General features: G+C 40.6%; 1 protein-coding gene across 1 annotated transcript; it reads right to left on the bottom strand.

The window, feature by feature from the left end:
- Positions 1-53,568: 53,568 nt before the first annotated feature.
- RBFOX1 (RNA binding fox-1 homolog 1) lies at positions 53,569-241,982 on the bottom strand. Its single transcript, XM_063314589.1, has 12 exons — positions 241,740-241,982; positions 192,433-192,576; positions 183,781-183,834; positions 176,718-176,810; positions 174,670-174,730; positions 162,288-162,341; positions 147,056-147,136; positions 126,953-127,085; positions 122,180-122,219; positions 106,973-107,037; positions 65,445-65,520; positions 53,569-53,978 (listed from the first exon to the last, which is right to left on the bottom strand). The coding sequence occupies exons 1-12, from the start codon at positions 241,947-241,949 to the stop codon at positions 53,856-53,858; spliced, it is 1,134 nt and encodes a 377-aa protein (XP_063170659.1). The 5' UTR covers positions 241,950-241,982; the 3' UTR covers positions 53,569-53,855.
- Between the last annotated feature and the right edge of the window lie 46,376 nt (positions 241,983-288,358).

Below are 288,358 nucleotides of genomic sequence, written 5' to 3'. Positions count from 1 at the left end.
ACATTTAAAAAACAGGGAACAATGGGAAAAAAAACATGGAAACAGCACAAGACAAAGGAACAACGATGGCAAAGGAACGATGAACGAATGCCAATCCAGTGGCTAGTTCAGAGTTCGGTTGGTATCGCAGGCCCAGCAAAAAGAAAAAGCGACAGATTCTCCTATCCTGCTTCCTTGTCACACCACTGAAATTTTCCAGAAGGGTAAAACCTCAGAGCCTTGTTTTGGGGCAACCCAAGCATAACCCCAGAAATAACACAAAAGATATTTCATATCTCTAGTGCAAGAGATCAAATGGTCACATGATCATTCCAGGAGGTGCTGCACAGAAGGATTTTGCAGCTGGCCCACAAGCACATGGGGCAAATGTTGCCATAGAAACAGAGAGCCAAAAATATTGGTCATTTAATACATATTCAAATATTCAAATCCATTAATCTACCTTTAAACTGGCCAGGAAATTCATCTATCACAGTGTTTTTCAAACGTGGCAACTTGAAGATGTGTGGACTTCAACTCCCAGAATTCCCTGGGAGTTGTCCAGGGCTGGGGAATTCTGGGAGTTGAAGTCCACACTCGCTGGGGAATTCTGGGAGTTGTAGTCCACACTTCTTCAAGTTGCCACGTTTGAAAAACACTGATCTATCAGATTTTACATTTGCCTTGTAAAGCAAATGGGAACTGTTTTATACACATCCCTGGACGCAGCAAGTGGCTATGAAAACCAGAGTAGTGGGTTGGGTTAAAAAAAAGGTGGGGCCCTTATCTGCCAAAGCCTTAAAAAAAATTAAATACAGACTTAATTTTGCTCCTGTTGCCAGTAGCCAAGTCTGTTCGCTCCATCTGACATGGAGATAAATTTGCCATTTCCAGCCCTTCCAGCCACCAAGTTCAGTGAATTTTCATGTCAGGCTCTCCCCCGTCACCAGATTTCAATTTCCTCCTTGGTTGTGAAGACTATATTTTATGTGATTAATGGGAGAAAAGTAGCTGTTAGAAGCTGTTTACCCAGTGTGAATTAGAACACTAATTAGAAGAGACATGCATGTTAATGAGCAAAAGGAAGTTGATCAGTATGCAACAAAAAGTTTCTCATTTAATTGTGTTAGGGATGGGGGGCAGGTTGGGATTGGGAGAAGGTATTTTATATGCAGAGATTTGTTTGCCCTCAACCAAAGTGACATTCATATGCACACCTTGGGATCAAATTAGGGGTTTTATTCGGGGGTTCCTATTTATGTTTGCTTTTAAATTAATGATATGTGCTTGTGTATTTTGTACCTTGATTTTGAAATGACGGCTAGGCTGGGATACGGATTCTAAGCCATTGTAACTTCTGCAAATAACGTGTCGATAACCATTCCCCGGCCAACCCCTGATGAAGCATGGAAACCTTGGGAGCATCCTTTAGCAGTCACCAATCCGTCAGTCTTCTGGGGAGCGGTTCAACATTCTCCTGAGAAAGAGTCTGAAGCCTGTCATTTTTTAAGAAAATGCTTATTAAACCCAAACATGCAACATCGTGTTTTCCTGGCCTTCTGGAGTGGGGATAAACAAAAGACTTCGAAGATTTTTCATTTTCTCAAATGGCCAACATCCCCTTGCAGGGGCTTTTGAGGTTGTGCTTGAGCGTTTTGGGGAGCCCTGATATTTTTCTCCCCAAAAGACAAAACACTCGATTGCTCAACAGCTTCCTGATCATTCTGAATCTCCCCCCATCCACAATCATCTTGGCTCAAGCAGTTCTGGAGACGCTCCAAGTGCCAAATGTCTATCTCAGTATTTCTCAACCTTGGCAACTTGAATTCTGAGAGTTGAAGTCCACACCTCTTCAAGTGGTTAAGTTGAGAAAATCTGGCCTATCTGAACTGAAACATCCATTTTGGACATAATTATTACAGCCTTATACATCCTCTATTGATATGAATAGCTTAGAACAGGGTTTCTCAACCAGGGTTCTGTGGCACCCTAGGGTTCCATGAGAGGTCACTAGTGGTCCACTGGGGGAACACCATTTATTTAAAAAAAAATTATTTCAAATTCAGGCAACTTCACATTAAAGAAGTAAGTTTCATTCTTTATTTTGAGTTTAAGAACACTGTGAATGCGTATAGAGAGGCCTACCCATGAAACGAATATAATAATTTTGTAACTTCTGGCCTCTATTTGAGCCTGAATGTGCAGGGGTTCCCTGAGGCCTGAAAAATATTTCAAGGATTCTTCCTGGGTCAAAAGGTTGAGAAAGGCTGGTCTAGAATGAATGAACTGTCGTGCAATGCTAACACCCACTTATGCACACATTCTATGAGCATAGCCCATGAAGGAAAGAACTGATTTAAATCCTCTGAAAAATGGATCTTTAGAAGATCTCAGTCCCAAATATTCAGTACATGTTCTGGGTCCCATCACTTAGGCATGGTCATCTCCTGGAACCTGGAGATGTGGCTTCTGTGTCATTGGCCATGCCCTTTGGAACAACAATCCCTTAAGATTCGGGTGACCCTGACCCTTCCTGCCTTTTGGTATGGTATGATCCTGATGGTTGCATTTCTCCTTGGACCTGATGTCCCTGTGTTTTCATGTTCCATTTCTTAGTATTTGTTCTTTGTGTGATTTTTATATGGACTTAATTGTTCTAATGATGAGGTAACCCTTCCAGAGTCATATCCCAAGCAGGCAGCTCTATAAATTGAATGAATGAACAACAACAATAATACATACATACATGCATGCATACATACATTCCGAAGCAGGAGCCCATTGCCACTGAGCCAGTGAAGAACTAAAAAGAGGAGGGAAAAACCTTCTCAGATAGATGAAAACATCTGTCATGTTTTCATGTTCTGGATTGTTTCATGTTCTGGATTGGCCCGCTCCAAAGATCTTCTGAACCCTGGTGTAACAACCAGAACGCTCAAGCATTCACTCAATGACAGTCCAGAGACTTTAGCTCAATTAACTGTTTAATGCGGCGAAGCGTTCGATACAAGGTAAAAGTTGCAAATGGCATTTCCCACATGTTCTGCAGTTTAAAATCACACAAACTTCTAATTCCCCCCCTTACCACCCTCAAAGGTATGCACCTCCCCATACCAGCAGATGGCCTGTACAGTATGCTGGCCGTTAACCTTGGGCAGAGGTCTCTAACCCAAACAAAATAATTCACACTCTAGTCAAAGTCCCCCTCCCTGCTGGCGACTCACAGTCTGTTGACACGGGTTTCATGAATATGGATGAGGGTCTGATAAACATGTTCTGGGAACATTTGATCAGGGAATTTGACACCTGGATTTCTCATTTTCAGTGCTTCACTCTTAGTGGGGAAAAAATATTTCAAGAGAGTAAGTGTGGAGAACTTCTGCTTTTATATATATTGAAAAGGTTCTCCAGGAAGAGTAAAAATGTCTTTCTCAAGTCAATTTGTTTATTAAGGAAATGTGGGGTTTCAGTTCATTTCTCCAGGTTGCAGAAAGGTTGGAAAACTTGAAGATGATGCATGTGAACACTCCAGTGAGTATTTAACATTCTAAAAGAATTAATATTTAATTGTAGATGGGGAAATGATTCTTTTTTAAAAAAATAATAATGATTGGGTTGAAGGATTCCAGTTGCACCTAATTTCATTTGGATTAAACATACTTTAGTAGCTGAACTGCTCAACAAGAATAAGAGCCTTACCCAAGTGCAAAGTTTTGATATTTTGAGCTTCAATGCTAATATAAAAAAAACATTATCACTACAGATATAAGCAACATTATACACAATAATTAGGGAATGAATTAAAGATGTGCCAGTTGCCAAAAACAGAAGGGAAATGTAACATACTGTCTGCCTAATGGGGAAGAGAGAGAGAGAGAGATGTATGTGTGTGTGTGAGTGTGTGTGTAAGGCAAACTGCCTTACAGAGATGCCAAGAGGAAACCAAGAAGAGGGACCAGGGGACCCCATGACAGATTGACATCCAACATCCAGTTCCCTTCCCAAGGCTGAAGAGTTCTTACATCCCAGATCATTCTCCTACTGTTTGACAAAATTTGTTTCCTGTGGTTTTTACCTGTTTCCTCAAATGCTTCTCTTGGTGAAAGTGAAGGAGAAGAAACCTATTCCCCTTTTGTCTGGCACCCCTGCAGATACCTGGAATTTCTTATAAACCTAGGGATATCAGCATCATAACAATATGCAACTATACCTCAAGCAGTATCTCTTGATCGTGCTTGTCAACGTTTCCACCCCCAGCATACACACGGTGACCTTGCTCATTCTGGGGGTGGGGTGGTGGTGGTTTACCGCTTATATTTTAATGCGTGCATCTCCATCACAGGTCCAAAATGTGTCCATTAGGGCAGAAAAGGATGCCCTCTTATGCTTTAGGAATTCATAGGGAGGAAAAGAAAATGTATATTTCAGCATCTTCTTGCAGAACAGCTGGAGTTATAAACTGCTTACACTTAGACTAATGTGGTAATTTGATCTTGCTTCAGCAAAAGTTTTCACCATTATGTTACTGGAGTCAGAAAAAATAAAGCTTACAACAGCTTGGATTGTCATTAAATGAAAGGGAAAATGCAGATAAAATGCAGATCTATTTTAGTTTCACTTCCACTTAATTGCAGTTATTCATTATATATTAAAGCCTAATTCCTGTGGCTCCTGCTGCAATTCAGTTGCTTCATACAGTCAAAATGCCTTGACATATCAAGGAAACCACAAGCTTTTGCAATCTCTTTCTCCAACTCTCTGGCACTTATTCTAACCATGGCCAACTTTCAGAGTTTTCGGAGAATGCTGTGCCATCAATGGCGGGTGGTCTATATGCACTTGTGAAAAGAGAGAATGAAAACAATAGCATACTTATCTTGGTCTTATTTATGTCGCCATCACTGGAGAAGAAGAAAGCCAGGATTGTGGATCTGATACAATTTTACAGGCATTGAAAATCCAGCGTGTGATAATGGGGACAAAATTTATGTTCTGTATAATTTTGTATAAATTCATTTCTCTTTCTCTTTCTCTTTCTCTTTCTCTTTCTCTTTCTCTTTCTCTTTCTCTTTCTCTTTCTCTTTCTCTTTCTCTTTCTCTTTCTCTTTCTCTTTCTCTTTCTCTTTCTCTTTCTCTTTCTCATTATAGGTGTGTTCTAGACCTCATGGTTTCAAAGCAATGGCCAGCAAAGTCCTTAGCAAGGTGACCTCAAATCATAAAATAATTTTAGAGCATTAAACCTTTGTGTACAGAGAGGAAGTCCCATAGATCACCCCAGTCTACCCCAGAAGCTTCCTTAACCATTGGAAGTAGCTTCCACAGTTGTTCCTTTGCCATCAGAACCCTGTGACAGAATGGGAGAAATGGAAGCATTATGTGGACATCCCACAAGGACTGCTGGAAACTTTGGATGTGTTCCCAGAAGGACTGAAAGCAGACCACACCTAAAACTGGGAGAATTGACTTTCTTTTCATCCTGAGAACCATGTAAATAAAGTTCAGAAAGGAAAAAAAAAGCCACCTATCTCCTTTAATGTCCTAAAAGAAAACATTGCTTGAATTTTCAGCTTGGTTTTCATAAGTAAGGCAGTAGATATCAAGAGTTCCTTAGATTGCTGCATTTTTTCCACAATGCGTTTAAGAAAAAATGGGTGAATTTGGGCGAGTTGTTACTTGAAAATAAAACTGAAGAAAATTCTCTACTTGGCAGGCTCTGAAAAGTGATGATTCTTCCCTCTTTGCCATTGATGGATGATTCCTGTTCAGTAGTTAAACGTCGTTCTCATGGAAAATAATGGGATTTCAGTTGTTCCTATCATGGCCCATTGATTTCAGTGGACAGCACATTCAAATAACAGGAAACACAAAGGTATCAGAAGTCTTGGATATAGCCCTGAGTTTATGCAAAACTTGCTACCAAATTATAATCTTGAATATGACAGAAGAGAAAAATAATTAAGTACACAGAGGGTAAAAATGTCAATGTCCTGTTCAGACTATGAGGTGGCCAGACAGAATTATTATCAAACTCTTTATTTAAAACAACTATTTACAACAATAAAGTCCTGGTGAATGAATAAGGCAAAGCAATTTCAATCAAGACCACCCAGGCTACGACAGATGAACAGGCAAGGCTGCAGGATCAGACTGTGGCAGAACAGCAAGGCAGAATTCAGCGAGCTCTCTGACTGAAGCCGTCAGGCTTGGTGAAGCTGGAGTGTGTGGCAAGGCAGGAGCTGGAAGCAAGGTTCTGTGAGCTGCCACACAGCTAGGACCAGGCTGACACGTGGAGGCTGGGCAAGACCGGACTGGAACCTCTGGGCAAGGCTTGGCTCTGGAGGCTAAGCTGGGCTGGACTGGAGAGTCTAGGCAAGGCTTGAATCTGGGAACACAACTGAATCGCGCTGGAGCAATGTGACGAGGCTTGGAGCCGGACGTGAGGCTGTGCTCAGCAGGGACAGCAAGGAGAGGCTCGACTGGAGCAGCTTGTGCAGAAGCTGGTTCTGTGGAGGTAGAAGATCCTGGCGCTGGTTCCACTCTGGCTACAGGCAAGGCTTCCGGCGCAGGTAATGGCCCTTCCGCAAATGCTGTGAGCTCGAAGGATCGGTTGTCTCTGGCAGCTTGCTCCTTGCGCACCTGCCTTTTAAAGTGATCCTTTCTGTGCCTTTTCTCTCCTGCAGCCAATCGAGCTGCCTTCTGATTCATGTGCTTCTCTGCTCTCCTGTCTTGAGCACTGATTGGAGAATTCAAATCCCCCTCCAGAGTTTGTCCAATCTGCATTTGCAAATTCTCCTGCTCTGCTGAGTCACTTCCTGGTTCAGCTTCTCCAAATCTTTCCTGGTGAGTTTTGTTTTCCCCTTCTGACTCCATATAAGTTTTGTTTTCAGAGTCAGAAGCAGGCTCAAACCTCACAGTCAACTTATTTTAATTACTTTAATTATACTTCAATAGCAATGTAACTGTAATGGAATCAAAATTAGTTTATGCATTGGTATCACCCATTCCTTTGTCCTGGCCCAGACTGTTTTTGAGAGCGTGACTATATGTCTTGTCCATTAAAAGTGTAACAACATTAGTCTGATCAACTTTGCTGTATTACAGTTATAAGATTTGGCCTGCAACAATTCCAACAACCACTAGATGGCAGTGTACATTTATATTTTCTCCTTGCTGCCCTCTAGTGGTCATTCAGATAACTGCGACTGAGATCTAGTAACCCAAGGGTATGGAATTGCAGCCAAGGATGCAAGGGGTTGCCCCAGGGGCCTTTTTCCTCAAAGTGAGCCATAAACCTGATCTACATAGCTTTGAGAGAAATCTGAAGGTGCTTTTCAACAGCTCTAATTCCCAATCTCGACATCACTGGATTCTACGATGGAGCTGTAAGTTCACATGTGCAACTATCTAATCTTTATCTGAGCTGCACATGGAGTGTGCAATGCAAACAGAGTCATTTAGGAAAGCACTGTGATTTAGCATGATTTCCCAACTAGAAGTGTGTTCCCAGCTTTTTACACCAGACGCTCCATAATGGCAATATAATAGGATTGCAATGACAATTAAATGATTGCATATTTTAGGGCAATGGAGGGTATCCACCCAGCCATGAGCCATTAGCAGAATGGTAACATTGTCAGAAGAGTTTTCATGCTTGGGCAAAGTGATGGATAAGGCTCAGATCTGCACAATGGGCAGCTCTTCCCCCTCCTGAGTCTTTTTTCTTCTGCTCATTTACTCAGATTGTAGACTTACACTTTCAGAATCAATCATCAAGTTGGGATGGAGGATGCCGAAGGAAGAACTAAATGCAGTCAGCAACAGATGTTGGAGATACTGTACCTCCCCCCTGCTCCACTTGGTATGAACAAAAATGGAAACGAAGCAAAGGAATATCAGTTTAGCTGTAACACACACCCAAGTAGTTTTGACCATATTTTGGTTTTCTTCAGTAGCCTCCTAAGATCAACAATTACTCACATAGACACATGGAAGGGAAAAGAATCATGCCCTGCTTTTTCACCAAATAAACTAAAGTTCAGATTTACATGGTGTCATCATTAAACATCGCTATGGGGGTGGGGGGGAATGGAGAGTAAATCAATACATAACCACAGTTATATAAACTTATACAGTACAATGTCCTAATCTTGGGCCACTGGGCACACCCTGAATTTTGTTAGGATGTGTTTTCTTGTCAAAAGGCTCAGATGGAAGGGACTCACTCATGTACATTTGACCAAGAAGTAGCCATGAAGTGAGATCCAGTGTGGTATAGTGATTGAGGCACCAGGCTAGAAACTGGGAGACCCTGCGTTCTACTCCTGCCTTAGGCATGAAGTCAGCTGGCTGACCATGGGCCAGGCACGCTCTCTCAGCCCTGGGAAGGAGGCAATGGCAAACCACTTCTGAAAATCTTGCCAAGGAAACTGGAGGGAATAGTCTAGACAGTCACCAGCCTGACTCAAAGACCACCCCACTTCTCAAAAAAACCTCACAAAGTCCCCATTTACCAGCAGGCAAACTGAAAAAGTTTTTCCTGAAACCCTTTCTAGACCCACTTTCCTTGATGCTTTCTTTCGTCATAAATCACCTTTCGCTGTTTCCTGAGCAGGTGAGCAGATCTGCAAACAAAGACTGCAGCTTTCCCATCATTTTTATTTATGAAGAATGTCACTGGAGCCCAGTGGCATTCTTAAGCATTAAGTTGATGCTAATGCTCATACCTGCTGAAACATTTCTATTTAGCATTTTAGTTTCACACTGATACCTTTTTAATTTAAAGCATCTTATCTGAAGTCAAGGGGAACAAACAAAGGACAATTCTGCAGTCAGACAGGTATACAAATATAAACACACATTTCAATTATTTTTATTTTTTTATTTATTCTAGCCTTGTAACATATCACTCTGCTTTTCTCTGAGCAAGGATCTCTTTTGTGATCAACATTTTTTCTTCCCTCAGATAACACTGGGAAAGTAAAAACATTACCCATTTAGAGTTCCTTCTCAGAGCAGTCAGGAAATGTGTGTATTGATCAAATAAATTAATTCTTACAATGCAAAATCAATTCACAGAGTTGGAGAGATAGGTGTGAGTTTGACAGAAAAAGAATCACTCTCCTGAATGAGGAGATGAACTTCTGGTTAACCAAGACTGAGTTTTGTTTGGGACTGTGTCCCTAATGAAATCTTCTTCAGCTTGGTACCATTTATTTATTTATTCATTCATTCACCGCCCATCTCTCCCCCACGGGGGGACTCTGGGCGGCTGTCATGAGTGCCGTTGAGCTGAAGACATCGGCACAACGGCACACATGACAATAACGAGGAAGCAGAGGAAGGGACTTAAGATAATCATAACACGCACAACAACAGACACAGACCCCGGCCGGATGATTCAGCCATCAGGACACAAGAGAGGAAGAAGGAAAGACAAAGACAAGGCGGATCACGAGGCACACCCAAGCTGTTAGCAAAAGCGCAACGGAGATCGCCCAGCTGACAGCAATCACCGGCTGAAGGAGGAAACCGATTATGGGCAATCCCGGGGCACCAGCTGGGGCCCCGCAACCCTTCACCTACCGGCACGAAAGCATGCAGGACAAGGGGGGGATGACGCAACCCAAGGTGAGGGGGCGCTGACTGGCGCGGGGTATTTAAACCCCGCACCGGCGCGCTCCCTTCACTCTCAGCTTTTTTCGCGCAACTCTACGTTTGAATAAACCTGAACCTGCTTTTCCCTGAATCAGCGTCTGTGTTTTACTCAGCGGTAGGCAGCGCATGACAGCGGCTTACAATAAAACAGGATTAAAATTCAAAACCGTTATAATACAAAATACAGTAAAAATACAAATATAGTAAAATCTACATGGTGAAAGATCTTAATCAGTCCCTGAGTATAATAGGCCCCTCAGAATCACTCTAGGGCTCTAGCCATCCCCAGGTGTAGCTATTCTCCCTCCCATTCCAAGCCTGCAGACAAAACCAGGTCTTTAATCTTTTGCGGAAGTCCCGGAGCGAGGGGCCTTGTCTCACCTCTGGGGGAAGGATGTTCCAAAGGGCGGGAGCTACTGCAGAGAAGGCTCACTTCCGAGACCCCGCTAGATGGAATTCTTTTATAGATGGGGTCCGTAACATGCCCTCCCTGCATGACTGGATGGGGAGGGTCAATGTAATAGGGATGAGACGGTCCCTCAGGTAGCCTGGCCCCATGCCCTGTGTTGAACATCTGCAATTTCCAGCATTTCCAATCAACGTGAGAAAGTTTGGGAGGTTCAGACTTCTCTGGGGATCACTAGGTTTGCGAAAACTGCCCCATTGAATTTATTGCTAAATCCTTTTTCTTTTTGTCCCTTACGCTCTTACACGCATCACAAACTCTCCTTTATGCTTCCATCCCCTGTTGATAGACAATTCCAGAGCTTAATACTTTACAGGTAGTCCTCATGTAATGACCATAATTGGGACTGGAATTTCAGTTCCTAAGTGAAATTATCATTAAGCAAATCTGACCCAGTTTTATGACCCTTTTTGTGGAGGTCATTAAGTGAACCACATGTTTGGTAAATGAATCACACGGTACCCCATTGATTTTGCTTGCCAGAAGCTGGCCGGGAAGGTCGAAAATGGCGATCGTGAGACCACAGGATGCTGCGATGGTCATAAATGCCAACTGGTTGCCAAGGGCACAAATCATGATCATGTGACTGCAGGGTTGTTGCGATAGTCATAAGTGTGAGAACCTGTTGTAAGTCAGTTTTTTTCAGCACCACTGTAAGTCCAAACCATCACTAAATAAATGGTTGTTAAGTGAGGACTACCTGTACTATTCTCCTAAAGTGTTCCATGGTGTTTCCATACTTATGTAGATTGTCACTATCAGGTCTTGACCAAAGCAAATATAAAAGTTCCTTCTGGGGAATGAAGCCTCAAATATATGAATGGTCTCCATAAGTTACCTTGGAGGAGCGGGGAGGCAGTTGATGTATGTTGGTTGGGTAGATTGGCATATTTCTACAGATGTCAGTTTAAAGCTATCCCATTATTGGGGAATCAGTGTTTCCTGAAGCGGCTTTCTAGTGATTATTTCAGATAGCTAAGTAGGTTTAGTCAGAGATGACGATCCTAGTCAAAGAAAGGCAAATCAGTGCACAAAGCAGGATTTTTCTGGCCAGGTTAGCTTGTTTCCAGAAAAAAACATTCCTAGAGAAAAATTGCCAGAATTTTACAAACTTTTGGTGAGCGCATACTAAGGTCTTGTATTATCTTATATGAAATTCTTGTATGAGGTCATTGGAGATGTTGGCATTCTGCAGCAAGATTTTGAGAGAGCAAGAATAACCAAGATCTCACAAGACTGAATGATCGCAAAATCTTCTGCCTTTTAATTTTTTTTTAATCATTTGTAAAACTAAATGTAATTTTAATTGATGTAGGCACCCACCACAGGTGTCTGCAGGGAACGTTTATTTATTCATTTATTTTTCAAATTTCTATCACCGCCCATCTCTCCCGAAAAGGGACTCTTTTCATCAAAAAAGTCATGATGGCATCTGTGAAGCACATAAGAAAGGGCTTTGATGGTGCAATCACAGGCAGCATGTTGACTACTTTTACCCCCCACCTCTCTTGGACACCCCAGAACCCATAGGTTCTCTGTGGCCCATCCTTGAACTAGTAAGTTCTCTTAGGGAAAGTTATAAAGCATGACCAAATTAAACATTTAATAAATAAGCCAGCAAAATGAAACAAAACCTTTTCTTTGATACAGATATTTTCTCCTCCTCTCCTCTTGTTTCTACTATATTACATTATTTCTTCATTTGGTCACACACTGGAAAATTTAATTACCTCAGGAATTTACTTCAGTTAAAAAGAAAACACTGTTATTTATGTGTGGAAATTAACTTGGCTCTGTTCCTCTTAATACACTGTTGAACGTTCAGAAATTTGGTCTCCCTGTTTGGCTTCTTTGACAGCACTGAATTCTTGGGTGACTGTTGCCCCCTAACTCCCCCTTCTGTCCCCCCCATTATGTACATCAACAGCTTCTTCCACTCTCTGCAGCTTCATAAAGTCATGAAGCTTCATTCTGAAGCATCGTATCCTTTCAACATGGCGGAATGATCGAGTCCTTTTTAACGGGCTATTTGTTCTATTTTGTTTTATACGAAGATGCAACCAATTCACTGCCATTCCTTTTTAGGATGTGGTGCATCAGCATTTAGAATTTGAATAACTTTGCCTAGTTACATGTCAAAATGACCACCAATCTTGGTTTGGAGGGAGAACCAGTATTCCAACAGCACTGTAATCCTATTTGTAGAAGGACTATCTTGATGCAGCCTAAATTCTCAAGTGTTCCATGTGCTCCTATTCATTTGTGATGGTCTCTCTTAATGGCTACTTCTCTGTCCTAGATCTTGGTTGGCCCTCATATTCTGCATTTAATAGTTCTTAATGCCAACTTGTAGTTTGAGGTTGGATTTATTAGAGCATGGACAAAATCTGCTCTTCCAACAATTTTGCTAACAGTTCCAGGGCTGGAAAAAAAATGGAGTGGGTTTTATTGATCTTAGATGATTGGTGGTTATGTCTCTCCTGGGTACTGCTGGGGACTGCTTTTTAAATAACTATTGTTATTTTACTTTCCAAGTAAGAGTTGAGAGAGAAGACAGGATACCTCTGCCTTCCCTCTGATTTGATTTTAATCTCTTAAGCCTTATCAGAGCATTCAGGGCAAAGGCAATGTTTCCTGTTTTCACTTTGGAATCTTCTGGGTATATCATCATCATCATCATCATCATCATCATCATCATCATCATCATCTGCCTTAGAGTCATTCTTGGCTCCTGGTGACTGCCTAGACTAGTCTCTGCAGTTTTCTTGGAAAGATTTTCAAAACTGGTGTGCCCTTGCCTTTTTCTTCCTAAGGCTGAGAGAGAGGCACTGGCCCAAGGTCACCCAGCTGGCTTTGTGCCCAAGGTGGGACTAGAGCTCACAGTCTCCCAGTTTCTAGCCTGGTGCCTTAAACCATTATACCAGACTAGCTCTCAATAAATGAATAAACAGACCATTTTAATACCATATCAGAGGAAAAGAATCCCCACCAGGACAAGGATCACAAGACAGAAAAAGTGGGAGAGGATATTTCTTCCCCCAAAGGACCTCTACCTCTACTTTCTGAGCTGAAAAAATTCAAAAACTGACTTTGGGATCAGTTCTAGATTTTTATCTCTCTAAATTAAATGGCTTTTAGTGCTGTAAGTATAGCAAGAGTGTGCTGAAAATTGTCTTCCAATTTTCTGGATGTTTTCTTTATCTTTGAAAGAAGCTTCTTTTTTTCACCTCTCAAGCTTCTGAGATACTTTTGATTTTTTTTGAAAGGTTTTTTCTAAGTCACATTATTATTGAAAGGTGCCATAAATGCTATTGTTGTTATGCATTTCTCTGAAGCTTCCTTGGCTGTTTTTAATCCAAAGAGCCTCTTGGGGGAAATTTCTCATCATATCTTCCCTGGGGACTTGACTGGAGCACTGGAAGCAGGGAACCAACAGAGATGATTGTACAATGGACAAGTCACTCACACACCTCCGTTAGACCACTTGCAGCCAACCATTCCTCCCATGAGTATTTCACTACGGTCTGGGTCTCCTTTGAAACCAGTAACTTTTCTACCCAAGAGAATCTTATCCTGCAAAAAGATTTATATGGAGAAGAAATTTTTAGCAGAGCACTAACATATCATGAAAGAGAGATTTCTCTGAATCCTGAAGGCATCTATGCAAAGGGAAATCCTTTCACAAAATTGGCAGCTTGCTGTTTTAAGCAGATGCTTCCTTGACCTCAGGGCTCTTTACCATTTGTGGTAGTGTGTAGTTAAACGCTAGAAGCAGGGAGGCATAAAAACAAAGTACTAAAAGGAAAAAGAGTGTGTGTGTGTGTGTGTCTGTGTGTGTTGGGGGAAGGATAGCCTGCATTTTCTGCCCACAGAGCTGCAATTGAGGGCACAAGAGTTATATTTAAGGGGGAAATTTTGTCATCTCTATGGGGGAAAATAGGCACTTGGCAGTGTTTCTATAATCAAGTCAGTTACTTGCTATAACCATTGGTCTATCTACCAACTTTATACATGCACACTGGTGGTGGTGATGGGAAGACAGGGGAAGAAGAAAAACACTGAAATGAAATCCAAGGGGCCATGAATGCTTGGCAAAAGAGCAGAAAAAAAGGAGGGGGGAGGAAAGAAGGAAGGATGGTTGGTTGGCTGGTTGAAGAAAGAAGTAAAAAGGAAAGCTAAAGAGAAAAAAAAGAAGATCCCTGGGGTGGGGGGTGGGAGGTGGGGGGAACAATAGAAAACCAGCCTTGAACTGTCTCTGTGAGGTCTCAGGAGTTGAGCCTGATTTGAGGCTGTCTTTAACTTAAATGAGGGTCCCAATCCAACATGGGCTGATCTCCAAAATGCTAATCAAGATTGGATCCGGTTAGTATTTGCTTGGAGACTGCTAAGAAATCCCAGAGCTGTAGGATAGATTGGGAAGGGGGAAAAAACTCCAAACAAGCCATGGTGAACCATTTTCATATTGTTCCTAAATAAACTAGGTGGGACTGTCCATGAAGTCAGAAGCAGCAGGACTTGAAGTATACTTTTCTTTAGCTGAAATTTCAATCATGATAGCTGGTTAGAGATCACCATGGCAGACATTTTACAAGAGGACTCCCTCACTCTCTCTCCCCCCCCCACACTTTTTTCAGAATTCCAGATGTGTTCCGAGACTCCCCAAATGTGTTCCGAGACACATTCCAAATGTGTTCAGAGACACAAGTTGGAGGTTGTGGTTCTTCAAAATGCTCTCTCATGGTTCCAGGATGAAGAGAAGGACAGGAGCAACGTTTTGCATGCAGGAATTCCCAGATTACGAACACTCCAGTTTGAGCCCCTGAATATCTGATCAGGAGCACCCACAACAGCCCAGGCTCTGATGTGGTACAAGGCAACTTCCCATCTTCCTATTCTAGAACATGGGGACCCTTCCCATTTCATAGGGTAGGTCTCCTACAGAGTGGTAAAGAGATGCTTTAGCAGAAATAAATCCCAATGCAGAGGAAATCCCTTCTGTTCCTTTGCAACAAAAATGTACATTCAAATGCACCACCAGAAGAAATGCTCAAGCACCCTGAGTATGAAGTAGAAAAACAGAAGCTTCTTTCAATTAGAAGACAGATTTCTGCCCTGGAGTATTAGAAACTGCTTGAAGCAAGTCACTTATCAATGTATCATTCCATCCTTTGGGCGTCTTTCTTCCCATAAAGGGTATCTAGACATACCCTTACTTGCTGGGTTTAGCTTGACTAACTCCTGCATATGGAAAATCAAAAGCCATTCATAATAACCAGACACCACTCTCTTCTTTGCCACGCAGAATTGGACAGCTAACTCCACAGCAGTTGGTTGACTGCAGACGTCGCAAGTAGAAATGGGCATTCTGAGAGTCCCAAGGATCTGGCAAAACTCGCAGTTATCTGTTTTATAGCATCGTGGCAATCTGCATTTCTTCCCTGCAATGAATGATCAGCAATGCCACTATGCAGGAGCAAAGCACTTCTCTTGAAGCCCCCCCCCCCTGCAAAAAAGGGGGCAAGGAATGTGGTTGCCTCTGAATATTTTTCAGCCCAACTGGAACAGGGATGGACAAGGGGTTCCATCCTAAATGTTTATTGAAAAAGGGAGTTTCCATGGCTAGCAGGTACTCCATATTTTTGCTTCTGGTTTACAGCAAAACAAACATTTTGTTAAACATGTTACAATTCCTGAATTAAGAAGGGTGATTTTTGCCAATGTCACCATGCTCTGGTCTCCTGATGTACCAAATTTATAGTAGCCTGTACACTTAAGTTCCCCATTGTGTTGTCAATAGGGACTAATGTTCCTGTGGACATTTCCTTGAAACCCATCAGGTCTTTGGGTGTCACCTGCTCATTTACACTCACACACACATACACACACACACGTGCACACATAAGGGTCTTTCTCTTTCCATCTACCTATACTAGCTTCTCAGACAATACTTTATAATATCAATGATTAAAATGCAAGGCCGTGGAAAAGATACTCAGTTGCCATGAAATGCCTCTACTAGAAAAATCTGAATTATGCAGGAAATGGTTTTCTATGGGACACTCTATTGAAACAAATATTGCACCTTGAAGAAGCAGGATAAAAAGAATGTCGATGCTTTTGAACTTTGGTGTCAGAGAAGACTCCTGAAAATACTATGGATAGCCATGAAAACAAACAAATGTATTATAGAACAAGTCAGTCTACTCAAGCTATAAATAATCAGGCTCAAATTATAATATTTTGGACACACAATATGAAGACTAAGCTCTCTTGAGAAGTCTATAATGCTGAGAAAGGAGGAAGGAAAGAGAAGGAAAGGATGACCAGTAGCCAGGGGACTCAATTAGAGTGCTGATGGGTGTACCATTGGAAGACCTGAAAGACCAGACTGGGAACAGATCGTTCTGAAGAAGGTCTATAAAGGCTTATTTTGGACTGTATTTTTATCATGCATTCTTGCCCCAGAAGTGGCAAGAAACACCCCACTAATTTTAGGCAGTTTGGGGGTGAGGTCAGAAGCCACAAAATAGGCCTTAGCAGCTGCAGGCTCATGTCGTCCACTTTAGCATACTCTAACATTGGTTTTCTGACTGATACGCAACTGTTTCATGAAAAACTAGCTGCAAACTCCTATTATCAATATACAGAGACCCAGCTACTGTTTACTGGCTTAATAATAAACCTTGTATCTTGGTCAATCTCCAGAATGCAGGGAAAGATGGAAGGAAAGGGAAGGCAGAGGAGGAGGGGGAGGGGGAGAGAAAGAGAATAGGAGAGAAAGAGAATGGAATCCTCCAGCAGTAAGGTGAATGGACTCCATTACAGTGGTGATGGGTGGACCATAGGAGGACTTCAAAGGCCAGGTTATCCTAGGAAGGGTCTGTCTATGTGGTCATGGAACTTGACTGTACCTAATCAGCCAACCAACCAATCAATCAATCTAAGTATATTTAAATCTACATATTTTAAAGGAAAACTGGCATACCGCAAAGCATTAACTTCTAACTTCTGTTTCATTTCCAAGAATGCCTTTGAGCGCCACGTAGGCATTTTTAAAAATAACTCTGATGGGTGACTAGAGCCCAGTGCTTTCTTCCACCTGCCTGGAAATAAAACCAAAGTAGAGAAAGCATCTTGCAGAGGGCCCTAGAAAAGTTGGGGAGAGACAATTTCTTCCATTTGCGTTCTTTTAAATGGGTGCTTTGTGATAGGCCATGGCAGCCATGTGTAAATGGGTAAGCCACCCCCTGTGAACCATTTTAGGAACGCACCCAACTTATGCCAGCATTCCAAATGGGCCCACCGGCCTGTCTATTCTGAACAGATACCAAACATGTTGCTTCTTTCAATCTTCTTTAACAATTCAGCAAGTCTCTTCATAGCCATGAAGAGAAGAACCTCTGGATTAGGAGCTGTGATTTTTAATGAAAAGAAAATAGCACTCTTTGCAAACTTCCAATGGGAAATCCTCAGAAGGAATTGCAGTGTGTGTATATTTATTGCTGGAGAGGGGGGTTGGTTCAAAAAGCAGCTGTTGTGAAAGAAAACATCTCCCTTCCAGCTCTAAATCAAGCTCACCTCTTTCCAGTACAAATGCCTCAAGTAAAAGCCTCATGCTTTGAACAGAAGCCTCCGTGGCAGCTTGACATGGTGAAGGCCACCTTCCTGCCAAGCATGGCAAGCACGCCCTTGGCCGTGGTTGGAAAGGAGGTAAGATGAACCTGTAATTGGAATAGTTGGTCCTGTTTATTCGTGGGGATGTGCCTGATTGCACACCATCAGCCAGAGATGGTTGTTTCATGTCAAGGAGCTGCACCTGGCAACGGATCACACAGCAAAATCAAAACAGTTGTTTGCAGGCTGTTCTTTAACAACCCTAAATCCCAAAAATGGAGAGAAGTCACTTGAGGGTTGGGGAGAGGGGAGTGGTGTTGTGGAAATGGCCCTGCTTATATATGCAGTGCAATATTGTACTTCAGGTGGAGATCTAAAGAACCTAATGCACCCATGAGGATGCCCAAAGGTATGTAAAGTCACAGAGGTCACCTTGACTGTAGTTTCCTGGGGGTGTTCACTTCCCATTCTTCTCTCCTGCAAAGGGGCTTCTGTCTGGCTTCCTATCTTATTCACAGGGTGCTTTAGAATGCCTTTGGAATTCTGCAGAAGGGTCAGAACGGATGGTTCTAGTGTTTAGTAGAAAGCAACATATGATGTTAGGGTTTTTGCTTCTGCCTCTCTGCTTCCATTACAGATGTTCTTCACCTTTCCACAACCTCCTTCACTGCCTCTTTTTCCTGCTCTGACAAAAGCCGGTGAGAGTCAGACAGTTGTTTAGAAAAATAGCTTCTGTGTGAGGAACAGACACTAAGTCAAACTAAAATGCCATAGTCATCTCCTGTATAGACTATTGCAATGTGCTCTACATGGGGCTACCGTTGAAGTGTATCTAGAAGCTGCAGCTGGTTCAAAATGCGGCTGAGAGAGCAATCTTGGGTGTCCCAAGGATGGCACATGTAACACCTCTGCTGCGGGAGCTGCATGGAGTGCCAGTTTGCTTCAGGGTCCAATTCAAGGTGTTGGTTATCACTTTTAAAGCCCTACATGGCTTGGGTACAGGTTACCTGAGGGACCGTCTCACCCCCATTGCATTGACCCGTCCCACCCGATCATGCAGAGAGGGCAAGTTGCAGACCCCATGGGTAAGAGAGTTCCATTTGATGGGGTCCAGGAAGCAGGCCTTCTCTGCCATTGCCCCAGCCCTATGGAACACTCTTCCCCCAAGGTGAGGTGGGTCCCCACTCTTCCAGCCTTCCAGAAAGGGATGAAGACCTGGCTCTGCCATCTCGTATGGGATGTGAGGAGGAGCAACCAATCCTGGGGGTGGTTAACATCCTGAAGATGCTCCGGTAAATTAAGAACTTTTTAACATCTACATCTTGGATCATATTTATGTTTTAGAATATTGTTTTATTGTATTCTAGTGATTATTTATTCTGGTTTTATTATAAATCGCCCAGAGTCACTCTTCGAATGAGATGGGCGGTGACTAATTCTGAAATATAAATAAATAAATAAATAAATAAATATAAGAAAAATGGCAGGTTAGACAGAACATAAAAGGAAAACCATTTTCTTTGAAATATGATGGCAAGGAATAATTTTAATCTGCCTGTACAACTCACAGGGATTGGAATTAGACGGTTTTCAGTTTCCCTAACTGTAAGCAACTGGAATTCATTGTTCCTAAATGTCCCAAAGCAGTTATTTGCTCAGAAAAAAAAATGCTTTAGGTTTGTCTTGGAAGCAGCTGTAACTAATACCATGGTGAAATCTCTTCCCAAATTTCTGGGAAGTTGACTTGTCCTGCAAAGTGGCCTCTTGGGCTTTCTGTTTTTGTTTGTTTGGATCTCACTTTCAGAAACCTTTTCCAATTTCTCTGAATGGTGCTTTTGAGCTGACATCAGTGGCAGTACTTTGTTTTTCTATTTTAAGTTTCTCCATCATGTTGCAGCCTCCCTGGATGATCCACTAGAAGAGTTTCCTCTTGTTTACTTTGGCTGGGATTTAATAGAAGCCAGGGAAACTGCAGGCTGCAGGGCAACAATAACACAGTGAATGGAAGAATGTTCTTTGTCCTGGCATAACTTAATTTCTATAGTTAGCATCAACTTTTAACCTTGAATCTCTCCATACTTATGAGCAATGTCCTCCGTCCAATACTTCACTTCTCTTGTTTGTGAATCATTTTTCTTGTTTCTCATTATATACTGAACCATCAACTAACTAAGCAGTCTTAGTTAGAACTAAACACGCTCAACGTATTGAATAAATGCAGCCATTAGGCTAATAACTGATGTTGTTTGAGCATGTTATGTACATTCCTCAGTTAAGTCCCAACCTGCAAGTTAAGCCGCTCTGTGCAATGGTGTGTAAAATGGAAAGAAGAACTGTCTTAATCATGCTTACAGTTTCATGTGCTGGACAGTCTGCAAGAGTTTAGAAAGTAAACCCACTTTTCCTGATCTTCCTTTTTTCTTCCCCTTCCCCTTTTCCTCCTCCTCCATTTGCTTTTAATCTTGGCATTGTCAAATTGGGAGTGAAGAGCTGATGCAGCAGAAATCAGTATGGGGTAAGAAAGAATGTTTGCATTTGTAATAACATATTCATTAAAACTTAATTTCAGCCTTGTTTACCAGAAATACAAGCTTAAAATAGAAGCTGGATGAAAATAGCTAAAATAGCAAGAAAAGGTATCCTAGAAAGAATAGGCACAGTTCGCATGATAGTATCAAAAATAAGGCTTCCTAAAACACACAAAAGACAACCAAGCACCCAGGATAAATGGAGGCAACAGAAACCCTATCAGTATTAATATATCCAAGGACTCAACAACTTTTGCTACAAATAAAGTGTTTGTCCCTGGCATCATTTTTATTTCCAAGAAGGCCAACCAACATTCTTAGAAAGTCAAACAGGAAGTGTGATGGCCACCTTCAACCACAGCAAAGGTTGTTGATGTTTTCCTACTAACGATTAAGACTGCTTTTGTACCTAATCATTTTGACTGGGTGAAGAGGTTGTATTTGATTGACTCCTTTCACGTGCTTGATGCAAATCGCCTGGGGGGAGGATCCTGCCCGGACTTGTTTCTTACTTCCTCTTTTTCTCTCTGCCGATATGTAGCAAGCCAGGAGAGCTAAGTCCTTTAAATATGTTTTGCTTTTGTTTTGCTTTTTGTAAATAAATTATTTTTATAGAAATGCCTGGTGTGTGACTTTTCTGATCTCTCCTGGGCTAAAGGCTTTCCCAGCATTCTGCCAACAGGTTATGGGCCCAGTAAACAGCCCAGTAAAACCAAGAGAGATCAGCTCCACACCTCATGCACAATTTAAAGGCAGTTAGCAAAGACCTGTGAAGATTTTTCTTTGGAGCCGCCTGGAGATTTTCCAGCAACTGCTGGTCTACAGGACAAAGAAGCCAGCTGAGGTGACTTGCAAAAGAAGGAAGAAGCCATGGCTACCTCCCAGCCCTCAGCGATGCCTCTGGAGCGCCTATCAGAGACCAACTATTTGAATTGGGCCCTGAAGATGGAGATGTATCTTTGCAGAGAGAATCTTTGGCTGCCAATTGGTGAGCAAAACCCCCCAAATCCCAGTGCTGAAGGCTGAGACAGGATGAGCGGGCTAGAGCCACCATTATCCTGGGAGTTGAGGACAATCAGCTAGTCAACGTGTGAGGTATGCAGTCTGCAAAGCAACTTTGGGATGCTTTGAGAGACTTATATGTAAAGGCAACAGCAGGGAGTAAAGTTGCTCTGACGAAAAAGCTGTACAGAGCCTACCTTGCAGAAGGAGATAGCCTTCCTGAGCACCTGCATTATATTCAGCAGCTGTTTGTGGAGTTGCAGGAGAGAGGAATGGAATTTACACCTCTCACAAAATCCTATATCCTCCTGTCCTCACTAAATGCAACGTGGGACACGCTGATCTGTACCCTGGAGGCTATGCCTGAAGCAGACCTCACCCCATCGTATTTTACACAGCGCTTACTTGCTGAATGGGAGAAGAGAGAGGAAAGATTCCCCCCCATCTATTCTGGAAAGTTGCAATACCAGAAAATGAGGGAAAAGAAGGGAAAGGAATCTGAGGCCACAGCGCTAGCCAGCCAGCAATGCTTCACTTCTGGTTCAGCTGGACATGTGCAAAGAGACTGTGCCATGAGACCCAAGAGTAGAAAGACAGAGAAGAAGAACACAAGGGCAACACAGAAGAAGGCTCTTCAGACAACCCAAATTGCACAGGTTGCTGAGAAGGGTAATTCTGATGTATGGGTGTTAGATTCTGGGGCCAGTTGTCATTTATGTAATTGTAAAAGCTCTTTTGTGTCACTGTCTAAAACTGAAAGACAAAGTGTATCTTTGGCTGATGGTGACTTGTATTTATCCTGCTTGGGAGAAACTGTAAAAGGTGTGTTGTATGTGCCAAATTTACAATCAAACCTTTTATCTGTGGCACAATTGGCTGCAACAGGGTATATCATAACATTTAAGAAAAATGGTTGTGAGATACGAAAAAATGGGAAATTGTGTGCTACTGGTATGTTAAAAGACTCCTTGTACATTGTGCAAAATGCAAGGAAGCCAAGCTGCAAGGCTGCAGTTGGCAACACACCATATCATGACCAATGTGTACACCTGATGCACAGGAGATTTGGTCATGCTAATTTCAAGTATATAGCACAAATGCCACAGCTGTGTGCTGACCTAAAGATAAAACCCTGTGATAAATACTTAGACTGTGCAGTTTGCAAAGAATGCAAAACACTAAAAGCTCCTGTGAGTAAGCACAGTGACAGAGTTACAACTAGACCTTTGGAAATTGTACACTCTGACATTATTGGTCCTTTTGCTCCAAGTCTTGGACAAGCAAGGTATGCAATGACCATCATTGATAATTTCTCAAGATACACATTTATCTACATCTTAAAACATAAAGATGAGGCATTTGAGAAATTTAAAAGTTTTGTGACATGGGCAAATGGAAAATTCCCTAGGCCTGTATCTGCACTCCAATGTGACAGAGGAGGAGAATACCTTTCTCACAAATTCAGAAGGTTCCTAGTGGAAAAAGGGATAGAACAAATTCTTTCTAAGCCTTACACCCCTCAGCAAAATGGTGTTGCTGAAAGAAAGGGCAGAACCTTGCAAAATGTGATGGAATGCATGATTAATGATTCACAATTATCTTTTAAGTACTGGGGAGAGGCCATATCTACTGCCACTTATGTACAAAACAGATTGTATAACTCTGTGATTCGGGATACTCCATTCCATTTGTTTTATGGTGTGAAACCAAAGGTAAACCATCTTAGAGTGTTTGGTAGCACTGCATGGGTTCACATTCCAAAACAGCAGAGAAGGAAAGGAGGCCCCACAACAAAGAAAGCCATCTTTGTTGGCTATGAACAAAGCCAAAGGAGCTACAGGTTCATAATGGGAGAGAAATTAATAATTAGCAAAAGCGCTTCTTTTGCTGAACAAAACTGGGGGAGATTAAATTCTAGCTCTTCAGTTGAACTGACCACCACAAGAGAACAGCAAGGACTTGCTGATGGTGATCTTTTGCCTGATGAGGACATTAAACCAGAAAAGCAAACTGAAGATCTGTCTGATGAGACAGATGCTTCTCAGGAAAGTGATAGGAGTCAAAATTTAAGCCCTGTATTACCTCGCAGATCTCAGAGGAGTAATAAAGGCGTTCCTCCATCATGTTTTCAGGCTGAAACAGTAAAGGCTTTTCACATATTCACAGAACCTGAGTCTTTAGAACAAGTGAATGCTTTACCACCTGAGATTGCACAAAATTGGCATTCTGCCATGCAACAGGAATTAGCATCCTTGAAAGAAAATAAAACATGGAAACTGGTAAATCTACCTCCCAATGAACGCTGTCTGGGTTGTAGGTGGGTTTTCAAACTGAAAAGGGATGCTGATGGCAAAATCCAAAAATATAAAGCAAGGTTGGTTGCAAAAGTGTTCACTCAAAGGAAAGATTTAGACTTTGACAAGACTTTTGCACCAGTTACTAAAGGTGAATCAATTAGATTACTGTTAAAAGTTGCTGCACTAAAAGGAATGTCAGTTAACCACTATGACATTCAGACTGCATTTCTCTATGGTGATTTAGATCACAGATTATACATGCAGCAACCCCCTGGCTATGAAAAAGGGGAGACTCTAGTCTGTGAACTGCAGAAGTCAATCTATGGGTTAAAACAAGCTGCTAGATCCTGGAACCAAAAAGTAGATGAAAAACTGCAGAATTTTGGTTTTGAAAAAGGAAAAGCAGATCCCTGTGTATATATGAAGAAGGACAAACAAGGCTGTATGTATCTGTGCATTTATGTTGATGATTTGCTGCTGTTCACATCAACAGAAAAACAAAGGCTTGATTTTGAAGCCTGCATGAAAAGCCATTTCACATTAAAAAGCCTTGGAATTATAACAACCTAGGTTTGGAAAAACACAGGAAGAATGGTAGCTTTCTGTTAAACCAAAGGGGAGATAATGGTAAAATAATGTGAATGGAAAGACATACAAAGTTGTCAAAGAAGATTGGTTTGCATCTTAATCTATAGTGTAAAAAGGGGAGTGTTGATGTTTTCCTACTAACAATTAAGACTGCTATTGTACCTAATCATTTTGGCCGGGTGAAGAGGTTGTATTTGATTGACTCCTTTCACGTGCTTGATGCAAATCGCCTGGGGGGAGAATCCTGCCCGGACTTGTTTCTTACTTCCTCTTTTTCTCTCTGCCGATATGTAGTAAGCCAGGAGAGCTAAGTCCTTTAAATATGTTTTGCTTTTGTTTTGCTTTCTGTAAATAAATTATTTTTATAGAAATGCCTGGTGTGTGACTTTTCTGATCTCTCCTGGGCTAAAGGCTTTCCCAGCATTCTGCCAACAAAGGTGGCCACTGGATTTTATCAAAATGAAATGCCTTGAATCCATACACTGCAAGCTCCTCCCCTTCCATACGTGTGTGCATGTGTGAAATCATGACAATTAAGGAGTGGAGCTTGCAGCAGGCTGGCGTGCAGCTTTAATCAGCTACCCCTTTTGACCTCTACTGCAGCTTGGCAGGCATTTGTGAGACCTCTTACACCATGTTCTCAAAACTCCAAATGTCTCCATGTCATTGGGAACCTGGCATAACCTGAAGCTAACTTCAGTGTGACAAAGCTTTTAGAGTCACCCAGATGGTCAAGAATGCCAGTAGCAGGTTATGTGCATAATCTCTTTGTTGTTTATTCATTTAGTCGCTTCCGACTCTTCGTGACTTCATGGACCAGCCCACGCCAGAGCTTCCTGTCGGTCGTCAACACCCCCAGCTCCCCCAGGGACAAGTCCGTCACCTCCAGAATATCATCCATCCACCTTGCCCTTGGCCAGCCCCTCTTCCTTTTGCCCTCCACTCTCCCTAGCACGTCCTGTCTTCTCATTATGTGGCCAAAGTATTTCAGTTTTGCCTTTAATATCATTCCCTCAAGTGAGCAGTCTGGCTTTATTTCCTGGAGGATGGACTGGTTTGATCTTCTTGCAGTCCAAGGCACTCTCAGAATTTTCCTCCAACACCACAGTTCAAAAGCATCGATCTTCCTTTGCTCAGCCTTCCTTATGGTCCAGCTCTCGCAGCCATATGTTACTACGGGGAACACCATTGCTTTAACCATGTGGACCTTTGTTGTCAGTGTGATGTCTCTGCTCTTCACTATTTTATCAAGGTTTGTCATTGCTCTTCTCCCAAGGATTAAGCGTCTTCTGATTTCCTGACTGCAGTCAGCATCTGCAGTAATCTTCGCACCTAGAAATACAAAGTCTTTCACTGCTTCTACATTTTCTCCCTCTGTTTGCCAGTTATCAATCAAGCTGGTTGCCATAATCTTGGTTTTTTTGAGGTTTAGCTGCAAGCCAGCTTTTGCACTTTCTTCTTTCACCTTCATCATAAGACTCCTCAGTTCCTCTTCGCTTTCAGCCATCAAAGTGGTATCATCTGCATAGCTGAGATTGTTAATGTTTCTTCCAGCAATTTTAACTGCAGCCTTGGATTCCTCAAGCCCAGCATGTCGCATGATGTGTTCTGCGTACAAGTTGAATAGGTAGGATGAGAGTATACAGCCCTGCCGTACTCCTTTCCCAATCTTAAACCAGTCTGTTGTTCCGTGGTCTGTTCTTACTGTTGCTACTTGGTCATTATACAGATTCTTCAGGAGGCATACAAGATGACTTGGTATCCCCATACCACTAAGAACTTGCCACAATTTGTTATGGTCCATGCAGTCAAAGGCTTTAGAATAGTCAATAAAACAGAAATAGATGTTTTTCTGAAACTCCCTGGCTTTTTCCATTATCCAGCGGATATTGGTAATTTGGTCCCTAGTTCCTCTGCCTTTTCTAAACCCAGCTTGTCCATCTGGCAATTCTCGCTCCATGAATTGCTGAAGTCTACCTTGCAGGATCTTGAGCATTACCTTACTGGCATGTGAAATGAGTGCCACTGTTCAATAGTTTGAACATTCTTTAGTGTTTCCCTTTTTTGGTATGAGGATATAAGTTGATTTTTTCCAGTCTGATGGCCATGCTTGTGTTTTCCAAATTTGCTGGCATATAGCATGCATTACCTTGACAGCATCATCTTGCAAGATTTTGAACAGTTCAGCTGGGATGCCATCGTCTCCTGCTGCCTTGTTATTAGCAATGCTTCTTAAGGCCCATTCAACCTCACTCTTCAGGATGTCTGGCTCTAGCTCACTTACCACACCGTCAAAGCTATCCCCGATATTGTTATCCTTCCTATACAGGTCTTCTGTATATTCTTGCCACCCTTTCTTGATCTCTTCTTCTTCTGTTAGGTCCTTGCCATCTTTGTTTTTGATCATACCCATTTACCTCCAATGTTTCTAATTTTCTGGAAGAGGTCTCTTGTCCTTCCTATTCTATTGTCTTCTTCCACTTCCACGCATTGCTTGTTTAAAAATAATTCCTTATCTCTTCTGGCTAACCTCTGGAATTTTGCATTTAATTGGGCATATCTCCCCCTATCACTGTTGCCTTTTGCTTTCCTTCTTTCTTGGGCTACTTCTAGTGTCTCAGCAGACAGTCATTTTGCCTTCTTGGTTTTCTCTTTCTTTGGGATGTATTTTGTTGCCGCCTCCTGAACAATGTTGCGAACATCTGTCCATAGGTCTTCCGGGACCCTATCTACTAAGTCCAGTCCCTTAAATCGATTCTTCACCTCCACTGCATATTCCTTAGGAATATTAGTGAGCTCATATCTAGCTGATCTGTGGGTCTTCCCTAATCTCTTTAGTCTGATCCTAAATTGTGCAAGAAGAAGTTTGTGATCAGAACTACAGTCAGCTCCAGGTCTTGTTTTTACCGACTGTACAGATGTCCGCCACCTTTGGCTGCAAAGGATGTAGTCAATCTGATTTCGGTGTTGTCCATCTGGGGAAGTCCATGTATAAAGCCATCTCTTAGGTTGTTGGAAGAGAGTGTTTGTTATGCAGAGTGAGTTGTCTTGGCAAAATTCTATCAACCTATGTCCTGCTTCATTTTGTTCTCCCAGGCCATGCTTACCTGTAATTCCAGGTGTCATTTGACTGCCCACCTTAGCATTCCAGTCTCCCGTGATGAAATAACATCTCTTTTAGGCATGTTGTCCAGTAGGTGCTGCAGATCCTCATATAACTGCTCTACCTCAGCTTCTTCAGCATCTGTGGTTGGGGCGTATATTTGGATCACTGTGATGTTAGATGGCTTGCCCTGAATTTGAATTGAGATCATTCTATCATTTTTTGGATTGTATCCAAGCACTGCTTTAGCCATTTTGCTATTAATTATGAAGGCTACTCCATTTCTTCTGTGGTCCTCTTGTCCACAGTAGTAGATCTGGTGGTCATTTGATGTGAAGAGGCCCATTCCAGTCCCTTTCAGTTCACTGACGCCCAAAATATCTATCTTTAATCTTGACATCTCACCAATAACCACATCCAATTTGCCCTGGCTCATAGATCTTACATTCCAGGTTCCAATGGTGTGTTGATCCTTAGAACATCGGATTTGGCATTCATCACCAGCACCGTCGGCCGCTAGCCGTCCTTTCAGCTTTGAGCTAGCTGCGTCATCACGTCTGGGGCTAGTTGAACTCATCCTCTGTTCCTCCCCAGTAGCATTTTGACCATCTTCTGACCTGGGAGTCTCATCTTCTGATGGTATACCGACATATCTCTGGTTGTACTGATCCATTTAGTGTTCACGGCAAGAATACTGGGGTGTGTTGCCATTACCTTCCCCAGGGATTGCATTTAGTCTGACCTCTCTGTCATGACCTTCCCGTCTTGGATGGCCCTTCACGGTTTAGCTCATGGCATCATTGAGGTGCTCAAGCTCCAGCACCATGACAAGGTAACGATCCTTTGCTGAAGAATCTCTTTCTTACTTGAGCTGAAATTCCTTCTTGGGTACAGAGGCATCTGTGATGAACAAGTCTTCTGGTGTCCCAGATGGTGAGATTGCCCAAAGCTCCAATATTCCAGGATTGAAAAATTGTTGAACATGGAACATGAACATGAAGTCATGAAAGGATGCAGCTTTTGTGCCACCCCATGGCCACAAAGCTACAGACATGGGACAGGACCAGAGATGGATCTTCTCAATAGCAATGAGCCAGCTGGGATATCCTTCAATTCCTATCAAAGTTTATGAGCCAACATTTCTTGCTGTTTTGAGATTCTGCTGGTGAGGTCATTGAGAAAGAACACCCTGGAAGAAAATTCTTCCACGCCTGGAAGAAAGTCAGAAATAAGCCAAGAAACCCCAACTAAATCATGCATTTTCATTTGCATAGCATATGGAACACTCACAGTAAATAAGTAAAATTATATCAAACTATGGTGTAGTTGTAGCCTTCTAAAACAAATCATGGATTAATCCATTAACCTCCTATTTCAATATTACCCACCAGGATGCAATGTTTGAAGGGCTGAGGATCATAACACCACCTCCCAATTTCTGGAGGGCTGCAGGAATCCATCCAGTGAAGTGGTTACATGATTGGAAGGTTGAGTCTTAGTTTTTTCAGCTGATGTTTTGGGGAACATTGAAAGGTAAGAATGGGAGCAAAAACCTCTCGGAGGAACACTGTTCCCAAATCCAATCTTAATCTCCCCCAGATTAAAATCAGATCAGGTTTGGGAACAAATTTTCCAGTGTTTTCTGGAGTTTGGGCGTGGAATGATTGGCCATTTCACCACCAAATTTCAAAGGCATGATTTCTGGGGTGCCGGGTAGCACAAATACAGAAACAAAAGGCAGTACATGGCCTGTGGACCATAGAATGTCCATCTCTGCACTAAGTGAAGTCTAAACAAGTTATAATATGCTTTAGCAGAATGGGAAAATTAACTAGTTTCTGCCTGTCTCAAGGACAGCATTTGTTAAAGGAAGCTACTTTACTACTTGCTGGAATCTGAAAGAACTCTGTTGGGATCAATCATGGTAAGAGAAGAATTGAATGAAGATCAGGCTTATTTATGCTCAAAGACCTTGAAGTTGCCGTCATTCTACATCCTCATAAAATGAGTACTCAAGTGTATCTATTGCCTATGTAACTGCTTATTGAATCTCCTCTTTATTTGAATAATTGACCGTAGAGGAGCTTACCAAGTTGTCAATATATGCCAATGTCTCTAAAATGTTTAAGTGGGCATTCGTCTGTTTCAGGACTCTTCAAATGCTTAGGAAGCACTTTCCAATTAGCTCTTTCTGTAACCCAGCTATACAGGAGTGCTTGATGTTTGTTTACAGGGTAGAAAAGGGAGCATTTTAGGGTGTGTGTGTGTGTTTGTACATGTTGTAAGAGTTAGAAAATTCTAAAAAGCTATATGTTGCCTTGCTCTCTGTGAGTAGGGATTACTTGGTGGATGTATTACGTATGGAGCAAGGAATACCACAAATGGCTTTTTCCGATACATCATATAGGAAAGTCACTAATATTGGGCATTATTTCAAAAGGGCATATAAATCCGTTTTGTTTCTCCCCAGGACTCTCTTTTCTAGTACTCTGGAGCATCTCCTCTGTGATGAAAAAAGTCATTTGTGTGCCTACAGAAAAGTAGCCTGGAGTATGGGGTAGCAAGGTCTCTGACGCCAAGCTTAACAGAGATCTAGGGCAGCCTTTTCCTAATTTGGATGCTCTCCAAGCATCAGGAATTTTATTCTGAGTTCTCAGTAATGATGGTGCTGGCTAGAAATCTAGGGAGTCATAATCCACATATTGTATCTGAGTAGGACATTGAGAGGCTGAGCCTTGATGTGTAATTGAGGACTCGTGCTCTTATGAAATGATTGATTGATTGATGATGTGCCATCAAGTCATTTTCAACTCCTAGGAGCAACACAGATAGATTTATCTATGTGGTTGCTTATGAATTGGGAGACTCTTTAACAACAGATAGGCCCCCACAGAGGGTTGGTGTCTTAGATTTCTAGAAGCTCTGTTATCAGGGTTGTAGTCGTGGCGTTGTGCCACTCAGCAGGTCCAGGGTGGAATGAGTCAGGGCATAATTGTTATAGCCTGAGGGAGGAACAGGAATAAGGGTTGTCTTCAATTACCTTGTGGGCCCACAGTCAGGGTCAGAATAAAACGCTTAAAAACACACAATTCCTTCTAAAGGGAAAAATCACACTCCTGCCCACCTCTCACAAAGCCTTAATTGGTGCCGCCAGAGCTTCTCCAAAAATTGTAAGTTTTAATGAGACAGAAGGAGACAGAAAGTTAAATATGTAGGGAGTAACTTAATCAGTTTGACTATACTGATCATCAAATGCAAATATAAATCTGATTTAATCAAAACCGGGGTTTATCCTCACCCCACCCATGTCATCATTTCTGACCCTTCCTGCATTTTGGAGCCTTCAAGTCCAAATGCAGCCCCTGATTCCCCCAAAGTGCTGCATCCCTGCTTTAGTCTCTGTGCAGTGGATTCTCTGCACTGGAAAGACCAGCTCTTGGAGAACAGTCTAGTCTCACTGTATGGGGCAGGTCAAAAGACAGGGGCCGAAGATACAGCAATGTCTCAAGCTCTCATTCTGAGTTCTGGGTTACCAACCTCTCAATGAGGTCTCAAATCTGGACCTCAGTCCTTTGGGGGAGCAGGTGAGAAGAATCCAATCCTCATTTCTTCAAGTTACGATTGTTGCCTGAGACCAGAATCTGCTACCACTGAGGTCTCCTCTTTGAAACAGTTCCATGCGCAACCGAGAAGATTTAACATGATACAACCCCTGTCTGCAGAGTCATAATTCTCCCTCCCTCCCTCCCTCCCTCCCTCCCTCCGCCACTGCACCTGTGCAACCAAGTTGCCTGCAGACAGTCATTAGCAACATCTGCCCACTTCCCTGATAAAGTTACCGGCGCCTCTGAAGTGTCAGGATGGGCCAGACCCGCATCTCTTCTGCAGCAGCTGAGATTCATAAAGTGACAGCCCAAGTCTCTAATGTAACCTGACATGTCACACTTCGTGTTGCAATTTGTTTCATTAGTGTCAATTAGAGCAAATGCTGCAATTCCTTGGCATGGAAAGAATGTGCTGTAGAAGCCCAGATGCAGGTGAAAAGCGGCAGGGGCAGGGAAAGGGGGAAGTTGTACCAATTATATAATTGGCACAGTTTATTTACACAGCTACCTTCTGTGAACCTTTTCTCATCTGCGCAAAAGCAGAGCAAGAAAGGGAGGGATTCATGCTTGTTAACTATTATAAGAGACTATAATAACTAAATGGCCTGTTGAATTTTCCCCCAAATTTATAGACAGGGAGACTGGATGGACAATTTCTCCTAATTTCACCAGATGTGGTGGTCTGTGGGAAAGGCCTTGGGAGACAAGGCAAAGAGATGCTGCCAAGGGAACAGATAAGAAGGAGCATAGCCTGCAGCTGGACAGAGGGTGTGGTAAGAGGCTCAGAAGGGATCCTCCTTAGTTTCTTGGGCTGTAAAGGAGACAGGGGAGGATTGTACTTTCAGACTTGCCAGATTCTGTTCATGTAGCCTTACAATAAAGTAAAATTAGCTCATCTGGTCATGTTTCCTGTCTGGTCTACCTGGTAAGGCTGACATCAAACTTGCAAGTCTGAAAGTATAATCCTCCTCCTGTCTCCTTTACAGACCAAGAAACTAGGGAGGGTCTCTACTGAGCCTCTTGCCCCACCCACTATCCAGTTGAGGGCTATGAACAGTCTCTTATTTGACTGTTCCCTTGGCAGCATCTTTTGGCCCCATCTCCCACGGTCTTTCCCACATACTGTCGCACCAGGGGAAGAAAGAATTATCTAATTATTTCTCAGTGACACAATCCATTCATAGTGGCTGGAGGGGCACTGCTTCTGAAAAAGGAATTTCAGTGTGATGTCTTCCCTTGGATTGAATGGAGTGGGAAGCCTGGGAGGATGCAGACAACTGGAGAGAGTGAAGGGAAATGAAAGTGAGGACCTTCACTGCTGTCTCTTGGTCATTTCATCACTAAATAAGTATAAAAACAACACGTTCCATACAGTAGTCATTGCAGATTCAGGAGTTTTCATGCAGAGGCTATACTGCTCTCTGATTCTATTTCTTTCCTAAAAGTGATGGTGGTGCAGGAGTGTCCACATGGTATGATCAAAAAGGCCAAGATGGCACCCACAATGGTGTGGTGTGTTTATGTGCCTCACATATGAAAAATAGATGGAGCTTTGATTGTACAGTTACAGCCTCCATCTTGACTTTTTAGCCATACTGCGTGGATACCCCTGGTCTGGAGAAATCTGATTTGGCCCCAAATCAGACAGACCTGGGCAATGTACAGGTACTGTATATGTAGCATTCAAATGGGCTGACATTAGACTGGTCTCAATATTTCCATTATGAGCATACTTACTTTCTGTCTTTCACATTTCCTGAATGTTCCAATGCAATTATCCAGTCACTTCTGATATCAGAATAAATTAAGGCTGACTTGGAAGTAATCTATACCAATAGGGTGCTGATATCTAGCCTTCAATTCCTGGGAAGGGTTCTTGCTTTGACAAAGAGGCTTTTGTTTTTCTATCATTTTCAAATGTTGATTTTATTTCTTTGGCTGGGTAGGTTGAGGGAGGTCAACTGACTTTATTATCACAAAGCGGAAGAACATGCAATGCTCATTTCTTTACTTGTCATGCCTTTTTCCCATTGTTTTGTCACCTTTCTGGTTGCTCCTGCATCCTAGACTGATTTGCAGGATCCCTGTCTCCAATTGTCTCTGCTCATCCCACAAGATCTGACTGGGTGGGCATGCTTCAGGTCGTTTCCTTAAAACAATGTCACCTAGCAGGACCTAGGAAGTCTGCCTTCTTATCAGAGGGTCTGCCCTTTGGAACAAAATCCTCCTTCCCCTCACACAAGATTTAGGCAGCCCCAACTCTGCTTTTCTGTTTTCTTCTCCCAGGCATTTTGTTGGATAAGCCTCTCCTGAAATATCTTCAAACTGGAAAATGTTGTGGTTTGGCTTCAGTTATCTTATCTTCGGTGCTGTATGTATTTTGTTCTTGGTGTTTCTATTTGTATATTTTTAATCATGTGTCAGCAACCAGCCTCTCTCAACCTTTTGATCCTGGAGGAACCCTTGAAATATTTTTCAGGCCTTGGGGAACCCCTGCACATTCAGGCTCAAAGAGAGGCCAGAAATGACACAATTATTATATTTGTCTCATGGGCAGGCCTGTATATATTCATTAACAGTGCTCTTAAACTGAAAATAAAGAATGAAACTTACCTCTTTAATGTGAAGTTGCCCAAATTTGAAATAATTTTTTAAATAAACCATGATCTCCCAGGGAACCCCTAGAGACCTCTCACAGAATCTGAGGGTGCCACAGAACCCTGGTTGAGAAACCCCGTCAACAACTATCTGTGAGTTGGGTAGCCATATAAACCATTTAAATAAATAATTTGCAGGAGAAATACAAGCATGCTAAACATCCAGCATTCAAGAGTTCTTCCCAGATGTACATACATACAGATGAAGGTAATTCATTAGGGAAAAAAATGTTACCATATGTAAGAAATGGGGATCAGATCTGAATTAGGCTATTCTTAATAGGAGAGTTCATTAAAGCCCTTCACTTGTAATAATTTTGCAGCTGTTACAAGTTCCTCAACTTTTAAATGTCACTGATTCAAAGAAAGGCTCGTCTTAATTTTTCAATGTTTTGTGATGATGAATCTGGTGGCTAACAATGGGCGCTGAAGTAATTTCTTACATTGGAGTGGTTGGGTGGGAAATGGATGATAGACCTAGAGAAGATTAATTAGCAAAGACTGTTGTGTGTTTTTTACTGATTTCTCTTAAAATGTTTGACTAAAAGGAACAGCTAATTGAGCATACTTCCAAAATTTTATCTAAGCCAGTGGGTATCACTAAATCCTTTTGCAGTAAAATGAGCATGGGAATGGATAGAAACAGGAGCTAAACCTCATGACACCTGGTGCTAAGTATGGAGAGAGAGAGAGAAAAGAAATTGCTACATTATCTTGATTGTAACCCTTGTTAGTGGGTACAAAGATACAGGTGACATCATATGCATCATGACATCACCATGCACATGATGCTATGATGCACATGATGTCATCATGGCATGGTTTACACCAGACAAAATCCTCTCCTCCTTTCCTCATCTTTGATTTATTCTGTTAGCAATCATTTTTCCTTTGTTTTCACATGTAAGAAATTCAATATCATGGGCACAACTGACGTAGCCCATCTTATCACATTGCTTGTTAATGAAAAGTGAACAATTGTTTCATGTCCTGCGTTGGTGTTTTCTGCCAGGAGGAAAATGGGGAAGCAGCTTTAAGCAAGGGAGCACTTCTGGGGTCAGATGTTTATCAGTAATCTTAGCTAGTTTAATATTGCATTGTTATTGCTTGCCTCCCTTCCAACCATGGGGAGCTTCAGCTAAGAGGTCATGGCAGTGTTCATGTCCTTTGAGGAGTACTGTGTATATATGTGGGGATGTGGTGGGGGGTTTATATATGTGTGCAGTAGTCCCTGAAGAAATCTGTCATTTTGGGCTTCATGGCAAAGTGGAGATATTCCAGATTAATATCTTGGAACACATAATGACAAAAATATCTCAGCTGTTCCCTGGGGGAGCGGCTTAGTATTTTTTCTTTTTCTTTTTTCTTTTTTTTTTAACACAGAAGGATATTTAGGTTGATGTTATTCCCTTGATACTGTTGATGTCATCCTATAATATTTATCAAGGTTAGCTGTTCGTTTGTAAAGACATGAGTGAGGTGACAGTCTCCTTTCATTTCAATGAGAGTAATTCATGGTGGAGCTTCATTGAATGGTAAGGATAGGGAGGTTCTGATTGATGACCTCCTCATGCCCCCATTCCCACAGCATTACTCAGGGCAGCCATAGATGTGCTAAGCTACAATTCCTAGACGTACCAGTCTGCATGGCTAATAGCAAGAGATATTGGGAGTTGAAGGTCAGCAGAATTTGGAAGTTTACAGGCCCTCATCACTACATCGTGAGATGATTATTGTTCCTGACTCTACAGAGGCTCAGTGGTATAAGCAGGACCAGATGTCCCCTGGGAGACCACATTTCTATTGTTCTTTATTACTGAATAAGTATATTGACTTGATACCCCACCTTTCTGTTAACGTAAACCATAAAAAAAAATTCAAAACGTAAAGCATGATGATCCTATCAGTGCAATTAAAACCCATCTCAAAAGCTGAACCCGGTAAAGTAATTAATAAGGCAACAGGCAGACAAGTTGAGAAATAAGAAAAGCTGAGGCAAGCGGAGAAAAGGTTAAAGTTGTTAAGCTAAATTGCAGGATGCGGAAATAAGAACTAGAGGCATGCTGCCTTATTACTAGGCATCCTGATGTCTGAGTTAATGTGTCAATAAACTCCTTAGGCATAGAAGGGGAAGTTAGAACAGGACCTCTATTACCAGCCTCAACAACTATGGAAGGAAGAACAGTGGAAAAGGAGGGCACCACCATACAGATAGTCCTTGCTTAACAAACATTCATCTAGTGACGGTTCGGACTTACAATGGTGCTGAAAAAACCGACTTGTGACCGGTCCTCACACTTACGACCATTGCAGTGTTCACGCAGTCACATGATCACAATTTGGGTGCTTGGCAACCAGTTCGCATTTATGACCATTGCAGCGTCCTGTGGTCATGTGATCACCATTTTCAACCTTCCTGGCTGGCTTCAGACAAGCAAAATCAATGGGGAGCCACGTAATTTCCTTAACAACCATATGGTTCGCTTAACACCCAGGGTGATTTGCTTAACAGCTGCTGCAAAAAAGGTCATAAAATTGGGTCAGATTCGTGTAATGACCGCTTCACTTAGCAACCAAAATTCTGGTCCCGATTGTGTTCGTTAAGTGAGGACTACCTGTACCTGAGCCAACTGCACATCCTTCCAAGGATAAGCAGTTAGTTGTGGTGGCTGCTATCAGGCCCTGTGACACTGCTCTCCAGCAGGCACAGAGATATAGTAAGAGGCAGCAAAGGGAAGAAGTGGGGCCACTGGAGTCACTGAGTCCAATGCTGGCTAAGTACAGGAACCCAAATTAAGGCACTGCTGTCAGGGGGAAGACATCCAATGTGGAGAAAGCTAGCCCCTCCCCACTGGGACTGTTCTGACTCTTCAGAAACGTACAGAAGCCTAGATCAGTCCAAGTGGAAATGGGCCTCTTTCTGCAATGTTAAGCAGGGTTCTGCTTTTACGGTCTTAACGGTGCTGATTGCACTTTTAGAAGCAAGGCAAATAAAAGTATTGGGTAGTGTTGGCATTGCTAACATGTCAAGGAAATTTTAGGCTGAAGATTGCTATTAGAGAATCGTACGAACCCCATAAGACCTTCGGTGTCTCTTCAGGGAAGACACATATTAACAGCTCTAAGAAAGCATTTAGGAATACAACTTATTTTTATTTTTATTCCATAATTTGGAATTCATTTTCTACAATTAATACACTATCTGACCTGGAAGATGCTGATGATGCTGATGCTGATGATCTATGCAGATCATCTATGCATTTGGATTATACATTCCAAATAGTATTTTTCAAAGCCACTATCCTTTGGAAGCACTTAAGAAGTTGCTGTTTTTACGAAGTGTCAGCTGGTTAAAAAATTAGGCTGGAGCTTGATCCATAAGAGTTTGTGTTCCAGATGAAAATAAGAGTGAGTGGGTGGATAATTCTGTTATTAAGATCTACCAAGGGTGTGCAAGCTTGCACATTCTCCCAAAGAACATCAGGCTCAAAGAGTTCTCTTCACTCTTCAAGCCCTAGTATAGCATGCCTTATGATAAATTTTAAAAAACAATTGTGCATCAATTATTACATAATCAATGCCCCCCAAATATATTCTACAATTTTTCTACCATTCTCATTCAGTTTTATGAAAGAAACTTTGCTCTTTGGGTTTCTTTCAAGGGAGAAGAAAATTTCAGTGAAAGTTTCCTGTGGGAGGACTATGCATATGTGAATGTCCTTCCTTCCTTCCTTCCTTCCTTCCTTCCTTCCTTCCTTCCTTCCTTCCTTCCTTCCTTCCTTCCTTCCTTCCTTCCTTCCCTCCCTCCCCTTCTTTCCTTCCTTCCTTCCTTCCCTCCCTCCCCTTCCTTCCTTCCTTCCTTCCTTCCCTCCCTCCCTCATTCCTTCCTTCCTTCCCTCCCTCATTCCTTCCTTCCCTCCCTCCCCTTCTTTTCTTCCTTCCTTCCTTCCCTCCCTCCCTCATTCCTTCCTTCCTTCCTTCCTTCCTTCCCTCCCCTTCCTTCCTTCCTTCCTTCCTTCCCTCCCTCCCTCATTCCTTCCTTCCCTCCCTCCCTCATTCCTTCCTTCCTTCCTTCCCTCCCTCATTCCTTCCTTCCCTCCCTCCCCTTCTTTCCTTCCTTCCTTCCTTCCCTCCCTCCCTCATTCTTTCCTTCCCTCCCTCCCTCCCTCCCTCCCTCCTTCCTTCCTTCCTTCCCTCCCTCCCTCATTCCTTCCTTCCTTCCTTCCCTCCCTCCCTCATTCCTTCCTTCCTTCCCTCCCTCCCCCTCCTTCCCTCCCTCCCTCCCTCCCTCCCTCCCTCCCTCCTTCCTTCCTTCCTTCCCTCCCTCCCTCATTCCTTCCTTCCTTCCTTCCCTCCCTCCCTCATTCCTTCCTTCCTTCCTTCCTTCCCTCCCTCCCCCTCCTTCCCTCCCTCCCTCCCTCCCTCGCTCCCCCCTCCCTCCCTCCCTCCCTCCCTTCCTTCCTTCCCCTTCTTGTATTGCTTGTATTTTTATAATGGTTTTTATGATTTTCTATTTGTAAGCTGCCCAGAATCACTTTTATAGAGAGATGGGTAGTGTGTAAATTTAATAGATAAATAATAAATTAAATGTTTGTACAATCTTGTCTTGCGCAATCAACATGTGCCATTAACAACCTGCAGCCTCTACTTCAAGGAAGGTATTAGGCATTAGGAATAAATAAAGCAATGAAAATGTCAGGGTGATGGAAAAATTTGTAACATAGTGTACCTCCAACCATCAAGCACAGCTCAAAAATACTACAGAGACATTCTCAAGCATGTAGAGAATAAGGTGGGAAAATAACAGCCCCTTCTACAGAGAAAGAAAACTGTTGAAGAAGCATGTAGTGGTTCTCAGCAGCTTTTTGTTATTTGTTATTTGCTATGTGTTTGTGTTATTACATATCTTTTCTTCAAGGAATCTAGTTCGGGTTCTGTTCTCACAACTGTCATCAGCAGATGAAAACTCTATGAGAGAAGCTGGGTGAATTACTGTTAATAAGGGAGCTCAGTCTTGGAGATACATATAGTCTAAATGAGTCTTTCTCAACCTTTTGACCCTGGAGGAACCCTTGAAATATTTTTCAGGCCTGGGGGAACCCCTGCACAGCCAGGCTCAAAGATAGGCCAGAAGTTACAAAATTATTATATTCATTTCATGGGTAGGCCTGTCTAGATGCATGAACGGTGTTCTTAAACTAAAAATAAAGAATGGAACTTACCTCTTTAATGTGAAGTTGCCCTAATTTGAAATAATTTTTTAAATAAATCGTGATCTCCCAGGGAACTCCTAATGACCTCTCACGGAATCCTAGGGTGCCACAGAACCCTGGTTGAGAAGCCCTGGACTAAAACCTCATCCTTGTCATCATCCTGTGAAGATCAGGGTGGAGTGGGGAAGGTGAAACCAGGTCTTCCTAGCCTCTGCTCAGCATTCTCTCCACTGCACTTGATCTACCATAGTGCATGTGGAAGGTGGTATTGAATGCATTATCTCCCCTCCTTGCTGGGCTGAGGCAAAGCTTACACCAGTGAAATCTGTCAATAAAAGAGGGATGGGGCCACTGAATTCTGCTGAAGTTGTTTTCAATGAAAATAGGTGTTCAGCTTCAAAGAAGGTTAATGGATCTACTTCTGTAAACAGAGAAACTGTGCTAATAATAATTGCACTGGCCAGCACATTTCAACAAGATGCCAGCAGATCTTGGGGAGGGGCTTAAAAGAAGGAGGGTAGGAGGCTAGATTTGGGTTCTGGACTACTTATCTCTTGGAAGGCCGTTTGGCCCTTGGCTTGGATGTAATTCTTTGAAATAACAAGGAGCAAAGACAGCTTTGTGATAAAACTGTCATGACAGTGGAAGCAATTAGTGCATAATACTTTATTTCCCTATGCAACAGAAGATATTGCATCACTGTTTGCCTTTGGAGACACATAACCAATGAAGTTGTAGACTGGAGGTCCACCTGGTTTTGCGGTCACCCAAGGAGTTGGGGAGTATGCATAAGGTGTAGAACAACAGAAAGTAATCAGGGAGATAATGAACTGGAGTCCTTGTAAATGAGTGTAGAGCAGGATGCCACTCATTAGCTGACTATAATCAAATGCTACCATATTAAAACATCATTAATGGTGCCACCATACATCCAGATGGAATCAACTATTAAGGAGAAATGTATTCAGTTAAAATGGGATGACTTAGTCAAGCCTGAGAACAAGAACAGAATGAAAGCCGGCTGAAGGGACAGGGGGTGACCTGAATGTAATAAAGGTTGCTGAGTGTGCAGACTTTTTCTTAATGCATAAGGATTTCAGAAGAAGGAATAAGGTAGACACTTTTAAATAAGTGTTTTTCCTCCTGCTTTTAAACTGTGTAGATTACATGAGGAAGAACTGACATCCAGGCTTTGAACAAGGATTATATAGATTTGCATTTTTTTTTCATTGGCCCATTGTTTCCCATAAGTGTTTATTGTTGCAAGCTCACTCTTCCTACTTGCCTACCCACCCTATGCCTGCCTGCCTGCCTGCCTGCCTGCCTGCCTTCCTCTCTAGCTCAGTTTTTTGCTCCAGTAAATTAGTAGAGTCTCTTGTCGAGATGAGACTCTTAATCTTCCTTAATGCTCCCTGCTCTCAGAATATTAAGTTTGTGGCTTTTTGTCTCCTGACCTGCTGGCCAGGCTGAAGGAATTATGTAGAAAAACAGAACCTCCTTTAATTGGCACTTCCTGGTAAAAGCAGAAACCATCACTTTAATTAGAGGACCCGTTTTGCAGCCTAGTTCTCCGGTTAATACCGTTCGCACGGAAAGAGGCAATTCTCTGCTTATTTCTCAGCAATGGGCTTGCTGATCAATACTGCAAATAGTCCGATCTGATGTAGGAGCAGTCACAGGCTGAATATTAAAAATGTTTGCCAGCTCCAGCTTGGATGTTTAGAAACAATCTGGGCACAATTCAATTGGACATGCAACAGGTGATGATGGGCGCTTGACATTGATGTTTATCATAAAAATAAGAAGGGGTATTTCCTCATGGTTTCTTCTTGCAGCATATTCAGGACAAAGGATACACTTTGCCTGAAATAAATTCATGAATAAATCAATAATGCTAAAGGGACTGGCATTCCTACTCCCCAAATCTGCTTACTGCAACCCAGTTTGGCAACTCTGGTGAAGGTCCTGCACCTTTTTTAGCAGTTTTGCTAGTCTGCAGAAGATACTAAACTGATCTGGGGGAGGAATCTAAGTGGCTAACCAAGTCCAAAACTGCTATCCTTAAAGTATGGATGGCTACAGGTTGCCAAGGCAGAAACAAAGTTGGAAAGATGTTTGCATCTTACCATTCTTTGCCAGATTTTTCTTTCATTTGTTAAAAAAAAAGCATGGGTCCCTACTATAGTGAGCTGGTAGACATATTTCTCTGAACTGGAAATGTAAAAAGAGAACTGGGAAAGTTTTGAAGATTCAGTACTTCCAGCGAGTCTCCTACTCAAGGCCCGCAATGCCTCTTTTTAGAGCTTTCGGACATCAAGACCTCTTCAAGTTTGTCAGTCAGTCTGTTGGGATGCGGGAAAAAAGGATGTGATGTCAGGACTTGTTCTGCAAGTGTGGTGGAAAGCTTGGAGGGTTCCTCATTTCATTGTTGGTTTAGAAAAATGGCAGCATCCGGGTAGCCTTGTTTGGGCTTGGAAGGTAAACAGAGATGGGGCTAGTTCATACATGGATGGGAGACTACCAGGAAATACTAATTAAAAAATAAACAAAAAGAAAATTCCAGAAGGCGGCAGCAGCACACTACTTTTGCCGTGGCCAAAAGAACTACATAAGTATGCAATTATAAAATTAACTGAACTAGCAGAAATGGTTAAGCTGATCAGTTTGGTCAGAGAAAAAATGACACATCTTTTTGAAAGGCTGGAAACCTCGTATGGCTTTTTGTTGAAAGAACAAAAGATTGAATTGATGATTTGGGGATTGGAGACTAAAAGGGCACAAAGAGAGTAGGGAAAAGGTTAAAACGATAATTATTTGATAGAGAGAAGGGTGGAAGGCATAATTCTATGTTTTCTCTTCCTTCATTTCTTTTCCTTATTTTTTTCTTTTCTTTTCTGTTCTATTTTGTTTGTTTGTTCAGTTTTACTGCATTGAAAAATTATATGTATATACACACTCACACACACACACACACACATACACACACAACCTTATATATGTCCATGAAATCACCAGGAGTCAAATTATTATTATTATTATTATTATTATTATTATTATTGGTTGAGACATGTTGACTTTTTATTTTAATTTAAATCCTTAAATTAAACCTTCACTGGTTGACTCAGGCTTTCTTGACCTAGGTACTCTGAGTCAATAAGTGAATACCATCCTGCTTCTTAGAAAATCTGGTATGTGTTAACTAGTGTCATGCATAATTTTTTCTTTAACTGAATGAAAGATGAAAGAAATGCTTTTGAAACTTCCTTCAAAGGAGACCAGAACTTCCATAACATTCTCTTGCAGACAGGGCTGGTCTCACCTACTTTATGACAAGGTGGTCCAGGGCTGATTGGAAATGTTATTCTTTCATTATGTGATCCCTTTGGCCAACTACAACCTCCTTGATTTCCCATTCCCCTATTAAATCAACAAGGAAAGATACTGAGGGAAAGATACTTTTCATGCTTTTGGTACCTCAAATTCCCCTGAGACTAATAATATGACATTACGTCCCACTGCAGGAAAAGGAAGGCTTCTCTGTTGGCCATCATTCCAGAAGACCACATGGTTTGCCTCTAGAATTTTTGTTTTTAAGAAATAGATGAGGCAAACCACCAATCACTTTGCCCCATAATAAATTCCTTCCATCTATACAGGCCACTACTTTGACTTCCTCCCTCTTACCTGAACTACTTCCTTAAAATAAAATACTCTTAAAAGAATCTGAGCAGAAGGAAAAATACATAAGGCAACCTTCAATGTTTAGCTGCATTCATTTCTCTCCAGAAGTTGTCTTTTATACTTCATTCCAAATTGAATATTAGCAATAATCCAAAGACTGCAGTAGGCTGAGGCTGACTTTCCATTATACCCTTTCTCCCTTCATTTTTTAAACAATTCTCCACAGTTAAAAGATTTAATTAATTTATATATAGACTTCAGTAGAACGCAGTTGATGAAGGCTAGCGATTTCCATGCTTTTATAACACAGCCACTCTCTGGAGAGAAATCTACCTCCTTAATTACCTCCATCATTTTTTTTTAAGTTTCCCATCAAAGTTGATTGGATAGAATTATCTTGGAGTAAGTACCAGCTGCACTTTACAGACAGTAGAAGATCACCAGCATGAGGCCAAAAGAACTGTCTTATCCATTTGTCCATCTAGTCTAATATTGCCTACTTTGGATGCACATTAAGATTTAAAGCAGAAACATCTACAGCTGAGTTGGATTTTTTTAACCCTTTCCCTTTTTGCTCCATTTTTCCCTTCCTGCCATGTCTTTCACACTTAAACCTTCTTTCCTTGTTCATATACAAATTGCTCTAGGATAGTCCTTCACCCTTCCACCCTCTGCCGGAATTGGTTGGATTCTTCTTACCTAAAAGGCCAGAATGGAGTGAATCTAAGAATTGTGACCTGTGAACAGGGACATCTGAAAGGGATGAATCAAAAAAGTCAAGATGGTGGTCATAGTCTCCCTTGCCTTTGAAGGTCATTTTTACTTACTTTCTCATCTTACAAAGCACAAGTTTTGTACTTTCTACTGTTTGTAATTTAGAAGAAAAACATTAATGTGAAGGTCCATAGACATTTTTGCAGGCACCTAAAGGTATACATTTTTCTATTCACTATTCCTACAGTTCATATTTTCTGCAGCAGAGGTGGTGGGGCGATATTTCCTCTCACTGCCATGGTTTCTGTGACCTTTATCTTTTAATATGCACATTCCTTCTGCACATCCTCATGCAGTTTGTAAAAGTACTGATTTCAGCAGGACATGTGTTCTAGGTTCTTCTATTCAGTTTGCACAGTCAGAAATCAGTATGTTCTTTTAAACATTCTGATGGGCCAAATTACTCATCCATCTTCAGTGAAAAATTAGACTTCTTGCATATAATATACACAGAGCTTCCCAAAAGGCAGATTATCTCCAGCTCTCAGATACCTGATATTTCTTCGCTGATGACAAATAGAGTCTGTATTCTCTTCCTCTGGCCTAGCAGCTTAATTTATTCATCAGGTCATTTAAAATGTTTTAATCTCCATTTGCATGGAATGCCTAGTTTGAGTAACCTTGGTTTGCTTTTTGAGATATAGCAAGCCATGAGACCCCAACTGTTTGGGTTAAGTAATAGTTCAAAGTTTTGGCAGATGTAATTAATTCAGTTACTAGGTTTGGTGTATTGTGTAAATGCAGCCAGTCCTACACACACACACACACACACACACAGACAACCCATTGCTCACAGATTTGGGGTTAAGTTTGCTAGTTGGGGGCACATTGTGCTGTGCACATCAGGCAGTGTGGTTAATTTATGCTTTTAGTGTGTGTTATGAACCTGGCCAATCAATTCAGTAAGCCATAATTAAGTATATATTTGGTTAGCAAGTTGGACAAATATAGCCATTGAGAAAATACCCTAACCTTACATAAATGCTTTGTTTGTTTGTTTGTTAATTTCCAGATTTCATCTAGTTTTTCAGCTGTGGTCAAATGGACACCTGCCATTTCCTCACCTGCTATATTTTTACTGAGCTCAGTTGAAACCCCCACGCCATTTTCCATGTTTCTTTCCCCAATATATTTCCTGCATTTCCTCAAAGCCTTGCCTTTTCCTTCATGTGCATGGAAGACATTTTCTTTGGAAGCCATTCCAAGCTGATAGGCCCTCACATCAGGAGCCCATGGAGAACAGCCATAGCAAAGGCTGAGAATAGTACTTCTACTCACCCTCCAACAGGCTGGCTATTCTAATGACCTTTCTCCTGGGAGGCCCTCAAAAAAATGTCTTGTGATGTCACCTTTGCACTTTGAATGCAGACAAATCCACAGCCAAGCCAGCCAAGCCAAGCCAAGCCAAGCTAAGCCAGGAATCAGTGAGTGGAAGTATCACAGAGAGACATCCAAACTTGAACTATTGAGGAATTTCCTGACTGTGACTGCCATTAAGCAGTGGAACAGCCTGCCTCCTGGAGTCATGGGTGCTGCATCACTGGAGGCTTTCAAGAGTGGACAGCCATTTGTCCAGAATGGCATGAGGATTCCTGCACTGGGCAGGAGGTTGGACTGGAAGACCTGCAAGGTCCTTTCCAACCCTAGGATTCAATGAGGACAGAAGCTAGGGGTTCAAGCCCAACCTGTTTTCCATCTTGATCTTCCATGTAAAAAGCAGCTTCAATGTTTTCGATGGGCAACAAGATTTCTTTTAAAAAAATCTCCACCCAAACTGGGGAGCAGAGAAATTGGCTGGACAATTCCTCTAAATTTGTCCAGGAGGGAAAGAAATCCTCTGCCAGTTTCTTAAGGACAGGAGTCTTGCTTAGCAAGAATGCAAGCATTGGAACTGGGAAAGAAAAAAAAGAAGCAAACTCAGAGAATTTCCATTTTTCTCTGGGATTCTTTTGGGAAGCCAGGGAGGCTGCAGATTTCTGGAGAAAGGTTTAGAGGAATGAAGAAAGAAAGACAATGTAAGAGTTGGCAAGAAGCAAACATATTAGTCAGCAACCATAACCAGGAACCAGTGGACAGCTACACAGAAGACAGCAGCCTCAAGCCCACTGCACTGTGTGGTCAGGAGAAAAAGTTGCAAGAATCCAAACTTTGATTTCACTGTAAAAAGGTCTTGTATTTGATATATAGCAGCCACTGAGATTCTTCCATAATGGCTTCTTGAGTTTTGCAATCATCTTCTCAGAGATCGATGTCCTTGAATGCCTGCCTGGGCCTGCTTCACTTCTGGCGTTTGCCAAGAGAAGCCCAACAGACAAGCAAGCAGCAATTTTTACACTGTTGTCTTTTACTCAACAGTGTTAATTTTTACACTGTTGTCTTTTCCAGGGGAGGGAGGAGTGACAAAAAACATAGTATGATGGAAAGATGCAAATTCCACCCCTTATTTACTTTTTTGCAATGTTACCATGCAAGTGCAAAAGGGCAGAGCTTGCATCATGATGCCACAATGCACTTTTTGTGATTCTCATTACGCAGTGGCTAGGAATGGATACCTCTGACTAATCAAACTGAGATTTTGAGCTAAGTTACAGCTTTTCTATTAGCCTTCTATTATTTATAGAATTTATTAAAGTTGTATCCTCAGGCACAGCTAAGACGGTTATAATCCCATCTGTATTTTATTAGGTTTTTCCCCTTTTTTCTATACTGTAAGCATTATTTGGTGTTCTCCTATGCTATGACCTATAGTAAAAACAGGAACTATTCTGAGTTCACAAAAGCCAATACATAATTGGCCAGTTTATAATTACAGAAGAACACCTTTCTCTAGGGACATCCATGGGGTTGGTGGTCAAAAAAGTCAAGATACAGGTAGTCCTCACTTAATAACTATTCATTTAGTGATGGTTCAGACTTACGATGGTGCTGAAAAAAATGATTTACAACTGGTCCTCATACTTATGACCATTGCAGTGTCCCCACAGTCACATGATCATGATTTGGGTGTTGGCAACTGGTCTGCATTTATGACCATCACAGCATCCTGTGGTCATATGATCACCATTTTCTACCTTCCTGGCCAGCTTCTGGCAAGCAAAATCAATGGGGAACCACATGTTTCATTTAATGACCATGTGGTTCACTTAAAACCTGCAGTGATTCACTTAAAGACTGCCACAAAAAGATCATGAAATTGGGTCAGATTTGCTTAATGACTGCTTCACTTAGAAACTAAAATTTCAGGCCCAATTGTAGTTGTTAAACAAGGACTACCTGTAGTGGTCCAGTCCATGAGATCAAAGCCTTGCCCCATGTGTTCAATGTGGCTGTCAACTTGGCTATTTTGATATGTCCCCACCCCCACCCCGCACACACAAATTCTCCTGCTTTCCTACATCAGAATTTTTCAGTGAGGATCTCTTCCTTTTTGGAAGAAGTTTTGAAAACAAATTCTCTTTCGTAACCTAAATGAGAACAAAGGAGAAATTCTCTCCCTGCCCTCCCTTAAACCAGAGAGGTCTCTGTTGCAACTATTTGCAAATGGGACTTCCACTAAAATGCTACAGTGTGGCAGGCCTACAGCTATGTCTTGGCCAGGTCCCCATCTCATTTCCTGTGGGTCACATTGTAGGGCAACCAAAATTGCAAAGATCTCAAAAGACTTCTGGTTTTGCTGGCGGTCTTTTTGTCTTTCTGATGGTAATGGACACTGGAGCATATTTAAGAAACAAGCTTCTTGATCTTATAAGGTTCAGGTTGGCTTTAGTTCTCCTGGAATTCCTTTATTTGGTTTTCATATAGCCCAGTGTTTGTGTCCCCCTACTCCCCAGGAGTTTAGAATATCTTATAGACAGATTTCTTTTCATCTCAATTGCACAACAGCAACACTGTGAAGTTAGTTCGGTTATGGTGACAGAGCATGACTGGCCCTGAGTCACCCGATGAGTTTTCATGGCTGGGGAGGAACTAAAATGTTCCCACTCCTAGTCGAGAACCTTCACCATTACACTTCACTGGCTCTTGAGCTAAGAGAGAAAGACTAATTTTGCTAAAATCTATGGTTGCAAATAAATGTATATACAATGTATGTATACAGTGTATAAAGAGAGAGAGACTGGCCAAAGTCACCCATGTGTTTCTGTAGCTAAGGATAGTCTAGAACAGGGTTTCTCTACCAGGGTTCTGTGCCACCCTAGGGTTCCACAAGAGGTCACTAGGGGTTCCCTGGGAGATCACAATTTATTTAAAAAAATATTTCAAATTCGGGCAACTTCACATTAAAGAGTTAAGTTTCATTCTTTATTTTTAGTTGAAGAACACAATCCACACACACACACACACACACACACACACACACACATATGCCTACCCAAGAAACAAATATAATAATTTTGTAACTTCGAGACCATATTTGAGCATGAATGTGCAGGCCTGGAAAATATTTCAAGGGTTCCTCCAGGGTCAAAAGGTTGAGAAAGGCTGATCTAAAGTCTGAGTCTTCCCAATCTTAGTCCAGCAACTTCACCATTACACTGAGTTTGCTAACCTCCAGTGCATGATGATAAGTAAATGCATCCACTGTGAATGACAAGAAATATTCCAGATTTGGTACACTCCTAAATAATTCAGTCTTGTCATATTCAATCAGACCCCCCTCCCAAATTATTCCTCCTTTCCTTTCCTTTCCTTTCCTTTCCTTTCCTTTCCTTTCCTTTTTTGCTGGACATAATAATCTAGATCCGAAGAAATAAAAGTGCATTAAAAGGAGTTTGATACAACCAGGACTTAGCTTTAACAGGGAGGTTCCTTCCCGTCTGTTTTATTTCCTTTTATCTCTCTCTCTCTCCCCCTTTCTCTCCCTCTTCCCCTAAGTTAAGTGTCACTTTTATATCTGGGAGACTCAGTGAGTAAACAAATAAAAAATTCATTAGCAATAGGCAGCCTGAGGAAGATGAAAGGTTTTACCATGTGAAAATCAGCTTTCCAGGATCGAAAAGGAAACCAAGGGATTGTTAGCGCAGTGTGGGACTGAGTAGATATAGAAAACATCGCCACATGTAATCTTGGTGAAATTTACTAATATTTCAATCTACATTGTCTTGGTATCACTTTCAAAGTGGCAAGCTGCCCCCGAGGCCGTTAAGGACTCTGAAACTGAAAATTGCTTTGCAGAGACAGTTTGGTGTAGTGGTGAAGGTATCAGGGTGAAGGTATCAGGCTAGAAACCAGGAGATCTGAAGTTCTAGTCCTGACGTAGGCACAAAGCCAGCTGGATGAACTTGGGCCAGTCCAAGGAAGGAGGCCATGGCAAATCACTTCTGAAAAACCTTGCCAGGAAAACTGCAGGGACTTGTCCAGGCAGTCTCCAAGAATCGGACACGATTGAACGGGTTAAAAACAAATCATGTCAGTATATTCCAAGAACTTTTTCTCCCAGAAGGTTTTTTAATCTGCCCCGTTGAGGGCTTTCCAAAGGTATTAGGTAGCTATTGGAGAAGACAGAAGAAGGGACTTATCCAGGCAGTCTCCAAGAATCAGACACAATTGAATGGGAAAAAAAATGTTTTGTGTGGTGCTTTTGAGCTAGCTTGGTTGAGGTGAGTTGGAGTCTGCTACTGTTGTCAGTTATACGTCTCTATGCCACTCTGTAGCCTCCCTCAAAGTGGGAAAAAATGAACCTCATAGGAGTTCTTTCTTGATGTCTTCTCTTTGGATTTAAGGGAAGCTGCCTGTTGCTGGAGAAAGGGTGGTGTATTGAAAGCTAAGACATTTGCACACTCATCTCTTGAACATCTCTTAAAGTTGTGGGCAGTGACCTTGCCTGAGGGTGTATGGGTGACAGGCAAGCTGAACCAACCCACAGTTCTCAGGACAGCAATGCCCGTTCTGTCAAACAACCAACAAATCTCTGCTTCAATGTCACAAAGCGTGGGGCAGGGAGTCTATTGAAACATGGAAAAGGTGGGAAGCAGCAGCAGCGGCTTTAAACTAGTATGGGAAATGTACCTGCATGCTGACGGAAAGCAATCAACTCTTCACTGTGGCTTTTTTCTAACTTGCAATAAAAATTCTTCTCTAACTCTACTAGGTTGTATATTGGAGAACTTCTGCCAAGTCTGAATCTAGCAGCCAAGATGAGCTGCATGAGAAGTTGGGGGGAATGGAGATTTACTGCTGAGTCCTGGGCTGGCAAGACAGACAGCTGAAAATGTTCTGGGTTGTAAACCAGTTTGGGGTTGTTGTAATGAAAAGCAATATAACAATGCTAGGACTGTGCAGTTCAAAGCAGTCCAAGGTGCAAATGCAGGATAAAGTGGATCCACCCAACCTGCATGGGCCTAATAAATATTTTAAAGAAACCAGTCAATATAAGTCCTATATTAAAAAGGAACCTATTATTAGGCACCTGCTGAAAACAATTTTTTTTGCACCCAGGCTTCCCTGCATGACAATTTCTAAAATTCCGTTCTTTCCCATTCATTTTTAATAAATACATTTTATGTTAATTCTTTTAACACTTCTGTTTATTGTTGTTTTTAAATTTGATCGTCAATCATTTTGAGATATTTTATGGTACAGGAAATATAAATGTTTTAAATAACTACAGTAAATAAACAATGAATGATAAGGCTGAGATTCTGACAGCCCCCTTCTCACTACGAATGGGAAAGAAGTCCATTTAGTTCTAATTTTAATACAAAGTGATGCTCTTTCTTTCTTTCTTTCTTTCTTTCTTTCTTTCTTTCTTTTCTTTTCTTTCTTTCTTTCTTTCTCCCAAGCTTTCCTCTCCACAACATTCACCTTGTCTCCTCACTGTCAATATTAAGCCTGCGAGTCCCTTGGAATAACTCACATCCTACCCTACTTTGGGTCAACTGCAAGATGCCCTTTGAATTCCAGCTATGCTACTTCTTCCTTCCAATTCTTTGTGAAAAGATGGTGAATATAAGGGTAAGGACCTGCAGCCTGCAAAGTAAATGAATTACAGAGATGAGGAAAAACACAACTCTGGACACAAATTTTATTTACACCATTTCAGACTAAGCTTTTATTTTTAATATTACAAACCATTTGTTTTTCCTTTATTCACAAACCACTGTAGTGATATAAACACTAATTTCTAAAGACAGATATACACACTTGTCGGGTTTAAAGATCTGTAGTTGTTTTGAAGTCACAATATTCTACATATGGTATTAATCAGTTATTTTTAAAATCAGTATTCATATAATCAGTAATAATTTATATAATCAGAAAAAAACATTCCCTATATCAGACATACATTTGAATAAAATGAATGATTGGAGTGCTGTAAGTTTTTTTTTTTTTCCCACAAAAATATTTTCCAACAGTGTGTGACCACCTCATTTGTGTGCAAGAATAAACATCAGATCTTTATTAAGGGTTGCACCAAATGAAACAGCCACTTAATTCAAATCAAAATAACACATTGACTTATCACTTAAACATCAGGAGATTTATGTGTGAAAACTGAATTTCTGTAAGAAAATAAATATTTATTTCACAGTAATTTTTTGTTTTTCTTTTCTTTTTTTAAAAAAGGTGTTTCCGAGTGCATACAGACGTGCATTTTTCAAGCAGTTGAGTCACAATGGAATTATCCCCATTGCATTGTCCAGGATTGGAATAACAAATTCCAAAGTCTAGGATTGTTTTTTTTTTTTTTTAAGAAAGCAGTTCTACAGGTTTGTAGCAGAAGCAAGTGTGCACAGCACTATTGGCTGGGAGATGTGAAATCACAAATCCTCCTACCCTGTATGTATTATTATAGAGAATTCTCTTTCTAAAAAGAGAGGAACAAATGGATAACCAAACTTGCTGCATTAAAAAGGAGAATGAGGAGGAGGAGGAAGAGGAGGAGGGGATTCAATATTCAAATAGTAGCTAAATATATCTGGCTGAATGCATCATTGCAAAAGTGGTAGAAACCTGGCTTGCTTCACAGGAGACAAGGAAGCAGAGTCCAGTTGAAAGGTACGTCTGTATGCACCCTTGGTTTCTGAACTCAGAAACTTTAACATCCTGTGATATATTTCCCATGGTGTTTGAAAGTTTACATAACAAATGGCCACTTTGATCCTAAACATTCATACTGGAATATTTCCTTCACTACAGCAATGAAGATAGAGGAGAGCTTAGAGACACCTGCACTTCTCCCTGGGAACTCAAGAGAAACTAAGAAAGAACATGGTGGTTCTCCTTGCTATGCCCTAAAATTATGCCCTCGTGGTTTGAGAAATTACACTGGAAGGATAATTGAGGGGGACCCCCCCACACACAAATTTTATTTGCTGTTACAGCAAGGGTTAGGATCAGACCATGGAAACCTTTCACAGATAGTAAAGAAAGGGTCACTACAAACCAACCAAGCTATGTCTGGAAAGACATCATCTATTGGTCTGGATCTGGATACTTGGATAGTTCCCATACCCAAAACTGAGTTTTTGATTTAGTGGGACAGGTGAGAGTCTGCCAAGACTGTGGACATAGGGAAGAGGGATGTGGAGAAAACTTGGATTTGTGACTTTCCAAAAGCTGTGGTTGAGATCTATATCCTCAGGAACAAAACATGGCCAATGAAAGGCCTCATCCGAGGAAGTGAAATATGATTTGTAGTAGCCAATGTTTTTCATCAACCAATGGGGGCTCTGTTTTGGTCCTCTCTCTTCCTTTCACTATCTCTCCTTTGCTGCCCTCAGCCCTGACTTTGATCAAAACAGTTGCTTTGATACAAATGCTCCAGAAACCTTGTTTTCAAATCTTGTGAAACTTTATTGATGGTTATCATTCAACTGATCATATTGCATGCACGTTAACGATGACAAAGAGAAAAGGCTGATCACAAACACTTCTTAAACAGCGGAATTGTTTATAGCAAGTTGGCAAGTTCACAGCGGTGAATTGATAATTGTTAACTGAAGGGCTCGCCCCTTTTTGTCCTGTATGGTACACATGAGAATATAACTATCTTTTCTGCTTTTATTTTCTTTAAAATACAAAAAACAAGAAACCCTGACAAACACTCCAACTTAGGTTAATCGGTAACAACATATGCACAGACAAACTGCAGTTTTTTCAGTTGTGTCTGAGTCTGCAGTTTTGGCATTAGTTCTCTGCTGTAGAAACAGGTTGGAAAAACTCATGTGACAGGCACCAGCTATTGAGGACCCTACTGTTGGTCTTGGATGGACCTAGTCATTGACCAACCAAAGAGGCCTTGGGTTTGAAATCAGAAATGAGAGCAGAACTGGGACACCTTGAAAAACTGCAGTTTGTTTACATGATACAGCGTTGTTCAAAAAATACCAAACGGATGAGAAGGGCATGATCCTCTCCACTCATTGATTGCAGGATTTGTAAATGCGCCTATAAATTTTGACTACAAGTAGCATGTAAAAATGAGAATGGGGTGAGCGTGTGTGTGTGTTTTCTCTCTCTAACTATTAATCTACTGGGTTTAAAATCTATAACATTGTCAATGTGTAAATTTCTTCAACTGAATAATTCTACTTCACAGATGTAAATTTTATACACTTCTTTTTTTTTTAAAACTGGTACAAAGAATTTAACTTTTTTATTACTTTCTTTTTTTTTTTTTTTGGAAAAAAAGAAAAAAAAATAGAAACAGTGCTTTATCACCTCTTTTTTTTTTATTTTTATTTTTAATTCTCCCATAATATAAAAGTCTGCAATGATATCAATAATTTATTATACTGGAAGAAATATAAAAAAGAATGCTTGTTTATGGTCTAACGAGCAGGTAATTCTCCTTATTTACTTAATTTTTGTTTTTATTTTTTACATATATATTAGATTTTTTTCTTTTTCTTTTTTTTTGCCTAAACAGCTAGTTACGATTGGAGCTAAATGCTGCCTGATGGAGTGCATTAAAAGCGTGCCTTTCCACAGCTTTTAATAAGACATTATGTACAGATGTCAGTTCAAGCACCCTTCTTTTTTACTTTCCCCCCCTCCCCCCGGCCCCAACTCAGAATTAACAACATAACCTTTGGCTTTGAAGAAACAGTGAATAATTTAAGACAGCTGATATAGAATTATAAGGTGCCATTGGGGGTCCCCCTTTTTATAATTAATTAGGTTGAGCCCCATTTCCACCTTCTTGGTGTTCCTCTCTCTCTCTCTCCCCCCACCCCCTTTTTGAAAATAAAAACCAATGTCTTATGCAGGAAAAAAAAAAGTAAATAATGACATCACATACACTCTTACAAAACGAAAGGAATCCCAACAGCATAATATTCAGCATATATAATTCATTTACATGATATAGAACTTTTGATGGTGGCCCCCAGACAAATTCATTTCTAGCAGCTTTCTAGTTCAACCACAATGAAAATAATAATAATAATAATAATAATAATAATAATAATTAATAATAATAATAAATACCTTCTACAGCCAGCAAACTATGCAACCTTCAGAAATTAAAAGACCCACAATATTAAAATACACAGAACAAAATATCTGAGGTATAAGATAAAAAATGTAGATTTTTTTTCTCCTCTTTTTTATGTACTTGTTTATTTTATTTTACTTATTTGTTTGTTTGTTTTTAGAGTTGCTAAAATGATGCACTACTGCATGTATTGCAATCCCCAGGCCTCGGAAAGCTTCCTTTTTTCCCCCATTTGGGGAGGTTTTATGGTTTTTGTCATTTAGTATGGAGCAAAACGGCTGTATCCCCCTCGGTATATACTAGCCTGCAATGAAGAAAGAACGAGACCGACATCGTCAGCATGGCTCCTGTTCTTGGCATCACTCAAGGGTGCAAAAGCATTCTGAAACAAAGCAATTTGAGGGGTGGGTTTTTTACTTCCACTTTTGCCACAACCAGCTCTGCAAAATCGTTTGCCTCTTTGCTTGTGTTTTGCTCCGTCTCTTGGCGACGTGCCAATTTCAGGACGCACTATCCAGACTACGTCAGCAAATGTGTTGAGGAATCCTCTCTGCCCGTACAGTGATTAATTAGCCAGGTACTGATGAACTAATGAACTAACCAATTCATCAGCTGATTCAATTCAGACGCATTTTGTGCTTTAGATCGCCAAAACTCCAGCCTTGATGCTTTTTATACCAAAATCTGCAGAGTTCATTTTTCATGACTAGCAACGACAGCAATAGCGACAACACAATGCCAGTGGGACCACCTCTTGGGGACAGGAAGGTTTAGGACAGAACAGTGAAATCTCAGCAAAGGGATGGGACTCAGGATCATCAGTGAGTGTTTCGCTGGTGAACCATTTGTCCTCAGCAATCCCATCTTTGATGCCTATTTTACAGGCATTTGTAAAACCCACAATGGGAAAATGCATTCATGTTTGTGTGTGGGGGTTGCTCCTGGAATGTTGTATTGGCAACTCTTTTGGAATGGACAGGTCAATACATTCATAAACCTATTTACAATGTTTTTTAATAAACCAACACTGAAGGCAATAACAAGAAAATCGAATGTACCTTTAGGCATTTCTTCACTTTTACTTATGTAAACATTTGTATTCTGCCCTTCTAGTGTGTCCTATCATCTTTCACCTCTTACAACAGGTACATTAATAAATATGCTTTTCTTCTCTGATAGGCACCATTAAGTGGCCTTCATCCATATTAAGCTTTTGCATGTACTGTCGAGCCTTTTCGGCTGAGAAGTGCCCTGCAAAATTCAAATAAGTGTCCAGTTGGCAGGAGAACAGCCTGGCCATTATTATATTATTTCGGATGGTGCAGATCAGCTCATTTCTCTTAGAAATGCAGGCTGAACAAAATCTGTGAGGATTGCTAAATAGGTTGCAGGAAAGAAACAGGTGAGATTACTTGAGCCATTATGCACCCAAAACTGCCTTCTGTGTACATGTGCTCTTCTCCATTACATTCAAGGAAACAGGACAAAATTTTCTGGAAATCACCGTCAATGTTTGTCTCATAGCATCTCTGACTAAAATGGCTTCCTGTTGATGGGTGGATACTAAAACCCACCAACCTGTTTCCCTCATCTTCTGAAGTTTGATAGGTGCATCTTGTTGATGAGTCTTCCCACATTTATTTATTAGATTTGTATTCTGGGTACCCTGAAGGAGCTTATGGTGGTTAACATGGGGGTCTTTTTTCCCTTATCAAAGCCACACTGTGAAGTATGTTGGTTGCAGGAGAAGGTCTGGCCCAAAGATAATCCCAAGATTCTACTTCTACTCTCTACCAAACTGTGTTTGCACAATATTGGTTAATTTTTTACCATGGTTAGGCCTCCCCCTCCTTTTTTGCTTGTGTGTCTTAGCACATGATGACAACTCAGCATATTTAGTTAGTCTGTAATTTAATACATTATGCAAATCCTGAAAAAGGATACATTCAGTAATGTGAATAATCATGGGGTAGAAGCTCCATCTAAGTGTTTGATGTATTTTATTTATTTGTTCAGTTTACATCCTGCCTTTGATCCAGAGCAAAAGATGGTCAACAAGGGGATCACTTTTCATATTATACCCACGAGTGCAACCTTGTGAAGTCAGTTGGGCTGAAAGAGTGTGATGGTTGGGCTCCTGTGGTTAAGGGTGGCCTTCGACTAGAGTCCTAGCCCAATCCTTTAACTCCTGGCCACTTCAAAGATTCTCCCAAACTTGGTATCAAATTGCAATACTGAATGCGATAAAGACATTGCTCTTTTTTTTTTTTTTTACCATTTTTCCATTATTATTAAAGGCCAATAAAATGAAATAATGCTTTAATTTTACCCTGGCCCAACCACTATTTTGGGGAGTGTGCCTCTGCCAGCATGCCAACTTAAATACCCACTGGGGTCTCTGGCCCAGGGGAAAAAAAAAAAACGTGTCCCAGCTCCACAGGCCACGTAAATCTTCCGTGGCATCTATTTGCTTATGGTATTTCTATGCTGCTGCCCCAGGACAGTGGAGAGAGTCCACTGGGGAGAAATTCTTGTACTTTTGGTTGAGGGCAGCAGGCAAGCTGAGCCATACTTGGATGTCAGCTGGACGTCTCATCCTGGCGTGAGTTACTGGCTTTCTGTCTTCATAACTTGGCTATAGTGGGTTGATTCACCGGCCTCACCAACCCTAGATTTGTTTTAAGTGGAAAAGTAGCTTGGTCTCATGCGTAACCTCTCTCCAGAGACGTGCACAGATCATGTACGAGTGCAACTCTAGATGCAAGAGCTAGCTAGCTTATGGCAAGGATCTAGGATTCGGTTGCAGCTCTGCCAGTGGGGAAGCCTTGGTCTGTGGCAAAAATACTAAACCTTGAAGGTGAACTGCAAGGCAGCTTGATGTTCTACTGCAAGGCAAAATGTTTCAGTGTGTCCTGATTTTGCATATATGGATATACTACATATAATTGCAATTTTTAAAAAAATTCCCTTCTCACTCCTATGGGTGGTCTGTGTCTTCCTCAACCTCAGGTCCTCTACCAGAGGCCTGGGAGATTGAGGGCTTTGCACAGGATCTTAGCTGTTCATAGCCCTGCACTCTTCTGGACAGATTTTTTATATATATATATACACATACATACATACATACATACATACATATACACACACACACACACACACACACAGGCACACACACAAACATACTGTATATATTTCTCTGGTCAAACTGGAGCAGAGTATGTATTGTTACAGGATGGCTGGACAGACAGACAGACAGAAGCCTTGTTCCTACAGGGCAGCTGCTCCCTTTTTAGGCCTATATAAAGGGGAGGGGCTGCTTTAATGAAGAGCAGTGAGAAACTGTGCATGAGAGAGGTCTGAAACACTTCTGAATCATCTCTGAAATGTGCACAGTCCTAGTATTTGATCCCCTGCACCTCCGAAGAGCCTCTTGGGTCTACATATTGCCCAAGTCTCTTAGGGGCCCCCACCTGGCCCTGGGACTCAGACTTCTGCAATGGAGCTCCACCAGCACAGCATGGGACACTTTACTTTTAGGTTTAGATGTTCCCTTTCACAGAGAGTAATGGGAAGCCACTTTGTGCACAGAGCTTTGGGTTAAACAGCTTCACTGTGAACCAAACAGAGCCCACCATCACTGGCACCTGCAAGGGGGCAGAATGATGAAAGCAGTGTCCTGGCGCTGGCCACAAAGGGGTGGACCCATGTCCAAGGCTGCTTTGATCAATTTGATGAAAGCAGCAGGAGCTTGAGGTATGTGGTGCTCCTTCCCCTGAACAGAGATGTTCCTTTAATAAAAACACATAGATAAATAAATAAATAATAAAAAGGGGGGAATAAGTTATTTACAGAGCTCTGCTTGTCCCTCTGAATTTAGTGGGCTGCAGTTTTTTGCCACTGCTTTAAGAATACAGTCTTAGTTCTGCAAAGCTTTCTTGGAATGGGCAGAGCAGAAGGGCAGATTTAGAAATTTCCTTTATCCAATAATTTTATAAGACTTTACTGTAATAACACTACCTAAAGCTAAGTGGATGACAACGCAGTGGTTAGATGCAGAAATGTAAATAATAAAGAATTAGTACAATAATGCTAGATATCGGGCTAAGCTATTCACTATGCATTATACAGTAGAAAGGGTGAGGCCCATTCAAAAGTTGTGTATCTTGGAAACAGATCTAGAGAAATGCACATATTAAGATTTTTTTTCTTCCAGAGAGAGAGAAGACGACAAACTGATCATGAAATGGGGCCAAATAACTTGCTGTGGGTAAAATGAAAAACAGGACAATTTAAGTGGACAGTTGTGAATATGTGTGTTCACAGTTGTGAATACACACACGCACACACAAATTAAAAAAAAAACTTCTGCAATTTTGTCCAATGATTGCTAAATTTTAAAAAAAAAAGAGGAAACTGAGAGGGAAAGAGGTCTTTGATTCATTTCTAGATCATTTGACAACCTCAACACCCATGTTTCCACCCCTTGGCTGGCTGCCACGGAGCACTTTTGTGATCTCACCTAGTTTTTGGGTTAGTAGGTCTTTCAAGACAAAAGATTGGATTCTAAATGGTTCAGAACATTTTAAATGTGTTCCTCTGGCCACAAAGTGGACTGTCCCTGAGAAAAATGGGGAACTATGGAGATGGTGATCTCTGAAGGTTTTATGTCTCACAAAGATGTGTATTTCCAGTTTAAAGAAAAAAACAACACCGGTAAGCAGTTTTCCATCACTTTGCTTGCGATTTTTTTCATTCAGAATCTGTTGGAAAAGATGCTTTTCCCATTGTTCTTAGGTCTGTCCTTCCAAATCACTTAAATGCCAGTCCTAAGTGTCTGACAAGTTTTGACCAGAGAAGTAATTTAATTGCCTAAGTGGTATTCCCATTCACATGGAGAATAATGTGAGGGTTTCTCTTTGGACCTTCATGTCCACCCATCAGTTGGACTACTGCTGTTCTCCTTTGGCCTTTTCTGAGGAAGGTGAGGATGAAACCACAAGCATGTTCTCCTAAGCCTTCTGACTCCCACTTTCACACAACTGGTAATTGAGACCTGGCCAAAGCTGCAAACTCAGCTGGTGGCTGTATGCTTGATGCACCTTTGATCATTTGGAGGGCATAGTAACCCTAAACATTGTGCAATGCTTCCAAGAGAGGAGATTTCATTTCAGAGTGATTCTGTTGAATCACCCCCTTGAAGCAGATCAACCAAGTAGTGTTTCTGCTGCAGGATTTGGAGCATGCCGTTTCTCTTTGGGTGTTTCTTGGGAGTACCAGTGATTTTCTGCATACATGGAGGCTCAGACGTCCCTTGCCTTGATGTGAAGCCACTTTTCAAGGCAGATTGTCTTGAGGGGTGGAATGCCTGACATGACTGTAAGCCTCAAGGGCAAGTCTTTTGGCTGAGTAAGTACCTATCTCACACTGAGCCTGGATGTTACATTTCCCATATTTCTTTCCCATATTTCTTTTGCTTGGCCAGGTATGAACAAAGGTAGAATAAGCTTCACTTGTGTAATGGGTTTAATGTATGCTCTAACGTTTAATTTCTTAATTTCTATGAGCTAATAACTGGAGGATGTGCGTATTTAATAAGGCTGCGTGAAGGCTGGAAGGTTAGCTTTGATTGGAGGCAGCTCCAAAATTAAGGGACTGTTGACAGTTGCTTATTAAAACCTCAGTGAATGCATATGCAGAGGCAGAACAGTGGGGAAATATGAGTCCAGGAGGGTTGTCTTGGGGTATGCAGGGACCCAAACTAGTCATGGTCTGCTGCAGGGCTGGGACCCTAATTTGCCAAGTCTCAATTGGAGGGAAGGTGTGGAGCAGCAGGCTCATTGCAGGCTGACTAGGGTGATCAGTAGATGGCAGCAAAGACTTTCAGAAAATGTTAACACTCTGCTACCATCTAGTGGTTGTCTGCCAGCAGTGCTCTGTCTCCAAGAGTGCCCTGAGACACTGGCTTGTATGTGCAAGCCTTGGACACAAGGACAGGTCTTCTCCCTCCAATATAGCGAATACATGGTGAGTATTGTTGAGAAGTTGAGTATCTAACATTGGATGAGTATTGTTGAGATGTTGAGAGCCAGTTTGATGTAGTGGTTAAGGCACCAGACTAGAAACCAGGGGACCATCAGTTCTAGTCCTGTCTTAGGCATGAAGCCAACTGGGTGACTTTGGGCCAGTCACTTTCTCTCAACCCTAGGAATAAGAAGGCATGGGCAAGCCACTTCTGAAATCTTGGCAAGAAAGCTGCAGGAACTTGTCCAAGTAGTTGTCAGGAATCAACATTGACTCAAAGGCACAAAATATAAAATAAAATATAAAATAAAACTTTAAAATAAATGCTGAGATGGGGCATCCTCATTGGAGAGGTTTGCCTTGGGGTCCAGAGAGATATATTTATGCCTGGAACTGCCTAAATCTTGTTGCTCCCAAAGAGGGAAGAAAGAGTCAGGACAATAATATGGGATGAACAAGGCCACAGCTTTATGGAACAGTTAAAACAACTGACTCTGGTTCTACCCTTAAAAGAGGACATGCTTGCAACTTCACAGGAATATCACTGGTGAAATAACTGGGCAGGGCACTGACACAGCATTTCTTCCTCTAACCAGGTGGTCATTTTCAGGTCAAGGAAGGGAAAGCTTCCTAACTCCCACCCAACCCCAGGCCTTTGGAGGTATGCTCCTAGGAGATGCCATTCCTTTATCAGATCCCTACAGGTCACTTCTGCGTCATCCCTCTTCAGCCCAAAGCTGTTGCTGCATGCTCACCAATATGGACCTTATTATTCTATTTCCTGAATACCAACTGTTGGGACCAAGCTGTTGAGATTGGTCCCACTCCCATTTCCCCAAACCTCAGGTTTTTAGAGAAGGAAGAAAACTCTGTAACCCCAAACCAATAGGATTTTCTTGATGCCATGGGCTCAAGTGCAGATGGTATCACTTGTGAGCCAGTGCTAATTAGCTGCTCAAAGAATTGGACTGGGAGTTGAAGTCCACATATCTTAAAATTGCCAAGTTTGAGACACACTGACCTATTGTAATTGTATTGCTGATGCTTCTTTTACTTCTGGAGCTTTGACTGTTTTTTTATAGTGCTGTATTTCTGAAATAAGATATTTTAATAAGCTGTATGCTACCCAGAGAACTGTGCTTATTGGTCAGTCTAGAAATGGAATCAATAATATATGTGCTGCTTCCTCAATAACAGTGGAGGCACCCATCATGGGGAAGAGGCCTTCGATTGTTGCTCAGTTTCAGGATGATTTCATAGGCTCTCAAAGAGTTTCAGGGAAATGCTCCATGCTTTCCAGAGCATGGTTTGTATATTTTTTAACTGCAAAGGTTATAACCCAGGGCAACATTTTGCTAGCTTCTAATCCATCCATATTTACAACAGTGAAGCATTACTGCTAGTATGGTAGGTCTGGTGCCCATTTTTGCCCAAAGGTATGCTCAAAGTGAAAAAAGGAAAAATAAAAGAAGGATAATCCATTTTAAAGTAGTCCAGACTCAGCTCAATTGCAATATGTTCACTGTTTACCCAAATAAACCATTAAGATCCCAAATCAGAATAGTCAGATTTTGAGATAAATAAAGTAATTTCTCAACTATTACAGAAAGATAAAATTGCTACACAGAAAGTTTGGTATAGAGGAACCACTTCTGCATTTCTAGCTCATGTCACTTCTGCCTGCGTTCATTCATAGTTCTGCTCACTCCTGATTCTCTATTAATCTGTACATTTACTTCCTTAAAACCTAGCATAAAAACTGTGCTTAAATAGTAATATTCAAATAGGTATTTTCAGTTGTATTTTCTCTAAAATATGACAGGTTTATATTTATCCTTTATCAGGATGTACGGGCAATCCTCGTCATTTGCGGGTTCCGTATTTGAAAATTTGCAAAAATGTTTTTGTCACCCCAAAATCAATATTCACAGTGCTGTTGCACTGACAGTATTTGTGGACATGCGGAGTGGATTCACATGTTCCCAGTTGAGCTTTCAGCATTCACTAATTTGGTATTCGTGGCATTTTCACGGAACGTAGCTACTGAGAATAACAAGAATTGCCTGTAATACTGCATCCAAGAGCTGAATCATTAAATTCAGGAAAGTGCAAGATCCAGTGAATAGCTACATTCGATCCATATATTCGTCTAAGTAATGAGGATTCGATCAATTTATACCAGAATTCACAAATACTTCTTAAGCATCTGACTTCTTTCCAGTGGTGGCTAATGATCATCCTCTTTCTTTCTAAGTTTTGATGCTATGACCTGATTCAAAAGGTCAGAATGGCCACCACAACCACAGGATCATAAACCACGTCATCACTATCATGGGGTCATGACCATCCTCTTGATTTTATTCAAACCCTTCCCCCCATGGATGCCTCTATTGGCATAATGACTGGCTGCTCAGGCTTAATGTGATGTGCATCTTGGGATCCATGGCTTGTCTGTGGCTTTCTGACTTATTCCTGGTTTGTTTTGATGCATTGTTCTAGTTCTAATCCTTCTTCAGAGGCGCAAGGGTAGAGAACAAAGCATGAATTATCCAAACACCACCATGATACTTTGTAAGAGTGGACCTGGTGTGTTGAACAAGCCAAGGTTTAAACAAGCAATGTTTTAGAGAAATGCATCAGTACCGCCTTTGATTGACAGCAATTCTCCTTAGTTTTAAGGCTGTAGTGTCAATCCTTCAGTGTTGTTAATCCAGCTAGATTTCAGATTATTGAGGCTCAGATTGTAGATGCAGTGAAAGCAAAAAAAATCTGACATTTGTACAACAGCTTCTTTTGAATGAAGCAGCTAAGGATGATTGAAAAATATGACCTGACTTGCTACAATGAGTTAGTGTGTTCCTAAACCATGCTAAATTGCAATTGAAATTGTTTTGGGGACCCGGTGATTGAAACAGGGCAATAAATTAACTTTTCCCAACCTATCCTATTTATTTATATGAAAGTATAGGTCATATATGGGTTATTTTCCCCAACTTGGATTTTTCTTTTCATATACAATCAATCATAGAAAATCATAAATGGAACATTGATTATTAATTGCGGGAACAATTTTAATTTAGACTGGATCTCTATTGTATAGTAAACACAATTAATCCTGACCACATAAGCACACATTAGAATGAAAAGTCATTTGGTGATAGTTTCATCAAAGACTAAGGACCAGTGGGTATTTAGCTATAAATGGGTTCTTGTTCAGTGGTTGCAACAAAGATGCTTTGGAATGTTTGCCAATTATTTAAGGGTGGCCAAAACCTGTTCCTTTTATTTTGCAGGTGTATCTTTTCACCCACACCATCCGCACATCAACACTACACTTGTAGAACACCTGCAACAATGGATTCCTAGTTGAACAATGTGGGTCAGATTCTTGTGCATTAGAAGTTTGGAAGAGGTTTATACGTCAAGGCAATTTGGGATCTTTACAATGAAGATAGGGCATATTTTTTAGGTCAGTGGGTGCACTGGGAATTTTGAGAGCTTGGGTAAAATGGCTACCATAGTGTCATGACACAAAACACAAATTTAGCAAAGGAAATGGTATACAGTTCTCTATTCCCCACTGTCATCTCCTATCCCTGCAAAATGCTCACTACCATTTCAGTCGATTGTTACCTTTTATCTAGGTAGGTGTCACATTTCCAAATTAGGCTGCAACCACCTACCATCTTGATTTTCCTGGAATGTCTGTGGGACAGAAACCAGAGGCATTCTTGGAAGTAAAGATGCTGCTGCAGCTTTGCTTTGAAGCTAACCAGCTTCACCTATTTAATCAACAGATCTTAGGGGAAAATAGTTAGGGGCGTGGGAGGAATCTATAGGATCCTACAGACATCATACTTCCAAACAATATAAAGAGGATAAAAATGATTGCATCACTGGCTGAATAGGCAAGAGAATGACATATAACAGATGACTGGCCAAACAGTAATTTCCCAAAATCTATTTCTTGTTACAGTTACTTATTTGTAACAGTGAATGTGCAATTTTCAATTTGGACCAGAATAATTTTTTTTAAAAATACCATTAATGATATACCTATTTCTAATAAATCATGAAATAAATCAAGCTTACCCATGTAGATGGAGAAAAATATGAGCTTAGTGTGGACAGAGATGTCCATTACAAGCTATGATGATGTCACTTGCACAAGGACATTACAATCCATATTATACCATGTGCTCCCCACCAGAAGATACCTATGAATATAGCTTCTTATATTTAAATAAACTATTTAATAGACTGATAAACTCTCAAAATTGTGCTTGATAGAACAGACTAAGGTTCAGTTAAACTCAGTTTTCAGATTGAAAAATATTTACTTTTTAAAATGTCCAAGGATCTTAGGAGGGTGTTTACCCATGTGAGATTTGAACAGCTAGGCACAATGATAAAACATGGAGGTTTAATCAAATTCCTTTTTGTGAACATATATGTGGTGCAGCAGAGATTGAGGCTATAGCACATATATTGACTGACTGACTGACACAGGAAGAGATCATTAACTTGAACCATAGGTAAGATGAACAGTTCAGCGGGACCCACATCACAGAAGAACATATTTTATGTGTGGTCAGAACTCAAATATCACATATAAAACGGCCTTCGCTCTGAATAAAACAGCGCAGTTGAAAGCCACACATGTAGATCTGATTGGGGTAAATTGCAAGGGTGATACGGATACCTGGGCTGAGCTTTTGCTTTTATACGGTTATGGATGATTTTATTTAATCTTTTGTATTTTGATATGGCCTTATGGCTAATCAGTAAAGTGCTGCTGCTGCTGCTGCTACTACAGCTATTTAAATAGAAATATATTTCAAGACAGGAATGTAATACTGCTGATATAACACTTCTGCATAAGGTCCTAGAAAATTATATGATATATATTTTTGAGTTCGAATACACACACACACACAGAGACACACACACACACTATAAATGTGGGCCCCAATTGAACAAAAATGATTGTGGCTTGAGTCTTTTTGAGCCAGAGGGATTCAGTTAACATCAAGTAAATGTGTCTCCATTTCTGTCCATCGCTGTTACTAATATTTGCTTGTTTTTACGCATTATTTTAATTTCAAGGTAAAATGTGGCTCCACTTTTGACTCCTGGAGAGATGTTCACTCAGAATGCAAAAGGTCAACAGTGTCCAATGCAATTTCCCTGTGGGTTTTTGATGGGTACATTTTAGTTTCATATAACTAAAGATTCCTCTGGACCAGGATATTTTGTTTCCCTGAAAGTCAAGAATTGGCTAAACTTAACCTTCCTCTCTTGCCTTATGGCTCAGTTTTGACTATTATCTATAATAGAGAGGAAATAGCAAGGATGTGGGCTAACTGCCTGCACCAGCATGGAAATCTTGTTTTCAGCTCTTTGTAAGAAGGACTGGTGTGACTTGGACCTTGGGGCTATGTAAATTCATGGGGTGGGAGGGAACCAGAATGGACATCTCTGTGAATGCATTCTACTTGTGATGGATTTAATTATCAAAATGACTAATTATTCCATTAAGGTAAGTGCTCAGCTAGGTGATACTTGCAAAATTAAAAATATAATAACTTACATGCACTACACTGCCAAGAAATTAAGACATTTATCAAGTTTACTGGGAAGGATTAATGTGGCATTTTAGCTGCCGTTAGCAGAAGAGACAAATTCAATTAAGGAAAAGTGAGGAGATGTCAACCATGTTAAGAACGGAGGAGAGGAAGGGAGGGATGCACTTTAAGCTGGGAAAGGAGGTAGAGGCGAGGAGGAGGAGGAGGAGGAGGAGGAGGAGGAGGAGGAGGGGAACACTTACCATGGCACCAACGCCGTAGGTGGCTGCTGGAGCAAGTGCGTGGTGGTAGGGGTCTGCAGCATAAAGTCGTCCGTAACTAGAAAGGAAGTAGAGCTCAGGATTAATTTTTTAAAAAAGTACAAAGGAACAAGGAAGAAGAAGCAGCATCAATCCCAGAGGTGAAAGCCAGGAAAGAATTGCAAAATGAACGCAATCAAACATTCCATTCTATCCAATTACATGGGAAATGAACTGACTCAGCACTTTATGGAAGCAATCTCCTCTGGAGATTGGGCTACAACGGAACATAATGAGGGCAGATTGCAAATGTATGATTAGCTTTAGGAGATTAACACTAAGCAGCCAATGTGCAGGGCTGCAGAACAAAGGAGTCCAACATTTCCTGTTCGCTTCTCCTTCAGGGCAGAAGGACCAGCAGCGGCCCCTTCCCTAGGCAGTTGCATGTTGAAAACAGTGGATGGGAATTGTAACAAACGTGTGGCTTTCTACAATCCTTTTGCCAAATGGGCTCAGGAGTCGAGCAGCTGATCAAAGTTTATCTGAACTAAAGTAGCCACCATGGCAACGTCCCAAAGTGGAATGGACACAGCGCACAATTGGGTGGAAAGAAGGGTGCTCCAGAGTAGGAAGCTAATGGATAGGTGGACCTTTGAAGCATCCAGCTATATGGCATCGAGAAGGCCAAAGAGTGATCCTTGAAAATAAAGTAATATAGCAGAGTCATCTTTCATATAATCATATAAAAAGACAAAACTATATAATAAGCCTTATGTAGAAGAACGCTGTGTCATTATTCTGTGGAGATGTTTCCTATACTTGTTGACTAATATTGATCAGAACTGGGGAAACACACAATACGGGGTAAAGGAATTTTGGCCCTTGATATGTGGTTAAACAGTCCCTACTATTCTTTATGATTGGCCATGTTGACTGAAGCTGTTAGGAATTGGACTTTAGCTACAGCTGCTTCTATATCCATGGTATATTCCATTAGAAGGCATAATGCACCAAAAACGGAAACGGTCTTGGGACAGAGAGACTATCTTCCAATAAACATCTCATGTTTCCCATATTATCTTCTCATAAGCACATGGTTTTTCAAAAATGTCGGTAGAAGTGAACCTGCTTTTTTACGATGTGGTTGTTCATGTGACACAGTTGCATTGTACTCTTGGTACCGGATAAAACCTCTAAATTACTACTTATAAAATCCTTGGTATCTGGAAAGTAGAATTAGAGAGATTTATCTTTGAAAATGGGTGTTGTCACAACAGATGATTTATAATAGGATAGCTCTTATTTTTCAGCCTCTTACCTGCAACAGAAATGGATACTGACCCTCACCAGATACAAAACCATGAACTAGAACTCAAAATAATTGAGTGTAAGCTGAATTCCACCTTGAATGGTGCTATTGCTGGTCCTGTAGCAAGTAGATCTAAGCAGGAACTTTTTCAAAGGATTCTCCCCACCCCCATGAATCTTTAAAATGTAAAAACAATCTGGATACATTGATTGCAGAAAGGAAAGGTTCTTTTGTCTCATTTATGGACTGAAGGTCACAAGGAGATGGCGTTGTCCGCCTCGCAGAAATAATCATGCAGGACTAACCAACCTTGATTTCATTCTTTAGTCAGAAGAGGAGCAACTGAAGGAAATTTCCTTCTTCAGCCCTACCAGAAGGCACACTCGCCTCCTCTCACTGTCTGTTCCTTTGAGACTGCAAATACATGGAAAAGAAGACTCTTTTGCCCAAGTAAAAACCACCCACAAATTTTTAAATGTAGAATAAGCCCAAGCAGACTAAAATTTAGTGTGGGCCAAGTTTCTGATGGCAAAGAAATTACCTTACTTCTTATCCCAAAGGGGAAGAAAAGTTCAGTAAAATTTATGGGAGAAATGGGGAATCCTACACTTGGTTATGATGTAGTCAAGGGTGAGAGTCTGCGTGTCCTATCTTTCACTGTGCAATCTTTTCTTCAGGGGGCTGCAGTTTCCCTGTTGTTGTTTTTTTCTGCTTCAGTTAAAAGCCCAGAGACTTTTTCAGATCAGGAAGAATGAGGGAAATAAGGGTTGCTGCAGAGGAATGGAGAAACATGTAACTAAAAAACAGCGGGACTTTTTGCCAGCTTGCATCTATGAATTAAACTCAGATAACAATAAAATAATTTCTAAAGCTTCTCAAGAAGCAGGTAGAATGAAGAATTTTCTTTCACAGGGGAAGAAAAGCTGGGGGCACCTGGAGGGTTGAATTCAGCACAATATTTACAGCCTACAACTCACCACTTCTCCTGTCATATGAGATTGTAAATCTGGCGGTAGGGCCCATCTTGGGCTAAGCTTCTTTGGAAAGCAAAATTTGTTTTGAAAAGTGCAATTATAAACTAAGCAAGTAGTCATACTATTAACACTGCACCGAGTTTGGCCTTCAGTCAGCTGGAAAGCCGTCATTAGTCCAAACTGAAAATGCTTCTGTTAGAATGCGCATCGTTCCATCACCATTTTAGAGGCAGTTTTCAAACATTTAGCAAAACGGTTGAACTCGAATGTAAGAAATACGTCATGAACTTTAGGGGTTGGTCTACAGCTGAGCCAGAGGACTACAACCTGAATCACCTTCCCCAAAGGCTTATTGCATAAGCCACAGTCCTCTTAAGTGTGTGATAACCTGAGTATGTGATAAGTGGAGTTTGCTGCTTAATGTGACAACAGTTGCATAACCCTGGATGAAGGAAGCTTTCAAAAACAGGTCTATCTGGCTGATATCATGTTTTCCTTTCTTTGGGGTTCATTTTATGCTATTCTTGATAACAAAGTGCCAAGGGGGCAATAACAATGTGTTCTGCACATGTTAGGATTATAGTTAGCTAAACAAGGAATTAGCAATCTGCAGCTCCCATCTTCCTGTATACTGCTGATTGCCTTCCTCAAAGATTTTCCCAGAAGGCAAGGATGGGAATAGAAGCAACAGACCCATTTTTGTATCCACTACCACCCTAAAACCTTTCCCCCAACCCAAAGTCCCAAATTACACAGCTGAAACTCAGCTACCATGGCACATTTTGTGGATTTGGAGTAGCAGAGTGGCTTTCAGGGTGGGAAGAAATGCACTTTGTTTCTCAGAGGGTTAAATAAGGGTTATTTTCACCCTTAATTACCCAAGAACAAAAAGGGGCCTCAAATCATTTACCTCATCACTTTGGGTGAGTCATCATCCCAGTGAGTGATCTCCTATGGGCCTCCAGGAGATCAGATAGAGCTCCAGTTCCATTCTCCTCCAAATCCTTCTCTTAAATTCATCCATCCACTGAAGCCTGAGGTGAGTGGCCAACGAGCAGCCATTCTGAAATCCCCAGGGCACTCCTGGATCAGGGCAGCCAAAATATTTAATTTTTAGGGGACTGACAGAGAAACATATTTCTCTTGAGTGAACCTCAACACGGTATGAAAGCTGTTTGCCATTGCCTTGTTCTGAGATGTTTTAGACTTCATGGTTTTACCTTCAAGCCTTGTATTTTCTGATGGCCTCTCACTGAAGCTATCCAACATAGCTTTGTTTTTCTGAGCTCAACCAAGGTTGATTAGGCATTTGCCACCTGCTCTGACATTTTCCTGATACCCAGTTTTACTCCCCAGATAGTAAGATAATTAATTTAAAAATCACATTGAAATATTGGTCCCACTTGTGCCAGTGATGTTATTCCATCCCTTAGAAGCCCAGGTTGGGCCCTCAGATGCATTAAATTTGTCTGCTATGATCTTTGATGAAAATGTAGATGGTTTAGCCCTTCAAAGTCTTAATTTGAATCTTTGTGGATTCTACCACATCTTGAAAACCAAGGGACCAAACTGATACCTTGCAAGCAAGCTCATCCTTATCTGGGAAAAAAGTAGCCATTCTTATACCTGGTTTTGGTGGCTCCATTTATATTAAATCTCATTTGGTGATTCACTGTTCTTTCCTAAAGAGTTTGAGAAGATATGTTGGTGTTTAGCTGACTTTGACAGCATCCTTATCATGCACCCAGACAGCACGTTCATTGACTGTGTTTTATCTGTTCCCCAATTTTTATGCTGCAGCAAATGTTTGCCTTGCTACCAGTCACGCTACCTAGAAGGTTGGCTTTATTTGTGTTACATATTAGCTAAAACTCCACATTAGAAATGGCCATTTTTTAAAATTCAAAGGCAGTGGGAAGGAAGAAGTGGTAACATTTTGACAATCTCTGAATACTCTTTGGAGTTTTACTTCAGTCCATTCACTGTTTGGTTTGTATGCTATTTCCTATCGCATTCAATTGCTTTGTAATTAAGACCACCGAGTTTCTGGTCTGTCACTTGCAACAAATGCATGAATGTGTGAGTGGACTTGATTTGTTTTTGAGAGGAGCTCACCAAAATCTGCAAACAACTTCATAAATAAGAAAATAATTTGAGATTTATAGATGCTGAATGTGGAAGGAGGCGGAACAGCGTATATCAGAAGTGTCAAGCTATTTAAATGTCATGCCCTTTTCTAATGGGCATAGCAACTCTGTGAAAACTTGTGGGATCTATCATAGGAAATAGTTATTTAGATCCCCACCAAACAATAATGCCCAGGGTAATTATGCTAACCAACTAGAAACTGCTTAAAATACTAAATACTCAAGTAGCCTGTATGTTTGAAAAGCTTTGAAATCTTACTTAGCATGCCACCAATAACCTCCATTAGATGTATGGTCCATTCACCTTTACATGTAATAAGTCTGTTTCTATTTGCAACCACAAAATGGCTGCCTTCTGTATGAAATCACTTCAAATGATTGAATAAAGTTCTCATAATTCCTTGCCCCTCAGCCTTCTCTGCTCATGGGTTGGTATGTCCAGTTTTCTCCATCCCTCCTCATAGGACTTTATTCCAGGTCCCTTGTCTACACTGTTGCTCCACTGTGCATCCATTCTAATTCTTTTTAAAGTGTGCTGCTGAGAATTAGACACAGGTCTCAACGTGGAGTAGGAACACTATAGAACATTACAGAGGTCTTCCTTCCCATGATTTAGATACTGTATTACTCACTGGCTCTTGTTGTTGTTTTTGCAGCCAGATCACATTGCTGGTTCATGCTACTTGTGATAGCTACAAGTTAAAACATCCCACCCAACCTTGATTTTAAAATACATTTTCAGTGTCTTATGTTTGAGGTTCAGGAAATTCTTCAGCTATCTAAAGTAGACTAACCTCCAGAGGTTTTAATCTGATAAAGTCACAATTACTCCTTGAGCATCTCAAAATATCTAGAATAAAGTTTAAATGGGGTAGTCCTTCATGACTTGCGATATCAAAAGGCAGGTTTAATGAAAAAAAAAAGGTATTTTTAGGAATTTCAGTGTTGTTCAATTTCTCATTTTCTGAATCCTACATTTGGTTTTGTTTTGTTTCTGTGTAAAAGTGGGCAAAAGAAAAGGAAAGAAAAAAACACATCCACTCAAAAATGTGTATGTGTTGTCAGGAGCATTTCTCTTAGTATAGAGATTTTGACAAAGGCTTCTTTGTGAATTCACAATTTTTTTAAGGTGCTTTCCTAACACATACTTTTTCTCTAATGAACATATATTGTATACACTTTTCTTTTTTAAAAAGAAGTAATTTACATTCATTTGATGGCAAGTTGTACTGTGAAATTCCAAGAAGTACCAATTTTGTTGCTCAGTTTTCATATAGGTTCAGGAAGTATGACCTGAGTAAATAGCATATATCCCTCCCTCCCTCCCTCCCTCCCTCCCTTCTTCCTTCCTTCCTCTGGTTGGTTTATCTCTGGCTCTGTAATTTGTCACCAGGGTGGCTACTCTATGATTCAGTGTATTGTACAGCAAACCATGATTTAGTGCCATGATTTAGTGTACACAGTTTATGTGTTCCCAACTCCTTCCAAAAGGATGCATGTTTTGAATGCCCAAAGAATCTATGTGTGTGCATAAGGTTTGGTAATGTTTAAAACAACGCTATTCATTGTTTGGCAAAAAAAAAGAATTCACAAAATGGGTTGTTAAGTTAAATCCTATGTTCTTGGACTTAGAGGTGATCTGCTTTCATTACTGTTCATTATTTCAAAAGACAGACTGAACTACTTGTCCAATTCTTGAAAATACAGTGAGAAGGCCTAGGCATACATAACATTTCAGACTGAAAATATTTTGAGCTGTAAATGTGCCATCTCAGGTTAAATATTTTTGTTTCAATTTTAAATAGACTGTTTTAACCACCCCACAATTGGAGCACTTTGAACCCAAAACATCTCTTTGAAACTCAAAGGGAGTGTTTCAGCATATACTGTTCCAAATTCAAAACATTTTAGACACCTTTGGTGTAAACAATGTGTAAAACAATCCCCAATTCTTATCTGAAAGATGGCTGTTTCCCCCCACCCCAAAACTCAACAGCTAGCTTATACAAGGAGAAATTTCACATTTCTTTCCACATCTGTTGAAAATTGTTGAGGGATGTGTAGAAACCCTCTAGGGGAATGTTATAATGGGCAGTGAAACTTCCGGGGCCTCTTTCAAATCAGATATTTTGCTTGAGAAGGAAGGGCTCAAATTGCCTTCAAATGTTGCTTTAGCCCCAGTTTCAAGAGCCATTCAATTCCTTCATCAAAATGAAGTGGACAAGCCATGCTGGCATGACATTTTATGTGGCCTTCCCTTGCCTTGTACAAGCAGGGAATGATAATCAGCTTGTGCTTTGAAAGAGATGGTTCTTCTCTTTGCAGCACACAGCATCAAATCTGTCACATAGAAATCCTTCTACGCAGGAAGATCTTTCCAAAGGACCAACACGTTAATGTTACCCAAGAACATGCATCATTTTCCTCTCAGTTGATGAATAGCACTTTTTTCCCTCCTCAGGGTGACCTCTACCTTCAGAATATGACAATTTTATTATGATTAATAAATTTCATTTCCACAGAGGAAAAAGAACAGTGTCAGCTTCTTTTTAAATGCTAATTTCAAAACACGCCTTTACATGTTACGAAAATTGAGAAGTTCAAAAGCTTAGCCTTCTGCATGAATATACTACCTGCAAGACAAGTCACATTGTTAGATGGGAGCAAGGCAACCCAGTTTATTCCCTTCCCACGGGCTACTGAGTTTCTTTTATCCTCATAATTTCTTTCCACAAGACTCCAATGGATTCCTATTTTTACAATTTCTTCTTATACATTAAGATATACAAACATGGATTCTGCAGTTTCTGTTGGCAGATGGCATGGAGAAGGAATGGCAAAAAGCATAAAGAATTATTCTGCAATATCAAACTTTATTCTGGAATCTGTTCCTGTTAAAGCTGTAATTATCTCGCCCCACAGAATTCAAAATGTTGGATGTGGGCCACAGCCTAAAAGAGGTCACAATATGGAGACAGACCATCTTCCTACAAACTGGTTGCCTTCAGGTGCCTTCCAAATCTCAGAACTATAGCTCCACCCAGGTTGTAAAATCTGGGATTGGTAGTCCCAACACATCTGGAGAACATGAGGCATTTTAGAGGCAGTTGTGTCTGACCATTCAGATGCTTGCAGAAGTGTGAAGTATAAGTCACAAACTGCAGAAGCTTACCTACCAGGATAGGCATGAAGGCTTAGAAATTCAATTGCCAGTTTTAGAATCCTGACCTTAATTAACAATACCCATTCTTTTCCCTGTGCTAGCTTCTCTTCCTGGCACTGATAAAATTAGGATGGAGTTTTGGTGCTGAAGACCAGGTCTCCTCAGCTACATCCCTCACAAATAGCCACCCAAAGAGCCTTGGCAAATGGCTTAGCCTCAATTCCTTGGAAAATGCAGGCATCCACACAGCATTTTTAAAGTGTATTAAAAAAAAAAAGCACAATGTGTTATTTTTACTTGAATGTGAATTATTTTCTATACCTAATTCATGCTTATGAACTTCAGAATAAAATCCAGAGTCTCAAATGTCTTAGTTACAGCATCGTTTTATGGCTGCGTACTTGCTAAGGGGCTTGCTGAGTATATTACGTACATACTTCTCTACTTCTGACAACAAGCTAGCATGGTGTAGTGGTCAAGGTGCTGGATTAGAATTTGGGAGACCCAGAATCAAGTCCCCACTCAGTCATGAAACCTCTCTGGGTCACTTTGAACCAGTCATTCTCTCTCAACGGAAACACTCACACAGGTTTGCTGTTCATAGGGGTGGGGTGGGGTGTTGGAAGTGCAGTGCTTGAGCTCCTGGAGGACAAGCAAGAAATAAATCCCACAAACAATGTTAAATGCATCCATGTAAAAAAAAAATACAAGAAAGAATGTGGTGATCTCAACTGAAGCCAAGGAAAACTTTAGTAGGATTGTGGCAAACAAGGAGAATGGCCTCTCAATCTTTCTGCTAGCCCTGGGGATTTCTATACCTGCTTCATTTGCATAATACATGCAGGACATAGGATTCATTTTTCCTCTTTATGGGTATTTTTTCTTTTTTTTCTTTTGCTTGTTTTAAGATCAAGCTCCATTTATGTGCAACAAATTACAGTCCAAAGAGAGAGGGGAGTGGACATCATTACAGAAATGATGTGTAAGTTGGGGGGGGGGGTTATACCTTTGAAAGGTGTGTTGGCTGTTGCACTTCAAAAATTAGTGGGAGAGATCCAAAGAAAAGTTAAACTTGATCTCATTTATTTTACAATTGCATTATGAATTTGCTTTATGCACTGTATTAATAGTCTGTGCAATTAATTTGTAGTCATGTACTGAATATTTTTCCCCCTTCTTTCATATTAAGAATCTAATAACTTTTGGAGATGCCTGTAGCTCCTAGTTATTATTAACAGGCATCTAAGACAGCTCTAAAGGCTCACAGAAATATCAATATCTGGCTTTTTTCATGAGGTGAGCCAACATGGAAGGATCCACAAGCACACAGTACTTGTTGTGTTGTTTTCTGGGCTGAGTTGTTGGCTTGAAAGCATTTCATGACTTGTAAAGGGATGAAGGGATGGCTTTGAAGGGCAGGAGAAAGAGCCATGACTAAAGCAATGATAGATAAAAGGGGCCTGAGTACAGGCCAAGAATTTAACTTAAGAACATGTCTCAGACAAACCTCTCCCTAATTCACATGAAGGTTAAGAAAGGAAGGGGGAAGCATATTCAGACTTGCAAGATTCTGTTACAGTACCGAAGCTGTTACAGTAAAAGTCACCTGACCTACATGACACTGGTTTCTTAGTCTGGTCGACCTGGTAGGGCTGACATTCCCATACTAAGTAACATCATCAGGGTTGGCAAGGGTTGTATATACTTTTTTCTTACGTTGTTGTATGCATGTTTCAGTAGGGAGTTCTGTGGCTGGTAGTTAATCTGCCCATGAACAAAGTCTTTGGATATAACTTTTGATAGGTCTACAGATAGGTGTTTTAAGTCTACTTGTCTGTTGATTGTGGCTTGGTCAGAATGCTAGGCTCCAAAGAATTCACTTGCATTTTTCAAACTTTCTCTTGCTTGATTGGTTGGGACGTCTAAGTACACACAGAGTAATGCTTCGGTTTTTGCATTTGGCCACTTCCTGTAATGGTAGATGGGAATGATCTTGGGACACAGGAAGAAGAGCCACAGGCTAGACAGCAGTCTGATAAATGAAATTTGTGCCCAAAGGAGGAGGGGTAGCAAAAGCGTCTCAGAAGGGACCCTCCCTAGTTTTTGGGAAAGTAAAAGTGAGGGATGGGAGGGGTACTTTCAGACTTGCAAGATACTGTTAATGTAACCTTACAGTACAGATAGAACTATTATTCCTGGTTGTGCTTCTTGTCTGGATTAGCTCGCAAGGTGAACACTTCCTTAATGAACGTTAGGGTCTAATTGAAAATTGCTTTGAAGGCGCAGATTACTCAGAAATAAGGGTGTGGTGGGAGCAGCTCAAGGTCTGTATCATCCAGGAATGCAGGACGTAAAGGGCAGATTACAGCTGAATGTTAAGCATTTGGGGTTGGGTGGGGGTGGGGGAACTAATGGGGAAAGCAATTACCCAGAAAGGTGGAGGACTCCCCTTCACGGACTATCAGAAGTTGGAAAGCCATGTATCAAATCTGCTTTAATGTGGATTCCTGCGCTGAGCAAGGGGTTGGTCTCCATGGCTAAGTGGGTACTGAGAGTAGTCTTTAAGGACCAGTTTCCCTGCACTAGATGCCTTATGGGTAGTCCTCGCTTAACCACAGTAATTGAGACTGGAATTTCCATCACTAAACAATGGGGTCATAAAGGGCAATGTCGCATGACTACATTGCTTAGCGATGGAAATCCAGGCAGTCCCCATTGCCGTCATTAACTGAGGACCTCCTTGTGACTTCCTGCTGGCTTCCAACAAGCAAAGTCAATGAGGAAGGCGGCAAGAAGTCACAAGTCCTGGGCAGCTTGCGAGCAGACTGGTGGATAGGTAAGTGCCTGCTGCAGTGTGAGTGTGGCCAGGCTGGGGGTGGCTGCTGCAGGCACAGAAGGGTGCAACCATGCAACCATGCAACCATGGCTGAGCATGTGCTATGGAGTGCTGGTGAGGGGTGCTGGGGGCAGGCGCACACTATGGAGTATGAGATGCCCAGGAATGGGAGTGACTTACTGGAGTGACTTGCAACCTTCCCTGCCGGCTTCCTCATTGACTTTGCCAGTGGGAAGCTGGCCAGGAAGATTGCAAATGGTGATCATGTGACCACAGGATGCTGCAACCATTGTAAGTAAAAGCCAGTTGGCAAGCACCCAAATCGTGATCACATGACCACGGGGCTGCTGGGATGGTCTAATGGTATTTGGGAATGATATTGGGAGACTGGGCCCAGAAATGCTGTCTAGGGAAGGATCAGATAAGAGATAGCATGCCCACAGCTGGATAGTCGGTGGGGCAAGAGGCTCAGAAGAGACCCTCCCTAGTTTCTTGGGCCATAAAGGAGACGGGCTGGGGGGAATTGTACTTTCAGACTTGCAAGATTCTGTTAATGTAGCTTTACAAAAAACTAGAATTAACTCATCTGGTCATGTTTTCTGTCTGGTCTACATGGTAAGGCTGACAGACAGCCAGAACTTTGAGGACTGGTTGTAAGTATCACTCGTTCAGCACCGTTGTAACTTCGAATGGTCACTGAACGCATGGTTGTTAACCGAGAACTACCTGTAATTTGGATTCCTGCACTAAGCAGGGAGTTGGCCTATATTTCTATGATCAGGACATTTTCTCCCTCCTGGAGGCAGTTATTTTGATACAAAAAAGTCTCACAGGCATCTTTCGCTGGGGTAATGCAATAATGACAAAATAAATAGGTAACAATTTCCAGCATTTCTGGGTGCTGAGTAGGGGATAACATAACTGCCTTACTTAGATGAATGGTGGGGCCCTGCCAAAAAAAAAAAAAAAGAATTAAGGATGTGCAAAACTCACAGATTACTTCTCTGCACTATCCTTTTTTTTTGGGGGGGGGGGCTTCAGTAGTTTCCAGGGCAGCATTATCCAGAGGGGGAACAGAACCCTCCAAAGTTTTCCAGAATATTTTGTTCCTGAATTGATGATATTTGCACACTTTAAAAGATATTCTATTCAGAGTGAAGGGACACAGTCTGTCATCTGCTCTCTGCACATCCAGAAGCTTTGACCTTCTGCTTGGGGTGACTTTTGCATTCTTTATTTTTTCCTGCAATATCCCTGAAAACTTTTTCAGCTACGCCTGTGCATAGTTAGAAACACACAGAAATACGCGAGTGTGCTGGTGTGCATCTGTAGGTACACACACAAAAAACACATACACAGATGTACAAGCATGCACGCTGCCACTTCGTTATCAGCGGCAGATTGGAAAGCAACTCCCTCTATTTACAAATGGCAGAATGCAGCTTGCCTTAATCTTGTCAAGTTGTCACGTTTGACTAGCCATGTGAACTGACCTAGAACTCCAAGTGTGAGAAAGGCAAGCTGTCGAAGCGATAATGACAAAGATGCCAGAGAGGTTTGCCAGGGCTTCACACAGGGTGAAAGAAAGGGATTAATAAAACTTCAACTGTGCAAGAGAAAAGGATAATCCGGGTTTTACCGTACAAGTAACCTGCTGTGCCTTTCATAGAAGTCAGGTCCTGTGTAAGTCATCTGCTTCTATAGTGATAAAAGGAAGTGCCACCTTCAGGGATAGCCAAATTTATCAAGGAAATTAATGCCGCACCTTACTGTAGTGTATGCCAGATCTTTCCGGACAAAAATGTTTACATCTCCATTGGCTTTCACACAGAAAAGGATGATACAGCTATAAGGGTTGCCAAGACTGTCAAGAATTCAAGGCCAGAGACTGATGGGGCAGGTGTATATGATATGCAAACGGTACTCCCAACTGGTAGTTGGAAGGGATCCAAAGTTCTATCATTAGGAAGAGCAACTCGGCTGCCCTTGGTCCTAGATTATTCTCTGAGAGCTTTACATTAGACTACCTTCACCCTTTCAGCTACAGCAGTGTTTCTCAACCTTGGCAGCTTGAAGATGTGTGGGCTTCAACTCCCAGAATTCCCCACACTGGGGAATTCTGGGAGTTGAAGTCCATACATCTTCAGGCTGCCAAGGTTGAGAAACACTGAGCTAGAGTACTGTCAATAGTGGAGGATTGTGATTTTTCCACAGTTAGAATGTTACAGGGGCCTCCAAATTATCTTCAGCAGCAAAATGTCTTAGACACCTGGAAAATAGAGAGGAATTTCCAAGACAATGAAGGGAGGGGGGAAAAAAATCAAAGCAACAATCCAAGGATTTAGTTCTCATTTCTGTGATGAAAGCATTTGGATGTTCACACACACACACACACACACACACACCTGCCTCAATTTTTATAGCAGCAGGATAAATGAAAGTTTGAGAAAAATATCAATGCTGTATCTTCCCTTTCAGAATATTGTTTGGATTGCTCCTTTTTTACAGAGTGAGTTTTGCAGCATATTACAATGCTCCAAAACTCCCAGACTTAAAATTTGCAGGTGACCCTTCTCCAAACCTTTGGAGACCTTGAAAAAGGACCTCAAATCCCACCCACTCTTGTCCTATTGCAACTCAGATGCAGACTAGAGGACAACCCTCCTCCTGGGCTCTCAAACAATTTGTCTATCAGGCCATATTCTCCAGCTAAACCTTAAAGAAAAGAACCAGGGCTGGTAGTTCATCACAAGTTCCTCACAGGGAAATCAAGGGATTTCCTTAAATGTTAGGCATTAACTCCCTAAACATAATGGATGTAAACCGGAATATATCTCATCCAGTTCAACAATTTTACCCACATCTTAAAAGCAGTAGAAATCCCCCTCTTTCACATAGAAATAAATCCTCATTGGTGGATAAATAACCTTATGAAAGTATGGGGGAATGTCGGTCTGTTGTTATTTCGCTATTATCTCCATGACAAAAGCCAGCAGTGACTTCCATATACCTGCAGTGTTTAAAAGCTCAACATTTTTCACTGAAGGTGCAAAGAAAACTATCCTTTTTAGCAGACAGTGTGCATAGTGCAATTGCCTGAAAGACAGACTATATTCTACCCTGTATCTTTAAAAGGGAGGTTCATCAGAGATTCTGAGAATATAGTAAAGGGAACAGATGTAATATTTTTTTGCATAACATTTTTTCTCTTTTCAGGAGAGCGAGTTGACTTCTTCTTGGGTAAATGTGTCCTTCTGGTGATTGGAAAACTAGGCTAGGCTAGGCTTGACAATTTTTCCTGTTCGATAACTTTTTATAAATTTTACAATTTTTAAAATACATTTTAAAATTTAGTTAACAATAAATATATTTTATACTTTTCCCTGCTCTATAATTTATAATTATACTGAAAGTTTCGTATTAGTGCAGTAGGGGAGGGGAGCAGAAGAAATGGTGCATGTGGCATTGCAACACAAATCCTGCCCCTTCTGTCCATGCTTCACAATGTCATTCACACGAAAGGGGCAGAGCTTGAGATGCAATGCCGTATTGCTTTCATTCTAACAAAATAGCAGGCTTCTGCCAAAGCTGAGGCAGCCGTGGGAAGTTGCTTGCTTTTGAATATTCTTGATTATTGAAAGCACTAGAAAGGGTGAAAAGACCAGTTTTGAAATGTACTAAAACAATTCCTTTAAAAAATCATCAGCAAAAAACAGCATTACACAATAAATAAATAAATAAATTAGCTTGCTGTATGAAGGACTGGGAAAATTGTAAAACAGCAGCCTATGGATTTTTGCAGTTACAACATTCGTTCATAAACAGTAATTTTGCCCATCCCTAATTTAAATGCAACCTGCAGTCCTAAAGCTGAATACAGCCCTTGGCTTAATTTTACTATGGCCTTCAACTAAAGATGAACAAATAGATCTCCATTTATGGATTCACTTGGCAGGACAGATTCCTGCTGGCTTTTTCCTCATCCTCCTCCATCATCATCATCATCATCATCATCATCATCATCATCATCATCATCATCATCATCAATATTCACCAGCCTGAGGAGCAACAGCAGCTGCATTTACTTTCTGAAACATATAAGGAGGCCAAAGGGTTCTAACTTTCTATATGGCCAGCGTCCTTCCAGCAACTTTTACAGATATATTTCTCCAAAGGATTCCTGTGTGCCTGCTGTACCTCACTGGTCTTTCTTGTTGCTCTTGAAACTAACGGATGTGTAAGGAAAGGGCGGGACATTTCAGACTCTCATTCTGGCAACACATCACCAAGGACCAAATTTAAGTGGCAATCACTTAAAAGTCAGTGTGGATTTTTGCAGCCTACAGTCTACCCTATCGTTGTTGTGCACCACACCAATGGCATTCAAGCTGTACACACCAACACTACAGAAATAACATAAATTGCCATCACTCTGTCGTCTATGTAAACTGAATCTGGTATCGCTATCCTGGAATAGTGTGATGTGAAGGGGCTGCAACAATCATAAGCAAAACTGCTGTTGGTTTGGGATGACAGTCCTGAACTGGCCACTTTTAAAACACCTTTGAGATGCAGGAGGGGAAGAAGCAGATAATCCTGTTCACTAAATCCCTTCTGGTTTAAAGATGAGGGTGTCCCCTCAGTTTGCTGGTACGCATGATAGTACTGATACTACATGTATAAAAAGAACCTTGTTTGGCACCATTTTGCAAATGTAAACTTTTTACAATGGAAATGTCGGTCTAGATTTATTGCATAGATCGATACCTTGTGGTCTGCATGTTCAACAAGTCTTAACATCATTTCTATGACCCTAATTCAATCCATCTATTTATGGCACTATTTTCTACATGAGTGGCTTTAACATTCCCAAACCACAACTTCCATTTTGTTGCAAGATCTAGATTTGGCACAGATTCTGCAGCAGTTGGAAAAAAAACCTGGAGGACCCACACTATCCATGGCTCATCGACGATCGTGTGCTGTCCCATATCTTTCCAAAGGTAGATTTTCTCAGACTCAGAAGCCTTAGAATCTAAGGGGCCAATAATGGGCTTCCAAGATCAGCTTTCCTCCCCAAAGGTCAGGGCATTTTTCCAGGCTCTGAGAAGGAGAACTAAGGCAATCCACGGTCCCATGGATGTTAGGCTGATAGCCTAATAAGGTGCTTTAGAAATTCAGTAAAATTAAAATGCCTGATTCTTCCACTTGGGGTTGGTCTGATTATCTTTCTCTGTGGCACCATCCTACATTAATCCCATTATGGGGATGGGAAGAAATACAATGGAATTAGAGCAAGATCCATTATTGCATTATATATACACATGACTGTACCTATATCTGACATTACGATGCTCCTTCCTGCACCTGATGTATGATATCTAACTTCTTAAATCTCCATGGGAAGTGCAGATAGACTGAAGAGGACAGAGGCAAACACACTACCCATTAACCTAAAAACTTGGCTTCTATTCATCTTGACTAGATTAAAAGCTGGCAAATCCACCTGTGGCTATCTTTGTTGTTGTTGTTTATTCGTTTAGTCGCTTCCGACTCTTCGTGACTTCATGGACCAGCCCAGGGCAGAGCTTCCTGTCGGTCGTCAACACCCCCAGCTCCCCCAGGGACGAGTCCGTCACCTCTAGAATATCATCCATCCATCTTGCCCTTGGTCGGCCCCTCTTCCTTTTGCCTTCCACTCTCCCTAGCATCAGCATCTTAATAATATCCTAATTTGAGGCTAGATACTATAAAATGGAGCTGCTGCTACAGTCTTCTTTGTAATGTCAAGCACACCACCCCTCCCTCACTGGTGGGCAGGGAACTCACAAATTCTGCTGCATTAGCTCTCAGGGCTAGGAAAATGACAGTAGCAATGCTGAACTCTTCCACTTAAGTAAGTTTGGTTTTAGTCAAGAAGTTAGTCCGCCATTACCGTGTTATTATTTTTTCTGCATCTGAACATCATCATAACATACCACTCAGTTCCAACCATGTAACATCTTCTTATCCATCTTAATTGTTATTATCTCTACAGCTTTGGTGGCATGCAAAAGTCAATGATTGAGCTGTTTGCCCTGGAGCAAATTTATGTGAAAAAGGTACACACATTTAATTCATTCTAATGTTTTCTGTTTTCTTGTGCAGGCCGATGAACCTGAGGCCCATCAGTTGGTAATGAATTTCAATTTCCATCAACCATGAACACTGGTTGAAACTGAAAGAAGATGGAACCCAACAACTTCTGCAGGACCAAAGGTCCCCCATCCCCCACTCTAATGTGAATTTCAGAAGTCCTGAGCTTTGAACTATTATTATACCTTCTACAGGCTGAGCAAGAAAAGTGTAACCATCCCATTGTTCTTTCCCCAAATCAGGGTGTTTCTGCTGGTGGAAAGGACATTCTATCCTATTGCCCAGGAACACAGCTGTATTAGCAGTCCTCCATCATTTGTGGTGGCTTCTTCAATGAGCACTGAGAAAACAGTACAAGATTTCCAGTACTAATTTAGCTCTGAAATACAATGGGCCAAGTGTGGCCGTGTCTATAATAGAAGATACAAGATAACCATTCTTGCACAATAGCTTTCTACTGCCTAAATCTCACTTCACATGGAATCACCTAAGATTTTGTCATCTGATGGAATTTCAATCTTTTAAAAGATGTTTATTTGTGGATCTAGGTGCACCTCTTGGGGATTCAGAATGTCTGTTAGAATAAATCAGACATTCCAAAGAAACAATGGAAACATAATTCAAATTTGGCTGTGAAACAGATTCTCAGAACCAGAGAAGAAGAGAAAAATGGAGAAGGACCACCGGAGTAATAGTCACACTCATTTATACTTGGTTTAGACTTTGATCTGACAGACATACTTTTGGGTTCAACTGAATAGATTTGATTTACTATGGAATTTTACGGGACTGCACTGTTAATGTGTATTTAACAAATTATTGTCTTTGCTGTGTAGGTAGCAAGGAGATATGCTTTATCTAGGTTTAGAGAAGGCCACTTTAACTAAGATATTCCTGCTTCATTTTCTTCACATATCATTTGAATGGTGCAAGCCACCATCGGCACAAAAAGTTTTATAGAGTTTAACAGGACTTCAACATTTTTGTACGGCTGTCATCAAAGATCATGCATCTGCAATGGCACCACTAGATTCTGGAAGTATTTGTCAGTCAGAAATCAACCCCAAAATCCATGACGTACCCATTTAATTTTAAAAAGTAATCTGGGTTTGGGAACTGATTTAAAGATCTGACCGATGACCAGTTTTTAAGAAAATGGAGCTAGTTTACATGCATTTTCCTTCTGGAATAGTTCCCATGCTCCGAACATTTAAAATGTCTGAAAAAAAAACCTCCCACTTGGTATGCATGAGAGAATATATGTGGAAAGTGGAGGAGTAATAAATGTTAAAAGATGTGTTGGTATAAGAACAAAACTCTCCACAAAGTGAGAATTTTAGTCTCAAATAAATTTTCCCTGCATGGAGCCTTCCAGATGGGTTGAACTTACAACTTCCAGAATGCTGACAGGCTGGAAATTCTGGAATATGCAGTCCCTGTACAATCAGAGGTCATTGTTCAGAAGAACTCAGCTAAGGGTTGCTTTTCTATATGTAATTCGTTTCTGTCACTTCAGGGATAGTCCCAGGTCAAACCAAACACAAGGATTTGTGTTTAAGGCAAGGGTGGACAATCTGGTGCCCACAAGCACCAGTGTGCCCTCATGCATTGCACATGTCATCTGCCTGGTTCCCTATCCACACCTGACTTCTTAATATTTTAATTTAACAAAAATCAGTGGGTAGCCAACAGACTGAGAACAAAGCACCAGGTATTAGCATCCTGGGCATAAGAAAATCTCTAAGTCCCATGAGCTTCCTTAGAAAATATCACACTTGGTAGAGACAGCCAAGTAGTTTTTAAGGAATTGTACCCACCTGCCCAAAAAATCAAAGATGGACTTGGGGGTGGGAGATAACACTCCGGGAGACATTTTGAAGTAGTAGAGAGCATCCTCAAATGTTTGCCTTCAAGGAAATGGTTGTTTTGGGACTGGCCACATCCACTACTTCAACCATTATCTTCAAGGGTCTGCAACATATTCTCAAAGAATTCCAGGTATCCGCATTGGCCCAGTCTTAAAACACTACCTTTACCATAAGATTATCTCCAAAGTTAAACTTGGAGAAACCCTTGAGTGCTGTGGAAACTGGTGCTTATGTGTTTAGAATTTCTTCAGTCTTTGCGGTCATTCCTCTTCAGTAAAATGGACAAGACATTGCTTTTTACTTAATATTTTTTTAAAGAAGGCAATTTTTGTGAAATACGTTTGTTGTACTTCTTGAGTCATAAGGTAGCCAAGGGGTGAGTGCAAATACCTGCCTTTCATAGGACAGTCCACCAGCTTCCAGCCTGCTGATAGGAAACCAAGGCTTTTTTTTTTCCAGAGGAGGAAAAGTTTGGGGCTCACTGGTGGTCAGTTTTCAGCACAACGTTAACAGAAACATGGTGGCAGATAGAATTGCATGAGTGGAAGTCTGGCACTTGCAGTTGTTTCTGCATTAGTGACCACCACTCCTTTCTAAGTATGTGTCTGGTTCAAACTGCAATGACTGGAGAATGAGAAAATATGCGTTGGGAAGTCACGACGTAAACCCAGCCTTTCCTCCTTGCCTTGCAATGTTGTGCACAAAGAGGTAAGTCACATGGTTTGCATGACAGAATTACAGTGCGTGTTTTGGCATTTTCCTTCCCTGATCTACCTCATGGCTATCAATATATGTGGGCTGTATAAGAGATATAATCATATTCAATATAACTGGGCTGGGATATTTTTTTCTTTCACAATAAACTTCTTTTGCAATAAACTTCCTGCCTCTCTTTCTTCCCCATTCTTCCTCATTGCTGAGTAGATTATTATTTTTTTCTCCATGAAACTTCAGAATAACGGCTACTTTCCTCACTCATGTAATTGCGAAACAAAACATCAACGTCAGCAGAACACGCTAATGTATTTCCAGCCCCAAAGCCTAGAGGCTTTGAGTTACACCCGAATGAAACGATTCCAAAGATTTATCTTTGGAGTTTTACTAGGTTTTCTCTAGTGATTAACTGCAGCATGTGTAAAAGGATATTGAGACTCAGATGGATGCATCAAGAAGTATCAATGATTGTTACCTGCAGAGGTGTTACAAGAAATTTCATCTGTTGCAACGAAGACGAATTGATTTCTGCAAGAGAAGATAAAATTCACAATACTGCTTGCTGACTGGGAAATGGGTTTGCTGCCAATTGACTCTATGTTTACAGAAGGGTTAAAAGGGATGGAGGCATTTCGTTTTAATGAATGTAGAGAGGAGTGTTGGCATAGCCCGTTAACTCAAGAATATCTAAATCGGTACGGTAGACGTAATGGTGACTCTGGAATATATACAAACTCCAGCCTTGGAACTTCCAGATAAGGAAACCAAAGAGCTTAGGTTAAATTATAATTCAGATGTTTCCTTTCTGTAAATGAAGGTACATTTGTATCAACTAAATGAAGGCAAGCTGTGCTGATTTTAAAAGGAGCCTGGCAAGAGCAATTTAACAAAATTTATAGGCCAAAAAAGGGAATCAAACACTGAAAGCAAAATCTTGGGATGCTTAGTATTTCTAAACAGATACAAATGTGTGTTTGTGTGGATAAATTTTTAAAAGCATATATGACACCACATACCCTAATAACACCATTATTACGAAGCTGCAGAACTGATATTAATATTAAATCATCACTTGCCAAATTCATTTGTTCCGCCTTTTAAACAAGGGTTGCAAAGGAGGTGGGGAGGAGGAACTCAGAACATTTAAACTGTTTTAAACAAGGAAAAGAGTAGGGGGAGGAGGAGGAATTATTATTATTAATCATTATGATTAGACCACATCTCCATTCTGGACCATCATGCCGCATCATTTCCTCATGCAATCATTCCAGTGGAAGGCTGGCAGAAGTGAAATGTCTCAGTGAAAGGCGCACCATGCACAACAGCTTGGGAACCCTGAGCAAGCACCACTGAAATGTACGGCAGATGTGCAGCAGTGGGAGCAGCAGGGCTGAGGTGACAGAGGGCGCATGGGATTGGTCCCAACCCCCTGCAACACAGAAGCTGATCCCGTGCTCTGTCAAAGCAATAACCATGGCAGGCAAACACACAACCTGGGCGCGTGGTCTGTGGCTGCCACCAAGGTCCTCCAAAGCCTCTCAGAGAACAAATCTAGTTATTATATGACCCCTTCCTTGCCCTCCCCACACCCAAGTCATTTACTCCCGGTCTTATCAGAAGCAATGGGATTTTTCTGGTTGCACACTGTGGCTTAAGATTTTGTGCACATTGTAGCTTCAACATGCTGACATCCCAACTGATGTAGGAAGACCTGAAATTTTACAATTTCTATAGGACAAGAAAGGATGAACACTTTCTGCCAGATTTTGCTCAGTTGTACCCATGACACCAGACTTGATTTCTACAACTGGTTCATTCATTCATTCATTCATTCATTCATTCATTCATTCAATTTATATGGCCACCCATCCTTAATTAATGACTCTGGGTGGCTAACAATGAGAAAAAGAGAAAAAGAGAAACACACACACATACACACACACACATATAAACAACAGCCATGTTAAAAGCAGACCTATCAATAACAATTCACATAACCAATGCATGTGTTCAACCCCACCTCCTGACCACCAGGCCTGGTAACAGAACCAAGGTCTTTAAGGCCTTACAGGAGGCTGATACTAATCTCCTTGAAAGCACATTGCAAGCTTTTCCTTCTTTTTCCCCACTTAGGATGCTCTAATTACCTTGTATGGGATTGGAGGGCAAACTCTGGATGGCAGCTGACATTTGAGGAGAGAATCAAAGGCTCAGTGGGAGGGATCATGTCAAATATGTGGGCAGGGATAAATATTTCCCTGTTGGGAGACATGTGTATGGGTCAGTGTCTTACATGGGCTAAGCTCAATTCAGGCATCACACACAAGCGTTGATGTGTTTCTGTACCACAAAGTGGCAATATATCACACCGCCAAAATGGTTCCAGTGTTGTTTGATAATTTGGTGGGTGGAGAACCAGTCTTAGGGATGACAGCGTGTCCATCCTTAATATACATCGAAGAATTTCAGTTTGCTATGCCCTCAAATGGGTGAACCAAATAGAACAACCTCACACACCTCAGCCTCTGTTTTCTTTGAATATGAAGAACAAAATGGCCTTTAGCCTCAAGCAAGCAGAGGGAAGGATCAGAACCAGCAGGTTTAAGCTACAAGGAAGGAGATTCAGGCTGGACATCAGGAGGACATCAGAAGTTCCTGATTGTACAAGCCGTCACAGAACAGACCACCACGTGAAGTGGTGAATTTTCCATCACTAGAAGTCTTCTAAAGCTCCTAGTGGAAGTTGCAAATGCATGTAGTTGTATTCCCTAGGAGCTTATATTTAGTGCTGGCCAGGATGCTTATGGCTGATGGCTGATGGCTGCCAAGAAGCCCATTTCTCCAACCAGCTCTTCAGTGCATACAGAACAGGGGCAGAGGAGAAAGGCGATCTCTTACGCTTGGCAGCCAAAAGTCATTACTTGCCCCAAGTCAACTTGAGATGGAGGAATCCAGACAAATAATTTGTAGAAAAGCTGTACTGTATGGTCAGTTGTGGACCCCAATGCACTATGGATGAACTCAGTCAATGACAATGATTAGAGTTGTGGTAGATATAAGTTAGAGTCCAGCTTCAGTGAATGTTCCTTATGTTTTTCAAATGCAATAGGTGAGCAAATGTGAGGGGGGATTTTCAGATTAGAGGGTTTTTGGAAGGCAATCAAACACATCTTTCATACTTGGCTCTGCCCTAGTTTCTCAGCTTAACCAGCTGAAACTGGTATCAGACCAGTGGCTTTTTCATATATTTCTCTTCTTACTCTCATTTACAAAAATCCATTTTATCCTATATAGCTGGAATATTTTAAGACACATCACAGTGTTTTCTGATTCCAGTCAACACATAAGATCTTAGCTAGGATTTCATTACTAGCAAATTAACATAAGATAGAACTCTAATCTAAACTTCCAAAACTCCCCGGGATTTTCTTTTGGGCTGATAAATGTAGGGGGGAAAGTAGAATTGGGAAATAGCAAGTCGGAAATAGGTTATAGCTGGCCGTATAAGCCATGCACATAGTTAACCACTCATGCTTAGGCGACTGTTCTGTACTATGTGAGTTGTGCATTGACAAATACTAAATACCTCACTGTGTAGCAGACAGCAGTCAGGGAGAAGAACAAAGGACTCCCCCAAATTTGTGCTCTGAGTTGGCCAAGTATCCAAGCCTTACTCCACAGTCACCTCTATGCAGATGGACAAAGAACCACCCAGAAAAAATGAGGTTTCAGCTAAATGCTGAAATTTATCTTCTAGAGCAGAGAAGCTATTGGCCTTTGAGAGGCTGGGCTGTGTGTTTACTTTTAGGAGAACTCTTTATATATGATTAGGTATGTAGGCACTTGGTAAAGGTAAAGGTAAAGGTTTCCCTTGACGTAAAGTCCAGTCGTGTCCGACTCTAGGGGGCGGTGCTCATCTCCGTTTCAAAGCCTTGGAGCCGGCGTTGTCCATAGGACACTTCCGGGTCATGTGGCCAGCATGACTCACGGAACGCCGTTACCTTCCCGCCGAAGCGGTACCAATTAATCTACTCACATTTGCATGTTTTCGAACTGCTTGGTGTGCAGGAGCTGGGACGAGCAACGGGAGCTCACCCCGCCGCGCGGTTTCGAACCGCCGACCTTCCGATCGACAGCTCAGCGGTTTAACCCGCAGCGCCACCGCGTCCCACTAGGCACTTGAGTCTTCAACTAAGTCTGATTTAATACCTATTTACATTTCTATAATATTAAAATAGTTAATGCTTGCAGTTAACAGTTTATCCCCATGGTTTTACTAGTTTTCAGCTGCGTTCACACTAAAAATTATAGTTTGATGGCAACTTTTGGAAAGATTTTAGAAACTGCACTCAAGGCTTTGCAGGAGGGGGCTATATGTAGCCCTATGACTTCAGGTTGTACATTTCTGCTTTATACTTTTCAATTCAGCTTGTAAATATACTGGAATACAGAATTATTTCAAGGCATTAGGATCCTCCTTGTCACACTGTGAATGTTACCATAAAATATGAGTGTGGTAGGTTTATATGCACAGCAGCATGGAAGCTGTTGAAATCATGAGCAGGTTGCAATGAATTCTGCTCAGTTGCCTGCTCATTTCAGTTTTGTTCCATGTTAGATGAGTTAAACCATTCAGTTCCAATTCTTCTGGATTATTTGGAACAGGAAAGGAACTGCAAGGACAGCAGCTTCTAGCAAGCCATGATATTTATTTATTTATTTGTTTGTTTTCTATCCCACCTTTATTATTTTTCTAAATAACTCAAGGTGGCGAACATACCTAATACTCCTTCTTCCTCCTATTTTCCCCACAACAGCAACCCTGTGAGGTGGGTTGGGCTGAGAGGGAGGGACTGGCCCAAGGTCACCCAGCCGGCTTTCGTGCCTAAGGCGGGACTAGAACTCTCGTACCATGCCTGATTGGCTCTTGGGCTGAGAGTGGGGGACTGGCCCAAGGTCACCCAGCTGGCTTTCATGCCTAAGGCGGGACTAGAACTCTCCTGCCACGCCTGATTGGCTCTTGGGCTGAGAGTGGGGGACTGGCCCAAGGTCACCTAGCCGGCTTTCACGCCTAAGGCGGGACTAGAACTCCCAGACTCCTGGTTTCTAGCCTAGCACCTTAACCACTAGACCAAACTGGCTCTTTGATATAGTTTATGAGTGCTCCAGGGAGAAGCTGCACTACCATAGGCAGACTGTCATTGGCCCTGTCCTTCAATTTCTTTTAAACAATGATTAGAAAACAAATATTAGGAATTCATATTTGACCCTACATTTTTGAAAGAACTAAAACAGATATGGGAAACTGTAGCCCTCCAGATGTCGCTGAACAATTCTCAGCAGCCTCATGCCAGCATTGCTCAGCACTGCAATTTAGCAGCATCTGAAGGACTATGGACTCTCAGTAGTCCTTCAAAATGATGCTTGAAAATGGTGAGCAGAATTAAGCAGGGGGATTCAGACCACATAAATGGATACGGTTGGGGAACAGTCATGGGAATCTATCTCAAACAATCTGGACCCTACTAAACAGTCAGCAGTGACAGAATTTGATACACAATTTCCAAGTCCCCTGTTATTTAAATCTCCATGTTGCAGATGCAGAAACGAACATGGTCAGAGTCAACTAGGGTCTAACAGAACCTGAAGGCTGATGCTAATCAGGTCTAGATATTGTCATTCAGTTCATCAGAGAATAAGTTCATGTAGGTGAACTTAAGTAACATGGAAAAGGGATGTTATTTACAATAAATTACCTTCCACAAGTAAACACCACTGAACTGTGGAGTTCCTGCTGTTTTAAGCTATAGTGGGAAGCTGTCTGGGATGTGTTTGTGGGCCAGTCATAAACCAGGAGCTAAGTTAACACAAAAGATCCTCTACTACTGGGGTGGGGAGAGATTTCCCACTGGGCCAGCCAAAGTACCTGCCCAAGACAGAAAGACTTTTCTTCAGCTGTCACAAAGGGGAACGTGTCCCCACCACTTTTACAACTGGGACAGATTAAAAAAAGCGGTGGGGGTAAATTAAAGGAAACAGATAGAAATATGACTATGGAATTTACTGGAGGTACCATTTCTTCAGGTTACTTTATTTTATTCATTTGCACAGCACAAAGCTCTCAATCTTTCTGAATTTTCTTTCAAAGAATAACTAGATGACATGCAATGGTCGGGTGACCAAACTATGTTGCACGGCAATCTTTCTTGAAAAGAAATACAAGAGGGCAGAGCACCCCTACAAGGTCACATCCTCCTTTCAAGTGAAAAAAAAATTGTATTTTCTAAGATGTATGTGATCCTCCTGGAAGACACAGGGGAATAAAATAGTACTTGCTACCAAATGAGGTGGACAGGATTTGCCCTAACTTTATTTGGAACATCACATAGGTAAGATTTCAGTTGATGGCCCTCTGCAGTTCTCCTCTAGTTAGGAAAAGAATTCAGGTGCCAGTGGCCTGCAAAGGAGATGTTACTGGCTACTGGAGTTTGGAAGAACTGACGTTGTTCCAAATCAGTCCCCTATGGAGTTTATGTATCCCCCAAACAATACTTTAAAATAAGTTAGGAACAGCATGTATGGCCACCTTTCTCCACCTGCTTCTTCTGTGAAGCCTTTGGCAGGAGGACGATTTTAAAAAAATGTCTTCCAGTTTACCCCTATTAAAACTGCCTTAACCAACACCGTACTTAAGGCTACAGATCACTTCTTTTTCCACTCAGCACAGCTGCCTTTCTGTCTTTCTCCACCTCAGTCTCAAATCCTGGTCATCGTTTTTTCCCAAACCAGTTGACTCCTTTTAGAAGGCTCATTTGGATGTGCAAGATATGATTTGATGCTTCCCTTCTCAACTAACAAACATAAACACATGAACTAGCCCCAAGACAGTACAATGTTTTGCATATTTTTAAATGAAGGGGGATGTAAGTGATTAATGGTTCGTGAAAATAAAGATGGAAGGTGGCATGGATAATTTATTGCACAGCCAACAAGAGATGAATGAATTCCTGGTGCATGCAGATGAGAATGGACCATGCTGCCTGCCACTTCAGAAAATTTCAGCCTGTGTGCCCAAGCATTTGCTTCAGTCTTTTGATACCTGTCTCCTACTATATCTTATCTTGGGAATACAGGCTGTTTGGGCATGTATAGTCTCATGCTAACACACGGCTGAACAGTCACCACAAAATGAGTGCGGTGTCTGAAGACAATCACAGGTCACAACCGCATGTCTGTAGGATATGGGAACAAGCAAACAATGTTGGTGTTGGCTGGATGCCTTAGATAACATACAAGAGGCAATGAGTATTCAGAATTGTTTGAATATGCTGAGAAATCACCTGAGTTCATACAAGAAATATTGATGAAATAGCAGAATCATTGTTTAAAGGGAAAAAACACACACACTATGAATGAATGGTTATGTGTCTACCTATGTAGCAATGTGTCTGAACAAAATATCTACCTTGCTTCTCCTCCTTTCCCTTTCATTAAATATTTAGGCATGTGGGACCAGGTCTCCATTGTTTTGGCAATTCAACAGGCTATAGAGGACTCTGTGCCTTTGAATAAACCATGATTTGGCGCCTCCTCCTAGCTTGCAGCTCCATAAGAATAATGCAGGCCATACATTTCCGGTGAGCAATTCTGTTAAATTAAGTTACAGTGTTATGTTATAGTCTGAAACGTTCCCTTTATTGATGCAGCGTCTCCTCTGTTAATACCTAGCTTACTGGGGTTCTCTGCTATCATTGACAGAGAACAGTTTTTCTGGAAATTTCCTTCACTTTAGCTTTTTCATCTCTACAACGTTATCTTATCGAGTCAAAATCGCTAGTAAGTTCAGTTTAGTATGGTCTACAGACTTTTGGTTCTTCTTCTTCAACATTTTCCATAACCAGAAGACAAAAATTATACTGCATTTATCTCACAACCAGACAGATACGAAGTTTGTTGTCCCTATAATGACCATCTGTGCATATACAGCGTATGTTTATTCGGTTCCACAAAACTGGGGGAAAAAAATTAAGAAGTTCTTCTATTGGAAGAATTTGTTTGAAGGCAATTCAACTGAAGTAATTCTTGGGATCCAATGTTAGCAGCAAAGGGGCAAAACAGTTTGACCAGTTGATTCACTTCTTTTAAATCAAAGATTTGAAAAGAAGGTTTTTGATGGCAAATTCAAATCTAATTGGATAGCAGATCTGAATCAACTGGCAAACCTATACTGACCTGAGTGGCAAATTCAGATAGGATCTCAGCTGATTAGCATATCGCTGCTATGAACGGTTTCTATGCTAGAAGAATAAGACATGCTCCTGAGAAGATGGGATGAGTAAATCATCTCTAAACTGCCTAGAGTCCCTCCAGATTGAGGTGGGAATAAATTGCACAATCAACAAATAATTAATGCCAGCAAGCTGGCAAAAGCATGGTTCCATCTGTTCTCTAATACAGGATGCCCCCAAAGTTATGATACTGTCATAAATTGCCATTTTTCTATAATACGGCATTCAAAGCAGGTTGAGGGACAACATTTGGCATTCTAAGGCACCTACAGGCATCTCAATGGCAACTCCTCTCCTCCTTCACTACTTGTTCACACAGAGGGTACAAGCTGAGAAACCATGGAAGTGGTCAGGAGAAGGAGTGGATTTTTCTAAACAAAAAACAAAAAACCACAGAAACAAAAACCCTTCTTCTGAGGACAGCAAGTGCAGGGGAGACTGAAGGGCAAAAATTATTTGTCTTTTCCCTCACTGTGTCACCAACCTTTTCCTCCTTTCCCTCTCTCTGTTTTATCTGAGAATGCTGGTTGCACCTAAATAAACATTATTCTAAAGGCTGGTGCTTTGCAGTATGCCAGCTTCTCATTAAAACAAATAATACAACATGTAAGAACATTTAAATGAGAGTGAGACTCACCCTAGGCATACTGATTCCCTTAGACCTACCCATGGCTGAACATCCTTTGATATTTCCTGGCACAACCCAAGGATGTCACTTTTTTTTTTAATCCGTTCAGTCATGTCTGATTCTCAGAGACTGCCTAGACAAGTCTCTGCAGTTTTCTTGGCAAGGTTGTTCAGAAGGGGTTTGCCACTGCCTGCTTCCTATGGCTGAGAGAGAGTGAATGGTCCACGGTCACCCAGCTGGCTTTGTGCCTAAGGTGGGACTAGAACTCACGATCTCCCAGTTTCTATCCTGGTGCCTTAACCACTACACCAAACTTGCTCTAGGATATTACTAAGGTTGAAATCCCTGATGAGGTGCATCCCCTTCCCCAGATCCTCCCAGTGCATTAGCTTAAGGGAGAATCACAGTCAAGGATTTATGATGTGCATTTTATGTTTAACATGTCCTTTTTTCCCTCTGTATTTTTAAGGCCATTCAAATTGCATTGCAAAATTTGAAGAAGCGCAGGATCAGAAGAATAACTGGATTTTAAGCCACACATTAGTTGCAGTGCCAATCAAGTTGGTTTGCTTCCAAATATGGTTTTAAAGAAATCCTCAGGTAGGCTTAAACAGCATTGAAGGCCAATGGCAAAGGATAGGACAAGGTCACATCACTAAAGCCAGGTATCTTTCTGAGCATTTAATTATATATAATTATGGCTGCTGCTAAGCTGTGTACAGGATTAGAGTAGTAAATAAAAATTGGTAAAATTAAATGTGAGGTTTTCCTCAAACTGTGATGTTGCAAAAATTATTGCATGGCCCAGATATATAATTCAATCTTATGATGAATCAGAACATTGACTCAGCTATATAGATACATTTTATTCCTTTCTTCCCCAATTTGGTGCTTCCAGATGTAATGACTGATAACTTCCATTACTCCCAATAGTGGATGGAGGTTTTGCACCATCCAAGACATCTAGCTAGTGCTGCACAAGTGGGTATAATCCCAGGGACCTGCATTTAAATAATGATGATCCTCAAACAAGGGTGTACAGATTGACTCCAATCCAGTTCATAGGGTTGGTTTGCTTGGAATCTAATCAATTGGATCCAATTTGACTCAATTTTGAAAAAAAAAGGTTGCATTTTCCAATATCCTTTCCAAATGAGGCATCTAATGTGATCCAATTATTTGATCCCAACAGTTGAGCTGATTTAGAAAGTCATCCAATAGAACTGCCTTAAAATGGAATCTCTATTCGGAAGCTCTGCACAGCCCTAAAATCTACATACACAAAAACATGTTTAAAAAAAATAAGCAGAAGACCTATTGTACCCTTGCTTTTCTTCTTCTGGAGAGAATGCTGATTTCAATGATTACATTGCTATGCAGTGCATCCACTTAAAGAAAAGTAAGAATGAAATAATTAGAAGGACAGAACTTGAGCTGAAACTTCCAGATACATTTCTGAGGTTGCCGGAAACATGTTGCCTGGGGACTTCTGAACATGGGCAGCATTGTTATCACCAGGGAAGTCTGACTTCTTACAACCGGCATAGCTCTCCAAGGGAGAAATAGCCAACATAGTGCCCACTATATGCTTTGGGTTTTGATTTACATTAACTGTGTTCAGTGTGGCCAGTGATAAGAGATCGTGGGAATTATGGTTCAAATTTCATAAGCAGCACCAGTTTGCCTTGGTTATTTCCTGGAAGATGAGATTTTCTAGTATTGAAGTGTGGGACCTCCACTGGGTTATGGTCCTTCATACTAGGAATCCTCCTCCTCTCCTCCTCCTCTTTCCTGACAATTCAAAATCAAACAGACCTAACTTTATTCCAGCAAAATTTCAGCCAAGTTCTCTCGTTTTCATTCTGTTCTGCTGGCAGTGGTACTGGATCATTACTTAATTCTGCTGAATGCAAAATAATCCCACTAGGCAGGAAAGCAAAATGTAGATGTGGTTGACAAATGATGTGGTTTGTGTCAAACAGCAGATGACGTAGTAAAATATGTTTGCTATGTAGAAAACTTTTTTAAAAAATTGCCCTTCACCCAGAGAACCACACTGAGGGAGAACTACACCAGAAACTTTCTCCTTGATATTTAGTTTTATGTATGCATTAAAAATAAGGAAGGCTGAGAGAAGGAAGATAGATGCTTTTGAACTGTGGTGTTGGAGGAAAATTCTGAGAGTGCCTTGGACTGCAAGGAGATCAAACCAGTCCATCCTCCAGGAAATAAAGCCAGACTGCTCACTTGAGGGAATGATATTAAAGGCAAAACTGAAACACTTTGGCCACATAATGAGAAGACAGGACACCCTGGAGAAGATGCTGATGCTAGGGAGAGTGGAGGGCAAAAGGAAGAGGGGCCGACCAAGGGCAAGGTGGATGGATGATATTCTGGAGGTGACGGACTCGTCCCTGGGGGAGCTGGGGGTGTTGGTGACTGACAGGAAGCTCTGGCGTGGGCTGGTCCATGAAGTCATGAAGAGTCGGAAGTGACTGAATGAATAAACAACAATGGATTAAAAAAAAAAGTTATCCCGAATGGTCTGTGTGGTCCCTCATCTGCATCTGGCATGAGAAGAAGCTTTTTCAAAACATTCTAGATGTGTCTGCAAAGAAGTTGGCTCCTGGTAGCAAATTATTGTGGAAGCCCTGAATTAAACACTTGTTTTTTACAGGTAAAGTCACGTGTTTTGACTTTTTGTAACTTGTTCTGGCTTGAAACTGGCAAGTGCAGGAGCATCTGATGATTCTTAGCTACATGTTCCTAGGATGCATTGATATACCAGGAATAAAAAATACATCAAAGGAGAGTGTTAATTCTGTACTTCTATTTTCCTTCCTGCAAGCATTTTGTTAGTGCACACAATTAAATTTTCTTTTTCTGATCCTAAAAGTAAGTTTGCAGGGAGTTAATTCCATCCAGAACATGAGCCTCCCTGCCAAGTAATAGCTGAGCTATACAGATTCAAGGTGCTCCATGGCAAAATAGTAAAGTAAAAATTATACAAATATTTTTTTTTAAAAAAATGGGGAAATGCACCATCAAAACAGAGAAGAGAAAGGCCAAATCTTTATAGGGCACATTAGTTGATAAGTATCTAGATAACAATATAGAAATCCATTTAATTTAAATGTAAATATTTCAGTGGGCTGCAACAAGGTGGACTGTGAAACTTTTACCTAGTACAAACCATGAATATGAGGCACCCTGTACTCCATTCATGGCATGATTTATCTTTAATCCAACCTGGATTAGATAGCTATTGACAGACAGGGCTGATCTTTGTAAGGGAAGATATACAATGAAAATGTGACTCTTACCGACTTCAAGGACACCTTTAAGTTATTCTTTGACAAAATGTAGAATGTTGTTGTCTTCTTCATGATTTGCTGTTGACTTTTTCTGAGATTTTTTTTTTTTTATACTTTCTAATCTAATCTACAGGTTAGGGATTCCCTGAGGTTTTCCTGGCCAGTTAGCCATCAGTAGAGCTGTGTAACATTGAGATCCAAACAAGTGCTCCAAGCTATTCAAGGTTTGCAATTTTTTTTCCCACCATCACATGGCAGCTGGTTGATCCTGGGGAAAAAAGGCAGGTGCTATGTTGATGCCATCATATAACTGAAGCACCTTTTCTGAATTATTTTCAAAGAGTTGCACAGCCCTCCTAGGTAGGCCTGATTTGGGCCAGCTTCTGAGCTCAGCAAAGTTTTCCAGGTGTTGAGACCTGCTGCTGAGGCACTGTAGGATATGCTCCCATTACATTCTACAGTTCTTGAAGGAATGGGTTTAACCTTAATTCTAACCCTAATTTCCTTGATTGCACCATCAACATTTGATAGCAAATTGCCATTTTTGAAGGCACACTCTATTTAAGCAGGGAAAGAGTGTTCTATCAAGGCACTTTCTGAATCAAATCAATGATTTGTACTGAATCATCAAATGAGATTATCATCTATAGATGATAATCTCATTTGATGATTCAGTACAAATCTATCTGTCATGTTCACTGTTTCAATGTGCATTGTACATCGTAACCTTTCACATGCCATGGTGCTGACGTGTGTTTCTGGTGGGAGGGAGCTGCTGGGAAACCTTGTGCCAAGCTCTGTATCTATGTTCATTTCAATGGAATGTGTTTGGGTTATGTGCTCTGCTCAAGGACTTTTCCCGCGGACCATCAGGAGCCGTTCGGAGCGCCTGGGATTGTGAGCCTGGGAAGATTCTATGGGGGGAGGGATCTCGTTTGTACCAAGGGTTTTTTAGTTTGCATTTGGCGCGCTTTTTCCATTCTCAGCTTTCTTTGTGATCCTGCATACTATTCTTTAATAAATCAGATATCTTTGTGATCCTGCTTATGAGTCTCATGGTGTTTTAGAATAGGCAATCCTTACAGAGTCTTTAGGATGCTAAAGATGAGGGAGCTTCCAGGGACTTAAATCTTCCATATTCCCAACCAGCATTTCCAGTTATTGGAGCTGAAGTCCAGTGTAGCTGGAAGGTGGTGGGTTAGGGAAGGTTGGTGCAGCAGGAGTGGGAAACTAAGTCAAATGCCACGTTCCTTTGGGATGAACTACTGTATTTCGAAAATGAATACTTGCAATGAGTGGGCTAGTGTTGGGTAGATCAAAGGATGAAGTGGTGTGTAATGGCCACCTGCCTGGCCTTCTCCCTGTCCCCAATTTGAGTTAGAAGGGGGTTATGAATTATGAACTACAGTAATTTCAGGGGGGAAATTGGAATGAAAATGTTTGTACCGAGGGTTTTTTAGTTTGCATTTGGCACACTTTTATCATTCTCAGCTTTCTTTGTGATCCTGCATACTACTCTTTAATAAATCAGATATCTTTGTGATCCTGCTTATGAGTCTGATGGTGTTTAGAATAGGCAATCATTACACTATCTCTATCAATCATATCTATCTATCTATCTATCTATCTATCTATCTATCTATCTATCTATCTATCTATCTATCTATCATCTATCTCAGCTAAGCTGAATCAAACCATCAAATCTATTTTCCAAATCAACTGGACTTGATAAATCGGAACAAACAGAATTTGAACAGAACCAGTGATTCAAATTCAATTGGAACTGAACTGTCTACCTGCTCATTGCAGACATATGCACTGAGACGTGGGGAAATTCAGCTGCACAGAGTAGAACAGAACCAGTACAGCAGTATCTGCTCCCCCATCTCAAGAGACTGGGGCAATTCCTTCAGGAAATATTCATGTGACTCATTTTTGATAGTGAGACTACTATCAATTGTACCAGTGTTTCTCAAACTCAGTAACTCCAAGTCTGATGATCTTCAACTCCTAGAATTCCTCAGCCAGCATGACCATTACTGAGAATTCTAGGAGTCGAAGTCCATGCATTGGGAAGGTGCCCAGATTGGACAACCCTAATAAAACTGATTTTAGCTATGGCTGTTGCTGTGATTTTCCGCTTCCTCCCGTACTCAGAAAGTTCTAGAAGCAGGAATGGATCTATCTATCAGTTTTAGTTTAGTCTTTCACTCTTCTAATCCGACATTTGATTCATCTTAATTTATTTAGGGTGTTTTGATCTGCACAGAAATGCATAAGTATTTTCATGTCCCTTTCATTCTCTCTCTCCATAGGTATTTCTCCACATACATACGTACATTCTGCATTTCTGAGCTGCCCAACAGTTGCAGATCACATTCTTTCTAAGCAATTTTATCTAACATAATGCATTTTGTACTTTTGTTTTCACTCATGCATACACTGTATGTCTGATAATGTAAAACCAAAACCAAACTAAACCAAACCAAAAATGTATATATTAGAGAACAAATATTACATGGCAAAATGTGGACACACTGGAATATTGAAATGCAATTACACTGCAATTCACACCTTGACTTGCAAAGCAAACCAATGTTTCCCTTGCTGCTAGCTAGAAACAGTGCTTCAGAGTCCTAGGGCTACTTGATCAGGCATTTTTTTTTCGTGTCAGAAGCACCTACCAAGGTGCTTCTGTATTGAGAGGTTTTGCCGGTGACCTCACCGTTGCCTGGGGGATGCCCGAGGGGGCTCCTTTCATGTCCCTGTTATTTTCCCACCGAAGTGGTACCTATTTATCTACTTGCATTTGCATACTTTCGAACTGCTAGGTTTGCAGGAGCTGGGACAAGTTGACGGGAGCTCACTCTGTCATGCGGCTCACGCTTTCGGGTTTCGAACTGCCAAGCTGCTGACCTTAATGGTCCTCTGACTCAACGTCTTGATCACCGCAGCCTCATATCAGGGCATGATATGAGGACATCCAAATTCAGCCATGGTCTGTCTAATCCCTTAAAGTAAGAACATGGGGAAACCCCTTTGTTTTCTGCCTTGGGCTCCATCAAGGCCTGATGACAATGTAATAATCAGAATACAGTATTAGTGCTGCAACTCTACAATGGGTGTGGGGAAAGAAAACAAACTACTTTCACAAGCCAATATTAATTATATCCATATCATATATCCAAGCATTATTAAGCGGCATAAATGCATAAATGCCTGGACTCATCATGTTCCTTGGGCCCAGAGAATTGTTGGGGGGAGGAAGCAGGGACTGTACAAATTCTCAAGTCTCTACCACAAATGTATAAAATAGTATAGATGGGAAGATCCCTCATCTTTCAAGATGGAGGCTTGATTGTGAGGCACCACAGATACCCATTCCCAATCCCACCTATTTTTACAGTTCACATTCTTATGCCAGAAAGAATCATCCTCTTATGCTCTTCCAAGATGCAATGGATCTGATCATAAAACAGAGAGAGGGATGGGGGTAGCCAGTCAACATGAAAGAAGCCTGCCTTTGGGGTTAATTCAAGCAAGCCATTCCCAGAGTCAATGTGATGGATCTGTCAAAATCTGGTAACCATGTTACAGACACTCTATCAATACATCAAGTGATCATGCAATGACAACATGACAATACACTCCACTGCCATGCGGAGACCAGCCCTATATCCTGAAGAGCACCACCTGAACTTTTGGTCAGATCTCGTCCCTCCCTGGGGGCATCTCACACACTCACTTCTGTGCCCATTCTCTTTTCTGAAAGTAGGTTGATTGCAAAGGGGCATGTTTCCAGTTTGTGCTTATTTCTAGATGCTGTAGCAGAGAATGACAGGATTTCTCTTCTTCTCAGGGTCCCCCAAAGGGACAATGATGGAGACTGCTAAAAGGTCTCTAGCCTTATTCCTCACTGGTGGGAAGGTCCAACAGTGGAAAGCAATTCTGAAGTTCCCTCAAAAGGAAGCTTACAGGTGAACCACATTTAATGGTGCCAGCCTTTTTTTTTCTGTGAATATGTGCAAAGAGCATGTGAAAATCAGACACAACTGTTTTTTATATCCAAAATGATATTGGAATTGCAAGTCACAATTCTTCTCCAGATCTGCCATTCATCCAATCTACTCCTCTGTTGCTTCGTTCTCTTGGTGGAAGTGAAGAACCAAGTCAGAGCTTGCAAGTTAAAAAAATATTTTGCTTAATTTTTGAGCATTCAGAAATAGTTATTGCTAAGACTGTGGAACATCATCTACCACACATCTTATTCCATATTGGGAATGCCTCTTCTTTCATTAACACTTTTTGTGGTTGGTCAAACTTATGCAAATTTTGGGTTCAGCAATATCACTGAGTATGACAGACAGGGATACTATTGGATATCATTGTAACCTCTTGTTATTCTACGGTTCATTCACTTCAGAATTCCACATTTTCACACTTAATCTCCTGTTCCCTTATACAAAACCTGTGCATCCAGTCAGAAATTGCTCCACCTTATTTAAAAATTTATGGTAGAATCTTGTCACAGACTAATGATTCTGGATTATATCCCAGCAATAAAATATGTTTTTATAGGAATTCTTTTTATCTTATTATTTCCTCCAGAATTGTGTGCATATGTACTATGTATTTTCCTTAGTTGCTTCAAAATAATTACAAAATGATAAGAGGTGGCTGGGGGAAATAATTACTCTAAAATACTATAAACTTACAGCAAAGGACACGAAGGGAAGGTTAAACCGGGAAGAAAAGATGTTTTTGCAAAGTTTTGTCACCTTACTATTTAGAAGGGACCAATATCCTCAAGGAATGCAGAAATTAATTCAGGCAGATACAAAATCCATATCTTTCTTTGGATGTGGAAATATACTAGAAAGTTAATAAACAGAATCAACTACTTAGCAACTAAAATATAATTTGAAGAATCCATGTTTGCATAAAGTGTCAGGTTGCAAAGTATTCTTTGCATAGGTTGTTTATTTAAAGTAGTTTTATACTTTCTCCTAGACAGAGTGAAAGAAAAGAAAATTTTATGGATTTGCAACTAACCATAAAAAATCTTTATTCTGCTGGGGATACGCACATTCAAATACATCCCCCCTCAATAATACTCAAATAAACTAAATCCACTTAAAGTACCTATGATTATGCAAATGACTGATATTAATGTGATTCTAATTATACATAAAGAGAGAATTTGAATGTTTAGCATGCCAGGGATAATTTATAATTCAAAAATAGAGGAAGCGACTCTTGCATTGTTAATTACCTGATTCGGCTGGTTTTGACAATATTTCATTGTGTTGTCAGCCAGATTCTCAGAAGTGAAGTAAACTCATTAAATGGGAAAATGTAAATACTGTCGATGCTGTTCCAAGTTTACTGTGCTTACACCAAGCTTCAGTGCTGCATAGCACTGTAAGCCATGGTGGGGTTGAAATCTAACAGCCTTGAAAGATCCATTGTCCCTGACCCATGCTCTAAAGTATGTTCAGATGGAAGGATGTGGAAAACGCAAAGGTTGGGACAGAGTGAAAATAGTGTTATACCAGGAGATGTATCCATCCGGGGATCCTGAGAAGCAGTTATTCCTGGACAAAGAGATTGGGGAGATTGATTAATTACTGAACTGCCCAGGTTTGGTGCTAGTGGTCTCACCAATATCTGAAACAAAATCTCAGGGTTCCTCTTCAGAACGCAGCACGCTAATTCATCTGAGGAGTTCTTAGATAAGCCCAGGGAGATTCTGAAAGGAGAGGCATATTCCAAAAATTATGTTTAAGTGTTCTCCAGAAAAAGATTGGGAAACTTCCCCTCAGATAAAAAAGATCTGAGGAACCTTGAGGGAAATCAAAGGAATGTCAGTATAGCATTCCTCTAGTCTGCAAGGTGAGATTTGCACAGCCTTGGCTAACAGCACAGGCAATCTACGAGGGTGAGCCAGAGGTTTGCACACATCTCTGCACGGGCTCCTGGTTGCAGATAATCATGATGAAAACCTAATGACCCCACTGAAACATGGTGTGGAGAAGTCACGGCTTCTCCCGGATTGACCTGTACATGGGACAATTGCCTGAACACGGCTACAGACTGCCTGAGAATCCCAAGCAGGTTGCTTTGAAGAATGCCAGAATATATAAATAAGTAAGATTGGGATCTGAAAAAGGGTTCTAAGGCAGAACTCTGGGGACCCTGCACACACATTAAACAATGCAGAAAACTGAAAATGTAGGGCTAGAGGAGCAGGGGGGAAATATTTTGAATGCCAAGGCACCTCGGAATTTGCCCTGACTGAATTCTTGCTATGTTACTGAGCCCCACAATACCTTGGCCTAGTGATGGGGTTCAGCTGCCTTCCTCTCCATAAGCAGAATGCAAGAAGAACGACAAGCTTTTTCTACAGGATAATTACAAAGTAAGGGTGCTTGTGAAATTCAGAAGGATGGACCATGAATGTGTTCAGAAAATCCTATCGTTGTGAGCAGCTTGATCTGCTTTTGCACACTGGAAAGGACTCAAAACATTGCATTTTTGCTGATTCCATGGGGACTTTTATCCTTATCTACCTGTAGCACTTTTGCACATCCCTGTTCCAAATTCACCTTGAATGGTAGGAGAAATGGGAGGGCAAATCTGAGAAGGTTCCCTCTTAATCTTGGCCTTTCTAAATACACTGGAACAGATCTACAGTCCCTTCCTAGGATGTATGTGGAATTCTCTGGACCGAATTAGTGAAACTGGAAAGTTGGATTGTGGAAGCCATTGCATTTTACCAAGGACACATGCCTGCTCTCACCCAATCCAGCCCCAGCAGCACTGCCTGTCTATTCTCCAATGCACTCTGCTCTGCAACTGAAGGACTACTTCATTCACAAATGGGATATTCCGCCCCACTCCCCGCTTTTCAATCCTTGCAGTCTCTCCTGATGGCACGGTGTTTCGTATGTGGATTGGGGCTCCACAATGATTTTGATTGTAGACATTTCACACTTTATCTCCCCAGAGCCTGCAACTTGTGATGCATTGAGTTTTTGTAGGGTAAATCTGGAATGATGTCTTGGTCCTTGGGATAATAGATTAGGATAGTGGGTGCTAATGGCTGCCAAAGGTTTGTACTTTATCAATTATGCATTGCCCTATGCCTTGCAGAAGTGGAGACAAGGGCATCTTCTCTTCCTCATGAGAAACTAATGGCAGTGCAGCTCCCCCACCTGCACACCAGCTATTGCATGCATATTCCTATCCACCATGAAATTCCAGCTGAGCATGTTTTTGCCATGCCTTGCCTATGAGCACCAGGTCTGAGGTTCCTTATGCAAATTGCTTGGTGGTCCTAGAGGAAATACAGATGGGGTTGCTCAGCTGGCATCACTTGATCAACCAGTAGAACAACAACCCTTTGCAGGAGAGCTCACCAGGGGGGCACAGAGAGAGAATGCACAGTTGTGGGTTCTCTGCCATATCCTAATGTGTGTGCATTCCACAGTTTAATATCTTTATAAACATAGGACCTATGTTACTATTGGCTGCATCAAAATCTCATGTTATATGTAACCAACAAAGTTAGAGATAGTATTTCCCCTATGCTCTGAAATGAACTTGTTAGTCTTATTAACCCTTTGTTCCATTCCTGCACACTGCTTTTAATGCGGTCAGGAAACTGCAGTTGATGGACATCCCCTGATGAACCCAGCCCACCATGCAGTCCTCCTTTGTTTCCGCAGAGCACCTTGGGAGGGAGATCTGGAGAATATTTCCTGAGACCTGGGTCCCCATGTTGAAACTGTTCTACTTTTCTTGCCTGCTTTGTCTCTAAGTCATGGCGAGACCTCTTTGGGATTTGCTCTTGATGACCCAGCCATCTTCTCAGCACTGCACGCTCACAGAGGAAATACTTTTAGCAACCACATGCTCAATGACACACCTTTGTGGAAATGAAATGTGAACTCTCGAGCTGTGCTCCATTGCAATCCATCTTCCTCAAGAGGAAAAAACAACAACAACAACAACAACGAAGCCTAACTCCAGCTGCACATCAGGCACAAACAGCAGAACCAGAGTGACATGGCTAAGAATCCGGACGTCCGGGAAAACAAAATGAAACAAATAGGTTAACTTGCTTACCTGTCAGACCCAGCATGCCTCAGCCAGCTCATGCAAATTGATTTTATTCATCAAACATGTGTGTGTGTCTTCACTGCCAGAACATGATAAGCACATTGGGAAGGCAACAGTGCATGCAGAGCTTCAACATTCATTGTTCCACATAAATATATATATGTATATATTTCTCTTAAGAAACGGATCCATGAACAGCACTTTGAGAATCTATGCTCCCATCCCAAGACTTTAGAGGCTCTTTTTTTCTCTCCTCCCCAAAAGAGAACAAGATTCAGTAACGCTTCTTGAAAATGCCCTCCATATACAGTAGATCTCTACAGCTCTGGAATTTGATCCCCGTTCTAATCACTGTGCCTGATCTTGTGATGGAAATGCAAAAAGCTCTCTGACCTAACATCCCAACCTCTTTCTCCTGTATCGCTCTCCCTCTTGCTCGCTGAATTTGGATTTAGTTGTAACTAGAGAAGAACTATTATTCTTTCCTAATGGAATTTTCCATTCAGCCTGGCATTTAAAATGACCATATTCGATCTCTCTTGAATTTATTTCGAGGGTGTAGGATGTAGATAGAAAATGTTTTGTGTACCACATACTTCAAAATATTTTTCTTTTTTTAATGTAGAAATCTCAAGAATTCAGCAGTCTTGCCTCCAACACATTGGAATTCTTTTTTCAATGCCATTTGCAAGACTAATCACCAGATCTCACCAGATTTCACAATTCTATGAGATTTCAGCTACTTTAATTTTACAAGTATTTTAACCATTATTTAATTTGGGAGTTTTGCAAATACTGTCTTGGGTATTCATTGATGCTGTGATGTTCCTGTTAATTTCCAGCTAGGCAGCAGTGAAAAACTCCAGGGTTTGCAGAGGGAGACACTGAAGGACAGATTTAATTCTCCTGATAAAATCAATAACTGTGTTTGCAGAAGTTTTTCCTAGTTGATGAACAACCCAGCGGTTGCATTTGCACAATATGCCAAGGTAGATGGCTACTGTTAATCTTGCTTTAGGTGAAGTCTATGGCTTGCCGTCTTATTCAAATGCAGCCTGTTTAGTTAGCTAATGGTTAAGTGCATTGTATGTGCTCAGAAAAGGCTTAATTCAGGACCCAGATTAAGTGTGTTTTGTGCAGTCTTTGGCATGTCTACTCAAAGGAGTGAGAGATAAGGATAACTCCTCAGTAACTATTTTGAGACACTTAAAAATTTACTTTTCAATAGAGCACAAATAGGATTATACTGTTACAGTCCTAATGCTATGCATGCTTACTTAGACGTACATCCCACTTATGGTACACAGACCTGATTCAGTGGCTTAAGGGTTTAAATGTGTTGTGGGAATAAGGCTATAGCAGAGAAGAGGGATGGAGATCTTCATTTCTCACTTTTCCTATCCTCTGTTGGTTTCATCTAATTTTCGTGCTAGCTTGTAAATGTTTTCAAATGCCACATGAAATGCAGATGCATTTTCATGCACCCTCTACTGCTTGTGCATACCCATTTCCCTAATGTATAGCTTTGGGGCACATGTCTTGATGGGCACATTTTTGCAAACAATTCTTTTTTCCCTTGTGAGAATAGTTTTCATGCTGACTTTGCCATGATATATGAATATGGGAGCACCTAGTTCCAGCTTTCCCCAATTGGTGCCCTCCATACGTGTGGGACATCATTTACCATAATTATGGGCATGGATTCAGAACACATAGAGCAGGGTTCCTCAACCTTGGCAACTCTAAGCTGTGCGGACTTCAGCTCCCAGCTTTGCTGGCTGGGGAATTCTGGGAGTTGAAGTCCGCACAGCTTAGAGTTGCCAAGGTTGAGGAACCCTGACATAGAGGATCCCTCACTGGAGAAGAACAATACAGTCTTAGGAATGGCTATTCATGGATTTTAACTCTAGAAGCTCTTGCTATGAATGAAGCAAGGAAAGATCATGGTGACACAAAAGACAAGGCAGGTCCAAAGACCCTTCAGTGCTGTGTTTTCTGAGTCAAGGATCTATTCAGTAGGAAAGAAAATCTTACCTATCACTGTAGGCAGTGGCGGTAGCTGTAGTAGGCTGGGCATACCGATAGGCAGCGTAGCCCCCCTGCAACACAAACATTTTGTAATCAGATGAGAAATCCAGAGAGTAGGCAAAACTCAACCCCCCCCCCCCCCCATGTCCCTACTTAATTAGCCAGTTTAGGTTTTTCATGTTCTGCTGGAGAAGCTCCCCAATGGTGTCCTTGGGAACCTGCTGATGCGACAGCTGAATGGCTTGTAGGCCTGCACAAGGATGTCAAAATCGGAGGTGGCGCTTGGGAGGAAAGCCAGTTTGCTGAATAAACCTTGTAGAGCATTTCTCAGAAGGGAGCCCCAAAGAATTTAGGGAAGCCTATGGAGGCTTGATGTCATGAGCACTGATGGCGAGCAGGAGGGGGCCCCTATCCAGGGGGGAAAACGCATGCGTAGTAGTGAGGAGTTGAGCAGCCATTCAAAGAGACACAGATCAGACCCGCCTTAACTTTTGGGGTTTATCTGTCTGGGTTTTTCCCACGCTTCTTCAGTTTGTTAGGATTTTCTGTCTAATGTAGCAGTAATAAAACACTAGAGACCTATTCCTGACTGTTAGGACACTTGTTGATTTAAACAAGGTATGGAAGTTACCTGCTCCAAAGGCCTTTAAAGGGCTTAAATACATTCATAGAAAAGGAAGATGAAAAAGACATAAGGACCTGTAAACCAGAAAGAGCCTGTTGGCTTTGACTATGCATGCCACTAAGTCATGGTTAATGGCTTACATGTGTCAAGAACCAAACCAATTGTGGTTGATGCAACAAGCCATGGTTAAAACAAATCACACTTCAGAAGTGACTAGGGAACTCAGTAACTTCTGCAGAGTTGTCTAGATAGAGCAATGTGAGTTTAATCTAAGCTATGGTTTAACCATGGTTTCTTTAACAAGCCAAATCAGTCTTGAGGATAAGCAAAAGTTGATTTGGTCAGGATCTGGCTTTTACTCCTTTTTTTAGCTGCTCATGTTTTGCCTACATTTAAATAGGTTGGTTTGGTGTTTGGATGGGAGATAGAAACAGATCAGTAGGAAGCTGCAATCAAACCAGGGATCCAACATCACTTTTAATCAAAACTGCAATTGGTAAGCCAACATTTAACCAAGGTGTAGTTTGCTGTAATGATTAAGGCATCAGCCTAGAAACTGGGAGACCGAGAGTTCTAGTCCTGCCTTGGGCACAAAGCCAGCTGGGTGACCTTGGGCCTGTCGCTCACTCTCAGCCCTGGGAAGGAGGCAATAGAAAGTCACTTCCAAAAAATTTTGCCAAGAAAACTGCAAGGACTTGTCCAGGCAGTCTCTGAGAATTGGACATGATTGAATGGATTTAAAAAACAAACAAACCATGGTTTCAAATAATTGACTGCCCTGAAGCAAGCAAAGTTCTATTCACTTCTTTGCTGACCCCATTGCCCCATCCCAACAAGTCAAAAATTCATCAGATGCTCTTCTTCTTCAAGAGGAGACTTGAACATGGGTCCTTCCAGCCTCAGATCTTCCAGCTTTCAACAACCTGAGTTCTGACTTCCCCATTTACCTTCTAGAAATCAAAATTCCTTATAAAATAACTATCTTCTCATCTTCATTCCTGCGAAACTCAGCTTTCCTATTCACCTCTCTCAATTCATTCTTACAAAGGAAAAGGCAAGCCTTTAAGATCAGCAGGTCCATTACAAATGATACATCACGGAGGGGGCAGCAATGCATGAATTTAGAATAGGCCCCATCCCATTACAAATTTAGGTCTAAGCAGTGAAAACGGACCATTTTTTTATTCCTGTTCTTGGCCCTACATTTTTTATTCCGCTTTAGCTTGTGATGCCAGTGGAGGAAATCAAATAAAACCCAACTTTGGGGGGTGCCACTCTAATATGGTGGGACTAGATAAGACTTTATTACAGCCATAGACCAAGAAGGAAGAGACCACTATAATAAAACAGAGCATAACCATTAGCAGTTACAGCTCATAGCAGGGAGAGAGTTTACACACAGTATAACAAAGCTTGGCAACATTTAAGGACAACAGAACTGTCTTTGTTGTCTGATAGGTAATGTAAGTAAAATAAATCAGAATGCCCTGGGACTTTAAAAAGGAAAGGGGAGATCACCTGCAAACCAGTGTCCCTGTGGAACTGGCAGTATAATGAAACACAGACCATGGGTTCTATTGCACCTGCATCCCAGGGGCACCATCACTTAGCCAAGGGGATTTTCCTGTATTTCCCTTCCAACATTGCTGCAGGGGGAGCATTAACACAAGCCAAGGATAAAGCTCTTCTGAATATTGAAACCATGATCTTGTCCAGCTAACTGGCCAATTTGTATATGGAAACTGATTGATAATGACTACATCATGGGGACAAGCTGCATAATCCAGTTGGCCTTCTATGTCTAGAATCTGTTGTTTCAAAATTGAGTTGGCCAAAGAGCATAGAAGTATAATTTCCTAGATTTTTTTTTTTCCAGGTGGACTCAAGCCCCTTTATGGTAGGGCTTCTGGCGGCTTTGTAGATTGAACACTTCTGCCTTTGAAGGTAAGTAACTAGGGGCCCTTTTAGTTCCATTTGCTAGGACTATGACATCTTCTCTGTGGGGTTTTAGGTATCTGATCGCAGTTTTGTACAGTTGACTGTCTTTGGCACATCCATTACTGCTAATAACATGTGAAAGCGTGCTAAAAGTGGCCCTTACAACAGACTTGGCAACTTTAAGATGTGTGGACTTCAACTCCCAGAATTGCCTAGCCAGCCATGCTGGGGAATTCTGGCAGCTGAAATCCACACATCTTAAAGTTGCCAAGTCTGAGAAACAATATTTTGCTGGAAGTTCTGCTTCTATTTTATGGTGCCTTTAACTGGAAGTTAATGGAGGTGGAACATTTATGTCAGTTGTTGATTTTTGATTTGCATGTTGATTATGTGGCAGTTAGTGGAGTTTATTCTGCCAGTTAGATTTTCTGTTGTGGAAGTGGGTTTGTTACATTGTCATGTTAAGGAACAATTTGACTTTAATTAGTTGTTATATTTTTCTTTTATATATGCAGTGCTGTTGCACTCTACATCTGGTAACATGCTCAGCTTCTGGCATGAAATAAATACATAAATAAGGCTGCTACTAATTTGGGTTGTGCAAATCCAATTAGGCTTTGACCCCAAAATGGTACCCTACACCATACAGCAGTACATCCTTGGCACTTGATGATAATCATGATGAAGTTGGGTGGCCTATCAGTCGAATAAATGACTAAATAAATAGCTAATCTTGAAAACAGCCACATGCTTCAAGATTTGCAGACTAGTGTTATATTTGTGCTATGCACACCGGAAAATCTGGCAAAGTGGTACACAATTTCACTGCCAACAGTGTTGTTGGAGCAGTCGGGGGGGAAGCTAATTTGGTTGGGAGCTCTCTTTAATCCTGGAATTAAACCTGCCAGAGTTAAACTATGGCTTGTGAGAGTTGTAGAAATCTCCCACATGTTAGGATTAATGGACTGTGCTTAGAAACCCAGTCCTCAGTGAGATAAAAATCCTGTACCTCAGTTCTGCTATTTCAGAACGCATATGGAGACATCCATAATGGAAAACTCTTCTATTCCAAAATGTTCCTTGCATGTAGAACCCAAATGTCCTTGGGAGAAGAACAGGCAAGAAGATTGCTTTCTGCATCGAATGATGATTTATTCTGGGCTACAGTGGAGTAGTCTTCCACAAGTTCTCATTGACTAGTTGGAAGAGATGTAACTCAGGAAAGACATATAGGAAAAAGAAGGGTGGGAGGGACATTCAAAAACCATCAGCTGGAAACACAAAGGTTGGGTTTGGTTAAAAAAAAAAAGTCAGGATGGGGCAGCCATGATGGAGCAATTGAAGCTTGGCTTGTTTTTTAATGCATGACGTGCATAAAGAGTAGGCAGAACTTTCATTGCACTGTTATAGCTGCCATCCTGACTTTCTGTTTCTTTAACCATACCTTGTGGACACTCCTGGCTGAAAACCTGGTTTTTTTGGTGGGGGGAGGTGGGATGGGGTGGAGAGGAATGTAGGTACAACCTGTGAGTCTGTTGCAGTGCACTATCGTAACAATAAAAAGTATGAGAGTGATGGGGCAACTCATCAATGTGCAGAAAAGGATCTGCCATGGAACAAAGTGTGATAGATGCTTCAAGGCATAAACAAAACAGAACTTTTAAAGAAGGGCAGCAGGTTGGTAAGATACTTGAAGAAGTGATACAAATGAAGTGGACATTTAGCCACACAATAGTTTCAGGTCTTCAAGCAAAGTATCCCTAGAGTATGTGCTACATGTAAAAAATAGGTTGAGCTTCAATTGCACTGTCATGGCCACCATCTTCACCATCCCTTGCAGACACCTCTGCCTTCAAGCCTACAAATATTGGCTGCCATGAACTGGCACTAGGTAATCATCTTATTCTTTGAAAGAATAATAATTGTATTGGCTTTTCCAGTGTGGACAACAAAAAGGATCTATCATAAGATACACCACTTAAAGCATACTAAGGGAACAATGCCTGAAGATCACTCAAATTATCTTTGTGTGTGTGTGCGCGCATACTGAAAGACCTTGAGATGGAATGGAATAGAATATTTTTTCTTTGTAATTGTACAATACTTCTTCAACTGATGTAGAACTGAGGCTGAAATGGTCTTACTGTGAAAAAATCAGGAAAGAAGCAAGAGTAAACTGCAGAGATTGGCACTTCTGTAGGATTCACGTCAGTCCTCACTTATTGTTCTGCAAAGAATGTGGTTAGCTTGTTTTTAATCAGCACAATAATTATCAGTATAGCATGATCAGTAAATGATGGTTAAAAATCTAAGCCAACTGTTAAGTATGGCTATAGCCCTAGAATATAGCTGGCCAGGAACATGAGAAAATAAAGGGAAAGTTGAAGACTGAGCATGTGCAACTGTTTTGAGCGTTTAAGGCTGTTCTCCCAGTCTAATGTTTGGCTACAAGTAAATATGACTGAAAATGATCTCCAGCTCATTAGTCCAACTCATCTGAAAGCACTAAGTTGGGACAAATACCCTGAATCTTCTTTCCTGTTGAGGGAACTATTTCTTTAAAAACTCTTTTTCCATTAATTCTTGAAAGTTTCCTTTCTAGACTGGAAGACCCCTGTTGCAATGAAGCCCCAGAAATGTTGCCTTCTAGTTTTAAAGTTACAACGAAGATATCTGTGATGATCTCAGCACTTGAGTTTTGTAAGCACATAGCAATGAAGACATTAAGATTATCTGCATTAATCTCAAGGTATTGTAACGGGGTAGTTTAATTTGGGATCTGTTAATTTATGTCATTACAAAAATTGTTTCATAATAATGGCTTCTAAATGTAAATTAAAGAAAATATAATTATAGAAAGGAAGCTTAATAGTGCCTAAATGCTTGTGTGGCTTTATGTTTTCATTATGTGTATTTTTCCCCTGTACTTTGAATAACACAGCTTTCCCCAGAAGGAACTAGCACAATGTCTCTGTGTGTATCTGGGTGTGTGTAAAAACAAAACAAAACAGTTTAATGATTGAGTATAAAAAGACCAACCCCCTAAAAGCTTGTTCCTGCTCATTGAAATGTCCTATTATTCAGGGCAGAGGGAAACATTTTTGATTCTGAGTCAAAACCTGGTGCAAGTTGGATGAGGACACGTACAGTATCCTAACTGAAATGCATCTTAAATACAAAATTTTACTGGGTTATGGGATATTCCTGTAATAAACAATTCCTACTCCCCCAGAATTAACATTTACTTGTATGTGACAAGTAAAGCTGTTCAATTAAGCAAAGCAAAGCAAACACACAGATGCGCTTACATGTTGGGAAGGAATGGTGTGCAGTGATGCGTTGATGATCAAACTGTGAAAACAGCCATACTTCCTGTTCAACGGACCACGATGTTATATCAACCATTTCCAAATGATCTCCCTGCATGCCAATTAACAGCCAGAACTAGGTCTCCATAGATAAGGCAAACAACATTTACATTCCAATTAGAACTTGCCCATCTCTTTCTCTATTGGGATTCAAAAGGTGCTCCCATTATTTAACCGAGAGTTAATGGGAGGAGAGGAGAAATTGGTGGGCTTTGCTGGAGATGGACCTCCCTCCAAGCCCTTGATTTCACTGTTAAGCTAAGCACTGAAATTAAGACCCAATTTAATCAGGAAGCCTCTTTAAAACTCATTCCAGACTTGGAGCAGGCTTAGCTTCTTTGTTCTTAGTCTTTCCCCATTCCCTGTAACACTACTGTACACAAAAGGCATTGATAACATACACCCTCCAACAAAGTGCAGGGATGTTCTTTATGTAGCAGGTTCCTTGCACAGTTGATTAAGCAACAGAGGAGATGGATGGATGGATGGATGGATGGATGGATGGATGGACGGACGGACATTTGTAGTAGGAGTGTTAAAGTGGTTTCTCCTTTGGAGACCCTGAGTTTTTTGAAACATGAGGGAGGAACTAGGATGTGTCTGATGCTGGCCATGGTCCCTAATCCCAATGATTCCACTGGTCATGCCCCCACACTGTTCCAGAATCAGAATAAATTTCTGTACATGCAGGGCATTCTATGAGACTGAAAACCTGGGACCTCTGAGTTCCTAATCTTGAGAAAAAGTCCGGTGTTGTATAAAAGAAAGGGTACAGGTAACTGGTAAACAGCTACTGGGGACATATTCTGGGGACCTTGCTGTTCTTTCTCTCTCATTCATCCACAAGAGGTGTCAGCCCTTCAAGGTAGGCATGGCAAGGATTCCAGGAACACTCTTAGGATCAAATAACAGAACCTTAAAAGCCTGGCAGTGTTTCTCTCTACTCCATCCTTTCTTATAGAAACAAAATCAAGGAAGGGTTATTGTGAGTTTCTTTTTCAAGTTCTCCTCTTTCTCAGGAGCAAGTATCTTTTCTAAAAATTTCCCCTTAGTGGTTCACTCAGCCCCTCCCCAATCCCAGAGCAAGGTTTAAATTCCATCATTGCTTCTGTCTCATACTTCTTTTTTTCCAGGACTGAATAACCTGAAACTTCTCCCTTAATGGTTCATTGATCCCTTCTCCATGCCCAAGGCCAGGTCTCCATTCTATCACAAGAGGGATCATTGGAACATTCTTTATGTATACAATTACACAAATGGCCTTTCCAAATACTTCACCAAATTTAGAGGCAGAGAAAATTGTTGGATAATTTCTTGGTTTGTTTGTTTGTTTTTAGGTGAAGCAGAAATTCTCCAGTCATTTCTCAAGGACATTAGCTGGGGCACAAGCATGGCTGCTGAACCTACCCCATCTCCCAAGGAGTTTCCTGCTGATGTTTTCCCTTGAGATCTAATGGAAGGTACCAGAGAGGGGACTGTATAATGAAAATTCACATGCATCCTTTGGCACATACCTCTTTAAAAAAATGTTGAACACCACATGCATTGCATCTAAGAGATAGTTTCCAAAAGTCTCATCTCTTTTGAAAGAGCTTTAACTGAATTTTTGTTGGAACTTCTACATGAGGTTCAACTTTTATTTAGTGATGAGTATTGGTGGCTTGTTCAATTGTGAAAGTTACAACTCAAAACCAAGCTATCATTTGATGTAAGATTTCAACTCAAATCACAGAACTGAACTGCTTTATATATAGCACCTCCTCTCTTTTTAGTAAGATCTAGAGCTCCTTGAGGTAGTAGCTGTGAGTTACTTTTGTACAATCTGCAGTGGAACATGGGTGGTCATTCCATTACACTAGATCCTCTTGGACTCATTCTGTCAGAGTTCTTCCTCCAATTCTAGACCTCCATCTAAGCTGAGTTCATTTCTAGGCAGCACTGACATGGAAGTTGGGATAGAGCTCAGCTGATGGTCAGGCCAAAAGGGCCTCCTTGAGAAACACAACTGCTTGTGAGTAACGGGATAGTCGTGAATAAGACTCTGCTCAAGAGCAGAATGTATTGGAAGGCAATCTCAGATCGCCTGCATCTAGACCTGAGATGGAAACTCACCTCTCAATGTCCCCTAGTTCAGAAGGCACAATATTTCTCTGCACAACATCTGTTCCCCAATCTTCTTTGTGGCCTTGTTTAATTTTTTTCCTATTGAGCTCTTTGGACTTTGTTTCTGTTGACGGAGTGAAATCTTACTTCTATAGGACCAAAAGCTGCAAATAGTAGTATTATGGTGCGGTAAGGAACGTAGATGTGTCAGATTAATGTACTTAGTAAGATTCTGTGAAGCTTCTATCTTGAAACTCTTGAAACTTCAAACTGAATCTTCAGATTGAATTGATACATCAAGTCAGGTACCTTTGAAACTCTTCAAAGATTTGATAGCCTTTTGTACCTAAGTGCACACATTTTTACTGGATCAAACTGAATCTATACATCAAATTGAACTGACTCTCCTTTTAAATCAGATCACGAATCTGAATAAGATCTTGGCTGGTTTTTCCATCAAAGTGTTTTCCATCCCAGTGTTACGGCAATATTTTGAGGAACAACAGGATATATCCTTTAGCTTGGAGAACAGAAGACTGAGAGAAGACATGTTAACACTTTTCAAGTCTTTGAAAATAACTGCTTCGCTGATGCTACAAAAACTTGAGTTTCAGGAGGGTAATCATTTTGTCACTGGAAATCTTCTCACAGAAGCTGAAATAATATGCTCAGTCTCTAAGTTTCCTTGTTGAACAGAGGGTTGGGCTTGATGGACTACAAAACCTCTTCTATCTTTATGATTCTCTGACTTCTTGGGCTGCTGAATTGTTTCCCATGATAGAGGAGTGGTGACATACCCTTCTGTTCTGGAATACATTCCCAAATAATGAAGCAAAAAAAAAAAAAACCTTCCTCATGCCCACCATCCATTTATGGGCTTCACAACCCATAAAAGAAGTGGCTGATCTCTTGACTATACTACCATGTTGAAAGGCAGTGGGTGGGTGGATCACACCACATATACTTAACTTATAGAATTCTACAATCCAAAGCTGCCTTGATCGGCATTAGAAGATAAAATAACTTGGTAGACAATAGCTCGAAGTATGCTTATGAGTCATTATTGAGCAGCAAATCCTCCACTACCCACCCAGTATTAAATGGTGAGAGTTATGTAGGAGGTGCCTTTGAGCCATGCAGGTGGGCCTTCTGAAAGCATCTGGTTAGCCAATGGGAGAAAGAAGATGCAGACTAGATGGACAATTGGTCACTTCCAGTGAAATTCTTCTAATGTTAAATGTTCTTATATAGAAAGGTGCATTCCGTGGCCCATTTTCCATGATTTTATTTTTCTTCCTCAAAATGGGAGAGAGGAGTTGGAGCCAACAGAGAGAGGGAAGCAAACCTACAGAAGCTGGTATCTGGGATGCTCCACACAGTATGATCAATTGTTCTTCAGAGTCAACTGCTTCTTGCTTTCATTATGAAATTACCATTCTCAGTCAGCTACCAGTGATGGCTAGACTGAAGATTAGAAGATTACTGTTAAAGAAGAGCCTTTGCTTAAATATTTCAAATATGTTCAAAGCTGCTAGAGGATAGTCTTGTGTCTGTTTTATTAGTCCTATTTTAGCAGCTCATGCTTACCTCATTTCTCTCTCTCTCTTTGTGGAAAGGAGGGCTATTTTGTCATCTCTTTAATGTGATGTGTATTAGTGTGGAGAAATAGCCATCCACTGCTCCCACACAGCATGGGACAAACCAGGTAATTAACTTTCTTGCAAAGAGAGAAGCTATGAAAGAACTGACTTCATGGAAAATCAGTAATTCCATTACCTTACTTCTGCACTCAAATTTCAGCCCAGGATACAGTTGCAGACATAAATATAAAAGCACCATTCAAATCAACTTGTACACACTAAATTGTAGGGAATATACAGACACTACAGGTTTGTACATACCCATACCCATAAACTAGAGCATGGTCAAGTGACAGAGGGAATAACTAGCCCATGTCTCAGATAACAAAACTAACTCAAGATCATTTGTTCACATAGTTCTCCAAGCATGTTGGAATCTGATCTAAAATTATACACATTTTTCTAAGGAAATAGGTTTCTGAGCTTCTACAAGCTTTTTATTGGACGCACTAAATGAGATGGGCAAGGGAATGACTGAATCCAGGTGGTAGAGCTTTGAGAACTTCCTCTGAATTTAACTGAAAGGCATTCTTAGTTATTAGAGGGTCTCAGGTACATTAGAAGGTGATACATTCTGGAGAGCCACTAGGTGGCCTACATAGCTTTCCTGAAGCAGGTGTTTTCCAGATGTATTTCGAACCCAACTGTCCATAGTCATGCTGGAAAACTCTCTTGTAGTTCTTAGACAACTGGAAGATACCAGGCTGGGAACAGCTCAGGTAGGCAGTACTGATTCAGAATCCATAGAAGGCAGCTTCCTCAGTTCATATTTAAATTACTCTGGGATTAGCACATAATGTGCATCTGGAAGTTCCAAATTTAGTCCAGACAGTATCAGATTAGGTAAGTCAATCATCTCATTGTAGATCAGCTTCATGTGATCCTTTAATCTGATGCAGGAAAATAATTCCTACCATTGACATACAGTAAAACGTTTATCTGTTATCAGCAAATGAAGCATCCCTCCCATCACTCAAATCAAAATGGCCAGTACTTGAAAGTCAGCTGAGTTGTTTTGGCAGAGAAATCCCACAAGCTCTTTTTTCCATCCCTGGGATATGAAAATTCAGAAGCAAATAACTGAAACATTTGCTGCTTACTTCCAGCACCCCAAATAAGTTATTATCGCTTGGCCTTGAAGTAGGTCCAGCTCTGGTTCTTAACGTCACACCCTGCAAGACTCAGAGAAATCAGGGTTTGATATCTTTTCTAACAAAGTTCACCACTGCGAGATGTCTTTGCTCTCTGCTTCTTTTTCTTTACAGACATCTATGTTTTTCTGAATCTGTCCTCCTTTATCTCTCATCTCTCACCCCCATATATTATGTGCACAATCCTCCTAGGCTCCTTCACACTTTTTCCTCCCTGCACCTATCTGTGCTTCCTGCTGTTCTCGTTCAAGGCATGTTTCTGTTGTCAGCATATTCTGCCTTTCTTTTCTTACCAGGTTTCAGTTCTCTCCATTTAAAATGGCTAACTGAGCTGAAGCTGGGAGGTAATCGATCTCCGAGCCAGTCAATATTTCAGTACTCTGTAGGGAACTAATAAATTCTGAGCCACATATTTTCTCTACCCCAGCACATCTAGATTTTACTCACCCTGGCAAATAATGGAAGGAGCAGAGTGGAAAGAAGGACAGAGAGGAAATGGAATGGTGTAGGACAGTGAGTCAAGCAAGCTCCCTTTTGAAATATGAAAATACTCCACAGAGCTTAACCATTTTAGATTTTTGTTCAGAACGTTGCTGGGAACATGGTAGGGAAAAGGAGCTTTCACATGCAGCCAGGTTTTTGAGAGAGAAAATTCTCATATTAAATATTAAATGGGAAGTTATTGCTATGCTGGGCAATGTCTCCTTAAGATACTTTGCGACCTTTGGGGAGATAAATATTACAAGAAACACACACGGCCAACAAAAAATGGCAGCCTAGTAGAGAGAGAACAAGTTTCCTCATATCTTAAATCATTGTGTCAGGCCCTTCCCTACTTTGGTAACTAGTTCGGTGGGGGAGGGGGAACCTATCACTAAAACAGATTGTCTGTGGGGAAAAAAAAAAAAACCCAAGCAGACTTGTTTCAAACTCAGTCAAAAGGAAAGTCCAATAAGCCTTAGTTATGCACTGGGCAGGTTTACTCTAGTTTAGTTGCAACGTTTGGGGCTGAGGAAATATCCAACCTCCTATCTCTCTCTCTCTTCCTAGGTCATAACTGTGTACCAAGCTGTTGACACAACTGGCAGGCCAAAACAAACAAACAACCAAACAAAAATCAACCTGAAAGATGAGAATGACCAGCCACATCCATAACATTGGCAAGACAGCTACATGGACATGTTGAGGAAGTCACCAGGATTCAAGCTTGACTTGAGGGATTCTTTACTTTTAAATAGAACGAATAATTTTACTTAATCTGAGACTCTTTTTTATGGCCAAGATGGCATTTATCAAGTTTCAGAGAGATGAATGAAAAGCGCCCCATCACCAGGATACCATCTGTTATCTTCTGCTAGGCCATTTTCTCCTTTCCACTCAAATCCAGCTACTTGACAGCTGCCTGTCTCTTCTAGCTTTGCTGCTGGGAAAACCCAGTATAGTGTAACAGTTAACCAAAACAAGCTTTCACTTTGATTTTTGCTTGAGGCCAAATCTGGTAACAATCTAAGGAGCAGCAGAAATCTTCTTCTGTTAAAATTTCTCATCTGTTTCATCTCCTGAGGATTTAGGGATGCCAGTACAGCATAAGCAGAGATTAAGGAAGCCAACTCTTCCCTGACCGAGTGGACTGTTTGAGTCCGTTGAGATGTGTTTAAGACATAATCAAGCCCAAAAGAGATTTGCTCCCTGTTCCAACTTCACTGTCTTCCTATCACCACTCTCGTGCAAGAATAGAATTGGTACCAGCAAGAGAAATTACCCTGGTTTTATTTTCCTTTTCTAGCAGGCCTCAAGCAATTTAATGAAATAGAATTTGGTGTTGAAATTCTTTCAGAAGAGTAATGGTGAAACCTTCATGGGTGAAGTTTACTGTTCTTCCATGTATTCAGTGACAAAATGGTCAGGAGGGGCAGGCTGTTTCATAGGACAATCCACCCTCCAGCCATCTGGAGCCTCCTTGGATTCCTATGCTTCTGATGAATACAAAGGGTAAGCTATTAGCAGCTCCTTCCTTCCATAGGACTTTCTCAGAACCAGTGCCGTTTTCACTTCTAAGAAGGAATCCTGCTCCTGCTAAATTGCTGGAGAGGTTCTCCTCCTCCTGGGGAAATTTGAAAGAGCTGCTCACTCATTTACTCTACTCACAATTTGGGTCAGGAATGTCGAAAGGCCATTTGTGCCCTGCTTTAGAAACAGTTTTTTCACGAGCAGAGAGAAACCCTGCACAACTTAGGAAGGAATGCTTTGGAGTGCACCCAGAAGCATCAGGTCAAGGTCAAGAGTTGAAGAAGGGGTCAAATGAGGACCTTGGGAAACACTCTCTCATGTGGCTTAGTTCTTTGTTCTTTTGTCTTGTGCTGTTTTTGTGCTGTTCTTTGTTTTCAAATCTTTTCAACAACTGTAAACTGCCCAGAGTTGTTGGGCAGTTGGGTGGCATATCTATTTAATAAATAAACAAATAAACAAATAGACAAATAAATATATAAATGTTGAAATGCTGAAAACAAAGATGCCTTTCTGAAATGGCTGCCACTGGGGCCATGGCCAGCCAAAAAAGATAAACTGGGAAGTCTGCTTCTGTTCCTTGTTCTAGAAATTCATGTAGCTAAGCTCATATTTTTTGCTTGGTTCCTGCAAACCACTGGGATGCAGCCAACTTTCCATTCTTAGAAAGAAAACAAACACAAAAATATATCAGACCTATTCTGGGTTTACATGTATTCCTGGAAATCATACCGACGGAGGCCAGCTTTGCTTTTAAAGAGGAAGTTAAAAGAAATCAAAATGAAAACCTAAAGGTTGGGTGGGCAGAAAGCCCTACAGTCACCATGAAAGTGTCCATGGACACCACTTTGTCTATATCTCCCCACTGAATATCATTTATGAATGGGTTGAATGTGCCCCTTGAGTGCCTGCAAAATACTCTTGTGAGTTTTGAGGTGTTCTGTGGGAACACTAAGCTAAATCAGATAGTTCTTCAAATGGGAAATCACAAATTTTGATTTCATAAAATCTGTAGCAACACTGTTCCCTATAGTGGCTACTGAAAGATATGGCCTCTTTGTCCCCTGTACTTCTCTGATGCTCTTAATTTTTCAAAGTGATTTTTCTCCAGAAAATACACAGTCACTACTCTGCATTATTACCACTACTACTACTACCACCACTACATTCTCATTTTCTTTAACATTTTGGACTCTTCTCCCTTCCATCCATAGGAAATGTAAATGATTTCATCTTAACTGTCTCAAAAGTAGCCATAGCTAATAAATAAAAATGATGGGTCCCCCCCACCAAGTACTACTTAATGAATTTTTAATGTTTCTTTCATTTTAATGCAATCAATCTCTTGATATCGCAACACTGGTGATGCAACAGTAACACAATTAGGTTACAGAAAGCTCAATACAGTAATACAAATGAGGTTTAATTACTTCCATTTTTAAGATCAGAACATTTTTATCTTAACCTGAAAGGAGACATACAATGGAGATTAGCAAATGACAACTGTTTTACTTTATGGAGAGATCTGGAAAGGCAGAGCCATTTAGTGATTGCTTATTTTGGGGAGTGGGGTTTAATCAAGGTGAAGAGTAAAATTCAGTCTCGTTCAGTCTCCAAACACTTTGTCTATTGTTGCTCAATTGAATGTTTAGTCTCACGAGAATCTGCCTTGCAATTCTACCTCTTCAATTTAAGGGCTGTCAGCTGGATCTCCTAATTCATAGCCAATGAGTATTCTTTAGCTTCTGAGACATAGGTTAAGAATGGAGGAAGAAAGAGTTTGTAATAGCTGAAGTTCAGCCCAGAGTGAGGCTGATGGGGTCCTATAACACTTCTGAAACTGTGTGCTTGCCTACTGAAAGAGTAGATGAAGGAGCAAGGCACAGACATGGTGAGAATGGTGTCTACCTCTTTCTAATCCATCAGTTGGTCATCTGATGGAAAATTGCAAGGGAAATCAAATTTAAGGAGTTGAAACCATCCTGAGACCTAGGAAGGTAGCAGTTGAAGGTTCAGTCCTAACATGGAGATAAAGCAATGGGGTGGGATGTTTGATCTGCCTGATCTCCCTATGCTTGGCTCTTTTGGGCATAGGAGCCTTCTCAAATGAGAACATGTGACCAGTCCAAGCTCAGATTCACCCACTGGAGCTTCTTGAAGGCCCCCAGGTAGTGAATGTAGCCAGATGGCAATTGATGCAATGAACACAGAGCTATTCCATAGTCAGTAATCCTTCCAATTAAATTCCAAAAATGGCAACATGGAAGAAGACAGAGCCAAAGCTTATGGAGCAAATGTACAACGTACGTAAAAAAACAAAAGCAAAAATGATGCCAGCAATGAATGTACTACAGACAGCATGCACATCAATAAATACTTACATAAATGTCTGCACCATAAAATCCATCCTGGTAAACAACACTGCAAAGATGCACACACAAAGAAAAACATTCATATTAGTGCATTTCCACATGCAGATGCTACCAACCCCTGAAACTCTTGAGGTTAGTCTTATCACAGGAACAAAATGGACAAGAAGGAAAGAAAAACAAACTGAAATGCAAACAAAAATATATAAAGATATAGATACATTATAGAATTTCCATATGGTGGGGCACTCTTCCCATTTCTCAAACAAGTCTGGAAATTCATTGCTTTTCTTTTCTTCAAAAGGAAAGTGCTAGCATTAACATCTGGCCACTTTTTCAACAAGATGTATAGGTGTTTTATGCTGGGAGCATATATTTCAATACACCAACCTAGGGTTTTCACTTCTGAGTTCCAGATATCTCTATACCTCCTAAATTAAGTTGCCCAAGCTGTACAAATTGTTGCAGGTGCAATATCTCATCCTACTTTGCCATTCTAGCACAATTCCTGTTCCATTTTTAGGCAGAAAAGCTCCCTTCATACATGGCAAGTGAATGAGCCACAAGGGGTGGCTAATGGGGTCCAACCCTGATGCAGCAGGAGAGCAAAAAGGTCTTCACTAAACCACATGCCAGCCACTTGTGTTGGAGGACAGATTACCGATTGCATGTGCACTGTTCCACTCTACTGTAGTACCAGATGTGGTGCATAGAGGGTCCTCTTCAGTCTTCCATTGCCCTGTCCAACTCTTGGAAACCTCTCTATTTTACACAAGGAAACACCATTTTACACATCCTTGCTAGCATCACCTCACATCATTATGCACTGCATGGAATATCTAAACAAAACAATCTAGCTGGCTATCTCCAGCCAGGAGAAGCTTGTTTTTTAAGCCGTATAGAATTTGTTTAAAACTGTGTTTCAAGTTGTGTCCTAAGGAATACTGAATGTCTTTCATAACAGGAATTATTTGACAAAAAGACTGGTAGGGACAAAGACAACTTTTCAACTGTTTTCCCCAAAAATATCCTCCTGAAATGCATAACTACAAAGGTCTCTTGATATCAATACAGCACTCATTCAAATGAACTGGACTGCCATCCACCCCAAATCTTTGCAAGGTAGGATTGGTTTTGGATGAAACCTTGGGAATTTGTAGTTATGTTAACTGCTTTGAAAGCAAGAGTAATGTACTTGTTAAGGAGCTGGACTAGGATAAGGGAGACCCAAGTTTAATTCCCTCCTTAGCCACAGAAAATCCCTTGGTAAATTTGAGCCAGTCATTCTCACTCATCCCAGAATACTCGGTGAAGGAATAAAGACCTGGCCTTGGGACTGGGGAAAAAATGAGCAAGCCATTATGGAGGGAGTTTCAGAAAAGATGCTTGGTCCTGAGAAAGAGGAAAGCATGATGAAGAAACTCCAAATGACCCTGCCTTGTTTTTGTTGGGAAAAATGGTATAGAAAGAAACTCTGACAGGCTTTCAAGATCCAATTTTTCCACCCTACAACAATAAAGAGCATTCCTGGAATCCCTCTTGTGCCTGTTGCTTGGCCTTGCCTACTTCAAAGGGCTGACATCAATCTTGAAAGGTCAAATTTTGGCAGGGAAAAAAAAGAGAGAGAGAGAATTTTCCCCAATGGGTGACATGGGTATAGAGTAACTTTTAATCCATGTTAACAATTGCACATGCAATCATTATTAGTATTGTTGTGAGTACAATAGAAAGTGGAAAAATTGGCTTGGTCCTGCCTGAAGCCTTCAAATTAATCCAGCTTTTTCCACCTGGGTACTCAACAGATGCATTGGATTATAAATCTAGAATTTCCAGCTTGCCTATCCAGGACAGGATGATGCCCTTCCCACTCTTATTCCACATATAAAACTCACCTGACAGCTGATTCTTATTTAATACTGGCTGTGGAATTTCCTTCTGGGGGTTCTCGGTAATCCATCTGGCCCACACAGCTCTCATCTCTATCTTTCAGCATGTTGCTCCCCTTCTGCACCTCATAACATTTGCTGTCTAAGGTGACTGTTCTATCTGATGGAGCTGTGGGCCATGATCATAGAATGGCTGAGTTAGGAACATCTTCCAGGTCATCTAGTCCAACCCTCTGCTTAGTACAGGAATCTACTACCATAAGCCTGACGGGTGGCCTCCCAGCCCCCATTTGAAAACCTGTAGCAAAGCAGAATCATTACTTTCCTAGACTGATTGTCCCACTACTTCATAGCTCTTATTGTCAGGAAATTCCTTTAAACGTATGTATTATCATATATGTATTTATTAATTCAGTTTTGAGGACAATTTCAGTCCTATCATCAAGAGACTCAAGATGTCCTTGAAGTGGACTCCAGGCAGACTTAATGTTCAGCCTGAATCTCTTTCCTTTTCATTTCAACCCACTGATCACTATCCTGACCTCTATTCCAGTATCTTGAATTACACTCAATGCATTGGGCCTTGATGTCAATATAAAAGTACCCTAAGAATAAAAAACGTGTGGTTCTCTGCCTACTTAATTCCTGGTGGAAGAAAAAAAGGACAGCACAGAGCATATTTGAGGGATTTATCTGTGAGAGTAAGAAAGAAACCCACTTAAGAATAGTTACATTTTTAAAAACACAGAGAGTTTTAGGAATTTGGTTCTCTCTCTCTCTCTCTGTGAAAAATTGTTTCCAAAAACATGTCTGCATAGAAAAGTGGTATTTTTTTATTATTCACAGAAAATTTGATGGAATGGAATAATGTGTATTTGTCTGAGACATTGACAGATCACTTTTCCCATTCCTAGTACAGTCCAAGATGAATAGCAATCCATACAAAAGTTGTCCTCAGTTGGGACTGAAAGCATCTTCTGATCCTGATTTTATCTATGTGAAAGAAACAAAATGCAACAGAAAAAAAAAAAAACTGATAGAGGGTAATTCTGAAAACAACATATTGTATATTAGGTCATTATATTTTGCAACTGTTCCCAACATTCCATCAAACAGAGTATTTTTTCCAGTATAATAATTGTACATCTGTTCTCCATTTGTTAAAATGGCTTTCTTGTATCTCAAGATGACTATCCTACTTGAAAAAAAAAAGAGAAGTTTTAAGAACTTGTTATTGGGAAGATTTAACACACACACACCCCTCTCCAAGCAGTCACAATCAAAATCAGAATCACCTCTCTTGTCCTTGCGAATATAAGTAGGAAAAGTATGGACAGTCTTAAGCCGCCCAGAGTCGCTTGCTGAGATGGGTGGCTATAGAAATTGAATAAATAAATAAACAAAATAAGGCAAACGGGGCCAGAACAAAATTTTCAATGATTAGGTGGATTTCTGTCCATCCTTTTCTAGGCTTAGCTGAACCATGATAAAATGGGGGGGGGGGATAATAAGTATGTACATTCACATTTACTTGATTTGGTCAGAAAGAAGGATTTTTAGGTTAACAAGTATAGCCAAGTCAAAATTCCAACGATCTGTGCATAATATGGAAATAGCAGATTCTCTGAGATTGCATACCAATACATTTTGTCAACCCTTTTGCAGAGTGCGAAAAATAACCGTTTCAGGTTTATATGGAGTTTTCCTAAGCTTTGAAATGGAGTCCCCCTTGTGTTTTACTGCTTTTCTGATAATGATGAACACATGAAAGTGTTGCAAACAGACCCACTCTTTTTACAAATGCTGGGAACCTTCCTTGCCCCTTAGACTGTTTGAGAGGCCTGGATGGAGACTCAGGTTCAAACCCACCTTCATCAGTGGAAGATCAGTGATTTGGTCTGCCACATTCAGCTCATTCTAGTTTACAAGGGACATGCTTATCGTTCTTCTTCAAATTCCAAGAGAAAAAAGGCAAAGAGGAAGGACTGTACCAATTCATCAGCTGCCACATCACTGCCATGCCTTCTGAAATACTTCGCAAATTAATGAACATAACTTCTCTCCATATCTATGCCTCTGTTTCAAGAAATATAGAGACCTTAATTCTCAGTGTTTTGCCACAGATCTATGTGACCCAAGAAATGGAAAGAAGAGTACGGTAACCCAAAAAGGAATGGGCTAAATTTTCCATGGCTGGATTCATCAACATCTAGAGAAGGTAGTCTCCAACAGTTTGTGTCCTATTGGGACTGTCTTCTCTTTAATCCCCTAGTTGAGTGGATAAACTGTATTTACTTATATGGGAGAAACAAATGTGTGCCATTTTAAGAGATAACAAGGGCAAAATCTATCTTCCCCCCACCCCTGTCCAATAACTGATGTTTTGGGCTGGCCAGTTCTCTACAAGCATCATGCTCTTTGCTACAACCCTAAAGCATTCTATCTAGTCGTCATTTTTCTCTTAACTGTAATAATGTATTAAATCCTTCTGGGTTAAAAGTCAAACTTTCACTTTTTTCAAAAATAGTTTTAAAATATGATTCAACCTCCTCAAGAACCAGATGTTTGCCATCGCCCTCCAACACAGCTCTGCTACCATGCGTTTCCTCTCCCTCGTGTTCCTTCTCAAGGGGAATTTGCATAACAACATGGGACACACAAAATGCTTTAAAGCCACCAACCATGACAGGGCAAATTACTATCATTTGTCAACCCCTGTGTGCAAGGTGCTCCACTTCAGGCAACCGAGATTGGCTGCATGCTGTGTGAGGTTGGTGTGGCGAGACAAAATGGTTGCGCATGGCATTCACAAATGCTCGATTGCCTTTTTTTCCCCCCTGCGGGAAGTAGAAGATGGAAACTGCAGAGTGACAGGCTGAAGAAGCCCACAGCTACTTACCCGCCATAAGCTGGGATCGGAGGTGGGGGAGCTGCGGCACGAAATGTGTTGTAGACGGTGCGACCTCTGCCCCTAAGGTGGGCCCCTCGGTATGCAGCAGCTGCAGTTGCAGCTGGATACGGGAACCCCGGCACTAAAAAAAGACAAGGAATGCAACGGACAGGGGGTGACACTTTTTCTTCTGTTTCAGAAATGGAGAGAGTGCTTGATGATTCAGCATTCAACAGAGCCAAGACTTAGATAGGGCGAACAGCAATAGGCTTTACTCACTTAACCCTGTTTTCTAAGACTTGCCATATTCTCAAATAACAATGACAAGGAGAGGGCATTGCGTGTTATATAGTGGGGAAAATGCTGTTTTAACCCCAGCACAAAACCATTTCCATTCCAGAGGTTCTGGTAGATCTTTCGGGTCAGCTGCGGTTTGGCAGAAGTGAAACATGGAATGCTTTGATTGTCCTGAGTTTGGGATGAAACAAATTCCAAATGGGATGTATAGAGCAAAACTGGTGTGTGTCACTTCCACTCAGTAGACCCAGCTCCACCAGCCCCTTGTCACCTTCTTCCCAGATCTTTCTCCCTTCTCTGCCTTCCCTAAAGTCAGCACTGATACTGATTTTATTTATTTATTTGTCATATTTATATAGCTGGCCATCTCATGCCTGTATTATATATCCTATCCACCTGCTCACAGCATATCCCAATTCCTCCCTGCCCTGATTCTCTCAGATTTTCTCCTCCTCCCTGTCCACTCCAAATGCGTCACTTCGTTTGGGCATGGATTCCCAGAAGCTAGCTGTTCTGTACATGGGAAGTTTTGCACCTCTCTAGTCAGTATGGTCTAGTAGTCTAGTCAATATGGAGCAGAACTGATTCATGCCCTTAGAAAAATCCACCTATCTAATTGCCAGGTTCTTCTCAGCATTTTATTTACATTGCCCAATGAGTTTTGAAGGGCACAAACATTTTCCTCATTCATAATCAGACAAGACTTGGAAGATAATTTCTTTCCTTTTACTTCTGTTTAAGAAACTACCTCTCCCCCTCCAAAAAAAAAAAAATCATCTGGGGTTTCCTGAAATGTTAGCCCAGTGTGAGAGTTTTTAGAGAAAAGGCCTTTACTAAATTTGTGGACCAGGAAATCCATTTTACCTGTGAAAATGCCTACATTTGCTTTGTTTAACTCTATTGACTATTCCATAAGTTCATTATATACATATACTTGACATCTTCTTCCCTTCCTTATTTTATAGTGGCCACTGCTTTACGTTATGTTGTTTTATTCTGCATTCTTTCTATTACAGGACTGGGCAGAGACATCCACAGGATATGGGGCCTTTGCAGGCTTGGGTCCCTCTACAATCACAGTTGCTGGAAACCAGTGGTGTACTTCTAGACTATAGAGCAGAAAACGCACCAATCCAGTACTACAGCCCTAACATTTGATTAATATAGGTTTCCTTAGTTTAGCAAGTTCCCCAGCCCCTGAGGTTTTTAGAGTTGAATTGATGAAATACATTTTGTAGGACTGCACTCCTTTTATTCTCTTCTGACACACAAAAAATTGCAATGGGGTCTGCAATTTTGGTTTTTGGAACCTTGTGTGCTCCCTGAAGTCTCAAATTATGTGTCTTGGTATAAAGAATATCAACAGACCTGAATGGGTCCATACACACTTTAAAGTTTTCAATAATTTCTGATGAATTTGATCATCTATTTCTTGCTGCATTCCTGGAAAATACGATGTATTTTAGATATTCCTCCAAAACATTTTAAAGTACATTTTGTATTTTGATTTGCAATTTTTCTAGATTTCTTTGCCTCCATTTATGTTATTTCAATTTTCTCTCACATTTATTTGAAGCTTGCACTGGTTCTCAAGTTTTATTATCAAACTATTTTTTTTTTTACAAAGCCATCTAATCTAGTGTCCATAGACACATATCATGGAAATGTTAATTATCTCCTAAAAACCAATTTGTTTCATTCCCTTCTTTTGAGAATGAAAGGATGAATTTTTGGACAAGTTGATTGGAGTTTAGCTGGCCATTTGACTACTTTAAAAGGACAGCCACTCTTTAAAAGTTCCTGCAGGATTCTCTTTACTTGAATGTTATTGCACCACATCTTATTATTTTAATATTAACTGTAATTTTTACATGTGGATCTCAGTCGTATAGTGACTTAACAGCTTTATGCTAGTAATTCTAATTTTTCCATAGAATATAGGCTGAACTGTTAATGCTGGACAATAACTGAAATGAAGATTTGATGTGGTTCTTCTGTTTGAATGTATCCTCTAGTTAAAGAGCTGTCTAGTTCATATTTGGTATAAAGAGGCTAGGAAGTAAGTACCAGAGGAGTCAGTTTTCTACTTGGCTGGCTAGTCTGAAACTAATTAAACAGACACACGTGAATTTGGGAACTTCCGATAAGCGATTGATTGCAGAAGAGCTAAGAAACCATTATGAAAGAATTCCAGGAACTGCTGATATCAAGTGTGAATTCCATTTGCAATAATCAATGTTCATACAATGGGAAGGAGAAAAGCATCCTTTTCTCCTTCCCATTGTACATAAAAGGCTGGGAAAAAATTCTCTTTGGTATATGTTGAGAGCCATTTCTTACCTTGAAAATAAATCTGGCAACCGTTTCCAAAACAATCAATAGGTGCAGACCATCCACATTCACATGAGACAAGTCACCTCCTTGCACAAGAAAAAGCACCAGCATCTAATCTGCCTACAGATAGTTTTTTTATTTTAAAATATAGTTCTCTCCAGAACTCTTCTGTTGTTACTCCAACTTTCTTCCCAATAAATCTTACCAATTGGAGCCCTGTAAGACTTGTTCCTAGGATTAAGGGCTTCCAGATCAGGATGTTGTAAGAAAAATCTATCAGGGAAGAGATACAGTTTCTGTCTGTTCTTTGTTTCAGTGACAGACCGATCCAGCATCAGACTGTTAACTTCGCATCATGAACATGACATCTCCCCCACAAAGGTAACACAAATTTGTATCTGTTTTGTCCCATGGACTTTCAGGGATGATGTTTTCTTTTATCACAAGGTGTGAATCACCTCTCTTTGGAACAGTCAGCAAACTTTTTGTCTGAACTAAAATGCTGTGATTAATTAGGAAATTCTAATTCATAGAAAAACTCTACAAAGTAATTTAAATAAAATGGATTAGATTAGCTAAATTTTATGCAGAACTGGAAGGAAAGGGTGGCATATTTACAATGGCCCCTAGGTTCTTCCTAAAATTAAATTCAAGCTAAATACTGGGATTCCATTCAAAGTATTAGATATACTCCAAAGAAAGCTTAAAAAATTAACACGATTTCTTGGAGAGCCTTTTCACTTCCACAAGATTGATCTATAATCCAATTATACTTTATTAATTAAATGGTAGCCCTTGAAGTTAACTAAACTGTAGCTTGGTCCATGCATTCCACCAAGCCAAAATGTGGTTTATTTGGTTGCAGAATCTAGTCACCATAAGCCAGGCTTTAGTGTATTGTATGGATTTGGCAAATTGTCACTTATTCAACAAAGTTAGGTTAAGCTCATCATGGCTTAGCATAATGAATGAACTGTGTCTATGTCTCTCACAGCTTAACTGGGTTTTAGAGAGATGAGTGAGATTTCATTCTTTCACTCAGTCTCATTAATATTTACGCTTTTGTGTGTATTTAAATACTGCAGGGCAATGAGAGAGAGGACATGCATTATATAATTTTTATAAATATATGAGAATAAATGATTCTCACACTAAGCCAGAAAGCAAGCATGTAATGACCATCCTGCCTAAATGAACACAGTTAGAGAGTTGATTTTAAAGCCTACCTCTTAATCAACAAATCAAATGAATATTAACATTATAAACTTCAATCAAAGTAAGGAAATACAACTAACAATACATAGAAAGCTCAGTTTAAAACCAGGAAACAAGTATTCTGCCAAAAAAGCTCTGGGGCTTCCATCAGTTTTTCAAAGAAAGGCTGAAATGAAAACAAAATAAAAATTCACAACATGCAAAAATTGTACAGTATTCCCTCCCTTCAGAAGATAAAAGCTTAGGCCACAGGACCCCTTGTCATAGTCTAAACCAGGGCAGCCACTGGGGGGTGGGTCTCAAAAAAGTCAAGATAGCAGCTTCAACTGTGGGACTGAAGTTCCCCCCCTTTTTAAAAAAAAAAAATGAATTTTATTAATTAAAAAGAGAGAAAGAAAACGGACAACAAGAAAAAAAAGTGGGGGAGGAAGAAAAGATACAATATCAGTAAGAGAACAAAAAGGTTACAGAAGCTGTACACTTAGTGCTCAGTGTATCATTGATGAAAAATTAACCAGAAACATCAAATGCATTATTTTTATCAATAGAGAAAAGGATTTTAGAGACCTTTCTGAATCTCAGAGCAGGGTGCCAATGTCTCCACTATTTTGTTACTTAAATACACCATAAAAAAGGAGAAAATAGGAAAAAGAAATATTTTTTAAAAAGGAGAAATCTGTTCCACTCCTTTTTTGATGTGCCTAAGAGAAGGAGGAGTACTTGACTAATATTTCAGGCACATTTGTTGTGAATTCCCAGAAAGATGTATTAAGCATTTAAGCTCTTCCAACCAAATATTCACAATCAATTGCAATAATTAAGAAATCGCAACTCTGCCTGATCTAGCAAAAATGCAGGTAAGCAACGTAACTACTAACACTGATATTCCTCAGATATACCCGAGACCACACCTTAGAATCTTCCATCTCACAAGATTCTAAAACCATTATAGGAATCACTGCACGCACACCTGAAAGATTGGGAGGTGTTTGACTTTTAAACCTAGATTTAATAGGGTATTAAAATGACTGACAAACCAGATGCATCTAGACAGATATGGTGCATAGATCAGCTCCAATCCAATCAGGGTTGTCAATTTGACTCAGAAAATCAAGTAGGTTTGATTCAACGCTTTGATTCAAAATGTTGAATTGGGTTGAGTTCAATTTTCTGAATCGATTAAAAATAAAAAAGGGAGCTCTCCACATGCAAATGGTGAAGTGAATGATGATTCAGTGAAAATAATTTATCTAATTTGGAAAGTCAATTCAGTTCAGAGATTTGATAGATTCTGTGGGTGGGGGTGGGAGAGAATCAGACATTAGGTGGTAGATTAGCCAAGTGAATGGAAGGGGAGCACATACAGTATGAAAATATAAAAAGCTAGATCCTTCAAGCCCATATCCAGTTCAGCCCATAACACATTTCAAAATAATTAAGCCCCATGTACTGAATGAATTACTTTCTCTTAATAGTCCTTTCCCTCTTTGTCAGAAGCTTGGCTGAGGATGATAAGGGAAAATAACGGGGGAAAATTGCCTCCAAGAAATCAAATCCTAGCTAGTATTTTAGTCTTAGTGTTTCAACTTTGTAGGTAATCTGGAAAATGAGTAGTCTGAACTTAATCACTTTATAGATTGGTGGATGAATGGACAGATGGATGGACAAGCTGAATACTGAAAATGGAGTGACCCTCATGTTATATGAGTAGTCCTCTGTTCACAGACCAAGGTTAGTCCTTGTTTTGGTAACTCAGTTCCTGATACCCAAATATAATCTGGTTTCTCAGTTATTTGGAGCAGATTTGGTAGATGGGTGGAAGTTTGTGATAATGGGTAGAAGGATCAGATTTCATAGGAAGTTACACTTCTGTTATTGGATGGTACAGAGGGACAGTTACATCCCTTGAAATTTAATTTTGGGCAGTGTCTTGTCTCCATTTCTTTTTCTTTCCTACAGTAATATGCCACAGTTAACCATAACCTTAGCAAAAAAAGGAGAAGGCCTTTAATTCATTGCTCCCACAGTGATTTAATTAACTAAGATGACTGCAAATCTATGCTTGCAATCAATAATATTCTCTTTTTAACTAAATAGTGTTTGATTTCACTATCTTTGTACAGGACTGTGATATCTTTTCAATCCTATATCTAAAAGCTTCAGAGAAAGCACCATTAAATTAAATGGAATTTACCTCTGAGCAGGCATGTATAGGGTTACACTATTAGCTGGTTCTGCCTCCAGCTAATAAGTTATTGCTGCCTCTTTTAAAATACCTTAATTAATACATTAGTCTAAGCCTTGATTTGTTTAACCATGATTCGTTAATGTCCTAGAACAATGTGTAAACCCTGCTGGTGTTTCATAGGATATTTCTGAGTCACGAATTAGGGCATTAGCAAATGTATTCACATAATGTGAATAACATGAATTAGCCCATGTTCTGGATTTGCACAATACAGTGAAAGATAAACTAACACAATGGTCTGGATTCACACAACACCCTAACCCTAAAATCCAGTCTACATCAGGGTTAATAATAACAAGCTTAGCCTTTTGGGGATGCTGACCTGTTAAAGCATGTTGCATAAACAAAGAAGTTGTGTAATCTTACAGGCCGTTGTTCCAAGCCTGAAGTTCTTTTAACAAGAGTTTCTGAAAATGTAACTTAGTGCCCTGCCAACCTACAAATGTTCTGTTTAACTCAAAGTTTTAAAGATAACCACAGTGATAGAATTACAAAGAAAATTGAATTTAGCCCTTAATCCATTATGATTTATACCATGTCTTCTGAGATGATTGTAGTATAATCAACCTTAAAATTAACTCCAACAATGCATCTGGGTGACAAAATACTGAATAGAGGGAGAGAGGTGTTTTACAGACCAAAACCTGAAATCTGCATTTTGAGAACAGAGATATTTGGGCGGAGTTCAGATAAGCCAACAGAGATGAATGTTTGCAATAGAGAAGATAAACGAAAGGCGTTCTTACCATTATGTTCACACCTGAACTGCAGTCGAGTGCTAATTCATCCCAAACGATATTAATATATACATTTGGTTCTCATTCATTTTCATACTAAATGAGATAAATAATTGCTTGGAGGGCCATCAGGCAATAAACTTTAACATATATACTCTGGGGGAAAAATCAACCCAAACCTAAAATCCAGACACTCATGTGCCCATCACACCATGCTGGAGATGGCATTAGAAACTGTATATTTAAGTTCTGAAGCTCAGAGAAAAATGACAAAGTGGCAGATGCAAAACCCAACAGGGAGGCAGATTCCCATCCAAGCCATAAAAACATACAGCCCCTTTAATGGCCAATTATTCCTTGCATTCCGGCTCTAATCTGAATTTACATAAGAGTGCCATATGCCGAAAGAAAGGTGTGCTGTCACAATCGATGAATGGATCTCTCTCTTTGTTACTCTGCTGGTCCTTCTGTGCACCACTCACTTGGCAATCTACCATGATGATTCTTAGATGGCTTCTAGGGGAAAAGCAGAACTTAAATTTAAGCAGAGGAGCACCTGTGGCCCCTGAAGGTTCAAAGTTGGGCATCCAGGGGCCTCTAAAATGTTGCTCCAGTCTGCAATCTTTAATGGGTTAGAATGCAAAACAGATTAAACACATGACTGGAAGAAAAACATATTTGATTTTAAGGAATGGTAAATGTAATCAGGTGCAAGTTGTGTTCTCTGGTCCTGATCTCCTGTTCTTTGGAAGACAGTCCAGATCCAAATATGGCCTTATTCTTTTTTTTAATCAAACTTCATTAAGTTTCAACAAGAGATAAAATATAAAGAAACAGAAAGAAAAAAAGAATTAAGAAGAAAAGATCAGAAAAAGAGCAAAATTAAGAGTGTAGAAAACAAAGAGGAAGGGAAGGGAAGGGAAGGGAAGGGAAGGGAAGGGAAGACAATAGCTTCTGACTTTCTTTGGTACAGATACAAATATAAAATACATTAACCTGTCCCTCTAAAATTAACAAGAGTACACAATATTTCTATAATCATAAACAGTTCTAATAATCAAATCCCAAATTTAAAGTAATTTCTTGTCATTTCAACCAAACAGTCCAAAAGAGGTTTCAGGATCCAAATGTGACCCTTGATCAGGTAAAGCTGTCCATTCCTGACCTTCAAGACTGAGATGTTAAGAGGCTTTCTGGAGATATTTCATCATTTACACAGAGCACCTACATATTCACCTACATTTTAACTGGAAAGGCTGCCTGTGCGGCTTACAGATCAGCAGAAAGAAGCTGTCTGTGTTAAAAAAAACAATCTGTAAAGTCATGGCACAAAAAGAAAAAAAATAGAAGCAGTGGAGCAGGAAAAGGAAAACAAGTTAATTCAGCTTTTTATTTGTAATGTTGACTTAACATGTTGTGTGAATCCAGATCCCTTGGTGGTATATTCAGAACATGTTCAAGCAAACTATGGGTTTCTATGATTTGTTTATGTATTTTGATGCCTTTCTCCCTTCTGAGGACAGCCAAATTCAGCAACATATTGCCACCAACTGAGGCACAATCATTCTGCTTTATTCATCCAGTCCATTAACTACCAAGCACATGCCGAACTTCCCTGGATTCAGATGGAAAGGAGAGAGAGAGGTGAACTCCGAATCTCCAGATGTCCAGCACTAGTGTCTTGAAGCAGATACTGAACAGCAGGGGGGAAAGGTTGAAACTCTTTAGGATCTTGCAAAGTAAACACCATGGGGCCAAACAAAATATCACATTGATGCTCTGTTGTGGTGGTCTTTCTGTTAGGAATGGAACCACCATACCAGCCTCCAATTCTCAAATGACTGAGCCATTCCAGCAACGTCCTGTGACCACAGGGGTCAAAGGCAATGCTAAATTCATACAACATGCTAAGCTAAACTCAAATGTACCATGGTTTAACAGTGAGAGTTGAACCTAGTTATTGAACAGAGTTACAGAACCACCTTTGATAACACCATAATTAGTCACTGCCATGTTCCAATTAAAAAAGAAGAAGAAAAGTTAAGAAAAAACTTATTCTTTGGGCATCAAAGACATTCAGGAAATTAATGTAGATTACTGGTTTCTTTTTCTTGCTATCTGTGTTTATGTACACCACATTATTCCAGTCACCAAGTGAGGGTCATAAATGCATGAAACGATCTTAAATAAAAAATAATAGTGTTTGTGTGCATGAAGATTCAAGCTGTAACTTAAACACTTTAAACACTTACTTAATGGGCTCACCCACACAGCTGTTTCACTGTGTTTCCTTCCTGTCTCAAAGCTGGGGTGTGTGTGTGGGGGGGGGGGAATCATGTCAGCATAAATCACACTTCTCCCATAGTTTGCATCTGGTAGGGCCCTGTGACACAACACTGTATAGGCAGAGATTGGTGGTCTCCCAGATGAAATTCCAGTTCCACCAAACATCACCAACTGTGGGAAATGTTGACACCAATCACCCTACAAAAAGGATTTCACAAACGGATTACTGACCTATCAACCACTAGATGGCAGAAAAGGGTTACAGTTTTCTGTCTCTGGGCTGCCATCCAGTGGTCACTGGAATTTGTGCAGCTCAGATGCAGCCATCAGATGTGCAGCTTGAACTGCTGGAGTTTGAGAAAAGCAGTTGAGGATGTATATGCATATGCATATGTATATGTATATGTCTTAGCGGTATGGGGATACCAAGTCATCTTGTCTGCCTCCTGAAGAATCTGTGTAACGACCAAGTAGCAACAGTAAGAACAGACCACGGAACAACGGACTGGTTTAAGATTGGGAAAGGAGTACGGCAGGGCTGTATACTCTCACCCTACCTATTCAACTTGTATGCAGAACACATCATGCGACATGCTGGGCTTGAGGAATCCAAGGCTGGAGTTAAAATCTCTGGAAGAAACATTAACAATCTCAGATATACAGATGATACCACTTTGATGGCTGAAAGTGAAGAGGAACTGAGGAGCCTTATGATGAAGGTGGAAGAAGAAAGTGCAAAAGCTGGCTTGCAGCTAAACCTCAAAAAAAAAACAAGATTATGGCAACTAGCTTGATTGATAACTGGCAAATAGAGGGAGAAAACGTAGAAGCAGTGAAAGACTTTGTATTTCTAGGTGCGAAGATTACTGCAGATGCTGACTGCAGTCAGGAAATCAGAAGATGCTTAATCCTTGGGAGAAGAGCAATGACAAATTTCGACAAAATAGTGAAGAGCTGAGACATCACACTGACAACAAAGGTCCGCATAGTTACAGCAATGGTGTTCCCCATAGTAACATATGGCTGTGAGAGCTGGACCATAAGGAATGGTTTATTCGACTAAACGAATAAACAACAATACGTATATGTAATGTATATGTATTATTTATTTTCTATCCCACCTTTATTATTTTTATAAATAACTCAAGGCGGCCAACATGGCTACTACAGCTTCCTCCATATGAAAGAGTTCTTAAAATGTAGGTGCTCTTGGCGATATTGACTCTCGTTCTGAGGTGGGAGCCACTCTGTAAGTTGACATTCTCATTAAAACACAGTGAATGAAGTGCCTGGAGAAGCTGCAATCTTGGTCTTCCTCATTGCTAAAACAACACAACAGAACAGGCACATTGCCCAGGAAATGGATGAAGGAGGGCATTCCCCTCAATGGACCTACTGGAGACCAGCAGTCACCAACCCTAGTTGTCTAAAGGGAATGGCCTTGAAGGACAGGAAGAAGAGCACTACCAAGGCAATGGTCAGATAAGCAGGGCTTGAGCCCAGCCCAAGAAAGTAACATGAGAAAACATCGCAGACAAGCCCTTCCCTTGTTCACACAAAGAGACATGGTGGGGGGACAGGGGAAGCACGTTCAGACCTGAAAGATTCCATTACTATAGTGGTTAAAATAAAAGTCCCCTGACCTATATGGCATTGGTTCCTTTGTCTGGTCCAGCTTGTAGGGCTGACAGGTTGTAATATTAAAAAGGCCTCTTCCCCACGTGCTTTAGATGGTCCACATGAGAAGTCTTGTGCGGAGATATGAGAAAAACATCACTTCTACACAGGATATTCTAAACCTGACTTCGGTTTGCCTCAGTAACATACGGGAAGTGATGTGGGGGTAGCCTTGTGAGGAAAAAATGTTTAGTAGAGCATCCTTGCACTACAACACCACAGACATGTGAATGAGCCCTCTGTGTTGTTGCAGGAAGGCATCTGCTACAGCTTTAAGTGTAAAGAGCGGGGGCTTTGACTGGAATCATATATATATATATATATATATATATATATATATATATATTTCCTTAGATGTGCTTAAGCTTAAGAATGGCAATTGTGCTGAACTCCACACCAATTTAGCACCTTTTAGACACCTTTCTTACAGACCATTCTCATCTGAAATTCACTGGAAAGAAAAACAACACACGCACATTCCAAAGAAGAAGAAGAAGAAAAAACCCTAATTAATGTACAAGTTTAATCACCATTCCCCACATGGAAGAGTAATTTTTCACTGTTCATTTGCTCGGTGTAATCTCCAAACTGACATAAACAGAAAAGCAATAACCTATAAATCCGCTCCGATTTGTTCCTTTAATATTCATACTGCACTGAACTACAGCTGCTTCCTGCTGCCGTCTATTACAACATGCAAAAGTGTCGATAAAATATTATGAAAGACAAGACGTATTTGCTGCGAGGCGGCATGTGGCATTTATTTATTTATTTGTTCGTTCATTCGTTCGTTCAAAGGGACAATAAATGGCTCCCGGAATATCCCTTTGTTTGCGGCTGATGGAGTGATGATTAATTGCCTTGCCACAAACGGACAGGGCAGAAGGAAATTGACGTGGCCCTGATTAATTAACTCTGGTTGTTTTTAAAACAAACAGAAAAATGCACAAAACTTGATGAACAGTTGCATGAATTATGGAAAGTCAATGCCATTGTTAGATCCAATGTTGGTGAGGTTGGAAGTGTTTTCAAAGGATAAAGGTTTATTCCAGCAAGACATGTACAATGGCCCATAAGCCATTTTGCTCCTCAGAGTCACACATTAGAGAAATAAGTTGCTGACTCTGAGTGGTGGGAACTCTCTGTCTGCACATCTCCCTGCTTCATATTGCACTAAGGCATGATGTGGTTTGCTTCCTTTGGGCTTAGAACGATGTGAGAACAGGGCTACGGTGGCTTGCTCAACCAACCATGATTTGAAAAGTCCTGGTTTAACATAATGCCAGCCATTGTGTGCTTTATCTGGAGGCTCTTGTGTAGGATGTCTAATCAGCCACGTCGCTTTCTCAATTAAAGATCAACTTTCCCAGGTTTTTTGGACCTTCGCGTTATTTATGCGTTAGAAAGGAGAGAATGTGAAATTTAAAATCAGGTCTGTATTTCCAGTTGGCTTTGGAATCCAGACACAGGCTGAAGTCACACACCGTGCTATCCCATGGTTTGCTGAGTAAGTCACAACAGCTGGAGCCACATCTGTCTTAAACGAAAGCCAAAAAACCCACCCACGCACCCGCAAACAGGCGGGCCACTCATGGGCACAGGGAGGCTTTAACCGCCCCTTCAGTGGGACAAGGCGGTATAGTGAAGCCACACTGAGCGCACTGAGATGAAATCATATTATTTTTAGTAGCAGTATTTCAAGATTTCAAAGTTAAGAATTTAGAGAACATAAACTTTGCCACTTGGACTTTTCATTTTTTACTCTTACTCATATTATTTCTTACTGTAATTTTATATTGTGGATTTTATGATTGTTGTTTTAATTGATTACTGTAAACTGCCCAGAGTCCCCCGAAGGGAGGAGAGGGGCGGGGACAAATTGGATAAACAAATAAATAAATAAATTCCTCCAGGTTCTAGAGTAGTGAAGGATATGCATGTTTCTGGTTTTGCTTTCTGGTTTTTGCTTTCTGGTAAATTGATCGTTATCCTTACAAATGCCTGTTAGGGGACCTAAATCTGGGTTTCAAAATCCCACGAAATAAATAAATAAATAAATAAATAAATAAATAAATAAATAAATAAATAAATAAATAAATAAATAAATAGGAGGTGGTTTGCCATTGCCTCCTTCCTAGTGCTGAGAGAGAGTGACTGGCCCAAGGTCATCCAGTCCTAAGGAAGGACTAGAACTCAGAGTCTCCTGGTTTCTAGCCCAGTGCCTTAATCACTACACCAAACTGGCTCTCAAATGAATATTTACAAATAAGAAAAAATATCTCTGAATTTGGATTTTTTTAAAAAAAACACACTAGATCAATCTGGATACTGTCAAGCAAAGAATGCAGGTGGGGTGGGGGTGAAAGATGTCAGCTCATTCTTCTTGGCCATAAATGTCAGGCAGCCAAGAGTGAAATTTCCTGAAAATTTTAAGGGGGAAAAAAATCACATGGAAGAGGGTAGCAATCATGTGAGATACTTGACTGCCTTTTTTGTCCAAACCTAGAATAGATTTAAAGGGGGGTGGGGGGAGAGCAAGCAAGACAGAGAGTACATCTTTTTCTGTGAGGGCTTTTACATGTATTCTTTCTTCCCTTTTTTCTTTTAATGAGTTGTTAACACAGCTCAGCTCAGGGAGAACACACCGCTGGATCACCATTTGCAGGGCATGATGTTTCAGGAATAATATGAGTAGATCCAGAACCCAGAGTGGTCTTCAGGAAGCTGCTGAGAGTCCACATGAACTGCAGAGGCTAACACAATAGGCTCACCAGATCCTCCATCCATGCTACCAAATTCTGACACTGTCTTGAACATACAGTGCAAACATACAAAGTACGGTAGCTGTGGAGAATCCCAAGCTTGTGTTTCTATCAGCCACTAGATTAAGATATTCTGCGTGTTGCAGGCTTGTTGGAAATAGAATGGATCTTTGTAGGCCTAAGGCTATTCATCCAGGACTTGGGGCTGACCAGCTGACCAGCTGGTTTTCTGTATCCTTTGTCTTGCTTCCACCAAACCTGGATGCCTTTGGTTCCCCTCCTGTATATTAGAAACTGTGATTATCCTCACTAATCGTTTGACCCAGCTTCATCTTCCTTTAAGCTTAGGTTGTTTCCATAATTCCTGAGCCACATTCTCATTGAGTGAACTGCTTCCTTCCATTATTTCTCACCTGATGATGCCTGAATATATTGTGCCTATATATGATTATTGTGGAAGATGAGGGGGAGAACAGAGAGAATGAAAATGTAATACTTACTGTCGACCTCTAAAAACCATGTATTTTGCATTTAACATTTTGTTGTGGTTTCCACTTGCATTACCAATAAAACCACATGGATTTGGATTGGTACAGGACTCTGAATTTGTATGAACAGTTTTTTAAAAAAAAAATCTGCACATCCTGCTCCAAACACATGCATTTATGTTCATCTTCAGAATAACTCAACACATTGCCCAAGACTTCTTTTCAATTTCACCTCCCTTTTCAAATTATAGATAACATTTATCTGAAAAGGCAGTGTCACCAATATTCCTGCCTGCAAATATTGCATTTCTGTCACTTTTTCGCACAATTATGCATTACAAAATGAGAAAGTGTTTGCAATACAACCTTAAAATCCTATCTCTGTCTATCTCTCTCATTCGTGTAGACTCATCGTAAAGCTCTCTAGCTGACTGCAGGTAAAAAAGAACATTTTCCCCTCTTTGACAATTACTTCAAGCTAACAGCAAAAGATTCTCTCCCCATCATTATAAAGAAATAATGAGTTAATTCAAGTGACATATAAATAATTTGATCTCTACATGGATCATAATGTATTATTAATAATAATAATATTCACCATGAATACAGTAGTTATGTATTCTCAGATACATTGACAACTCCTCCAGGACAAAATTTCACGCAGAAAAAAAAGAACAAAAAGTCATTTTCGTTGCTTGGGAAGACTAATTCATTTACTTACAAAAGATTGGGGTTGGGGAGTGTGGAGTTCAAAAACTATTCAGAAAGAAAATAGCAATAAGGTGTAACAAATTTTTGCATCATAAGGCTCCAGTTAATACATTGCCATGCATACCCAAAATGTCTGTCAGTGTCAGACACATATGTTATCCAAAGCAAAAAGGAACAACACTCAATGGTGAAGAATTCTCGATAGATTATTTCAAATGCTGGACCTCAGAATTATTCTAAAAAATCTGCATTTTCATTTTGTCCACAACTACAGTTACCTATTACAAATATACTATACCCCAAATATTCATGCTTTATATCTTTGTTTGGTATCCCTTACTATTTAAACTAGAGCTGCAATTCACTAAAGGAACTATTATAAAAATGTGGTTACTTTTCCCACTCAATGGGTTTTAAAATAGTTTAGCTTATGCATATGGACATATGCAAGTAGATTGCCAAATCTATCTGGATTGAATTTCTGAACAGAACCCAATCTAATTCGTTTCAGACCAGTTTGGACAGTTAAAGCACAGGAATGTGTGCATGGCAAGTGACTGGATTCAGACACCTTTAATTCAGCCAATGAAGTACATTCATAAGCTTTCTTCAATGAATTACTGTGCTGCTTTTAAATCTATCTGAACTCATTTGAATTAATTTGGAGTGCTGAATGTTTCATATTGGTTTGTTGCATATCAATCAATCATCCATCCATCCATCCATCCATCCATCTATCCATCTATCTATCAATCATCTCACAGGAGCAAAGTACTCCAGAAATCTGCTACAGTTGTGAATGCCTCTGGATTGCACTCAAGGTTCTTGTGAAACATTTCAATGTACAGAATATTGTTTTTAAAAAAGAACAACCTGATCCTTTAAATGTGAAGTAAATGTATAAAGATGCAGCTTTTGTGATCTCAATCAATTTATATTCTGCAGGAAAAGTAAAACAGTCAACCTTCCACTCCCCAAACCCCCTTAGAGTTATTTTTGTGTAATAAACCAGATGTTCCACTTAGATCTGTAAGTTTATCAAGGTGGTGGGTAATTTTAAACACAAATCATGTTCTCTCCCCACCACACCAACATGTATGGGGGTGATTTAGGGTTGTCAAAGCATGGCTACTTAAGAACAGGTTGCATTCAAAATATTTTCTGTCAGTAATATCATTGGTTTCCGGGGACTTTTCTGGAACAACTGCTTTGCCACCTTTCAAAATGATCTCATCTTTGTCGTGTTGTTCTCATTTTGCCTGTAAGCTAAAATCCCAGGGCAATGTAGTTTATTGTTTTAATATCTCTTTGACACACAGCAAAAGTATCCCACTGCGGCTACTTATCTGCCATATGTATTTTTGCGAAAGAAATATCAAGACAAGCATAATGTTTGGAGGAACCATACTGAAATGCTACGAGTTGGGCGGTAGCTAGATTTTACTCTTTAAAAGAAGTAGCTCAAGCCACATCACAACAAAAAATGGGGGCAGAGAAACAGAGAGATGCAAGAGAGGGAGAGGGGGGGGGACATAATCCAAAGAAATAGTATCCATATAAACAACCTAAAGTGTTTGATGCACATCAAAAATTTGCTGCTTTTCAAAATCATTATCTATTCCAGTGTTTCTCAACCTTGGCAAGTTCAAGCTGTGTGGACTTCAACTCCCAGAATTCCCCAGCCAGGGGAATTGGTCTAGTCTATTGCCATTCCAGTGAAGTTTTGACTGAGATCGAACAACTTTTCCCCTTTAAAATTATATTGTAGAGATTTCTTTTTAAAGAAATCACTGTATTTCCCCATCTAATTCCTCAGCTCTTTGTAGCAAACTAGAATTTCCAAGTGTGCCTTTTGAAATTATCTATAAAACATGCAGCGCCTGGAATTTCCTGATAGAATGTTAAGAGTAACTTTCTGTTTCCTTTCACAAACTTATCAAACCATCCAAAGTTTCAAGGGGGGAAAGGAGATCTTTGTCTAGGTTCACCTTTTATTTTGAATTTACCAACCTGAGACCTTCCATAAAGTGCTTTAAGAAGCTGTTAAAACTTCCTTCAAAACTTCACATTGTGAGGTTCTCCAAATGTACTAAAAACGTTATCTATTGTGCTGATGTTGTAGTTCATAGAGGCAAATGTTTTTTTTTAAAAAAACAGCAAACTGATGAAAATCATATGAAAAGACAACCATATACACAAGCAGGAGGAAGTGCATTCTATGTATTTCATTGCATGTAAATCTAGAAATAGCAACAGTAAGCCTAAAAAGAGTGAGTATAATGCAGCTTAGTAAGGGTACATAGACATTGTTAGAAAGATTAAGCTCAGTTGGACCTGACTGGAAGACCACCATGGCTATAGGTTAGAGTGAAAGATAGGAAAAGTCTCCTTGAAAAGGTGAGTGGCTAACTATTTCCATATTACTGCCCAGACAACTGCATGAAGTCAAATTAACATGAAAGGGACTTGACTTTATAATATTGTATAGATACATTAAATCTGACTGCATCATTTCAGTCAGAGTTATGTGAGTAATGCTCCACTACTCTCCTAAAACCAACCCTCCCTCCCTCGAGTTGAAACAAACATAGAATTCTAGATGAGCACAGATATAGTAGGTAATAGTGCCAATTGTAATTAAAGGACTGGATTGGGCCTCACAGACTTTGTGTTGAAGTGCTAATTATCTAATGTTTCCCTCTATTTATTTTAAGGCTAAACAACAAAGCACACCAAAGTCCGAGAGTGGGACCATCCAATGAGTGTGTGTGGCCTGAATGGGTGGGAAGGAGGAGGTGGTGGCCAAGTGAATATTGCTAATTAAAACCAACGAAATAGAATAGCATTTGAAGGACACAATGGGCTGTAAACTTCCTTCCTATTAATTGAACTCAGTGTAATGACATATCAAAATGAATAGCTAGTGATCTGGAAATTCATTTAGACCATTAGTTTAATTACAGAAACTGATGGAAGTTTTCTCAGACAATTATATGAAAGAACCAGAGCACTGTGTGGCAGATTTAGAAGCCTGCACCACACCTTTGTCTTTATATCTTCTTTCTTTCTCCCCACCCCCCCATTTTTTTTCCTCCTGTCTGTAGATTATCAGATAGAAAACACCTATTAAGATCAGTAGAGAGAGCCGAGGGCATGTCCATAAGCTGTCCATAGCATGGTTGGAAATGATTACTTCATAAAAAGAAAATGAGTCACCATTTCAAATTTCCCATAATTCTTTGGGAACAATGCTATGTTGAGTGCTCCAAGGCATTATATGAAGTAGAGGCACTTCTGTTTTGAATACCTCTCCCCTTAGGTTCCCACGTCTCAGTCTCATTGTTCAAAGCTCTCACTTCCATAATGTTATGTAATGATTGCTGAGTGTCCAAGCTAGCTATCTCCCTGCATGGTGAGAACGTCTTCCTCTGTCTCTTATTCAAAGACATCCACACCATCCTGCCTCTGGACTGCCTTCTCGTTTGGAGGATGATGATGATGATGATGATGATGATGATGATGATGATGATGATTTTGTCTACCATGACTTTGTACCTCTAGCAAGGATGCTGGACTGAAGGGCAACTTTCAATAAGCTGGAGTTTTTGTTTCAGATGTTGGAACATTAGTGATAATTCAGCAGAGTCTGTGTACTTTGACCAGTGGGAGACTTGCTGGGAGAAAACAAACCAGCAGGGGTGTTGGAGAAGGAAGAGGCAAAAATGTCCAGGTGGAGGTCACAACTGCAATGCATGTGAGAAAAGGCCACCAGTTTTATTTTTTATTTTTTGACCTCCCCTTTCTGCAGACCCTCCTCGATATGAAAACAAAGGGCTTCAAAGTAGAACTGGAAGGGAGAAAACACCCAACATATTGAGAAATGGCTTTTAAAGGAAGCTTGGTGGTGGAACCATCTCTTTGATCAAATATCTTTTAAACACACACAGACTGAAACAAGACAAAAATTGATGGCTACCTGACAGGACCTCAGAAATGGACATTTTCAATTGCCTCCCCCTTCCTTCGGAATTCCCTCTGCATAGAGATCTGATCTTTTCCTTCCTTTCTGAGTTTGAAGACAACAGTTAAGGCCTGGCTGTTCCATCTAGCACATTTTGATTTTATCCACTTTGTTTCTATTATGAGTGGGTTTACTGATTATTTTTAAAGAGGTTTTGAGCCTTTGGGAAAGTACAGTATACCAATACATTGAATATCATTAAATCAACAAAGGAATAAATAAGAATCCTGGATTGATTAGGGATTCTTAATTTGAAAGATGGTCTCTAAGGAGATTGGTTGCTGGCACGCTCTTAAAATTTGCCATTGACATTTGGTAAAATTATTCATATAAGTAGCATAAGACACAACATCTCTTCATGGTAGTCAAGTATCTTACTCACAGCCCTTCCTATTTGATACCATAACTGGTTCACTTTTATCAGCATCTTAATAATCATACCACAGACTGTTGAAAAGCTGCTGAAAGCCATCTTCCCTGAACTTTAATGCACAACTTTTCCAGAGCTGAGGTCACTCAGCTGCAATGGCACACCTGGAATCCCACTTCCACCTCCCTCCCTGGGACTGATCTTAAACAAAGAGGTCTGTGGGGCTAAGATAAAATCCAATTTTGATTTAATTGCCATGTAAATTAAGGTGATATTAAACTGAATTAATAAAAGTTATGTGATCCTCTTTATATATTCAAACGTTTTGCCTCAATGTGACATTAAACCACTGATGGATTATAATATCTCTTGGCTGCTATTTGTATTTAATTCCTTTGTTGTATTGTGTTTTGACTGTTTTAATTGATTTTTATGGTTGTTCACCGCCCAGAGTCATTGGTTTGAGATGGGCGGCTATACAAATTGAATACATAAATATATAAATAAATAAACCATTCATTTGAGGGGCATCTTAGAGAGGTCCTAGGAATGATCAGGTCTGCCTTGCGGAGGCCTCCAGCCAGCTCTCTTTCCTGCCTCTCCTTTTCTGCACACTGGGCGGGGGCTTGTGCATCTGCCTTAGATGCTTACAACTTTGCTTCCATGCCTTGCAGAAAGGCAGGGAGCCTACCCCAGCCATCTTCAACCTTTCATCTGGCAGATATGCCTGACTACAACTCCCATCACCCCATGCCAAGTGTGCTGCCCCTTCTAGATGGAGATAAAGGGTTCTACAGCACAACCTCCTTGGTAGGCAAGAGGCATCACTTGCTCTCAGCTTTGAAGTCACAGATTTCTTAGACCTCACATTCAACTTAGCCAGAAAGCTGGGTCCCTGTGGACATTTCCCAGGCAATCAACCAATCAATCAATCAGAGGAAAAAGACAGCCGGAAAATTGGCTTACTTGTGGATGTGTATACTAGTGAACTGGGGGCACTGTACATGGGAGATCCTTCTTGGTTTGCCTGGCACAGGAGCACCCTGCCTATGAAGGAGAGAGAGAGAGAAAGAGAGAGAGAAAGACAGAGAGTGTTCTGAGATTGGGAGAACACACATGAGAAAAAAATCCGACAACATCACAGAAGTTACGTAAAAACAAAATACCTTCTATGCATATTCAGTAAGATATATGGTCTAGGCCTTGTGTATGTGCCTACCTCCAGCAGAACCTCCCAACCTAATCCTGCCCCCACCCCACAATTTTAGATCTAATCATTTCTACCCAGTGTGAGCAAAGGCTAAGAAACCTGAGTACTGTAGTCTTCAAACATCTGAAACTTATCAGGTTAAGGAAGACTAACTATTGATAGCCTCTGTTACACAGGGTAAATACCTTCAACTTACACTAAGGAAGTACAACCCATCCCAACTTGACACACTGAAAGAAACACACAACAGTGTTGTGGAGTTGGACAGCTTAGGTCTGTCCTTGCTCAGTAATTGTACTCCTACCTTCCAGGCATTGGTGGGAGGGAGGCCATTTTTAGGGACTATGGACACATCAGAAATGTTGAGTACATACCTGTGCTGTACGTAGCTTGACCTTATTTCATTTTTACTTGATGTACAGAATAGGGTGAACAGACATGAAACCCAGTTTCACACATTGCACTAAACCATATTTTTAACAGGCCACAATTACTTTATGTCACTCATGATGCAGCCAAAACCAAGGTTTACAAACCACCCTACCTGGGTTCACATATCATTACACTGTGCCATAAATGGATTAGTGTGAACTCAACCAATTTAATTAGAACATAGAATCCTATCAGTTGAAGACATTACTACACCTTTGCACCTTCTACTCCTACCTCTCCATTGCGCAATGAGGTCTGCAAGTCAGGGTCAGCACATTGTGCCGAAGGAAAGAAGCATCATTTCAGATAATCCCGGAAGAAAGAGATTCTCTTTGGCCACAGAGACAGGGAAGAAGATAGGATATATGAATTTATCTTAGTGTTTCCCCTGAACGTAGGAAAAAGGGGTGCTTAGGGCAGTGTTTGGCTAGTTTGCAGGGTTAGATTTCTGATACATGAACAGTAACCTGAGTAGGGAAGGCTAGCAGAGAAGGCGAATAAGGGACAGCTCAAGAAGCAAAGAATCTTCCACATGAAGCTGAGTGGCCACCAATTAAATAGAGAGAGATGTTGGAGATACAAAGCCTAAAAGGAGTTTCCTGAGCAGTGCAATAGCTTCCCAAAGTCCAGGACTACATAGCCCATGAAGTCCTGCCTCCCATTCCTATATATGCAGCAGCCCCTCCTTCACCCTTCTAGTGAAACTTAATGCTGGCCACATAGTTAAAGGAGAGAAATTATACCACACATGCAGGAGATAGATGATAGACAGACAGACAGATGACATGACATATGACATATGACATATGACATATGACATATGACAGATGACAGATGACAGATGACAGATGACAGATGACAGATGACAGATGACAGATGACAGATAGATTGGCTGGATAGTGTAATGTTTAGAGCACTGCCCTTTGATGCGGGAGACCGGAGTTTGAATCCCGGCTGGTACCTACCTTACCAGTAGGGGTCCTTGGGCAAAGACCTACCTCATATATGAGAGTGACATGAACTAAAAGAGTCATGCTGGCTTGGATGTCACCCAGATGAATAAGGTCCATGCCAGATGTTGGGGAACCAGGATGATAAGTGGGCTACTGGAGCAAACCATACATGGAGAAGACAAGAGAACCTGGAACTGATGGAATGCTACTACAACAGTAGACTTAATGAGAGGGGATATTTGAAACATATGAGGGAACTATGGATGGACAGAAGACCTACTTCCACACTAACTGATAAACAGCTAGTTACCCAACGCTTCAACATAGTGAAGAGGAAGCTGCTCTCACAACCTGAGATAGATCAACTACACATTACATCCCAGACTCAAGAAGACCCAGAAGAACAACTGGAGGTGCAGCCAACATCTGAAGCTGGAACGTCGCTGCCACCCCCTCCATTACAGAGCACAGCACAGCAGCTGATGTGAGGCATAAGGTCATGGATAAACTATATAGATAAACTCCAGACTGATTACCAAGGCTCAGTGGAGAAGTACCATCAGATACTATGCTTGAAGATGCCAACAGAACCCTTGCGACAATCCCTTCTACCACCATAACTCAAACCAATGAACTGGTATACGTTACAGATGCTGTAATCCTGGAGATGCTTGGCTATATGATCAAGAAGAACAGGAGCACATACTCTTCCTGAAAAATGAGGCTGGAGGCTAAGATCAAGGCAATCAAGGCAACTCAGAGAGAACTTAGCTGGTGGAAGAGTGTGGAGATTAAGGATAAGACTCAGCTACTGAAAAAATACAAGGGCCTGACTCCATCTGAAGCCCTAGAGACTGCTAAGCAAAGGCTGACAGCACTGGCTACCAGGCTAAGGAGATACACTAGAGAAGCAGAGGCCAAGAAGATGAATGCCCTGTTCTCCAAAGAACTGTCCAAGGCGTATTCCCAACTGCAGTGCAACAACCCAGTGACAGCAGAGCCACCAACCGCAGAAACTGAAGAGTACTGGAAGAACATATGGGAGAAAGAGAAGACACACTTCTCCCCACTGCTGTTCTGCACTGGCTTGAACCCCCTCAGACTGATGGGGTGAAACTACCAGAGGGCAACATAGCCGACATTCAGACCAGCTACAAGTACCTTGGCATCCCACAGTCACATGGGAACCACAATGAGGAGGCAAGGAAGACAGCACCATCCAAGTACCACCTGTCATGAGCACTGATGGTGAGCAGGCGGGGGCCCCTATCCAGGGGGGAAAACGCATGCGTAGTAGTGAGGAGTTGAGCAGCCATTCAAAGAACAGACCCGCCTTGACTTTTGGGGTTTATCTGTCTGGGTTTTCCCACGCTTCTTCAGTTTGTTAGGATTGATGACCTAACAGGCAGGAACCACGCTGAGACGAGGAATAAGTCTCTAGTGTTTTATTACTGCTACATTAGACAGAAAATCCTAACAAACTGAAGAAGCGTGGGAAAACCCAGACAGATAAACCCCAAAAGTCAAGGCGGGTCTGTTCTGTGTCTCTTTGAATGGCTGTTCAACTCCTCACTACTACGCATGCGTTTTCCCCCCTGGATAGGGGCCCCCTCCTGCTCACCATCAGTACTCATGACACCACCAAAGGATAAGACAGGTCCTGAAGACCCAGCTCAGTGGGAAGAACAAGATCCACGCCATCAACATGTATGCCCTGCCAGTCATCAGATACACTGCCGGTATAGTGAGCTGGCCAAAGGAGGACATGTAGGCTGCTGATGTGAAGACTCAGAAGCTCCTCACAATGTATGGAGGCTTCCACCCCAAGTCCAACACCCAGAGACTGTATACCAGGCGGAAAGAGAGAGGGCAGCGTCTGGTGAGCATCCAAGCCACTGTCCTGGATGAGACCCAGAGCATCCAGGAGTACATCAGCAAGATGGCCCCTAAAGATTAACTGCTGAGAGAATGCCTGTGGCAGCAGCAGACATGGAAGCAAGATCAAGCAGAGGAAGTGCCATGGCAAGGCAAGACCTTGCAGGGGATGTACCATCGACAGACAGCTGCGGTGGCTGACTTTGGGAAATCCTACCAGTGGCTGGAAAGGGCTGGACTAAAAGACAGCACCGAGGCACTGATCATAGCAGCACAAGAACAGGCACCAAGCACCAGATCCACAGAAGCAGCGGTCTACCACACTAGACAGGACCCGAGGTGCAGACTGTGCAGAGGCGCCTCAGAGACAGTCCAACACATAGCTGCAGGGTGTAAGATGCAGGCAGGGACAGCATACACTGAACGGCACAACCAAGTAGCTGGCATTGTGTACAGGAACATCTGCACAGCGTATGGGCCAGACCCTCCCAAGTCCAGATGGGAGATTCCACAGAAGGTTGTGGAGGGCTAAGATCCTGTGGGACTTCGAGATCCAGACAGACAGGCAGGTACTGGCCAATCAACCAGACATCGTTGTAATAGACAAGGACCAGAAGACAGCAGTGGTGATAGATAATACAGTGGTGCCAAGTGACAGCAACTTCAGGAAGAAGGAGTATGAGAAGCTGGAGAAGTACCAGGGCCTGAAGGAGGAACTAGAGAGGATGTGGAAAGTGAAGGCCAAAGTGGTCCCAGTGGTGGTAGGAGCCCTCGGGGCCGTGACTCCGAAGCTGGGGGAGTGGCTCCAGCAGATCCCAGGAACAACATCAGAGCTCTCTGTCCAGAAGAGTGCAGGGCTAGGAACAGCTGAGATCTTGCAGAGAACCCTCAAACTCTCAGACCTCTGGTAGAGGACCCAAGGTTGAGGAAGACACATATCACCCATAGAGGTGAGAAGAGAATTTATTTTTTTACAATTGCTCATCCATGGAAGTCAAATAATCAGGAAAATGGCTATTCTAAATTCCAAAGCAAACAACAACAACAACAAACTGCTTATGACCTGCTTTTATGGCAGTCTCTCATGAGCAGGCAGGAGTCTCTATAGTTATAAGTTCAGCTTATAGCCTCACTTCCTAAATGCACAGAGAGAATTCTCATCTCTACCTGTACATATGAGGTCTTTACAGATGTTCTAATGGATGCAGGTCACTCAGGGCCCAATCCATCATAATATGTGTCTGTAAGCATGAAGAATATCTTGTGAGAGGTTGATCAGATTAGAGACACTCATCCACCTCAAGATGGTTGATGATGGAGATACCCTCCTTAGTTAGCCTGGCAGTGTATAAGGTGATAAGGTGGAATTAACAGCTCACTGTGAATCTTAGATACCCCATTAATCAGGGTGGGTTTCTTAACAGCATTGTTTATAGCTCCCATTTAAAATGTCCAAAGCATTTTGTGTACATTCATTCTTGCAATAATTTTGCAAGATGGATGGATATTCTTACTTCTTATTCTAAGTGGGAAAAAGGGGAGGGGGTGGATGAGAGTCTGAGAGAACAGCAAAAGTTTAATTTCAACTCTGCTGTTCCTGAAATGCAGCTAAAGGTCCTTATCACCATATTGCTAGTTGGGATGAATTATGCTTTGCTGAATGTACTGGATGGCCAAAAACTACTTACACTTTGCATCTTTCCCACATTTTTCAGCAGTAGTGGCTGAAAAAATTTTCAGCATTTTCTACTTTCTTTTTTACTTGATTTACCAAGATTAGGAATGAGAGAGAGGGAGAGAGAGAGTCTTTATTGTGCTGAATGACCAGTCCAAAGACAGAGATGTGTGGGCATGCACATGAATGCACGAAGAGCCACCTTGAAGAATAACAAGGAAAGTCTTGGATATCCTGTTACCATTGCCTCTCCTGCTGTTTTTCTGGGCTAAGCTAATCATCACCCAAAGTGTATCAGCTCTACTATTCATTGATAGATTGATTGATCGATCGATCGTATGGCAGCACATCATACATATTACACATATATTATATTTTAAAAAATGGGAATATAAAAGGTATATAAAAATTTATAACTAGAAACAAACATTAAGATTACAAATATAGTCTTTTGCAGCATCGGTTGCCATCAGGGAATCAGCAAAGTTCCCGTCGTAGGCTCTAGTCTTACATTCTTGTATTATGTGTTTGACAGTTTGCCTGTCAGCCCCGCAGTCACACCTTGGAGATGGCATCTTACCCCATTTATATAGGGAATCTGCACACCTGCCATGATTAGTGCGCACTCTATTGATAGCTGGCCATATTCTGTGTGGCTGATCAAAAGCAGGAGGCTTCGTTGTAATACAGGGTAGGCTTTGACAATGATGGGAGCAGGTTTTTTGCCACGATTGCCTCCAAGAATCAAGGAGATGAAATTTTTTTATAGCCAATTCCCTGGCAGTATCCATAGGTGGATGCCTGGATCGCAATCTGTTTATTCCTAACTCCGCTATATCACTATGTATGGGGAGCTTTCAGCTCTACTGAAACAGATAACAGATTTCTGGGATGATGGGGCCATGTACAGTATGAGTTCTCCTCTCCACCTGCATTCTACTGCTTCTAGAAATTGAGAAGTTCCCATTTTCAGGAAGAGGAAATAATAAGTCTGCATATGGCATTGCATCCCCCATAGATTTAACAGCAGGTTTGGAACAGGCAGGAACAAAGAGTTAAAAATCCTACTGTTTAAGGATTGGCAATGTTCCAGTAGATACTGTCAATGTCAGGGTAAGGTTGAAAGGTGAGGCTTGTCTAAATTTGAAAATACTCCACCGAAGTATGGTTGAAGTGAAGGCTAGACAATCTCAGCTCTCAGTTTTAACTGCAAGGGCTATTATAATAGAACATTATTTCTTTCCATGTGTGGCTATTTTTCACACACTTCTCAGTTTTAAAAAATCTCAGTGTCCCTTTCCCATTTTGTCTTTGAGCAAGCGGGCTGCAAAATAGATTAAGTTGCTTTCTAAATACAGAGAAATTAACCCAATATTGTTTAATATTACTTATGTTAATTATACATAGATGTTGGTTTCAAAACATTAAAAAATAAAGCTGTTGCCATTGTTTTTAAAAATGTAGTGTTAAAATATTATCATACAAATGGTGAAAATCCCAGCTAGATTAACAGCTCTGATGGCAGTTAATGTGTTTCTAAAACTTCTGAGGAGCTGTTACAACCCATTACGGCTGAAATATTGGTGTATGAAAAATTAATAAAGCCAGCAGAAAATGGAATTTGGCATCTGTGCTAGCTATTTACATAGAAAGAATCACCCAGAATTAATTATGCCCTCTGTTACATTCTAATGAGTTTTTCATTAAAATGTACACTATTATGGAAACTAAACAAGGATTATTCAAACAAAAATGCCAACAGATGTTTTTTTTTTTAAAAAAAAAAAGAGGGAGAGAGATTAAAATTAGTTAATTGGTTATACATTTATATCTAGTGCAGGGTTAATCGAACCCTATTTATCATACAGTTTATGTATATTTTGCAAAGAAAACAATATATGCACAACTATGTACGAGTGCTCAGCCAACATTTCTCCTGCATTTCCCCCACTCACCCCCCCCCCTTGGGCTGCTTCTTCAATTTAATGGAAAAAGGAATGATTATGCTTCCTTCTTCTTTTTTTAAAGGAAAAGACCATCTTGCAGAAATAGTTGGAGGGATGGGTGTTCTTGCATTTCACCTTCATTTTGAGATGTCTGAGAACTGAGACTTTAGCCTTTCCCTGGGAAGTTATCTCTGTGGCAGCCTACAACGTCCCTCACCTCCTACTCTCCAGAAATGTCCCACCAGGAAGGCACTCCCCTTACATCCCTTCTGTTGGGATCAGAAAGTTTGGGAAGCCGGGGTCTCTGGAGAACAATGGAGAGACAACAATAATTGCGGGGCACTCTCTCCCATTCTGGGAGGCAGAAATGTAAGTGCAAGCCATCCAAAGTAGAATTTTGACATTTTCGAACAGTCTAAGCATGAGCTGGAAAAGAAAAGAGAAGCCACTACTGCAGAGGAAGAAAACATTTGGCAAATCAGACTTACAAATTTTGATGAAATATTCCTCTGGTTGCAGTGTGTTTCAGTGTCTCTGTGCACACAGCTTTCTCTTGCGTGATGCTCTCTCTTCTAACCATTTAGTGCCAAATCCCTTTTCCCTTCCTAGATGGCAATCCCCCACTCTTGTTTCTTGGACCCTGTTCTCCCCCTTTCTTTCACTGTTAAGCTTTTCAGTTTCAGGAAGTAAAGAATAAATCAACAATATATTTCAGACAATGTATTATTGGTGGTACAGTAATAATGAAAATAAGATATAGATAGTCCTTGACTTATGACCACAGTTGGGACCAGAACTTCCATCACTAAGCAGTGCAGTCGTCAAGTGAGTCATGCCCAATTTTTTGACCTTTTTGCCACAGTCGTTTAGTGAATCCCCTGATTTTGCTTGTTGGGAGCTGGCTGGGAAGGTCACAAATGGCAATCACATGACCCTGGGATGCTGCAATTGTCATAAATACATGCCAGTTGTCAAGTCTGAATTTTGATCACATGACTGTGGGGACACTGCAACAGTCATAAATGTGAGGACCAGTCATAAGTCACTTTTTTCACCACCCTCATAATTTCGAACGGTCACTAAATGAACAGCCTTAAGTTGAGGACTACCTACTATTTCTTCTGCTTCCTGGAGTGCTTATGGAAAATGATGTATTGTTGGTACATGATGCCATAGAAATTACCTAGAATGTATAAATGTACTTCAAATGTATGTTGGAAATGTGAACAACATGAAGGGACATTTTATCATGCTTGGTGGACATGTAAAAAAGCTTTAAAAAATTGGATTCAAATACATACTTCGATAAAGAGGATTTTAAATATTAATATTCAATTGAAACCAGAACTTTTCCTTTTGGGATTAATGGATAAGCAGTTAGAAAAAAGCCACAGAAGATTATTTCAATATATGATTACTGCGGTGAGATTGTTATATGCACAGAGATGGAAAGATTCGACACTACCCACCATGGAGGAAAGGCTGGTGAAGCTGACAGATCTTGCTGAGATGGATAAACTAACTTCTTTCATTAAAGAAAAGACACTATTGTTTATTGGTGACTGGAAACCTCTTATGGACTTTTTGCATAAAAATGAAAAAAAATGAACTTGTGATTTATGGCTTTGATGATTAGACGGAACAGATTATAGAAAGAAGTGTCTTATGATATAACTTTAGAGAAAGAGGTTAAAGTATAATTGTACTTATAACTGCTGTGAAGAACATCAGAAGCCACTTCGTTGTGTCTTTTTTCTTCCTTTCCTATTTTTCTTCAACTTCTTTTCCCTTTTCCTGCCCTTTTCCTTTCTCTTTGCTTGCTTGCTTTTTTCTTTTTTCTCCCTTACTTTACATTAGTTTGTATTAGTTTTTATCTTCTTGTTTAAAGGTTTCATTGAAAATCATGTTTTAAAAAAAGGAAGAGGGAACGTTTATGGAAAGGTGGAAACATTTTTTTTTAGGGAATCACGAAGTGTTCTTAATGCATCTGTTCTAGGTTGGAAATACGGCCTGCTTATTAAGACCTTCACAACCTCACAGGACACTTGGGGGAAGCAAGCAGCAAGGCCGACGATGCACGCCGCATGATGTTCTTCCTGTTTGTCCCAAGAATAACTTGGCAGGCTCTTCATTTTGGTACTCCAGCTACAGCCCATTTTGAACGAAGGAGTTCAAAATGCAAACCAATCACTTCTTAAAGAGCGTGAGTTGCTTTTCCTTCTCTCTTTCAATTCCCAAGGTCCTTCAGCTAAACCTGCCCCAACGGAACTCTTGAGTAATTTGTGTTAAAGTATTAATCTGCTAAGGGAATAGGGAACACCATGCTATTGAGGGAATAGGGGAAACTGTGCCACGATAATGCATGTACAACAGTGTACTACATGTATTAATCATATTACCAACAACTGTGCAATTACTGTTCGGAGTCAAGAGCATCTCTCAGGGGGAAAGGGGGAAATGATAAGGGTGGCCATGCTGCCAAAAAAAATCTCAGTAGCTTGGAAGGGCAAATGTTGCAATTGAAGAAAAAATTAATGGGAATTGCCAAGCATGTCCTTATTGCCTTTATGAATGCTGGCAACAGCCTCATAATATTACCACAGATCTATGCCCTGTTCCATCCCAGCAAGAGAGTTACCTAATTACACATCTCTGGCCTGTAGGATCCTACTCAGTTTATGAAGATCACAGTGTCTTGATAAAAACTGCAGCACGGTGGATAGAAAAATCAATTCTTTCAAGCCAGGATGTTATCACCTTTGTCCAGAACCCTCCTAGTCCTGAAAATCTCAGGGGCACATTTCTGCATCTCTCTCCCATCCAGGAAAATTGGCACAAAAGGAAAGCATCTGGCTATCTACACTAGGATTGTGTAATTGTCTGGTAATGAACGAAACAAAGAAGTCCCATGCATTAGAAAAGAAATCATATAATGGCAATTATGCATTCAGTTTTTTCTGCTCATTAGTTCAACTGGATTAAGCCTACAAGGGAAGGAACATCACCTTTAGTTCAGTCTGTTCCCGGCAGAGCCAGGTATCAGTTCTCATTCAATCAAGATAGCATTTAAAAATGCACGTGGAATGTGCCAAAAACAATGAGAAAATCCAATCTAATTCAACACTGAAAATCAGAGGAAAGATGCATTGTTCCTGAACAGGATGAAGCTTCTGAATACATTCAGCTAAAAGAGAGAACAGAGGATGTCAACCCAAACAGGCAGGTATTGGGGGAAGGAAGATGGTTTACCCAGGGAAGTTGAGAGCAGCTTCAAGTTCCCAGTAGAATAGGTGCCCCATTGTATTTTCCCAAATCCTGGAATAGACCTCCAGTAGTTTTGAATTGTCACTTCCTACCAATTAAAGTCCAAAATGGAGTTGTTTCAAGTTTCAAGCTTCAAGTTGTCAAGTCATAACTATATCTTACATTTGCATTGCATTAGGGGACCTTTCCCCACCCCACGTCTCTCTATTGATCTTGTCCTATGGAGTAATTTAACTCCATTCTAATTTTCTTCCACAAGCAGGCTGACTCTCCATCCAAGGAAGTGAGTTATGTATATTCAAGTCGTCTTATGAATCTTATGCATCTTATGAATCTTGTTAAGGTTTACTGCCTTATAGCCTGTGCTGATGGAATATTTAATCAAAGAAATGAGTTGGCAGATATGATGTACAATGTGGTTATGCCTTGTGGTGTGTGTCTTCACTGCCAATTGAGAAATGGGTGAATTTGCCATTCATCAGTGCCATGCTGAAAGCTTTGTATAACCTTCTCCTCTCTCTCTCTCCTTAAAAACTTATTTATCAAGATTAAAGATATTTTAAATCAACAGTTTCTCTACAGATACATCATCTTTATTTCCAAAGTGGCTAAATCTTTCATCATTTAGCAGCTGAAAAAGAGTCTCTCATCCCAACCACAAAGTAATTTGAATTTTCCATGAAACACAAAAGAAAAAAGTAAAAGGATAATGTTGAAAGTCCAAAACACAACCATCAGTGTTTCCTTCCCTTTTATTAACATTGCCATTTAGTGTTGGGCTGCTCATCATTGGGGTTTGATCTTGAGACCTGTCGTAATCAAGTCAGCCATGTAGCAAATTTAAAAAAAGGAAAGAATGAAAATGATTTATGATGATCATAGACCAACACAAAATTTAAAAACAAACAAACCTGTCCTGTCTCCTCCTCCTCCCATTTCTCTTTCTACCCCTTTTTTAAAAACTATCTCTTTAGCCCCAGTTTTGCATAGGGCAACTGCTAGGAAGTTAGGAACATTTTTAAGCATCGTTCTTCTTTGCCTAAATATGTTTCCAGCAGAAGCTTTCATGGAGGTGGAAGTCCAAAAAGTCAAAATGGAAGTCACAAGCAAAGCATTGTTCCTTTTCTTTATGTTTTGAGCATGACTCCTGGTCCCCAAAATCTCTATTCAACCTGAAGGTATCTGTATGTTCCTAATTCAAGACTGGATATGGCTGTATTGCTCTGATGTTTATGGTCTGATAACTTGCTTAGTTAATAACCCCTTTATTAGCCAAAGACGAGGGAAAGTTTAAAGCAAAATTGATTATTTGGGTTTCTCTCCCCAGATATTAATTAATACTTGTATGAATTATACTAATAAGATTTTGGAACAATGATGACTGGATGTTACCAGACTGCAAACTGACTTTCATTTATAATCCCCATTTAGCCAGATTAGTACTCAGACATTTATTTTCTAATGAGTTATGTTTGAATTACCTAAGTAAACTTACAGTATACAAGTACAAAATTTTCTTATTAGCTGAATTTGTGTCCTTACTTACAGACATTAATTTTGACTCATAAATAAATCTATCTAGTTTCTTACTATAAGGGACCATCTCAGTGAAGATATTTAGATTTGATTTTGATAATCACTCAGGAAATGTATTCCACGCTTCAAAATTATGACAGTTCCAGGAAGCTGCTAAACTCTGTGATCTTCTGTGCCAGCACCAGTAGCTAATAACCAGTGGGCTTCATTGCTACAAACCATGATTGCCCCACACCTGGATGGCTTTCAAAGACCAATGGATAGATTCGTGGAAGTCAAGTCTATAGAGTGCTATTAGTCATGATGATACAAAGTTATTTCCAGGTTAGAGCAGATGTCTCCATATACCATTGGGAGGGGAACAGTGGTGGAGAGGACCAGGTCTCTGTCTGCTGCTTTCAAGCTTGGCAACCATGAGAAACAAATGGTAAACTAAGATGAGCTTGGTCTGATCCAGTGGGGGTCTTCTTACACTCTTATTTAAAAGGGATTGGATAAATTCATGGAAGAACATGTCTGTAAAAAGCTATTACTCATGAAGATTCTGTATTCTCTAAGTTAAAGCAGATGACTTCGAATAACAACAACTAAAGAGGCAGGTATATATCTTTCAGCTGCATGTGAACACCCAAGAGACATCTCATTCATCCTGTGAGAAACAAAATGCTGCACGAAGATGGACCATGCCCTGATCCCGTAAGCTATCTTAGGGTCTCATGTAATCATGTGGAAGAAGCCCTGGAAATGGTTACATGACCCTGGATTATGGCAACAGCCAGAAGGTGTCTAATGTAGCCTGATCACTGGCTTTGAACATTGACAGGAGTAATAGAGTTACATCTGAGTGGAAAAACTGGATTATAAACCCATCTGCACAACCAGGGATGTGCTAAGCAGGAGGAACGTGGAGCAAAGAATAACCTTCTTCAAATGACCTCAGATATATTTGCCACAAGCTTCAAAAACCTCTGAAAATGGAAACATGAATGAATACAGACCCAAAACTAAGAGGAGGCGTAGTTCTAAATAGTTATCTGCAATACTGTAAGTAAATACTAGCCATTAGAACACGTTCACCAGGTAACTCTATCTTCTAAGAGTAAGGTAAGATAATTCATGCCCCATATTAATACCATTCTAATGGTGATAAAGATTCTCATTAGTAAGGCCAAATCCTTCACCCCAGGGCTGGTAATAAAATAGCTCTGGGGGAACTCCATAAGACTGCATGCCAAAAATCAATAACATGCCATTTTATAATTAAGAGACAAAATAAATGCTAAAGGAAAGTCCAGTAAATTAAGAAAAGTACTTTCCAGAGAGATGGAAAATATTGATTGCAATGTACAAAATATGTGAGCTCCCCCTAGCCTACTCTTTGAAGGCAATTAGAATTTGGACAGTTAATTCTATATAAGCTTGAGGAAAAAAAATCAATGATTATGCTATGGACATATTATGATATTTGTCATTAACAGCAAGTAATTTGTTATCAAGCAACCAGTGTCTCTGATTAATCAATTAGGGAAGGTTCTGGCTGGGTTGCTTCTATATTAAAGCTGATTACAGCAACTATCACATTCCCATAAACAAAGCCAGGGGTAAAATGTCCCCTTTTCGGGAAAGATGGGCAGTGATAGAAATTTAAATATAAATAAATAATAAATAAATAAAATTAGAAATTGCTCAATGCTTCCTTTAATTCTAAATGGAAGAACCACACATTCATGCATACTGGACGGGGGAATGACAGAATGTGTGCAATGTCGTTGTCATGCAATGCTGTGACTTATATACTTGCATCAGATGTTGGGACACATCACCAGACAGGTGTTGTCATTTTGGCATCCTTGTGGTTTGCTGCGGACACAGCTGAACCTGTGCTGCACAACTGATAATTTTTACTGTCCTAATAGTGCTGCAGTTTAATACAATAAAGAGCAGGCAAGGTGGAGCCTCCAGCAGTGCACTGTGGAGGGATGGATTTGCAGTTAGGGAACCTTGGTACAGGAGTAGATGCATTTCTCTAGATACGTAACATGGGAAAACAGGAACTAAAAATAACTCCCATCCATCCAAATATGAAAATTGACCGCATTTGAAGATGATACTTCAACTCTTTTGACTGGACATCAGCCATTGCAATTCAAGGAAACAGGGTAGTTTACAGCACACAGGACACAGATCAGACCGTTCCCTGCCCTTTAGCATCCGCTACCTGAAGCATACTCCTTATCTCACCTAATGGTAAGATTGCCTAGTAGTGCTGGTGAGCTCTGCCATCACAAATGCAATTCAATAGGGACATATACTTTGACATGTCTGTCCTACTCAAGTGTTCCACCTTCTTCAAAAACAGTAGCTTTGCAACCCTAGAAATATACCTCTTTAAGATTATCAACAGCATCCCCACATCTCTTCGAAAACACATTGTCATCCCCCTTAACTTGGATTGCATGATACTGTGCATGCCCAGAAAGCATACAACTTCTTTCAGGAACCACCAGTAGATGCTGTATGCACTTTGAAGAATCTTTTTGCTTTAGATCCAACCCACTACACCGTGCCTACATATAATTCTAAAATGTCAATAAACCCCCAATAAATGTACAACGTACCCATAATGTTAATGCTAGCATTAAGAAAACTGTGCAACCCCTGCATTAGAGTAAGGTCTCTATGCAAATAGTAATCGATTTGGGAAGAGAGGGAGAGAGAGGGAGAGAAAATCTTAAATTGGCACCCAGAAGAATGTAATGCTGCTTTAAGGTGGTGTGCCTCTTCAGAGGAATCATTTTCACACATTTGGAGAAGAGCCTTCAACAGGTCTGAGTCCATGTGTAAAGCATTAGCAAACTTTGGGGAGTGGGAAATGATGTGATACACAGATGCCTTTTGGGATGGCAGCCTTTTATTGCTAGTAACACATTATTTTGCACGTTGCCATTAAATCAATTATTTCAACAAAAGAGAATTAAAGGTTAGTAGGATCTAGGAGAGTGTTTCTCAACCTTGGCAACTCTAAGACATGTGGACTTCAACTCCCAGAATTCCCCAGAATTCCCCCTGCTGGCTGGGGAATTCTGGGGGTTGAACTCCACACATCTTAAAGTTGCCAAGATTGAGAAACACTACCTAGGAAATTGCACTTTTCGCTCTTAATAAATGTAATTGAATTGAGTCCTAGAGAGCTTTTGGCTTCTATCAATCAAAGAAACAGGCTGATTTGATAGAAAGCAACAAAACGCACCATTTGGATAATCCTGTCCCCTACCACCACCTCAAAATTCATAATACATATGCTTACCTGCATAGAATTCTGGACTATAGACTGCACCAACAACTGGATTTAATTTCCAACCTGTAGTAAAGACAGGAAACCAAACACGGTAAATTTGAGATTACGGCATGACATTCTAATTACTGTCAGTTGGAACTGTACAATTTTTATTTTATATCTTTTAAAGAATTGTATGAAATAACTTTGTTTTCACTTGATGAACAGAGACAAACTTCTTCCTGGTTTTAAATTGCAAGGGCTTAAAAGGACTTTACTCTCACAACACACTAAATCCTAAACCTGGATTAACAAAACACCACTGGTGTGCTTATGTAACATGCTCTACCCTAATAAATAATTTCATGGCTTAGCATAATGGCTAATTCCTGGGTTCATATATAAATGAACCTGACTTCTCGAACATCTTTTCCATAAAAAGAAGTCTACTTATCACCTTTTGTTAGGTTTCAGACAAAAGGTTATGAACTTTCCACTTCCCCAAGTTTTTAATGGAAGATAAAAGCAGAACTTATCTTTTACACTGACGATGTACCTATTATTTTACTGCAGGCATTTTAGGGCACAATGTGAACTTTATTTTGTTGTAAAATAAATTAAAAGAAAGCTAAGCAGGGTTGGACCAGATGAAAGACTTGGATGAAAGACTGCCAGGACTGGAAGCCAGACTGGGAAACTCATGTGTGTGTGCGTGTGTGTGTGTGCGTGTGTGTGTTAAGGGGTAAGCAATGGCAAACCACTTCCACATTGTTGCCAAGAAAGTAAATCTTGGACGTGTCCATTGGCCATCTGAGGTCGAGATTTCCTTTAGCAAATAAACAAATATGGTGTTTTGTTTTGTTTAGTTTTGTCTTGTTTTTAGGAATTACAAAGCTGCTGTCATACTGAAATAGGGTAGTCAATCTTTCAGTGGCCAGGGCCACAATTAATATTTAGGTAGACCATAATCCTGAGAGGTAGATACATACCATGTAAGTTGATAAGACCAGCATCTTCATTTTTAACCCACTTGGAGGTAGAGGCCATTATTTCATAAACAAAGCTAAGCTGATCTTATTGCTAGGCTTACTGTTGAGCCACACAGCCATTTGTGTGTGTTTCCTGCCTTGCAATACCAGAAAACTGCTGCTGAGCTTTACAAAAATGGTCAGAAGAGACTCCCGAGGAACACAAAAACTGGGTCGGGGTGCACGCCTTTTCTAAATGATGCATAAAACTTGATGAATCCATTTTATTTACACCATTCTTTTTTGCCTACTTTAGACTGTGCAATAACCATACAAGTAAGTTTTAGAACAATGTCAGAAAGCAAACTGCAGCCTAAGAGGAAAAGGGCAGGGAGGGGGGAGGAAAGGGAGAAGGAAAGCAAGATTTATTTTCATCCTTCCGCAAATCTTCCAAGCTGATCTAAGCCTAATACTTAACCAACAAAAGCCTTTAATTAATTTAATTTTCTATAATATCTTTATTCTTCTACTTCTGAACAGATAAGCAATTTTGGCTGGTTTTTCACATCTGTCAGACTTTCCTGTCAAGGAGGCTGAAAGATAACCTCAGACATTTTAAGTTATCCTAATGGTACCTCAATTTGTCTTAGGAAGGGGGGGGGGAATGGTGCTCTGGAAGATGCAGATCGATGATCTCAGCTGAAACTTGCTCTCATATTTCATCTCCTTCTCCCACCCAATTTGATGGCTGTATCATCTAACTTGGTGAAGCTCACTCTGGAAAGACTTCATTTATCATGAAAATAACAGCAATTAAACTTTACTTTGTCTTGCCAATGAAGTCTTTGCTGGCCCATAACTGTGTGGGTTAATCAAGTGTGAGGCGAAGTTTGACATATACGAGTGAGGAACTGCCAGGGAACCAAGTCTTCACCATTAGAGCAGGTAAATTCACTACTGTGGGTGCAATTCTGTGAATTTGTCTTGCTGTCACAATACTGATCACAGGTAGAAACTTTTGGAAGAGAGAGGATCAGGGAGGAAAAAAAAAGTCTCTTATGCAGATAGATAGACTGAGTACCTGGACAAGGAAGAGACATAATTTAGCATGATTGGCATGCAAAACTGTATAGATCCCATCTGCACTACTGCAAGCTAAAAATGAGTTACATAGTACAAATAGTATAAGATCCTTGCCAGCAACAACGGAGAGTGACTGTTAAGGGGGAAGGCTATTTGGGTGGTGGCTTGACCCTGGCCGATGATCACTGATCAGTATCACTGTAAGTATCATTGTATTAGGACCCCAGATTGAGTAGAAAGCTGGACTTCCGTTCAGGTCAATGGGATCACAGTTCAGATCACTTCACTCAGCAAAAGAGGGTCAGAATGAGCAAGGAATGCACCAAATTTCAATTCAATTCAAGGTGCATATAGGGCATATAAAGCCCTATATGGAATGGGGCCAGGCTACTGGAGGGACTGCCTCTCCCCAGTCACATCTACCTATCCCATCAGGCCCAGCAAGAAGGGCATGTTGTGGGTCCCTTCCATGAAGGAATGTCATCTGATGGGACCCAGGAGGAGACCCTTTTCTGCTCCAGCACCCACCCTCTGGAACATCCCCCTGAGTCAGATTGATAGAAATACAACAAGGTTGGGGCCAAAAAAATTTGCAAACAGTAAGACAGGTTTGGAAAAAATGGGTACACAAATACATGCAAATCATGGACAAAATCCTTAATTAAATTCTGAATTAATAGATTCTCAAATCTGATGACCCAAACTTGCTGTATCTGCAAAACTGAGAAAATGGGAAAAAACAACATTGAGAGATTCCTAATGCCTGTATGTGAAAAGATGGTACTTTTAACTCATAGAATGGTTGATAACAAAACCAGTGTTAATAAGAATGAGATAACAGTTCTTGTCAAAGAATGTATGTCAATACATTCAAATACAGACACCAAGCCAATGCTACTTAGGGATAATACATTGTTGACTAAACAAAATAAGATGTATTGACCTGATCAAGTGTTTTTGTCTGTGTGCCCCTTGTTGCTGTTGTAGATGATGACGACGACGACAACTGTTATCTCAGTAATGGCATTTGGGGGCAAAGGTTTGGGAAGAAAGAATTGGTCTTCATTTGAATTGTTTGGATTAACAATATTTAGATCAAGGTGGTCCAGGGAGGAAAAATGTCTTCGCCAAGAAAAAGCAGACAACATTTCAAAGCAGACTTTCTCCATGATCTACTGTAACTAGCTTAGTAATGATATCTCAAACTTAGCTCATATTTTGTTTTTCATTTTGCCATGATGGGGAGAGATAAACATGACAGAATCATTAAAAAATAAAGCTGCCCACTTTTCTTTGCCCCACTATCGATGATGGAAGGAAACTATCTCACTAATGAGCTGCACAATGGGTGGAGGGTGAAAATAAATATTTTACAGCCGATTCTGCCTTGATCAAGCTGGGTAAAATTTCCTCCTTTTTTCTGAAGCAGCGTCAGAGAAATAAGATATTTCTTTAGAAAGCTACAGGATAATGGAAACAGGCCGAATGGAAGGCTTTGATATGCCCAATTCCAAGGTTTTCAAAAGAATTGTTCAAAAGCTGAGATTGACACCCCAGGGAGACCAAAAAACAAGAGGAGAGAGAGAAGGAAGCACAGAAAAGTTTCTGTTGCACTTAGAAAGTACAACAATGAATTAATCTGCAACAACTTTTAATAATTATTACACTAACAGCACAAGGACGCTGGTTAGAGCAGGGTTTCTCAGCCATGGCAACTTTAAGTGGAATGGACTTCAACTCCCAGAATTCCCCAGCCAGCATGCTTAAAGTTGCCAAGGTTGAGAAACACTGAGTTTGAGTGTTTGGCTATGAGTGAGAAGGGACGGTTCAGCTTCCCACTTGATCACAGCACTGTAACTGGCTTTTAGTTCAACCCACTTCACAGGATTGTTGTGAAGAACAGGGGAGAAAGGAATACAGAGGAGGAAGAAGAAAATAGGGGAACTGCTGTATATTTGTATAAAGGCAAAACGGAAATACTTTGGCCACATAATGAGAAGACAGGACACCCTGGAGAAGATGCTGATGCTGGGGAGAGTGGAGGGCAAAAGGAAGAGGGGCCGACCAAGGGCAAGGTGGATGGATGATATCCTAGAGGTGACGGACTCATCCCTGGGGCAGCTGGGGGTGTTGACGACCGACAGGAAGCTCTGGCGTGGGCTGGTCCATGAAGTCACGAAGAGTCGGAAGCGACTGAGCGAATAAACAACAAAAACTGTATATCGACCAGTTCTATGAGTTTTTAACAGTTAAAGGGACCTGTACAAGATACCCATTGCTTCCCTGCATTATACGCAACATGAAAAAGAAATGGAAAAGAATCTTTCTCTATTCCTGTAAGACAATAAATAGCTATCCAGAACCAATGATTTAAACTACAGGGGAATAGATGCAGGACAGATATTACATACTAGGAGGACGTTTTTGATGATCAGAGCTATCGACTAGTGGAAGAGGTTGCCTCTTGAAGTTACTGTATAGGTTCCTCTTCACTGGGGGGTCTTGAAACAAATGCTGGATTGCCATCTGTCCAGGATGACTGAAGAGATCTTGCCCTGATAGAATATTAAGATTCAATCTCCTGAATCAAGGAATGTTTTGTAGAATAAATCCTAGCCAGATTAGTTTAAATTAGAGGTCGCCTGACATCATGGGGTGTGGTATCATCAGTATGGCAGGGTCCAGGAAGAGGGCCTTCTCTGCCATGGCCCCCGCCCTGTGGAACACATTACCGCCAGAGGTGAGGCAGGGCCCCACTCTCCCGGCCTTCTGAACGGGAGTGAAAACCTGGCTTTGCCACCTCACTTGGGGTGGGAGGGGGGATAGTCAACCATGGGGGTGGCTGCCATTGTGATGTGGCCATGAGGAATTTATATTTTGTATAATTTTAAATATTTTCTATATCTTATATTTACGTTTTTATGAGGTATTTGTTTTTTATGATTTTAATCTCTTGTTATTTTAATTGAATTGTAAACTGCCCAGAGTTGCTTGCGAAATGTGCGGTACAGAAATGTGAGAGAGAAATGAATGAATGAATGAATACCCAGCTGTACATCTCCACCCCTTGTCAGGCAGGTGATACTGTTGCAGCACTGACCGAGTGCCTGGAGGCAGTAAGGGTCTGGACAGCGAGAAACTGGCTTCAGCTCAACCCTGGCAAGATGGAGTGTCTCTGGGTCTTTGCCCCCCACCCATGGCCCAGGTGATATGTCACCTTTGACTCTGGATGGGGTGGCACTTCCCCAGACTAAGCTGGTGTGCAGTTGGGGGTTTTCCTAGACTCACAGATCCTGCTCAGGAGGAGGTGGCAGCTGGGACGGGGGGGGGGGGGGCTTTGTACAGAGTTGTCTTGTGTGCCAATTGCACCTTTTCCTGGACCAGGAGGCCTTGCTCTCTTTCACTCATCCCTTGGTCACTTCCCGCTTGGATTACTGCAATGTGCTCTACATGGGCTGCCCCTTGAAGACCACGTGGAAGCCACAACTAGTCCAGAACGTGGCAGCATGCGCAGTGATGGGTGCCCCTAGGTTCAGCCACATTACACCCTTGTTGTGCGAGCTGCACTGGCTCCCAGTTTCCTTCTGGGTACAATTCACAGTGCTGGTTATTACCCTAAAGCCCTATGTGGCATGGGACCAGGTTATGTCCTAACAGTCAGGAACCACGCTGAGACAAGGAATAGGTCTCTAGTGTTTTATTACTGCTACATTAGACAGAAAATCCTAACAAACTGAAGAAGCATGGGAAAAATCCAGACAGATAAACCCCAAAGTCAAGGCGGGTCTGATCTGTGTCTCTTTGAATGGCTGCTCAACTCCTCAGTACTATGCATGTGTTTTCCCCCCTAGATAGGGCCCCCCCCTCCAAGCTCCCATGGGAACTGGGCAATGATGGAAATTCTTCAAAGGAAAACTCCTCCAAGGACGAATCACTGCTGCTCTCCAGGTCTGATAACGCTTCTGGCCCAGGTGGCTGCTGCTGGAAAATAGCTAGATAATTAGAAGATTCTTCCCCCCTCCCCCTTGGGAAATGCAAGCCAGAGGTGGAGGGCTGCGGCTCCCCCTCCTCCTCTCTCTCTGGCCTCAGAGCCTCTGGCAGAGGTGGAGGTTGCCAACTTACGAACTCCTCTGCTTGGGATTCCTCTGCTTGCTAGGCCAAGTGAAGAATCTCTGGTAGAGTGCAAGGCTTGGGTTTGTGTGGGAAAAGCTGATGGAATTGTTGAACCAGTGCTGGTGCATGCACATCTCTGGCATTTTCCCATGTGCGCTCTTCCTCAGGGTACCCTTTCCAGTGTATTAAATATTGGATGCCCCTTCCCCTCCTCCTAGAGTCCAGAATTTCTTCGACTTTGTATTCCTCCTCCCCCTCCACAATTACTGGAGGTGGGGGGGGGCATTTGCCATCGTAAGATACTTGGGGGAGGGTCTTTGGCTATCAAGGCTCTGTGAAAGACTGGATCGATTTTCATGGATGCTGGCAGCTTTAAGCAATAAGCCACTGGATTTATCTGCTGTACCACAGTGAAAGTGCCCACAAACATAGAGTCCAACTTCTTGGAGGGCCTGGTAGAGGTCAAAAACTTGGTAGAGAGCCACACTCTGTCTCCTACTGCAATCGCTGGCCCCTCTTGTCTGTGAGCATCTGCAGCTCTCTTGTACGCACTCTTTGCCCTGTTCAGCTGCTCCTTTAACAACTCCTGTGTGGCTTGTTGCTCTTTAAGAAAATCAGCCGTGGCTGGAACAGCTCCCTGCTGGGAGGAGGTGGGCAACACCCGAGGGTTAACCCCGTAGAGTGCCTGGAAAGGAGACATCTTGGTAGAGGATTGCACAGAGTTGTTATAAGTAAATTCTGCCATGGGGAGCAGGGCTGGCCAATTGTCTTGGTGATAAGTGGTGTAACACCTGAGATACTGCTGTAACCATTGGTTAATTTTCTCAGCTTGCCCATTACTAGCCAGATGATGTGATGATGATAGGTGGATCTGGACCCCTAATGACTGGAAAGGGGCCCTCCAGAACTTGGAAGTGAACTGAGGGCCTCTGTCACTCACCAAGTGATTTATCATGCCTCTATACCTAAAAACATGGTCCATAAACAACTCTGCTGTGGCTTGTGCAGATGGGAGGCCCTTGCAAGGAATAAAATGCACCATTTTAGTGAAAAGGTCCACCACCACTAGTAAGGAAGTCAGCCTCTGGACCGGGGGTAAATCAGTGATGAAATCCATGGAGATTGTATCCCAAGGCCTACTGGGGGTGGGTAGGGGCTGCAAGAGTCCTGTGGGCTTCCCTGGGAGAGGCTTGGCTCATCTACAGGTGTGACAAGAAGCAATGTAACCCTTTATGTCTGCAGTCATCTTAGGCCACCAGTAGTCTCTCAGAGCTCTAGGGAGAGTTTTGAAAACACCTCTGTGGCCTGCCATTTGATGGTCATGGCAAAGTCTCAGTACTTCTTCCCTCAATGAGGGGGGAATGTATAATCACCCGCTATGCCAGAGGATTCCTGCCTCCACATTAAATGGGGAGGCAGTGTCTTCCGGGCTCCTCTGGAGGTCATCCATCCTGGCCCTGGCATATGGGTCCTGTTGATGCTGAGCTCTGACTCTTGTAAATAGATCCTCTGCTTGTCTGCCTGCTGCTAAAATCTCTGTCTGGTTCCCCCTCATAGACTGCTGAAAGTTGTGAGGTTGTAATATGGTAGCCTGCACGTTCTGGTGAGTAGCAGGGGTTGCCTGAATGGATCGAGACAGGGCATCTGCCAAACTGTTCTGTGCCCCGGGAACATAAGAAATAACAACATTGAAATGGGAGAAAAACTGGCTCCATCTGATTTGGCGTGGGGTGAGGGATCTGGTGTTTTGTAGAAGCTGTAAATTCTTGTGATTGGTGCAAACTTTCACAGGAAAGGTTGCACCTTCTAGCCAGTGCCTCCACTCTTGAAATGCTGCTTTAACTGCCAGCAACTCCTTGTTAAAAACATCATAGTTTCTCTGCTGGTGAGAGTGTGCAGGAGAAAAATGCACAAGGGAGCAATGTATTCTCTGTTTTGTTAGTATATTGCAATAAAACAGCCGCAATAGCAAAATCTGAAGCATCTGAATGCATTATGAATTGCTTTGTGGGATCAGGGTGCTTTAAAAGCGGCTGGGATGCAAAGAGCTGCTTAAATTCTTGGAAGGCTGCTTGCTCCCTCTCTGCCCAAATGAATTTTGATCCTTTCTTCAAAAGCTGTGTGAGGGGTTTAGCCCTGTCACTAAATTTATTTATGAATCTCCTGTAAAAATTGCAGAACCCTAGAAATTTTTGTACCTCTTTCACATTTCAGGGGGGTTGCCAAGAGAGAATTGCCTGGACCTTAGAAGGATCCATGGATATGCCTTCTGTTGATATTTTATAGCCCAGGAAATGTAATTCAGTTAAATTGAAGGCACACTTCTCTAGCTTGGCAAACAGCTTGTTCTCTCTCAGTCTTTGTAAGACATTACATACATGGGTTACATGAGTTGTAGCATCCTCAGAGAATATTAATATGTCATCTAGATAAATGACCAGATACTTATCTAGTAAATCAGAGAAAATTTGATTCATAAATCGGGAAAATATGGCTCCTGCATTAGACAAGCCAAAGGGCAAAACAAGGTACTCAAATTTACCAAACCTGGTATTGAAGGCAGTCTGATATTCATGCCCCTCTTTCATCCGGATCAGATTGTACGCATTCCTGAGGTCCAACCTAGTAAAAATGCATGCTTTCTGTAAGTGATCCAGCAGATCAGATATAAGGGGGAGTGGGTAATTTTCCTTGACCGTGACTTTATTGAGGGAACTGAAATCATGCACCACTCTCATGGGTGCCTCCTGGTTTGCCGGTGCCAACGGGTCAGGCTTCTTTGGTACAAAGAAGGTAGGACCAGGCGCTGGGGAAGTAGATGGTCAGATGAAATCCTTTTGGAGATTAGAATCCAAGTAATCCTTTAAGGTGGCTAGTTCCTTGGGTGACATGGGATATTGTTTCCTTGCTGGAATCTTGGCTCCTGGTATTAACTCAATGGTGCAATCACAGTCTCTATGGGGGGGGGGGGTAGTTCTGTGACCTCTTGTTCGCTGAAAACATCTGCAAAATCTGCATACTTGGCTGGCAACTGGACCCCCCCTGCTTCCATGACTGCGTTGGTTGCTGGAGAGAGAAGAGTGGCTTGAATCTTGTGGTGCTGGCATTCCTTAGCTAGGAAGGAGATTGCTCCCGTAGTCCAGTTCAAAAATGGGTTGTGGATCTTCAGCCAAGGTGTGCCCAGGACTATAGGCACATTAAGTGATGCAGTAACATAAAGTTGGATCCACTCAGTGTGGTCTCCCATTGTTAGTTGCACCAGTTCTGTGAACCTTCTAATCGGCCCTGCCTTGAGGGGCTGGCCATCAATGGTCTCAACTTCTATGGGACGTGGCAATTCCATGGTCAGGATGTTCAGGTCTTGTACAGTCTGTATATCAATAAAATTGGTGGAAGCTCCGGAATCCACAAGGGCCTCTAGCTTGACCTGGTGCTCTGGGTTTACGTGCATTGTGACTGGTAAGTAGTAAAAGGATTGCCTGGAATCCTCGGAATGAGTCCTTCTTAATTGATTGATGGTCTCCCTGATGAGCTCTGTGTAGGGAGACCGACGGAGTTTCCCTGGTTGGAAGTCGAGGTGGAGGTGGCTCTTGGTTCTGCTGCTTGCCCTGGGGCTCTTACAGAATTTGCTTGGCTTCTCGCTGGGCAAGCTCTCACCATGTGCCCCTGGACTCTCCAGTAGGAACAGAGGGCTCTCTCTCTCCTTCTCTGTCTCTCAGCCTCAGAAATAAGCCTCCTGCTCACCCCGATTTGCATTGGCTCCTCTGGTCCTGAGTAAAGAGATGCTGCGGAGAGAGCTGGAAATTCTGGAAGTGCTCTGAGCCCCCTGTTTCTCCATGGCTGCATCTGTCTGAGCTCTTCTAGCCTGGTGTCTATGACCACAGACAGTTGATATAAACCTTCTAGGGTAGCTTGCGTTCCCTGGCACACTAATTCAGTTTTAATTTCTTCATCCAGCCCCTGTTTGAATTGGTCTTTCAAGGCACTCTCATTCCAGTCCAGATCTCCTGCTAACAGGTTGAAATCAGCAATGCAAATTCCCACCCCCTTGTTGCTTTGCTTGAGCTTCTGAATTTCCCGGCTGGCAGTGACCTCTCTGATCAGGTCGTCAAAGTGTGCTCGGAATTCTGCCAGAAAATTCTGGTAGTCGTTGAGAATCGGGTCGTTGTTCTCCACCATGGGAATAGCCCATTTGGCTGCTGGTCCCTTTAGCAGACTTAGGATGAAGGTGACTCTGGTTCTGTCTGTGGGAAACTCTGCCGGTCTGCTGTCAAAAAACATTGTGCACTGTGTGAGAAAGGTTCTCAACTGTCCTGCTTCTCCTCCAAACTTCTCTGGTAGACTGCCCTGGGATCTCAAGACTACTGGCAGAGCTGCTGCTGCTGCTGCTGGCACCGGTTGTGGGTTAATCGGAGCTGGTTGTTGTAACTGCTGTAGCATGGCAGCTTGTAACGTGTTGATCTGGAGATCTACTTGTTGTTGATGTTGTTGTAATGCTGCTGCCAGTTGTTGGATGGCTTGCCGAATTTCCTGGTTTTCCAAAGACATTTTCCCAAATGTCTCTTCCTTTTTTTTTTTGTTCCTCCCTCTTTCAATGGGAGTAGTAGAGTTTGTTAGGATAGATGTCCTAACAGTCAGGAACCATGCTGAGACAAGGAATAGGTCTCTAGTATTTTATTACTGCTATGTTAGACAGAAAATCCTAACAAACTGAAGAAGCGTGGGAAAAGCCCAGACAGATAAACCCCAAAGTCAAGGTGGATCTGATCTGTGTCTCTTTGAATGGCTGCTTAACTCCTCAGTACTACGCATGCATTTTCCCCCCTGGATAGGGGCCCCCTCCTGCTCACCATCAGTGCTCATGACAGGTTACCTGTGGGACCACTTCTCCCTAAGGACATCTGCCCATCCTTCCAGATCAGATAGGGTGGGCACGCTTCTACCCCCTTCCCTTAAATGTTTGCAACTTATGGGGCCTAGGAAGCATGCCTTTTCCATGGCAGCCCCTGCCCTATGGAACACCCTTCCTCTTGAAGTTCAGCAAGACCCCACCCTTTTAACTTTCTGAAAAGCACTCAAGACCTGGCTTTTCCCCCAAGACCTGGGAGAGGGTGAGCTAAGTTTAGTTACAGTGCCAGGATTTTTTGGTTCAAATATTTTTTGGTTTTAATGTTTTTGGTTTTAATGTTTTTGATTTTAATATTTTTATTGTACATAGATGTGGTTTTATCTTTTGGTTGTGAGCCACCCAGAATTTGGTACAAGATGAGCAGCATATAAATGTTATAAATAGATAGATAGATAGATAGATAGATAGATAGATAGATAGATAGATAGATAGATAGATAGATAGGATCCGTATGGTATTTAGTACATGATGGGCAGCCATATAAATGTTATAAATAAATAAATAGGATCCGTATGGTAGGCCCTGACATATTATTATGTTACCATCATTTTTTGTTCTCAGTAAATCATTTTCTTCAAAAAATGCCCCCAAATCTGTCATACAGATATTATATTTCTTTGACTTATAGTTTATGTTTGCATTTTTACAGGCATACAGCATAGTTCATTTTTTTTCTAGAGACGCACCTCCAATATACTTTTTTCCTGTTATGCAGCTTTCCACAACACATGCATAATTTAAATGCAGCTAAGCAAAAATACTTTTTTGCACACTTTTCCCCAATATACACTGATTTTGTACAGAACTGTCTTGTTCAACATTAACCTTTTGGAATTTCTCCTCAAAGAATGAATGCCACCTGACCATTTACTGCTAATGTCTGCTTCAAGCACAGGGCAGTTAAACAAGGTTTCCACAACAGGCCAACCTACAGCTCAGCCATTACAAAAATGCCACAGCATCTACTGGGGAGGGGGGTCATAAAAGCCAAGATGGCAGCCATGATCACACTATCAAAGCCCCTTGGCCTCAATCATCTGGTCACAGCCACTATTTTCTGACCCTTCCTCTCCCCATGGATCTCCCTGCACCCAACTGTAATTTGTTAATGTGACAGATGGGGAAAAAAAATTGTAGATAGTGATCAAAATAAGAATATTAAATTAAACAAAACCCCGGTTTTGTCTGGAATAAGCCCAGTTTTTCTCAGTCTGGCCCAGACTCATCATTTATCTCAAGGTTTGGATAAGGTTATGCACCCCTACCTTAGGCAGATCAGGAGATGGAGGCTAAACAAAAAACAAAAAACAAAAAAACTACCAGTATTTCTTGTTCTTACCATTTGTATAAGGGTTAACCGTCTTCTTATTCGTCATGACGCGTGCTGTTGCATTATTTACCTAAGCACATAGAAAAAAAGAAATCAGTACCACTTCTTCAAGATAAAAAGGTCCATGATAGTAATGAATGCATGCTTTATTTTTGGCATTAGTCATGTTTAAATGCAATTTAATTTATTCCCCCCAAAATTAAAAAAAAAATAATAATAATAAAAGGCAGGAGGCGCATAACAAAATCATACTATTTATAATTACATTTACTCTCATCACCATTTTATAAAACTTACAAATCATTTCAATAAAGTAACACCATTTCCTTTAAACTTTAATAAAGAGACATTAAAAGCAAATTAAAAGGCTTTGCATAATTGAAGATTTAAGAGCATGCTTTTTTTATTCCATGGTAACACTGAAACAATAAAATATTTAAAAACAGAACATGAAAAAAAACTGTATGAAGGAGCATGCGGTGGAGTAGAAAGGGGAAAGAGACAAGGTACGCAGGGGTTAAAAAAGAATGGAGAGAGAAAGAAAAAGAAAAAGGACAAATCTTAGCAGTGTGCAACATAACCCTTTCAATATGTACTGTTGGAAAAGCAACATGTAGCATTCAACATTGGGGAACATGAGCCTTGTTTATTCATTGCAAGAAACTAACAAAACCATTCAAGCTTTCAAAATCACAGCTAACAAAAGGATAAAAGAGGGTGCATTATTTAACACAATATGGAGTTAACAATCTGAGTAAGATGTGCACAAAAGTCATATCCTTAGTTCAGTCAGTGTCTCCAAGGCTTGCTTAAAACGGACACTCAGTTTACAGGCGTACCGAGATATATATATATATATATAAAAAAAAAATAGAGAGAGCATCAAGAAAACTCAAGACGACAAGTCAAAAAAATCCACGTGGTATATATCAGCGCTTTAAAAAGATACGTGAAACGGCAGATGGACTTCTACACTTACCAGTCAGCACCATCGCCAGCATGGGGCATGTATACAGTTACCATGGTTACTGAGATGGTGAGGGCCCTAAGAGCCACCGCCGAAAGGGGAAAATGGAAAGGCAAAATATGCAACATCTTACTCAAAAGACGACAGCAATTTTCAATCGGTTTTTTTTTCTTTTGCTTTTAAGATTCTAACAAATACAACTCAGGCAGTGTTGAAGTGGATCCAGTGGTTTAAGTATAGAGATAGATATATATCTATCTTTATATACATTTAGACAATGACTTTTATGGTGAAAATTAGAAGGACCTTCTGAGTACTTGGCTGGGAACGTGTCCAAAATGGAAAGTTTATGGTCCTTGCTTTGTTTGTTGGTTTCTTTCTTGGATCTAAGTGAAATGCTATTCAAATGGAAAATTTCTCTGATTGCCAAAAGATAATTTGGAAAGCCACTGTAAATCCTGCATCAAACCTGCAGTGAAAAGAAGGGGAGGAAATGGAGGAGAAACAAAAGAAACAGAATCCCAAATAAAGGAAAAAGAATAAATGTTAAACGCACACACACACACAAACCAAAATGGCCTTACTGTTTTGCTTCAACACTTCATTTTGAGAGTTTTTCCAATTTTATTTTTTTAAAAAAATCTATTGCACCCATTGTCTTACAAAACCTTTCAGATCATAGCACAGTATTAAAGCTTGTCACACGTCTGGCATACAATTTTTAGCAGTAATCGTGATGATAAAAAAACAAAAAATTGAAAAAATTAAAAAAAAAACATACCGAAAGAAAATAAGAAAAAATAATAAAATCAAGGAGGTATTATATATATATATATACATATATACATATATATATAATAGTATATTATACAATATTATATAATATTATATAATACATAGTAATATCTATATATGATATATTCCATATATATATATATATATATATATATATATATATATATATATAATATCTCAATGGGAAGGAAAAGGGAAACACAGAAGAGACAGTAATGATGCATCTGAAACAACAAATGAGAGTGAGGCAAACATTTATAAAAAAGATGAAAAGGAAAATATTTTGAACATGCACCTCGATTTTACGGCCCTCTACCACGGTGCCGTGTAATTTCTCGCGCGCCCTTTCCGCATCAGCACTATTTTCGAAAGTAACGAAACCAAATCCCTACATGCAGGTGGGAAAAGGGGAAAATAACATGCATATCATTATTTCAGACAACGACCACTTCTTTGCTCATGTTCTTTCTTTCTTTCTTTCTTTCTTTTCTTTCTTTCTTTCTTTCTTTCTTTTTCTTTCTTTCTTTCTTTCTTTCCTCTCTGTCTCCCTTTCTTTCTCTCATCTCACTCCCTCCTTAATTTAATTGGCTCTTGTTCTTTCTTCATTTCTGTAACATGCAAATTAGAAAGAAATTATAATCAGACCCAAGATGTGCAATTAATAAAGCAACCAATGTAAACAACTTTTATCTCTCTTTCATGAGTTAGTTAGAATCTCCTGAAGAATATCAAAGAATGAACACCAAATACCTTTCATTTTTTTCGCTAAATTTTCACTACAGAGGAAAAGAAATCTAATAAAAAAAAAGAAAACAAAACAAGTTCAAATCAATGGAACCATGTCATCACATTGAAAACAAAACTAAGAAGAAAATGATGAGAAAAGAAAGTGAACCACTTTTTAATGGCATGCAGATTGGATCAACAGAATAATAAACTTTGTGCAAACTAAAATGTGGGTACCAATTTCAACACTCAATGCAAACCCAATTGAGTATATTGGCTAATTGGATGTGCCATTGTGGAGCAAAATAATAATAATAATAATAATAATAATAATAATAATAATAATAATAATAATAATAAATTTCTTACATGCAACACTAGAGGTATTTATATTCTGATGTCATCTACCATATTTACTTCTTTTGTTCTTAAAGAAAAGAAAATGAGAGAGGGGGAAAGACGAAGAAAAAAAAAGAACTGCCAACAAAACAAAATTGGGTTTGGAACTAAACATAAACTTCCTATATTAAATATAATTATGTAGTATGAATAAATATATAACACATATCAGAATGCAAATAATCATTCCTGAACAATATCTGTAGTGCTATTTATTCAATAATAATACACACTAATTTATCACAAGGTTGATTGAAACACAATCTATGTTCTGTATGCAGTGGGGTGCTGGAACCAAGTTTGGACTTGAATATTCCCTCATCTCCTGAAGTACATGGAGAGCTTAGTGTCAATCATGAAGAGGGTTGGTGGGATTTTTTGAGCCAATGATCCCACTCAGAATTTTGAGAGCAAGTTGTAGACATTCTGACCAAATGGCTACCACAAGATGCCTGCACATTCACAGATGGCTGCCACAGTAGACATAAGTCTAAAAGGCAGATTGGTGAGGTTCCTGTCCACCGCCCCTGATAATCTGAAGATCTGGGCTATTTACAGTTATGTTTTCTTTTGTTCTGAATAGGTGGACATCTCCAAACAAAGGAATGGATTGAAGCCACCAATTTTTTAAAACCAATTTTCTAAGAATTTAATGAGGCCTCTCTGGGACACCACATTATTTTTATCAAGAAAACCATACAAGAAGCCGGTGATTTTTAATATGCCAGCTTTCCATTTAGGTTTTTTAGAATTTTTAAAAATAGAGGTGGGCACAAATGTTGATTCAAAATTCTCTGCCACATTTGTGGTGAAGAAACTGGATAGATAATACCTCCACATTACTGCAGGGTAAGGAAAAATTCTCCGAGCTGAACGTCTTGAAGAAGTTCTCCAAGATCATAGCCCTGAGGATAGCCCTTACCTATGTGGGTAAGGAATCATCAGCAAATGAAAAACCAAGCTGAGATAACTCCTACACTACACTCCTGAGCTATACATATTTTCTATCATTGCAAGGAGAAGTTCCCCAATAACTTCTCAAAGCAGGACTTCCTTTTAGCAATGATGGTAATTTTCAGCAATGACGGTAACTACTGAAAAAAAACTCACATCTTCCCTTCTGATTTAACAGAAATGTGGAAAGCCGAGGGAGGCTGCAGACCATTGAAGGCTGCACAGTATAAGATGAGACATGCACACACCTCCTTGGTTGTTAAATAAATGTAAAAACATCCCATTCAACCAGTGAGAATTTCTTTGAAAGAATGTCATCAGTTCCGATGTGAACTGATTTTAAAAATGCAGATTTTGTTTTTTCTGCCCTCATAAATGAATACAGAAAAATGCAGCAAAGGGACCTGTCAAACTGATCATACTCCTGTTGTGACCCATGGCTTATATCAGCTCTCCACTACAGAGGAGATGGTTGGCATTTTGTAGTTGGTTCACACCTTGGTTTATAAGATATAATATGGAAGTCCAAAAAGTTTCCTTCATCAATTCACTGCATGTCAGAACTATTAATTATTTATTATTAGAATTTGCTTACAGTATTATGCTTGGGGTGAATAGGAAAGAAATCTTTTTCCCTTTCCATTTTTTTCAAAACTGACTCTTGGAATCAAGGGGATGAACAGAATTGAAGCGCCTGGCCTCTCTCAATCTCGATGAATTGCACAGCTGATGCTCCTCGGACTAAGAAAACGTTTGCAGGCTACCCATACTGGAAAGGAAACAGGCCATCTCTAAACTTATTGGTCAACTTACTTCCACCAGATTCTCACAATGAAAATCCAGCATGAGTAAGCACGATTGGACAGTGGAGGTGGTGAAAAAAAATTGGTCTATCATGCTGTAGCCGTTTCTCTAAGTAGCAGCAACTTGAAGATTTTGTCTCAGCAACCACCCATATTAGATCCCTTATTTATTTCAAAGGAGGTAGCAGAACTGTGGGCTGGCTTTCCACTCAAGTACAACTCTCACACCTTGATTCTCTCCAAATAGGTGACTATCACTAGAACCACAGTGAATCCTTGAGGTTATTTCAGGAGCAGGATATATATTCAAAAGAAGATCTTCCTTCAGGTGAGGAACATCTTCAACTGGTCCACTGAGAGCAGAAATGATTTTCAATACAAATTTCTGCTCTAGCAAATAGATAACTACACACACACAGGCATGCATGCATGCACACATTCATTTGCTAGAGCAGAATATCAGTCTGTCTCTATCATCTCTGTCTGTCTGTCTGTCTATCTATTTCTGTCTATCTTCTATATCTACCTACCTACCTACCTACCATCTATCTATCTATCTCCCAATAAAATTCATTGCCTTGATAGCCATCAAGGACTTCTTTCCAGTATGGAGGCAGCCTACCTCTACACACAAGACACACAGGAGCAATAATGGAAAAAAGTGGGCTGGCAGCATCTCTAGTTTGCGGGCTTCCTAGATGTATCTGCTGGGTAACTGTGTGAAACAGGATGCTGATCCAGTAGGTCTATGAGCGTACGCTCATCTCCATGAACTGGGATAAGAGTGGTGTACAAATTTTTGAAAAATAAATGACTGTTGGAACTTTGGCTTTGAAATTATTTTCTCAGGTCTGGAAGCCAAAGCTTTTTTTTTTTTTTTGCCCTGGGGGTGGGGAGAGGACTAAATTATAGACCAGGAATGTACAAAACTTGACCTCCAGATGCCTTTGCATCTGGCTCAACCGATATATCTACCATCACGCCCCTGTGTCCCAGCAATCCTTCTTAATGCCAACTAGATCAATGAGAGCCATTGGGAAGGAGGGTGGGAAAAATATGGTTATGGAACCCATTTTGTTCAGCTATTGATGGCTATATTTGACCTAAGCAGAAGTAAAATAACTGTCATGATCAACATGGGATTTAAACAGGCTTCACCTCTTTCTCTCCTAGCTTATAAGGCTGGACAGAATAAACTATGTCAAAGCTATGGGTTGGCTAAGAAGTCAAGTTTAAGCTCTAATAACCCTTGAGAAACTGTTCTTCTTTAAAATGAGATGGAACTTGGATTTCAGAATAAAATAAATGGAGTTGCCAGAAGAGAAGATGAGGGAGTGGGTGGCAGCTGTACTTTTTAAGAAAGAACAAAGGAGGGATAAAAGTCTGTTTTTTGCTTACCTGCTATTATGGAGAACATGATATTATGGTGAACAGAGTTTCTCAAAAATATGGATCAGTGAGAGGGTCTCCTATAGAAGTTATACCTCAAAACATTATTGTCACCTTTTCATGATGTCCGTTGATCACGAAATGAAATAGTTAAAGTGATTTGAGAAGAACTCAAAATTTATAAATCTGTCTGGGTATATCTTTTTGAGTGGGATCTTTATTCTGGAAGAGGACAAATTCATTTTGATAAGCTAAGGTCAAGACGTTTAAGGTTGGGATCCTTTACATTTTGGGAGACAGATCAAATGTTCAGAAGTGATTCAGCTACATGACAATATAACTACTGTGTACAGGCAGGATGAACTGATGGATTGCATAAATCAACTTTTTTCTCATTAGTGATGGTGAGAGAAAAACCCTTCTACAGATTGCTATGGAACACAAGAATGTAATGGGATACAATTCAGGTGAATTGTATGGGATGGTGAGGTAGGATTTTCCTTCCTCTTAATCTGCTGAGTTTTTCCATATTGAGCAACCAAACTGACTAGACATGTTCCAGTGGGAAAATCATCTTTCCCCAGTACACTCCCTGGGAATGAGCTGATGCTCTCCAGTGACACTTGAATACATTTGACTACATTTTAAGACTTTGGGGGATATTAAAAAGATGAATAGCAGGGAGAAAAATTTTCCCCATTTTGCACAGCTCTAATTATTCTCTTCTGAAAACATTTTTTTAACTTCCTGTAATGTTTTCCCCCTGATTTTACAGAGAGCAAAGATTGTGTGAAGAGGGAAAGGAACAGGCGGGTGGGGTACAATTTTAATCTTTATTTTATCTGACATTTTTGCCATCTTTCCTGATTGTCACATCTGGTTCTGACCTAAACTTAGGCCAGTCAATGTTCTACTTCAGAGAAAGAGATCTTGACTTTCTCTCTCTTTCTAAATATCAATTAACTTTTTTTTTTTTTTTTGGTGCCTTCAAGTCAGTTTTGGCTCCTGGCAACTGCCTGGACTAGTCCCTGCAGTTTTCTCAGCAAGATTTCAAAAGCGGCTTGCCATTGCCTGCTTCCTAGGGCTGAGAGAAAGTGACTGGCCCAAGGTCACCCAGCTGGCTTTATGCCTAAGGCAGGACTAGAACTCACAGTTTCCTTGTTCCTAGCCTGATGCCTTAACCACTACATCAAACTGGCTCACATCCATTAACAATACCCCAGGATTTAGTATGTCCTGTACTATGGGACACATCTTCAAACAGCCTCCCACATTTGCTGCCAGCAATGAAATGAATAGTTCAGCTGTGATTGCACAAACTGGAAGCCCATATACAAAATATTCTCCGGTTGGGAGACCTGGAGTCATGTTACAATGAAAAATTACTAATCCAATAACTCACCCTTCCAATATGTATTTAGCATAATACTTTAAGCAATTCATATCAGCTTTACACATTTGAACAGATAGGACCTTGCAGCTTAAACTTCCAAATGACCATTTGGACAGAAAAACAGGACATTTCCTTTATATCAGAACAAAAACAAATGAAGAGAAACAGAACATATTCACACCATGTACATCAAGGACATTCACCCTTTGTGAAATAACAGGAGACATTGGCAACAGCTTTTTAAAACTCTCTCCCCCACATAGAACTACATGGCTGGATTCTGCAAAAGACAGGAGTGGAGAATGGGAAGAGAAGCCATCACATTTTGACTTCTGAGGGTATGAATAGGAAACTGAAAACATCTTGAGATTGGGCACTGGACAATAATACCGAATCATGATACATATTCTTTGTCTAGTGAGAATTTCTAAGTCAGGACAGAGATCCTCTCCCACCACAGCAAGATAGGCCAATGACCTGAGAAAATCTTAGGTGGGCCTCAAAGGCAGAGCACTTGGGGTAACCAAATTACTATATTTCAGGTATAAGCAATCTAATTAAGGCTAACTATTCTCTCTTATAGGAGTGAGGCTCCTATGATTAATGATTCATTTGGCAGAATACAAAGATAAAACTTTTGACCTCACCAGCTCGTGCCAGCAACCACAAGGAGAGTCCTGTGGGCTACATAGATTGGTTACATTTGGGCAAGCAGATGAAATATATATTTAAAATAAAGCAAATACATTACATGTTAAATGAGTCTGCAGGGGTTTCACAGGGAGGGGGTCAAAAGGCTAAAGACAGAGGTCACAGTCGTGTGATGAAAGCCCCAGTCCTTTGTACATATGTTGAAGTTGTGTGCAAATACAAAGGGGTGGGGTGTTTATCATGCAGCCACAATGGCCATCTTGATGGTTTTTGACACATACCCCAGTGGATATCCCTGTGAACATGTGAGCCAAAAGCTTATTTCTGCATCCCACTGGATGGATAATTTATAAATCCAGCCATATGAATTAGTATAGTATAGTAACAGTATAATACAGAACAGACAAACTGGGGAACTACATTCATTGATTGAAAAGGAAATTAAGTATGTAATATAAGTATGTATAAAATTGTAGTCTCGATCTTTCACCTTTCAAATTAGGAAAACTCAAACATGTATTTAAATTCAGAAACAGAGGAGCAATTTTTGCTAGCCATGCAAACATCGGCAATTTCATAATTCATCCTTGATCAAGTAATTGCTTCAGAGGATATTAAATTATCTTATTTGCTTCCGTTTCAAGAGCAGCATATCTATTCTAATGACCCATCTCTTCCTTTCTCCCCACTGCAAGCTTGAGCTAATCTCACAATGAATATGGCAATTATTGGAGATGGGAAAGGAATTCAGCAGACAACACTTGATTATATTTAAAAGCAGAAAGCAATATTCCTATTTAACTGGTGGCAGCTTATCTTAGTTAAAATTATTCCTTGTAAAGGACTCAAAATTAGACCAATAAATTTCATGCTGTTTGGGTAAATGACACCCCCCATCCCAACAAAAACCTGAGTGTGATAGGTATTTCTGTTAAAGGAGATACTTAAGGAGGTTTTAATACTGTTGTGTATTTGCTTTCTCTGATTTTCAATAAACACTTTCAACAAATTAAGCATTTCCACAAGTGTATTCAGTTGCTTACCTTTGAGCCTCGCTCATTAAAAATAATTTCAACATCTAAGATTTTACCAAATTGCTGCAAAGAAACAAAAAAAGTCACATGAGCATTTAAAAAATGTGAGGAGGATCATTTAAATTTGTATGGAATGAAAATTTCCCCATTTTAGAGGACGTTTTACCAAGGGAAACTAACTGAATACTGAAATACTAAAATACTTGCATTCTTGTGCAAACCATGAAAGGGAGGTGTGATTGGTGCTGATATTACATTCCTTAAGTGCCAGGTCAAATCTGTTTTGGCCTTTTTTACAATTGGAATTCTTTTATTAAGGCATTTGGAGCTATCTACTTAACACAATTCCTAACTTTTGTTGTTGAATTTTTAACTCCAGCTGATTAGGAACATTTTTTTTTTACGTTTTGTAAACAGCTCTGCTATCATAAGATGAAAGGCTAAGGAACTGCATTCTACTTAAGTTACATATTTTAAATTATTAACTTTATGCCCCCTTCCCTACAGTTTCCCATGCAAACATTTTAACATCCATATTGAAACATCCAAAAGAGCAACATAACATCCATAATAAAAGGTTAAACATAGATATTTATAATTTATTTTCCATTATTTTTGTTTTCCTCCATTTATTCTATTTAATTAAAAGCAAAATAAAATAATAAAAAAGTTAATCAAGAAATTAAAATAATTAAAACAGCACCTGAACAGCAGAGGTAAGATTAATTAATAAGCATCATTGCAGCATAAATAAAAAGCTGACATCATTTTCAGATTGCAAACTGCATCTGGCTTAAAGGATGTCCTCTAAAATGTGGGTGAGCCTAGGGCAAAAGCTACATTTGGTTTGATTAAAATTTATTTTAAACAAAAATGAAATAGAATTCAATACATTCATAGAGCTATATTTCCCATCTGTCACATTAAGAATTGCAGCTTGTCAGGAGACTGTAGAAGGGATCTGTGGGGTATACTCTCCCACAGGAGACTTTTGGCCCTAAGGCTGCAAATTGTAGATCCTTGTTGTAAAGGAAGACTGCATGGTAATTTTGAAGTTAGGTAGATGTATATCTCACAGACTGGTAAATGACAAAACCCAACTCATGGCTAGGTGTGTGAGAATTTTGCAGTAGATCAGTCTTTTTCAACCTTAGCAATTATAAGATGTATAGACTTCAGTTCCCAGAATGCCTCAGTCAGCTGAAGTCCACACATTTTAAAGTTGCCGAGGTTGAGAAACACTACAGCTAATTAAGAGGGCTTTTGTGAAGATTTACAGATCCTCCATCCCAAAAGGCAATTTATTGAATCTATGAATCAAACTGGCTTTACAGATTGGATCACTGATTTGAATTGTCAGATCAAATAGGTTGCCTCCAAATCCATCTAAGAATTCGGTGGCTTTTGTCAAATGGAATGAACGTGTTTCAGTCAGCTTGATTTGACAATCCAGACCAAAAATCCAAACTGAGTCAATTCAAAGCTGATCAAGACAAACAGAGTTTGCAGTAGGTCTTATTTGCACACTCCTTATTTACAGCTTCTGAAGCCACAGATTCTCTCTTCAGTCATTTAAATCATTGTTTTCTCTGCTACCCAATGAATATGTAGAACATTTGGTACTCTCTCAATAAAGGTACAATAATTTTGAGAAGCCATGGCAGGAGCTGGAGGGCCCAAATTTAGGGAGAACATTTTAATTTTTATGTTCTTCTGACACTGTTGGTGAAGATCAGTCTCTAATTTTTTTCCAGATTTTGCCAAGAATGATATTTAGTTTAGCCTCTTATTTCTCTGATACCATCCTGTGTTGTCTTCTTGGTCATGGACAACTTCTCCATGAGGAACTTCTGTTCATCCAGGTAGATCTCAACATATCAAAACAAAAAGGTAGAACTGAACTAGTATATATATAAAGTAATCCAAATAACCTAGGCAAATCACAACTGGCAGTTTGAGAAGACAGGTGCCACCTAGTAACTTATGCTTGAACAGAAATTATCAGTTACTTGTAGGAGATTAGACAATAAAGATTAATGATCAAAATGGTTTTTTGAAATGAATTTTCACAGGGAATCATAATTGGTAATTTACAAGAATTCCTGCTGTAATATTGCTCCTTTCTCCAGGTAACTCTCTGGTCCCAATAGAAGATTCTGTCTCTGTCTCTCTCTCATAGAGTAGAAGTTCTTTTAAATGCACAGTGGAGAAGGCAAGAGAAGCTGGGCTTAATTTCTTTTCAAATGATGGGGTGATATCCCTGTCACTCACATGTGCTTGCCCCTGCTTGAATGATGTTGCAAAAAAGAAGTCTGTTCCTTCTGTGGCACACTTTTGGACTGATTGTATAACCATCTGATATTCCAAGGGGGTGCCTCTGATTTTCAACGTGTAGGAGAAGGACAGGGAATAACCTCAGATCATACATGTTTATTTTCAATTTTGCTTTTCCTTCAGAGGACCTAAGAGTGGTTTACCTTTATAATAGTGTGTATGTGTGTGTGGGAGAGAGTCTGAACTCATTCCCTCTTATATTTAATAAAACAAACACAATTCATCCTTGCTACCTTTCTATTCCCTTTTTTGCTTCTTCCCCAGTTGAGATGAATGAGCAAAAAAGGGGGAGTGAAAAATTCAGCACTGCTTTAATTTATTAATGATTTGGGGGATTATGTATGTGTGTTCAACCTTTGTTGTTTATTTGTTCAGTCGCTTCCGACTCTTCGTGACTTCATGGACCAGCCCACGCCAGAGCTTCCTGTTGGTCGTCGCCACCCCCAGCAACCCCAAGGTCGAATCTGTCACCTCTAGAATGTCATCCATCCATCTGGCCCTTGGTCGGCCCCTCTTCCTTTTGCCTTCCACTCTCCCTAGCATCAGCATCTTCTCCAGGGTGTCCTGTCTTCTCATTATGTGGCCAAAGTACTTCAGTTTTGCCTTTAATATCATTCCCTCAAGTGAGCAGTCTGGCTTTATTTCCTGGAGGATGGACTGGTTGGATCTTCTTGCAGTCCAAGGCACTCTCAGAAGTTTCCTCCAACACCACAGTTCAAAAGCATCGATCTTCCTTCATTCATCCTTTCTTATGGTCCAGCTCTCATTGAACCTACCAGAGTGGAATGTAGTGCTAGCTGTGTATGAATCAGTAGAGCTGGTCTTTCAGCCTTCCCCATCAAACTGGTGAACATAAAAATTGGGTGGATTTCTTTATTTATTTATGAAACCAAAAATTCTCCAAACCTTTTCCAAGGGCAGAACTCCCTCTTCAGCAACAGAAGCACTGCTATTGAAAAAGCCTTAGGTTATCTTCTACTGTGAAACCAAGTAGCTTGCAGAAAAACATAGAAAGGACTGTAGAATGAAAAATCAGATATTCACAGAGATACGCTGGCCATTTTTCTAATAAATAAAAGCAAGAGTCCCACATTCAGCCCAGGAGAACTTTGCTGACATTCTCTTCTCCTTTGAAAGAATTTCTAAAGCAACAACTGTGTCTTGCAACAAGTTGAATGATAACTCATACAAAGGTAAATACTGGGGCATAAGAAAATGAAGAACTCAGCGTGGCCTTTAAGAGGAACAGTCCACCTTCATAAACATTGTAATCACTGCATATTTCTCTGCTTCCATCTAAGCAGGACATGGTAATCCAATTTCATAATTAAGTAATTTCATTGGCTCTGAATTAAGAAAAAGTGAACTGCTAAAACTGGGTAACATTTAATAGGAAAAAGCCAGTGACTGATCTTTTGGGTGAAAAAAAGTGACATTTTCCAATATACATCATTCAGACTGTCATGGTTGGTTATTTCATGTGTCATTAAGATGACTGCACAAAGTGGCATATAACATTGGCAAGTCAATGTCACAGCAGGACCAATGCAAAAGACAATATGCAAAGATAGCTATATAGTCAATGAAGACTTCATTGCACATGGTCAACCAGAAAAATGGCTCAAAAACTACAGTGGCTAGACCAAAAGCCAATTAGCCATGTTTTGTCTCAGGCCACCATGTTAAGCCATTGTGAGTTTCTTTATTTACATGCCCACTTTATGAACATACCCACTAGAGTTTGCTAACCACAGTTGCTAGATATACTGAATAGTTTTAGATTTCTTCAGATTAATCAAGTAATGTTGGGTAGCATCGTTGATTTCTCCTCCTTATAAGACACACTGATTTTCAGCCTCAGTTGAATAAACATTAACAACAATAGCCACAGCGACAATATTGTTATTTGAGGGACCGCATCTCCCTGGACATCTACCCATCCTATCAGATCCGAGACGAAAAGCATGTTATGGGTCCCTTCTACTAAGAAGTCTCATTTGATGGGACCCAGGAGGAGAGACTTTTCTGCCATTATGCCCACCCTTTGGAATATCATTACTCCAGAACTTTGGCTGGCACTTATCCTTCTGGCCTTTAGGAAGGGTGAAAATACTTGCCTCTGCAATCATGCCTGTGGGTTCAGCAATAGTGGTGAGCCTTGGCAATGGCTATATTAAATGATTTATATTCACTGGTTAACAGTAATTATGTTTTATTGAATTTTTAATCATGATTTTGGGAGTTGTATGCTGTTTTTTTTATTTTTTACTGTTTCTGTTGTTGTTGTTGTTGTGAGCCACCTAGAGTCACGCTTGTGAGATGGGCGGCTATACAAATGTAGTAAATAAATCAACAACAGTAATTCTCTGAGTGCTTTGGAATATAAGTTTGGTTCCAATATGCCACTCTCAAAAGGATATATTTAAAATTTTGCCCTTTCAATAATGCTAAAAAAACCCACAAGTGTTTTAATTGAACTGCAAGTTATTTCCTTTTACATGGAAAAAGGAAGCCATTAATAATATGATGTCTTCATTTAAAATGTAATTAGTTAATGAATTAAGAGAAATTAGTCTTAAATGATGGGTTAGCCTTAGTTTCAAGAGAAAGTGCAGCTACTGCTACATCAAAGCTTTCATCCCCTTTGTCCGCTTGTGTGGGAGAAAGTCTTAAAGGTCAGTCCTATAGTAATCTTAAAGAGGGAGGAAGAATAATATCTTTGTTTGTAACTGTTGTAAAGGAGATTGGAAGTCACATCTCCTTCCTTCCTTCCTTCCTTCCTTCCTTCCTTCCTTCCTTCCTTCCTTCCTTCCTTCCTTCCTTCCTTCCTTCCTTCCTTCCTTCCTCTATCTGTACAGTTTCTTGCACTTTTCTTTTTTCTATTTCTTATTTTTTCTTTATATACTTTCATGTTTAACCTGTGTTAAAATCTCTCTCTCTCTCTCTCTCTCTCTCTCTCTCTCTATATATATATATATATATATACATATACATATACATACACACACACACATACACACATACACACAGTGTGTATGTGTGTGTATGTATGTATGTATGTGTATGTATATATATGTGTGTCTGTATGTGTGTGTGTGTGTGTGCTTCCACAGTTCATTTTTTAAAACATCTCCCAGCAGGTTCTCGGCTCTCTACAGAAAGCCCCCAGAATCATTCCCACTACCTAAAACACTCAAGAAAATGTCATTCCGAGAAGTATAGAAGTGGTGGAACCATTTCTAATGCTAGTTAACATTGTGTTTGGATCTTCATACCTAAAGCCAGCCAAGATATGGAGCACCCATTTGCCTCAGTGTTTCACTTTGTGGCCTTCTTGGAGCACGGGGGCAAATGATCTGAAGCCATAGCCCCTCTCTCACGCTTTGTTCTGAAGAGCTTCCAGATTGAGGCATTCGGGCAGGCAATGGGGGAGAAAGATAACGAACAGAGACTTGGCCCCCATCGGATATCCTTCCCAATATGCTGCTTGAAAGACGTTTTGCTATCAATAAATGATGGAAGTAGCCACCAGCCTGCTATATAGCTCCAACGTCAGCTGCTCTATGGTTAAAGCAACTCATCAGTGAAAAAAAGGGGCTTGCAGGCTAAATCCTATGAGGAGTAGTTAAAGAAACTTGGTGTGTTTAGCCTAAAGAGGAGAAGACTAGGAACATGATAGCCATCTTCCAATACATGAAGCAATGCCACAGAGCAGAGAGCATGGATTTATTCTACATAGCACTGGAGGATAAGACAAGAACCAATGGGTGGAAGATTCACAGAGGGAGATCCAAACTTGAAATAAGAAGGAATTGTTCTGCCAAGTGTCCAAGCAGGGATCAGGTGCTCAGACAATTGGCTCTTTTAGATCCAGCGACAATAAGCACACCAGTGGATAAAGAAACTTTAAGCTTTATTACGAACTTAAGCAAACAGAGTTAAACAGAAAGACAGTTTAAACCAGAAATACAGTTTAGGCAGATTGAACAAGCATAGCATACAGAAAGAAATCATAACATACCTAAGCAAGTTGATACTCAATCCCTTTTATGTTGCCAGGACCCTCCTGACCAAGGCAACAGGGACCCCCCAGGGTGGCAATTGTTCTACAGCACCCAGTGCACTAGATCTGTACAGAAGCTCCCAAACCCCAAAAGCCAGCCCAGGAGTTTTTATCAAAGTCTGGCCCTTAAACCTTGTGATCATGTTTCCATGGTTGCAGGCTATGAGACCTGACCTTGATTAGGAAGCTTCCCAAGGCCCAAAAACTGTCTATGACATCATCCAAAAGCCTGGGAAGTTTTACAGATAAGCTAGTGCTTAACAAACAATCTGGGGAGGTTTTCTCTTATCTCTCCCCTCCTACTTCACACTCTCTGGAGGGCTGTTGGAGGAGTGAGCTTGTGCTTACAAAAAAAAAAAATGTGGTTGTATCTCCCCCCTCCTCATGCCAAGCAGAAATAAAAACAAGCCAACTAAGCATCAGCACAACTCAGAATAAACTCTAATCTTCTTTGTGTGAGGGAGAGAATCCACATACGTCCTCAACTCCTTGAGATGACAATGGCCTTCTGCATTGCCACTACAGGAATATCCTGACTGTGAGAGCTATTAAGCAATGGAACAGCCTGCTTGCTGGATGCATCACTGGAAATTTTCAAGAAAAGAATGGACAGCCATTTGTCTGGGATGGTGTGAAGATTCCTGCATTGGGCAAGGGTTGGGACCAGATGACTGACTAGGACCCTTCACGGTTCTGTGGAGTACCATACCTTGGACTGCATTCCTACTGCTCTAATATTTTCTGGTGGGGGGATGGACTTGACACACTTGTTAAGACAATTTCCACATTTCAGCACCTACATTCCACCTTTCCATTTGATAGTGGAAAGCTTTCTCATGGGATGGTCATATTTGCTGGGCTCAGCTGACCTTATCAGTTGTGGGGGATTTGCATCTGAATATTGCACATCTCGAGAGAAGAATTTGCTGCTCTGATCCAGTTAGCAAGAGGAGCTGTAACTACTACTCTAACTTCTAACCCTAACCCTGCTAGTATTTCAAAGTCTTAGAGTGTCATGTTCACTGTTTCAATGTATCTTAAACATCGTAACGTTTCCCATGCCATGACGCTGACGTGTGTTTCTGTTTGGGAGGGAGCTGCTGTGAGACCTTGTACCAAGCTCTGTATGCGGAATCAGGGGAGTGGAATGTGTTTGGGTTATCTTGCCTGTTCAAGGACTTTTCCCGCAGACCATCAGGAACCGTTAGGAGTGCCTCTGGATATGGACTTGAGAAGATTCTAAGGGGGAGGGATTTCGTTTGCACCGAGGGTTTTTAGCTTGAATTTGCCCGCGCTTTTAGTATTCTCAGCTTTGTGATCCTGCATGCTGCTCTTTATTGAATCAGATATCCTTGAACTTCTGTCTGTGAGTCTGATTATATTTTAGAGTAGGCAATCATCACATAGAGTTATGTTCGTGGCAGCCTGTGGCTCTTCATTTGCTGAGTTCTGTGCTACCAGAATTCGAAAACTGGCTTCTAACAATCTCCAGAAGAGTTGCTGAGCTACAGGGCAGTCCTGTTCAGTTCAACCTCAGTTTGGTGGGATATGCCTGGAAGTAAGCATGTGTCCAATTGCACCCTTAATCAGCTTCAGGACCAAAAGTCTGGTAAAGGCTAATGCATCTCTTATGCCATAAGCTTTTATAGAGGTTATGGAATCCACTTAATTCATCGGAAAATGTAGGTGTTACTTTCATGAATCCATAAGCTGCAATAGATATGATAGTTCATAAGACTTTCCTCTTTTGTTTTTTTACTCTATGCAGACTGTCGCAGGAGTGGAATACCAAAAGCAAGGAGACAGGTAAATTGCATATAAGTGTATATTCAGTTTGACATCAAAATGGGGATGCCTAGCTAAGTCCTAGGAGCTGAAGAGGACATGCTTTGTTAAGGAGGTGTGCCTTCTCTGTCATAGTGCCTGGCCCCTACAATTGCATCCCCCCCAGGATTTGGATGACTTTGACCTTGGTAGCCTTCCAGAAAAACTTAAAAATCTGGGTCTTCCCCCAGGCACAGGGGCCAGGACATTGGTGAGCCTGACCTCCATGCTTGAATGAGAAAGAGTATTTTTTGTGGGCCCTGACACATTGTATAATGTATAATGTTTAGACAAATCGTTTTGTTTTTTCCTAAGATTCCTAAGTTGGTTTTTAATGAGTTATGAGAAAGAGATAGATACCAATTGTATAAATAAACAAACAAATAAACAAACAAGGAATAAAAGCAGAAGTGGAATGTCGTAAGGAAGCAATTGCTTACCCCAAACATTTGTCTGAGATCCGGATCCCGGAATCTGAAGGGAATATTTGAGACATGCAGCCGTTTGGGCTGTGATTTGTTCTCTGTGTTTTCAGAAGATTGTGTCTGTTGCTGACCATCGGTCTGTGCTGCATCGTCTGTCTGCTAAAAGAATTCAAGAGAAAGAGGGGAGAGAAAGTTAATCAAGCTATCAGCATCTATTTTGCGCTGAATTTTTTTTCCCCCTTCAAAAACTGCAGTGCAGTCTTCTGGCAACGTGCATAATGGCAGAAGAAGGGAAGAACCTGTGAAGAAGAACATCAGCAAAAGCAAAATTAAATCAGTTGCACCTAGATCAGGGTCCCCCATCTGCTCATCTCTTGAGAGGCAAGACTTGTCAAACTTTTCCCAACTTGCTCCCTTTACATTACTGCACAGATAACGTTTGCTTGCAAGTTATGGGATTTGTAGGCTAGGACATATCAGGAGGGCATTAGTCTTCAGAAGATGGGAAAAAGGACCTGCTTGAACATGCTTCTACTTGCTTAGTGGAGTGAAATGGAGAGAGTCTACTTGGAAGCCCAGCCTTTCGAGATTCAGGTCATTAAGGAATACTAGAACAGTGTCATTTTACTAGTTGTGCCAATATGTGAGACTATCTAATTTATTTGTTTGTTTGTTCTGACAAATAAATGATCTCACTGGCTGTGATGGGCTGTGAGAAACCAGGGATGCACATAACTGTGTTTATTTGGTAATTTTTTTTATGTGACAAGTTGGATTCAAAGGTGCTAGTATATGTGCTTATATGGATGGATATTGGCATGTGGGTATCTAATCACTTTCTGCTGTACTTCACTAAGAACCAATCTAAACCTTTAAATTTCATTGGATGCCCAGGAAACAACAGGAAGGAAGATACCCCAAATCCCTGCTTCATGAGTGGGAATCTCTTTTCAGGAGTAAAAATCCAGCCCATTATCTTATGAATGAATGGTATATGATGTATTGGCCTGGTATGTGTTTTTATATACTTGTTGTTTCAACATTTGAATACCATGGTAGGAAAGCCCAGCATAAAATTGTCTTTATGATAATAAAAAGTTACAACATCAGGCTTTCACTTCTTAAATGTTCTATTTAGGGTTTGCCAAAGATTTTTGTGAATCATTTTGAAACATCCAAATGGATTGGATCAAAGCCTAATATCTACAAGAAGAGCAAGATAATTTTAATTAGTATAATTTAAGGTAAATACATAGAAAGAGCAGCCAAGTGATCAGACAAAAAATCAAACATGTTCAGCAGTCTGTTTTCATATGACTCAGATGATCAAACAGCTTGCAAGCACTCACTGATAGACTTCTCTTCCTTTTCAACCTTCAGAGCAAAGGGTGTTATGAAAATTCAGACATTTAATTATGTATTATGTGAAATACTACTAGCTTCTATATGAATCTCCCACCATTTGGAATATTTCAGGAGTAGAACTTTTTATCTGTTTTCTACATCCTAGGGACTATTTTATTAGAATGTGACACAAATGGCCTTTCAAAATTCTCCACCAGATTTGTGGGCAGAGAAAGGGGGCAGATGTTTCCTCAGAGTTTTTCCAGAGGAAGGAGAGATTCCCCAACACTTTCTCAAGACTGGAAGTCTTCTATAGTCAGAACACCTGTCAAAAAAAGCCCAACTGGAAGAGTTTGTACTTTCAGCCGGGATTCTCCGGGTTCGGGAGATCAACACTGAAGTAGAGGTCACAATTGCATCTTACCGTCGACAATGTTACAATGTGTATGAAAACTACTGTTATCCCAAAAAATCATGGAGGAGATCACTCATAATGAAACAGTGGGAAGCCAGAAAACCCACAAAATCGAAGCAAATATTTGTAGCTCAGGGTTGAACTGTGCAGTCCTTGGTGCTCTTTGAGCCTTGTTGTTTTCTTGCAGACGTTTCATTGCCAGGCTAGGCAACATCTCCAGGCACTGGAGTCTGGCAATGAAACGTCTGCAAGAAAACAGCAAGGCTCAGAGAGCACCAAGGACTGCACAACCCACAAAATGTTGGAGTTATTACTGTACAGTGAAAAACAGGGTATTTACACATGTTTTGGCAACTGAATGAGTAAAGAAATGCAAGAAAAACCTTATTCTGCCTGGAAGAATTTTTATCAAAATTCTTCTTACCTTTGAAAGAATTCACAAACAAATTTTATTTTTGTGACATTCGAGTGAAGACTGGTAGGAAAAAAAGCAGGGGTTTCTTCTCCTCCTCACAATATTAATTTTATAAACCTCCCTCATACCCCACCAAATTTGATTTAAGTTAAATCATAAAATCCAAAATCATTGTATTTTTTTCCCCACCAAGGAGTTTTGAGCCCTTTTGATGATTTCCAACACATTTTGACAACATGGGTGAAGTACAAAAAGTATGTGAATTGTACTTAGCTCTAACTTGAAATATATAGTAATATACAGTACGTAAATATTATTTACTGCCTCAATTCGAGAGTAAGGTTTGGAAAGATTCTGCCTGAACCATATAAAAGCAATTAATTTCCTTATGCCATCTCAACATTGAAATTAATTATCTTTTCATAAAACAAAATGTTAAGAATGCCCTGGGCTCTTTTTTTTCCACAACAGAACTGAATGTTTAATTGATCTCACGATCGTTATATACATTGTGCATTAGGAGTTTTCTGAACATTCCAAAATGTAATTTAATCACAGACTTTGAAAAAGAAAAGATGTAAAACAGAAACTTCAAAACAGTTTTTATGTCTCTTATTTGTTGTCTCCTTCCATAGAATTTGTTCAATGTTTGCAGAACTTGCCTGCTGATGCAACTATATATAAACCCAGAATGTGCCTGATCACGCTGGTTGGGGAATTCTGGGAGTTGAAGTCCACACATCTGAAAGTTGCCAAGGTTGAAAAACACTGTGTTACACTATTTCAGTCATCCATTGGTTGTTGAACAATGGCTGACAAATGGTTAACAAGATCTTAGCTTAGTGCGACTTCTGGTGGGGACATGGCCAACTGAACAGCTCTACCCGTGGATTCCACAGACAGAACTGACAATCTGGTGATTTTTTGGGGCTCAGGCAGGCTTTTTCCTGAAGCCCATAAGTGTCTTCATGAATAAGGAAAATGCTTGGAATCATCCCATCTGTCCTCCAGAATGGTGACTTGCAGCCAGAGAACCACAAACAGCGTTTGCGCCAATCTGGTAAGACCCTCTGGGAGGCTGGGAGTCACCATTTCCAAGCCTTACTGTAGCCTTAAAGAGACACTAAGTCAAGCCAACCCCATTTCTAAATCACCCAATTTATATATTTTTTAAGTTTATGTATCCTAAGAGTGGCTTTTTACAGCAAGGAGAAGCAGACTCTCTTGGTGCTTATCATTATTTTTGGGATTATTTTTTTAAAAACTCTTTTTAAGTTTTGGCTTGTTTCCCATTCAAATACTAAGGAGGATTGAGAATAAAGAATTGCCTCCCTGCTATTATTTTAGTACTGAATTTGAAGAATTTAATATTTTCATACACGTTGAGTCTGCTGTTTTGACTCTTCAGCTTCCTGTTGCCACTTTCCTTGGGAACTGCCTGTTAGCATACTTTCACTTGTGTCAACATCTTTCAGAAATTTTCCATTAACTCATTTATCCTACTTTTATTAGTCAGGTATCTAGGGGAAACCATAATCTACTGCCTGATACATGGAGGACTTCAAGCAGACTTTCTCAGAGTTCTGTTGTGAGCTTAAACAGTTTTTTAAACAGATTTTTTTTTTTATTCCTGTCAAGCTATTTTGCAAGATATTCAGGACATTGTAGAAAATATCAGCTTTAAAATGTGTCATCTGGCTGGGGATGTCATGGAAGAAGTTGAGGAACCTAACAACGATAGAAATGTTTCTACAGATAGCGAGATCAAGACTTGCTGACAATGACCAGATTGTGGAACTGAAGGAATTAAAGGGACAGATTGAATTGCAAATTATAAATGGAATTGTTTTTCTGATGGAAAGTTATGGGAAAGAAGAGGTCCTTTTTTATGGGAGGTTTTTTGCTGAGAAGTCAAAGTTTTTAAGGAGAGTAGTTGGGCTGTTTGATTTTTTTTTTTTAATGAAAAATGCATTGTACTGTATGTAATGTGGAGATATGTGAATGCTTTGGTATATTTTGAAGTGAGGTAAGGATTTAAGAATGTTCATTTGGATTGCTTTTAAGGCTTGTTTGACTTCATACTTTTTTTAATGATTTGGATTAAGATTAATAAAGTATAAACAATAAATGCTGGTTTTAGGTTTAAGAGAATTAAGATTGTTATAATTGCAGTATTATTAATTATAAGAGCAGACAATTTATATTTTTTTAGTTTGGTCTTTATTATAGTGGACAGAAATGTATAGAACAATGATAGGAAGGAAATAATTAAATAAATGTTGTTTTTTTTGGGGGGGGGAAGTTGAATAGGAGGTTTATATATTTCTTTTCTTTTTTTTAATATAAGGGGAAGGAACAATTGTATTTAGTGATTTTTATAATGTGCTAATGGAACGATCTATAGAAATAATGTGACTTTGGTCTGCTATAGAGTAATGGATTGATCATGGAAATCACTATATCTTCTTGCTGTTAAAAGTCCGAAGTCACCTCTTTATGTAATCTTTAAAGTTCTTTTTTTCTTGTGTTTTCACATCTCTTTAGTTCTTTTTTCTTTTTGTAGTTCTTTTCTTTTTTTGTAGTTTTTATCTTTGCTTTAAATCTAATAAAATTCTTATACCAAAAAAAGAAGAAGAAGATCTTAGCTTAGTGCAACCTTTCAATCTCACCAGTATTACAAACTTGTGATTACTAACGAAAATTGCAAATGACCTTGACCAGGTAATACCAAGCAAATAGTATCTCTGTTAATAGAACCAGGATTTTCCTACCTCATACTACATCACTTGCTGCCAAGAACAGGTGAGTAATGAAGTACCTTGTAATGCAACCTGTAATGCTGCTTGGCTAGACCTGTTTGGAGGGCAGGGGGGATTTATTTATTTAATGAATACACACACTCAGACACACACACACACACACACACAGACCCCATATCGCTAAGGAGTCAAAGAGCTTGACAGTTTCCAATTGCTAAAAGCAACACAGTAGTCTAGTCAGATGAATTAACAAAAACAACAAAACAGAAATGCAAGAATGAACAAGCAAAGAAATCCACACAGAAATACATTGTCCTAATGTAGCCATCCTTGCATGGATTCTTCTATTCTATGTTTTTTTTCCAGAGCATTGTTCCTTGATGTAATGTGTTTTTGCTCAAAATAGTAATTTTTTCTGCACACTTCCTTTTGGGAGGAGAATTGTATCACAGAAAAATTGGAAAACAGAGATTTTAAAGTACAATCAATTTTAGTTTACCTACTGGTTCAGGAAGGAAAATGGAATGAATGTCTTTGTAATCCTAAACCAAATTTTCCCAGTGCCCAGAATTACTTAGCCAGCATTGCTGTTCCTAAGCTGAAGTTCACACTTCTGCAAGGGGGCACCCAATACGGAAGACTATCCTAAAGCATTAGGATGTCACCATTAAAAAAAAACAACAACCTCACAATCTGTTTAATTAGTGCTATCTGAATAGTAATTATCAGGGATCTCTTGATAATTGTGGAAGATTCATGGATAGCTATAAAATCCACCATACAAATCTCATTATGACAGTAAGTATCAGATATGAAACAACTAAACAACGTTCATAAACTTTAGGAACATTTCCATCCTCCTTCTTAAACCTCATTTTGTCTTTCTTCAATATAATTTCAACCTGTAGCCTTCTTCCAAATTCCTTTTAGATTCTCTATCAGGCAAAATGTCCTCATCTATAAACACAGGTACATCTCAGAACAGGCTAAATACTGCAACTGAAGAGATAAAAGATTTTGGCTACATCTGTTTTAAGAACTGGCTGCATCGTGAAGAAATGGCATCAAAATTACAGGCATAGTTCCGAAATTCCCATATTCTCCAAAACATTCCCTACTTGCATGTATTAACACACTAGTAGGCAAACAGATTTTCCTGTTCTAATGTATTTTGTGCAATCTGTATATACAGTACATCTGTGCTTACCATTCCCTTAATCAAGCCTTTTTATATGCTGATTTTAATAGGAGTCAGAAAAGAACAAAAAATGTAGAAAAAATATGAGTATTGCAAGGATGTTTATTGCGATTTGTGGGCGGGATGACTACAAAGCTGTGAACAGTGTGACTACAGTAATATATAGCAGGATGGGAAGGTGAGGATTCATGAATAGGGACAGGAAATGTGACTTCAATTTGTTGTTTATTTGTTCAGTTGCTTCCGGCTCTTCGTGACTTCATGGACCAGCCCACGCCAGAGCTTCCTGTCGGTCATCAACACCCCCAGCTCCCCCAGGGACGAGTCCGTCACCTCCAGAATATCATCCATCCATCTTGCCCTTGGTCGGCCCCTCTTCCTTTTGCCTTCCACTCTCCCTAGCATCAGCATCTTCTCCAGGGTGTCCTGTCTTCTCATTATGTGGCCAAAGTATTTCAGTTTTGCCTTTAATATCATTCCCTCAAGTGAGCAGTCTGGCTTTATTTCCTGGAGGATGGACTGGTTTGATCTTCTTGCAGTCCAAGGCACCCTCAGAATTTTCCTCCAACACCACAGTTCAAAAGCATCGATCTTCCTTCGCTCAGCCTTCCTTATGGTCCAGCTCTCGCAGCCATATGTTACTACAGGGAACACCATTGCTTTAACTATGCGGACCTTTGTTGTCAGCGTGATGTCTCTGCTCTTAACTATTTTATCGAGATTTGTCATTGCTCTTCTCCCAAGGATTAAGCGTCTTCTGATTTCCTGACTGCAGTCAGCATCTGCAGTAATCTTCGCACCTAGGAATACAAAGTCTTTCACTGCTTCTACATTTGTGACTTCAATAAGTCTGCATTAAACAGGCAATGTGAAGCTAAAGGCACAAGAATGCAATGATTGCCTCTACGTCTTACGCAATTTGGCTTTGCGCTCTACCTGACTATTTTTAAAGATTATTTTACATACTAATTATTTAAACAACAACAGCCCCTCTGTGGATTCCCCCTTGTCATGGGAAATGGGCTTGTGATGCTCTAATGAGGTTGAGAGCTATGCTGGCGGTAGTGTACTCTACCAGATGGATCATCCATGCCAGACAGGTCTCAGCAGAAGAGCCAGACTAAGCGTATCCGTCAACCCATTAACTATGGTGAGAAAACAGGAAAAGAAGCCTATATAGGATCGGTCATCACCCGGGTCAACAAGGACTGCATCAGGTATTAGAATGTCGACAAGTGGGCAATGGGACTCAGGAGCTATGGCTGGGCAACTGGGGCTTAGCCCTATAGGATTACTCAAAGTACAACCACAGTCAAGACAAAACTATACTGTGTTTGAAAACCGCGCCATTATGGCCCGCTATTATAAATCAGAACCAAAAAAGTGGGGCTACTTAAAGCAAATGTTTGAACTGCGGAAAGGAATTTATCCAGACTCAAATATCACTGAGCAAGGATTAGCAGATCAAAGGAGATTCATAAGCAAAAATAAAACATTCAGGGATGCAGAACTGGAAGAGATTCAGAAAAAAATGTGAAAATGGAAGACCCCCCAAACAATAGTGGAATAGTAGAAGAAACTCAGATAATAACAATTGGAAATATAGAGGAAACAGCTGACTTGAACTACAGAAATGATAACTTAGAAGAAGTGATAACAATAGAACCACTACAAGTCAGAACTGAAACAACCTATCAGCTGACTCCCCAACAAGAAGAATTAAAAGAGAAAATTATGGCAATGCAGAATTACCAGTAGAAAGACAAAGACTGCCCGAGAAAGACCTGGCACCTATAATGAAGGAGAAGGAGAAGGAGAAGGCACTTGCAACAATTAAAATAACATCTATTGAACAAACCAATCAGCTTGCCTACAGTACAGCAGTGGTGGTTACAGAAGAACTGAGTATCAAACTTAGAAGACCAAAAGCAAAATCATAGTCAATTCCAAAGTGGAAGATCAGACTGGGGGCCAACAAAAAGAAATTAAGATGAGACACAAATAATTTAAAGGACATGAAAGAGCAAAACTTGAAGAATGTAAGGATCAAGACAAGCCTAATAAAAAAAGCACTGGCTTAGCACCAGAAAAATTGAAGAAGCTTTGGAAATCATAAAGCAGCAAACAACAGCAATAGCTGGGAAAATTGAATGCTATGAGGCATGAATCATTTAATTTAAGCAAAATCAGCCATTTCAATCAGACCAGAGGGGATTCTACCAAAATATAAATGGCAGTAGAAATTCTGAAAATGGAAAACCAAACAAAATGGAAACAATCCAGTTTTGGAAAGATCTATGGGAAACTCAGAAAGACTATAATAAAAATGCTGGATGGATAAAATAATGTGAAGATGAATTTAGTAAAAATCAAATGGAAAAAAAACTAATTGTAACAGCAGAAATGGTTAAAAATTGAGTGAAAAATGATTAAAAACTCCTTGAAATGATCAATTGCCTGGCTTTTGGCTCAAATATCTCACTAGCTTACATCCAATTATAGCTAAACAGCTTAAAGAAGTGCTGCATAAAAGAGACATCGGTGATTGGTTAAATAACTGGCAAAACTTTTCTGATTCCAAAAGACCCAGCGAAAGGGACAACCATAGGCTGATAACATGCTTGCCTACAATATTTAAATTACTCACAGGTATAATAGCAGACAACATCCAAGATTATTTGGAAGAAAATGACAACCTTCCAGTTGAACAGAAAGGAAATAAAAGGAAAAGCAGAGGTACAAAAGATCAACTTCTGATTGATAAAATGGTTTTGGAGAATTGCCAAAACCAAAAAACCAATTTACATATGGTCTGGATTGATTATAAAAAGGTGTTTGACTCACTACCACATAGTTGGATCATCAAATGTTTGGAAGCAACTGCTGTCAGTAAAAACATTAGAAGGTTTATAGAAAAAATAATGAAGCAGTGGAAGACAGAAGCAGTGGTTGGAAATGAAAAATATGGGATTGTCAAGATTAGGAGAGGCATCTCCAGGGTGACTCCTTATCACCCTTATTATTCTTCATTGCTATGATCCCACTTTCAGTGATTTTGAAGAAAACAAATCTTGGCTAACAAACAGGAAAAAAAAATGCTAATAAAATCTCACATTTGCTCTATACTGTATGGACGATCTGAAGCTTTATGGAAAATCAGAAATCGAAATCCAGTCATTGACAAATACTGTAAGAATTTTTAGCACAGATATAGCAATGGAATTTGGCCTAGAGAAATGTGCTACAGTAGCAATAAATTGAGGTAAAATCGTGAACAGTAATGGAACTGAAATACCAAATGGCCAAACCATCAGGAACCACGAGGTAGAAGCCTACACATATCTGGGCTTTTTACAGTTGGGTAACATCAAGCATGGACAAGTTAAAAATGTGATTAGTAAAGAATATATCCAAAGAGTAAGAAAATTGCTAAAGACAAAATTGAAAAGTGGAAACACCATCAAAGCCATCAATACCTGGGCCTGTGATACGACACACTGTTAGAATTATTAACTGGACACGAGCTGAACTGGACAGTTTGGACTGAAAAACAAGAAAACTCATGGCTATTCATTATGCATTACATCCTCATAGTGATATTGATAGATTATACCTGCCCCACAGCAATGGAGACAGAGGTTTACTTCAAGTCAAATAAACTGTTGAAGAAGAAAAGCATGCATTGGCTGATTATGTAAAAGACAGCCAAGTACAAGCATTAATGCAAGTCAAAATTGGAACTTACTGAATGATGTTGTTTATTCATTTAGTTGCTTCCGACTCTTCGTGACTTCATGGACCAGCCCACGCCAGAACTTCCTGTAGGTCATCGCCACCCCCAGCTCCCCCAGGGACGAGTCTGTCACCTCTAGAATATCATCCATCCATTTTGCCCTTGGTCGGCCCCTCTTCCTTTTGCCCTCCACTCTCCCTAGCATCAGCATCTTCTCCAGGGTGTCCTGTCTTCTCATTATGTGGCCAAAGTATTTCAGTTTGGCCTCATTCCCTCAAGTGAGCAGTCTGGCTTTATTTCCTGGAGGATGGACTGGTTTGATCTTCTTGCAGTCCAAGGCACTCTCAGAATTTTCCTCCAACACCACAGTTCAAAAGCATCGATCTTCCTTCTCTCAGCCTTCCTTATGGTCCAGCTCTCGCAGCCATATGTTACTACAGAGAGCACCATTGCTTTAACTATGTGGACCTTTGTTGTCAGTGTGATGTCTCTGCTCTTAACTATTTGATTGAGATTTGTCATTGCTCTTCTTCCTAGGATTAAGCGTCTTCTGATTTCCTGACTGCAGTCAGCATCTGCAGTAATCTTCGCACCTAGAAATACAAAGTCTTTCACTGCCTCTACATTTTCTCCCTCTATTTGCCAGTCATCAATCAAGCTGGTTGCCATAATCTTGGTTTTTTTGAGGTTTAGCTGCAAGCCAGCTTTTGCACTTTCCTCTGTCACCTTCGTCATAAGGCTCCTCAGTTCCTCTTTGCTTTCAGCCATCAAAGTGGTATCATCTGCATATCTGAGATTGTTAATGTTTCTTCCAGAGATTTTAACTCCAGCCTTGGATTCCTCAAGGCCAGCTTGTCGCATGATGTGTTCTGCATACAAGTTGAATAGGTAGGGTGAGAGTATACAGCCCTGCCGTACTCCTTTCCCAATCTTAAACCAGTCCGTTGTTCCATGGTCTGTTCTTACTGTTGCTACTTGGCCATTATACAGATTCTTCAGGAGGCAGACAAGATGACTTGGTATCCCCATACCACTAAGAACTTGCCACAATTTGTTATGGTCCACACAGTCAAAGGCTTTAGAATAGTATTACTGAATGTACAGGAAACAAAACATGAATATTGAAATAATGTAATAAAAACACGAACAGAATATTGGCAAGGAAAAGCATTACATGGTCAATTTCTACAAAAGGGGAAGGTGGATGAATATAAAACCTGGCAATGACTTACAACTGGAATGTTCAAAAAAGAAATTGAAGGCTTGATTTTGGCTGCTCAAGAGCAAGCTATTCAAACTAATGCAATCAAGGCCAGAATGGAAAAATCATCAGATGTGCAGATTGTGCAAAGAAGCAGAAGAAATAGTAGATCATATACTCAGCTCATGCAAGATCTCACAAACGGACTATAAACGACATAACACAGTCACCAAAATGATTCACTGGAACATCCATAAAAATTATCATGTGCCAGTAATGAAAAATTGGTGGGAACATATAGTTGAAAAAGTAGTTGAAAAAGAGCAAGTTAAAATATTGTGGGATTTCCAAATACAAACTGATAAAGTCTTGGTGCATAACACACCAGATTTAACTGTGGTTGAAAAGAAGGAAGTGTGGATAATTGATGTGTCAATACCAGGGGATAGTAGAAGAGAAGACAAAGAATTGAAGAAGATCACAACTTATCAAGATCTGAAAATCGACGTTGAAAGATTATGGCATAAACCAGCCATGGTGGTCCCAGTGGTTATCGGCACACTGGGTACCATACCAAAAAACCTTGGACGACACTTAGAAAATCTGTACATTGACAAAAATTCCATCTCTCAACTATAAAAGGCCACACTGGCTTGGATCCACACACATAATACACTGATACACTATACCATCCTAGGTTCTTGGGAAGAACTCAATGTGAATGAAGGCCAACACCAGCTAAAGAACTGGCAGCTGTGATTTCACGTTGATGTGTATATAAAAATAGTAAGTATTGAAAGTTGGCATGCTTCAAAGTGAAGTACCAGCCTCTATCCTCATCTTGATTTACAAAAATGCCTAACTCTAGCCCTAACCCTAGGCATTAGTTGAAAATAAAAATAGTGGGTGCCCGCAGACCAGACCTTTGTTTGAAAGAACTAACCATCCAAATTAATTAATGGGTAGTGAAGAGCTTCCTGACCATTTGGGAACGGGTCCCACATACCTGACAACCCTTCCCTGAACAAGCAAACAGACTAAGCTAATTGCAATTTTCTCTTTTCTTTCCCCCAAATTGTTTAGTTCTCCTTTCTCTACCCTTTTGACCCTGGAGGAACCCTTGAAATATTTTTCAGACCCCAGGGAACCCCTGCACATTCAGGCTCAAATATAGGACAGAAGTCACCAAATTATTCTATTCGCTTCATGTGTAGGCCCTATATATATATGCATTAACAGTGTTCTTAAACTAAACATAAAGAATGGAACTTACCTCTTTAATGTGAAGTTGCCCGGATCTGAAATAATTTTTTTAATGAATTGTGATCTCCCAGGGAACCCCTAGGGACCTCTCATGGAACACTAGGGTTCCACAGAACCCTGGTTGAGAAATCCTGGTCTAGCATCTTCAAAGTAGGGAATGGGGATAAATCAGTTCAGTTTATTTTTTAATCCAGGGGCAGTTCATCGTAATCAAGCTAATCATGTGGGTAGCACTTGCTCAACTCTCTTGTGCATACAGATAGGTGAAACAGCTCCAGATTCAGAACAATTGGAAGGCTAGCTCAATACTTTCCTTCAAAGAACTGTGTCCTTTAGACCTTTACTTTAGACCTACTGCAAATTCCCTAGATTTATGGATCTGAACTATTGGGGAGGGGGTTAAATTCAGAGGAACAAAACGAATAATTCTATGGGATTCAAAATAACAAAATGCAAGATAACTGACTTGGAACTTTGAAGGAGAAGAAGTGCCCTGAACTATAAATTTGCACTATATACATTAACTATAATGTCCTGCTTCGTTCTAGCTCAGAGATTTGAGATATCATTTGTCATCTCTATGGAAAAGGTCATTTCCACCCATTTATTGCATGACTTTTCACAGGCCCTGCTGGGATTGTATTTTTAATTTAAAAGGTCTGATAAACAATTACATATCTTACTCCAGATATTGATGGTAGTTTCTCAGTTGGACTGGGGTGTAGCTCCAGGAGGATTAGGGAAACAACCAACCAACCCAAACCACAGAAATGGGAGTTAATGTTTTGATAACATAGAAAAATAGCCAGCACTGGGATTGAAGACTCCCCCATCTGAAAAATTCCACAACATTCCTATACTTTCAAAATCACTGAAACCAAGCTATTGTTTTGAAGACTGTTGAATGCATTTCACAGCTACTTTAATCTGGGACTCTGGGGGTCATTTTTCCATAATCATTTCTAACTCAATCAATAAGGCAGAGCTACACAAGTTTAATCTTGGTGAAATTTGATTTAGGTATTGACAAATACGCAGAGAAACGATATGCAGGGCATGCATGCATCTTCACAATGGAATGTGTCTTCATATGTCAAATTTAATTTATCATTCTTTAGCCAATTTACATTCCTCACAATGGCACAAGGCCTAGCTTTCTACAGAATCTACCACCTACTCCCACCTTTGCTTTCAGGTAGGTTTGATATGTCGCTACTCCCCCAGATTTCTTTTCTTTAACAGAGAATTTAGCTCAGGGATAGGCAACCCAACTTTCTAGGGAAGATAAGGTTCGTCTCCTCCAGTGATGGATGCCCAGTACTTATGGTCATGTCATGCACTGGAATAGAACTAGGATGCTATGCTCTTCTAGTTTTTCAAGAGTATGCCTTTGCTTTTTAAACTCCATATGCTTGCATGCTTCTATTCCCTTATTGGAGAAACGGTGTGTTCCAAAATGCAGAGAGAGAGAGAGAGAGAGAGAGCGCGCGAGCATGCATGAAGCGGAAGGCAGGAAATAAGAAAAAAACAAAAAAACAATTGAAGTCAATCTAGTTTACACTAACTCTTTATGTAAACCACCATAAATGGATACTGCTAGTTAGCAGCTAACAAGCATTTCCTCTTTGATGCACAACCTACCAACATCGTAGCACTTCTGGTAAGCTGGCATGGGCTTCAGAGTAGAAGGTAAGGACAGAATTGAAAATAATAATAATAATAATAATAATAATAATAATAATAATAATAATGAATACTAAATTAATTTCATTTGTTTTATATCTAATTAGAATTCAATTCAATTCAATTCAATTTGGTGTTAAATTTTATTTCTTTAACACCAAATTAGATAGATTTATATACATTCACTGGGCACTCTGCTTCTACTGGTCTATTTATGAATTTATTTTATGCAAAATTTTCCTGATTTTGTGCCTTAACATATGGTAAAAATATAGTTGAAAGAAGGCAGATTCAATAGCGCTCCATGTCTTATATGCTCCATGGTGGTTGTTAGTTGAATAGAAAGTATCTCACAATTATTAATCCTATTTTTTTTAAGTAAGTTATCTTATTTTCCTGCTGAACCAATCAAATTATTTTTCAGAGAAATGGAAACTGGGAGGAATTGGCTTGGTGAATGTCTAGCAGGCGTTATTTGATTAAGTTGACAGTATTATATGAGCAATGGTTGAGTACCCACTGTGCTGTCTTTTGACCAAATTGATTTATGTAATGAACACTTGGTCTATCTCTTGAATAGGCCTCTTGATTTAAGCAGTAATGCCGGATAGCCAAGTGAATTTACAGCTCCACAGTCATTCTCTTTCAATCCAGTGAGAATAGCAGCAGCGGTCTGTAAGCAAGCGTAACTCAATACACTGTGCTATAAATGGAAGAAAAAATAATATCAACCAGCTTTTTCAATATAGCTATTTGATTTGATTTGTAAGCCTGATAAAAAAGCAAAGGCAATAGAGAAAAGTTTGGGACAAATTATATATACATACACAAACATACTCACACTATTTCTAAGTAGCAAAAATACATACCTTGGTCATAAACTAGGAGAGGAAGCAAATTAGCTGTATTTTCTTTACATTGTTCATTTAGATCAGGTCAGATTTGTGGATATTTATTTTGAACCCACAGCCTAATGAACCATTATTAACATGTGTCAAGCCTCTAAGCCACAATAGGGGAAAAGGGGGAGAGGATACATAATCAGGGAAAATTCATATGCAAAACTCTAGGCCTTACTTATTAATGAATTTATTAGTGGCTTCTGTGAATCATCTGAACTTCTTTCTCCCAGATTATTTAATTGAACCCCTAATGGCTCTTTTACTGGATAAGACCAAAGCATCCATCACCTCTTCATTTTAAAATGCTCCCTTTTCTTTATTCTAAGAGTTCTTTTACATCATGGCTGCTAATCCAGAATAGGTTTTGTATCCAATGTACTGTAGTATATCATTTATTGTTACATTGTCTTTACTGTTTTTTGTTTTCTTGTGAACTGCCCAGAGTCATTGGGTGTCAGTTAGTGTACAGATTGAATAAAATAAAAATTATTCACAAAGCATCTCAGAAGTCAGCACAGTGGCAAAAATCCACACTCAGATACCTTTGGTTCTTTAGTAACTTGGATCATGGATTCTATCTTTTTCTACAGCCTCATCACATTTGCAGGTACCATGAGGTACCTACAAATTCATGAGAATTTGAACAAATTCTATCCCGATAAACCAGAAGGCAATTTGCAGTTTTTCACAATTTCACATTCAGATGTAGAATCTATATGGTTTGGCTTTACGTGAACGAGGGAGGAAGGGAGAGCGTGGCAGAGCGAGAGAAAGAGAGGGAAGAAGGAAGGAACAAACTTCACAACAGAGAATATGTTTGCACTCATTTCTTGTTCTCATTTTCCACTTTCCCACTCTGAACTAAATCTATATCACATCAGGGAAAGTAGACCAAGTTTCTATTCCAGTTTGATGCCTGTTCAGTGGCTCTAAATATTTAGGATCCATATGTTCCTAGGATTTATCACTTCTTTGACATCCTTTATACATATATGACCAAGAACCTTTTGGAACGTCTAATGGAAGCTTCAAAAAATGAGTTCTCTCCAGATGTGATGGACCTCCATCCTCTAAATTTCCAGCTAATACAATAAAAAGTGTACAAAACTCTTCTTCTCCTGTGGCTGGTAGACACAATATTCTCTTATATTTCACATATCTATCTTGGGTCAAGGGTACCTTTTTCTATAATGAAAATGGCTTAATTTTGAAGTATGTGTGAGTGAGATATATGTTGTATGGTATAAAAAAGACCAGAATAACAACAACAGGTATAGCAAACAGCTTTAGAATTGACAATGAAGATACTGAAGTGATGGAAAGCTTCTACCTTTTAGGATCAATTGTCCACACTAAAGGAATCAACGGTCAAGAAATATGCCACAGATTAGCACCTGTTAGAGTAGCAATGAATGCCATGACATGTGGGTACCTACACAGATCAGAATCATGCAGGCAATGGTTTTCCCTTGGAAGTGAAAGCTGGGCTCCGAAGAAGCAGAATAGAAAGACTATTGATGAATTTGAATGTTGGTATTGGAGAAGACTCCTAAGAGCACCATGGAGGGGCAAGAGAACAAACAAATGGGCTATCAAACAAATTAACCTAGAGTTCTCAGTCAAGGGACAAATTACAGGGCTCAAATTATCATATTCTGGACACATGATGGAAAGACCTGGTGTTCCTGAGAAGTCTTTAATGTTGGGGAAGGTGGAAAGAGAAAAAGAGGACAACCAGCAGCAAGGCCGATGGACTCAATTATACCAGCAGTGGCTGTGCCATTGGAAGACTCGAAGAGTCTGCCTGGGGGCAAATCATCCTACTAAAAATCATCCATGAGGTTGCTAAGAGTCAACACTGACTTGGCACATCATCATCATCATCACCTCTATGTAAGGAATCATTAATTAATTAGTTCACAGTAACGATGTCAGGATTCCAAATTTGATGCTTAGTTGATATGCTGCCTATTTCTCAGTCAGTCAGTCAGTCAGCAGCAACTTTTATAAATATCATGTACTTTCACAGGAAATCCAGTGCAATCTATTAGGAAGCTTAACTGTGATCCCATGATTGATCGCCATGTTCCAATCAATGTTCTGTTTAATCTGAAGAAATCATGGGCATAATCTCACTCCTCTGCTTCCCATCCAAAGGGATATTTTGCTGTGGGAAAGTTAATGTCTGTCCAGAAATGTGAGAGTGTCCTTAGAAGACGGGGGGAAGAAAAGCCACCTAGGGAACGATCAGATAAAAGAGAAGGGAGTCCACAACAGAGTAACGGTTAAAGGAAGAAACTTCGGAAGGACTCACCCTAACTTCTCAGGTTGTAAAGGAGACGGCGGGAGATTTGCAGTTTCAGACTTGCAAGATTCTGTTGATGTAGCCTTACAATAAAGTAGAATTGGCTCATCTCGTTGTGTTTCCTGTCTGGTTTACCTGGGAGGACTGACATCAATCCAGCAAGTTTGAAAGTACTAATCTCCCACCCTCCCTATCTACACTTGGGGCAGGTCCTTTCAAAATTTCTTTCTCTGCCTGTTACTCAGTTGGGGACCCACTCCCTCTTTTATAAAAACATTCTCTGGGCAGCATCTCTTCTCCCCACCAGATATCATCACCAGTGCAGGAGTTTTGGAGAACTGAGGTTCATTCGTTGGGTTATATATCCTCCTGTCTTCCCTACAAGGGAACCCTTGGAAGTACCCCCTTCCCTAGGGGACGCTGTTATAAGCTAGAGAAGAATATTTATGAATATATAAATATTTATGAATATGTAACTCGGACTGTCCAACTTTCTGTTCTGGCCCAGTCAGATCTGGATTGCACTCTAGTAGAAACAGTCCAGATTTCTTAGCACATTGAAATCAGTGCTAAAATAATCATCTCAATTCAATCAGATATCTTCTGAATGTAGACAAAGAGGTTATTACTAATGTCTCTAGGCCAGACTCATATTTATTTTATTTAATTTAGAGATAAAAAGAATAGCAGACCTCTGAGCAAGGCAGTGATGGGACCAAATCTTCCTGATTCTGTAAAACAGTATAGAATAAGGCTAGTCATAGCCAAAGGCTCAAGTGAAGCCTCCAAATCTTCACCAATTCTCACCAAAAGCATATTTTAATGCAATGGAGGGTATTAAACTGAAAAGCAACTGAGGAATATTTTTAAATAAATACAATTGAAATAATACCAAATTTGGTCATTGTTTTTTTTCAGAATGTGGGCCTGGCACACCATTCAAAATCCTAGTGCAGCCCACAAAAACTTGCACATTGTGATATAACCAGATCCTATGAACCTACTTTTTGGGCCTTTACAAATCAGGCAAAATCCCATTCAGATTGTCAATTCATTACAGGAAATCTATTATTGATTTTCTGATGTGCAAATGCAGAAATTGTCAGTGTTGAAAATGTCTAGAGGCACATGCAAAGAGGATTATGTGCCCTGGAGTTTTATGATCAGAACCATGGAGAAAATGTTCTGTGTTCTATGGGCACAATCCGATCTTTCCCAACTGTGTGTCAGTGCGGTACCCTGTAACACAGTCATTCTCCTGGATGTTCAGAGAAGGAAATAGCCAGGTGTAATCATCACAAACAGTATCTGAATTATAAAAAGAAATGCCTAGGCTCATAAATCATTGGTTTCAAAATATGTTAAAATTTACAAAGCCTTTGCCCTCATGGATCCATGGAGGTAGAAACTCTTGCCCATGTCCTCATACAGTGTGCTTTTTATGTTGTCCCAAGACGTGCTTTGCTCTCCACAATCATCTCTAAATTTGCGGGTCATGCTGATAGATTTTATGTTTATTTCTTTTTAAGGGATGCTGACTCTACACTCTACACTCACACACCAGGTGGCCAGATGTTTTTATCAAGTTACACAATTGCGCAAAATGTTTAATTAGATATATTGCTTTACTGTTTTCTTGGGTTTTTTTTCCTGATAATGAATTGTTGGATTAAACTGTTTTTCTTCTATTGTAAAGGCTGATCAAAGACCGTAATAAAGATATTCTATTCTGTTAAAATGAGCCACAAACTTATTCTCCATCCAGTAATGAATGAAGTAGCTACAAACCTTTGGGCCAGATTATTCATGAACCTAAATGGCCAGTAGTTGGCAAAGTGAAGAGCTTCTTCAATGCTGCACAAAACTCTATTGTCACAAATGCCTTGCCTTTCCTATTACTTACATGCATATTTTCCTACCTTTATGGAGCCAGAGGAATCTGTCTCAGCTTAACATTATCTCACCGTCTCTTTGTCTGCAAAAGTTGTACACTTTGGCTGGGTTTGCAGATCATGGTAGATTACAATAAGAAAGGGTAGACCAGTTTGCAGTTGAGTGTGTTGTAGAAACCCAGCTCTGTGAAACTGTGTTTCTTTTGTTTGGTTGTTTGGACATCATATGGTATGTTAAAACAGCAATGGTATCTCATTAATCTACATTTAGCATTTAACTCGTTGTGGGGACCCAACCTCTGAAAAATCTGAGTTCCCACTTCTCCTACAGAAAGCTACACAAAGAAATCTGTTGATCAGGATCACATGCAACTACTATATGAATTTCACCCAGCTCCATCCACCTATGCCCCATCTCCAGATGCTTTCGACACCAGTGGGCTTCAAGCCAGTAACTTTTTCATTTGTCTTTACAGAGGGGCAGAGAAGGCAGAGGTGAGATGCCAATTTTAAAAACATACAGTCGTGTTTACCTCCAACAATTCGGAATGGGCTGGAATCTCTGGCGTTTCCTCCTGTGAACAAGACTAATGTCACACACAAAAAACTCCTTCCTGTAGGAGATGTGTTTATACAGCCTACCACTGAGTCAACTTGTGAATGTCTGGCCCCCTGTTGAGAAAGAATGGCTGATTACTGCACTGGATGTTGTAAGGAAATAAAAAGTGACAACATGATGAAAAGATTTCTTTGCTTGACCCACTGTAGGTTCACCACCCTTTTTCTAAAACCCCGCTGTTCTTCTTTTCATTTCTTCAGACACATGCCTTACAGAAACAAACCTTTCCCTCGTTCATTTCTCTATCAGTAATCCCAGCTTTACAACACAGTAAAATGCCACAGGAAACAGCTAGCCGTACGCAATGAGATAATGTAAGTGCTCTTCATTTTTCTTTTAGAGATGCGTTAGATCCAGCCAGTCCTTTCTGTGGAAATCATTATTTAGCTGAAAGCCAACATTTTAAGTTCTGGATGGTTATCCCCATGAACACAGAGAAGCAGCAAAGGATTTCATAGGATAGAAACTATAGAAACACGTGCAAGGCCAGGGAACACTTTTCACTAAGAACAGCTCAAGTATGTATGTGTGAATCAGCAAAGACCTGATTCAGATTTGCAATGCAATTCAAATGTGTGATTTCAGGATTGGAGTCAACCTGAATCAAATTCATTTGAACATCTCATTCTGAAGTAGCATGTGTGCACAGGCAGAAGAGTCATTGAATCTTTAGACTGAATCAAAAGTACCTGGCATAGATCTGAATATATGATAAGGTGAGTTGATTGAGTCACTTGTAAATCAAAGCTTCATAGGACCTTATGAAGTCTTTAAGGAACCAAAAAACTCTTTGCTCTTTCTTTTGCAACAGACTGACATGGCCAATCTTCTAAAAATACTGTGGAGCAACATACAATGTTCACAAGGGTAGAATTTTAATTTGTGTTATTACACTTGATCTTAGCCAAAAGGCCAAGAAGCAATGCAGTTCTTCCCTCCTTGTCTTCTGTAGGCATGAAGCAGGCACTAAGAACCCTGGCATCCTACTGTAATGAGGAACAATTAATAATCAATCATGATAAATCTAAAGTTTTAGTTTTTTCCAACAAAAGACAAAGGCACAAGTGGACAATTGATTCTCATGATTTAGAGCAAGTTAAATAGCTTAAATACTTGGGCATAGTATTTCAGGCCTCTAGGAAATAAACAGCCCACTTAAATTATGCCACTTCTACTGCCCAAAAGAGTTCACAAGCAATAATTAAATTCTATAGGCAACAGAGGACAAATTACATCCCAGCAGCAATTCAACTGTTTATGACTAAAACAGTTGCCCAACTATTATATGGGATACAACTTGGTCCATATACAAACCTAAGGGTTTATGAAACCATTCAGCTGAATTTCCTTAGGACTTTGTTTGGTACCCCGAAATGCACCCCTGATACAGTCTTGAGGTTTGAAGCTAATGTGCCAAGTATTAAGGCCCAGGCCTGGACCAGGATCCTAATTTCAAGACTCAGAATCATGTTTGACCTATTGGCCTGATGCCTCTGCTGTTGTCGGACAGCTACCAATCTCCTTGGCACCATACCTAAATAGAAGAACTTTGGAGTCTTGGCCTCTCCTCTGAATATTTAGGCCAACTAATGCTGGAGAAGGCCAAATCAATAGTAAAAGAAAGAATTAGGAACATTGATCACCAAAATGATATCACCAGTGCTCCTGAATTCTATCACCAAATGTTAGATAGCTGCAAATCCTCTTCTGTAGGGTACCTTACAATCTAACCCTAAGCAAATATGGCTGGGCCTTTTCCAGAGCCCACTTTGATGTCCTCCCTTCATCACTGCTGGTGAGAAGATTCCATGGGACTCCTTATTCACAGAGACTTTGCCCTTCTGGATCCAGGGAGGTGGAAACTCTTGCCCATGTCCTCATACAGTGCCCTTTTTATAATACCCAAAGACATGGTTTGATCTCCCCAATCATCTCTAAATTTGAGGGTCATCCTGATAGATTTTATGTTTATTTCTTTTTAAGGGATGCTGACTCTACACTCTACACTCACACACCAGGTGGCCAAATATTTTTATCAGGTTGTACAATTGTATAAAACTTTTAATTAGATACGTTGTTTTACTGTTTTGTTGTTTTCCTTTTTCTTCCCCTGTTAACAAATTGTTGTACTAAACTTTTTCTCTTTTTCTATTGTAAAGGCTGGTCAAAGACCATAATAAAGATATTTGATTTGATTTGAATTTGTACTATTTTGTCTGCCAGTTAATAATAAATAGTAATAGTAGCAATATTCTTTAAAAAAAAAAAAACTTAACCTGCAAACACTTTTTATCTGCATTTCTCAACATACAGTTTTTTAAATTTTATGAATATATACATTTTTAGCGAACAGGTTTGTGAAGTGGTTAAAGACACTGGGGTAGAAACCAGGAGGATGGGAGTTCTAGTCCCACCTTAGGTACAAAGGCAGCTGGGTGACCTTGGACCAGTCACTCTCTCTCAGCCCTAGGAAGGAGGCAATGGCAAACCACTTCTAAAAATCTTGCCAAGAAAACTGGAGGGACTAGTCCAGGCAGTCACCAGGAGTCAAGAGGGACTTGAAGGCGCGCACACACACGCACAGCAGTTCTGGCTAATATTCAGAGTTTTGTATATGTATATTATATTTTTATCAGTGTGTGAATTTTTGCAGCACAAAAATTGCATTGCAGAATCCTGAAAACCACATACATCAGAGGATAATAGTGTTCTAGTTTGTACAGATACTTGAGAAGTAGGATATAGGTAAGTTTCAATTAAAATGTGAATCCAGAGAACGTTCTCATTCTTTCCTGGACCAGGCATAGTCCTCTTAAGTTTGCTTTGTTTCCTGACTCAGTGTGTTACCAGCCTTGTCCTTACTAATACAGCAGTCATCACTCTGACCCATCTCAAGGCAGAGCAGTTTCTATTGTGCCAGACCTTGAAACTCATATTTCACTTTTCATATCTGTGGAAATTATCACAGTTGGGCTTTGTTGAGCTGCCTCTTATTCCAGCCAGAAGTCACAAGTGCTGCATTTTTCTTTCAAATAAGATGGAGCATTTTGAATGGGGGGGGGGGGGAACCCCACAAAGCTGAAGGCACTAACCATTTGATGCTTTACCCCTTTCTATTAAAAAATGCTGATTTAAAATTCAGCATTCAAGGGGGTGCCCCTTATGTTTTTCCAAGCACCCTTTTCTTTCGCTGCAATGCTACAAAAAATGTGCAAATCAAACTAGTTTTTGTCAAGCCCTTTCCATGTGCAGTGCACCAGTTCAGATGGTGTGATCCTCTAAGTGCTTGCTCAGAAGTCCAGAGGAGCTTATTCCCAGGTAAATGTCAACACAACTGCAGACATTCGACATCACACACCTGGGTGGGAATGCTTTTTGTATGCAGATTGCTTGCCTATTGTTGTTGTTGTTTTCTGGACCATGCTTCAAATTCAAATATCTTTATTACAGTCTTTGACCAGACATTACAACAGAAGAAGAGAAATAGTTTAGTCCCACAATTCATTATCAGGGGGAAAAAAGGAAAACAATAAAACAGTAAAACAACTTATCTAATTAAAAGTTTTGCACAATTGTGTAACTTGATAAAAATATTTGGCCACCTGGTGTGTGAGTGTAGAGTCAGCATCCCTTAAAATCAAATAAACATAAAAACTATCAGGATGACCCTCAAATTTAGAGATGATTGGGGAAATCAAACCATGTCTTTGGGTATTATAAAAAGGGCACCATATGAGGACACGGGCAAGAATTTCCACCTCCCTGGATCCACAAGGGCAAAGTCTCTGTAAATAAGGAGTCCCATGGAATCTTCTCACCAGCAGTGATGAAGGGAGGGTATCAAAGCAGGCTCTGGGAAAGGCCCAGCCGTATTTGCTTAAGGTTAATGGGCCATGCTTCCAGACAAAGCACTCTATTTCTGTTTTCCAAGAATCCTTATGAAAACCTGGACAGGGCTTAGGTATGCTCTTGGAAGTAAAGATGTCTAGAAGCTGCAATTTTGCTTTTGCTTTGAATCAGCTAGATTCTCATTTCTTTATTTCTAATTAAACAATTATTTAAACATACTGCTGCACCAGGGAGCCTGGGAAATGAGAGTGGAAGAATCTGTAGGTACATCAGAACACTATTTTGTCCACCCATAGTTGTTGTTTTTTTAACCCATTCAATCATGTCTGATTCTCAGAGACTGCCTGGACAAGTCCCTGCAGTTTTCTTGGCAAGGTTTTTCGGAAGCGGTTTGCCATTGGCTCTTTCCTAGGGCTTAGTATCTATACACATGGTATGGTCAGTGCTAAATTAGCAGATCAATTACCCAGGTCTGCGTGTAGCAGCTTCCTATCTTCCTTTTGACTTCCCTTTTAAGGCCCCCGCAAACTGGATTTAATCTCTGCTTAAGGTCCTGCACCCATTCAAACAAAGCAAAATTTTTGCTCAGATTGGGCACTTATCAGGAACAAGTTTCCCACCATTCCATACAGTTATCAATTTTGAGGGGGCATTTGGAACACTCTAGAACAGTGTTTCTCAACCTTGACAGCTTGAAGATGTGTGGACTTCAACTCCCAGAATGCTGGCTGGGAAATTCTGGGAGCTGAAGTCCACACTTCTTCAAGTTGCCAAGGTTGAGAAACACTGTCTAGAAGAAACAAGACATACTTTCCAGAAGTTTTAGTGTCAACGATTTTTTTGAAAAACACTCATACACTCTAGATCAGTGTTTTTCACATTTTTCATGGCTGGCTGGGGAATTCTGGGAGTTGAAGTCTACATATCTTCAAGTTGCCAAGGTTGAGAAACACTGGTCTAGATCACACTGAATTGATTTGGGGCATCAAATATTTCCACAGACCCATCAGAAACATTTGAAATTGGTTATTAAATCATAATAATGAATGCAACAGAAAAAAAAGGTTATTAAATACATAAGTACAGAATAATCATGTTAATTAGATTTAATTCTAATCTAATTTAAACAGAAGTGAAATTACATTCAGCTTTGTTTCTGTCCTAACCCCACATAACACCTTTGGGAATATGGAATCCACTGTCCCCAGGGCCCAGAAAAAATGTCATAACTCTCCCCTTTCCTAAAGGGTCTCTAGTCCTATTTTAGGGATGCTTCCAAATTTTCATTTCTGCCACTTATCGCAGAGTTTTCCAGAAGTGGGTGGCCGTATTAATCAAATGAATTAAATCAAATCAAATCTCAACTATTAGGTCTGTCTCCTGGATCTCCATTGTACACATCCTGAGGATGGGGATGGGTTTAATTAAACCTTGTGCATGAACACAACTGGATTTATTTATTTATTTTTATTTATTTATATCTCAAATTTAGTCACTGCCCATCTCACTCACAGAGTGACTCTAGGCAGTTTACAATAAAAACAAGAATAAATACTAGTTAAAAATATGATAAAACCATTCTTAAATAATATAGTCCAAGGCATAGATGTTAAGAAGTTCTTAACTTCCGGGAGCGTCTTCAGGGTGCTAACCACCCCCAAGATTGGTTACTGCTCCTCATGCCTCATGCGAGGTGGCAGAGCCAGGTCTTCACCCCTTTCCAGAAGGCTGGGAGAGCAGGGGCCTGCCTCACTTCTGGGGCTAGAGTGTTCCGTAGGGCAGGGGCAATGGCAGAGAAGGCTCTCTTCCATTTTGTAAGTCTGTTACTGCACAACTGTGGGGTCACTGCAATGGGCAAATAGGCCACAGTGAGCTGGCAGGGATGACGTATTTACCATAGTGGGCAGGTGAAGGAGTCAGTCCTTTTGAATTCAGTGAGACTTAGTATTGAAACTACATTGTGAGGGTCAAAAGCTGGTTGTTAGAGGTCACCTAGCAAACTCATTGCATAGACAAAAATCAGCATCTCTCCGGCTGGTAACTCAGTTTCTTATCCACAGTGGGTCACAGACTCAAAAAGACCACCAGCACTCTACAAATCACCCCATTCCTATGCTTTTTAAATTCGAAGCTCATTTCCAATGCAGCTGCTCACCAGGTGACATTTGGTTTTGCTTGCCTCTTTGTTTAGATTTGGCTTTGCGCAGGACACTTGAGAGAGAAGCTGAATTAAATGAAACTGGCAAATGCCCCCTCTCTCTTTCTCTCCATCTCTGGAGAGGGAAAGTTCTCCAACAACTGTAAAAAAATAAGTCACTAAAAGTGAAGGGAGGTAAAAAAAAATCCTCTGACTAAAATCTGCCACAGAGAAGGTCACTTCCTTAATATGCAAGCAGGATGCCTCAGAGACAGAGAAGAAAGTCAGTGTTCATCCTGTCTCAAGAAGGTTTATTGAGCTGCTCACAAACTGTAAAGCAACACTTGGAATATTGATCTTGCTGTATGGCAGGCAGGAGATACCTATGTCTGAGTTGGACTCTGAGCATGAGGCAGTCTGATGTCTCTGGGAACGTACTTACCATGTTATCTGGGAACAGTTTGATCCTGTTGGACCCAAAGAAGTAGACAGGATCCTCTGGACTGTAAATGCCACCACCTGCCAATTAGACCTATGTCCCTCCTGGCTGGTGAAGGCAGCTCGGGAGGGGACATGTGGCTGGGTCCAGGTGATGGTGAATGCATCCTTGAGAGAGGGGGTGTTCCCAGCAGACTTTAAGGAAGTGCTGGTGCACCCCCTCCTCAAGAAACCATTGCTGGACCCTACTATACTGGACAATTTTCGTCCAGTCTCCCACCTCCCCTTTTTGGGGAAAGTGGTTGAGAAAGTGGTGGCGTTGCAGCTCCAGAGGATCCTGGATGAAACAGATTATCCAGACCTCTCTCAGTCAGGTTTCAGGCCTGGTTATGGGATGGAAGTGGTATTTGTCGCACTTATGGATGATCTCTGGCAGGAGCAGGATGGAGGCAGTGCATCCATCCTTGTTCTTCTTGACCTCTCAGTAGCTTTCAATACCATCGACCATGGTATCCTTTGGGGGCAGCTCAGGGAGTTGGGGGTGGGCGGCATGGTTCTGCGCTGGTTCACCTCCTTCCTCCAGGGCTGGTCCCAGTCAGTGTTGATAGGGAGTGAGAGATCCAGCCCGTGGCCCCTACTCTGTGGGGTGCCGCAGGGACTCTCTCCACTCCTTTTTAACATCTACATGAAACCACTGGGCGAGATCATCCATCACTACAGGGTGAGGTATCATCAATATGCTGATGATACCTCCTCAGGGGGTGATGGGCAGTGATAAAATTGATTGATAAATAAATAAATGTACAAGTAGGCGGGGAAAGAGTACTGCAGGGCCATAATTCTGGATATTTTACAGGCAGGTCTCTGTTTCAACCACCAGCATAGCCAGATTGGGCTGAGAAAGCATCATGCCAATCTACTGGGAGCTTTGCCACCAATCAAGGTAGACTGATGAACTGAGAAATCATGGTTCATTGCTGAGTTACAAGGGTACCCCTCTACTGTGTAAATTGCAAGATCTGCACAATTAGGCTAAATGAAAACCCCAGATTAGGAAGGGCTCATGAGCCCTTTTGTCCTGACTTGGCATAAGGGTTCTTCTTCTACCCACCCCACAAGAACATGGTCCCCCCAGAAATCTGTAGGATTCCCACCTGCCTATCTTTCATAGAACAATAAAGATCTGCCTCTAAGAGAACATTTGGAGATTGAAAGCTGCAGCATAGATTGCTTTTAACCTTCCTGTATATCTTTGCTACTTCTTGTTTTATATTGTTACAGTTATATTTATGCTATGAAGATTTTTTGTTACTTTATGAGGTTTTACTTGGATGGTAGCTGGTCAGTGGTCTCTGGAGCTAGAAATGAATGAGCTGGAGAATGGAGAAGAGGAGAGAATGCTGGGATTCTGGGATTTCCCCAAAACATATTTCTATTCTGCTCTGCATGTGGCTTGCAAGAGATGACAAAAACTAAGTAAAGTGCAGACTTGCCATTTTTCCCTACATAAATCTCCCTATATTCCCTTTTGAGGGAGATGGGCAGTGACGAAATTCAGATGAATGAATGAATGTGATGCCCTTATAAACTAGGGTATCAGACTGATAAACCCCCGAATCTGGTGTTCATCTATGGAGAAAGATGTGCATTTCTCACATCTGGCAACTTAATCAGGATATCAGATTGATGCCAGGGCAAATTATCCCCCCACCACACTCATGCAGACTCCTTAGTACCCTAAATTTATCTAAAGGTTATCTAAAGGAAGATGAAGTTCATCTTCATTTTTGACCTTTTGCCACCACAACACACAATAAAATCCTGGTGGAGCTGAAGTGAATGACTGCTGGGCTGTAAAATTTCTCCCTGCATTTTTCCTATCGGTTCTCATTTAATGTGATGAAAGGGATGTTGCTTTTGAAACTATTTTCAAAGGATTAAAAAAAAATAATAATCAATGAGAATCTCAAGGGTAGAATGTTGGGCTCCTGTGCTTATTTGGAGGAGTCAAGAGGTCCATGTGAATGTCCTGTTGTTCACAGTCACCTCTCCTTGGCCAGCAGCCTTCTGAGCTTCCCAGGAAGGGCAACTGATGGACAGATTTGCCCCACCCAAAACCAGGAGTCTCCACCACTCCACCACTCCAAGAGTAATGGCAGCTCAAACCCTTCTTTTAAATTTCTTTTAAATTTCTTTTATTCAGTCTGATGCCACCCAACATCAAATGACTCCAGAAGGCTCATGATACACCAAACAATATAAAAACAGTATAACAAAGATAAACAACAACAAAACCAGACTCAGGCAAAAGAAAAAAGGAAAAAAAGGGAAGAAGAGCAAATGGTGAACTTGGCAAACCCCAAAACTTACCACCGGCAACTGTCCTCCAACAAGGACTCCAACAACTAAGCATTTCAAGAAAAATGATGAATAAATCCCCAAGGGCCCTGAGAATCAGAGGGAAGAACAGAAGTCTCTCACACAGGAGCAGAAACCCTCTGAGGAACCACATATTATGATGAACAGCAATGACTAGGCAAACTTGCTGCTGACCATGTGTATTAACTAAAAGGGGAAGGCAAGTCCCATAATTTTAGAAGCCAGAGACAAGGAACATCCAGAGATAGCATACTGATGTCTTTTCAGAGGCAGCTATCCATTTAGTTATGTTCACTTGTATAAAAAGTAACTATGGGACCTCCTATTCCATCTAGGACTTCATATTCTGCCATCTCACCCTCCTCTCACCCAAAGGGCAAAATGATGGGCTGGAGCCACTCAAAGGGAGGTCACAAATTCATTGTTCTTGGGCTAATGAAGATGGATTCCTCAATTCTTCCCCATTTACATGCTCAGCTTGTCACAAGGGATCACCACGTCCAATACTCTGATGCACATGGGTTCTTCTGCATTTTTGCTGGATGGAAACGGATCCAGCCTCCTTGACTTCCATTTGAAATGGAAATGTGGATTGACTCTGGAACCTTTCAGCTGCAAAGCATCGGCTTTTTCCAGTGAGTTCCCTGTAGCTTTCCTAGAGAAGGTCCTGTGTGTGTCATATGAATGATAAAGACTTACACGTGAAGGCCATCAGTTGGACTGTCTGCCTTGAAGGTCCTGGTCATTCATGATTCTCTTGTGAAAGAAGACAATTCAGTACATACTGTATATACTGTGATGGACTTTGTACACCACCTAGATCTTCTGAAGTGAGGTGGTTTATAGGTAGCAGGTAAGTAAGTAAATTAAAATATCAAAAATATTGAATGAATAATATTCTAGATATTTGCTCTAGCACCAAAGTAAAACTGTGGTGAAGGAGGCGATATCTCTCTCAGTTTTCAGGCTGTGTGCAGCTAATGCAGGTTTGGGCTAATACACGTAAATATGTAGTCAATTATATATTACTATACATTCAATTTTTGTGTATGTGTGGATTTTTCTCCTTCCAACCACAGATTAATGCAAAAAAAGGGGGCATGGCACGGGCCAGAAATAGTTTGATTCAGCCATACTAATAATGTATATCTTACTGAATGTGAATAGGTGCTGTTTCAAGCAACACCAGGCCATGCAGCTGGAATAGCCAAACAGCTGTGGATGATTCATAATACCGTGTGAAAATAATATAAGTGGAAAAATAAATAAGGAGAGAACGGGGGGAAAAATTGTGCCTAGAAGCAAGATGCAAAATGCCTTCTAACCTGATAAAACCAGTATGAGTTTGCTAATATATGGCACTTTCCCCATGTTATCATCAAAATCCCATACTTTGTAATACAAAATAGCATTTGACAATATGATTCATAAATCCTTAACATGATCTACTGACCCACTGGGGCTTCATTATTTGGATTTCTACTTTGACCGATTGCATAAAAATACAATCAACTCCCACTAAATCTATTAGGAACCATATTATTCTTAGACACTCTCACAGGTTCCTTTCGTGTGTGTGTGTATTTTTGCACATGATACAGAGAGAGAGAGAGAGAATGAGAAAGAGGCACATTTGGGGGGGTGCCTTCAAGTCACATACATATTTTTTAAATGTTTATGTGGTACTGTTCCACACAGAACTCATGGTATCTCCTTAATTATTACAACGCTAAAAAACAATGATGTAAAGTGGACTCCATAGAGTATTGAAGTATACATTTATAATCAGCAGCTCACTCATTTTCCCTAATGGGGTATCTTGTCGGATTTCTGCTGCTTTGCATAGCTACAGAGAGCCATGTTTTTCATATCGCAATACTAACTGAATCATGCTGTCATTTAAGAGAAAGCTTTGTTGGGTTATACAAGCGTTTTCCTGCAACACTAGAATAGGGTGTTCCATAGAATCATGAAAAAGACTTCAAGGTAGAAATTACTGAACCTCCACTGTAGAATTTTTGGACGTCAGTTTTGAATCCAAATAAGGCTTTCCTGAATCGGTTCAGAGTCTTGAAGATGCAGGTATGTTATAACACAGCAGTCAAAGCAATACGGCCCATTTTCAAAATGCTTCCTGGTCGTACTGAACACCCACACAAATACAGACGATTCTGAAGGGCCAGACCAAGACTTTTTTTTCTTTCCCCAAAGGTGGGAGGATTCAGCTTGCTTGGAACTTGGTTGGGTGGGGAGAGCCCATCCCAATATCAAGGTTTTTCGATGGTAAAACAGCCCAACCTTCAAAAAACTGGAACAAGATAAAGGGTTGAACTCAGAACAAAACAGGTCTTGCTCAAAGCACACTGAAGGGAAGGGTCTACCCTACCCAAAACAGCAAATAGGATTCTTTTTTTCTTTCTTAACAGAGAAGGTACAAAACCCAAAAGCACTACAGAAAAAACAAGGCCTAAAAGTGCAATTAATAAAAATAGCAAGTTCTGGAGAAGGAGAATTGGTAGAAAATGTCTTGATATGAAGCAACCTGCCAAATCTGCACTGGAAACAACTCTGGATTACTCTTTCACTGCTGGCCCAAATAAAGTTCTAACACATTTTCCTAGGATGAATGACCATTTTTTCCTTTTCAGATTGTAAAAAATGTGTAGAACTAAAGGTTAATGAAATGTGGAAAGTTGTATAACATAGGAACCGACCTATAAGGATACACTTCTTCTTTTGGATATAAATAATTGTAAATTTGGAACAGGAAGGAGGGCAGATGTTCACCTTGCGTACACATTCTTGAAAACCTAAATACAATTTTCTTGAAAGCTTGGCTGTGGGATGTTTTTTACTTCATGTTCTATTGATGTTTTAACATACATGAATCACACAGACACACACACACTACAGATGTATTTTTAAGTCTGTTTTGATAACTCCCCCAAAACATAGGTAAAGGTAAAGGTTTCCCTGGACATTAAGTCCAGTCGTGTCCGACTCTAGGGGGCGGTGCTCATCTCCATTTCAAAGCCGAAGAGCCGGCGTTTGTCCATAGACACTTCCTCCGTGGTCACGTGGCCGGCATGACTAAACGGAACGCCGTTACCTGCCCGCCGAAGCGGTACCTATTAATCTACTCACATTTGCATGTTTTCGAGCACTTAAAGTGGGCATTTGACATTTCCCTCGGTGAATGGACAGCCATGGCTGGTTATGTGTTTGTGTTATTTTTATGCTGGGGGAGCTGATTAGTTTGTTACCCTTAATGAGAAAGGGGTACATGTTTTTGGTTAATGTTTTCATATTGTATGCCAGTGTAGTCCTTCTAACAGGTGGTCAAGAAGCTTTGTTCAATAAATAATAAAGTTAAATAAATAAATAAATAAATACAATATAATAAATAAATAAATAAATAAATAAATGCCTTGAAGACATGGTTTTGCCAACAGGCATGGAGACACGAGAGGGTGGTGGGAAAAGTGCAGTGGCTGTAACTGATTGTTTTGATCAGTGAGATTATGGGCAGTGAGTTTTATGAGTTTTATGATGGTTTTTCACATGCTTTTATATTGTTCTTCTTTTTTTAAATCGTTGCATTGTTCTTTTTTGTTCTTTTTTCTATTTGTTTGAATTGTCGTATAGATGAGATGGTCAGCTATATAAATTTGAAGATTGATAGGTAGGTAGGTAGGTAGGTAGGTAGGTAGGTAGGTGTAAGGTCATAACCTACCCTTTAAATTGTACCAAAAATCAAATTATTAACTAACTAAACCAGTCCCTGTGAGGTAAATGTAATATGATTCCTCATGTCAGCCTCCACTGGTATGGTCAGTGAAATATTCTGGACCAAGTAGAGTGCCAACCACATTTTAAAGGCAGCATCATATACCACATGATGCAGAAATCAAATATCTGTGTAATTAAGGTGTGCATGTAATTAAGGCCAGATACTTACTTTGTGCAAAATCAGTACATGAACTTCATTGGGCTAAGAGATACCTGCCTGTTGTCACCACCTGAATCTCCAAGGACTCTCTATTTATAACATTTAGGACCATCTGGAACTCATGTGATCTCTTCCTTCATTAAACAGCAATTGACACTGTCAGATGCATTTCCAAATAGAAACAAACATAATAATACAGAAGCCAGCAGCCAAATTTAATTATCCCCCTTTTTTCTCTTCCTTACAGGTTTTCTGTTAGGTCTGTTGCTATTTTAAGATGACCAAAGGTTAAAAAATAAATAAAAATAAAAGGCTGTTGATTAAGGTAGAGAATACACGTACAAGTCACAAGAGGATAATTGCAGAAATGAACTCTCGCTGCCTCTAATGAAGTCAAAGAAATTGCTAGTTCAGAATCCGCTACTCCACTGTGGAACAAAAGGTCAGATCAGGAGAATTTAAAGTACAGTTGCCAATAATTTTATTTACATATTTAGGACCAGGGTTCTGGGAGGAAATAGATACATTAATAGAAGAATCAGAAATGTATCTCATAGATTATTATGGATAGATTATCTGGAATTGAAAGAAACACTACCATCATGGAGAACAGTTCACATCTGGTACCCATCTATATGTGGATTACTTGGTTTCTGCTTTAGCAAATTATGTGAACTCAGCCAATTGTGGTTAAATTAATAAACCATGATTAAGTAAACCATGGGTTAGAATGATGGATGAATGCAGTCAGACGAAGGAGTATCTTTTGGTTGCCAATCTGACATATTGTCCATTCCTAATTTCAAATAGGAAAATTGAATACATGCTAGAAAGAAAACAGAAAAGGAAAATTCTCCTTCATCTGAAAATAGATTCATTCATCCCCCTTTTCACCCAATTATATTTACTGAGTAGGCAGCCAATTAATTTTTTTTAATGCTATTTTATTTGAGAGGTTCAAGTTCTTGATTTCTTTCCTCTGTAAACCACCCAGAGTCTATATGAGTGTGCATTATTTAAAAAAAAAGTTAACAAAATAAATAAAATCTGGATTAATTTAGATTGAACAGCAGGATGCACTATAGGAATATAGTCTGAAATAAATAGGTATGGATTTGTTTGTAACTTTAGGGATAGTTACAAACACATCCATACCTATTTATTTCAGACTATTACTTCAAGCTGTTTTTTGATACAGCTCTGGACATTTGCCACTGATGTTATTACAGGAAGCATCTCCCACTCAATTCAATTTAGATCAGAATTAATCAAAATACAGAATATTTCAAAAAGGAAACAGAAATGGCCACAGGACAATGAAACAAAAATCTTGCATAAGAGAAGCTGAGACTACTTTGATAGACAGCAACCATTATTTATTCCCATAATTCTGAATTTAGCACCTCATGACACCATTTCAGTGGAATTCAGCACCCGAAAGAATATAAAACGAGGAGTGTTACAGGACATACTGCACAAACATTCCAGATACTTTATCTATGTAAATCCCTCTCAGAAAAATATACATTGACAACAATGCTTGACACAACTGTTTTATGATTTGGGACAGAAAAAGGTGTTTTATCACATCAGTCAATAAATATCTCTCAAATATGAGATACAAACCATTAAGTAAATGTTACATAAGAGCCAGTTTGGTGTCGTGGTTAAGGCATCAGACTAGAAACCAGGAGACCGTGAGTTCTAGTCCTGCCTTAGGCACAACGCCAGCTGGGTGACCTTGGGCCAGTCACTTTCCCTCAGCCCCAAGAAGGAGGCAATGGCAACCCACTTCCAAAAAACTTGCCAAGAAAACTGCAGGGACTTGAACAGGCAGCCTCCAAAAATTGGACATGATTGAATGGATTTTTTTAAAAATGTTACATTAGGAAGAGTCTAAAAGCTATGCTGAAACCACTTCAGATATCTTAAAGGGAGTACAGTTCTTTCGTCTTGCCTATAATTCAGAGAGAATTCTTAAGAAACTCTTTTACAAATTTTGATGCAGAAATATGCTATTGATCTGATTGTGTCTTGTGCAATGTGGTGGTATGATTTTTGCCTGTTTTAACCTGTAATAGAATTATGGTTCAGTAGAGGAGGAAGGGAGGAAGGAAGGAAGCTGAAGAGAATATAAATGCTTTAAACAGCCTAGAAAGTATTCTTCATGGCACAGCTCAAAATCCCTTTTAAGCATGTCCAGTAAACTACATCCAAGGGGAATTTTGAATGTAGGTGTTGCTATTTTATCTTTGAGATTTCTGAGATTCCTTCCCTAGCCTTTCTCCTACTGTGACGGCAGTCCTCTGCAGTAGGTTGCAATGGTACTTTCTAAACCATGCAACCCTCCCCTTTTTTTTAAAACAACTGCAATCAAAAGAGTTGCTGTCACTGTCTGGAAGAATGATGCTAACAAATGGAAAGAAGCAGAGAGGTGGAGAAGCAAAAGATGCCTGGGGGGCTGATCAATGTTATGTCTTTTCAGTTTCTCATCTATTGCCTCCATATTCCAATAACACCCTGTAGCTCAAAGAAAACTCCATGGTGGAATGGTGCAAGGATACTGGATTTCCCCAGTCCTAGTCCAACAGTTTAACTGGGCATGACTTTAATGCTAGACTACATTTTTCTCCAATTTGACCCAAATAGATAATGTTTTAAAAAGTCAGTGTACATTTGCAACAAAATGGATATAATTCTCTTGCTTTTCCTTTTATGGAACTATTCACATGGTCTTGGCACACGGCACAAGGTGTATTTAAAAAGAAATCAATCTGATCTTTGTATGTATGAGCAGTCCTTGGATTAATCCTTGCGAGGATTACTCTGGATTTTTCCCTATGCTGGATCATGCGCTGCATACATTCTCAAAACAGCAAGTGCTAGTTTTCCATTCCTTTCATAATGATAGATTTACATACATCAAGGTTTATATAACTTGAGGATTGCCTGTATAAAAATGCTACCCATATATTTGAATGAGGACCAGCAACCGTATTAAAAATGGCAAGGAGAGAGAATTAAAATAATCATTTAAAAAAGCAGCTGTAATTGACAAACTCAGATCTGTAAAGGTAAACTCAATTTCAGCCTGGGTGCTCTAAAAAAAAAGGATTTGATCTGCCCCTAAACATTGCTCATTGTAAATACTCATTGTATTTCATTGAGCAGCACCACAATTAATATATTTGTGTGCTGTGTTGTGGCACAGAAGAAATTATTAAAGCAGTTCATACAACAGAAATGTAGGCATTCCCCTTTCAGCAGTAGTTATTTGCCTACATTGCAGTGTGAATGTTATGACCTTCTTTGTAAATTGGGATCTTCAATACTCATTTCTCTTTTCTCCCTTTCTTTTTCCCAGAGTAATTGGTCTGTCATTAGAAAATATAATTTCACAACTGAGAGAGAGATTCTTTGTAAGATGGTTGATATCAATGCAGATTTTATAGATAAGCTTGGCAGAAGGAACTTCCTATACGGACACCCTGATAATAATCCCAAACATGCTTTTCCTATCAACACTTAATTAAAAATAAATAAATAAAAATGTCTAAGGTTCAAAGCTGGAAACTTTCCACTATATTCCTTTTTTACAGGTAGTCCTTGCTTAATGACCACTTGTTCAGCAACTCTTTGAAATTATGACAGCGCTGAACAAATGGTACTTATGACTGGTCCTCATATTTGCAGCCATTGCAGCATCCCTGTGGTCATGTGATTGCAATCCAGCTGTTCGGTGACCCACTCACAATGGCAGTCACACGCTCGCCGTTTGCAGCTTTCACTGAAGTTGTAAGCCACTTTGATTGACAGATGGAAAGAAAAGGACAGTCTAACCCAGTATTTCTCGACCTTGGCAACTTTAAGACAGATGGACTTCAACTTCTAGAATTCCCCAGCCAGCCATGCTGGCTGGGGAATTCTGGGATTTGAAGTCCACTCATCTTAAAGTTGGCAAGGTTGAGAAATGCTGATCTAATGCTTTCAGAGCCAGAACTTTGGCTGTGATGATGGGGTCGTCTTATCAGCACAGTAAGATAAATAAATAAAAATGAAGGCCAGCCGTGAGTTCTGAACTCAGACATTTCAGGAAAGAGTCCAGCATACATAAATATAACGGAATTAATACAGCCTTAATTTGGCTTTCTCCATATCATTCAGAGGTTTTGTTTTTGCTTTTGTTTTGTGCCTTTGAGTCAGTGTTGACTCCCAGCGACTCCCTGGACAAGTCCCTGCAGTTTTCTTGGCGAGGTTTTTTGGAAGCGGATTGCCATTGCTTCCTTCCTAGGGCTGAGAGAGAGTGGCTGGCCCAAGGTCACCCAGCTGGCTTCATGCCTAAGGTGGGACTAGAACTCACAGTCTCCCGGTTTCTACCCTGGTGCCTTAATTGCTACACCAAACTGGCTTTCTAGTTTAATGTGCGTATTTTTGCAACATATTGTAAGCCACTTTGATTGCCAGATTGAAAGAAAAGGAGGGTCTAACACCCCCCCCCCATTTTTTTTAACATGCAATACCTCTTGCCAGTTTCAGGAGTCCATCCATAGAAAATTAACTAGAAAAATAAAGTTGTAGAGGTTTTGTTACTATTTCCTTTTAAAGAAATGCATTAGAAATGGACAATAGACCTTTGGTTAGATTTGTATCGTATCTTACTTCCAGAAGCCCAAGGTGGCATACACAGTACTCTCTTCTCCAATTTTCCTCCAAAACAGCCCTCTGAAGGAGGTTGGGCTGAGAGGGATTGACCGGCCCAAAGTTATCCAATACATGTCCATGGCCAAGGGTAACATGGATCAAGGTCTCCTTAATCTAATATTCTACCCACTAGACTAACTGGCTGTTTTTCATGAATTGTATAAATAACCACTGTCCAGAGAATAGGATATAGATGAGAGATGGACAAATTGGGAGGGGGGCACATGGGCTTGTACTTAATTTTTAGGCAAGAGGTGGAAAGGCCAATGATGTGGGATGGGTAATGCCTCATGCATACACATCTTCAGAATGGTTTTTTTTTTATGTTTCCCATTTCAAAGTGGCAGCCTGCCAAGTTTTGGTAGCTGTGCCATCACCATTCAGTGGTGGCCACACACACACAGAGAGGGGGGGGATGGGGAAAGGACTTTTGCAAGACAGAGCTTTCTATTAAGCCAGTTCAGAGCAAATCTGTTGTGGGTGCTCACCCTGATTCTCTTCTTCACCTCTGGGCTATGCTTTATCCAAAATGATGCCCATAGATTATACCTGCTGGGGACAAAAATGAGGACTTCACTTATAAAGAAAACTGCTACCATTTGAGGACAGGAATCAAGTACATCAGTTAGATGGACAGGCAGATTAATTCTTATTATCTTCATGAAATGCTTGATCTCTGCTGGAAGTATTGCATAAGCCAGATGGGCCAGTAGCTTAAACAGTACGTTCTTATCTGGACAGTAATGGAAGGAGATGCTAATTCACACCTTTAGGGCATTGGGGATAAATCAAGATGGATGGAGCATGGTTCTCACATACTTGTACTACCCTGTTTCTAAAGGCTTTGTGCTTTTCTAAGAGAGTTGTGTACCCCAGAGCTGGCACACTGTGGCACTGCCCATTGCATCAGGACTAGGAATCTATCTTATTGCACCCACTCCTTGCATGGTGCATGAATTGGACTGATCCAATTGTACAGTTCTTACCAGTGGCTATTTCTGAAAAAAGGTCTAAAGAAGTTGCTCAGTCCTGCTCCATTGCAATTGGCATCAGAAGTCAGTGTGCTTATACTTGCCTTAGCCAGGATTGGCTAGCCATTGTTTAAAAGACTAAAATGGTAGTTTTCTAATGTCAGCTACTGCCTCCCTGCTGATTGCTATTTTATTATTTTATTGTTTGCATTTATGCATATATCTTATTCAAGTCTATGTGTTTTTAACTTATTCTACTTGCCCAGTATTCATTTGGTGCCTTTTTTTAAAATGGTCTATGTCTGTAAAAAAGGAATAAATCTCCAACCAGACGCCATGCAGTAAACACAGTTTTACGAACTGCAGGCACTTACAAGCTGTACATGAGTCTGCAGCATGGCACAATGGTAACAATGGCATACTCAGTTTGAAGTATCAACAGAAATAGAGTTTCCAGATCATGGGGATTAATAGTTGCATTATATTCTGCACTGGTCAGACCTCACTTGAGTACTGTGTTCTTTTCTGGATTTGAACAAAGTGGAATAAGCGTCGAGGACAAGGATGATCAGATAGACAGACTATAGACTATAGATAAGAGGAGCTGCATGTAAAATAGATTGATACTTTAAATACCAACTGCTAAGGAACATCAGTGGAAAAAGCAAATCCACTTGCGGGTTTTCTTAATACAGCAGGTTGGCCACTTCAGAATACAGAATGTGGACCAGGTAGCTTTGAAAAATCCAGCAGACTCATCTTAAGTTTTATGAATGAACCTGCATTGGACAACTGATCGTTCGATTATGTGCCATCAAGTTGGTGTCAATGCTTAGCAACCACCTAGATAGACTTTCTCTGCAACAATCTTTCCATGCTGGAAAAGCTGTATGTTTTTAGAGTGAGATCTCAGGTGAAACACCTGGGAAGTGCAAAATCAGGCTGAAAACTAAATTCCAGTTTGTTTATTACCATAGAAAGCATGGGATAGATCTGTTCATACTAGTCCTTGCCATCACTGAAAGTTGAGATAGGTATGTTCAGCCTCTGCCCTTGAATGGAGAAATATTTAAAAAGACAGAAAGTGGGGTGAGCAGCTAGGAGAATTTTTTTAAAAAAAAATCCACATTCAAGATGAACCCAACTTGTGTCCCATGTTGCAGGCACATAAAGGTGTCTATATGGTATCTGGGAGATACCCTTTGTTGCTACAAGCACAACTCAATGTGATCTTTCAGGCACAAAGTAATGAAGTTCCTTTGAAGCTCTCCAGTTTTTGAACGTTATTAACAGTTTTGTTGGCTCTCTAAAAAGAGGACTTTCCACAATGGTGGGGCTTCCTTTTGAGTTTGCTTTACTTTGCAGCTACCTTTAATCTTTTCTTTGTTTCTTTTTTACTTCAGAAATCTAGGTTTTATTCTGGCCTTATACTGGATGGCTTTAAGTTCTGTTTTCCGGACTGCCCAGAGCATTTTGGCTCTTGGGTAGTACAAAACTGGAGTAAACAAACCAACAAAAAGAAAAGTGAGAATTTCAGTGCTCAAATGGCTTCAAAGACCAAAATATCAATCCATCCCATCCACAAAAAGAGAGAGAGGGAAGGGAAGGGAAGGGAATTCCCATTCTGAGGCAAAGTAATACAATTGCATGATTATACTGTAATTGTCAAAATGTCTTTGCAACTGACAATTTTGTTTGAATTGTAAGGAAGCTGCCCTCAGCAGGCCAATTATGAGAGGGAAAAATACATTATTAGCTGAGCCATGGCTTCCCAAGTTATCCCTCTTATATGTAGTAAAAAATGGAATTACCTTTCAAATAATAATCCTAGGTGAGGATCAATTTTAATTAAACTGTTATAATGTGAAGCCAGGATCCTGGAGTTCAGAGGCAATTTAAGCTATGCATTCATGTTTTCATTCTCCAAAGTCTACTTTGAAACTCCTGATTCATTCATTCATTCATTCATTCATTCAGCAAATCACCCAGTGTGGGAGTGGTTTCCCTTTTACATACATCACAAAATAATTGCTAGAGAAGAAGTGGAAATCTGTAAAATACCACATGAAGTCATAACATGCACACGTTTATATAAACACCCCACCCATGAGTAGATGAGGCAGAGCCCATTAAAAACAGTAAAGCTTGGAGTGAAAATAAGAGTTATGGGATTTGTTACTTTTCTCTAGATTGTAATTTAGCAGAGAAATGGGGGCTTTCAACCTTCCTAGGGCAACAAATTTTGTACTAGTCAACCAAGGGAATGTTTCATATTTGTAATTTTCTTGTGGAAAGTGAACACTGCATGTTCCTGTTGATGCACATTCCAAAGAAAGAGTTTTGCTATTAACAATGTCAGGGAAAAAATAGCTGTGGCTAACAAATAAACAAAAACAGCTTAATTATGTATGCAGTTGTACAATTAAACTAATTGCTCATCTGCTGCAAAACAGACATTCATTGCATTCTGTATTATCAATGGGGAACATGATGCTCAATTAATACTATTGTGGATACTAATGTGCAAGGGATATTTAAGTATTAGAGCTGTGCAGAGATCCCTATTTCTATTTTTTTTTTTTAAATGTGGTTTGGAGAATGAATGAGTAGGCATGTAATACTTGTTGAGGACACTTTAACCCAAATGTATCTTTCCTTGGGATCATGTGTCAGCTGTACCATGTGAACCCAGGAAATGATGAAGCTGCTTAAACCTGTAAATCTGGTACATCTTCCAAGAAGCACATATCAAGACGGTTTGGTTTTGTTCATTGTGCAGCTATTGCTTAAACATGCCAGAAGAGCATTTAGGGCAGCCTTTCTCAACCTTCTGACCCTGGAGGAACCCTTGAAATATTTTTCAGGACTCTGGGAAGGAACCCCTGTACATTCAGGCTCAAATCTAGGCCAGAAGTTACAAAGTTATTGCATTTGTTTATATATGTATATATGCACTAACAGTGTTCTTCAACTAAAAATAAAGAATGAAACTTACCTCTTTCATGTGAAGTTGCCCACATTTGAAATATTTTTTTTAAATAAAATGTGGTCTCCCTGGGAACCCCTAGTGACCTCTCGCAGAACCCTGAGGTTACACAGAAGCCTGGTCGAGAAACCCTGGTCTAGGGAGATCAAATACCTCCCATTGTAAACCAAGGACAAATAATTCATGTTCTTGATGTGCTGGTGACTCTCAAGCCCCAGCAACAGCTGGCTAGCTTGGCCTATTTCAAGGACTCCAGCAACTGTGGGTCAGTAACACTTCTGACCAGAAATGGTCCACGCCTAATGCAGGGGAACCGGCTTCCCTTGTTTTTATTATGCAATAAACTGTATTATACAATGCATTTAGCTCTGACCCGGATGTGCTTGTAGTCAGCAGCCCAGTTTTCACTTTTAGCTTAACAGGTAACAGAACTCACTGAGGCGGGGAAAGAAACCACCACCACCACCACCATCAACATCATCTTCTTTGAAAAGTCTATGGACCATTGAATTCAGTCATTATAAAGGCTAGAAGCTTCTGGTTTCTGAACAAAAAGGACTGTATGATTGCTGGCCATCAAAAGGCATGTCACCTACAAAAAACTGGTAGCAGAAGAACTGTATGAGCAATAAAGAGGCAGACAACTGAGCGATGGGGAGGAAAGCATTAACAACTCCCTCGCAAAGTGAAACACCTGTCCATCAAGCTAAAGTTTTTCAAAAACAAAGGAACTGAATTGCTTTCTAGAAATTAATCTATTTATAGCTAGAGGCCAAACGCCTCATGTTGTATCATACACAATCAGCCTCTGCACTTTCAAAAATAATCAAGGTGATCAATGTCTACATTATTAGACTGAAGTTTTTGCAATGTGGGGTTCATTTACATTGGCCAGTTCACAATCCTCAAGAAGAATTTCTCATCACACCCAAATACTACTTCTGGTGGCATTTTCAGTGTTTCTTGACCGAAGAGAAGAGAAGAGAAGAGAAGAGAAGAGAAAACAAGAAGCAACCAGGTCCCAATTTCAGATCAGGGAGAAGAATTTACTGCAAATACTGCAGAGGTTCAGATGATTCTACAACTTTAATATTGGCTTGTAGCATCTTTGATGAATCAGAGAGTTTGCTACCATACCTCCTTGTCATTGCCATACAATTATTGGCTGGATTCATGCATGATAAACCACAGTGTATAATCATAGTTTGTTGAATAAGGTATAATTACTGGATTGACACATCATGCTACAGCCATGGTTTATATACTATAGTGATTAGGTTTGCCAACATGCTAAGCCATAACCAAACAAACCACTTTAAGGTCTAGTGTGATGGAAAAAAATTCACTTTTTCAGCCAATCTCCTTTCACTTTTTTTTTCAGCCAATCTCCTTCAATCTGATGGAAAAGACATTGCTCTAGCCCACACCTTTTCAAGGAGAAGGCAATTCCAGCAACATGTTTGCATGTGTGTATGTGTGCAGGATTCTTGAACTGCTTAAGTTAAAAGATAGCCAAGGAATGACTCGGTGCTAGAGAGAATTCTTTCTGTCTTTCACTGTGCAATGTACAATGGTGTACACTGTGCCATCAGTGGTCTGCAGGCTTTCTGACCTCCCTGTTACAAGTAAAGGCCTAAAAGTGATGGGGTGAAGGGTGCGTAATTTCTCTATTGGGCTTTCTCCGATCAGAAAACAGAGATGGCCCAAGAGGCTGCAGAGTGAGGAAGGGACAGGTACCACAACATGTTCATGATAATTTTACCACTTGCATTAGTAACAGAAGCTCAGACATGTTGCCAAAAGGAATTAATGAAAAAAAAATCCAAAGCACCCTGAGATTCAAACTTTTTCAGAGGGAGAAAACTCTCAGGAAATCGGAGGGCCAATATTTGGTACCAATTTTGCAATCTCCTTTCTTGTAATTTGAACCCATTGATTCAGGTTCTAGTTCTGAACCAACAGAAAACAAAATAGCTCCATTATCTATGTGACAGCCGTTCCAATATTTGAAGACAGATATCATGTTACTGCTTAATCCTCTCTCCTCCAGGACAAATAGCATGTCAGTTAACTTATTTTTATCATCCAGAGCTAATGCTGTAGATAAACTAAAGCTTCACCAAAAAATACCATCTCAGTTCTATGCAACTCTTTGCAGGTGGAGAAATCAAGGTGGTAATTTTCAGCATTTTCTCCCAATGAAGACAGAAATTCTAAAAAAAGATAAAAAATGTTCACCACTGTAGGGGTCTTTCCTTAACAAGTGGTGATGAAAGTCTAAATCAAAATCCCAGCAGGTTGCTGTGCCCAGTGGCTAGAAAATGATGCTTTGTGAAGATGTAGCATTTTTTCAGAGGCATTGCAGATTTTCTTTCTTTCTTTCTTTTTTAAGGCAAGACACATAAGAAAGATGCCCCAAAGTATCTAAGCTCTTTGGTAAATTCGAATTAATGTTGACATCAAGTGTAGAATCCATATTTTATTTTAAATCACCATGAAAATATTTGTGTTCCTGCAGCTAGAATACTTAAGAAATGCCTTTCCTCATATCCCCATTTCAAAGCTCACATATCAAGGTCAAACTTGGAGGCTACAGCCCAGAGCCCCTAACACAGAAGACTGGTTCCCCCCAGGGGAAAATACTGAAAGAGAGTCAATAAGGAGAGTTTGAGGAAAATGGGTTGGTTTAGCAAGACTTCTCTTGTTCCAGGGTGCAGGGCATGGAATAATGGATTTAAGTTACAGATCCTGAATGCTAGAAAATAATTGCAAGATTCTGTTGTAACCTGTCTCAATAAGTTCTAGTTTTCCTGTGGGGTTGCTCTGGTGTTCCTAGTGGATCTGACGTCAATTCTGAAAGTCTGATTGGGCTTTACCTCCCCTCCTTCTCATACAACAGTGAAGCAGGGAAGCGTTTGCCAGAACTGTTTCCAAATATTATCTTGCTTCCCAGGACTTAAAGAATGTTTTGGCCCTCTCTGCCGAGGTAACGATTCTTGCATACTTCTGTCAAGGTCATCTCCCTTACTCTCTACACTTTTAAATGGCCTAGCTGAAATTTGTCAGTTATCTACAAGTTTCTTTGTAGTTCTTAGTGTTTTCTTGGTTGTTTTCCTGCAGACTTTTCATGATCAGACTCAGTAACAAGATGTTGCAGGGGAGAATGATGTTTGAATGCTCTGTGAAGATTTCACTGTTCTTCCTTGCACTGATGATGTTACTGAGCCTGGTCATGAGAAGTCTGCAGGAAAACAACCCCAATTCTGGGCTACATAGATTCTCTACTATTGAGGCTGGTCAAAGACCATAATAAAGATATTCATTCATTCATTCATTCATTCATTCTCTACTATTAGCTATCTGATGAGTATGCTTTAATTCAGATTCCTGCAGTAAACAGGGACTGGACTTCATGATCTAAACGAATCCTTCCCATTCTAGCACTCTACGATTCTAGGTTAACCTTTGAGTGACTATCTGCACAGCAGATCTTTTGCCCCTACAGTAAAGGCATTTTGCAACCCAAGTGTGCATTTTTCAAAAGAAAACAGTTTTCTCTGGAGTTGCTTTTTAAAAAATCTCCAGTCTACTCAGTCAGTCAGTTGAGGACAGAACAGACATCAGTATTTCTTCCCACCCCAGGGAATTTGATGTGACCCATTTATGAAGCCAGTTATGATTACCCCACAAGGGTTTCAATCCTGTTTCTTGTTTGCAGTTCCACATTGTTCGGACTTGATGATGATTAAGATAACGATACCATGCCACATAAAGCTCTCACAGGGAATTACCACTATGGCATGGTGGAAGGGCTTGGTAGCTTCAGGGACATTGAGGGTGATGCTGAAAGAAGCATGACCTTCTAGAAGGTCCTGCCTAGCTGACAAGGTCAAAAGTGGAGGCTGAAGCTAAGAATAACCTATAACAGGGATGAGGACAGCTAAAAGGGATACAAATCTGTCTAAAAAAGAACTCAGAAATCAAACTTAGAAGAAGGCAATAGCAAACCACTTCTATATTGTTGCTAGGTAAATCCTAGAAGTCTCCACGAAGTCACCAGGAGGTCACACTCAAATGAGATTTTACTTACTTTTAATTGAATTATGAGACAGTACTTTTACAGTACAACAGCTCCTGAAAGTTTGTTTTGTTTTAGATAGATTTTATCATAATTTCATCCTGTCTTATGCTCACTTTGCAAGTGTTGTTTTAAGAATGACTTCAAGGTAATCTATTGCTTCATTCAACCTATTGCTTGTTATATTATAAAAAGTAATGGCTTTTTTTACTGGGTTTTATTTTATAAGCCACCTTAATAACTTTGCACATGAACTGAAAAGGAAAATGGAATTAGTAACACAGAAATTTAAGAAACTACCTAATACCAAGTTTGTTCATTGTTTTACTGGACTCAATATTGCATACTTTAGACCTCAAGCAGCCCTCTATGGTTTTCAGCATGAATTCCTATTTTCTATGGAATTCTAAATTCTCTGACCCAAGAGGAATTATGATAAAGGAAGAAATGAATAAATAAGCCGACAAGACATAAAACTGGCAGTAAGAGCCTAAGTGGCACAAATATTTCAAATTTGCTGCCTGAAGTTGGAATCTCAGTGAGTGACCTTTCATAATATATTGCATGTATGTGTATGTACATAAGCCCATATGTGTGTACATTCATATTCATCTTGGATTTGTGTGTCTCAGAACCTTCTTCAGCTTCAGGGAAGCAATGGCCAGGGACTTAGTAGACCCATGCTTAAGCCCCCACAATTTCTTCCCCTAATCTACCACATAATTGTGGTGGTTATAAAATAGGCTGGGAGACAAATACACTGCTTGAGTTCTTGGGGCAAAGGAAATAGCTAAATGTGATAAATCATTAAGGAAGCAAGCATCTGCCCTTCCCATTGGTAGGCAATGTGAACATTTCAGACAGATTGGGCAGCATTTATAGGGTAAGGTCCCAGTTTTTCCTGTTTTTGCCTGGTGACACAGTGTAGGCACCTCCTACTGCTTGATTCAGGGTTAAATAATATCTGCATTTTGAATGGGTCATAAAAGTCCCCAGTTTGGCCCTGGTGCCTGAACAGAATATATATTATTTAAAATCAAGCATTTTATGCAGCTACACCTTCCTCTGCAGATTTGTTTGCTGGGTGAATGGGTTCTACACACCTGTTGATACACTCAGGAGAGCTTCCTTTTGAACTGAATTCCCCATCTGATTCCTCCTTTAAGAAGGCTGAGTAATAAGCACTTTGTGGTCTGTAGTAGGCCTCCAAACAGCCAGTCTATAGGTGCATAGATAGAAACTTCTAATTATGGCAGTCAATTTGACTATATGATTCCCACACATGAGAATGGCAGTTTCCTACCACACTATGGAGAGCAATACACACAAATACAGCACCAGGTTAGAAACCAGGAGTCTGTGAGTTCTAGTCCTGCCTGAGGCCTGAAAACCAGCTGGGTGACCTTGGGCCAGTCCCTCCCTCTCAGCCCAACTCACCTCACAGGGTTGTTGATGTGGGGAAAAGAGGAGGAGGAAGGCATATTAGCTATGTTGGCTGCCTTGAGTAATTTATAAAAATAACAAACGGGGGGATAGAAAATTAAATAAATAAATAAGCCCTAAAGTAAACTTAGCACAGAGTTAAAAAGAAAACAGAGAATCACAAAATCATAGGGTTGGAAGGGACCTTACATGAAGTTTGGTCCAGCCCCCTGTCTAGGGTAGGAAATCTCAGATAAATGATCACCCAACTTTGCTTCCAACTCTCCAGTGATGGAGCCCCCACAGCCCCAGGAGGCCAGCTGTTGCACTGCTTAAGAGCTCTCACAGTCAGGAAATTCCTCCTTAGTTCAAGTGTAGGAATCTCCTTCTGCAAAGCTTCCACCCACTGGTTCTTGTACTATCATGTCTTCCCTTAGCCTTCTCTTCCTTAGTGTAAACACATCCAGTTCTTTTAACCATTCTTCATTAGCTGTGGTTTGATCTGTAGATATCGCTGTGAATGAGGCAATGCGCATAGTGACGGGATACCTCAAACCTATGCCCATTAATAAATTATACCCCCTTGTAGGTATTGCTCCACCTAAGATTAGAAGGGAAGTAGAAGCAGAACCAAGCAAGAGGCTGACTCTCATCACCCTTTAAACAGATAGGCTCCTCCGATTCATTGACTTAAATCTAGAAAAAGTCTTATGGCAATAACTAAAACCCCAGAGGGGCCCAAAGAACAGAATCAAATAAGTAAATGGAGGAATGAGCTCACTGATTTAAGAATTCTACCAAAGGAAGAAATGGCCACAGGAAACACTCTCCCTTACATACTTTGGAGGATAATGAATAGGATGAGGGTGGGGGTACCAAAGCGTAAGACGAATTTATTCAAGTGGGGGCTGCTGGCTGACAGCAATATATTATGTGAATGCGGAGAAATCCAAGATCCGGGGCATCGGATGGTGTGCCGATTATTGCCAGAACCTTGTACTGTCAATGACCTACAGCAAGCTAATGACAAAGCTGTGGCAGTGGCTGCCTTCTGGCAGAGCAAAGTTTGATCTGGACATGAAATAAACTAACTAACTAACTAACTAACTAACTAACTAACTAACTAACTAACTAACTGTTCTTCATAGCATTAAGCCACTAAGCCCCTCACCATCTCTGTTACTCTTCTCTGTCTTCTTTCCTAGTTTCTCAATATCCTTCTGGTATTATTGCATCCAGACCTGGATGAAGCATTTCAGGTGTGCTCCAGTCAGTGAAGCACGGAGCAGAAGTATCACATCTTACCCAAACCTACACAAGTTCCCTAAATCTTAAGGGGGAAAAATATATCTGGGTCTAAGCCATTGTGTGCAATTGCCCCACCACTGCAATCCTTGCTCTCCCCCTCCCCCCACCCACAAACTAAAGTGTAGTCGCCAACCATAAAAACATAATCCATCTTTATGCTGGCCTATGACCATACTAAAGATTTGATTCAATAATCCACCTTTGTTAGTGTTAATCTCAGCAACATTGCTTTGAATATTTCACCAAATGAGGAATTGGAATTTTGCGAGTGAGTGAGTGAGTGTGTGTGTACAAAATCCTTGATTTAAAAAAGCAAACTAGGCAAATCTGGTATAACTGGTAAGATCTTCATAAAGGGTGGCATGTCTCAACTGATAACATGAACTATGAGAAAGATATCCCATTGCGTCTTTGCATCATTGGATGTTGCTTTACATGATCTCAGCAGCCATCCTAGCCAGCTAATCCTAAAATTAAGATGATCATAAACTCTTTCTCTGGGGAGGAGACAGGGAGGAGTATCATAGGAGCATCTTTTGGGGAAAAGAAAAACACAAATTCCGATTGGGGAAGTTCAAAGCAGAAGTGTATTAATTTGAACTTCACCAAACTTCACTGATTTCAGCTGGGAGTATTCCAAATCAAACCAATACAGCTGTGCACACTTTGGAACTGTGGTAACGCAGACCTCACATGGGTACCTATATAGCTCCTATCAATGGCTTCTTATAAATGAAAGGAGTGTTTTCTGAGACAGTCAGCTGTGTAATTAAGATCTTCAGATACTTAAGACGTTGTTGATGGTATGCGCACCTACACAAGCTCTAAAGCATTTTTCTTTTCAATCCAAAATGCTGCGCAGCCCAACAGTCAAGGTGTTGCCTTGGTGGCACAATCACAGCCCTGCCCCTTTTTTACATATGTCACATGGCTGTGACCACCATCTTGGTTTTTTTGACCACCTCCTCCCATGTACACTCCTGCAGCCACACAGACTAGGATACTGTTCATCACTGCAATGTGGGATCTATTTCTCACCACCTGAAAACATAGTTAAAAACACTAGTTTAAACCAAGTTCATTCCTTCATTAAATACAGCAGAAGGCAACCAGGGCCAGACAAAACATCTGTCTTATCAAAATCCTCTCTGTTGACATCTGTGCTGTTAAGAATCACACCCAGTAAGGAAACTGAGCAGCTGAAATTTATCCTGAACCAAATGTCAGATTCAAAATGCAGCAAATATTTGTTTCCGCCATGAAGGTCAAGCCGTTCCATTAGGCCCAGGACTCTGCCTGCTGTGACTTTTGAAGAGGAACGGCAGATGTCAAACATTTAAAGGAGAGGGTGGAAAAAAAAGAAAAACCTACTTACGGTGGCTGTGCCTGAGACAGTTTGTGCATTTGTGTCACTTGTGTTTGGTTCGGAGTGCGTCTGCGCAGGCGGGTACAGGTTTAACGTGTGCTCTGGAACCGTGGTTTGCCCGGGGTAGTCTGGGGTTGGGTGAGGGTGGGGGCCGGTGTATTCTCCTGGGATGCCGTTCTGGGGAGGAGCAAACTGGGCGGAGGCATAAGGCTGTGCCATTGTGTCAGGAGGTGCAGTGGCTTCCTGGTTACCCTGTGCAAAAAATGAAAAAGGAGAGAATGTTGAGCTGGATTTGCCTTACAAAGATTAATGCATCTTTGAAGATGGTACTTCATCAGGTTTCTATCCAGGCTGTTCTTCCTGCTGAGACCTCACCGGATGTCCCATTAGTCATTCGTCCACAGCAAGGAGCTGAGCTGCCACTGGTTTTACTCACAAATAACGTTTCCTAGGGATCACACCATTTCTTTTACTTGGATCAGCATCTTTGCTTTCTGTTCCCCAACCCAATCCAGCACTAAAAAATGTCATTCCCATAACGATCAACAACCATGACTGCACTGGCTTGATGAGCAAAATTGTGTCTCTCTCTGTGTGTGACAGAGGTGGGCACTGAGGAACAGTAGCGAAGGCAAGTTTGCTGCAGAGTCCATAAGATTGCAGTTAATCACTTGAGGACTGATTTTGAAATTATCAATAAAATCTTAAATCAAGCCATGTGTGACAAGCAAAGCAGAAATACAAAAACCTGTAAAACAGAACTTTTGGGGCTTTAACCTCAGGAATATGCATTCCTATTAAGTGGAAGTCAAACAATTTGATTTTCAATTTTTATTTTTTCTCTCTTTGCTTAGTCAAACAAATATCTAGTGATAGCTAAACATTATGAACATACATAGTGGGATATTTAAACATTACACAAATAACAATGATCTCTACTGCAAAAATATCAGGGAACAAGGACTCTATTGCAATCATACACCATTTGAAAATAAATAGGATTTTTAAAGTGTCTTTAAACTGTGATATTTCCAAAGGAACAAGACATCCTGGCTTCCTGCCATTCCTATTATTTATCTCCAATATTCAGAGAACAATATAGGAGTTCAGGTTCTTCCCTCTGCGACACCATGTTTAGTGTGTTTTCATTCAACATCTTGGATGCAGAACACAAGGTAACCTGCTTAATTATGTCTAGCAAGCCCAGGCGCAAGTCGACTAAAGTTTCTATCAATACATTACCTAAAAAGTGAAGAAATGAATTCAAATTTCTATTCAAACATTTCTTAAAGCAGGACTGGAAACACGGTAGCTACATTGTCCATTGAGTAAATGTAAATGTAAATGTAAAGCCAAATCCAAGCCAAATCCAAATCCAAGCCAAATCGAAAAACGCCAGAGGATTCCCGGAAGCCTGGCACTCAGACCAAGCAGCCATCAACAGACACATAGAGGTAAGCAACATTTACATACCATTCAAAAGAGACAATAAAAAAGCCAAAAGACCAGTACACTCCCTTGCCAGCAATAGACACCCAGATAGGCAAACATCAACACTAGGATCAACACCAGATGAACCATCAAACAGCACAATACACCCTAATCAAGGAACTGTTAACTCAGGCAATCAACCAAGCAGCAAACAACAGCCCAATCAAGGAACTCCCAAGGAGAGAACAACAACACCACCAACACAGGCAGGGCAAGCCACGGTGTATAAACTGAGAGCAAGGCCCTCTCCCTCTTTGCCCTGAAGGTGTTGCCTAGCCTGGCAATGAAACATCTGCAAGAAAACAACCAGGCTCAGAGAGCACCAAGGACCCCACAAACATGGAGCTACACAAATTCCAAGACCTGTTCTTTCTCTCTCTGTATACATGCATGCATGTGTGTGTGTATATGTGTGTTTGTGTGTGTGTGTGTGTGTATGTATGTATGTGTGTATGTATGTATGTATGTGTATGTAGAGAGCACCAAGGACCCCACAGAATGGACCCTCCCTAGTTTTCTGGAGAGTAAAAGGAAAGGAGGGGAGAAATACTTTCAGGCTTGCAAGATTCTGTTAATGTAACCTAAAGGTGAGATTAAAAGAATTAAAACCAACGATAAGAGTTTAAAATGTCGGAGAAGGAGGACCGGGTTAGTCTATGGTAGCAAAATACCAGGAGGAATCTGGTAGCACCTTTTCGGACTACCAAGTTTGATTAAAAACCACAAGCTTCTTACTTCCTTTCATGGGGAATGAGGCAAAACACACAATGGGTTTTTAACACAAGGCGTTCGTTAATTGAGAAGGTATTTGTAATCTGTCTCACATATAACCTGCATCTGCATGGCCACCCACTCTTTACATCTCCCCGTCATCTCATCCCAATTTATATCACTGTCTAGCCCAGGGTTTCTCAACCTTGACAACTTTTGCTGCTGGGGAATTCTGGGAGTTGAAGTCCACACATCTTAAAGCTGCTAAGGTTGAGAAAGGCTGGTCTAGCCTCTCTACACATCTGATGAGCTGTCATGAAGGGGCTACCAGACTCTTTCCAAGCATACAACAGTAATTTTAAGTAAAAGACATTTTAAAAATAAAAGCTTTACTTAAAATACGAGCAGTTTGGGTTAATAAAAAAGCAAGTCAGTCCTAAATTTAGTGCAAGCCATATCAAGCCAACCATAATGAACCATAATAAACAGGTTCAACTGTTTTATTTACAAGGTGCTTAATAATAATAATAATAATAATAATAATAATATATTAAACTTGTATGCTGCCCAATGCCCAATAACTCTGGGTGGCTCACAACAATCGAACAAATAAATTACAATAAAACCAATTTTATAGTAGCCACCCTGGCCCCTGGCTACATCATGCATTGTCCCAAGGTTGGTGTCAGACACCAGGAACTATGGATATTATTGGGTATAAATCCTGTAATATTAATCAGCATCAAAGTGTTTTTTCAACAGTTCTGGTCACCCAGATAGCAATTCTTTGAATCTGCAAACTATCTCCATGGCAGCATTTTGTGAGAGTGACCACGGAATTCTCACATAAAACTTTACATGCCCCCCCCCCCGGTTAATTACCCTTGCTTTACAGTCCCAAGTGAGGGGGAGCTGTGCTACAAAATTAAACAAAATGGGAATGAATAGTTGTTGCAATCAAGTAGACAAAATATGAGTCACTGGTTGCAACTGACAATTGTCCAGTTTTATCAAAAATTGATGGCCATTTCTGGAAAGCAGGTCCATGACAAACTGGAAATAAGAGTTGAAAAGGAAGGCAAGTCAGCATTTTTAGGTAAAATGGTTTAGAGAAGAAAGAAGTAGGGAATTAATGTCTAGGTGCAGTTTGTACTAAAGGGTTTAATGCTACCTTGAGTCTAAAACAGATGTTACAGAGACCCCCACTGTTTCTCATTTACAATGACATCCTTTCCACAAGCATCAAATTAATATTCCTAGCATTCACTCTTTGTGCTAATTACACCTAATATTTAATTAAGAGCATTGAGTATTGGTAAGATTTCTAACGGGTGACTTCAAACTTGTTCTACTTCAAAGACAATATTACAATATCCTCCTGCAAGAAAAAGCATGTCAGCTAGTTCTCGGGTATATGAATATGGTGCCTGGACATGTACAAATGAGGAGGAAGGAGGTGAATGTACAAAATATTTAACATTTTATAAAGGCTGTGCAGATACAAAAGCAGGTCCCCGATATAATAAACATCACAGAAAAGAAACGAATAGAGAAAGGGGATGTAAGACGATTCAAGCACTAATACTTTCTAGATGTCTCCTGGCTTCAGTATAGTGTAAGCATGGTGAGATGTATGCATGTGTGCCAGCTGTCCCTTAACAACCTTCTCATGTGTAAGGGTAAGGTCCTTTCATGTTCACTTGCTTGGGTAAAGAATAAGTTCTCATATGAATGAAGTTTCAGTAAAGATAAAGGAAAAGGTTTCCCTTGACATTAAGTCCAGCTGTGTCCAACTCTAGGGGGCAGTGCTCATCTCCGTCTCAAAGCCGAAGAGCCGGCGATTGTCCATAGACACTTTCTCTGTGGTCATGTGGCCGGCATGACTACACGGAACGCCGTTACCTGCCCACCGGAGCGGTACCTATTAATCTACTCACATTGGCATGTTTTCGAACTGCTAGGTTGGCGGGAGCTGGGACTAGCAACGGGAGCTCACCCCGTCATGCGGATTCAAACCACCGACCTTCCGATCGGCAAGCTCAGCAGCTCAGTGGTTTAACCTGCAGCGCCACCGCGTCCCCTGAAGTTTCAGTAGGATGGAGGAATTTACTTTTGTCCAAGGGAACCCAAGTAAATGATCTTTCAGAATTTTTTCCTACAGCATGGAAAGATCTCAGTGTGACAACTGATGCAGTTTTGTGTCTGTCCCCGTGCCCAAATCTGGTAAACTAAAAAAGCTTATGCTGTACTGTATTTATTTAATAAAATTCTGTTGATTTGCATAGGACTAGGATTTTAGTGGTAATATTTAACTTGGGCAGAGAAACCACTCTGTCCTCACATTCTCTCTCTCTCTCTCTCTCTCTCACACACACACACAAACCAATTGCTTTGTTCTCTAGTGTAAGGCTGGTATCAGTATGCAGCTGTGATGTTAACATTGGGACAATCCATCCTGAACCCTATGGAAGAAACTGAATGACGTTTGCAAGACAGATGTCTGCAGAAAGATCTGTAGACGTAGTTCACTGTTAAACCACAGAGTGTGCAATTGTCCTATTCCCTGATTTCATAAAGTGAAACTGAACTAGTAAGAATGAAGAAATATGGTATCATCAAGGAAATTATGATCTACCTCAGCAATATACATCAGTGATCCCAATCATCAAGAAAAAAGCATACATCTACATAGGTCTGAAGGATATAGTTAGATTGAAGTATATATCACTGACACTAGATCTACTCACAAGAGTGACAGGACACAACCTATTTTTCAAATTGGGTTCCTCAAGCAGTTTTTGGCAAACACCTTTGACAAATCAGAGTACTAAACTAATTGCATTTATTACAATCAATAACTTTTTAAAAAGTTGACAGAATTCCTACGAGACAGCGAAGCAGCTGCTCTCTTCATGGATTAAACCCTGGAACATAAGACATAAAGCAAAGCAAATGAAAAGGCCATGACAAAATGCTGGTTGTTATCTTAAATATGGCATATGTATCCAGGCTCAAAGGGTTCTTTGTTTGTATTTTGGATAATTAACCATATGCCATGGGACAAAGCCAGGCTCAGGATAAATGCTATGAGGGATCTGAAAGTGATGACTAAGCATAGGACAGAAAAGGTTTGGGGAACAGCAACTATTTTCAGTAATATTTCTAAGGCATCTCACCCGAAATTCAGTCAGTCAAACTGTTAATGAAATCCACTCCACTGAAGTTTTCAGGACCAGGTTTAGGAGTCTGCTGTTTAAAGGACAAATCTGTGAAAGTATTCACTGCCCTGATTTATTTTGTCAACAGAGTTTTAGAGGATTTTTGTTCATTTCAACACTATATTTGTTTATAGGGTTTACAGTTTTCGTGTATCTCAAAACGCAATCCCAGGTAGAAAGAGCTATATGTGACTGAAAAAAATGGGTTGGGAGCTACAGTCCACCACTGAGTTAGCATGTTGGCTTATTACATACTGGCCAGCTTACTATGTATTCTTTCAACATCTGTAAACAATCACGTACACTCCCATGGCTGGCTGGGGAATTCTGGGAGTTGAAGTTAACACATCTTCAAGTTGCCAAGATTGAGAAACACTACCCTGTATAGTCATAATTCACAAAACATTGTTGACCTAGTCCAATTAGAATCTCAGAGACATAACTAGAAAAATCACAGTTGCCTGGTTCTATGGACAGCACCATTGGCTATGGCTGAGAGGCTGTCATTTCCTTTCTTTAGTAGGAACAAACTTAGGAACAAACAAAACAGCATTCACCCCTCCTACTATCCTTAGTTTACACATAGATTATGTCAGCTCAGGCATTACTGACTTTCCAAAAGAGTTTTAATAGTTTATGGAAAGCCAAGATCAAATTCCTGGGGGAGGCTGTTTCAAAGTGCAGTTGCCCCACTGAAAACAGTGCCTGCAAGCCTCTGTCCCTTCACTTCTCAGAAGTGGGAGACCACTAGCAGGTTCTCTTAGGATGATTGTGTCAGACCAGTTCAGACTGGTTGGAGGTGGCATTCCTGCATGTATGTCAGTGCCAAGTCATAGGGACAGTGTGACTGGAGCTGTCCCATATATCTGGTCAGCTATCTCTGAGTCCTTCTCTAAGTGAAGGCCAGAAGAAAGGGTGAACCTCACATTCACCCTCACTTTGGGGTTTAGATGACAGGACCAAGCCGGTTCTCAGCTTAGACAACCCACTGCATCATGACGTATCAGGTGTCACTCTGTGGAGGGAAGAGGGAATGGCCTTGAAGGACAGGAAGAAGAGCACTACCAAGGCAATGGTCAGATAAGCAGGGCTTGCGCCCAGGCCAAGAAAGTAACATGAGAAAACATCTCAGAGAAGCCCTTCCCTAGTTCACATGAAGAAACACTCCAGAAGCCCTGAAAAGAACAGCCAAATACATGTGGCTTCAGGAAGTTGGAAGGAAAAAGCCTTGCATTTAAATCTTTCAGCATAATTTGTAACAAAGGCTTTGACTTCTCGGTGGGCACGCCTCTGTGTCTATGGCTTCATTTGGTCTGCAAGGAAGAGACTAATCTAGTTCAATCATGTCTGAGCGCCTTCTGCCGAGTAAGCCAATCCCTGAAAACAGGATTAAGTGTCTGGAGAGTTGAGATTTACAGCTGTGCCCGATGTGAAGCTTGACACCCAGTGACTAACTGTAGATCTTCTGAGGTTCGTTTGGCCCTGAAAATGGCTGAAGTTCCAGGGTTTGCATGCTACATTTTTAAATGACCTGGATTAAAGATTTGGTGCAAGCAGGGTGACAGTATCGAAAGAAACTTCAAAAGGCATCGGGCCTCGTAAGAAATCGGTACAGTTCAATTTCATAATAGTGGCAGGATTGTTTCAGTGTTTGTTTTTAAAGGATGGCAGAACGTCTGTGCTAAAGGGGTTTTGGCCTGAAATTTAATGAAATCCACATTTCAACTGAGAAATATGCCTCACATGGCAAGGTATAAAACCCAGTGTATTGCTTTCTGTTTACAAGCCGAACACGTTTAAATGAAAGTGAGGGAGAGAGCAGAGAAGGAAAGTGGTAGGGGGATAATCATTTTGGGATGCAAGCGTTTGTAAAAAATCCTTCAAATCCTTATGCTGATTTTCTAAAGTGCCACCGTTTCAGATGTTCCATACTAAACGCCTCCTGTCTCCAATTTATTTTTTTTTCCCCCCAGCACCATTTCATCTGTTACACGAAGTGTTTATAATTAAGAAATTGTGTGAAAAGTGTCAAAACAGAAGGAGCAATCTTGTTATGTTTGCACACAAACTAAGGGAGATAAAATGTTACTTTTGCCAGGCGTAGTGTTAAGCACACATTTGCTGAATGAGGCTGTGTTGACTCATTTCTGGGGTTGGTGGGGAGAGAACACCAGGTGGAAGAACACCTCTCCCCCCACCCGGCTCTTCACGGCTGCTTGGATTTAAAGTCTACTTGCTGTTTTATCATTGTTTTTTATTCTGTTTTGTTCCTTTGGCAGGAAATATTCCACATTCTCAGGGAAACACACAGGCCATTCCATACTTAAATGAGCCAAAAATGTATCATCCCTCAAGGCATAAGGACAAAGGAGAAGTATGCAAAAATTAAGAGGACCCTTGCTTCTCCCCCCACCCGACCCTCAAACTGGCTTTGAGTTTGTTTGGAAACTTAGTTTTTTTAGCTGCAGAGAAACATAAAAGCATGAATAATTTTTCTTTCTTAGCCAAATATACAATGGGATGAAAGAGGCTGTAAGGCGCTGAAGACCTAAAGCAAAGCAGACGGGGTTAATTTGGAAAAGCGAAACAAAAACACGCCGCCTTTTAAATTGTGTTTTAAATTGTGTTTTTCTTGCACTTTCCCTGTTGCTAGGGGCTTCGGGCCTACTGTGTTAGCAGTAAGGTGTGGGATAAACAACAAAACCAGCTATCTAAATATACAATTGAAGGAAATGCAGCACTCAGAAGTTCTATTAGATGTTTGAAAAATACCACTTCTGGGAATTCCTATACTGTATAGAATAATAATGAAAAAAGAACTTCTGAAGCTGATCTGAATGAGTAGGAGAAAAGACACATTTAAAAAAAATGTATGGCCCTACATGGCATGGGGCCAGGCTACCTAAGGGACCATCTCATCCCCGTTACATCTACCCGGCCCAGCCGGTCATGCAGAGAGGGCATGCTGAGGACCCTGTCTGCAAGAGAATTCCATCTGGCAGGGTTCAGAAGGTAGGCTTTCTCTGCAGTAGCACCCACCCTTTGGGACATCCTTCCCTGGAAGTGAGGTTAGCCTCCTCCCTTCTGGACTTCAGGAAATGTTTGAAGACCTGGTTTTGTTACCATGCTTGGAGTAGGGGGAGGAAGAGCCATTCTTGGGGCTGGTTGGTTCCCTAGCCCTGCCGGAATGGTCTTGTCCCTTTTGCGTGGAATTAGTTCTGCCGTTACTTGGATTTCATTATATTTTATATTTATATTTATTGACTATTGATATTATTCTGATTTTATTGAATTTTAAATTGTTTTATTGTGAACCTCCCAGGGTCCCCTGAGTGGGGGAGATGGGGGTAATAAAATTATGATAAATAAATAAAATAAATAAAATTTAAAAACCTTGAAAAGAGAGTCTCCCCCACTACTGGCTAATCTATACTTTGAGATCAGCCACAGACCTTCTTTAGGGTTGTCAAAAGACTTGCAAATTGGTAGTGGTTATTTGAATTCTCTTCTGAGATAATTGTGTTATTTAAAAGTTCACCCTGAATATCTAAGATGAAAAGTAGCCCTTTCTTCTTCCTCCTCCTCCTCTTCTTCTTCTTCCTCTTCCTCTTCCTCTTTTCATCCTTTCCTCTAACTCAAAATGAAATTTCCTTCATTCTAGCTTACTGTGATGGGATCAACTCAGTCATGGTGGTCTGCAAACCTTAACTTGTTATATAACATGATGTATAAATCCATTGAGCAAAATAGTGGGCAAAGATTTTTTAAAAATATATTACAGGGATATTGCATGATCTTAACATGACATTTTTTTATTTATTAAAAGACTCATATGGCTGCCCATCTGATGCATCACAATTCTGGGAGGCTCAGAAAACCACCACAAAACCCATCAGAACATATAAAAAAGAAAAAAAAAACAAATCCCAGCCACCCTACCAACACTCCCTAACTGACCCACAGTGTAATCCCTGGGCTTCAGCCTCACATTATCCCAACACATGAGGAAAGAGCCAGCTTTCCAGATCCCAAGAGGAGAATGTTCCACAGAGCAGGGACTGTTACAGAAAAGGCACACTGCCTATGAGGCAACAGTTAAGGAAAGGGACCTGGAGCAGGCAGATACCTTCATGGAGAGGGGGTCCCACAAATAACCTGGCTAACCTCAAAGCACCTTGAATCCCACCTGAAAAACAACTGGGAGCAAGTGCAGCTTGCAAAGCAGTGGAGTCTTATGGACAAACTGAGAAGAGCCCAAAACTGTGCATACCACCTTATTCTGGATTAGATACAATTTTTCAGATGATCTTTAAGGGCAGCCCCATGTAGAGTGCATTGCAATAATTTTTACATTTTATTTATTATTAAATTTGCAGGCCACCCAACTCTCAGTGATTCTGGGTAGCTCACAAATAAAAGGATACAGTCGGAAACAAAAATAAGGAATCAAGATAGCCAGATGACAAAAACTGGACTGGAGTGGGAAAAAAAGAATCCAAGGGGGCTTCAACCATGCTTGCAAAAGGCTGGGTGAAGAGCCGGGTCTTCAAGCCCCTTCAAAACAGCAGTAGGGTGGGGGGCACCAGATCTCAGAGAAAACCTTATTCCAGAGGGCAGGTGCTGCTATAGAAAAGGTGCAATTTCGGGATCCTGATAGATGGCATTGTTTAATTGAAGGGACTCAGACTGCACCAACCGTGCCAGGTTGAATCGGTCAGGCAGATACTATGGGAGATAGGTGGTCCCTCAAATAATCCAGCTGAGAAGTGACCAAGGCATGAGTGACTGTGAGCAAGGCCTCCTGGTCCAGGAACTGGGTGCAATTGGCACACAAGAGGAATCTGTGCAAAGGCCCCTCTAGCCACGGCTTTCACCTGCTCCTCAAGCAGGGGCTGTGACTCCAGGGGGACCCCTGAATTGCATACCTTCTCTGTCTGGGGAAGTGCTACCCCATCGAGAGTCAAAGATGAAACATCCCCAAGCTCCAGGAGGCCCACAGTCACTCAAAGCCATTCCATCTTGCTAGGGCGAAGTCAGAACTTGTTCCTCCTCATCCAGATCCTCGCATCCTCCAGGCGCTGGGTCATCTCCTGAATGGCACTGCCTCCCCAGCCAGGGGTGAAGCTATATAACTGGGCATCATCAGCATATTGATGATACTGCATCCCATGCCATTGGATGGCCTCGCCCAGCGTGTCCATGTAGATATTAAAAAGAAGCAGCAAGAGACACAGACCCTGAGGCACCCCCTGTTTCAGGGGCGAGGTTAGGCCTCTGCCTCCCAACACCGAATAAAACCAGCCATACTGTATTTGCAGAGGAGAACCATTGCAAAACAGTGTCCCCCCCTCCCAACCCCTGAAGCCAGCCCAGATGGATACCATGGCTGATGGTATTGAAAGCTGCTGACAGACCCAGGAATGGCCAGGATGGTTGCACTACCCCCATCCCAAGCCCTCTAGAGGTCATCTACAAAAGCAACCAATGCTGATGCCGTATAGTAACCAGGCCTGAATCCTGACTGAAAAGGGCCCAGATAATCCACTTCATCCAGGATCCTCTGAAGCTGATTGCCTACCAATGTCTGTATTTGTGTCTCTGCTGGACCCCTCAGAGGATGTTTAGCAAAGGTGGGTTTTAACCTCTGCGAGACTATTAAGCAGTGAAAGAGCTTGTCTCCCGGTATTAGGGGTGCTCCACCACTAGAGGTTTTCTAGTGATGGAGCACCCCAACAAAGGTTGGACATGATCTGGGATGTCTGAGTGTTGGACTAGAAGAACCCCATGGTCTTTCCTATGATGCTATGAATATATACTATGTTGGAAAGGATACCGACTCATATATTTGGGGCTTGTTCTACATTTATACCATTTTGATTTAATTGTCATATGTTTGTAAAATAGAGTCCTAGCAAAAGAAATAAAGGTTAGTTATGTAATATAACTAACCTTTATTTCTGTAATATTATATTATATGCTGAAAACGTGGAACCTAAAGAACTATAAAGAAATCTGGATTTCTCACATGTGGGAGGTAGCTAAGAAAACTATTTTAGTCTGGTGGGAAGACTCTAGTGTACCTTATCTAAAACTCTGGACTGATGACATGTACACTCTTTCTACATATGAACTGACTTTTTATTGACAATCTAGAAAGCCCAATCAATATGCTTCCCGTGGGCAAGTTTTAATTTGTTGTTTAAGGCTTCAGCTCCATTGTATATAGATTTATTCTAATATGTATTTTTCTTTTTTATTTATGCATGATTTTTACCTAAGTTTTGCTGATGCTCTTTGTTTTCTATATTTACATTCAGTTAAATCAGGATTATTTTCTCTTTCTTGTAGCTGTAGGTTAAAATCGGTTAAAACTGTTGTGAAAATTCAAACCATTTTGTTTTATTTGACAATCTATGACTGAATAAGATTCATCACAACTGTTTTATAGGAATTGTAATGCTACAGGCAAAACAGAAGTTGTAACTTGCTTAACTTAGGACATCTAGAGAAATGCAGCTGTTTGGGTCATATGTGGAAGTCATGAGGGTTAAATCATTTTTTATATAGAATACATGAAATTTCTTTGACCAACATTTTACCCAGAACTATTTATACCAAAGTAACCATAACAGTTCAGTCATTGGATTCACACCAAGGCACAAAAACTGTTTTGGTTTTGCCTTAGTGTGATGTGTGAACTCCCAGGGTTGTGGTTTGTAATCCTTAGCTCTTTTATTTATGAACAAGGGTTGTCTTACTTTTTTTAAATGGTTCAAACAAAGAATAACAAGAGAATCCACCCAGTGCTTTAATTTTTTTTTTCTTTAAAGAAAAATGTGACGATGCAATGTGAGAATTCAGACCACGTTTGGGTACAGTTTTTCCCTACTTGTGCCTGGAAGCGTTGGAGACATCATCCCAAAAGCTATTTTGGGGTTATTTTTGGTCTTCTGTATGTTATCTATAGCACAGGCACAGAACAGAGAGATTTGGAGGAACACTTCTGTGGACAATTGGTAGGATGTGGTCCAAGGATATGGTTAAAAGAAGTCAAGAGGGGAGCTGGGACACTGTGATAGAAGTGCCATTTGTTTTTTACTGTATATCTGTTGCATACCCTGCAGACTTTGAAGCCAATTGGGTATATTTAAGGCAGGATCTCACAGGCCACGCAGAGCTTAAAATGGAGTCGTATGGGGAGATGTTCAATGCACTTGCTGGCAGCAACATGTAGAAGGTGGCTGCAGTTTGATCCCTTCTCTAAAGATGAACCACTCACATTGGGCAGAAAAGGGTCTGGCGAAGGTCCATTAGTGGGAAGCTCCTCTTTCAATTATGAATCATGCTGGCAATCTTGATATTAAGTTTCGAGGGAGGGGCTTGGACAAGAATCTCCCTTACTTTTCCCCATTTTGGCCCAAGCAGGAGCTTGCTACCCTTCCTTCTCTTGTTTCTTTTTTCCTTCAAAGGAAAACAAGCAAGCAGGTAGGGTGAGAAGGATGAGCAGCAGAAATGGCGTGGGCAGGAGGGCCTCTCTAGAACTCTCTTCTGAACTAGGAGCTTCAGCAGATGCCTGTACATGCCAACCCGATACCAGTTTTCCCACACTTAGTTCTGGCTTCTCCTGATCCTTACAGTGTGCCATGAAATCTAATTTCAAGGATGCAAGATGGAAATGACTTTTGGAATTCCTCCAGCCTAACTAACATTTGATATGCACGCCAAGATACTCATGGCTCCAACAAGAGAGCTGCAGTATTAATTTCAGTGGTGAGGATCATGCCCTTGGCTCTTTTTTATAGGCACCTTCTTCCCAGAGACAAACATGAAAGCCTACAAATTTGGGAAAATCAATATGCACACAGGACAAAACACCATCCTGTGTCAATTAAAAGGATGTTATCCCCGTTTCCCTGTTTTAATAACTGGACATGGTTATGGCCTTCTTTTGGTCTATCAAGGGAAATGATCCTCAGCTATATTTTGTGTGTGTGCTGCAAGTTAAGCTATCTAATCACTATTTAAAGGACCTTTAGAGGATCCTGGAGCTTGTCCACAGAAAGATTAAAGTTCTAATTAAATCAGAGATCTGGAAAAAAAAAAGCTGAGATGCAAGAACTCCAGAGAATTCATACTTATCACCAATCTATCATGCGCTGCCATACAAATTCAGTATACATTTCTTTTTAATGTGCAGATGTCCCATATTCCCCAGGAAGAAGAAGAACAGAAAAAAGGAATATGGATAAAGAAACACTACAAGCTCTGACATTTCATCGACATTATAAGACAAACAAATGGGAGCCGAAATCTGTGCCTGCCCACAATGTTATACTGAATTCAACTAAACTCAGGTAAGTTTGCACTGGATGCCATTAAAGAGCAACCAATTTTCAACAGGAAAGTTCCAGAGTAAGCAATCAGTTTGCAACTTGGGGCTGTACTTTCCATTAAAAAAATGGGCCTCCTTGGGCTGCTGAAGGGGACATAGAGGAGATGTAGCACATTATTGGGAAGTAAGGTTTTTGGGTCATTTTTTTTTTTTTTAACTTTATTAAGGGGTTTGGGAAACCAGTTTTTCCTGCAACACAGTGTGAAAAATGGCACCCCTGAAAGTCCACACAGTAGTTTCCTTGCTACATGTAGCCATCAGTCCTGTTTCTGATATTGTTAGCCATTGCACCCATCCCCTACCTCATCTCAAAACTTATTTGCTTCCATGCCAGGGCACAGGACACCCACTGAGGACTGATTAAAGACAGAGAATGCTTAACAGGTTTCTGTGTAAAGTGTCTGGATGAAAGGGCACATGGGGAAAAAACCAGTAAGGCTATCCCACAGATCAAACTTCCACTGCTTGGGGTCCTGTAGTGGCACTGGACCCCAATTCTAAGATGTCTCAGACACTATAGTCCCAGTCTGGGGGAGGTGTGAGGGTTGGAACTGTCAAGGTGGGAAACCAGGAACCTGGGACAAGATAGGACTGATGTCATGAGTAAGGATGGCGAGCAGGGGGCTCCTTTCCAGACTGTTAAGCGCATGCGTAGCACTGAGGAATTGGGCAGCCATTCCAAGAGGCACAGATTGGGACCGCCTTAACCTGCGGGGTTTATATGGCTGGGTTTTTCCCACGCTTGTTCAGTTTGTTAGGATTACTGTTATGTATTAGCAATAAAACATTAGAGAACAGTTCCCTGTCTCAGAGTGTTTCCTGGGAGTCAGGACAACTGTTTTGTAAATATAAGCCAGGTGTGATGGACTTCAAACAGACTCTTACAAAAGAGTGGGAGAAATAATTCCAGGACTCAAAGATTGGATCATTCATAGAACCTGCTCTTGATTCCTGTAGAAGCTACATGTTATGCAACCATGTTTTGTCCTTGATTTCCCATGGGAATGCCCAAGAGGGAACAACTTCAAGATCTGGAGTAGTCTTTGACTGAAGGCCATCATGGACATGCCCATTTGAATGGAGGACAGTTTGATAATTACACTGGCTTTATCACTATACCTTTGCTGAAAATAAGTCATTTAAACCTATCCTAGTACTAATAGCTTTGCTATCAGCACAATAACAGAGGAACAGAAATTGTGAAACTCTCCTGTCTGGATTTCCCAGCCATTGACAGATGTACTGAAAACAGAATTTGGTTCTGCTAAAAAGAAAGAACCAAGAGGCTATATAGCCATAGATTTCTTTTGTCTACAAATTATAAAATCATGATAAATTCCATCTTATTTTCTCCGATGACAGTCCAATTGCCCTATTTAGCACCTTTCTAAACACTTTTTTTAAAAAAAACGATGCAAATGTAATATTCAATATTTTATAAGCCATGTACTGCAGATGCTGACTGCAGTCAGGAAATCAGAAGACGCTTAATCCTTGGGAGAAGAGCAATGACAAATCTCAATAAAATAGTCAAGAGCAGAGACATCACACTGACAACAAAGGTCTGCATAGGTAAAGCAATGGTGTTCCCCGTAGTAACATATGGCTGTGAGAGCTGGACCATAAGGAAGGCTGAGCGAAGGAAGATCGATGCTTTGGAACTGTGGTGTTGGAGGAAAATTCTGAGAGTGCCTTGGACTGCAAGAAGATCAAACCGGTCCATCCTCCAGGAAATAAAGCCAGACTGCTCACTTGAGGGAATGATATTAAAGGCCAAACTGAAATAGTTTGGCCACATAATGAGAAGACAGGACACCCTGGAGAAGATGCTGATGCTAGGGAGAGTGGAGGGCAAAAGGAAGAGGGGCTGACCAAGGGCAAGGTGGATGGATGATATTCTGGAGGTGACAGACTTGTCCCTGGGGGAGCTGGGGGTGTTGATGACTGACAGGAAGCTCTGGCTTGGGCTGGTCCATGAAGTCACGAAGAGTCAGAAGTGACTAAATGAATAAACAACAACTACTTCTCTCAGATAGAGGACACATTTCTGCCAATTAAATAGACCTGAACTGACAGTTTGATTTGAACACTAGAATCAAATTCTACCTTTTTCCAAATCAATTCAAATAGTCAAATCAAGTTGGAATGATTTCCTGAATGGAAATAAAAAACCAAATTTTGTGTTGCTGCAATGAAAGTAAGACAAAACCAGCTAAAGAAGTAATTACTCGCTTAGATCTGCTCCACATTAGACTCCAAGCGTGAGGCAGGGTCTGTGAAGTTACCAAGGGATCGTACTTACCATGTTATCTGGGAACAGTTTGATCCTCTTGGACCCAAGGAAGTGGACAGGATCCTCCAGACAGTAAATGCCACCACTTGCCAATTAGATCCATGTCCCTTCTGGCTGGTGAAAGCAGCTCGGGAGGTGACATGTGGTTGGGTCCAGGCATTGGTTAATACATCCTTGAGGGAGGGGGTGTTTCCAACTGCCTTTAAGGAGGTGCTGGTACAACCCCCCCTCAAGAAACCATAGCTGGACCCTACTGTACTGGATGATTTTCGTCCAGTCTCCCACCTCCCCTTTTTGGGGAAAGTGGTTGAGAAAGTGGTGGCGTTGCAGCTCCAGAGGATCCTGGATGAAACAGATTATCTAGACCCCTCTCAGTCAGGTTTCAGGCCCGGTTATGGGATGGCAATGGCGTTGGTCGCACTTATGGATGATCTCTGGTGGGAGTGGGATGGTGGCAGTGCATCCATCCTTGTTCTTCTTGACCTCTCAGTGGCTTTCAATACCATCGACCATGGTATCCTTTGGGGGAAGCTCAGGGAGTTGGGGGTGGGCGGAGTAGTTCTGCGCTGGTTCACCTCCTTCCTCCAGGGCCGGTCCCAGTCGGTGGTGATAGCGGGGAAGAGATCTGACCCTCGACCCCTTCTCTCTCTTCTCCTATTCAACATCTACATGAAACCGCTGGGCGAGATCATCCGTCACCACGGGATGAGGTATCATCAATATGCTGATGATAATCAATTGTATATCTCCATCCCAGGTGAGGTAAGTGATGCTGTGACTGCCCTCTCTCAGTGCCTAGGGGCTGTAGGGGTCTGGATGGGGAACAACAGGCTTTGGCTGAACCCTGGTAAGATGGAGTGGCTGTGGGTTAAGGGTTCCTCCATATCTGGGACTTTGTCATCTTCAGTTCTGGATGGGGTTGCACTACCTCAGACAGACCCGGTGCGTAACCTCATGGACTCATGGCTCCTGCTCCAAGAGCAGGTGGCAGCCATGGCCGGAAGGGCCTTTGCACAGCTATCATGAGCACTGATGGTGAGCAGAAGGGGGCCCCTATCCAGGGGGGGAAATGCATGCGTAGTACTGAGGAGTTAAGCAGCCATTCAAAGAGACACAGATCAGAGCCACCTTAACTTGTGGGGTTTATCTGTCTGGGTTTTTCCCACGCTTCTTCAGTTTGTTAGGATTTTCTGTCTAATGTAGCAGTAATAAAACACTAGAGATCTATTCCTTGTCTCAGCGTGGTTCCTGACTGTTAGGACAACAGCTTCATGTTGTGCACCAGTTACGCCCTTTCCTGGATCAGGAAGCCCTTCGGACAGTCACTCATGCCCTTGTTATCTCCCATATAGACTACTGCAATGCACTCTACATGGGGCTACCCTTGAAGTGTATCCGGAAGCTTCAGCTGGTCCAGAATGCAGCCGCATGGGCTATTTTGGATCCAAGCTGCATTGGATACCAGTTTGCTTCTGGGTCCAATTCAAGGTGTTGGTTATCACCTTTAAAGCCCTACATGGCATGGGACCAGGTTGCCTGAGGGACTGCCTTTTCCCTGTATCATCAGCCCGTCCCACCTGATCGTGGAGAGAGGGCATGCTGCGGACCCCATCGATAAGAGAATTCCGTCTGGCGGGGTCCAGGAGGCGGGCCTTCTCAGCAGTAGCGCCCGCCCTTTGGAACATCTTGCCCCCAGAGGTGAGATTAGCCCCATTGCTCCTAGCCTTCCGGAGGAAGTTGAAGACCTGGCTCTGCCACCGGGCTTGGGGCAGGGAGGAGAATCAACATACTTGGGGTTGGCTAGTGCCTTGAAGTGCCCCCCCCCTACATAATGACTGAAGGAGTTCACAGCCATCTGGATTTTATGAGCTGGGGTAGCTGAGAAATTGTTTTAGAGGGATTTGATTAGAATTTTATTGTATATTTATTGTTCTGTATTGTAAACCACCCAGAGTCCCTCCGGTCGGAGGAGATGGGCGGTGACAAATTCGATAAATAAATAAACAAACAAACAAACAAATAAATAAATAACCCTTGTTTTAAATATTACTTTTCAATTGAAATATCTTAGTTAATAAATTGTCTGAGGATATCTACAGTGTGTGTGTGTGTGTGTGTGTGTGTGTGTAATATATATTATTTTATACTTATTGTTTTAGATGCACACTACCTGGGTAACAAATGCATCAATACAGTAACAGAGGAGTGAATGCTATATTATTATGTGATCTATTTTATTAGTTGGTAGTATATTATTGTACCTCTTTGCTTCGCTCTGTTTTTGTCCTTTTAAATTTTGTTGGTCAATGATCAAATAAATATGATTGATTGATTGATTGAAAAAAAAAACAAATTGAATTGGATTTTGTCCGATTCACGTAGGCCTATTATCTTACACCCCTACTACCTTGGTTAGGTACACTTCTATTTATTTATTTATCATATTTTTCCACCGCCCATCTCGAAAACGACTCTGGGTGGTAATTCAGTTTTTGCAAGGAATTTCCAACCCTGATATGTTGGCAAGTTACCAGCATGTAACTTGGTGAATACTGAATCACTGTAGTGCCTATGTGCTCTGAAATCATCCTGAAGTTCAGAGGTCTAGCAATCAGAGGTAAACAACACTAAAATAAAAAGGACCAATAGAAATTAGGGATGTGTGAATATTCAATGAATAGATTTCATTAAAAAAATGACTGGATCATCAATTCAGTTCAAATTATAGAATCAAAGTGGATGCAGTTTTGACAACTTTTGCATCTGGGTATATGTGCTTCTACACAGCCTCGTGTGGTGCAGAGCGGTAGGCGGCAGTATGGCAACCGAAACTCTCCCCACGACCCGGGTTCGATCCCAGCAGAAGCTGGATTCTCTCTCGGGTAGCTGGCTCAGGTCGACTCAGCCTTCCATCCTTCCAAGGTCAGTAAAATGAGCACCCGGCTTGCTGGGGAACGGGACGACTGGGGAAGGCAATGGCAAACCACCCCCTCTATAATGTGCCAAGAAAACGTCGCAAAAGCAGGGTCCCCCCAAAGGGTCAGACATGACTCGGTGCTTGCACAGGGGACCTTTCACCTTTCACATATGTGCTTCTATACAAATTGACTCAGCCATCCAAATCAAATCAGTGATTGAAATCAGGCCCCTAACTGAACTGCCTGGGATGAATATTTCATTTATTTATTCAGTCAATAAATTTGTAAACTGTCAAATCTTATAATTTACATTAAAAACACACACACACACACACACACACACAAAATGTGTCCTTTTCCAATTGTGGCTCAAATTAACCCTGTTACTTTTAAACTTGCTTTGCCTCACAACCTCAAACGTTTACATCCTGTTTTCCATTGTAGTTTACTCAAGCCCTACCTGCCGTCGGACCGCTGGCATCCCCAACCCATTCCACCACCTCCTCTCATGATTGATAACCAGCAACATTTCGAGGTGACATCCATCCTGGACTCTCGCTGCCAGCGCTCCACTTTGCAGTACCTCGTTCGTTGGAAACATTTCCCTCATCCTGAATGGGTCGCTGCTCCTGACGTCCTCTCACCTCGTCTAGTGGCCCGCTTTCACTCTGCATATCCTGACAAACCTGCTCCATAGCATTATTTTGGGGAGGGGGCGATATGTCATGTTACCCATTTCAATGTTCTGTTAAACATTGTAACGTTTCACATGTCATCTTCTTTCCCGTGTTCCTTCGCCCATCCAGGCTTTTTCCATTCCTCCGCCCTCCGTTGTTTTGAAGGCTTGGAATGTCTGTTTGGGTTTGCGCTCCTGTTCAAGGTTACTTTCCCAGGCGCGTCTAACGGTTCCTAGCACCTGGGAGGGGGTGCGCACTGACGAGGGATGGGGGCGGAACTTGCTCACAGGCAATGCTTTTTAAGTTTGTATTTGGCGCGCTTTTGCTCATTCTCAGCTTTCTCTGTATTTGCATAGGTAAAGGTAAAGGTTTCCCTTGACGTAAAGTCCAGTCGAGTCCGACTCTAGGGGGCGGTGCTCATCTCCGTTTCTAAGCCTTGGAGCCGGCGTTGTCCATAGGACACTTCCGGGTCATGTGGCCAGCATGACTCATGGAACGCCGTTACCTTCCCGCCGAAGCGGTACCAATTAATCTACTCACATTTGCATGTTTTCGAACTGCTTGGTGTGCAGGAGCTGGGATTAACAACGGGAGCTCACCCCACCGCGCGGTTTCGAACCGCCGACCTTCCGATCGACAGCTCAGCGGTTTAACCCGCAGCGCCACCGCGTCCCTCGTATTTGCATACTATTCCTTTAATAAATCAGTTATCTTTAAGCCCGAGCTTGTGAGACTGAGTATTTGGGATTAGGCAACCATTACATAGGCCTACAACATTAAAACACAATTAAAATGTCCATGGTAAAAGAAAAAAAATCATACATATAATTACATAAGTCAACCAAAACCACAAATCAATAAATTAAGCCATAGAATCTGATTCCAAGCAACACAGAATCATTACCCCAGGGTCTTCCAAAACAGTCCATTCTTCACTGTCTTCCAGAAAGCCATTACTAAGGGACTAACATAGCTTTTGGAGAGAGGTCCTTTCAGAGTAGAGGTACCATGACTGAAAAACAGGGAGGTCAAAAAAGGCAGGATGGTGAAAATGGTACTGCGACACACGTATAAAAGCAGCATCACAATGCCACTTCCCTTCCTCTGCCGTTTTTGGCCTTCCCCTCCAGATGCCACTGCTTCTGGGCACACTTGCTTGAGGAAATCAGGATTGGAAAACATGTTTGGACCTGAATTTCACTGAGCCTTCAATGGTCTGCTAGCCGGTACTGCATCTGTATAAAAATTACCTAATTCTTGCAGTAAAGTGTTGGCATATTTCTACCATGGTTCCCTGGGTTTCCCAAGTCTTAGACGAACAGAAAAACCAATTCCATCCAGTTGTGAATATCTGGATTGGAGGGAGGGAGGAGATTTAGAATAAGAGAGGGGTACGCACATATGTGTATCTGCATGTGTGGGCATTTGAAGAACTCAAAAAGAGCTGTTATAAAAAGACTATCCATTCATTGTGCAGTGCTTAGATCTATTCCCATGAGCTAGGTACAGTGCGGGGCAATAAGGTCTTCACTAGGCTGTATCAAGCTGTGGAATAATAATAATAATAATAATAATAATAATAATAATAATAATATCTGTTATACTTCAAAGAGGTTTAGACTTTTTTTTTAAGAGGCTTTATTTAAGAATTAAATTTTAGGATTAGGCAATTGAGGAATGTGGATGCAACCTATTCTGACATACTGTAAACACATCACTTTAAAAAGTGGTATGTGTTTGCCAGCTTCATCTTTTCTTCTTATGCTGTACCTATTTGAATGGGATACCAGAGGGAAAAGATTATCCATGAATAGCACCTAGGGAAAAAAAGTAGGTGCTTTGTACATTTACATACAACACACACACACACACTCACACTGCTGGTGGGTTAGACATCCGCTGACCATTTTCCCCATCTCCTTCCTATTCACCATAAACACTTGTCTGCCTTTCTCATGATCCACTGAAAAAATCTCAGCAACGAGTTCGGAAATGCTCTTCCGCTGAAAAGGTTTTTAACTTATTCTAATTTGCTTTACATTTGCTGAACAGGCAGGATGGTGAATGGAGAAACTCTGCTTTTGTATGCAAGAACTTCTTGGCTGGGGGGGGGGGCGGGAAACAGAATTCTGAATAGATATTGCCACCCTATGTAGAAATTGATTGCTTGTAGGTATGCAATCAGGAAAAATGGTCTTTTTTTAAATATCACAATTGCATTTTATGGCACATCGCTCGTGTCAAGTTAAATTTAATCATATTAGCATTATTTTTTTTAAAAAAGGCATATTCAGAAAACCTGCTCTCCTCACTGCCAGGGGGTGAGTATATGAAGGCTTCATTTTTACTTAATCATCTGATGTCTGTATTAAGCAATTTGGATGTGCAATATATACCACCACAAACCTATTCTACTGATTGCCTTTTCCATGCATGATGAAAATGCATGACCTCATGGCCAGATTAAAATGTGGCTGGGTAAGATTAATTCTAGTCTAAGAACATAAGAAAAAGCTGGGCTGGATCAGACCAAACACAGATCTGGTCCAGTACTGGGACAATCTGACGGTAACAAGAAGCCACCATTTAGCCTACAAATACAACCACAAAATCCTCCAGCTTGTAATCTCCAACAACTTGCACTGAGAAGCATTCTGCCTCTGATACTAAGGATTAGATACTGCTAGTAGTTATTGATAGTTACATTTTCCTATAAGTATCAGTTGAAAGGATTCCACCAATTTCTTTACCAATTGTATATGGCTGTAACTAGGAATTGGTAGAATATCTACAAGGATCAAAGCTTTGGCAGCAGTTATTGGGAAAGGAAAACTGTGATAGGAAGCCTAAAATTATCAAGCTATTATTATTCATTTGATTTATATATCGCCTTTTTCTCAAGAGCTCCTGATGACTATCAAGGGGAATCTTTCACTCAATTTATCCCCAAACCTGTGCAGTTGGTTGAACCAAGAGAGAATGCCGGTCCCAAATTCACCCAGTAAATTTTCATGGCTGAGGGTGGACATCAGCCTGGATCTCCACAGTTAGTCCAGCTCCTTAACCACTACACTAGCTGTCCATTCAATTGATACTTAAAATATGGGGAGAAAGAGTTGGTAGGGCTTCATGAGATTGGAAGAACAGCTGACTTTATTTCCATGTGGGCCACAACAACAACTCCCTTCTAAAAAAAGGAGGCTGATAAACCACTGTGAGAAAAAGTAAGACATCCCTAACTATCTTCCAGTTCAAATAGCAAACACAGTTGGTTTTATCATCGACCAGAAAGCCTGGTGGCCTGTTTAAAAACAAAGTCACTTTTTTTTCCCCTTCCCATTACCACATTAACCTACATTAAGAGCGAGATCCCATCTGGTGGCACATAATATCACTGCCTGGAGATATTAGCACACAATGCAAATGAAGATGTAAAAGGGAATTAGACAATCAATCGCTGTTGGAAGAGTGCTGAGCAAGGGCTTATGATTCAGTCCAGGTTGACCATTCCTTACCGTTTCCCCATTCCTTATTTCGGCATCCCAGCAGCTTTAATTAAGCAGCCTTGCCATGTGCCTTATTTATTACCGCCGGAATCTGACACGTCAAAGGCTAGCCTACCCCCTCATGAAGCTGCAGCTCATCAGAAAGGCATAAAAGAAAACATTTGCTGATAATGGAGGAATTTCAGCAGGCTTTACCCTGCTAGAAGGGAAGGGAAACTGATTTCTCGGTGCTGCTCATTAGCTGTTTCACACCTGCCAACTCTTAATACCCCAGGATGTACAATCACAGCCACTAAAAAGAAAGCAAGACCCAGGAATTAAGGCATGATGTGATGAGGTTTCAGTGGCATCTTGCCTACAGCCCCCTCCACCTGGGCAGCACAATTGTGTGCGCATATGTGTACACAGGCACACGGCATCACCCACTCACAAGCAGATGCGGCCAATTATGCCTGAGGTAGACAATTCAAATGGTGAATTATACTATTATAATGTCTGTATCATCAATATACGTATCAAAATGCTGTGCTGAGATGCATTTCTCTGATACTTTTCTCTTCTGCAAAGTAACTCTCCCTTTTTTTACCTCGTTCTCAGGGTGCTTGAGAAATTCTTTTAGATTTCTCTTGGTGGCATTTGGAGGGTCTTACTGGAAATTCTGGAGAGGCTACTGCTGATATTGTTTTTGCTTTCTCATCTTTCCTTCATTCTGAAGCTGTTCCCACAAAGTCCTCAGTGCAAGGTTTCAGTTTGACAATTGGATTTGAAGGAAAAGCTTGCTGAATCAAATCTGATACAGTACTTATGAATCAATTTAGAGGACAATTCAAGCATGTTCTCCCATGCTGTAAGCTATTGCTGTTGCCATTTTGACTCATCCTTCCACCACCCCCAACTCTTCCTGGCTGCTGAAACTTTCTATACAGTGAAACCCCATGAATGGGATTGTCTCTGAAGATTTCCCCTTGGAGCTCAGTGGACATGTGGCGCCCAGTATGGCTGCAGATACTATCTGCCCTATGGAAGATGGGTCATTCATTCATACCCTTTGAGCGCTGTGTAATTAGGCAAGTGTGACACAATCACATTCCAGTGAGGGATTTCTCCAGAATTGATATTCCTGTCACCAGATTGAAAATGGGAGAACAAAATGCAGGGGAATTTTGGTATTAATACCATAAACATCATGGGGACGCGGTGGCGCTGCGGGTTAAACCGCTGAGCTGTCGATCGGAAGGTCGGCGGTTCGAAACCGCGCGGCGGGGTGAGCTCCCGTTGCTCGTCCCAGCTTCTGCACACCAAGCAGTTCGAAAACATGCAAATGTGAGTAGATTAATTGGTACCGCTTCGGCGGGAAGGTAACGGCGTTCCGTGAGTCATGCTGGCCACATGACCCGGAAGTGTCCTATGGACAACGCCGGCTCCAAGGCTTTGAAACGGAGATGAGCACCGCCCCCTAGAGTCGGACACGACTGGACTTTACGTCAAGGGAAACCTTTACCCTTTACCTTTACCATAAACATGGTATTAATTTTTTGTGATAGAATAATTAACCTTTTTCTGCTCTTAAACCTATTCTGTCACAGGCTTGAGATAACATTTTGCTTTGTTGCAGGTGGGACCTGGATTTGTTCTAAAGAACAGCAGGGTGGATCCTCAGCTTTATGAAACTTTTGCTTTCATGCCAAAATGCCGCCATGCTCTCCTCTTTTTAGATCTTTTCTTTTACTACACAATACCAGGGGAGATGTACAAAACCACACTTTGTCTCCCCCAATCACAGATTGTACACAAGGTCGGCAGGTAAACATTTCATGCTTGTTTTCTCATAGTCTATGAAATTCATCCCAGATTCTGGTTCACTGGCCAATATATTCATTTAATTTTTGTCTTTGTAATCCCACTTTCCATCCAAGAATCAGGAAGGCAGTTGAAGCTAGAAATTCAGATTTTCTCTTATACTCCCAACAAGCCAATGAGTTGTTAAGCCAATAGTTCCCCAACCAGCTAGAACATATTACAGATTTGATTTTAGAATATGTGACCAGCATAGGTCTGATATTAAATATAGACACCAATGCCTGATCCATTTTTTTTTCATTGTTCCATAATGGCTGTCACCAACTATTTCTACCAACTGTAGACATCTTCCTACTTTACTATATATCATCCTTTGGAATTGCTAGATGAATGACTTGATTACATACCTTTATGGATTAACTTGCAAACTGAAGCTGAGTTAACTTACCAGATCTCTCCAAATGTTGCAGGGTATTAACTGGTGACTCAGTTCAATGTATACTTAGAGAGAAAAGGCTCATTTCAACCCACAGTTCAGCCTAGCCATTGTGGTTTCTACACCAGTTAGCCAAAGGGGAGTTACTTATGAAACCATAGTTAAACTGTAACTTGGGGGATATGTGACCCTAATTATAGCTGCTGAGTCTTCTAGAGAGTCAGTGGAGTTGGGACAATTTGTATGCTAAATTATTATGAGGTAGGAGGTATGTATGTGATATATATTAGGATAGTGTGTAGGCTCCATTTGGACACGTGCTGGTGAAAAGTATTCAAAAATAGACATGTAGGAAGCCAGCTATGCCTCCAGAATTATCTACAATACAGTATATCTCTGTACAAAGAAATTACTCACTTGCTATCTTCTTAAAATAAACCCTTTCAATGCAGGGGTAAACTAAAAAACTGCCCAAGCCATATATCTGAAGCATACATGACCTTGCACCCCTGTCCAGATGATTGGGATGCCCTTCCTCCTTGTCCAGAGAACACTTGAACAGAGGAGGCTTGATCCCAAGTCATCATGAGATGACCAGCAAAGTTAGGGGAATCTCTTCAGTGAGTGTCTGGGATTCAAACATGGGATTCACTCAGGTAACCTGGACCCGTACCCTTATAGGTAAAGGTTAAAAAATCACAATATAACATGGTTAACCAGTTACAAATCTAGAGCTGCATACACACAACACGCTAACTTTGGCTAAGTTTAACCCTGGTGAGAGGTTTGTATGTGTGTCTCTGTGTGTATGTGATCTAGTGTGTTGAATGAACCCAAGGTGTTTGGGTTGTTTATGTTTCACTGAAGGTACAGACTCAGAAGAATGGGTTAATGCGATGACTTGTTTAAATGTGCTGTGTGAATACAGCCATAATTTGATTTGTAAACAAACTGGTAGAGGTGTAATAAGTCCTTGGTCAGCAACCCACTAAGACAGAATACTTGGCAATCAGTCTTGTCATCTCCTTCTGTTTACTATGTCAAAAACTTTGCTCCAGGTGCTGAAAAGGGATACTGTATGAGTGGATGGATGTGTGAAGCAGATGGGAGAGGCTGCAGATCAAGGGCAGAGGGTTCATTTGTGTATCTTTCTTCTCTGCTTCATTATTTTAATCATCAGACATCAGAATGACGAAAGCAGCATCAAGCCATTGCAGTGGCAGTTTGACCACTTTTGTACACGCGTGCCATGTTACAGCACACATACAAAAGGAGTGGAGCTTGTCTCATCATTTGCCCCTTTCTTGACCTCACCTGGGGATGCCTCTGGGTTAGGGTTAATTATTACTATCATTGTTATTATTAATAAGGGTTACTATGTCAATAATAATAATAATAATAATAATAATAATAATAATAATAAAACTTGTATGTCGCCCTACCCTAAATCTCTTTGGTCGAGGACATCAGGGAATTCCAGGCTGTAGGCTAAACTGTAGGCTGTAAAACCAACACAAATCCCCCCCAAAAATGGCATTGGAAAACCACTCCTTCAATGCTGCAAGCAAACTACCAATATATAATCTTGACTCAATATTGCTCCAGATCTCAATTTGAAATCAAGTTGATCTTGATTTCAGTATTACTTTTAAACAGAGATGGGCCCCCAAATCCCATTTTAACACATGTAGTTTAAAAATAAAATCTCAGCTTTATTTAATTTCCATATCATTTTTGAAGTGATGGTGAACTGACTTCCTATTATTAAAATAAATCAAGCTAACTAAAATTCTCAAAATTATTCTCAGCATGAAGAGGACTTGCATTGGACCTGCCTGCTACACAGTGGTTAAAGACATGAAGTCTATCAAATAATGAATTCTCTCTCTCTCTCTCTCACACACACACACACACTCACACACACACACACACACACACACACATACACCCTAATTCATCCTGTAAACTCAGTGGCAAATTCAGAGATTCAGATTCAAACTTTTTAAGAGCTACAAATTCCAAATCTGGACATTTCACTTTCTGTTCTACTTGAATATATTCTGAATTAATATTGATATTCTTCTGATGAAGAAAATGAATCCTACAGATGCCTCAGTTTTCCATAGTAATATTCCTAGAACATTGTTGCTTGTTTTGGATAAAACCAAGAAGCCAGAAACCTTTTGCCTGCTTTGTGTTACATGAAGAATGGTTTAGGAAAGGCACCAATTCTTTCCTTCAGAAGCCAAAATCTGATCCTCCCATGTCACAAACCTGCCTGCAAATTTCTGACAGAAAATTCCTTCATCAGAACAGATGCCTCTTCCCATTCAATTCAGTAACTGGATAGAAATTAAATCAATTAAAGGTGAAGCTGAGAGTGCAGTCATTTCTTACAAGGGCAAGCTAAGCACCTCAGACCCACATCAAAGGAAAGCATGTTTAGAATGTTTAAACCATCCAGGGAACCTAAGATAATGCAAAATAGATATGCTCTTTAAGAGCTAGCTCTACATTTGTAAATACATATGCATCTTATTTTACTCTTTACACCAAGTCTGTAAGATAAATTGAATATATTATCCCCTACACTGGACATGTCTTCTGCAGGTGGCAGCAGCTAAAGTGACCTTCCTAATCTCACAGAAGCTAAGCAGGTAAGATGTGAGTCCACCCAGAAATACCAGGCTGAGACTAGACTGGGAAATTAAAAAACAAAACAAAAAAGTCCCAGAAGAAGGCAATAAAAATAACTTCCATATCATTTTAAAGAACAGAAGAAAAAACCTCACCCAGACAAGCAAACAAAAAACTAATCGGAATCCATCCAACTGGAATTTTTGTGAGAACACATCTAATGTCTCTCTCTCAGATAAGAGAATCCAAAAATACAAAGCATACTGGCATCCAACCTTGTTTTTCATGTTTGGGATGTCAGTCACATCTTAAGAAGTGCAGACAAAGATGTCCATATTAAGGGAAAGCAAAACTTCATGTTATGACAAAAAGAAATCATTTCAGAAAGTGAGAAAGACTAGAAAAATAGTACACATCAGGACAGTATATATCAAAGTGTGCACATGCGTTCTTTTGAGTGGGCCAACAGGTAAACCCATTTGGAAATGGGACAAAACAGAACTTGAAGTTATTAAAATGAAAAATCTGTCCCTTTCCACTGTCTCTGTCTCACACACAACTCAGAATTACTCATCCCTAAGTCTAGCTTTCAAAAGGCTTTCACAGAGGATTTAGTCCCACAAGAACATCTTGTGAAGTTCCAGTCAGCCTCTGACTCAGAAAATGAAACTCTTTCTGAGTCAGAGGGGGAAACAGAAACTTACCAGGCAGAAACCAGGAAAGCAAAACTCAGAAATGACTCAGCAGCATGGGAGAATTCACAGACGCTGGTTGGTCAGTCTTTGGAGGAGGATTTGAATCCTCCAATCAGCATGTGGGAAAGATGTGCAGAAAAGCACACAAAGGAGAAGGCAGCCCGATTGGCTGCAGAAAGGAATAGGCACGCAAGGGATTGGCATAAAAGGCAGATGCACAAAGAGCAAGCTGCTGGAGACAACCAACACTTCAAGCTCTCAGCCCCAGGGGAAGAGTCCTTACCTGCATCGGAAACTTCATCTGTAGCCAGAGGGGAATCAGTGCCTGCATTTCCTATTGTAGAGGACCTGTATCCTGCACCTGCTGCCACAGAGGATCTTCTCCCTGTCGAATCCAGCAACCTCAGCCTCGTGTCCCCCTTGAGACCTCGCCGCTGCCATTCTGCACATTCCAGGGACCCTTCCAGCCTTGCTTCAAGCTTCCAGCCTTGCCCAGGATCTCCAGTCCAGTTTTACCATGCTTCCAGCTCCCTGCCTTATTCAGAGTCTCCAGTCCAGTTTCTTCATGCTTCTAAGTTCCAGTCTTGCTCAGGATCTCCAGTCCAGTCTAGCTGTGCTTTGGTCACCCAGCACTGTCCAGGGACTTCAGACTTATCTTGTTACACTCTGGGTTCTCAGCCTTGTCCAGAACCTGCAGTCCAGTCCAGTCATGTTTTCAGCTCTCTGCCTAGTCAAGAACCTCCAGTCCAGGCTAGCTGTGTGCCAAGCTTCCAGCCTAGCCCGGAGTCTCCAGACAAGTCCAGCCTTGTTTCGAGTTATCAGCCTTGTCCTGAGTCTTCAGCCCAGGGTACCCAGTCCATCCTGAGTTGCCTAGTTCAGTCCAGTCCTGCCTCCAGAGCCAAGCCTTGCCCAGTGGTTCCAGTTCAGTCTCGCCTAGCTTCCAGGTGCCAGCCTAATTTAGGTGGTGTTTCAGATCGCGGACTCTTGTCTCCAGTTCCAGTTTTGCCACGTGCCCTAGCTTCTTCCAGTTCCACAGCTCCGGTCAGCGAATCCTGCCTAGCTGTTTTGCCACAGTCTCCTCCTGCAACCTTGCCAGTTCTTCCACCGTTGCCCAGGTGGTCTTGATCAGAACCAGCCTACCGCTTGATTACAAGGACTTGTTATTGTAAATAGTTGTATTAATAAAGAGTGGTTTTGATAATAAAGCTGTCTGGCCACCTCTTAGTCTGAACAGGACACATCTGTCCTAACAACCAGGAAACACGCTGAGACAAGGAACTGCTCTCTAATATTTATTGCTAGTACTTAACAGGAATCCTAACAAACTGAAGAAGCGTGGGAAAAACCCAGCCATATAAACCCCAAGGGTTAAGGCGGTCCCGATCTGTGTCTCTTTGAATGGCTGACCAATTCCTCAGCATGCGCTTGACAGTCTGGATGGGAGCCCCCTGCTCGCCATCCTCACTCATGACAACATCTCTCCCTCGGAAGCCGAGAACAGAATGTGCAAAGTGACACAATTTAAAGTATTCCCTTTCTGAATGTAATTGGATTATTCTGTAAATTCTATCTTTGATATGTGACCATTCACAAACCAGAGATTTGTCCCTTATGCTGTAGTCAGTATCAAGAACCAACCTTGCTCAGCCATCTCTGTGTTAACAATCAGACAATATCCACTCCAATCTTTTTCATCATTTTGTAGCAAAGAACTGAAGGGATTCTTTTGAGTTTGCTTTTCAATCACTGAACAAGATGTGGAATAAACTATCTAACAATTCTGGGAATCAATGCACCCTCCATCTGGACTTTGAATTTTGTTGGAGCAGTTGCTAAAATTTACGGGATTATTTCTTGCCATTCTTAGACGGAAAATACAGTGGAAGTGTTCTGAAAACCCTTAATATTTGGGGGGGGGCAGTATTTTCATGCACAATTGGGAAAGAAACAGAAAATCCCTTGAATATGAAAGGTCCCATCCTCTCTGTATGAACCCTTTGCCCAGTGTGGGACATTGTCAGCTCCACTATATAGACCAGACCAGGAAATCAACTCTACAGGAAGGCTAACATTATTTTTATTGAGACAGAATCTTGCAAGTCTGATTGTGCTGTGCCTCCTCTTTCTTCTTATACTCTGGTGAATCTGAGCTGCTTTTGAATGTTATCTTGCTTCTCAAGACTTAAAAAGTGTTTCAGCCCCTTTCGCCTAGATAATACTTCTGGCATGCATTTCCAAGGTCCTCTCTACAGACGTCTGTCCTCCTTCTAAAGTATGGATCCTGGCCATAATAATTTTGCCCACCCTTATGATCCATTGGTACCAGTTTGGTTTTTACTCCTACTCATACAGAGCTTACAAACCAACAGACCTGATCCATAACAATTGAGTATTGAGATATTGTTGACATTTTCAAAAACTGGGGAAGCAAACACTGATAAATTCAATCATAGATAACCACAAACAAAGGGGTAAGCAGCCAGTTAGCCTATAAAGGCTAACAGGAGTTAGGCAGAGACATAAATGTATTCTTCTTAACACCCCTGCTTTCCTGCATTCTTAAGCCAAGAATCCTCAGAAGGCATTACTTGTTTATCTCTTCATATACTCAAATCTATTTTTCTAATTTTCCCGATAACAGCAACATCCCATTCTCTAACTTGTTGAAAGGGAGGGTGTCATCACTGAGAATATTGTAGCTCGTGTTCCTTAGGAAGAAGAGACTGGAGGAGAAGGAAGGTGAAGCAGAGGAGGATATACAGCAGGAAAAGTGAAGGAAGCAGGAGAGGCTAGGTACCAGACAAAGGTCAAAAGAATTAAACAAGATCTGCAAATCTGACTTGGATGTAACCACTGCCATTTTAATAAGGCAAGGGCTGGCTTTGAATCCCAAGTACTCTCCAAAGCATGAGCCCAGTCCCTGCCATATGGAGGAAGGCTGGAATCTGTCAAGTTCACTTAGCAAATTTTATCTTCAGGGAGTTGGTAGGCAGACTGGATACCGATACACAGAATACAGCAGAGATTTGGAGGCTAACGCTGGTCCAGGCTGGATCACTGAGCCAAAAAGATCAGTTTAAAGGAATAAATCCATGCTTGGCAGAGGGGATGGAATTAGTGATAATTGGAATTGGGCATCCCAGAGAGAAAATCCATCAGAGACTCCATATCTCCGAATCTTCTAGCAAAAATTGTTCACTCCCTTACATCTTCGGTTAAGGAGGAATGACGGACACCTACACGAGAGCAGTACCATTATTGCCATTATATTAAAAATATATTATATTAATCCATTTTCTTTATCAATGTTTTTCCTTTAAAATATCTCTAGGGCATCTCTCAGGGGACAAACTTCCTTTCAGATCACCTACCAGATTAAACAACACAAACAATATCATCCAAAATGATAGTGGGAAATGTATATCCTGGTCTGAAACAGTAAAAGATCAGACACTACCATAGTCCTCTCAAACCACAATATCAGGCAAGGCTATAAATCAGAAGATGGGGGACTCGACTGTCTCAGTATTCCTAAACAATAGTGATGCTGTTTGGAGTTATTAGAAGCTGTTTTTCCCTCCCACACCTCCCATGCATTTATTTATCACACCATTTATATATTTCTATATTCACAAGACTCCAGGCAAATTTAAAGATTCAGATGATCTACACATGAATCTAGAGGATTCCTCTAAAGTTTGCAGCAATAAAACATGGCAATGTTAAGTTGGCTTTCAGTCCAAAGAGGTGGAAACCAGGAGAGACAAGAACCTCTGTGTTGGGCCCAACAAACTGGGATATAATCAATGCATGCATTTTTATCAAGTTTTCCACAAATTCAAGTTATACATTTTTACTTTTCTAATCTAATGATTTCTTCTTCTTCCATTGCAGTGGTTACTTATTAATATCTCAGTCCAGTTTTAAGTTGGTTATTAAGAGCAAATTTTCTTGGAGCTCATCTTAACTCCTGGTGAGTTTACAGACTCATCCGTGTAGTTCTCATGGATAGCAAACAGTGGTTGCCATTGCCTTCTTCTGGAATGTTTTGGGGACTTCTTAGCCCTGGTGGTCTCCCAAAGGAGCTCTAGCCAGAGCCCTGTCCAATCCTCTTTCAGTGAACTGATTTTATTTACCGTTGTCAGACTATTGCTCAAGTGAGAACCCAACTGTCCTTCAGGTTATAACCTTCTCTAGCTTAGAGTCCAAACATCCTCCATCTATCCAAAGGTGTGTAAATTGGTAAACTTTGTTCAGAAAATATGCCTATTAGAGAAATAAGTTCATAAGTGCTTTAAGTATCTATACTTGTATTTGTAGTTTATATTATATTTATATTTATATTAGAGGTTGCATGCAAAAATGTAATTTATAAAATTGCATAAAAAACCATAAACATTTCTTGCAGGTTTCTTTTTAATAATCTCTCAGAACAATGTGGAAATTTAATGGGACCAGTTTATGACACAAGGAAAACTGAAACAGCTGATCTGAATATCCCTAGTAGTAATGGAGAAGAAGAATGTGTAAATCTATCACTGAACAGTAGATGCTGGGAACAAAATAAAAGGGGGGAAAATCCCCATATAATCTGATGAATTAGATCAGAACTGAGGAACCTACTATTCCCATTTGTGTTGGACAACTAATTCCGCCATCTCTGACCAAGCATTTGCTTTCTGTGGCTGAGAAGGATTAGAGACCAAAACATCTGAAGGGCTACTAGTTCTCCACTTCCAAATGATGTTCCATGTACGGAAAGGAACTACAGAACAAATTATTTATTTTAATTGGAAAGTGAGATATTTCACAACTCTCCTGGGAACAGGAGTTGGTAAGCTTTGGGAGGGTTCAGAAGCATCCTTAATGGTTTTGTTGAAGCTGAAAGCTGTGGCAGCTTCAGCATCTTCCCACTCATGAGTATTTCTCTGAAAGTAAATTCTCTGTCATCCAACTGAATGAGAACTGGCAGGAAAATGAAAAACAACAACAATAACAACAAAAAACTGATTTTTTTCTACCTAGACAAGGCAATATTGTGTTTGCAGAGTTTTTATCAGATCTACTTTAGGTTGATAAAGACAAAGCTTGAGAGACAAGAAGTATGTTGCCAGGATATCATTGTAGCGGATGTCCATACCATTAGAAGGAAGTTTTACATTCAGTCCCTGTTCTTTGCAACGGTGCTGATTAGCAGGAAGGGAAACTTAAGAGAAAGAACATTATCATCTTACATAATTTGCAAAAGTTGTTCCATTTTTAGAAAGATTGGGGTATTATGAGCTTCTGAAATGCAATTTGGTTAATGAAGTTCTGATGGGTAGAAACCTAATTTTCGTCACTTGCAAATCTCCTTACGGTCTCATGAACATGGAAAAGGATTAGTGGTATTCTGCTCCAAATCCTACCAGCCTTTATCAAAAGTTTTCTTGTGCTCACTGCTGGAAATGAATGTTCCAAACAAGGAAGATACGGAGATGGTACAGCCAAGTTTGCGTTTTACTCTAAGCCACAGTCGGATTCATCATGGTTGAACAAATCACAATTGTAGGGTGACATATATTCTGCTAAACCATAAACCATGGTTTGGAAACCACAATGGCTAGCTTGATATAGTAGATGATGCCAAACTATAGGGTATTCCCATATCATGGGAACATGGTTCATTTTTCTATCTTGTGCTAAACCAAAAGCAAGCAGTCTACACGTAGGAAAATTGCTGACTCTTGACTGTATCTAAGCACTTTTACGATGAAGTCAGTTATTGACAACAACCCACTTTCAGCACAAACTGCACTTTCAGAAGCAAATTTAACATAGCATATGGAAATGTTAAAATTCCCAGCTTTATAGGAAGAGCATTCCCATCCCATAGTGCCAAGGTCTGGAAAATATAGGCTTGTACGATTTCTCCTAACTTGGAAAACAAACCAATACAAGTGAATGGCCTATAGCTGTCATAAAGTTCGGACAGAATTTCCAGAACTATTAGCAATATTTTTGTCCCGTTTTTAAATGGAGGGTACAATGCAATATTTTTCCCACTCTTTTTTTTTAAAAAAACAAAACCCTCTTTGATTTCAGCATAATGCCTTTTTCCTCCCCACACACAGAGGAAGGAGTGAAATCGGAAACAGATGTTACAGAGTCTCCAATGACCATGTCATGACAAGTGTTATGAAGTGTGTGTTGGAAAACTGTGCAAGCATAGTGATTAAAGGAATACCAGGGCAGGGAGAGAGCAAGTAGAACAATTTTGTTCCAGATGTGTCATGCATAATCTATTGAGGACCAAACACCAAGCTGTTCACATCTGTTTGTTCTACCACTCTGAAAAGCTTTTGATGTTCATCGTGGCATAGACAGGTAGCATAAAGAATACAGATTTGTGAGGAAGAACAAAGAGTAGCCAACTAGGTTATAACAAAACAAGTCAACTGGGTTCATACATTGCATTAGACTATAGTTTTCTTAAGCATAGATTATGAAATAAATCAAAATGCAAAATAAATCACACAACACTAGCATAAAACATGGCTTACAACCACAAGGACAGGATTCTAAACTAGCATGTTTATTAGTTAAGGTGTTGGACAAAGACTGGGGAGACCTTGGGCCAGTCAGTCCTCAGCCCGGACTACCTGACAGGGTTCTTGTGGGAAAAAATGACAGAGGGGATGCTATATTTGCTCCTTCAAGCTCTGAAGGAGGCATCTAACAAAAGAAATAAGTAAATAAAGCCAATTGCTTAAGATTCTCCCTCAGTCTAATTTTTTCATGCGAAATCATTCCTAAGAATCTGGAAAGGATTATAGCTGAAACTAATCTGGCAGGATTTATTTCTAGGGGAATGGCAAAGATTCATGAATTGCACTGTGTATTTCTTCAGTTATTGCAGTTTTAAGGAGGCATTTTCTCCCTGCCCACTTCCTTTTTCCTGTAAGTAAACTCAACTCAACTCAACTCAACTCAACTCAACTCAACTCAACTCAACTCAACTCAACTCAACTCAACTCAACTCAACTCACCACACACATACACATACTGTCAGCCCTTCTAAGGAGACCAGACTAGAAAACCAAAGTTATGAATGCTAATACTACTTTTATTACAGGGTTACAGAAACAGAATCTTGCAAGCCTGAATGCCCTCCTCTAGTTTATCTTCATGAGAACTGTGGGGCTGGGGGGGGGGGGTCTTGTCTGAGATGCTTCCTCGGGTTACATTTCTGCCCTGGACTCAGATTTCTTTTATCTGACAGTTATCTTGGTAGCGGCTCTTCCTCCTGTGCCTTCTGCCCATTACACACACACACACACACACACACACAAACACACAGAGGAGCTTTGTTTCATTAATGATATAGATGGTTGTGGTTTTAAAGGATGTAGTGTCCTTTAACTAAAGTTCTTCTAAGTTTCTCAGATAGTTCACTGAATGAAAAATCCTCAAATATTCTTCCAGATGCATTTTATACAGAAGGAGATACACAATGTAAAGATGTAAGAAAATTGGTCCCATAACATGGAGCCATATTCTACAAAAAATAGGGTTGAAGGCCTGAGTGACCACTTTGTTCCTATGTGTAGCCTCAGAGACACCTACAGTATGTCATTAGAAAGGATACTAAAATTGGCTGAGCCCAAACTGCACACAGTCTTTATAATATCAGTTATCAATCTGAGAAGCAGTTTTTTAAAAAAAATTTCTATCCCACCTTTAATATTTTTACAAATAACTCAAGGTGGGAAACATACCTAACTCCTTCCTCCCCCTCCCTCCTCCTATTTTCCCCAAAACAACAACCCTGTGAGGTGAGTTGGGCTGAGAGAGAGGGACTGGCCCAAGGTCACCCAGCCGGCTTTCAGGCCTAAGGCGGGACTAGAACTCTCATACCATGCCTGATTGGCTCTTGGGCTGAGAGGGAGGGACTGTCCCAAGGTCACCCAGCTGGCTTTCATTCCTCAGGCAGGACAAGAACTCACAGCCTCCTGGTTTCTAGTCCATTGCCTTAACCGCTAGACCAAACTGGCTCTCATTTTGAATTTTGAAGATGAAATGGAATAAGGATCTGGAGAACCCCCATTTGTGGGGGAAAGGTTTTAACTATAATATCAAAAACTTCACTAGATCTCGGATTATGGTTTATACAACAACAAAATAATACTTCAGATTTATTGGACATTATTGCATTTGTTCAGAAAAGGAATGAATAAATCATTGTATTGGTGGAGATGCAACCAGAATAACACTTCCTTAAAACATGTGTTTTGTTTTTTTTATATGTCCTAAACCTATTATCTCCCAGGGAGAATTAATTACATATAATAATCTTTGAAACAAAGCTTAATATTTTCAAATGCACTCACTCTTTTGAACTACATACCTATGACATGGAAAGTGACTGCTGGACAATAGAACTTGATTCTCTGTGATGTTATTATATTATTATCATTGCCAAGACTTTAGTTTTTCCACATTGGAAAGACAAATTTATGGCCCCAGTGGATTGAAGACCCAGTGTTACTTGTTACTATGAACGAAATGCCTATGGCCATAGGCCATTTATGAAGAATTCCAATGAAAGGTGATTTTTTTTATCCCACATTTACTTTTGGTCAAGTCAAAGCAGCATATATACCTAATGTTCCTGCCTTCTGTTTTCCCCACAATAACCCTCTGAGGTGGGCTTAGAGAAGGTGATTGGCCCAAAGGCACACAGCCAGCTTTCAGGGTTAGGGTTAAGGGAGGACTAGAATGCATGGTTTCTTGGTTTCTAGCCCAGCACCTTAGCCACTACACCAAACTGGCTCTCCAGGTTACTGAAATGTTTTATTTATTTATATTTCAAATTTAGTCACTGCCCATCTCACTCAAAGAGAAGCTCTGGGCAGTTTACAACAAAACAAGAATAAATACAAGTTAAAATACAATACAACAATATTCTTAACTAAATAATATATTTCAATCCATAGATGGTAAAAAAAGTTTTAAAAAAATTACAGGAGCATCTTCAGGGTACTAACCACCCCAGAGATGGTTAGATAGCTTCCCTGGGAATCATAGATTGTCTCCTCCATACTTAGTTTTAGATAACCTGACAAAGATACTGTATGTTGATGAGTGGCCACCTAATTACAGTACATGATGGAACAGAAAGAAGTCATAACATAGTACGTGGAATTAACTATTGGGTCTGAAAGGCAGAAACCTATACTTCAATTACATCATGGTTGGCTTACTGTAGAAGGGACACGGTGGCGCTGCGGGTTAAACCGCTGAGCTGTCGATCGGAAGGTCGGCGGTTCGAAACCGCGCGGCGGGGTGAGCTCCCGTTGCTAGTCCCAGCTCCTGCTCACCTAGCAGTTCGAAAACATGCCAATGTGAGTAGATCAATAGGTACCGCTTCGGCGGGAAAGTAACGGTGTTCCGAGTCGTCATGCTGGCCACATGACCCGGAAGTGTCTATGACAACGCCGGCTCCAAGGCTTAGAAACGGAGATGAGCACCGCCCCCTAGAGTCGGACACGACTGGACTTTACGTCAAGGGAAACCTTTACCTTTACCTTTACCTTGGCTTACTGTAGGAGCCTACCCACATGATGTATCCAGGAGTTTCAGTCAGTGCAAAATGTAGCAGCAAGGCTGCTAACTGGTACATGCTTCCAGGAAGACATTATGCCAGTGCTTGAAAGACCTCCACTGGTTTGCTTTCTAAGCAGAGTTCAGAATCTTCATTTTGGCTTTTAAAGCCCTAAAGAGATTAGGGCCTGACTACTGTATTGGGATAATGGTGCATCTCTGCATGAATCTGTCTGCTCACTAAAGTTGGCAGGAGAGGCTTCCTTAAAGATGCCCATGTTTTCAGAGGCCCGTCTGTTGGGTGTGTGGGTCAAAGACATCCTTTTTTCACGTTGCTCCCAAGCTATGGAACACAAAAACTTCGGGACTCACTCCTTGTCACTTTCAGGAAAGGCATTAACAGCAACTGCACTGGAAATGATTTCAGTTTTTTAAAGCAGTTTTTAGTGCTTTGCATTTTATGGAAAGTTTTTAGTGCTTTGCATTAGCTTCCTTGAGTTAGAAAGGCAGAATATATACTGAAGTAATAAATAATATACAAACCTAATTGTCTCTCTCCTTCCCCCCTCCAAACTTAAGAACCCCCTCAAAATAACAAGAACGGTTAAAGAGGAAGATTTTTTTTTATCACGTGTGCTCAATCTTTTGGCTTTTTGATATAACTTGCCAGTTCAACATCACCTCTGCTGCATTCCATCTGCAAGGCTTTTATAAAGCTGAGACTGCAGGAAGAATAAGATATAAAGCTAACAACCTAGAAAGGCTTCTATTTTCCCCCACCCTTCTTTGTAACTTAGATTGAATTTGTGTCAAGTCAATTCACAGCCTCGCGTTTCAGTAAAAAAACAAAAAACACCAATGGCTTTACCAAGAGAGAGAAAGGTTGAGTAGGGGAGGCCTATCTGTACACAATGCCATAGGAGGTATTGAACGCAACAGACCAAGGTTTCTTTGTAGATACGGTCAAACATGATGAATGGGAAACATTCCAGTAGGTCCACCTTGATATCGAGACAAAGTTACTCTGATGCTAAACAATTTAACATCGGAAGGGAGAATGGAAAAGACCGCAGATAAGAGGAACATAAGGGTAACCTTCTTCCCAGGTAATGATTTTTATTTTGAGTTTAACTGTTTTGAGGATTTTTGAAAGAACCTGTGTGACAGCATTCAAAGGGGGCTCTTATTCCCCAGGAGGCCTATATTTGTTGGAATACAATATGGAGATTTCCAGACCTATTTGCTGACTAAGATAATCATGGAAAGCTATTTAGGAGGGCAGACCTGTTAGATCTTTAAGCCTTGATAGCTTTTCATGGATGAGGTTAAAGCTCTATGTGTTTAGAAATATGGTATATTCTATTTCTTCTGGCTCTTGCTCCGAAAATGTGGATGAAATTTGCATTTTCAAAGGCTTTGCTGCATTGAAAACTCTCTGTATGTAGAAAGATAGCACCCTGGTAAAATGGATGTTTTGCTAAATCTTTTCTTCCCAAATGCAGGGAGATTTTTAGCTAGAGATGCTTTCAAACTATTAATACTCCTAAGTCTACTCCTAAGGACTTGTGAAATCATATAGGCACTTCATGTCTATTAATTGGTCCCACACTAAAATGGTGAGTGAACATTACCTTTTCCATATACAACATGAAATGAAAATGCTAAAAGTCTATTCAAGGGCTTATCAGGGATCTCGATGCACATCTCAATCTGTGTTTACATATCCACCTACCCTAGCTTGTTTACACATGACTGCAGAAACCATGCGTTTTCACATGAGTGCAAATTTTCAAGCAGAGATGAAGTTGCAGGCATCTATATTCACCTGAATTTCAGACTCCCAGTATCTTCACTCAGCATGGACTAGTCATCAGGGATAAAGGGAGTTGCAGTTTAGCAAGATCTAGAAGGCCACCAATGGCCCAGCCCTGACTTTTCAGCACTGCAGAGAAGCATCTGAGGAACATTTCTTGAAGAACACCTAGCTAGAATAGTCTCATCACCTTGTCCACACTTCATTTTCAAGAGGCTTCGAGATAATTTATAGTGCTTAGAAATGACATTTTTTTTCTTTTGAAGACATCAGTCATACCATATAGTGTTCTCGTAAAACAACAACTTATCATTGTTCCTGTTCTTAAATAAAGCTGCTGTGGGTTTTGTTTTCATTTTTTAGTTACATGGCAAATGCCATTAGCATGCTAATTTTCTAATCAAGGAACTAAATGAATGAAACCATAAGGAGGTTAAGTTGTGTTCTTAGTTGAACAATGTACAGCTTAACCTCATTATAATTTCATTTACTTTGTTACTTGATCAGAAAAGCAGCACAGTAATGCTATCTGCCATTTAAGTTATGGGTTATCTACAGAACAGCTGGGCAGAAAAGTTGGGGCCTCAAAAGAAACAGATGGGGGCATTGTTGTTAATCCTCAGCATTTGCTAACTAAGACTCCACTGAATGGTGGAGATGGGTGGTGATAGAAATATGATAAATAAATAAAATAAATAAGACAGCTATCCTGCTTGGTTTACTGCTAGGGCTGGCCTTGTGAATTTCCCCATGCTTCATGGATGGGCAACTTTATGATCAGCAGGAGGCTCACTCCATTTTATCTTTGCAGGGAGGGGCGGGTTGCAGTGGGTTGGATCATAATGTGACGACATCATTGAGGGAGGATAATCCTTTGTTTATTTATTCAGGCATAAATTTACTCAGTTCCAGAAGACCCTGAAGATGTGGTTCTGTCAATGGACCTGGGGACCCCAAGCTGCTTCAGAGCCAATCAAGTGGCTGGTACGAATGTGTTTGCTTCCGCTGGGGGTGTCTCTTGTGTTTCTATGGTTTTAGTTCTGTAAGCCGCCTGGAGTCACAGTGTGTGGCCTTATAAATCTGTTTAATAAATAAATAATAAATACCACTGTAATCTTGGACACTCAGAATCTTCTTCTCCAGTAAGAAGATTAGAAACAGAACATCCACATAAAAAAAGAAATAACAGGTTGGAACAACATGTCCCATTTGCAACAAACTTTGCACCCAAGGAATAAACAAATACCGGCACATGCTATAGCAGACAGCCTCTCTCTTTGTAACAATTTCCCACCCCACATCCTTTGGAAAAGCCAGGTCTTCATGGCCTTCCAGAACTGTAAGAGGGAAGGAGCTAGTCTAATCTTGGGGGGTGGGTATTTATTTATATTTTGAATTTCATCACCGCCCATCTCACTCAAAGTGTGAGAATGCTATTCCAAGGAAGGGAGAGCATGACTGATAAGGCTCATCCTTGGGACCCTGCAGGTGACACTTGTGGGAAGGCTACCTGAGATTTTGACCACCTTTTCCCTTTGCTTTCATTTTGAAAAATGTACAGAAATCACATCTCTGCAATTTGTCCATTTGCTTTTAATTTTTTAGTAATAGCATCTTCCATAAAAGAGATATGAACATTGAATGCAATCAGTGAGCTGACCATTGCTGCCTTAGTCCAGTCAGAAGCTCTGTTATATAAAAGAAGGCAGCATTACTGTGATAACATGCTTAAAGTGTATTAAGATTAACATATCTTAATATAATGAAAGTATTTTACAAATACATACACATAGAAGGTTTTAATCCTATAATAGGTTGCATTCAGAAGCTTTTCAGTCATACCAATAATATAAAACTTTTGGTAATATTCATCCTTTCTATTTTGTTTCAAAACTTCAGAGCAAGTGAGAGCTATGAATATTTAAATCAGAGCAAACAACCTTCTGATCATAAACAGAAATATAAAAACAGAAAGCTATAAAATAAAGCTTGCAAATTTTTATTTCATTATTGACATTAATTCTCATGATTTGCGGTGGGCGCCTGTCCCATCAGTTTGATTTAGTTCTATATTCTTGGAGAAAGTGATAAAAGTTCCTTAGTTTTACAAGCAGTAAATTAATCCTTCCCCCAAAACAAAACAATTGAATGTAGAGTATTGCATTTTCCAAGAGATCCAACAGTCCATCTTAGTCAAATAAAAATTTGCCTGAATATAAACTTTATCAAAATACTGTCTTTGATGCCATAATACATAATGCATTTTGCAAAGATTACTGTTTCTTCATTCATTAAATACTTCATTGCAATGATGGCTTGATCCAAAAATACAGTCCTGTACCAAAAACACTCTACAAAGGAAGGAGTATTTACTTCCCCAAATGGCAATTTTCTAAGTTTTTCCCCATTCTCAATCAAACTCCCCTATTCCCCACCCAAAATTGGCCCCACTCTTTCCAGTAATGTTACATCACCAGGTGGTCTTTTGTGACCTGCTGGAAGGTCACAAGAATTAACTCCTCAATTAATTACCCACTTTTCCTCTAAATGAGAGAAATTATAGATATGATCGATGAATTCATGGAGCTGGACCCTTTGCTGTTAACACCAAAAGCCTTTATTAGTCCCTGTTACACAGTCCTGACAAATTATTAGTCCTGGTTGTTCCAAACATCCCTTGCCTTGATAAGGTCTGATAGTGAAAGGCTCAAGAGATTACAGGTGAATACCCCAAATCCAATCATCTGTCAATAACCGCCCAGAGTCCCTCTTTTGGGGGAGATGGGCGGTGGCTAAATTTGAATAATAAATATAAATAAATACATAAATAAATAGTCAATTATATTTCAACCTGCAATGGGTTCATTCTTAAAATAATTCCAAAGGTCCACCCAAGAAAATGATGTCCTGACATGTGAACGGCTATTAGACTTTGAATGTAATTTTAAGTCTTTTTATCCTTTTTAGATTCCAGATGACCAATAACTAAAGTAAGTCTGAACATTAATTATAATGTTCTTCAAAGTTTAGTGCTCATTGGAAGAGAGAAATTAAGGACATGAGGACGTTGATACTATGACTTGTGAATGCACCCTATTCAGCCATCATATAATGGTTGGATTCTAAGTCCGATAAAGATCCAGAAGACTGTTATGTGAACAAACAGTTTCTCCATTGTCAATGAAACAGGAAGGCTGTTAGACATTTAAAAACTCTCTACCCTAAGGTACGTAAGATACAGCGGGTTTGAAATGGGAAACTGTTTAGGTGCTGAAATTCTTGTAACTCCATCTAATCCTTTCAACAGAACTTGTTGTGAGATTCACACTTACAAGAATCACTTTTGGTTTGGGGCAGTTGTCAAAGAACTGACCCCCTTTTGAGTAGTCCCAAAGCTGCCTCAAGTTTATATGTGTGACCATATCAACAGTTTTTCGGTGATGTTTTATTCATATACATGTGCCCCTACTTCAGACAAAAATAATCTTGATGTAAGTTGTTCTTTCTTTTTTGGACACTGCCAATGAATATGAAGGGACATTATTACAATATGAGTTATTTTAGTAACAAAACTGGAACAGTTCTTTAATTGGCAATGGAGAATTCCTCAGGCACTGAACCTACTCCAGGAATAAAACTAGGTAATTTGGGACTCCTGAACTTGGGAAGTATTTCGAAGGTTTCCCCAGTGAAGGATGTTACACATTCACTTGTATTGGATTACCTCTGGAGATGCCCTCAGTACATCTTCAAAAGGATGCATTTTGTTCCAGCAATGTTAATCCACAGTAGCCACAGCCTGGAGAATTCTTAGGGCTTTTAAAAATCATTTCATTTATTAAATTTCTGAATTTCTGCATTACCACAATCTGCCAGTCTATGCTGGACTGAGCCCATGAAACATGCTGAGCACAAAACACACTCCAGCTTAGCAAAATATATAATTCCAGAGAGAATAACTGCTTTCTAAGAATGGCCCACATCAGTCTTCCCCATCTTGGACATACTCCAGGTAGATGGGCTTTTTATTTTTATGCATTTATTTACTGAGTCAGTTTGGATGGCCACCCAACTCACAATTGTGACTCTGGGCAGCTGACATAGGAGTAGAATTGAAAACATAGATCAAGAAGATTAAAACACACATACCCACACATGCTGACACACAAAGACCATAACGTGACCAAGGCCAACTCACAGTTATTCTAACTGTGACAGATGGGCTCACCCAACATCCTGGCCCAATGCCAGCTTTTCAAGGCCAACAGGGCTGGACCATATATAAATCTAGGGGGATTTGATGTAAATTGTTCTTTCTTTTTTTTGTGTTCCAAAAGGAAGACATCATGACAGTGACTCCTCTAAATTCTCAGCATGCTAACTAGGGAATTCTGGAAGTTGAAATCTACGCATCTGAAAGTCACTCAAGAAGGCGAAGGCGGTTGTATGTGTCTAACAGAGAAATCATCACTGGAAGTTATGCACAGACTGTGGACTACACATTGCTCAGTCATAGTGCAGAGGACTACGGCCTCAAGGCTGAAATCCTTCCCAACTTATTCTTAACTACAACAAAAATGTGACTTTGGAAAACCAAGTTGCTTTAAAAGCAAAACAACATTCTGGCATATTTCCCTTGCTGTTTTGAAATAAAATTAACAGCCAGCACAAAATAAATACAAATACTTTTTAAAAAATCAGAGGGTCCCTAAGCTCCAACTTAAAGTATCTTTTTTTTTTCCTTCAGTCAAGAATAAATCACCAATCTTGCAAAACTTTTTAAATTGTCAAAGAAACCACTCTATTAATATATCTCAAGATGTCTCAATTGAATAAAAATGTGTCCCCTTTAAGACAGAGTGCAATAATAAGGCAATCAATAATGCAGATTTGCTATACAGCATAGAGAAATCCCTTACCAACAATTGATGTGTATTTGCTACCTAGAGAAAAAGAAACTTTCATAAAGTTTCATTACATGTTATAAAATTTATACTTGACCGTGTCCTAAGGGCTTTCAGAGATCTGTGCTTGACACCAACTTTTTTCTTTTGCTATTGAAATAAAACTAGATTTCAGTATTGAGAAGGGGAAAAACAACCCAACTATCAAGAGGTAGCTGATTGAAAACAGTATTGAATTCTAATTTATTTCAGCATTGATAACAACCTTACAATTTTCAGTCCTGCAAAAAATCAATATGCTGAGGCCTTGAATAAATTGGTGTGGATTCCATATATATTTTAGTGGGATCTACCTCTCTGGAGCTCTACCCCAATAGGTCAAATCCAGCAGGAATGTCCTCCACATGAAATTAAAATGGCAAACTGTAAAATGAGGCACTTTCAGTGGTCAGGTCCTGCCTGTGAAACTGCTATCTTTGGAGAACTTCCAGTTCAGAGCTGTTGTCATCCTCCAGAGGTGAAATGAGGCAACTTTTTGTTTTGTTTAATTATGTACAGAATAGACACGTGGGGCTAATTTACGTGGCCAAAACATCTCCTCTGGTTTTGTATGCTTTTATGCGCTTTGCTTCAGTGACCAAAGTCCATGCCTTTGCAGCAAGGTGACACACATCAGAGGGACCAATTAATGAGCATTCAGAAAATACTACATGGCTCCTAGGAATATGTGTTTAAAAGCACATAAAAGTAGCCGATAGGTCTGGAGCATAAAATAACAAGGGCATGTCCTCCTTGGGGCTGCGGCCTATGGGCAAGTCTCAGTATGGATCTAGGGCGGCTTGAAAACTTCAATATGTGCAAATTTCTGAATGCAAATGATATGATTTGCACAACTGTAAGTAATGTGCTGATCAGAAATGCAGAATTTAGTTGTCCAACAAGACGCTGTGGGAGGCTTCGCCAGCAGCCCCCTTGAATGTCAAGATGTCCACACTAGGACTGAACACACTGTCCTGATTTGAGAGCCTAACCCTAACAGTGTAGAAAACCACATTTCTGTAGCCAAGTTGTTTCAGCTGCTGGGTTTTTAACTGTTAAGTAGTTTGCGTAGGAGCATGGCTTTGATTGGTTTTAGCTGTCTTTAAGTTCCAGTAGTTTCCTGCTACTGCGATTTTCCTTGCAAACCACCTAGATCCAAACTTAGACAAAGATAACAAAGAAATAATAAGGTTGTTTATAATTAGGCAGAACCACTTTGCCCTGCTTAATAGGAGACCAGCCCTACAGTGCGAATTCATTTTGCAGGAGAACAGGCCAACATGCAGATGTCTGGTTCTGGCCTGAAATGAGACCGCTGTTTGAGCAGAATGGAGACATTCTGCATGGCTCCATTCCTCACAGCAACAGGTGCTCCAGTTAATGGGGGTGACACAAGATGTTCCTGTAGCCTTCCTCAACCATAGCCTTAATTCATCTTGTTAGGGAACAAAGCAAAGCAACTGAGGCAAGAAGCAAAAGATTAGCACACTGTGATTGCACTTTCTTTCTTTTTAAT

Source organism: Candoia aspera, chromosome 14, assembly GCF_035149785.1.
Source record: "Candoia aspera isolate rCanAsp1 chromosome 14, rCanAsp1.hap2, whole genome shotgun sequence".
In the NCBI taxonomy this organism is placed as follows: Eukaryota; Metazoa; Chordata; class Lepidosauria; order Squamata; family Boidae; genus Candoia; species Candoia aspera.
Note: the sequence above shows the minus strand (reverse complement) of the source record. Positions and strands in the feature narration are given on the sequence as shown.

Bases quoted from the DNA above. Each gene is read 5' to 3' on its own strand.
- RBFOX1 (XM_063314589.1), bottom strand. From the start codon at position 241,949: ATGGCACAGCCTTATGCCTCCGCCCAGTTTGCTCCTCCCCAGAACGGC. The intron at 176,811-183,780 runs GTAAGCAACTGA...ACCTGCATGTAG, and splicing joins TTAATGAGCGAGGCTCAAAG to GGATTTGGTTTCGTTACTTT. The intron at 147,137-162,287 runs GTAAGCATATGT...TCTCCTTCATAG, and splicing joins TAGTCCAGAATTCTATGCAG to GCAGGGTGCTCCTGTGCCAG.